This window comes from Tauraco erythrolophus, chromosome 21, assembly GCF_009769465.1.
Source record: "Tauraco erythrolophus isolate bTauEry1 chromosome 21, bTauEry1.pri, whole genome shotgun sequence".
In the NCBI taxonomy this organism is placed as follows: Eukaryota; Metazoa; Chordata; class Aves; order Musophagiformes; family Musophagidae; genus Tauraco; species Tauraco erythrolophus.
In genome coordinates, this window is record NC_141485.1 from 5,304,953 (window position 1) to 5,573,472 (window position 268,520).

At 56.5% G+C, this 268,520-nt stretch overlaps 19 protein-coding genes and 2 non-coding genes across 37 annotated transcripts; 14 read left to right on the forward strand and 7 right to left on the reverse strand.

The window, feature by feature from the left end:
- Window positions 1-1,349: 1,349 nt before the first annotated feature.
- On the forward strand, window positions 1,350-32,876 carry MYO18A (myosin XVIIIA). The gene is given in 48 exon segments (XM_086624440.1): window positions 1,350-2,406; window positions 9,869-10,009; window positions 10,522-10,578; window positions 11,195-11,282; window positions 11,427-11,536; window positions 11,617-11,793; window positions 11,903-12,113; window positions 12,392-12,534; window positions 13,070-13,170; window positions 13,264-13,327; window positions 13,447-13,591; window positions 13,969-13,989; window positions 14,959-14,970; window positions 15,482-15,658; window positions 15,737-15,827; window positions 15,917-16,109; window positions 16,597-16,683; window positions 17,337-17,478; window positions 17,569-17,728; window positions 17,814-18,000; window positions 18,092-18,329; window positions 19,224-19,333; window positions 19,432-19,497; window positions 19,780-19,908; window positions 20,346-20,489; window positions 21,367-21,456; window positions 21,555-21,674; window positions 21,749-21,860; window positions 22,012-22,139; window positions 22,306-22,460; window positions 23,601-23,724; window positions 23,804-24,004; window positions 24,301-24,411; window positions 24,737-24,841; window positions 24,972-25,118; window positions 25,214-25,327; window positions 25,479-25,595; window positions 25,697-25,780; window positions 25,975-26,112; window positions 26,808-26,993; window positions 27,075-27,214; window positions 27,955-27,999; window positions 29,505-29,627; window positions 30,563-30,738; window positions 30,741-31,121; window positions 31,124-31,191; window positions 31,193-31,737; window positions 32,861-32,876. Coding segments are annotated over 47 exon segments (7,410 nt in total). The 5' UTR covers window positions 1,350-1,392; the 3' UTR covers window positions 31,730-31,737; window positions 32,861-32,876.
- Window positions 32,877-34,826: 1,950 nt separating this feature from the next.
- PIPOX (pipecolic acid and sarcosine oxidase) lies at window positions 34,827-37,373 on the reverse strand. Its single transcript, XM_086624783.1, is given in 9 exon segments — window positions 34,827-34,957; window positions 35,063-35,138; window positions 35,272-35,430; window positions 35,497-35,649; window positions 35,712-35,746; window positions 35,749-35,893; window positions 35,974-36,175; window positions 36,641-36,789; window positions 37,248-37,373. Coding segments are annotated over 9 exon segments (1,176 nt in total).
- A 3,958-nt stretch (window positions 37,374-41,331) lies between these two features.
- Window positions 41,332-55,124, forward strand: SEZ6 (seizure related 6 homolog). The gene is made up of 17 exons (XM_086624462.1): window positions 41,332-41,398; window positions 48,870-49,445; window positions 49,520-49,653; window positions 50,453-50,645; window positions 50,969-51,154; window positions 51,229-51,397; window positions 51,834-52,000; window positions 52,083-52,277; window positions 52,707-52,845; window positions 52,923-53,119; window positions 53,196-53,390; window positions 53,474-53,665; window positions 53,745-53,942; window positions 54,035-54,073; window positions 54,177-54,297; window positions 54,382-54,484; window positions 55,092-55,124. The coding sequence occupies exons 1-17, from the start codon at window positions 41,332-41,334 to the stop codon at window positions 55,122-55,124; spliced, it is 2,904 nt and encodes a 967-aa protein (XP_086480588.1).
- A 1,783-nt stretch (window positions 55,125-56,907) lies between these two features.
- PHF12 (PHD finger protein 12) lies at window positions 56,908-88,785 on the forward strand. Of its 4 annotated transcripts, XM_086624353.1 has the most exons (16): window positions 56,908-57,032; window positions 57,359-57,540; window positions 71,548-71,632; window positions 72,763-72,773; window positions 73,171-73,580; window positions 74,125-74,245; window positions 75,374-75,506; window positions 76,207-76,371; window positions 77,011-77,172; window positions 78,239-79,052; window positions 80,943-81,065; window positions 82,425-82,568; window positions 84,632-84,730; window positions 85,274-85,356; window positions 86,931-87,069; window positions 87,666-88,785. In XM_086624353.1, the coding sequence occupies exons 1-16, from the start codon at window positions 56,967-56,969 to the stop codon at window positions 87,998-88,000; spliced, it is 3,072 nt and encodes a 1,023-aa protein (XP_086480479.1). In that variant the 5' UTR covers window positions 56,908-56,966; the 3' UTR covers window positions 88,001-88,785. The 4 variants fall into 4 exon arrangements, with proteins under 4 accessions (XP_086480479.1, XP_086480480.1, XP_086480481.1 ...); XM_086624354.1 differs by lacking the exon at window positions 72,763-72,773 and having other exon boundaries at window positions 71,548-71,620; window positions 73,193-73,580; XM_086624355.1 differs by lacking the exons at window positions 72,763-72,773; window positions 84,632-84,730 and having other exon boundaries at window positions 71,548-71,620; window positions 73,193-73,580.
- Window positions 88,786-89,421: 636 nt separating this feature from the next.
- On the forward strand, window positions 89,422-91,718 carry DHRS13 (dehydrogenase/reductase 13). Its single transcript, XM_086624870.1, has 5 exons — window positions 89,422-89,548; window positions 89,625-89,743; window positions 90,268-90,391; window positions 90,467-90,778; window positions 91,414-91,718. Exons 1-5 carry the CDS (start codon window positions 89,422-89,424, stop codon window positions 91,716-91,718), a joined length of 987 nt encoding a protein of 328 aa, XP_086480996.1.
- A 410-nt stretch (window positions 91,719-92,128) lies between these two features.
- On the forward strand, window positions 92,129-113,157 carry FLOT2 (flotillin 2). Of its 8 annotated transcripts, XM_086624731.1 has the most exons (12): window positions 92,142-92,180; window positions 92,944-93,141; window positions 100,767-100,848; window positions 105,563-105,653; window positions 110,055-110,178; window positions 110,581-110,699; window positions 111,150-111,263; window positions 111,356-111,475; window positions 111,906-112,120; window positions 112,328-112,511; window positions 112,675-112,824; window positions 113,004-113,157. In XM_086624731.1, the coding sequence occupies exons 2-12, from the start codon at window positions 93,129-93,131 to the stop codon at window positions 113,040-113,042; spliced, it is 1,251 nt and encodes a 416-aa protein (XP_086480857.1). In that variant the 5' UTR covers window positions 92,142-92,180; window positions 92,944-93,128; the 3' UTR covers window positions 113,043-113,157. The 8 variants fall into 8 exon arrangements, with proteins under 8 accessions (XP_086480856.1, XP_086480855.1, XP_086480857.1 ...); XM_086624730.1 differs by lacking the exons at window positions 92,944-93,141; window positions 105,563-105,653 and adding an exon at window positions 103,619-103,709 and having other exon boundaries at window positions 92,129-92,180; XM_086624729.1 differs by lacking the exon at window positions 92,944-93,141 and having other exon boundaries at window positions 92,129-92,180.
- Window positions 113,158-118,929: 5,772 nt separating this feature from the next.
- Window positions 118,930-125,325, forward strand: ERAL1 (Era like 12S mitochondrial rRNA chaperone 1). Its single transcript, XM_086624515.1, has 11 exons — window positions 118,930-119,029; window positions 119,276-119,428; window positions 119,526-119,653; window positions 119,742-119,819; window positions 119,998-120,044; window positions 120,367-120,428; window positions 120,860-120,972; window positions 121,439-121,831; window positions 122,353-122,502; window positions 122,790-122,870; window positions 123,202-125,325. The coding sequence occupies exons 1-11, from the start codon at window positions 118,954-118,956 to the stop codon at window positions 123,322-123,324; spliced, it is 1,404 nt and encodes a 467-aa protein (XP_086480641.1). The 5' UTR covers window positions 118,930-118,953; the 3' UTR covers window positions 123,325-125,325.
- Window positions 125,326-126,126: 801 nt separating this feature from the next.
- On the forward strand, window positions 126,127-160,756 carry FAM222B (family with sequence similarity 222 member B). Of its 2 annotated transcripts, XM_086624644.1 has the most exons (3): window positions 126,127-126,171; window positions 152,793-152,920; window positions 158,572-160,756. In XM_086624644.1, the coding sequence occupies exons 2-3, from the start codon at window positions 152,839-152,841 to the stop codon at window positions 160,155-160,157; spliced, it is 1,668 nt and encodes a 555-aa protein (XP_086480770.1). In that variant the 5' UTR covers window positions 126,127-126,171; window positions 152,793-152,838; the 3' UTR covers window positions 160,158-160,756. The 2 variants fall into 2 exon arrangements, with proteins under 2 accessions (XP_086480770.1, XP_086480771.1); XM_086624645.1 differs by lacking the exon at window positions 152,793-152,920.
- An 8,212-nt stretch (window positions 160,757-168,968) lies between these two features.
- TRAF4 (TNF receptor associated factor 4) lies at window positions 168,969-174,317 on the reverse strand. The gene is made up of 7 exons (XM_086624682.1): window positions 174,175-174,317; window positions 171,432-171,483; window positions 171,014-171,118; window positions 170,779-170,940; window positions 170,280-170,441; window positions 170,051-170,206; window positions 168,969-169,650 (listed from the first exon to the last, which is right to left on the reverse strand). Exons 1-7 carry the CDS (start codon window positions 174,315-174,317, stop codon window positions 169,018-169,020), a joined length of 1,413 nt encoding a protein of 470 aa, XP_086480808.1. The 3' UTR covers window positions 168,969-169,017.
- A 5,300-nt stretch (window positions 174,318-179,617) lies between these two features.
- NEK8 (NIMA related kinase 8) lies at window positions 179,618-189,639 on the reverse strand. The gene is made up of 15 exons (XM_086624700.1): window positions 189,593-189,639; window positions 188,982-189,187; window positions 187,687-187,919; window positions 186,826-186,957; window positions 186,421-186,629; window positions 185,920-185,999; window positions 185,485-185,666; window positions 185,098-185,248; window positions 184,027-184,103; window positions 182,757-182,874; window positions 182,310-182,460; window positions 181,936-182,099; window positions 181,647-181,805; window positions 181,324-181,482; window positions 179,618-179,646 (listed from the first exon to the last, which is right to left on the reverse strand). Exons 1-15 carry the CDS (start codon window positions 189,637-189,639, stop codon window positions 179,618-179,620), a joined length of 2,097 nt encoding a protein of 698 aa, XP_086480826.1.
- Window positions 189,640-190,956: 1,317 nt separating this feature from the next.
- On the forward strand, window positions 190,957-193,015 carry TLCD1 (TLC domain containing 1). The gene is made up of 4 exons (XM_086624750.1): window positions 190,957-191,153; window positions 191,330-191,412; window positions 191,715-191,797; window positions 192,271-193,015. Exons 1-4 carry the CDS (start codon window positions 190,957-190,959, stop codon window positions 192,664-192,666), a joined length of 759 nt encoding a protein of 252 aa, XP_086480876.1. The 3' UTR covers window positions 192,667-193,015.
- Window positions 193,016-196,634: 3,619 nt separating this feature from the next.
- Window positions 196,635-199,087, reverse strand: RPL23A (ribosomal protein L23a). Its single transcript, XM_086624595.1, has 5 exons — window positions 199,042-199,087; window positions 198,390-198,570; window positions 197,893-198,069; window positions 197,433-197,502; window positions 196,635-196,702 (listed from the first exon to the last, which is right to left on the reverse strand). Exons 1-5 carry the CDS (start codon window positions 199,064-199,066, stop codon window positions 196,688-196,690), a joined length of 468 nt encoding a protein of 155 aa, XP_086480721.1. The 5' UTR covers window positions 199,067-199,087; the 3' UTR covers window positions 196,635-196,687.
- On the reverse strand, window positions 197,578-197,644 carry LOC147527256 (small nucleolar RNA SNORD42). The gene has a single exon (XR_015222782.1). It is a non-coding gene; the product is annotated as a small nucleolar RNA SNORD42 (small nucleolar RNA).
- Window positions 198,170-198,243, reverse strand: LOC147527257 (small nucleolar RNA Z17). Its single transcript, XR_015222771.1, has one exon. It is a non-coding gene; the product is annotated as a small nucleolar RNA Z17 (small nucleolar RNA).
- Window positions 199,088-200,392: 1,305 nt separating the features above from the next.
- RAB34 (RAB34, member RAS oncogene family) lies at window positions 200,393-202,680 on the forward strand. Of its 4 annotated transcripts, none has more exons than XM_086624388.1 (10): window positions 200,393-200,459; window positions 200,546-200,637; window positions 201,006-201,071; window positions 201,276-201,377; window positions 201,447-201,511; window positions 201,582-201,633; window positions 201,808-201,889; window positions 201,981-202,071; window positions 202,158-202,261; window positions 202,347-202,680. In XM_086624388.1, the coding sequence occupies exons 1-10, from the start codon at window positions 200,406-200,408 to the stop codon at window positions 202,653-202,655; spliced, it is 1,017 nt and encodes a 338-aa protein (XP_086480514.1). In that variant the 5' UTR covers window positions 200,393-200,405; the 3' UTR covers window positions 202,656-202,680. The 4 variants fall into 4 exon arrangements, with proteins under 4 accessions (XP_086480514.1, XP_086480516.1, XP_086480515.1 ...); XM_086624390.1 differs by having other exon boundaries at window positions 202,158-202,265; window positions 202,347-202,459; XM_086624389.1 differs by lacking the exon at window positions 200,546-200,637.
- A 2,335-nt stretch (window positions 202,681-205,015) lies between these two features.
- Window positions 205,016-207,043, forward strand: PROCA1 (protein interacting with cyclin A1). Its single transcript, XM_086624871.1, has 4 exons — window positions 205,016-205,202; window positions 206,066-206,198; window positions 206,293-206,427; window positions 206,512-207,043. The coding sequence occupies exons 1-4, from the start codon at window positions 205,016-205,018 to the stop codon at window positions 207,041-207,043; spliced, it is 987 nt and encodes a 328-aa protein (XP_086480997.1).
- Window positions 207,044-208,250: 1,207 nt separating this feature from the next.
- On the reverse strand, window positions 208,251-238,279 carry SUPT6H (SPT6 homolog, histone chaperone and transcription elongation factor). 3 transcript variants are annotated; one of them, XM_086624357.1, is made up of 37 exons: window positions 238,229-238,279; window positions 231,710-231,851; window positions 231,465-231,623; window positions 231,205-231,275; window positions 230,374-230,569; window positions 229,597-229,681; window positions 228,923-229,196; window positions 227,523-227,624; window positions 226,907-227,023; window positions 226,274-226,363; window positions 225,645-225,787; window positions 225,228-225,379; window positions 224,632-224,730; window positions 224,356-224,485; window positions 224,099-224,249; window positions 223,523-223,677; window positions 222,727-222,922; window positions 222,250-222,389; window positions 222,054-222,171; window positions 221,329-221,405; window positions 220,990-221,125; window positions 220,428-220,565; window positions 219,725-219,892; window positions 219,068-219,195; window positions 217,853-218,060; window positions 217,232-217,379; window positions 216,834-216,976; window positions 215,926-216,066; window positions 214,650-214,845; window positions 214,277-214,515; window positions 213,874-213,987; window positions 213,243-213,367; window positions 212,672-212,784; window positions 212,265-212,342; window positions 212,010-212,176; window positions 210,434-210,621; window positions 208,251-210,247 (listed from the first exon to the last, which is right to left on the reverse strand). In XM_086624357.1, the coding sequence occupies exons 2-37, from the start codon at window positions 231,816-231,818 to the stop codon at window positions 210,061-210,063; spliced, it is 5,181 nt and encodes a 1,726-aa protein (XP_086480483.1). In that variant the 5' UTR covers window positions 231,819-231,851; window positions 238,229-238,279; the 3' UTR covers window positions 208,251-210,060. The 3 variants fall into 3 exon arrangements, with proteins under 3 accessions (XP_086480483.1, XP_086480484.1, XP_086480485.1); XM_086624358.1 differs by lacking the exon at window positions 238,229-238,279 and adding an exon at window positions 238,182-238,222; XM_086624359.1 differs by lacking the exon at window positions 238,229-238,279 and adding an exon at window positions 235,111-235,515.
- A 75-nt stretch (window positions 238,280-238,354) lies between these two features.
- SDF2 (stromal cell derived factor 2) lies at window positions 238,355-239,783 on the forward strand. The gene is made up of 3 exons (XM_086624872.1): window positions 238,355-238,532; window positions 238,620-238,816; window positions 239,258-239,783. The coding sequence occupies exons 1-3, from the start codon at window positions 238,355-238,357 to the stop codon at window positions 239,543-239,545; spliced, it is 663 nt and encodes a 220-aa protein (XP_086480998.1). The 3' UTR covers window positions 239,546-239,783.
- Window positions 239,784-240,361: 578 nt separating this feature from the next.
- On the forward strand, window positions 240,362-254,371 carry BLTP2 (bridge-like lipid transfer protein family member 2). The gene is given in 41 exon segments (XM_086624642.1): window positions 240,362-240,432; window positions 241,156-241,285; window positions 241,546-241,592; window positions 241,877-242,039; window positions 242,119-242,237; window positions 242,624-242,684; window positions 242,894-242,929; window positions 242,931-243,093; window positions 243,249-243,372; window positions 243,716-243,840; window positions 243,926-243,993; window positions 244,087-244,235; window positions 244,491-244,609; window positions 244,852-245,015; window positions 245,158-245,422; window positions 245,544-245,749; window positions 245,910-246,740; window positions 246,742-247,006; window positions 247,256-247,447; window positions 247,541-247,743; window positions 247,824-247,942; window positions 248,016-248,236; window positions 248,379-248,569; window positions 248,654-248,753; window positions 248,827-249,029; window positions 249,378-249,672; window positions 250,084-250,241; window positions 250,345-250,551; window positions 250,673-250,772; window positions 250,965-251,147; window positions 251,438-251,559; window positions 251,638-251,793; window positions 251,877-251,998; window positions 252,083-252,263; window positions 252,343-252,429; window positions 252,533-252,643; window positions 252,730-252,865; window positions 253,088-253,212; window positions 253,561-253,662; window positions 253,768-253,902; window positions 254,112-254,371. Coding segments are annotated over 41 exon segments (6,738 nt in total). The 3' UTR covers window positions 254,295-254,371.
- An 825-nt stretch (window positions 254,372-255,196) lies between these two features.
- On the forward strand, window positions 255,197-258,781 carry RSKR (ribosomal protein S6 kinase related). Its single transcript, XM_086624800.1, has 12 exons — window positions 255,197-255,247; window positions 255,341-255,538; window positions 256,268-256,351; window positions 256,430-256,498; window positions 256,657-256,726; window positions 257,483-257,590; window positions 257,764-257,804; window positions 257,904-257,931; window positions 258,037-258,126; window positions 258,197-258,285; window positions 258,357-258,467; window positions 258,560-258,781. The coding sequence occupies exons 1-12, from the start codon at window positions 255,197-255,199 to the stop codon at window positions 258,779-258,781; spliced, it is 1,161 nt and encodes a 386-aa protein (XP_086480926.1).
- A 582-nt stretch (window positions 258,782-259,363) lies between these two features.
- On the forward strand, window positions 259,364-267,836 carry SPAG5 (sperm associated antigen 5). Its single transcript, XM_086624596.1, has 24 exons — window positions 259,364-259,387; window positions 259,648-259,749; window positions 259,961-261,327; window positions 261,409-261,601; window positions 261,949-262,068; window positions 262,199-262,291; window positions 262,407-262,541; window positions 262,854-262,973; window positions 263,225-263,317; window positions 263,542-263,676; window positions 263,826-263,919; window positions 264,013-264,106; window positions 264,218-264,299; window positions 264,686-264,819; window positions 265,124-265,289; window positions 265,456-265,624; window positions 265,933-266,004; window positions 266,148-266,271; window positions 266,547-266,658; window positions 266,877-266,957; window positions 267,042-267,185; window positions 267,365-267,439; window positions 267,546-267,626; window positions 267,723-267,836. Exons 1-24 carry the CDS (start codon window positions 259,364-259,366, stop codon window positions 267,834-267,836), a joined length of 3,924 nt encoding a protein of 1,307 aa, XP_086480722.1.
- Window positions 267,837-268,520: the final 684 nt, after the last annotated feature.

Here is a 268,520-nt window from a genome sequence, read left to right on the forward strand (position 1 = left end):
CGTGCCTTTGCAAGGAGGTGGCCCAGGCGGTGGTGGTGATGCAGTGCTGATGCTGTGCTGGAGCCAGGGTGCATCTTGGCATGGCATGGCATGGCACAGCACAGCATCCATGTACCCCATAGTGCCCACAGAGCCTGAACTGCCAGCATGGGCAGCACTGCCTGTCCCCATGGGTCACCCAAACCTCGTCCCCACGCCCATCAGAGAGTTCTAAAGCAGATGCTTTGAACGTGGAGAGTTTTCCTGTTGTCCTTTGTGCCGAGGTGAAGTTCCTGCACGGCTTCCTGCCCGTTATATATAGCCATCAGCCCGTCCCGCGCGGCGCTGGCTGCTCCGCTTTGGAGTTATTTATGCGCAGCCCGAGCGCTCGGTGCAGGTCGGGTGGGGCTGGTGGGCACCGGTGGCTGCAGGGACAGACAGGTCCCACAGCAGCCCCGTGCGGGATGAGGCTGTGGGTGCCTGCGGGTGCTGGGTGCATTCCGGGTTTTCCGGGAAAGGCGGCCGGGGTTTCTGCTGGGCTGCGGTTTTGCCGCTGGCTGGGTGCTGCCCTCCCCGGCGCAGGACACCCGAATGAAAGAGCGACTGTTCCTGGAGGTCGCTGGCAGCGTCACGAGTTTCTGTGTCGCCCTGGCTAAAATTAGACACTTATCAGTGTTCGGGAGGGATGTGATTTTACAGGTTCCTGTTTATTAGGGCAGCCTTCGCTTAGGACCGTGTTTCCGACTCCCTCCCCGATGGGGACACTGCCCACCGCTGTCCTCCCGGGCGCTGCACTGGCCGAGATGAGTGGCAGAGAGGCCTCTATTTCTTCAAAAAGAGGTTTTTGAAGAGCGGGCAAGACACCCGCGGTGCCACAGTTGGCGGGGATGGATGGTTTTGCCTGGGGAACATCTGCCCTGGTGGAAACTGCTGCAAATACAGCTGGGATGCCGTCCTCCCCTGTCTGCCCCTGCTGCTCTGAAATGGCTCCCAGGGCATGGGAGATGCTGGGGGTCTTCTTGCAGTCAGCCCCAGTGCTGGCATGGGGATGCTTGGGGCTGCCAGGCTTCTTCCAGGGCATCCCTGGGGGCACGGTGCCACCCTTGCTGCATCCCTGGGGCTTGGTGCCCAGCCAGGATAAGGACGCGATGGCCGGGGCAGTCTCAGAGCCCCACGGTGCTGCTGTCCCTGGGAAGGATGGGGTCACTGGGACATGGTGTGGGGCTGGGGGTGGCAGCTGAGGTGACTGGTGGAGTGGAGCGCGGGGTGGCTGGGTGGGCGTTGACTGTGCTGCTGTCTGATGGCACTGTTGCCCATCTGTCCTTCCACAGGCAGGTGGCCGTGCCGTGACCAGCACCCTGACCCAGCGCCTTGCCACGGGAGCGAGTGTGCCCCGAGCACCCCCCCTCCACCATGTTCAACCTGATGAAGAAGGACAAAGAGAAGGATGGGGCCCGGAAGGAGAAGAAGGAAAAGAAGGAGAAGAAGGAGCGTATGTCAGCAGCTGAGCTCAAGAGCCTGGAGGAGATGAGCATGCGCCGGGGCTTCTTCAACCTCAACCGTGCCTCCAAACGGGACTCCAAGACCCGCCTGGAGATCTCCAACCCCATCCCCATCAAGGTGGCCAGTGGCTCCGACCTGCATCTCACAGACATCGACTCCGACAGCAACCGGGGCAGCATCATCTTGGACTCAGGCCACCTGAGCACAGCCAGCTCCAGCGATGATCTCAAGGTGGATGACGCCAACTTCAAGGGCTCGGTGCTGCAGCGGGCGGCCAAGTTTGGCTCGTTGGCCAAGCAGAACTCCCAGATGATTGTCAAACGCTTCTCCTTCTCCCAGAAGAGCCGGGATGAGAGTACCTCGGAGACGTCCACCCCCTCCGAGCACTCGGCAGCCCCCTCCCCGCAGGTGGAGGTGCGCACACTGGAGACCCAGCTCACCAAGCAAGGAGTTCCCCCAGGATACCCCTCCACCCCTCCCACTGCCTCTCTGCGTGCCAGGGTGCCGGAGCTTGTCGGCAAGAGGTTCCCTGCCGAGCTGCGTCTGCCTGCCGTGGTGCCCCCGCAGCCCCCCGCCCCACGGCAGCTGGAGCTGCAGAGGCGCAACACCGGCGATTTTGGCTTCTCCCTACGCCGCACCACCATGCTGGACCGGGCGCCGGACGGGCAGGTGTACCGCCGCGTCGTGCACTTCGCCGAACCTGGAGCCGGCACCAAAGATTTAGCATTGGGGTTGGTGCCGGGTGACCGGCTGGTGGAGATAAACGGGCGAAACGTGGAGAACAAATCCCGGGATGAGATCGTGGAGATGATCCGGCAGTCGGGGGAGACGGTGCAGCTGAAGGTGCAGCCCATCCTGGAGCTGAGCGAGCTGAGCCGCTGCTGGCTGCGAGGTGGCCAGGGGACGCGCCGCGCTGCCTGGGATGTGAGTAATGCCATCCTCGCCGCGTGGCCGGTGCCCCGGGTTTCTGCCGGCTGCCAGCATCCTCGTGGGATGGGAACCGGCGAGTGCCAGGGCTCCTCCGGCCGGGAGCAATGCATGGGGAGGAGCGGGAGGCCATGGCTGGGGTGCAGGGCCGATGCCTGCCCGTGCCCAGGGCAGCACAGTGACTGCAGGGACGGATTTGCATCAGTGCTTGCGAACTGGCACCGGTGGGTTTTGTCCCCCAAAATGCTCACCGTGCTGTTGGGTTTGGTCTTCCTCCTGCCGGAGGGGCTCCGGGAGGGGCACTGCCTGCCCCGCTGCCCACATCACCCTCCCCCACCTGGGATTGCTCCCTGGGGACCAGGCTGGACGATGCGGGATGTCGGGAGCCGCCAACAGCGAGCGCAGCCCTGCACGCACGGCTGGTGCTGTATAAATAGAAACTTAATGGCTGCGTGACCCACATCTCCCGCGTGAGCCGCCCGGCTCCGCTGACCCTGCCGCAGGCTAACGGGTGTCCTGGATGGCCAGCGCCCTGGCGGAGGCCTCCGGATGCTGACAGCCTGCAGGGCTGGACCCCCTCCGCAGTGCCAGGGGGTTGCAGCAGCGTGGCGTTGGTTTAGCTTATAACTGGGCTTGTGTAGTGTGTTTCTAAGCCTTCCTTAGGGGAAAAAGGGCACCAGTGCCCACAGAGTCGGTCACCTGCACTGGGGAGAGCCGTGCCGAGCATGGTGGGGCCCCGTCCCCGTGGGGCAATGGCCAGAACGAAGCGAGGGTGGCCATGAGGCTCTATGTGCTCCGGCGTTGCAGGATGGAGTCTGCGCTGAGCCGGAGCGCTGGCTTTCCGGCACCTCATCCTCAGACCCTGGCAGGCGTCGCCAGGTGATGCTGACTGTGCCGCCAGGATGAGCCCTGGGTGGGTAACCCCGCAGGGCTGGGGGTCATGGCTGCCATGCTCGTGGCAGCACACCGGCGTGAGGGCAGGTGTGCGTTCAGTGCCAGCATGTGGGGCCCAGCCGGGCGCTTGTGCCGGCTGAGAGCACGGTGCTGTGGCTGGGATGGGGGAAGGGGAGACACGGAGACACCGGTGCCTCTGGGGCTGCGGGGGAGCGACTGTGGTGTAATGGCCTGGTGCCGTGTCCTGGCGTGGTTAGACGGCATCAGCCAGGGGAAACCAGGGGGGAAACCAGCCAAGGAGTGGCAGTGACCATGGTCGTGGCATCTTCGGGTACCAGCGGCACAGGACGCTGTCCTCCTCCGGTGTGGTGCCGGGGTGCATTGGGGGGCTGCGCTGCGGCTTTGCCGGTTGTGGGGAGCCAGGGCTGTGGTGCAGGGCACGCTCGGGGGTCCCTCACCCGGCGCGGCCGCGCAAGGTGCCAGCGCACAGGGAGGCCCAGTCCCAGCTCTCCCCCAGGCCCCGCTAAGCTCCCTGGAATGTTTCTGGTCCTAATTTAAATAAAAATGATCCTTTTTGAAACAGGAAATTATAGACATATTTTGGGCTGTTGCTCTGGAAGCCCCTCCCTGGCTGGAGCGAGGATGGTGCTGGGCTCCCTGCATACCACGGGGGGTTCGACACCCCCAGGTCCCTGCGGACCCACGCCGCAGCAGGGCAGGGGCAGCACCCGCCGTGGTGCCATGTGGTGCATGGGGGGCTGGCTGGCGGCATGGTGTGGCCAGAGATCAGGGGTCGGGTGAAACCACCCTGCAATGTCCTGGGTTTGCTCCCGGCGTGGGGCAGCCCGGCTGGCTCGGCTCCACGCTTGGGTTTATTTACCGGTGAAAATTCCTCTGGCAGGGCCCAGGCATGCGCCGGCCCGGCACAAATATTCCAGAAACGCTGCTGACCTCTCCAGTGCTTCAACGGGACCACAGGCATGCCATTTGGCGGCCGCGCCGGCAGACCCCATGTGCCACGCTTACCCACTGGCCACCAGTACCCTGGTCCGCGGAGGCTGCCATCCCTGGGGTGCAAGACCACTGTGCCACGGCGTGGGTGGGTGCCGGCTCTTTGCCGTGCCCCATGTCCCACTGAGGGATGTCTTGGGGCCGTGCGGGGATGTGGGGTGGGGGCTGCAGGACTCCCATTGTGCCAGAGGCACTTTATGCTTTTGTCCACACTTCCTCCATGGGAAGCTCTTGGGTTGGCTCTTCCTCTTGCCCTCACTGTAGGGATGGTGCTGCTGGGGTGTCCCTGGTGTGGGGGTCCCTGAGGGGCCCTGGGGATGGGGCTCATGTCCAGGAAACTCATCTCTGGGGCTGGTGCGTCTCTGCTGAAGTTCCTGGTAGAGGAATAAGAGGAATTGTCCGCTGGCTGGGCAGAAACACAGCCGTGGCTGCGTGGCTGGGCCGGGGGTCCCGGTGGAGATGGCCCATGGGAGCCGGCTCCTCTCTGCTGGGTGTTCCGTGCTCTGCCTCAGTGATGCTCGGCACCCTCTGGGAAGGCAGGACCCTGCAGGAATGATTTTTGACTCAGGACACATCTGTGTCCCTTGGGTTGGCCATGGGCCTCCTCAGACGCCGGCTGGGGTCCCTGGTGTGCCCGTGCCCAGGTGGTCACCACCTCCCCTCCATGCCGCCGGTGCTCTGGGCTCCCTGCCACTGACTCCATCCCGGCAGGCACCGCGCGGGGAGGCCCCTGGCCCCTCGCCTGCTGTCCCGCTCCTGCTGTTTCCAGGGAGATCTCAGACTTCCCGAGGTAGCTTGGCTGCAAAAGCGACTTTACCGTGGGCTGCCGCGCCGCGCCGTGGTGCCGCCAGGCTGGCACGTGTCCGCGGTGCCGACCCTGGCCTTGGGCTGGGGGGCTGTCCGTGCCCGTCAGCGTTCTGGGGTGCCGTTGTGTTCATGGCAAAGCGAAGGGAGGAACGAGGGGTGTCAGGGCAGCACACGGTGCCCAGCGTCGTGCCCCGGCACAACGCTGGGCACCACGGGAATGTGTGCTGCCATCTCTTGCGGCACAGGACCCTCCCTGGCTCCCTCCAGCCCCACAGCCACGCTAAAGCTGGGGGCGTCTGTTCCCTGCTCCCCCCGGGACGGCTGTGGGATGGAGGCCGGGCAGTTCCCCCCGCGGCGCCGGGCTGCCGCAAGCCCACATCACTTCCTCCGGCGGCGGCGGCGGTGGCGGTGTCGACAAGGCCTCGCTGCCCCCGTGTCCCCCCCGGCGCTCCCTCCGGCTGCTGCGTGCGCCGGCGGGGCCCTCGCATTCCTCGGCTATTTTTAGGGTGGCCCTATCAGCCCAGCTGTCCCTGCGCCGCGGCCGCTGCCCCGTTAGTGCCTCTCCCACCGCGCTGCGCCGCGCTTGCCCCGGTGGAAACCCCGCTGCTCCCGGCTCACCCCGACCCTGCGGTAAGGTGGGGACCCCGGCACGGCCGCCGCGGCACCCCAGGAGCACGAGGGGGACATGTAGGGGCCAGTCCCGGCACCAGGGTCCGGGACCACGAGGCTGTACCCGCCCCTGTGGCACTTTGGTGGCCGAGGGCTGTTTCTTGCAGTCCCTCGGGGACCCTGGTGCTCCCTGGGGGCTTTGGGGTGGTGCCAGCCTGGTGGGGATGGGAGCCCCATGGGCAGAGGGTCTGGGGGGCTCTGACCCACAGGCGGGTTCCACTCTGGACCCCCCTGTGCCCAGCCTGTGCTCCGGGTGCTGGCATTTCCCACTGCCGTGACGGGGTTGGGGGGACAGGGAACCCCTCGGGGACGGGGTGACGTGCCCCCCAGTGGGAGGGTTGGTTCAGTGCCCAGCTCTGGGAGGGTGAGGTCCCCCTGCAACCCCTCCCTGGGTTTCAGAGCGCGGCACCAGCCAGGGTGGTGGGTCCTGCTGGGGCTGCCTGGCTGCTGGCATGGGGTCAGGCTCAGAATAAACGCTGGCTGTCGGTGAGCAGGGCACTGGGGGCAGAAAATATCCCTTCCCTCACCCTGGCATGTGCTTACCGCAGTGGCCGACCCACCCTGGGGGAGCTGGGGCACGGTCCTGCGGGCTGACTAAAAGGGCTTTTTTTTGCACAATGAGTTGTGTTGGGTCTCAGCCCGACCACCTGCCCGTCCCCAGAGCCCTTCCGATAGGCACCACCTGTTCGTACACTGGGAAGGGCCCGGTGGGCTCAGACCCCCATTCCCGAGGGTCCTGGACTCCTAGGGCTGGTGGGGAAGGGCGCGTGCTCGTACGCCGTGCCGCGGTTCAGCATCCTGTGTCCCGGGACTCACCTCTCCCTCTCTCCCCAGCCAGGGCTGCGGCTCCATGAGACATCGCCATGGCGTTTTCATCCCGGTTTGCGTTCTGGGAGCAGAAGGGAAGTGTCTCACGCGTTTGTCCGCACCCCGTGTTCGGGTCACACTGCCGACCAGCACCCCCAGTTTGCCCAGTGCCAGCACCACATTGGGAGCAGGGCTCCCGGCCTCCTGCTCTGCTGCCATACTGGGGAGCTCACCGAGCAAACGGGGAGCTGCCTCGCAGCGGCACGGCTGCGGTCACTGTCGCGGCCATGCATGCAATTACTAACGCCATCGCTAGCGACCGCTTTGCGAGCGGCCGGTGCAGCCCCTAACACGGCATGAGCCACCCCGGTGCCGCCCGCCAGCCCCGAGCGCTTACGGGAGCTGCGTTATGACAAGTCAGGGAGTGTTACCCACGGGGTGGGTTTGGTTACTCACTCCCTAGAGACCCCTGGTCGCCCTGCTCGGCGCGGAGCTGGCACGTCCCACGGCACGGCTGCTGCAGAGATTAACTGGTGACACTTGAAACGTGCTGTGACACCCGGTGGGGTGATGTGCAGAAAGGCAGAGGCTGTGGGGAGCGGGGATGGGACTCCATGTACCGGCTTGCTCACCGGCTGCACGCGAGGAGGGGGCCCGGGCCGGGCGGATGGAGCACTTTCCTTTTCCCACTTTGGGGTTTGCCATAACTGGGGCACACCTCAGTGCTTCCCCCCACTTTTTTGGCTGCCCGGCAGCACCCGTGTCCTCGTCACTGGGGCTGCAAACTGGGGCTGTTTCATGCAGCAGCCTCCTGCCCCCCCCGGCACGGAGTGATGGTCCCGGTGGCTTTTCCCGGTCCCTGTGGCTTTTCCAGCGGTGAGGCCCTGCAGCGAGCTGAAACACGCTCCTCTTTGTGTGACCCTCAGGTCAAGGACGAGGACAAATCCTTAGCTGTGAAAAGACCCGGGAAGGAGGACGGGGCTGTAAGTGTCCAGGGCACGGGCAGGGGGGAGCTGTGTTGGGGATGGGGGTTGCCCTTGGTGGGGACAGACCCCGTGCCAGGGCTTGGGGACATCCTGGAGGGCTGGAAGCTCAGCATCCTTATCCCCGGGGAGTGCGGTGGCTGCTCCGGGGCAGTGTGTGGAGGGTGGTGGGTGTTTTTGGGAGCGATCTCTCCCCCTCCACCTTCACAGGGTTGTCCCTGCCCTGCGCACCCCAGTGGGGTGGTGGGACAGTGCCCACTGCGCAGTCACAGCACCGACTGCTGCGCTGCCCACCAAAGCTGTTGATGGAGGAAATCTTGCAGTTTTCTCTGTGCATTGCAGAGAGGCAGCTGGTGCCCTGAGCACCAAATTTTACCCCTGTACTAGCAGCCTGAGGGTCAACAGGTCCCTGAGTGTGAGGCTGGGGGGGGATCACCGTCGTTCCCGGTCCCAGTGCCCAGTGCGGGTTGGCTGGGGAAGGGGTCTGGGTGCTGCGTCCCTCAGTGCCAGGATCCGGCTGGGAGCTGCGCTCCTGCGGTGGGCACTGAGCCCTGGGCAGCACCACATCCCAAGCGGAGGACAGTTGCGGTGGCAGATGCCGCACCGCCAGACCTCCACTCACACCGCTGTCGTTGTGGCTGCAGTCAGAGAGCCCGAAGGACACGGCATCTGCACCCTCAAATCCTGAACCCCCGAATCCTGAGCCCCCGAAGAGCCCCGAGCCACCCCCTGGGCGAGGGAAGAGCCCGGAGCCGGTGCTGAACGGGGCGGCCATCAATGGGCTGGAGGGCCCGGCGGCGGGCACCGAGGCGCAGGGGGACGATGGCCAGGGGCTGTCCCGCCGCAGGGTGGTCCGGGTGGTGCGCAAGGTGGTCCGCAAAGTCCTGCCGGGGGAGGACGCCGGCAGTGCCAAGGAGCTGGGGCGAGACGCCAAGTCTCCCGAGCCAGTGCCGCCCCCCAGGAAGGAGGAGACAGGCCGTCCCGCTATCCCGGCTCCTCCCGCTCCGCCGCCTGCCCCTGCTGTGACAGCGGGTCCCGCCAAGCCAGAGCCCAAGGATGAGATCTCGGCAGGTCTCAAAACCCTCATGGCGAAGGGTAAAACCAAAGAGCACCGGCCGCGGCTCCGGCCAGGGGACAAGCGGGAGGAGAAGTCCCCTGAACCGGCCGGGGGGGACGTGAAGCCGTCCCTGTCCCCAGTTGCCAAAGCCAAGCCAGAGCCGCCGGCGCAGCCTTTGGGAGGGAAAGTGGAGTCGGCAAAGGTGTCCGCTCCGAAACCCACCGCCCTGGAGAGGCACAAGGTACCGGTGTGTGCACGGCGGGGGATGCTCTAACACGATGCACGGCATGGTGTGAGCTCACCTGCATGGTTTGCAGTGGTTTTGGGGTGTGCAGTGCTGGGTGGGGGGTCGTTTTTCGGGGCAGTACTGTGCTCTTCGGCCGCCCCATCACTTGTCTCCTCTCCCCGGCTCATGTGGAGAAGAAACTGCAGCCCGGCGAGAAGCGTCCGACCCCCGCGAAAACTGCCCCGGCACCGCCGCAGCAGGTGTGTAGGAGCAGGGAGCAAGTCCACGGGCAGCGCAGGGAACCCGCCGGTACCCCAGCTGTGCCGGCCTTGGCACCCGCAGCTCTGCGCCAGCCTTTGCCCTGGTGCCTGCCATGAGCACCAGCGGGCCACCGGGCTGGGAAAGCCTCTGCCATAACCCCTGTGCCGCCTGCGTGCTGCGGCATGGGGCTGGCGGGGGCCGCGGTGCCGGCGGGGGCCATGGGGCAGCTGGCCTGGTGCTAACGGTGCTCTGCCTCCAGGCTGGCCCTGGCCCCGCGTCCCGGCTGAGCCCGTCGGAGGAGGCGCAGCGGCGGCTGGAGAGGATCTTCACCGCTTCTGTAATGCCAGGGGCGTTGGCGCTCGCGTGCCGCCTGCCCGGGGACAGGGACGTGTGCGGCTGCCGTGGCTGTGCCGTGTGCTTCACACGGGGTGATTGTACCCCTGTGCCTGGCTGCTGGCCCCATGGTCGCTCTCTGGTGGCACTGGCAGCAGGGGACGGATGACCGGGGCTGCTGGTGGGGTTGGGGTCGCCGCCCAGACCGGCGTGCCCGGCCATGGCAAGCTGCCATGCCCAGCAGCCCCACAGCAGCCTGGGCACTGCTGCCCGTGGTGGGGGTGATGCCCAGGTGGTGCCGTGGGGTCTGTGGCCATGCCGGGGTCCCGTGGCGCATCGCGGTGCTGCTTCTGCTCTCTGCCTCTCACCCCCTCTCTTCTCCTTTCTCTCCTCCTTCCTTGCTGCTGTTAGCTGGACCCCGCCACCTCTGCCTCGGCACCCGCCCAGGTACCGTACCCCCGTCCTCAGGAGCCCTCTGCCTCCGCTGGTGACCCCCCGCCGTCCTCTGTCTGCCGCTGGGCTGGCGTCTGCGCCCGCGCCTCATGCTGGAGCGTAAGGCTTTCCCCGTGCTGCACCGCTCCGCGGGCTGCTGTATGCCCCCAGGGTGCCAGGACGGCCGGGACTGGGTGCCTCTCCCCAGCGGGGCCGTACCAGGGAGCCGAGCATCCCGGGAGGGTGCTCCTGGTGGAGATGGCCTGGCTGGGGTGGGCAGGGTTGCGGAGCAGGACGAAAAAGGGCAGAGCACCTGGCACAGGTTGCGCAGCTCATGCCGGAGCAGCTGCGGTGTGCCGTGCTCGCAGCGGGTTGACATGCCGACCCCCAGCCCTGGAGGCCTCTTGGCGACATGGCCTCATGACCAATGTCCGCCGCGGCTCTGTGCATCCCCAGCACGGCTCTGGACGTGCCACTCCTCCGGCTGCAGCGGTGGCCTTCGCCAGGAGCGCCCACGGGCTTTGGCGCAGCGGCACTTTGCCCCCACTCACTTCCCCTGGCCGCTTTCCGTGCTGCCTGCGGGGTGGACATTAACCCTTCTTGCCTTCACCCCCGTCTCTCGGCCTTGCCAGGGTCAAGTGGACGATGCCCCGGCAGCCCCCTCCAGCCCTGTCCCTGCTGCAGCTCAGGTTTGGCTTTGGGGCTCGCCCCGCTCATGGGTGGTGGAGACGTCCCCACTGTGCCAGCCGTGCCAGTCCAGCGTTTCCCATGCTGTGGTGCTCTGCCATCACTGTGCCATGTCCTGTGTTCTCCTGTTGTGCCCCTGCAGCATGTCCTGTGTCCCTGCCCCGTGTCCCTGCAGCATGTCCCGTGTCCCCACGGCATGCCCAGTGTCCCTGCATCCCAGCAATGTGGCTGGCATGGGTGCCCACTCTCTGGGATGCAGTTTGGGAGCTCGGCCCCTCCGGGCTTGCCTGAAGTGGCCGTGTGTCATGGTTTGATGTGGGGGGGGAGGTTCTGGTGGCAGAATGTGCTTGTGGGCCGCTGTGGCTTCGCGTCTGCCCTGTGCCATGGCAGCGCTCTGGTGGTCTCTGCAGCCCTGTGCCCACCGGGGTCCCTGGGGAGAGTGCCAAGGTGGGGACATGTGCCAGGAGGGCTTGGGGCTTGTGGAGAGTGGCTGTGGCTGCCCAGCACATGGCCCTGTGGCCAGACAGCTGTGCTCCCTCCGGCCCCAAGGACACGGGGAGGGGATGAGATGGGGGGGGCAGATGACTGCGAACACCCCGCGTCCCGCTGTCCCCACAGGCCAAGACGGAGGAGCAGATCGCGGCCGAGGAGGCCTGGTATGAGACTGAGAAAGTGTGGCTGGTGCACAGGGATGGCTTCTCCTTGGGTGAGTCGGGGCTCAGCCCGGTGCCACCAGGACACTCTGTCCTTCCCGTGACACAGTGAGCCCCCCTGACCCCAGCCCGGCTGCAGTGTTGCCGGGGGGCTGCCAACCAGCATGGCCCCACTGAGCACCCCGTGCCCCTCACAGGCAGCCAGCTGCGGCCAGAGGAGAGCAGCCCCCTGCCTGAGGGCAAGGTGAGGGTGAAGCTGGACCATGATGGAACCGTCCTGGAGGTGGAGGAGGACGATGTGGAGAAGGTAGGACCATGGGGTGGGAGACAGCGGGGCAGACTCCCCCTGTTCCCCACCTGACGCCACCTCTCTCACCTCACTGCCAGGCAAACCCCCCGTCCTGCGACCGCGCCGAAGACCTCGCCAGCCTCCTCTACCTCAACGAGTCCAGCGTGCTGCACACGCTGCGGCAGCGCTACGGCGGCAACCTCCTGCACACCTACGCCGGCCCCACCATGGTCATCGTCAACCCGCTGAGCTCCCCCTCCATGTACTCTGAGAAGGTGACCCCGCTGCCAGGGGGGACCGGTGGCTGGGCGCCGTGCCTCTGTGCGCTGGGAGCCGGCAGGGGTGGTGGGGTGCTGACCCTCGGCCGCTTCTCCACCCCGCCAGGTCATGCACATGTTCAAAGGGTGCCGCAGGGAGGACACGTCCCCACACATCTACGCGGTGGCCCAGGCCGCCTACCGCAGCATGCTGATGAGCCGCCAGGACCAGGCGGTTGTGCTGCTGGGCGCCAGTGGCAGTGGCAAAACCACCAACTGCCAACACCTCGTCCAGTACCTCGCCACCATCGCTGGCAGCACCGGCAAAGTCTTCTCCGGTGAGTCCCCGGTGGGGCGTGGGGTGCCCGCGCCACCTGCGCACGCCCCTTGCTTTGTGGTCACGGCCTCCCATGGCCTCCAGCACCCGGCAGCCGCTGGCCGCACACCGCACGGTGCACTTTCACCTTTTCACGCCAGTCCCTTTGCCGCGCTGCTGAGGGCTACCGCAGCGCGGGGCATGGCACAGGAGCAGCAATACTTGCCCAGCCGGCGGTGCCAGCTCCGGCCGCTTGCCGCACAGCCCCTGTACCCCACCGCCCCGCTTCTCTTCCCGCAGCGGAGAAGTGGCAGGCTCTCTACACCATCCTGGAAGCTTTTGGCAATAGCAGCACCGGCATGAACGGCAACGCCACCCGCTTCTCTCAGATCATCTCTCTGGACTTCGACCAGGCTGGGCAGGTGGCATCCGCCTCCGTACAGGTGAGGGGGCCAGGGTCGCCCCCCTCGGTGCCGCAGCCGGTCCTTTCTCATTGAGGTGGCCCCCCTCGGCACGGGAGCTGGTCTGTCCTAGCCAGGGTGTTTCGTCCTGGCCGCGCTGGCTCACGAGCTCTGCCGCAGACCCTTGCCAGCTGCCTGGCTGTGCTCACGGTGCTTAGGAGCCGGGCATCCCGCTCTCGTCTTTGTTTGCACCCGGACTTGCACAGATCAGGTTGACCCCCCGTCCTTGCTTGAATTAGCCCCGCTCTTGGGGTGTCTTTCCCCCAGACGCCGCCCCGGCATGATCACAACCAAGCTCTTAAAATCCAACAATGCTCCAGTAGTAGCAGATGCCCCGGGAGAGGAGATGCTCACGGGTCACTTGAATGGTGTTTGCACTCATACGATACCCTGTGGCGTGTGGGGAGACCCCTGTGTCTCTGCGGGGACCCTGGGCTGGCAGCAGGGACAAGGTTGGGGGGGTCTCGGTGGGAGCGAGACCCTCGGGGACAGTTCCCAACCCTCCCACCTCCACCAGACGCTGCTGCTGGAGAAGCTACGTGTCGCCAGGCGCCCATCCGATGAGGCCACCTTCAATGTCTTCTACTACCTGCTGGCCTGCTCTGACAGTGCCCTGCGGTGAGCTGGGGAGGGCCAAGGGCATGGCCCCTGGTCCGGGGTGGGTCTCTGGGGTCTCCCACAGGGGGCCGATCCCGGTGTTTATCCCTGCAGGACTGAGCTTCACTTCAACCACCTGGCAGAGAACAACGTCTTCGGCATCACGCCGCTCTCCAAGGTCGCTGCTGTGGGGCTGGGTGGAGGCTGTGGGAGGGGACGAGGGTCCCTTGGCCCAGTGGGGTGCTGGGGGAGTCAGAGCTGGGCTCCCACACCGATGGCTCCCGTTGCTTCCTGCAGCCGGAAGAAAAGCAGAAGGCGACCCAGCAGTTCAACAAGCTGCAGGCTGCCATGAAGGTGATGGGCATCTCTGGCGATGAGCAGAAAGCTGCCTGGCTCGTCCTGGGGGCCATTTACCATCTGGGGGCTGCCGGGGCCACCAAAGGTAACGAGCTGCTCAGGGCTGGGAGGCGTTAACGAGCTGAGACTCGGGGCTGACGGGCTGCACAGGGTCCTGGAGGGATCGCTGGCACCTCGGCACCTGGCAAATGGCCCCCGCTGGCATGGCCGAGTCCCAGGGGATGTTTTGGGGCTGTTCAGCTGAGGGACAGTGCCCCACCATCCCAGGCGTGCTGGGACACCCGGCTTTGTCCCCTCATCGGAGTGGTCTCACCAGCTGGTGGGAATCGCAGAACCCCCAGACCCTGGGCTGGCCCCTGCCAACTTGGGGGTTAGGGGGGCCCAGCTGGGGCTGAGGGAGTTGGGGGGTGCGTGTGTTCCCCATCCCCAGTGTAACACCTCTCCCCCCTGTCCTCCCCGCAGAGCCGCTGGCAGACGGAGCCGGTAATCAGAGCTGGGGTGGGGGGACTCTGCTCTGGGTGGTGCCATGCGGTGCTGGTTTTGGGGCTGGAATAGGGGCTTGGGATGCTGCTGGTGTGCCGGCACCAACCGTGAGCCCTGGCTGTGTCCTGGCAGCCCCAAATTTGCCTGCTGCGTGTCAAGGCACCCCCATCCTCTTGGCACCGTTGGTGGCGTGGGGCAGAGCTGCCCCAGCACCCAGAGCTCGCCGTGGGCGCAGGGCTTGGTCCGACGGGCACTGCCTTTGCTCGCCAGCCCTGAGGACAGTGAATTTGGCATCGTGGGGCTGCTCCACTCCTCCTGGGGCTTTTGCCTTCCCCCCACAGTGCCGGAACCCTGTGGTGCTGTACGCTGGCGGGAGGGCCTGGGCACGGCACAGCCGAATGGGCCACCTGGAGCTGGCAGCAGCAGCCGGGGATTTTGCAGCCCCTGGGTGGAGAAGATGGGTTGGGGATGGGGAGGGAGGGTCTGGAGTGGTTTGGGGGTGCGGTGGGGGCCCATGGGGTGCTTTGAGGCACGAGGTGGCAGCAGGGCCTTGCCGCAGCTGGGTGTTCCGGAGCCTCTTCGTGCTGGGAGGGGGACCCCAGATCCTGCTCAGGGGGAGCATCCCAGCCCCAGCTCTGTGCCGCTCCTGGAGCCTCCGCTGCATCTCATGGGCACTGGGGGTGCTCAGAGCCAGCTCAGCCACAGCAGCCCCCGTTTCCTTGGCCGCTTGCCGCTTGTACCGAGCCGGATCCGACCGCAGCTCCCCGTGCTCAGGGGCAGAGCTGAGCTGCTCCCCACCAGTGCCCACGGTGCGGCAGGGGCTCACAGCAGGGACACACCAGGCTTGGCATGCATGTGGCGTGTCTTGGCAGGAGGGTGTCCCCGTGACGCGTGTCTGTACTGTTGCGTGCCGTTGTTTCTAACCCCTGTCTCTGTTTGCATGGTGCATGCTGCCCTTTTGCAAAGCAGACGCCGACGAAGGTAAAGTCTCGTTCTCTGCTCACGTCTCTGGCATTCCTCTCCCACATGCCACCACCTCCCTACCATCCTTTCCCTGCGTGTCACCACTAACCTGCCCCCACCTCCCCCAGCATCCCTGTGCTTGTGTCCGGCAGCCACGCTCTGTCCTGCTGCGTCGCGGCGGGGCTGCTCAGTGACCGTGGCCAAGCAGGGACGTGTCCCCGTGCCAGGGCGGCACAGGGCCCAGGGGTCCCGGTGCAGCAGTGGGGAGGGGTGACCCTTGCTCCGCGCCCCCCGGCATGGCTCCGGGCTGAGCCCCGCAGAGACATGGAGCCATTCCATCCCCCGTCTCCTCCCATCAGACCCCAAACCATACTCCCCTGCCCTCCGGCGCTAGCCATGTGCTCCCACTGCACCCAGCATCCCGAGCCTATGCTGGGCGACACTGAGACCGTCCCAGGGCTGGCTGGAAGCGTGTCCCCCATTTTTGGGGATGCCTCGGCCGGCGCTGAGCCCCTTTCTCACCCTGCAGCTGGGAGGAAGCAGTTTGCACGGCATGAGTGGGCTCAGAAAGCTGCTTACCTGCTGGGCTGCAGCCTGGAGGAGCTCTCCTCTGCCATCTTCAAGCACCAGCCCAAGGGCACCCTGCAGCGATCCACCTCCTTCCGGCAGGGCCCCGATGAGTCCCCCGCAGCCGATGGCGGCACAGGTAGGGTGAAGGATGGGGGTACAGCAGGTGGCCCCAGAGGGATGCTGGGCTGGGGACGCTCAGGGTTGCCTCGTCCAGGTCCCAAGCTGACGGCGCTGGAGTGCCTGGAGGGCATGGCGGCTGGCTTGTACTCCGAGCTCTTCACCCTCCTCATCTCCCTCCTCAACAGGTATGTGCTGGGGGGTCCGTGGGGGCAGCCTGGGGTGAGGGGGACCTGGCAGCACCTCCTCACCCCACCATGTCCCCTGGTCCCTGCAGGGCGCTGAAGTCGAACCAGCACTCGGTATGCTCGGTGACAGTGGTGGACACCCCCGGGGCCCAAAACCCAGAGCTGGCGGGGCAGAACCGGGGGGCCACCTTCGAGGAGCTCTGCCACAACTATGCCCAGGAGCGCCTGCAGCTGCTCTTCCACCAACGCACTTTTGCCCGTGAGCTGGAGCGCTACAAGGAGGTAACAGGGTGCCCGGAGTGTCCTCCGCTCCCCTCCCTGCACGAGTGTCTCCTGCAAACCCACCCCAATTTCTTACCCTACGGTCACTCTGCTCCAGGTCCAACTGAACCAGCTCTGACATGACATGGGGCAGCAGGGCTTTCCCCAGGGCTTCCACCACCAGTGGTGCCTATGCCAGCAGTTCTGGCCTTTCCAAATATGCCAGGGTTTGGGAGATGGTGGGGTGGCTGCAGGCAGTGGGAGGGGGGAGTCACTGCTGCTGCTCAGCACCGAGAGCCCAAGGGGACCCCTCTGCATGTCCTGGTCATTTCCCAGCACCACCCGGCGTCACCCTTTGCCGTGCCGGTGCAGCAGGGTGATGCCATGCCGGCAGAGCCCAGCCTCCTGCCTGGACCCTATTGAGACCAGCTCCTGGACCAGCTGCCGGTCCGTATCACCACTTCCCTGCCGCACAAACACTGACCGCACCTCTGTCCCCCCTTGCCAGGAGAACATCGAGCTTCCCCTGGCTGACGCCGAGCCCGGCTCCTCTGACTCTGTGGCAGCTGTGGACCAGCCCTCGCACCAGGCACTGGTAAGAAGCCGCCACGGCCAGGCATTTGTGGCAGTTTGTGGCATGAGGCAGTGGCCGGGCGGCTTTCCTGGCCTTTGGTGGTAATTAGGGGATGGAGAGGTGCTGTTCCTGGTGTCCCCCACTGCCCCGGGAGGTGCTTGTGCAGGAGGGTGAGAAGCCCTTGGGTGATCCCCAGGGAGCTCTGGTCCCCAGGGTGCTCCCATTTGCGAGGTGCTCAGGTCTCTAAGGATGCTCAGGTCCCCAGGGTGCTGCGGTCCCCAAGGTTCTCCAGTCCCTGGGGTGCTCTGGTCCTCAGGGTATGTAGGTCCCCAAGGTTCTCCAGTCCTTGGGGTGCTCCAGTCCCTGCTGGAAGAGGCTGTGGAGACCAGGGGGTGCTGCCAGCACCAGCCCCACACTGGGTTTCATGCCGCCGGTGTCTGAGCATGGCGTTTTCCACCCCAGCGAGCGTCTCACTGCCTGGAATATTACATGTTGACTCCCTGCTGGGTCTCCATTAAACAGAGACCTTCTCGCGTGGTGCCGCATTGCCCTGCTGCTGGCAGCGGCCGAGGTTGTGTGCTCCCCGGGTGGCCGGGGTCCCCGGTCCCCACCCCATCCCTGCCCCGGGGGATGCTGGCGTGCCAAGCCAGGTGCCAGCGCGATGTCACCCGCAGGTGCGGTCGCTGGCCCGGACGGACGAGGCGCGGGGGCTGCTGTGGCTGCTGGAGGAGGAGGCGCTGCAGCCGGGTGGCAGCGAGGACACCTTGCTGGAGCGGCTCTTCTCCTACTATGGCCCTCAGGAAGGCAGCAAGAAAGGTCAGGGGGGGCCTGGCACCGCGGGGCTGTGCGTCAGCGAAGCGTTGGGGTCCCCGGGGCTGTGACCAGCTGTGCCGTGTCTCCCCACAGGGCACAACCCGTTGCTCCCCAGTGACAAGCCCCGACATTTCCTCCTGGGCCACAGCTCAGGGACCAACTGGGTGGAGTACGATGCCACGGGCTGGCTCAACCACGTCAAGCACAACCCAGCCTCCCAAAATGCCTCCGTCCTGCTGCAGGAGTCACAGAAGTGAGTGGGGTCCCAGGGTGGGGAGGGGGCAGAGTGGCAGGGGAGAGGTGATTTTGGGGGGTGACGGCCCCTCTGTACCCCACAGGAAGGTCATCAGCAGCCTGTTTGCCGGCCGTGGCGGGTCAGCGCTGGTGCTGTCGGGCTCGGTGGCAGGGCTGGAGGGGGGCTCCCAGCTGGCCCTGCGCCGCGCCACCAGCATGCGCAAGACCTTCACCACCGGCGTGGCTGCTGTCAAGAAGAAGTCCCTCTGCATCCAGATCAAGCTGCAAGTGGTGAGTCAGGGAGTGCCAAGGGCGGAGGTCCCCGGGTCTGGCTGTGGCACTGCTGCCTGTCACCACTCACCCCGCTCTCCCGGCCCCACAGGATGCCCTCATCGACAGCATCAAGAAGTCCAAGCTCCACTTCGTGCATTGCTTCCTGCCCAAGGCAGCGGGGGGCGGTGGGGACCCCCGGGCTCTGCCGTGCCGGCGGGTGAGCGGCAGCGAGCTGGAGCTGCCAGCGGAGCACTGCGAGGCCGGGCTCATGCAGCTGGACGTGCCCCTCCTGCGTGCCCAGCTCCGCGGCTCCCGCCTGCTCGACGCCCTCCGCATGTACCGCCAAGGTGAGCCACACCGCTGGCACCCAGCGTAGGGGTGCCAGGGTTGCGGTGTGCGTCCAGCCATGGGGATGGATGCCGCAGGGATCCTGGCTGCATCTCCTCCCTGGGGAGCAAAGAGCCCCCGGGGAACCTCTTCGGCACGTGCCCTTGCTCCGAGCCCCGTGGCCGCCAGCTGTCCCCACCCTGTCCCCATCCCCCCCTACACGGGGCTGTTATCCGTGCCAGGGACAGGCATGGCCTTAATTGGCTGTCTCCACTGGTGCCGCCGGCTTCTGGCAGCTCTCCCGCTGGCAGCCGGCCCCTGTCCCGCTGGGACTCGGGACTCGGGTTCGTGCTCAGCAAAGCGTTTATCGATACGCGCGGCCGGCCGCCATGCCAAGGTTTTATTGCCCGGAGGCCGGACCCTTCCTGCTGCGATCGGAAATCGATGCTGCTCACACACCTCCCGGATCGATGGCCGTGGCCAGCCGACCGTGCCGGGGTCAGCGTCCCCATCAATACCCTGTCGTTAATTAAGATGTGGAGGCTCAGCACTATGAGCCTGATGCAGAAGTTGGCCACAGCTCAGCGCGGCCGGAGCGGGGCCTGTTTTTTGCTTCCACCGGCGACGCACGTGTCCTTGCGCTCCCCTCGAGGCGGGATCTGGCCGCTTTCTCCGCAGATCCCGGCCAAAATCGCTGGAGGACACGGCCAAGGAAAACCTCCTGGGCAGGGGCAGGGCAGGGTCGGGGTGCTCCGGCTGTTCCTGGCCCCAGGGGGAACTTTTGCCATGTGGGGTGACCCCACCAGCTCTCCCAAAAGATGGGACCCAGGGAGTCAGAGCATGCCGAGCTGTGCCCGCCATCTCTAGGGTGTCGTGGCTGCCCCCTCAGTCCTGCTCTCCCTCACTCCCTGTAGGGTACCCGGACCACATGGTGTTTGCCGAGTTCAGGCGGCGCTTTGATGTCCTGGCACCACATCTGACCAAGAAGCATGGGCGCAACTACATCGTGGTGGACGAGAAGCGGGTACGTGCCCTGCGCTGAGGCTGCCACTGCGATCCGGGGGGTGTCCCCTGCACCCAGGGTGCTGCCAGCCCAGCCCTGATGCTTTTCCATCCCCGCAGGCAGTGGAGGAGCTCCTGGAGTCGCTGGAGCTGGAGAAGAGCAGCTACCACATGGGCTTGAGCCGGGTATGGCACTGGGTGCCAGCTGCGGGTGCCGGCAGCGGCACAGGGCAGGGATGGGCGGCACAGCTCGGCACGGCACAGCAGGACAGCACAAGGGTGGCACTGTTCGCTCCCACCTACGCCATTCCTCGTGCCTGGGGAATAAAAACCCCTGCGGTGACGCGGGACCAGTGACTGCAGAGGGGAGAGCCACGGCCACACTGGCCAGTGCGGCAGGAGGGTGGCACAGTGTGGCCGGAGGGATGCTGGCACCCATCAGCATCTCGCCCCTCTCCGTGCCCACAGGTGTTTTTCCGGGCTGGGTCACTGGCCAGGCTGGAGGAGCAGCGGGACACGCAGACGAGCAGGAACATCACCCTGTTCCAGGCGGCGTGCAGGGGCTTCCTGGCACGGCAGCAGTTCAAGAAGAGGAAGGTTCGTCCCAGTGACTCTCCCCTCCCTGCTCCGCAGCACAATTTCGCCTAAAATGGGCAGCGAAGCCTTTCTGCAGCCGCCTGGGCCAGCACCTCCTCCCCCCGCCTCCCCCCTCCCTGCGCCTGCCCAGCCGTGGGGGGCCGGGGGGAACCGGGGGGCCAGGGGGAACCGGAGGGGAGGGTGCTGAGCATCGCCACGGCGGGACGAAGCGGCATATCGGCTCCTGCTTTTATTATTAAAGAAGGCGTAAAATAGGCATCCCGGTGGTGCCTCGCCTTCCGCGGGATGAGTGTTTGGAGGGAAGCAAACAGCACAGAAGCCAGGCGCAATTAGCCCAAATGCTAACGAAGAGAAGTGTGCTGGGGTGCTGGCAGGGGTGCTGAGCCCTCGCTTTGTCCCACCGGCGGCACCCTGTGCTGACACCGTGCCCTGTGCAGATCCAGGATTTAGCCATCCGGTGCGTGCAGAAGAACATCAAGAAGAACAAGGGGGTGAAGGATTGGCCCTGGTGGAAGCTCTTCACCACCGTGCGGCCCCTCATCGAGGTGCAGCTCACTGAGGACCAGATCCGCGGCAAAGACGTGGGTATCTCCGCGCCGGGGGGGTAATGGATGGGGCAGGGTGAGCTTGGAGGAGTGGTGATCCCAGAGAGGGCTCCACAGTGGGGTGCAGTGCAGGAGCCCACGGCGGGGTGGGATGCAGCTGCCCTGTGCCCCGCCAGCGCCGGGCTCGAATTGCTCCCTAATTTGCGAATCAGCGTGTCATTCGCATCCCGAGAGCCGGCTGTTGCATGAGCCCAATTACCAGGCGTGGAGAATGGAAATGAAACCGTGTGCTGAGAGGCAGATGCGGGAACTCTGTGCCGTGACGGCAACCAGACACTCGTGCCCCCACCGAGCCAGCCCAGCATGGAGCTGCTGCCGGCTCAGCTTTCACTCCAACCCACCGAGGTCGAGTGCCTGGGGTGGGGTCACTTGGGGCTCCTCCTGCCCCACTTCCCAGCCTGAACTGAGACCAGGGGAGGGGAGAGAGAGATGTTCTTGAAGCTGCAGCCGGGCACGCCGCCCCGGTGCCGGCTGGCGGTCCCTGGGCATCCCGGTGGGCCCCCTCCCTCCCCACCGGGGCTGGATGCACCCAAACCCTTCAGTGAGCTGCCGGCAGGTGGTTTGCTCCCATCCCCTCTCCCAGGGGGTGCGGGGACCCCTCTCCAGCTTTGCCAGGGCTGCTTGATGTTTCGACACCATTTATGGGGTTGGAGCCGGCATGGCGGCAGAGCGGGTTGGGGAAAGTCCCTGCCCAGCTCTTGGCACTGGAGAGCAGCCCCGGCCCCGGGGAGCCCCCACCCTGCCCACCCAGCGCTGGCGGGGGGAGCTGGGGGATGCAGAGACCTGCCAGGCTGCTGCCTGCCAACCTCTTCCGCTTGCACCTGCCCCCCCCTCACCGCCCACTCTGTTGCAGGAAGAGATCCAGCAGCTGAAGAGCAAACTCGAGAAGGTGGAGAAGGAGCGTAACGAGCTCCGGCTCAACAGCGACCGCCTGGAGAGCAGGGTAGGTCCTTGCTGGCACCAGGAGGGCTTGCCGTGCCATGCCATGCCCTGCCGTGCCAGCCTGCCCCAGCCCACGGCCCTGCTCCCTCCCACCCCCAGATCACAGAGCTGACATCGGAGCTGACGGACGAGCGGAACACCGGCGAGTCGGCCTCCCAGCTGCTGGACGCTGAGACAGCCGAGAGGCTGCGGGCCGAAAAGGAGATGAAGGACCTGCAGGTACAGGCGCCTCGCCCCGGCCTCCTGGCATCTCCCGGCCCCCCCGAGTGCTCACCATGGCTGTCCCCTCCCAGGCCAAGTACGATGCTCTGAAGAAGCAGATGGAGTCGATGGAGATGGAGGTGATGGAGGCTCGGCTCATCCGCGCGGCCGAGCTCAATGGGGAGCTGGACGATGACGATTCAGGTACTGTCCTGCCTTGGGTGCTCATCGCCAGCGCACCCCGAGGTGCCCCGCAGTCATGGCACCATGGCCCTCTCTCTGTGGCGGCGTTGCCCGCCTGTGGGACCCTATCCTGCCCCACACAGCCCCTCGGCGATGCTGTTTCCCCACACAGGCGGCGAATGGCGACTGAAATACGAGCGGGCGGTGCGGGAGATCGACTTCACCAAGAAGCGGCTGCAGCAGGAGCTGGAGGACAAGCTGGAGGTGGAGCAGCAGGGCAAGAGGCAGCTGGAGCGGAGGGTGAGTGGGGGCTCTGGGGACCCCTTGGTCCCCCCAGTGCAGGGATGGGCAGGGAGTGGACAGTTGATGCCCGCTTGGAGCTACATGTGGGGAGCATGTGGCCAGGGCACGCAGGGACATGGTGACTTCCCCAAGCCCTGACCATCCTGCCTGCTCCTGCCCACAGCTGACAGACCTGCAGGCGGACAGCGAGGAGAGCCAGCGGGCACTGCAGCAGCTGAAGAAGAAGTGCCAGCGCCTGGCGGCGGAGCTGCAGGACACCAAACTGCACCTCGAGGGCCAGCAGGGACGCAACCATGACCTGGAGAAGAAGCAGCGGAGGTGGGGACCGCGTGCTGGCAGTTTGGGGGGGGACGCGGCGGGGGATGGCATCCTTGCTGCGCGGTGAGCCTCTCGCAGAGTGGCCTTACCGTTTTAGCAGAGATTTGGGCACTTCACCAGCTCCCGAGGTCTCTCCAGCAGGATGGGGCTGCCTGGGTGGGATGTGTGCATTGATGGAGGGGACACCTCGATGCCCTTTTAGGGGGCCCGGAGCTGAGCAATGCCCCGGTGTGGGGCTGTGCCCCATGGTGGAGGCTGCTCATGCCCCACGGCTCTGCTCGGCACTCGCTCTCATCCCGTCCCCTCTCCCAGCCCTGAAGTTTGCTAACGTTATTAAGCAGCAGGGACGCTTTCAGCTCATTATGGTAATGATCACACACACAAATACAGCGAGAGAATCCAATCTAATTAATTTCAATTTCCGCGGATCGGAGTCTGTGCTAATGCGGCTGTTTATTACCCAGCGCGAGGAAAAATGGGGATTAGCTGCCGAGGTGTTTAACGCAGGTCACAAACTCAAGCGCAGGGTGGTTTTCCAAGCCCCAAAGGCAGCAGTTTTCGGAGCAAACCCGACTGATCCCGTGCCGGGGGCACTGGGAGAGGCTGCCACAGGGCTCCCGGCTGTGCTGAGCACTGCCCCGCCAGGGGCTCGTCTCCCCTCTGGGGATGGGACTGGTGCCATCCCACCTGGGACCACGGCACCAGCTGCGGCTGGAGGACCCAGCTCCGTCTCTGCCGGAGCCCCCGCCATGCATCATGGCCCTTCCATGTCCTACTTGGAGGGCATGGTGACCCCAGCTGCCACCACGTAGCCATGCCCCCACCGTTAGCAGCCGTGGCCACCATGGCACATGCTGGCTTCTGGGGCTGGTGGGGTGTGCGCTGCGGGCGCTGCGCTGTGCATGAGCTGCTGAGCAAAGGCATCAGGATTTTCTCCGAGCGGCTCTGCGCCACCATGCTGGCAATTAAAAGCTCATCAACAGCACGTTTCCAACGAGCGCCCAGCGGCACACTGCCCTTCCCTGTGCCTGCTGCCGTGGGGTGGGGATGCTCGGTGCGGGGCCAGCGGCACGGGGCTGGGCACCGGTCCCCAGTTCCCATTGCGGGGTGCTGAGTGCCCGCCCCACTCTCCCAGCGCAGGTTCGACAGCGAGCTCTCGCAGGCGCACGAGGAGGCGCAGCGGGAGAGGCTGCAGCGGGAGAAGCTGAGCCGCGAGAAGGACGTGCTGGTGGCCGAGGTCTTCGGCCTCAAGCAGCTGCTGGAGGTGAGCAGCCCCCGGTTCCCTCGCTGGTGCCTTAATAGGTGGGTGCCCCCAGCTCACGGCAACTCCCTTTTTTCGGCAGGACAAGGACTCGGACATCGCCGGGCTGACGCAGAAGGCAGAGGCGCTGGAGGCCGAGCTGCAGGACATCTCCTCCCAGGAGTCGAAGGACGAGGCGTCCCTGGCAAAGGTGAAGAAGCAGCTGCGGGACCTGGAGGCGAAGGTCAAAGACCAGGAGGAGGAACTGGACGAGCAGGCTGGGACCATCCAGATGCTGGAGCAGGTGCGGCGGGGAGGGGCGAGGTTTCTGGGTGGGGTGGTTTCGTGCAGGGCTGTTATTACCTGGGCCGGGCTTGCCGGGGAAGCGGAGGCGGTCGCCCTCATCCCGGCGTGGGGCCGGGCATCGCGGCTGCCGACGCGGCTCCTGCTCCTGGGAGCCATGGCCCGACAGGTCACCATGGGGCGGGGCAGCCCGGCCGGCCTCAGAGCAGGGGGTTTTCCGGGTGAGCGGCACTGGGGAGCAGCGTGGGGGGGTCCCCGTGTCCCCTGTGCTCTGACCGCGTGCCCCCCTGTTTGCAGGCCAAGCTGCGGCTGGAGATGGAGATGGAGCGGCTGCGGCAGACCCACGCCAAGGAGGTGGAGAGCCGCGACGAGGAGGTGGAGGAGATTCGGCAGTCGTGCCAGAAGAAGGTAGGGCTCAGCTGCGGACCCTCTGCCCAAGGTGGGGGGGCCGGGATGCGTCCCCATGCCCTGGCTGGGTGCCGGGAGCTGCCAGCCGGGCACCATCACGCAGTGCCCGTCTCTCACGTGGCCGGCTGCGGCCCAGCTTCACTGGCCCGGCAGGTCCGACCGGTCCCTCTGCCACCGGGGCCAGCGCACGCCGGGCTCTGCGTCTCTGGTAGCACAGACACCCGACCAGTGGGGTCACCCAGTGTCCCCGATATGTGGGAACACACCATGAGGGGGTCCCGGCCCCTTCCTGCCACCCTGACCAGCTGCCCGGGCTGTCCCCCAGCTGAAGCAGATGGAGGTGCAACTGGAGGAGGAGTACGAGGACAAGCAGAAGGTGCTGAGAGAGAAACGGGAGCTGGAGAGCAAGTTATCCGCTGTCAGTGAGCAGGTAGGGTGCAGGGTATCCAGGCACGTGCCTCACTTCGGGGATCCCAAGGTTGGCTGTGGTGGGATGAGTGTCCCAGTGGGGTGGGTGCCCCGCCGGCACGGTGCCCTGGCACGGTCTCCCCCTGCCACAGGCCAACCAGCGGGACTTTGAGACGGAGAAGCGCCTGCGCCGGGACCTGAAGAGGACGAAGGCACTGCTGGCGGACGCGCAGATCATGCTGGACCACCTGAAGAACAACGCACCCAGCAAGAGGGAAATCGCCCAGCTCAAGAACCAGGTGAGCATCCAGATCCTACCCTGCAAAACCACAGCCCTTGAGGGACGCGAGGTGTCCCCGTCCCCCTGGCGGGGCGCTGAGCCGTGTCCCCACAGCTGGAGGAGTCGGAGTTCACCTGCGCGGCCGCCGTCAAGGCCCGCAAGTCGATGGAGGTGGAGATCGAAGACCTGCACCTGCAGATCGATGACCTCGCCAAGGCCAAGGCAGCGGTAAGTGGTTTTGGGGTGCAATGCATCACGGGGGTGACTCCCCCTGGCGTGGCACGTGCTGGCAGGGTGACCCTACACCGTTTGGGGTGGTTTTGGGGGGTGGGTGCCCCGCTCCGGGGGTGCAGCAGTTGATGCAGGCAGTTCCCCGCAGCTGGAGGAGCAGCTGAGCCGGCTGCAGCGGGAGAAGAACGAGGTGCAGAGTCGTCTGGAGGAGGACCAGGAGGACATGAACGAGCTGATGAAGAAGCACAAGGCAGCTGTGGCTCAGGTGATGGGGAACAGCAGCCATGGCACCTCCACCCCACTGTAACACCCCTCTTGGAGCCGGCACAGTGAGGCCCCCACTGATGGCCCCGCTGTGTCCCGCAGGCATCCCGGGACCTGGCACAGATGAATGATCTCCAGGTGCAGCTGGAGGAGGTCAGCAAGGAGAAACAGGAGCTGCAGGAGAAGGTGGGGAGCACCGACGTTGGGTGAAGCCGGGGGGACAGGGAGTACACCCAGACACCTGCTGCCTGTGCTATGAGAGGGGACCCTGTGTCCTGGGGAACAGTGGGCAGTGTCACGAGGAGCTCTCCGTTGGGACGGGAGCAGCGTGGTGGGGGGTCATGCTCAAGCCTGAGGCTGTGGCCCCGCCATCCCCACAGCTGCAAGGCCTCCAGAGCCAGCTGGAGTTCCTGGAGCAATCCATGGTGGACAAGTCGCTGGTGAGCCGGCAAGAAGCCAAGATCCGTGAGCTGGAGACCCGGCTGGAGTTTGAGCGGACGCAAGTCAAGCGCCTGGAGGTGGGCACCAGCCAATCCCTCCGCCCTAGCCGCCACTGGGATGCAGCGGGACCACGATACGAAGCTGCCTGGGGGAATTCTGCTGAGTGCATCCCCAATATCCCCTCCCCGGGACCCCCCACGTCGCAGCCTTTCCCCGCCAGCAGCCCGGCGCCGCAGGGAGAGCTCCCTGCGAGCGCTGATAACAGTAATCCACCGCCCGGCCCGGCAAAGCGCTGCTATTTCCCCGCGTTGACTTAGGGAAATTATAGACTCTCCTGGCCCCGCTAAACGCAACCTGCTTTATATTCTGCCTTCGCAGCTCTGCCGGGGGAGCGGAGCGGCTTAGCTCTCCTCTTAATATTTTCCGAGCTGTTATTTCCCTTCCCTGCTCTCTCTGCCGGGGCCATAAATATGCAGCGGCTGGCTTGGCGGCCAGCGGAGAACGGGAGCTATTTTTTTCCCCGGGTTACACGCTGTAATTACTTCACACACAGTTAAATCTATTTTTTCAATTCGGCAAAGCCCCCGCGGGTTGTTCTGCCCCTTTCCCAGCCCTGGGCAGGGGGGGGAGGTATTCTCCTCCGTCTCATTGTGTAAATTCGTGGGGACGAGCTCCGTCCTGGCGTGAGCCCTCAGTGGATGTCGCTGCAGGGTGGGGGGTTCAGCAGGGCGGAGGGGGATTTAGGGTGACCCCATGCCCCGCTGCTCGGCAGAGCCTGGCCACGCGGCTGAAGGAGAACATGGAGAAGCTGACGGAGGAGCGGGATCAGCGTGCGGCCGCTGAGAACAGGGAGAAGGAGCAGAACAAGCGGCTGCAGCGGCAGCTCCGCGATGTCAAGGAGGAGATGGGTGAGCTGGCCAAGAAGGAGGCAGAGGCCAGCCGCAAGAAACACGAGCTGGTGAGGCACTCGGGATGGGGCTGGCAGGGGGACGAGGGGGGTTCCTCAGGGTACCCGGCTCACCCCGCTCTTTCCTTGCAGGAGATGGACCTGGAGAGCCTGGAAGCCGCCAACCAGAGCCTACAATCGGACCTGAAGCTCGCCTTCAAGCGCATTGGGGACCTGCAGGCAGCCATCGAGGACGAGATGGAGAGCGACAGCAACGAGGACCTCATCAACAGGTGAGGGCACCCAGGCCTGGCTCCCGCGCAGGGCACATCACTGGGGCTCATCGCTTCTCCTTGCCACTTCTGAAATGCCACGGGGTCCCCTCGACTCTGCCCAGCCCTGGCAGGATGCCGTCTGTCCATCCGTGCACCGTGCGCACGTGCATCCGTCAGTCCATGCATTGTGCACCCGTGCATCGGTCCGTGTATCCACACGTCTGTCCCTCCCTTCGCCCACAGCCCCCGTGCAGCTTCACCTGCTTGCAGAGGTGCCCGCAATGCAGGCAGGGCCGTGCCAGCAGCCTGGAAACAGCCCGGGGAGCCCTGAGAGCAGGGGCAGGGCAGGCTGGCAGGAGGTCTGGGATGCTGGGATCCAGCAGAGGATTCCGGGATCCAGCAGAGGATGCCGGGATCCAGCACAGCCCAAGATACTGGGATCCAGCCTAGGATGCCGGGATCCAGCCCAGCCTGGGATGCCGGGATCTAGCCCAGGATGCTGGGTTCTAGCCCAGCCTGGGATGCTGGGATCTAACCCAGCCTAGGATGCTGGGATCTAGCCCAGGATGCTGGGATCCAGCTGAGTGCAGCCCCACCTCCCTTCCCTGGCCCTTCCTCACCATTTAATTTGCTCCCCACCTCCAATTCATTCCCCACCCACTTGGTCTTTTTTTTTTCCTTTCATTTGATTTCTTTTCTGTTGTGTTTCTCCCCCCCACCCCCACCCCAAACCCCCCAACCCCCCCAACCCCCCCCAGTTTGCAGGACATGGTGGCAAAGTATCAGAAAAGAAAGAGTAAACTGTGAGGAGCTCCTCTTTCCTTCCCCCCTTCCCCTAACCCCCACCTCACCCCCACGGGCCGGGGTCCCGCATGCCACTGGCCCAGCTCTGCATGCCCTAACAGCACCCACGGCACGGCACGTAACCGCATCCCACGCAGGGGGACAGGGGCTGAGCCCCCGGGCTGGGGCAGGGGTGATGCTCCACCACAGCTAATGATGAGCGGATCGGCGTGGAGCGGTGCTGGAGCACCATTAACATCCCGCACCGCGGTCGCTTCCCCGCGACCCGGGTCCCGCTTAACTAACGGCACGTGGAGTTGAATTCCGCCGGTTATAAAACCTCAGCTGCCCCCAGAGTTTGTTTACGGGGCTCGTTGGGGTTTTTTTTGTTGTTGTCGTTTTGTGGGTTTTTTTGTTGGTTGTTGTTTTTTTTTTTTCCCCCAAGCCTGGACGTATCGCAGGGGAGGGACACGCGCGTGATGGAGCGCAGCTCGTTGCTTTGAATTTAACGAGGAAGATTCATATTCAGGGTCTATTCCAGCCCATCCCCTGTGCCGTCTGCTGCCGGCCCCAGGCAGGGAATAAGCCCAAAGCCGGGCGGATGAAAGGGCCGTTTAAGATCATAGGACATATCCCTTCCCCGGCAGCAGCGCGGTGGGAGCCCTCGCCTCTTGCTGGCCTTCGGCGAGGTGGGGAGAGCGGGGGCCGTGCCGCTTCGATTTCCTTATAGATCCCGCCGGTACTGCCATAACCCTAATGAAAGCAGTAAGCAGTTGGGTATTAAGGGAGATTTATGCAGGGATGCTTTTAACGTGGAGGAATGGATTTTGCAATGCGTACGGCACCTTCTTTCTAAAGGCAATCAATATGGTTACGAACGGCCGTTATAAATTAGATGGCTTAAGCCAGATAGGGCTTTTTTTTTTTACGCCGGGACGTAAATCAGGGGCTCTCCGGCACGGCAGGGCTGTAAATCTGCCCGCCACGTCCCTGTGCCCGCCTTGCCAGAGTCATTTCTGTTCTGCCTGCTAAACTCCTGTTTACCCAGGGCTATCAACATCGCTCTTCCTCGCTGTAATTTTGCACTCGACGGTGGCCTATAAAACGAACCCACTTAATTCCTTCCCAGCCCCGCAGCTGGAAGTCTCACGTGTTTCTGGAGCCGTGCCCTTCACTGCCCCGATGCCGTCTCCTATGTCTTATTTTTCCAGCCCCGGAGCCATGTGGTGGCAGCAGGGGGACGTCGGGCGTGTAGGAGCCCGTTTGCCAGGCAGGGGGGTGGTTTTGGGGGTTCGAGGGGTGCTGTGCTTTGGGGAGCACCTAACATGCAGGTCAAGCCATATGCACGCAGATTGTGCCCCGGGAGATGGAGCAGGATCACGGGATGGGGATTTCGCCCGTGCCGGAGTGCACAGGCAGTGGGTGCTGGGGAGTTCAGCACCTATCGGTGCAATTTCAGCTCCCCAGCACCCAAAATCTCACCGCCCCACGCTCACCTCTTGCTTTCTCCTGCCCCGACCGGCAGCGACGGTGACTCGGACGTGGACTCGGAGCTGGAGGAGCGCGTGGACGGGGTGAAGTCCTGGCTCTCCAAGAACAAAGCCTCCTCCAAAGCACTCTCAGATGATGGCAGCCTGAAGGGCAGCAGGTGGGTGCTGGGCTGGGTGCTGGGCTGTGCCAGGGAATGGCCGGGGCACAGGGTGGGCACCCATGGGACATGGCACACTGGGTGCTGCCTAGCGCTTGCGTGGCCAAAAAGGGAAGGGTTAGTGCTGGCCAGTGGCTTGGTCTCAGTTGGGGACACATGTCCCCATGCCCAGAGGGATGCATCCCACCCGATGTGGGGAGGGCACGTGGGCATCCACAGCCCCCACCCCGTCAGGGGTCATGGTGGTGGGCTCCAGCTCTGCGCATCATCCTCGCTTGTCCCGGGCTGGATCCCCACCCCTCCGTCCCTCCATCGTCCCCGTGTTTCCAGCTCCACCACATCCCTCCCTGCACCCCTCGGCAAACACTGGCTGCCCACACAGCCCCCAGCGGCCCTGGCAGAGTCGGGGGACATGCCCCAGTGCCCCCACAGCACAGGGCCAGCGTGAGGCTGGGGGGCACAGCCCCGTTCCTGCTCCCCGGGGAAAGCGGTCGCCTGCTGCGTGCCGGTTGCTTTTATCCAAGCACGATTTCTTAGCACGGCTCCAGGAGTCCCGGGGGAGCTCCCCCTCCTCTGCCGAGCAGGGGAGAAAGATCTGAGCTGTTTTTTCTTAATTGGTTTAATTTATTCAGCAGTGCAGATGTAAAACATTTAGTTATTGGAGATAATTCCACCTTTTCTGAAGTCGGGAATCAAACGCAGCGGCTCCAGGTAGCCGACAATGAAATAAATTGAACGCAACACTTTAAAGGGGAATCAAAGTGCCGGGCTAGAACAATTCCCCCATTTACATGACATTTTTCCACGATGCTATTTCCCACTGACGCAAATTACCAAGGCTGCCTCGCCGCCGCGCTCCCCCCTTCCGCCCGCTCATCTCCGTCTCTCTCTTGTCTCCCCGGTGCGTGCGCGGGGCCGCGGTGCCACCGGCACAGGTCAGCCCCGCCGGACGGTCCCGAGGGCGAGGAGCGGCCGGTGTCGGTGTTGAGTTGCCTCAGCTATAGGAAGCGGCCGGGCCTCAAGGACTCCATAGGCGGCCGCGGGGACGAGCAGACGCTTTTCACCACGCTCAGCGAGCGGCCGCCTTCCCCCGAGCGCGCTGCCCGCCGGGCAGCCGGGCCGGCGAGACCGAGGACCGGGCGGCCGTCATCGCCCGTGCTTTCGCCGATGCCAGCGGCCGGGCTCGGCAAGGGCTGGGCAAGCGTTGGTCCCTCTCGGCCGCCGATGGTGAGAAAGCCTCTGTCGCCTCCGCGCCGGTGAGCCGGGCTTCCTCCGCCTCCTGGCGCGGGCCGGAGGACATGGACGACGGGGACGAGGGGTGCTCGGTGCTGAGCTTCGCCCTCTCCAGTCCCGGGAGCTTGCGGAGCCGGCGCGGGGGGCCCGAGGGTCGCCCCGAGTCACGGCTCTCCCTGACCCGTGGCCGGCTGGAGGAGGTGGATGAGGGGTCCCGCGGGCAGCACCCCCTGTGCCGCAGCTTCTCCGTACCCCCCCGGCCCGCAGCGCTGCCTCCGAGGAGGGGGGTCCCGGGGACACCCGCTCTGTGGGGCATCGCTCCTACCTCGACCCCCGACCTGGAAGCTGCCATCCAGGAGGTGCTGAGCTACCGCCCACTGCGGGCTGGGGGCTGCTCCAGCCCCGAGGCCGACTCGGGGGACGACAGCCGGAGCGTGCGGAGTGTGCGGAGCGTGCGGAGCGCGGCCCCCCTGGGTGCCGCCGACCGACCCACCGGCAGCCTCCGCCGCTCCGCGTCTGCCCTTGACTTCTCCCGGCGCAACGGCCGATGCCGCAGCAGCTCGGGTTCCTCTGAGGAAGAGGAGGAGCGGAAGAAGAAGAGCGCCAAGAAGCATGCCAAGAAGGCCAAGAAGAAATCCAAGAAGAAGAAAAAGAAGCAGCAGTCGTCATCCGACTCGGATTCCTCCTCCGATTCCTCGTCTGGCTCCACCAGCTCCTGCCGCAGCACCTCCAGTGTGAAGAAGGGCCCTCGGGCGGCAGGGGGCGAGGAGCCGGGACGCCCCGGCCGGGGCAAAAAGGAGGAGAAGCAGCGGAAGAAGCAGGTCGACAGCCTGATGATGAAGTACCTGTACCGGCCCGAGAGCGACTGAGGCAGGAGGTGGGAGCGGAGTTTGCCGTGCAGCATGAACCTCCCCGTGTGCCACTAACCGCTCGCCCTAACCCTTGCCTGGCTCCAGGCATGGAGCCCACCTCCGCCGGGCACCCCAGGATGGGGCACTCCGCTGTTCCCAGCTTTTGGGGTGCTGCAGGGCATCCCTGATGCGTCTCTGGCTGCAGGGAGCATCCCTGGCACGACCGGCAGCTGCCCATGCTGCCAGAACGCAGCATATTCTGGATTAGCGACTGCAGGACACCGGGAAGTGCCAATCCCTTCCTGGCTCCCTGGCCAGCAGCTGGGACATGGCTGAATTTATTCCTTTAGGAAATTTAAGGGTTTTGCCGGCCGGTGCGGCATCCCCGCTCACCATGGGGGATTCGCCGCCCCGGGGATGGCGGCCAGGGAGGAGCGAGGCGGGTACTAACACGCACCCGCTGCAGCGTGTGAGCACGGGGGGAGCCGGGGCGGGCAGTGGGGGCTCGGAAGTGTTTCTTATGGTGGCCACATCCTGCTGCCCTGTGCCACGTAGGGTGCCTGGGACAGGGAAGTGGGGTGCGAACAGCCTCACCCCATGGAGCTTTGGGGCTCTGCGTCCTGGTTGATGGCAGAGGAGAGGGTGCGCCGGGGCTCACCGGTGGTGATTTCGGAGCAGGTTCGATCCTTTCCAATGGTTTGAATAGGAGAAGGGCTGGAGGAGGGAAAAAAGCCTTTTGGAAATGTGGTTGCAGTTGGGCTTCCTGCTGCCTGGCCCGGGGTGACACGGGGGGAGAAACACCCCTTGCACCCACCCATGGGCTCCAGCGGGACCAGTGATGGATGTGAGCACCAGCATTGGCATCCGCGGCCACGTGCCCTTTTCCAGGCGCATGGTGCCAGGCGCTGGCGGGGGCTGCAGCCGCTGGGCAGGCTCAGCTCAGCACAGCCAGGAGAGCATCACGGTGGAGCGTGTCCCACGTATCTTGGAAATAATAAAAAAAAGGTGGTGATGGAGGCTCCATCTACCTGGCAGCCAGTGTGCCGGCTCGCCACGGCTCCCGGTGCAGCCAGAGAGGTGTCCCTGGCAGCTGCACCCCGCTGGAGACCCTCCCCTACCCCCCAACTAACACCTCTCTCTCCTCCGCAGCCCCCCAAGCTCCCGGCACCCCTTCGCCTACGACAGATGGGACGAGGAGGAGGCCAGCGGGGGAAGCACGCACCGCTCCTCCCGCAGCTCCCCCAGTGCCAGCGAGGCGGAGAGCCGGGCCACCGAGACCCCCGCCTAGCCCCCTGCCGCCCCTTCCCATCGCCCAGAAACACTCAGCTCCATGGGGTGGCCAGTATTCCTTCTGCACTGGCCTGGGAGGGGGTACACACACACACAACCCACCCCCCAGGTCCTGGCCGCGGGGTGCAGCCCGGCTGGCTTACTGGTTGCAGCCCCCCGCCCCGTCCTCGGCGGTGGAGCCGGCAGCTCTGGCACGCTGGGTTTATTCCTCAGTGCCTGCTGGCTCCTTATTTTATAACTTAACACCCCCCCTGCCCCTCCTCGAGCAGCCCCTCATCCTCTTAAGCCCCTCTTAGTTGAGCCAAAGACGTCTCTCGCTGGCCGGGCCCTGGGGAGCTGCCGCCCTGCAACTGGGAAGGGGAAATGGGGATGGGGTCCCATGTGCCCCCCAGTTGTCATCACCCCCCCTGACCTCCCACCCCTGCCTGGTTGTTTTGCACTAGCCCAGCTGTGTGTGTGTGTGTCCCCCCACCCATTTTACTTTCAGTATGAAAATAAACGTCACTTCTGGCTGGTGACACCGGCTGTTCCCTGCTCCGCGTGCTGGGGGGTCACCTCGTTTTGGGGGGCGGGGAGGGGGTGTTTGCATGGCAGTGGGACAGATTCAGCTCCAGCGAGGATCTGGGGCTGCATAGGGGGGATCAAGCCTGGCATCTTCCTGGAGCCTGCTGCACCCATGGGTGATGGGGAGGGGAGGTGGGAGAGGGCCCTCGTGGGTGTCGGCACTGAATCATTTATCAATCTTCATAAATATGCAGATGAGCAGCAGGGACGGGAGCCCTCTGCCTGCCAGCGTTAATTATTTAACGCGGAGGAGACAATGATGTGCATCACTGGCCGCCTGTGCGGCTTGGCCTTGGCTCCAGCGTCCACCAGCTCGTGCTGGGTGCGGCCCCCTGCCCACCCCCCCAGCCCCAGGGACCCCCTGCACCCCCAGGGCCCCCCAGGATCCCGGCAAACCAGGTCATTCGATCCCTTTCCCCACCATCTCTTGGAAACAAATGGGCCGAGCTCAGCGCTCGCTGCCATAAAGCCACGCTGCGCTAATGCGCTTTCATTAAGTGGGAGCGATCTAATGATAATAAAATGGCACATTTAACATTAAAACATTTAACTTGACTCCTAAGCGAGTGTGTCTCTCCGCGCTGTTCCAGCTCCATCTTCATGAGGCTGACAAAGCTCCTTAATTTGTTTCCGGGGAGCGGGTGCTTGGCAGAGATGGCTCGGCACCGCGCGGCGTGGGGGATGACGGGATGCGGGGATGCTGGGGTGTGGGGAGGCAGGGGAGCAGGATACTGGGATGTGGGGAGATGGGGATGCAGGGCTGTCAGGGGCAGGGATATGGAAATGCAGGGGTGTAGGGGTGTGAGGATGCAGAGATACGGGGATGCTGGGATGTGGGGATGCAGAGATATAGGGTTGTGGGGATGCAGGGATATAAGGATGCAGAGGTGCTGGGATGTGGGGATGCACGGATATGGGGATGCTGGAATGTGGGAGTGCAGGGCTGTGAGTATGCAGGGGTGCTGGGGTGTGGGGATGCAGGGTACCAGAATGCTGAGATGTGAGGATGCAGGGATGGCGGGGTACCAGGATGCTAGGGTATGAGGATGCAGAGAGGATGTGGGGATGCAGGTGTACTGAGGTGCACAGATGGAGGGGTGCCAGGATGCTGGGATGGTGGAGACACAAGGATGCAGGGAGATGGAGATGGTGGCACATGGGGATACAGGGATGCCGTGCACTGGGGTGTAAGGACACCAGGACGCAGGGATGCAGCTGCAGGCCAGTGTGATGCCACACAGGCACGGCCAGGACCCCACACCTACATCGCGGCCCGGAGCACGCCGGGGAAGCGGGTGATGGCGAAGGGGGCCGTGCTGTGGGATGGCTCCTCGCCCAGGCTCAGCTCACACAGCACCTTCCCCACCACTGGTGCCAGCTTGAACCCATGGCCTGCGGGGAGGAGAGGGTGGCTGGGGGGGTGTGGAGGGGCACAGCCACCCCCATGGCCCTGGCCAGCTCTGGGGTGCCAGAGAGAGGCAGGGTGCCCTCGCCTACCTGAGAAGCCAGCCCCGATGATGATGTTGCTGAACTTGGGGTGCCGGTCCAAGATGAAGTCTCCATCTGGGGTGTTCTGGGGGAGCCACGGTGTGAGGGTGGGGGCCATGGCTCCTCTCCAGGGGAGGAAGGAATGGCAAGGTCCACCTTGGGGTGGTGGAGGGCTTGGGAGCCCGGACACCCGGGTCCTGCTCCTGGAGGGGTCTCACCGTGTAGAGGCAGGTCTCCACCACGGCCGGCTGGGGCTCCAGCCGGGGCAGGGAGCGGCTGATGAAGCTGCTCAGGAGGGCGATGGTGGGGCGGGGGGCACCCAGCTCCACCCGGTCCCGCTCCTCAGGGTCAGCAGGGCTGCCATGGTGGTAGCACACCTGGGGGGCAGCCAGTCAGGGGGGCTGGCCAAGAGGATCCCCCCACCACCACCGGGCCCCGCTCACCTTGACCAGCCCCGGGTACTCAAGGGCGGGCAGCCCATAGATGCCGTGGGGGGCTTGGCTCAGCCCCAGGGTGATGAAGCAAGGACTGGTTCTGCCCACGCCAGGGGTCCCCGGCTCCTTCTCCCTCCAGTAGCAGACGTCAATGCGCAGGGGCTGGGGTCACCGCGTTAGCCCCAGCCACGGCTGGGCCACCCCACGATGCCACCGACCCTTACCTGCAGTGGCAGGCGGAGGCCCAGGGGTGCCACGTAGAGCCGGTCCAGGCTCCAGCCGTGATGATGAGGCGGGGGGCTCGGTACACCCCGGCGGTGGTGGTGATGGTGAGCATGGCCCCGGGTTCAATGCGCACCACCTTCTCCCCGTCTCGCAGGGTGCCCCCATGCCGGCGAAAGACATCCTGGGTGAGGATGGTGATGGGAGGCAGCTGTAGGGATGGAGCCGGGAGACCCCCCACCCCAGCCCCTTGCCAGCACCCACCTGCACTGCCTGCAGCGCCCGGTCGGCAAAGAGCACCCCACCGGTGCCATCCCAAAGGGCCACCTCGCCAGCATGGAGCCGGAGGCCGGGGAAGCACCGGGACAGGGACGTGACGTCGAGGACCTCAGTGGCACCCAGGCTCTGCCGGCAGCTCTCCAGCTGTGGGTCACCCACTGGCCCCAGCACCACCAGCCCCGTCTGCCTGTACCCCCACAGCCATATCAGCTCTCCCCTCTCCCCCTCCCCACGTGGCCCTCCCCTTTGCTTCACCCCTGGGGGAAACTGAGGCACGGCAGCACCGGTGATGCTCAGGATGTGCTGCGCCCCGGTGCTGGGGCACCCCACGGTGGGATGTGGGGTGACATGAGCAGGGTGCATGGAGTGATGCACGGGGAGGGTCTGGACACCGACATCTTGCTCCCCCCCACTAAATACTGCAAGCGCCGCCAGCCCTGACCCTGGCAGTGGGGGATCGTTTAGATGCTCATTTCCTTAATGGTGCTTCATTTATGGAGCCCCATAAATCAGCCGGAGCCAAGGGCTGCCTGCCAGGACGGCCTCATCCTGCCCAGCGCTGCACCGCCACGGGGCAACGACCGCAGCCCCCACCCCAGCCCCGCAGGGAGGGAACAGTGCCCGGCGGGGGCTGCGTCCCCGTCCCTGTCACCTGTAGAGGCTGGTGCCGGCCTCAGCCTCCAGCTGCTGCCAGAGGCGGAAGCTGTCGGGCATCATGCGGGCGTAGAGTGACTGGGGGTAGGCGCTGCGGGTGATGCGGCTCTGCCCGTGCGAGCTGCCCCGCGAATGGGGCAGGATGAACTGTGGGGTAGGAGGGACAGGGGGGTGATCATGGCCACTAGCACCCCCCAACTCTGCTGGCCTTGTGGCCACTGGCACTGTGCCACTGCGGGCACCTGGGGACACTTCTCACTCTGTTGACTGCAGTGCTGGGAAATGGAAGGACATGGGGGTGCTGGCATTGGGGATACTGGGGTCCTGGCACCTGAGACACAGGGATCCTGGCACTGGGGACATGGGAGTCCTGGCATTGGGGATATTGGAGTCCTGGCACTGGGGACAGAGGGGTCCAGGCATTGGAGAGATGGGGCTCCTGGCCCTGGGGGCACAGAGGTCCTGTCACTAGGGACCAGGGGTCCAGCAGTGGCTCCGCTCGGTGCCACGGCACAGGGCAGCCAGATCTGCAGGTGCCCGCCCCAGTGTGTCGGGGCTGGGGACACAGCAGGACAGGGACACGGTGGGGCTGGCGACACTGGTACCTGTTCCAGCAGGAGGGTGTCCCTGTGCCGCTGGGCCAGGTGGTAGGCAGCGAAGGAGCCCTGGATGCCGGCCCCAATGACAATGGCATCGTAGGTGGCCTGGTGGGGCTGGCTTGGGGCAGCCATGTCCGTCCTCGTTCTCGTCTTCCTCCCCGTCCCCTGCGGGCAGCTGGGAGCTGAGCCAAGGGGAGGGACAGGGCAGAGTCCGGCCAAGCCAAGCTGGTGGTAGAGCCTTGGCCACCCTCCAGGCCCGTGGGGTTGGCGGGGACACGTGAGGGCTGCATCCTTCCCACCCCTCGGGGCTGGCCAGGCAGGAGCATTCCCGTTCCCCCACCAATACCGGTGCCTGGTCCCGGTGGGGAAGGCAGCTCGTCCAGGGGCAATGGCACAACCGGGAGCGGGGGTAGTTCAGTCCCCTCCTTCCCCAGCCACCCCTGCTCTGCCACTGGCTATTTTTATCCTGGCTTGGCACTCAGCACTCAGCACTCGGCACATGGCACATGGCACATGGCACACGGCACATGGCACACCGCGCCCTCCGCTCATCCGGGCTCCACCACGGCACACGGACCACCAAGACCAGTGCCCCCCCCAACCCCACACCCCAGGGGACCACAGAGCACCATGTCCCCCCATCACCTGCACCCCCCACTGCGGTGGGGCCCCCCCCGGCACCGCCAGAGAGATCAGGAATAAATCTGATGGAAAACTGGTTCCAATAAACCCCCCTTTCCCTCCCCACTGGTTGCTGCCGGCTCCGGCCACGGTGGGGTGAGGGGCTTGGTGACGCTCCCTTTTGTGTGCCGGTGGGAAACCCCCTGCTTGCTCCAAGGCAAATAATTTGTGTTTGCTTTTTTTTTCCTCCAGCACAATTTATTACAGCCATAAACTATTTTGTTGCCATCTTTTGTTGTCATTGCTATTTTTTTTACTGGGAGATCGGCATGATTTAGGGCTTGCCAGAGCAGCCGCGATGCGGCGCAGAGCCCCATGTCCTGCCGGCTGCGGCCCATTTTGCAAACCCACAAAATTTTCGGGTGTGATTTGGGGTTTGGGGATGCTTGGCTATGCCTCGAGGGTGGGGGGGGGATAACACAGGCAGGAGCTGCCGGCTTTGCCTTCTGCCGCCGCTGCCCCGTGCTGCCTGACAGCTAATTAGGGGAATTAATTTACTCTGGCTTTCGTGGTGTAAAAGGCATTATTTACTGGTTAATTGTCGTTATTACGAAATGTTAAATATCATTATTTATTTTGCCGCTTGCCTCCAGTGATGGATGAAGCACTGGGGAGCACAGGAGGCCCGTGCCAGGCTTGGGGGGGGATTTCCAGCCCCCGCAACCGCAGTGCCCAGCCGGGTGATGGGGACACCCCGGCATCATGCAAAGGCACAACTGGCAGCTAACAGCAATGGGGAGGTGAGAGGAGGAGGATGAGGAGTGCAGGCGAAGGGCCAGGCTTCCCCCGGACCCCTCAACCACACCACTGCCAAGAATCACTAATGCAATGAGAGCGTGCTGGTCTCAGCATCACCTCCATGCCCAGGGCTCTGCATCGTGCAGTGCCCCGTTAAATCAGCACATCCTCCCTCGCCTTTGATGTTACAAATAATTCACCGATTTCCTCAGGTTTCAGCTCACTTTTTTTTTCTCTGCTTTGAACAGCCCCTTTACCTGCTCTTCCTTATTTTTTTGGCTGGGAAGATGAAGAATAATTAATTATCCGTGAAACGTTAAATGGCAAAAATGAACTCCTCTCCCGCTAACGGCATGTTAATAGATTGGGTTGGAAAAACCTTGCTTGTGCCGCTACGAAGCCAGGGAAACCGTTGGTGGGATGCAGGGATGGTCGCCGGCAGTGGAGGGGACGGTCTTGCCCCAGCAAGTGGGACACGGGACACTGGGGGCACAGCGGGTGCCCACTGGGACACGACCGTCCCCTCCACCACCGGCGACCGTCCCTGAGGGTCTACGAGACCGCTCAAGCCATCACTTTCATTGCACAGATGACCCCAAGCAGGGCTGACCCCAGGCAGTGGAGAGAGCTGCAGCCCCACACCCCAAAAAGCAGCTGCATGGGCTCGTCTTGCCTTGGGGGTGAGTTTTTGGGGGTCCCCCACCCAGTCCTGTGCCTGGTCTCTGCCATCGTCGTCTTTCTGGATGGGAAAGCTCAGAGGTGGCACTGGCACCAGGGGTGTGTGATGGGGGTTTGGGGAACAGCTCGGTGCAGGCTGCGGGAGCCACCCCCGCTCACACTGATGTGAGGCTGGAAAAAATGGGAATGAGGAGCTTTGGCCAAGGTCAGGCAGGGCTTGGCAGTGTTTTTTTGCCTACTGAGCTCTGCACCCGCTGCACCTGCTACATCCATTGCTCTCACTGCATCTGCTGCACCTGCTGCACCCACTGCATTCATTGTGCTCACTGCACCCACTTCATTCACTGCACTCATTGCACCCACTGCACCCGCTGCACACTGGGATGGTAGCAGAAGTTCCCCAAAAGCCCAATGCTATCCACGCCGGTGCTGCCTGCTGAGCTGTGCCGGCCTCATCCTGCAGCAAACCAGCGCTTAAAGAAGAATTAAGGATCCACAATGGTCCCCGGGGAGCCGAGCGCACATTGCTGCGGGGAGCGCGGCGTCCTCCCCGCCCGGCCATGGAATGCCGGCTCCAGCTGCGCTCAGCCCCGTTTACCTCCCCGGCCCTTGCTAAACCCAACGCTTTGAAGGCATCTGCAAAGGGCTTGTTTGCTTCGTGCCAAAACCAACAGGCGCCGAAGGCTGCCCCTCATTAGCAGTCCAGGTGCGTGCCTGGGGAAGCGTCAGGCAGATTAAAATTATTTGAATATCATAATATTAGAAACTTCAGTTTGGCCTCAAAACATTCGTCTTCCAAGCCCTACCAGGGCTTTGGTGCATTAAACATTGATGGAGCTGCCGGCAGATCAAAGTTTGGGGTTTAGCACTGGAAGTGCTTCAGCGGGAGCACTCCCTGCCTCCCGCCTGCACCGCAGCCCCCCGGCATGAGAAGGACCACAGCGCCGTCCCTGCCCCACTCCCACGCAGCTGTGGGGCTGGTGGTGCGTAGCCTGTGCCACGGTCTGTGCCGCGGGGCTGGTGGCACACAGCCCATGCCGTGGGGCTGGCCGTTGCTCTACCCGCGCCATGCAGCGGGTGGTTTGCTGTTCTCCGTGGCAGAAGCGACACGTGTCGGCAAAGCAGAGCCTGGGATTAAAAATAAAACCCCACCGGTGACGGTTGCGTGGGCCCTGTTTGCAGCCGGGGCTGGCCGGGCTGCGAGGAATTGGTGCCGCGCACAGCGTCGGCGCGGAGAGGCAAAGCCATCTGGGCTTTCATGGAGACGGGGAGGGGGTTATTAAACAAAGAGCTGGTTTTTTTTATTTTTAACACACACGAGAGCAGTCCGGCAGCCGGCGCAGAGCCGCTCGGTGCTGGTGCCAACACCATCTGCCTGCTGCAGGGCTGGCTGCCCTCTGGCCCTCTGGGGGTGCAGTACCCCGAGCCAGGGGCTGGAGAGTGGGCGTCAGACCCTCGCCATAGGGAACAAGGGCTCCCCCTCTATGCCGTGCCCAGCGGCCAGGGCTGCCCAGGGCCCAGGTTTCCCTGGTTGGGTGATGATGAGCCCAGACGCAACTGGGGCTATTTAGGGATGGGGAAGGGCAGGTGGGGGTGGTCCTTGAGGCTGGGGGCTGTGTGTGGCTGGGGTGGGTGTCCTGGAGGGTGCAGGATGGGGGTGGGCACCAAGGACCGTTTCCGCAGCCCTCGGTGGCTTCCCCAGCCCGGTATTCGGTGGGGGAGGAGATCCCCCTCCCCCAGCCTTCATCTCTCAGCATTCGGAGGCGCCGCACTCGGAGAATTACGGCGAAGGGGAGCGGGGGGGTGGCAGGGAGGAGCCCCCCCCCCTTTCCCAGCCCGCAGGATTGGCGGGAGCCGCGCTCGGAGCGTTCGGGCGGGGGGGCGGGGGCGGCCGCCGGCCCCGGGATTGGCGGGCGCCGCGCTCGGGGCGTTCCGGCGCGGCGCGGCCGTGCCCGCAGCGCGGAGCTGTCCGCGGTGCTGACCGCCGCCGGCCATGGGCTCGCCGCCGCCCGCCCTGCTCCTGCCGCTCCTCGCCGCGCTGCTCCGCGCACCGGCACACGGTAAGCACCGGCCCCGCGCGGACCCCCCCCCCTCCTCCCCCGGCACCGGTCACCGCCCCCCCATCCCGATCACCCCCCCTCCCCCCCATACAGCCGGTACCGGTGGCCCCAGCCCCGCTGCGTCGCCGCCAAACTTTGCCAACTTGAGCTCGTCCCCGGTGCGGCGGGGGCGCTCCCGTCGCTTCCCCACGGTGAAGCGAGAATCCTCTCCCTTTATCCGCGCCCCCCCCCCCAACCCCGGTGGCGCGGGGAACGGGAACCGCCGGGGGCGCGCAGAGCGGTTTGCAGCCGGGCTGGTGCAACGCCGCCCCCGGCGGGCTCCGGCGACAGCCCCTCTGTCGGTATGACCGGCGGGGGAGGGGGGGGTTCCGCGGCTCCGGGGGCTGGGCAGGCACGGCACCGCCCGGCGGGATCCGCTCCCCCGACCGCCGAGCCCTTGGAGCCACAGCCCGGCCAGCTACGCCCGGCTGGAAAACGGCCCCTCCATGCAATCCCTGTTGTGGGGCTTGGGGGACATTGGGGTCCAGGGCCCTTTCCCACCCCCAGCCTCGCTTGGGGGGACCCCTCCGGCTCCAGGGAGGGCGTAGGGGGGATGCAGAGATGGTGGGTGTTGGTCCTTCCCAAGGAGAGCAGCCAACACCCACTCGGCTCGTTGGCTCTGCCACCCATGGGGCATGGGCAGCCCCGCAGCCTCGACGTCTTGCGGCTCCGCTGCCCCAAAAAACAGGATTAGGGACCCGCTGAGGCTCGGGGTCCTCCAGTCCACTGCAGCCATGCTGATGGTGGGCGATGTGCACAGGGAGAAGAGCAGGTGGGGGTCCAGCCCTGCCAGCCCTGGTGGGATGCCGGCAGCGGGACATGGGCTGCCCACACGGCTCAGGCGAGCTGCAGGCAGCAGCCGTGCAGGGAGTTACATAAACTCCCCATCTGGCAGCCGAGCTCAGCCGGAGAAGGGCACCGTGGCCCTGTGCCCGCTGCTATTCCTGATTCGTTCTGCCACCCAAGGCTGCTGCCACAGCCCTGTTGCTTGGGAGAGGATGTATGGGGGACCCTCTGCAGGGCAGCAAGTGGGGCAAGGCCATGGCACCCCCATCTCCTGCCCTGCTGGGAGGGCAGCGAGGCTGCAGGGGGGTCCATGTCCCTGGTTCTGTGCTGGGAGCAGGGCCTTGGGCAGAGCAGGCTTCCCCCGAGGGAGGCTGGTGCTTACTGTGTCAGTTTAATGATTTCTAATGAGCAATTACCTCTAGTCAGTCCCCTAATTTCTGAATATCAATAAAGTTAATTAAACTCTGCATGTGCATTTCCCAGTGTTAGAGGTAGGGATGCCCTGGAAGGTGCTGAGCCTCTTCCTAGGGCTGGGAGACGTAGGGTACCATCCACCCTGTGCCCTCCCAGATGCTGGGAGCTGCCCATCCCCTGTCAGGTAGGGCTCCCAGCCCAGCACCCCAATATCCACACAGCACTGCCACACTCTGTGTCACCATGGCCTTGATTTGGCATCAATGGGCTAGTGCATAGTTGGCATGTGCCATCGGTCTGGGAGACATGGGGACAGGAGTCTCAGACCCCTTACCTAGGCTGGGGGGACTGGTGATGCCCCTTGGGTGGTGGTAATGCAGGGCCTGATCCTGTCTCTCTCTGTCACCCTGTGCGGTGACCTGCAGGCCTGTCCCTGCCGTGGGGCAGCTCCATCCCTGGTGCCCACAGGGGTTTGCCCCACCAGAAAGTGGGGTCTAAGATCCACGGTGCTGGTGCAGCTGGGGGGTATGGTGCTGGACATGGCTCCATCCACCCTAACCCCCATGTCCCCTCTACCCGGCTCTCCAAAGCCACAGCAGGCCTGGCTTTTTTTGGGGGGTCATCTTCACCACATCTGGTGAGCTCCTTGTAATTTGGGGTACTGGCAGCCTGGGGTAGGGGGAAGCAGTGTGGGTCGTGGTGGGGGGCACGGGGCCTGGCCGTGCCCCCATGAGCTGCGCCATGCCATCCAGCATCAGCTGGATGCATGGAGCCCACGGGGACAATGCGTCTAGGGGACAGGACGTCCCTGGGGATGCAGGTGCTGGTTGGGTTCTTGGTGCAAGAAGAGGGCCAGGGAAGGAAACAAGTGTCTGCTATGGTAATTAACGGCGTGTGTGCTGGTCCCCTGTGCGCCTCGGAGGAGTTCATCACCGCCACGCTGCTGTGCCGCCAGGCCAGGATTATCTGGTTAATGCTCTTAAGCTGGAGGGCGGAAGGCTGGGCTGCCCCGCGGGATGTGAGGCTTAGGTTGGGCCAGCTGCCTCCGTCACTCCACTGGGAGCCGGGCAGGGCTGCCCACTTCGGGCAGAGCTGGAGCAGCAGGATTGCAGGGGAACAGGGTGCAAAGGAGCCTGGGCAAGGGCATGGCAAGGGCACCCCTGGGCCCAGTGTGGAGCAGTGGCGGGACCCCACTGTGCAGCCGGTGGAACCCCCAGACCGGCACAGGGCTCGCCAGGGCCGCGTCTCCCAGCACGCAGCCCTATAACCAGGGTGGGGGTCAGGGCTGACCTCAGGCTGCTGAGCCCCCTGCCAGCGCAGGCAGGCCCCAGGGGAGGCAGATGAAGTTGTGTCTCCGGCGGCTCCGGCAGGAGAGGATAATTTCGCCTCCAATCAATTCTTTAAATGCGCACAATTGAAAGATTGCCTTTGAAAGCTGCCTATAACCAGGGAGGTAATGGATTCCCTCCAGTCGCAGGCAGCAGCGCGGTAGCGGCACCATCCCTTCCTCCGGCAGCATCCCTTCCTCCACCTGCCAGGGAGGCAGGCCCAGCCGGGCACCAGCACCTCTCCCACCATGGGCATCCTCAGGCAAGTGAAGGGGCTGCCTGGACCCATCGGAAGTACCCAGGGATGTCTCCATTCGCCTGGCTCCCCGCTGGTTTGCGCTGTGCTGAGACCTGGCACTGCTCATCGCATCTTCTGAGATGTCAGAGAGTCCAGTTGGCCGAGGTCGGGGATGCGCTCAGTCCCCAGCCTGCAGGAGAAGCAGCAGGAGCCGGCCGGCACGCTCACCGTGCCAGCGGGGGTTATTACATATATAATTTAAATGCAGTAACGAGCTGTGCTGAAGGGATCAAATATTAATCAGGCGCAAGAGCGCCGCTGTGACCCTGCGAAAATGGAGAGAGGTGCTTGAAATGCCAGATCAGCCTGTGCTGGGCAATGCATGGGGGCGATGCCCGGGCAGGGCAGGCTCTGGTGGTCCCCGGGTGCAGTGGGTCCCTGGCGGGTGGCAGCAGAGGGGGGTTGTGGCTGTAGCATTGGCCCTCGGCAGCTTCTAGAGCTGGAGGGGTTATCCTGCATGAGGAGTGGTGGCAGGGCAGGGCGCGAGGTTTGCTGGCAAGAGGATGCTCCCACTGAATTTCCAGCGAAGTGAAAGTGGGTGCTGGGGGCAGCCGAGATGCCGGCTCCAGCAGGAGCAGGTGGCGATGCTCTGTGCTTCCCGCCTGCTGGGAGGGAATGGTGGCTGCGGAGAAGACGACATGGCTGAGCGGCCCAACACGGGGTCCGCCAAGCCGCTCTCGCTCGCCTTCCGCAACCGGATTTCAATTACTGTTGCTGGCAGCAGGCAGAGGGAAGGGGAGCTGGGAGGGCAGTGAGGCTCCACTCTCCCTGCCTGCATCCTGCCCCCTGCCATGTGGGCAACCCCAGCAGCCAGGGGTGCCCTGCGGGCTGGGTGCCTCCTCTGCTACCCTGGGTACACCAGGGCGGTGACCGATAGTGGGTCCTAGGGGAGCCTGGAGCTGGCACAGAGCCCTGGGGGGGCTGGCACCCATGCCATGAGCACCCCAGGGTGGCACACAATGGGTGCTGCCCAGTGGTGTGGGCTCTGTCACAGAGGATGCTGATTTAGGGCTGAGGGGGCTGATTCAGGCTCTGCCAGTGTGGGGAGGGGGGACGTGGCACCGCTCAGGTCCGAAATAGCAGCAGACGTGCAATTTATCACCGCTGCCGCTCAGGGAAATTGCCGTACAAACGCATTCGCTCCGCGGGGAGAGCGGGGGAAGCGGGATTACACAGGCCGTAGGCGGCGAGGAGGGGACAGGGGCACCCACCGCTTGGGGAGGGAGGAAGGCCCCGGGGATGGGCACCCCGGTGCCCTCCAGGCTCGGCCCTCACCCCTACCCGGTGTCGGTGACGCCGGGGGCTCGGCATTTGGTATGTCAGGCGACGCTTGGCCGCCGCCACCGTGATGCTCCAGGGAACCAGTTGCGGCGACATGTGACATGTGTCAGCGGGTAAATGACTGTTCAATTCAAGGAGAATCGCAAAACATACAAGGTCAAACGCTTCCCCGCCAGCGCCGCCATGAATATTAAAGCCGGGCTCCGCTGGCAGCCACGCTTGCCCGTGGTGGGTCCCCTCCAGCTGCTCTGGCAGCCCCGGCTTGGCCATGGCATTCCTCCGGGGTGGAGGTGGCCACGGGGCGGCAGGACATGGGTGCCAGTCTGGGTGCTGGTTAGTGCCAATGAGGTGCCCAGCTACCACTCCTGGCACTGGTGGCGTGTGCTGGCGGCTGGTGGGTTGGCTGCGTGGCGGTGGTGTTGGCTGGGGAGCAGGGAGCTGGCGGTACAGCCCTGCCTGCACCCCCCACCCCTTCCTGTGCCTGCCTGCACCCCCCACCCCTTCTTGCCCCTGCCTGCACCCCCTCACTGTTCACAGGCACCTGCCTGCACTCCCCCGCCCACTCGCTGCCTGCACCCACTCACCCCTGCCTGTGTGAGTACATCATCCACCCACCCACCCACCCACACCTGCATCCCGACGCTGCCGGTACTCTCATGCTGCCCACCTGCTGCCGGCACCCACCCTCATTCCCTGCCTGCTCCTGCCCACAGGGCCTTCCCACGCCGAGGCAGGGGACAGAGATGAGGATCCAGCATCAGCCGGGCATGTTCCTGCTCCTGTGCCCGCCAGGGGTGGTTGCGGGGGGCTGGGGGCCGTGGGTTGGGGAGCGTGGCGCCGGCTGCCTGACAGCTCATTCATCACGGCTGCCGGCCTTGGCCGCAGGGCCAAAGCCAGATTGGATTTTAAATTGGAAAATAAAGCTGGAGTCCTGTGAGCCCCGACCCCTGCCCTCATCTGCCCAGGCTTCCAGCCCCCTCCTACAGATGGGGAAACTGAGGCACAGAGTGCCATGGGGCCATGATGTTCCTGGCGCAGATAAGGGCCCCATCCTGTCCCCTCCACTGAGCCAGGCACTGCGTTATTGCTTCCGTGGCGGGTGGCATCGATCGGTGCTCCCCAGGCGGCCGCGTGCCGCCTTATTTATTTATTTGTGACAGCAGGTGGCATTGATTCTCACCCGGGGGGGCGGCTGCCCGCCGCAGCCGGATTAGTTTTCAGCGGCTCCCCCGCTCCCGGCTGCTGTTAATAGACTCCCATCCTGCAAAGCTGATGGGAAGGATTAGGACCCTGGTCCGGCTGCGGCTGTGTGCCAGGCGTGTTGAGGGACCCCGATGGGCACCGGGCTGGTGGGGACTTGAATGGTCCCTTTGCAACGGTCTGCGGCCACCCTGAGCGCTGGCGAGTCCTTGCTGGGTGCCAGGGTCCGGAGAGGTGGGTGCTGGGTAGTAGGGTCCCATGTCACCAGCTGCTGGTCACCTTGGGGACGCAGGAGGGATGCAGCTGTGGCACAGTCACTGGAGATAAGCTGCTTAGAGACATCTGCGGAGGTGAAGGCTCTAATCCTGTGCTGCTTGAGGGGCATGGGTGGCAACATCTGGGCACCTGCTGCCTTCCCATGGTGCCCTGAGCATCCTGCATCCCCAAGGGTCAAGAGCACCCCCAGCATCTCTGGGTGCCAGGAGCACCCTGCAGTACCCAGAGCACTGGGAAGACCCCAGCCCAGTGCCAGGTGCCTGGGCACTGCCCAGCCCAGGGTGCCACAGCACCTGCATGACACCCACTGTAGGAGCTTTGCCGTGGGGGTTCAGCTTCACCCGGCATCCCCAATGGGGACCACCGTGCTCCCAGCACCCTGGGCAGCTGAGACCATGGGCAGAGGGGTGCAAGGGACTAGGGTGGGCACCTCTGCCCCCGCTGTCGCTGCGCGGGGTGGCCATGGTGGCTCGCAAGCGGCGCAGGGCCCGGCCTCGAGCGCTAATCTGCTATTAAAGCCTAAAAGAGATTTTGGCGCCCTTCAGTATAAACTCATTAACTTTTATGTTCTAATAAATGGATCCTATTAAAAATAATTCTGGCCTTGCTGGGGGGCGAGTGAACCTTCCGGAGCTGGTGCGGTTGGGCACTCGCCTCCCCGCCGTGCCCAGGGAATTGTCACCATCCCGGGGTGGTGGAGATGCAGGGTGGGTAGCGGGGTGTTGAGGGTGCCTGGCAGCACCCAGCAGCCCCCCCTGCACCGCTCGCCCAAGTTAATGTCTCTTAATAGTCCCTTAAAAGTAGCAGTCGCGGAGTAATTAATCTTCGCGGGGCCCTGCCCTGCTACGGATCGCTATAATTACCCGGTAATTGGCAGTATCGTGTCATCAGCGCCTGTGCACGGCGGTGAGATGTGCCCAAGTGCTACCACGGCCTCGCACCCCGCACCCAGCCACGGAGGGATGCCGGGTGCCACTGTGGCATGGCAGGGCTGGGGAGCCTCACCCCCCCAGGAGAGGGGACCATGCAGCGCCGATGCGGCAAGGAGAGGAGCTGGGTGGCTCATTAGGGCTGATTAAATTTTTTTTTTTGGTCTAAAGGCTGCAAATGGGGATTTGCTCAGGGACTAATATGTGGGAGCACCAGGGAGCCGTGGCAGTGGGGTCCCCGTGGCTGCAGGTGGGAGGTGGGGAATGTCGGAGGGGAGGGGGTCCCTGGCAGATTGACGGTGCCAGCAGGAGGATGGAGAGAAGTTGAGCTCTCGCAGACTCCTTGTACTGGTGGCCTGGAGCTGGGTGTCAACATTCAGGTTCTGGTGGCATCTCCGGTGCAGCCAGTCACGGCAGCCATGGCCATCACCTCCATGCCTGCACTGTGGGGATGTGGGGTTCCAGGAGACTCTCAGCACAGGATGGCCACCTCCACGGAGAGGGACAAGCTGTGACCAGGGACATCCCACCCAGGGCTGTCCCCAGCACAGCTGGGCCACGGGAGGGGTGGGCACCCCTTAACGTGGCACAAGCTGCAGCTGCACATTATTTAGCCAGGGCTTAATTGCCAGGGCTGCCCCAGCAAAGGGTCCCATGCGTGCGGTCGATGCGCTCGTTTGCCATCCCAGTTTTGGTGCAGTATTGCTGGGGGGGGGAGCGTTAGTCCTCGGCATGGCCCTGGCCATGGTGAAGTGTTGACTGATGGTGAAGCATTGGTCTCAGGTGCCGCATTGGGCACAGCATCGGTCCATGGTGAAGCTTCGGTCCCCGATGCATCACCAGTCCCCAGTGCCACACCAGCCCAGGACACAGCATGGGTCCATGGGTGCCCAGCACCCCATGCTCTCTCCTCTTCCCAGGCTTCAACGGCGTGGCAAGGAAAGCTGGGGAGAGCGCTGAGGCCGAGGGGGAGCCGACGGCGCTGCCCACACCGGCGGAGCGGGAGGCCGAGGCGCGCTTCGTGAGCACGGCGCCCACGCTGAAGCTCCTCAACCACCACCCGCTGCTGGAGGACCTGCTGCACGAAGCCTTCCTGAAGAAGGACTACTTGGGCCAGGCGCCATTCCTGCCCGCTGGCCCCGGCCCCCTTCTGCCCGCCAGTGCCCTCCAACCGGCCCCTGGCCCCCCGGCGCCCGAGCCCCCACCGCGCACCCCAGCCCTGCCCAGAGCCGCCTTCCCCACCGACCCACTGACCACGCCAGCAGGGCGCCCGGGGCCATGGGGGGAAGCGTGGGGGGCCGTGCCAGGTGCCGATCCGTCGTGGTCCCCCGCCGGGGTGCCGGAGTCGAGCCCAGCGTCCCCCAGCCAGGCACCTGCCACCCCCGGCATGTCCCTGGGACCCCGTGCCGGGGTTGCTGCGGTGCCTGGGGATGAGGAGGGGACCACCACCACCTCCACTATCACCACCACCACCATCACCACGCTGCAGGGGCCAGGTGAGTGCCGGAGAGGGAGCCAGGGGGGGTGCTGGGGCGAAACGGGGCTGAGTCGGGGTCTCCTCTGTCACCAGTCCCCTGCAACCGGACGCTGGCGGGCCCCGAGGGCTGGCTGGTGTCCCCGGAGCCGGTCACTGTCCCCTATGATGGAAGCCTGGACTGCACCTACACCATCTCCGTCTACCCTGGCTACGGCGTGGAGCTCAAGGTGAGCTGGGGCTGCAGGTGGGACTCGGTGCCATGTGCCCACAGGCAAGCGTGGTCCGTCTTCTGCTCCGTGCCGCGGCCAGGAGAGCCTGCTCAGGGCATCGCCCACCCTCGGGCCCCAGGGCGGGGATGCAGGGCTGGTGGGTGCCCTGTGCCCACCAGCTGCCGCGGATGAGAACCAAGAGGGAAGAAGCGATGCAGGATTTAATTACCAAAGCACCGATGGAGAAGGCGTAAGCAACGCCGACGGGCGCGATGGCGTAGTGCAGAGCCAGGAAAACTCGGCGCCCATCCGCCGGGAGCAGAGGCTGGCAGGAGCTCCTACGGTGCTGAGACCACGTGCCGCTCCTGCCAGCGGCATGTGGCCGCATGTTCCCACCTCCACCCGGCCACCGCCTGAGCCGCTGCGCGGCAGCACCATGGCGTGCCGAAAGCCGGTGGCGAGCAGGAGGCAGCAGCTCCACGGTGAAACCTCCGCTCCTCCTCCTCACGCAGCACTGCTTAATTAACATCATTAACAACAAATTACTCCAGAGGGCTGGAGCGCACGCCTGGCTGGCGGCGGGGGCTGGCGGCGTGGGCCCGGCTGTGCCACGGCACTCCGGCGGAGCCGTTAGCTGGGCCCTGTCGTTCTTCACACCATGGGATGATTTATGGAGCTGCTAACGGGGTTGGAAAGCCGCTGCCCTGGCCAGCCTAGCTCCAGCACGCTATCGACCGTGGACAAGCTGCCCGAGGACCGGCTCGTAGCCACATGCCAGGGCAATGCCAGGGCAGTGACGCCCAGCCGTCCCCCGCAGGTACAGAACATCAGCCTGGTGGAGGGGGAGACGCTGACGGTGGAGAGCGCGGGAGGCCTGGAGCCCACCCTCCTGGCCAATGAGTCCTTCCTGCTGCGGGGTCAGGTCATCCGCAGCCCTGCCAACATCCTCACCCTCCGCTTCCAGAGCTCCCGGCCCCCCAGCCCCGGCTCCTACCGCTTCCGCTACCAAGGTACGGGGCAGTGCCCACCACTGGCACGGATCCCCCAGTACACTTCTGGGATCTCCTGCCAGCACCCGGAGCGTGGCAATACATGGTGCGGTTTATCTGTGCCACTAGCGGGTTAAGCGGGCACGGACCGGGTGAAGAACATTAATGGAGAGTTAATTGGCGTAAGCAATTATGGGCGAATTTAGCATCATAGGAATGGTGCCACCCAGCCCTGCAGCACCCAGGCGCTCCTGGGGGGGTTGGGAGGTGGGTGCTGGGTGAAGGGTGGGCTGGGGTCCCAGGGGGTCTATGTCCCCCCTTCCAACGCCACCACCTGCTCCCAGCCTACCTGCTGAGCTGCCCCTTCCCGGCACGGCCGGCTTTCGGGGAGGTCTCAGTCAGCAGCTTGCACCCTGGCGGTGACGCCCGCTTCCGCTGCGCTGCCGGCTACCAGCTGCAAGGTGCCCGCCGGCTCTCCTGCCGCAATGCCACCCGTCCCTTCTGGAGCGCCCGCGAGCCCCTCTGCCTCGGTAAGTGCCGGCACTGGGGGGATGTGGCACAGCTGGCATGGCACAGCCATCCACTGACAGTCCCTCTCGTGCAGCGGCATGCGGTGGGGTGGTCCGGAACGCCACGGTGGGACGCATCGTCTCGCCCGGCTTCCCGGGGAACTACAGCAACAACCTGACGTGTCACTGGCTGCTGGAGGCGCCCGCTGGCCACCGCCTGCACCTCCACTTTGAGAAGGTCTCGTTGGCCGAGGATGATGACAGGTTTGACCCCGGGGCAGGGGGGATATGGAGGGGTGGGGGCACCCTTGGGTAGCCCTGTATCAGACATGGCCATGCCCACAGATGGGTGCTGTTGGCCGTATTCAAGGATGGCTGTCATTGGCCATATTCAAGGATGGCTGTCATTGGCCATGCCCATGGATAGGTGCTATTGGCAATATCCAAGGATAGATGTTGTCCAGGCCCAAAGGTGGGCATTGTTGGCCATGTCTGAGGATGGTGCCATTGGCCACAGTCATTGGCCATAGGTGCTGTTGGCCATGTTCAAGGAAGATACCGTTGGCCAGGCCCAAGGATGGGTGCCATTCATCATGTCCAAGGGTGGGTGCTGTTGGCCACACTTGGGGACTGCTGTCCATGTCCAAGGATGCTGTTGGCCATGGCCGGCACAGCACCCTGCCCTGCCGTGCCTCAACAGGCTCATCATCCGTAACGGCAACAACGTGGAGGCACCGCCGGTGTACGATTCCTACGAGGTGGAGTACCTGCCCATCGAGGGGCTGCTCAGCACCGGGCGCCACTTCTTTGTGGAGCTCACCACTGACAGCAGTGGGGCCGCTGCGGGCATGGCGCTGCGCTACGAGGGTACGGGGCCAGGGCATGGGGGGGCATGCGGGCATCCCTGCACCTGCCTGACCCCCGCAGACCTTCGCCCCTGTGCCCGCAGCCTTCGAGCAGGGACATTGCTATGAGCCCTTCGTCAAGTACGGGAACTTCACGGCCAGCGACCCCCGGTACCCCGTTGGCACCACAGTGGAGTTCAGCTGTGACCCCGGCTACACACTGGAGCAGGGCTCCACCATCATTGAGTGCGTCGACCCCAGCGACCCACAGTGGAACGAGACGGAGCCGGCGTGTCGTGGTGGGCACCATAAATGGGAGCCCGGGGGGGCTCGAGAAGGGGGTTCAGTGGTGCTGGAGTTGAGGGTGCCATGGGTGCTGGAGCTGGGGGTTGCTGTGGATGCTGGAGCTGGGGATGGGCCACAATGGATGCTGGAGTCACCATGCCATGGTGCATGCTGGAGCTTAGGGACACAGTAGGAGATGGCAGGTGCTGGAGCTGGGATGCTGACAGAGGTGCTGGAGCTGAGGGTTGCTGGAGGTGCTGGAGCCAGGGTGGGCCACAATGGATACTGGAGCCACTGTGCTATGGCGGGTGCTGGAGCTAGAGTGCTTAAGTGGATGCTGGAGCAGGGGGGCTGCAGAGGGTGCTGGACACTGGGTGGTGGGTGCTGATGGGTGCCATGGTGGATGCCCCTGTGGCGGTGCTGAGCCCGGCGTGCACCCGCAGCAGTGTGCAGCGGGGAGCTGACGGACGCGGCCGGCGTGGTGCTGTCGCCCAACTGGCCGGAGGCGTACGGCAAGGGCCAGGACTGCATCTGGGGGCTTCATGTGGAGGAGGACAAGCGCGTCATGCTGGACATCCGCGTGTGAGTGTGGGGGCAAGCGGGGACAGGGGAACGAGGGGGTCCACACAGCTCCCGTCCTCACGGCCCCACCACCCCAGGCTGCGGCTGGGCACGGGGGATGTGCTGACCTTCTATGATGGGGACGACCTGACGGCACGCATCCTGGGCCAGTACACGGGCACCCGCGGCCGCTTCAAGCTCTACGCCTCCACCGCCGATGTCACCATTCAGTTCCAGTCCGACCCTGGTGCCGGTGCCTTTGCCTATCGGCAGGGCTTCGTCATCCACTTCTCTGGTGAGCCTCATGATGGGATGGCATCCCCAGTGTCCCCAGTGTCCCCACCACCCCGCTCACCCCACTGTCCCCACAGAGGTCCCCCGTAACGACACTTGCCCTGAGCTGCCGGACATCGCCAATGGCTGGAAGACGTCCTCGCAGCCGGAGCTGCTCCATGGCACTGTGGTCACCTACCATTGCTACCCCGGCTTCCAGCTGGCCGGCACCGACCTCCTGATGTGCCACTGGGACCTGACATGGAGCGCTGACCTGCCCTCCTGCGAGCGGGGTGAGCGGCACCCACCAGCATCCCCCTTACCCCACAGCGCGTCTCCGGTGGCCACTGTCACCGCCAGTCCCTCCCACCTGCAGTGACCTCCTGCCGGGACCCCGGGGACGCCGAGCACAGCCGCAGGGTGGTCTCCAGCCCTAAATTCCCAGTGGGAGCCACAGTGCAGTACGTCTGCGACAAGGGCTACGTCCTGGCGGGCGCCGGGACCCTCACCTGCCATGACCGCGTCGCGGGGGGACCCAAGTGGAGCGACCGTCTCCCCAAGTGCATCCGTGAGTCGGGTACCCCCTCCCTGGGCACGATGCCCAAGCCAGTGGCAGGCACTTATGCCACCGTGCCCCTGTCCCACAGCGGAGACGTACGAGCCTTGCCACAACCCCGGCGTGCCGGCAGGTGGGCGGCAGAGCCCCGAGCGGCGGCTGTACCCCGCGGGAGCCACCTTACACTTTTCCTGCGCTGCTGGCCGGGCACTGCTGGGTGAGGGCAGCCTGCACTGCCTGCCCGGGCACCCCTCACGCTGGAGCGGCTCGCCTCCCATCTGCAAGGCGGGTGAGAGGACCCCCCTTCACCCTGCCAGCACCGCTTGGCACTCCACTTCTCACTGCTGATGCTGGCTTCTCTCTTCCTTCCCCCTCCTCCAGCCTCCTACGATGAGTTTTACAGCAACCGCAACCTGGACGGTAAGGGGGAGGGTTTGCCAGGGTTGCTGGGGTCCGGACAGGCACCCTGGGGTGCAGCCGATGCGGGGTCGTCCCCTCGGTGAGTCCCCACTCTCCCGGACAGCCGTGGCCAAGGCTGTGCCCTCAGGAACGGCACTGGAGGGCACCAACGTTGCCATCGCCGTCTTCCTGCCCGTGCTGGTGGTGGCCCTGCTCATCGGGGGCATTTATCTCTACTTCTCCAAGTGAGTGGCCGGGTGGGGGTGGCCCCTGTCCTGCCATGGGGTCCCCCCAGCCCCGCAGCCACCCCAGCTGCCCTCTCCCCGTAGGCTCCAGGGGAAGCCAGCCCTGCAGCTGCCCCTTGCCGGCTCCCACCCCTACGATCACATCACCGTGGAGTCGGCTTTTGACAACCCCACCTACGAAACAGGAGTAAGTACTGGCCCCCGCGCCCCCCTGGGGGCAGCTGGGCACCACGGGGATCCTGGGCCATGTGTGCCAGGGTCTGTGAGTGTGGTGGGACAGGTGTGGGATGGGGCCACGTGCTCCAGGGACCATGTATGGGATAGGACATCCATCCAGGGACCACACATGGGATGAGGCATCCATTCAAGGCCCATACATGAATGAGACATCCATCCAGGGAGCATTCATGGGATGGACGTTCATCCAGGGATCACACATGGGATGGAACACTGAGGATCACACATCAGCTGCGACCTCCATCCCAGGGACCATGTATTAGACAGAACATCCACCCAGGGCCTACATCCCTACGGGATGAGACTTCCATCTAGGGACAACTCATCAGCTGGGACAACCATTCAGAGACCACACATGGGATAGGACATTCATCCAAGGACCATGCTTGGGAGAGGACATCCATCCAGGGACCACATACGGGATGGAACATCCATCCAGGGATCATGCATGGGCCATCTGTGGTCTAGGATGTCCCACCAGGACCCTACGGGGTGGCAGATGCCCCATCCCTGTCCTGGGCACCCCACGGCACTGCCGAGTGTCCAACCCCTCGCAGTCTGTTTTCTTTGCAGGAGACGAGGGAATATGAGGTGTCCATCTAGGCACGGGCAGCGTGGAGCTGGGCGCCGCAGCCACCCCTCCCGGGCACCCCTGCGCCCACCGGCCCCCAGCACGGGCCGGGCACACCTCTCCCAAGGAGACTCAAGCCAAGCGCTCGGTGACTGACCTAGGCGCCAGCCACCCCCCTGTCACCCCCAACCCACCCGGACCCCCGTGGGGTGGGGTCTGCCCAAGCCCCTCTGCAACCTGACCCCCTACCCTGGGCTCACGGGGTGCTGAGCCAGCTTGGGCCCCATCCTGCCCCCCAGTCCCCATGAGGGAGGAGGGACCTGGGCAGGGGGAGTGGGGCTGCGAGGACCCCCCAAGTAAGGACAGGGCTCCCCGCAGCTGCAGCGGGGAGGGGGCTGCAGGACACCCTTCAAAGCCCCGGAAGGGGGGGCAAAGGGCTTAGGTGGCCATGGGGGTGACCCCCCCCAGCCCTCGCCCACCCCCTGCACCCCTGTGTCCCCCCCCGTGCCCCGAGCATGCTGCATCACCCCCCGCCCCCTGCTTGCTTCGCGCCTCCCCTCCCCACCCCGGGGCGTCCCCTCCGCCACCGCCGCGTCCGTCGTCCCCCCCCGGCCCCGCCACGTCCCGGCACCCCAGCGGGGCCGGCTCCGGGCCGCCAGCCCGGGCTGACGGGGTGGGCAGGGGGGGCACCGGGCATGACTGTGCCCCCCCGCCGCGTCCCGCCCGAGTTGGTGGCCTCGGCCCCGTCCCCAGCCGTCCCCCCCCTTTCCCCCTCCCATCTTTTGGTTGTTTCATTAATAAAAAATGGTGTTTTAGAAGAAGCGGTGGCGTCTTCCTCAGCCGGGCCGGGGGTGCAACATCCGCCACCCGCAGGGCGGCCCTTGAGCCCCCCCGCAGCTCTGCCGCGCCCCGCTGTATCCCCCTGCGCCCCCAGACAGCGCCCCCGTAGCAAGCGCCCCCCCACTGCCCCCTCCCGCCACGCGCTGCAGGAGGGCAGTGCCCCTTTAAGGGGCGTGACCTCCTCCGGCATGACGTCACGGGAAGGGGTCCGCCCCCTCCGCGCCGGCACGCCGCGCACCGCGCGCCCCCTGCCGGCGGGCGGGCTCCGCCGCCCCGCCCTGCGTCGTGACGTTACCGACGGCCGCGCTCCACCCCCCCACCCCCGCCCCCTTCCCGGAACGTGACGGCGGCCACGGGCCTACGCCCCGCCCTCCTTCGCCCCGCCTCTCCCGCGCCTGCGCGGAGCCTTGGCGCGCCTGCGCGGGAAAGGGGCGGAGCGAGACGTGCGCGCGGGGGGCGGTGCCGGCGGCGCGCGCCTGCGCAACAGCGGCCCGCGCGTTTCCCACCCCCCCCCCCCCGCCCCCCCCGGCCCCATCCGCGCCAGGGCCGAGCGCGGGAGGCGGCGGGAGGAGGGGAGGGGCGGCGGCGCGCGGCCGCGCCTGCGCGCGGGGTGAGGGGGGGAGCGGGTTTGGGGGGGCGCCGGCGGCGGGGCGCGGTCTGCGCGTGCGCGGTGTGCGCGGCGGCGGCGGCGGGGCCCTGCGCGGCGGCGCCGCCTGTGTGTGGTGCGTGCGCGGTGCGTGTGCGGCGGCGGCGGGCGCGGGGCCGCGCCGCCCCTCCCTCCCCCCCCTTGCGCGGCATGGCAGCGGGCGCGGGGCCTCCCGCAGCCGCCCCCGGGCCCGGCTGGAGGAGGAGGACGACGGGCAAGCCGCAGCGGCCCGTGGGCTAGGCCCTGCCGCCCGCCGCCGCCGCCTCCCCCTCGACGCGGAGCCGCCGCCGCCGCTGCTGTTGAGGGGCTACCCCGCCCCCCGCTTCGCTCCCTCTCGCCGGGGGAGGCTCTCGGGGCCGCTCCCGGGCTGGATGAATGTGGGAGAAGATGGAGACCAAGACGATCGTCTACGACCTGGACACCTCCGGGGGGCTCATGGAGGTGAGGCCCGGGCCGCGGCGGGGGGAAGGCCCGATGGGGGGAGGCCGCGGGGCTGCAAAATGGCGGGGGACCCCCCTCAGGAGCCCCGTGGCCATACAAGGAAGTGCGGAGGGACGGAGGCGGCTGGCCCAATCCCCGGGAGAGGCCCTCCCGGACACGGGGCCGGCGGGCGGGGCGGGCCCGGCCGAGGCCCTGCCGTGCGTGTGTGTCCCCCCATGGCCGGCGGGCCCGGGGCCGCTCTCCCCCGGCAGGCAGCCAGGAGAAGGGGGGTCGGGGTCGGGGTCCGTCCCAGCCCCTCAGCGCCCGCTCTCTCTGTCCGCCTGCAGCAAATCCAAGCCCTCCTGGCTCCCCCCAAGAGCGAAGATGGGGAAAAGAAGAGCAGGAGGCCCGAGAAGGAGCCCAGGCGGAGTGGCAGGGCCACTAACCACGATAGCTGCGATAGCTGCAAGGAAGGAGGGGATCTGCTGTGCTGCGATCACTGCCCCGCCGCGTTCCACCTCCAGTGCTGGTAAGGCTCGGCGCTGTCTCCCACCGGATCCCGGCCCGGGCAGCACCTTCCCCGCCAGCGGCTCCCGCTTCCCGTTAGGTCCGTTCCTTGAGCGAGGCGGGGGGGAACACGGGCCAGGGGGAAGCAGGCAGGGACAAAAAGGAGGTGCGAACCCCACTCGCGTCCATCCCCCCAAGACTAATCCACTGAAACTCCGCTCGCTGCTGCTTTCTTGGGGAGGGGGGGAGTCCACCCTCCTCCTCCTTTCTTTTTGTGCTGGATGAGAGGAGGAGCGAGGCCGCTGGCTGCGCGGCCCGGCCGCCTTGGTGCTGCCCTTACCCGGCCTTCCACCCCCCCGCCCCGAGCAGGCGACTTCCCCTCCGCACCCCCCTCTGAGGGTGCGTTGCTTGGGGGTGGGGAGGCGGGGGTGGGCTCCGGGGGGTCCCGGCCGAGGTGGGGGAGGCGGCGGTGGCGTCTCCGCGCCAGGCCTGACGTTCCCAGCGCTTCCGTGCTGCTGCAGCTGCTGGGAATAATGGAGGTTGCTGTCTCTGTGTCTCCCTGCCTCACTGTTTACAATATGGCGACCTTCCTTTAAATTATATTTTTATTCTCAGCGCCATTTTGGCTGCATATATGACTTCCAAACCCTCGCAGCTCTTCCCCAGTATCTCAAATGTGAAAATTCCTTCCCCGTGGAAATCCAGGCCTCCAGACTTTAAAATTAGCCGAGTTTATTCCTTTCCCTCCTTTTTTTTCCTTCCTCCTCACTCTTTGGACCTGCTTTTCTCATTCGTGGGAGTGACTGCTGTGAACTGGGGGCAGTCGGATCCTCTTGCTGGGAGTCGCGTGGCTTTGTTGATGAAGGCAGATCTTTCTGCATGCAAATTTGGGTACCGTGTGGAAGCCGAGGTGCGTGTGGAGGCGGTGGCAAATAGTCAGTAGCGGCTGCAGCGGGGAAGGACTCTTGCTGCCTTCCCTCGCACCTTCCCAAGCTCTCGGCACAAAGCGACCCACCAAAGGCACCTGAACTTTTCCAACCCAAAGTTTTTTCCTTTCTGCACTGGGAGCCCAGACGCATCCAAGGCCGCTTTACCTGAATCTCCCCTTCAACTGTTGACACAGGCAGGCAGTTTGTGTTAAATTAGCACAGCCAGAGTGGATAATGGAGTGGAGGAGGGAGCAGGGCAAGTCAAACAGCTGGAGCTCAGGCGTACAGAGTATTCTTCCTTAGGGGAGATTTTTTAACCGCATTCCTTTCTCTCTTTCATGCTTTGGAGCTTTGTTTGCCACCCTGTTACAGCTGTCTCCTCTTTGCTGTTTTTTTTTCTGTTGTTTTTTTTTTGTTGTTTTTTTTTTCTTTCTTCTTCTTTTGCTTGGTGGTTATACTGCGTTTATATGCTAATTGCAGGTCTCTGAACACTTATTAAACTGATTGCTGATACCAGGAAAACTGACTGTGCGGGCACAGTTCTGTAGGGAGTGTCCCGTTAGCAGCGTGTAGCCAGACGAACCTGACAATGCTGTAGTGTGCAGCCATGACATCATCCCTGCTACCCTGAGGAAGTGCTACTGGTGGTAGTGCAGATCCTCTTTAATATTTACTTGGAGGACACTAATTTTTTTTTTTTTGTCCAGCTTTCTGGGTGAGCTTTAATTTAAGGAGTTTTTTTCTTCTATTGTGCGTAGTTCCTTAAAACTCGGGTGCTTGCTTTCAGATGCTGCCGAGCATGTCCTGAGCCATCTCTTAATGAGGCTGGAGCAATGGCTGACACGGAAACAGAAAGGGCGATTCTGATGGCGCGTTCTCCCTGTATTTGTCACCTTTCCTGGGAGGTCTCATAGACGATCACTTCAACAGTGGCCCAGGCCCTGCTGCGGGAGGTGGCACGGTCTGGAGTGGCGCAGCATGCCAGCTGTGCGCTGCTGGACAGGCTACACCTAAAGGCCTCCCGCTTGGGTCTGGTTCTGCCTCCCTGGTCATGGACCCCTGTCTGTTGCTCGGCCAAGGCCTCCAGTGAACCAGGTTGTCTCAGGGACGCTCAGGTTTTGTTTTCATGTTTTCTTCCCTTACCTCCTACATCTTGCTTAAAGTGAACTTCCGTTCTGGATATAAACTTAGGCATAAAGGCAGCACTTGCAACTTCCTTTCTGCCTCCTTTTTTTATTTAAAGAATAGCAGCTGTAACGCAGTGCTTGTTTTAAGTCATTTGAATAGCAGTTTAAATATACTGCTGGGGCACACTAGCTGAATTGTGTCGACAGCTTACCTGTTCTTTAAATATTTATTGTAAACTTTAGTACCAAGTTGTATTTATTATCAATATAGAAAAAAAAAAAGCGGCTCTTAGATTGGTCTAGGATTTGTAATCAGTCAATTGAAGCAGGACAGGAGAGGCCATATTATAAAAGAGAATGAACGATGAAGGTGAGATCAGCCCAAGTCACGCAGTAGGCTGGAGACAAATCCAGGAGTTAACCCAGCTCAGCAGCCCATAAACTAGTTTTGTTTCTTCCTGTGTAGAGAAAGCTCATCTGTATCGTGGTGTTTAAACCTGGCAAGTTGGCTTTGTTAGGTAAGTGTGCGGTTCTCAAACTTCAGCAGTTTGCCTTAACTTCAATTTAGTACCTAAACTCGCTGTCTTCTGCAGAAAACAGCAGATGCTCGACCAAAACCCCCAAAACTTTCCGAGTCTGATAGTATTACACATCTCTGATGGTAAATAACAAGTCTTGTTGATACGCTGTGGGACAACTGCGCTCCTGAATTAACGTAGGTGGAAGTGGCTTCCCAATTCGTCTGTCAGGGTGTCAGCTCTTCTCACAACTCTCTTTCAGAATCGCTAGTTCAGCGTAAAACTCCTACAGGTACTGAAAGAGTCCGTGGACTGGGAGGATCACCAGCCTGGCTGCAGATAAACTGGCTTGGTGGGAGGGATACAGGAAAGTGTAAAATCCCTTCAGATACTCAGTTTCGAAATACTTGGATTAATATCATAGTCAGGTGACTGGATTCAGGTTTGAATTTGCAGGGAGGTTTTTTCTGTCCTTAATTCTTGAAAACAGAACATAGAATTTCTAGCTTATAGGCTTAGTTTTGGTTATGCTGTTCGCCCGTAACCTGCTGCTTCGGGTAATGGTGCAACATGCGTTTCCATTCTGATACTCTGTCTTAACCCAGGCCCCTGGGAATGGTGTATGCTCCTTGAAAACCAGTTTTCCAGTAGTGCTTCTATTCTTCCCCGGTAATATCCTCTTTCTGGCTATGTGATTATTAGAATTCCCTGTATTTTTTTGAGCTCATGGTAAACTTGATTCACGTCGAAGTCAGTTTGCAAAGTGACTGATGTTGCAAATTCATTACAGCTTCGCTGAAGGATTAGAAAGATCCCTGGGAGAGGAAAAGTTTAGTTAACAAGCTGGGGGAGGGGAGTGACAACAGGAGGGAGAACTAACACAGAACGGTTTTGTGTTTGTTTTTTCTTCTTTTCTTTTTTTTTTTTTTGAAGTCTCACTGCCCGAGTTTCTGGTTGGAGGAGCCCAAAATCGCTAACCTCGCTGAATGCTGCTGTTCAGGTCCCTCTTATAAATGGCATGCTGCTGGCTGCGATGCGCTGCTGGCATGACAGAGTGACCCCAGTTGCCTAAAGCTGACCAGCTGCCCATTACAGTACACAGACGGTACCAGTTTTCTGGCACTGCCCAGCAAAAAAGGCTTCCCTTAGCTGCTGGATCACCCGGCAGCTGTGCTGGGAGAGGTAGGCTGCATCTGTACTGGGGCCTGCGAGCTCCAGCAAGCTTTTTGCAACTCTTGCCTCTTCGTGTTTATATTTGGAGCGTTTGGCTCCGTTTCCCCTCCGATTTGGCAGTCTTCAGCAAAGTCCTGTTGTCGAAGAACTGGAGTAACAGAGCTGCAAAGAGAAGGAGAGGAAGTTAAACTACCCTGAGTTTTGCATATTTTCTATGAGTCACGTAGGATAAGTTCGTTTCACAGAGTGGAAAAAAGTTGTGTTTGACTGGTGGAGCATCAATAACTCTTTCCCCACCTTTTTCAGGTCTCAAATGCCCTGCCTTGTCTTGGCATTAGGTCTGGCTTTGGTTTTTTTACCTAAACATCCATTCTGTGTGAGGGGAGGGAAACATTAGCCTGTCTATTGTGTTAGCTAATCCTTACCTTAGTGGATGTCTTTGGCTGCCTCGGGGGTTTCAGGTAAAACTTTGAATGGTTTGACTGCAAGGAGTAGCAGGATGTCAGAAAAGATGCTGGAGAGGCTACCTTCAGGCCTAAGTGAACTACAGAGGAGCAGAGTTTCAATACATAGAATTACGTGTCTTGGTGTGACTCTTACACACCAGCACTTCTGACAGCTTCAGAAATGCTTGTAGTTTAACTGCCGAAAGTTTTTATTTTGAGGCTTTCAGGTTACTTTTACATTAAACGACTGGCAAAAACCTACTTTAAAGTTCCTGTAATTGCATTTTGAAGATCAGTCAGCTGTTCTGTTGCAGACGTTAATTTAAATGAATCTATCCTAACTGATAGTTTGTTAGAACAATATACATTTTTTTTTTAAAGCAGCAGCTTTTATTTTTGTGTATCTTTGGTTCTGATATTTTAGTAGCATTGAGGCCAGTGTAGTTTGGATCCTGAACCAGAAGGAACCAATTGTGCTGGCTTGGTTTCTCCGTGCGGAGGGTCACTGCGCATGTGTCTGCGGATGTGGTAACATGATCGGTCTTGGCAGTTCTGTTCAGCAAAGTTGTACCAATGAGATCTTTCGCTCTCCTTATTTTGTCCTAAATCCCTCGATGCAAAGGCAGATAAGGTCAGCCTAAATCTAGGAACTTAAGCTAGGGGCACCAGAAGAGCATTCATAGTAAAAATTTGATGAACTAATCTGATTTTGGGACTTGCAAACCACGATTCTCACCTCTGTGTGCATGTGTGTTGCTCGTGTTAAACCGAGCGTGAGCAGATTTTGCAGTATGGGCAAGAGTTGGGCTTTCAGATCAAGCCGTGGATCACTGCTGCTGCCCTCAACATCAGCGTAAAGCAGTAGGAGCAAGGCAGTAGGATTCTGCCAAAGTCAAGCAGGGGCACGTTGAACTACTTAACGCTTTGTCTTCAGACAGGGCTGCTGTATGGAGCAGCATTATGTCAAACATCCATAATGGTCTGACGCTGTTCAAAAGGGCATGGTACGAGACTGTTAATAAGGAAAGTTCTCCGCTGTTTCATCCCTTTGCTTGGGAAAGGGCCAGTTTTATGTTGACTGGGGCTTGTGGAACTGAGAAGTCTCTGTGCAGCTGCAGGGTCCGTTTTTGAGTTGAATCCTCAAGTCCAGTAGGATGGAGCAGCTTCGAGGTGTGGGCTCCGGAGCTGGTCTTTCCTGGTATGTCAGACCTGCAGACGTGACTCACGGGAGCCTTTCAAAACCTGGAAAGGCCTTCCCAGAGGAATTCCAGCTCCTCCAGGCATTTGCAAAGGAAATTCTTAATTGGATTAGATTCATAATACTGATCTGCTAATGACTGTTTGTTATGGAGATCTTAGAGCTACCTTGTAAATATATTCACCTTCATTTAGCTTGCCTTGTGTCTTTTTATCTCGTACAAGCTCAGTGCTGTTAAGACTGTAGGGCCGCCTGTGGATCTTACAGTTGGGAATGGGAGGACTACTGTGTTTATTACACAAAATTGTATAATGTTCGCATAATTCTCCCCTCTCTTCGTTTCTGAATGTTGCTTTAGGTGAGGGTAGTAATGGGAAAGAGTTGTGATTAGCAGAGCTATGTATTTATAGTAAGAGTCAGGACTGAACACGCATTTTTCCCCCTGAAACTGACCTTTACGACTTGGGTTGTAGGTGCTGTTGTGATGGTGTGAAGAACACCTGCACTGTGGGCAGGGCTCCTGGCTGTCTCCCTGTGCAGGACAGACCCAGTCAATTCGAGATTTCAGTCGTAACATCGATACTGAAACAGTTTTTCTACATAGTAAAGGCACTAACACCAATTCTTCTGTTTATTCACCCACATAAGTGGATGCCAAACTGTTTCTGTTGCTTGACTGACTCAGTGGTACGTGTCAGGTTCTTTGAGTTTTTCCTGTGCTCTGGAGCCCTTATGAATCCTCGAGTGAGTAGCAAGTAGCAGGAGTCTGCTGTGAAGAAAGGGAGCAGTGACTTCCAGAGTAGGAAGAAGGTATATCTTCCTGAAAGCAAGTGTTAGGCAGTTTAGGGAGTGCTGCCTGTTGCAATATAAATCCCATGTGAGAAGCATGTACCTGGGTTGTTTTTAACCAGTCGGGAAGTAAGCTTGAACTTGTGAAAATGCTAGTGTGTCTGGGAATATGATATGGCTTTGTTAGAGGGGTATGAGGTACTGGATTTGAGAGAAGTGAGTGTAAGCAAAAAGCATCTCGCCACGTCAGGTTACTGGCTAAACTTGTGATTTTGGGACACAGTCGGATTGTCAGAGCTGACTTTTTCTTCTTATAGTAGTCGATTTACACTGCTTCCGACCTCGCCACTCGCTCCGTGTCTGCCCAGCTTCCTCACAGGAGAGCTGCGGTATCCAGTAGCTCCGTAAGCTGAGTAAGAATAGTGTTGTACCTTCTCTTTAATAAAGGAGTTGACAGATATCAGTTGTAATGCAATCACACACCTTTTCAGGATAGAGAGTAAATGCTTCCTGTAGCCAAAAATGAAGAAAATTGCATAAATCATTCTTCCAGTTGGTGTAGGACAAAAGGCAAAGAGCACCTCAGCCAGCTGGGGGAAATCGCGCGCCTGAACTCACCTCTAACCTATTACTGCCGATGTCTGCTCTGCACCAGTCACTTGAAGTAAACTAGATGGAGCTGGAGATTGCCGACTTTGAACCCTGCAGAAAGCAGTGGCCTGAGGATGCAATTTAGCAGGCTGAAAGCCCCATGCTGAATTCCTGGCAAGCGCCAGTGATTGGTGTGAAACACCTGCCTGTACAGCCTCTGACTTTGGGCAAGGCATCATGTGAACTTCCCAGTCATCTCTGTCTCGAATAGCAACAGGAGCAGAATATGAAGGTGATCTGGAAAAGGCAGAAAAGAATTTATACCCTGCTTTAAGGGTGTTTTTTTGGTGGATATTTCTATTGCTGCTCTTTTCCCTCTCCTCCCCAGCGCTTTTGGGAAAGCCTAGTCTGCATGTAGATGTTGGGATTATGCTTCACTTGTGCCTGTGTGAAGACAAATTCACACTTTTGCTTTTATGAGTCTGTCCTTCATCCTCTTCTGATGTGCTGCTTTCCTTTTTTCTACCTTATTGCTTCTGTCCTTTCACCCCCATCTCCTTTGAACGCATTCAGTATGGCTGGGGCTGAATGTGTTCACTTCTCAGAAACCTCTCAGACCTGTGTTTTGATTATTTTTTTTTTTCCCCCACCAGAGATGTCTCTTCATTTATTGTTCTTTAAAGGCAAATTGGATGAAGTGATTCTCACTAGAGCTGTGTTGTTCCTCATCCCTCTTTCTTTTCCCTGATGCTGCCCTGTGTGTCATCCTGCTTTGAGAAGATGACTTCTAATCTGTTAAGAAGATGGTGCTACAAAGGCTTGAACACATAATAATGAATCTGGACACTGAATTCAGGCTATTGTTAACTATTGTCTGCAGTACAGGCATGAGTGATGCATGGGAAAGAAACAGGAGCCAGTATGTGCAGAATGCCTGAATTTCTGAGTCTGACCCAAATTATCCAAAGTCAACAAATCTTTCTGTTGACTTCCATGATTTCTGCCTATAAATACAAAGCTGGATGGTTCCCTAGCAGATATGTCCCAAATATCAGAGTTCATAACCAACCGAACTAATTAAAAAAAAAAAATACCAAAAACCTCAGTGCAGCAGGTGGTATTATACACTTCTTATGCTTATTTATTTATACAGATGTGTGCTTGGTTTTTATAGATGTATGGTAATTTAACATCTTTAAAACCAATACTTCCTTTAATTTTTTATCAGCTGTCAATGAGGCTAATAACTAATGGGTTGTGTAGGGAATGGTCTCTGTGGGCCAGGTTCTTTCTGTAAATAGAAGTAACTAATTACATCAGGTGATCACATGTTTACATGCAGCTTACCCAGTTTATCGAACTCTTCTGCTTGTCATGTCTGAGACAAAAAAGTTCAGCTTCATCGCGTTGGAGGGAACTTTTCTGATACCCTGTAAGTCTCAGGATTGTCTGCGCACGAGTGCACGGGGAGGAGGCTGGACCCCTGGTGACAGTAGGAAGGGAAGCCAGGTAAGGTAGATAACACATGCTTCCATGAGGTTTTACTTCCCAGGGTGAGACTAGCAGGAGCAGTGGGAGGAAGAAAACTAGTAAATAACTTCGCTGGCTTCACAACTCACAAAATACTCGAATTCACAATACATCAGTGCTTTTGCTTGTGAAACGGTACCTGGTTCTTAAAGCACAGTAGTGCTGCTGCCAGAGACCTGAACGGCTGCTCAGCACGTGTTCTGCCCTTGCACTGTTGAGCACTGGCTGGTTTGGAAGGTAGAGAGAAGCACGGAATGAATTAAATGTTGGGATCTAGCATACCTGGGCATATTACTTCTTAACTCTTTAAGAGAGTTCAGGTCTTCCTCTGCTCTTGTACTGATGCAGACAGATTATGCTTGTGTACCTTCATCTTTCCTTGCATACATCTTGTTTCTCTCTGGCCGTATAATGGTGTTTTAATCCTGCTTCTGTTCTCTGTCTTGCTGAACTCTTATTTCCAACTCTGACCACGCTGTTGGAAAGACGCATGCTAAGCAGATGCAGTGTTCCAGCTGATGGAATAGTTGGTGACCTGTGAAACGGTCGTTTTGGTTCCCTTCCTTGCCCAGTGGCAAGTGAAATAATCGTGTACCGACCTGTCCAGTGGTGTCCAGGTATCCTTTCTGGATGTTACTAATTTACAACTTCTTATATGCGTGCCCAAGGCTTTCAATTCAATGTCAACAAAGTTATGCTGACTGCTATCAAGCTTTTTTCCACTAGTTCCCTCAGGAGGAGTTGCACCACAGATAAAAGCGTAGTGGCTGATGCTCTGTAGTTAATGTGAATTAGCTTTGAGTAGGTATGACGTATAAAATATGTGAGCCTAATTGAGGCCGAAGAGTTAGTCTGTTAGTTTTAATGTGGTCAGGTTGTGCCTGGCTTATCTGAAGCTTGGTGGTCTGTTTGATGCCTGAGAAATCTTTGGCTTCATCAGGAAGATTGTTTCTTTAACTCTCGAGTGTCACAACTTTATCCGTATTGAGGAGCAGATGGAGTTTGAAGAACTTGTAGACTTTCACTGAGTAGTTTGTGCTGAGGAATAATCCTGACACTGCTGGAATATGGAGTAGAGAGGAGAGCTGACAATATTCATAATAACCATCTTTCAGGTAACGGAGTCTGACTTTTGTCTTCAGAAGAGAGTAAGCTCTTCTTTGATCCAAGAATTGCAATAGGAAGGTAAGAGTTGCAATGGGGAAGAGCTTGAAACAGGCTGCAGCTGTTAGCTTGTTTTGTGGGGTTTTATTTTTATTATGTTTAAGATAGAGGCTCCCAGCACTGGGTTCCAGGTGTTCTCCTGCAGGGTTTTGGAGCAGCTGTGACCAGAAGTGTGTAACTTGGGCACAGTTAAAACTGTTTCAAAGATCTGAATTTGTAAATGATGCAACTTTCTCTGTTTCTCAATGGGGCACTTGTAATGCACTGACAGTAAGGTTGGTTTCCTGGTTTGTTTTAGCTACGGCTGCCGTTGAGGCCCTGCTGTAGGAAGCCAGGGAGCCTTGTTCTTTATGAAGCTGGTGGAACAGCTGTAGCTCTATCCATCATTGGGATAAATAGGAGTCCAATAGAAGAGCCGAAAGCCTTCTTCCTTTATCTAGCTGGCAGACATAACCAGCATCCTTCATTATAAGCCTGTTGCTGAGTCTTGGTAAGTTAATTAGAAGGTTTCTGAGAAGGGAAAAATGTTCTTGCCTACATTTTTTTCGTGGGGTTACTACTTTCCCCTGCAAAGAAAAAAAAAATCTGATTGTTGAAAACAACCGACATCAAAGAGAAATCGTCCAAGGAAGCTTTGCCAGACACAGGTTTATTTTCCTGCCGCGGTTATCCCAGCCTGATTGCAGACTGTAGCCTGGTGGGTCCAGAGCATGCTCTCGGTAGTATCTGTGTGCCTTTGACACAAGATGGCCACCAGGAATGCCATGTGTAAATAACTCCAGGTTTGCTTATAACTGGTTCCTTTGAGAGCTGTGGCCCAGTTTGTATTGAAGAAGGTGCTGTTCCTTTGAGCGTTTGTTTACTTATTTATTGAGGTCAGCAAAGTGAAGAATAATTACAGGATTTAGACTTAACAACAGGCATCTGATGTATGGGAGCTCCAGAGTGTGAAATTGAAAAGCTAAGTGGCTTCATGCTATTGTTTGCTTGATAAAAACTCCTAATGTACTGACGACTCTTGAAGATTTTTTGATTTCTTCATAGCCATTTAAGTTTTATTTAAGGGAGGCTTTGTATGATGTTCTGACAGTGGGAGCTAGTCTGAAAGTTTGCAAGAGCAAGTCTTGACAACACAAGTCTGCTCTGAATTTCAGGAGATGCTACTTAACTTTTTTAGAAAAAACCATGAGAGTAGTAGTTTGGCAAGGGACTTTGCATCAGTGTGGTGACTTTTGAATAGGCAGTGATAAACATCTCCTTTAATTTTCAGAGGCTTTGTGTGAGTTGGTCTTCCAGGTGTTTGTATAGATCCTAACCTTCACAGTCAGACTCACTTTTTTGGAGCTGTCTTTGTCTTAAATTCAGAAATATGTGTGTTCTGCTGAGCAGATTTGATTCAGGTCATACCAAACCTTCCAAGTACAATAGCGCTGGCCACCACTCTTGCCTGCGATGATAAAAGGGGAGACTTTCTGAAACAAAGGTTCAGTGAAAATCTACAGAACAGTGCAACTGATGGGTGTGTAGTGTAAAGGAGATGTGTTGTAACTGAAGATAAAGTTGGTGCTGTACAATTCCAGGTCCTGTTGGCAGCAAACACTAAGGGCTGGAGATCTGCATGCTAATGAACCTCTGAAAGATAGGGAGAAAACGGCGGGGGGTGCTCCTGCCAAAGTGCTAATTCTTACCTTGGTTATGAAGATGGAGTGTCTTGTCCAGATTTAAAAATCAGTTTCTCTTATGCTTATGGTAAAAGGTTGAAGAATGCGGTCATAACTGGTCAATTAAAACGGCATTCTGTAGCGCTTCCCTGGCTTTATGCTAGGACCCAGGAAATGCTCTCTGCCTGCAGAGAAGCCAGCAGTGCAGGAACAGCATTCATCAGTCTTTGTTAGTGCAGCGAGCTGCCTTGACGAACAGTTCATTAACCAGGAGAAGCAGAATCAGTCTTTTAATACACTTGCTATAGCAGTTAGGCCCTGACAGTCAGTAGAAAACTCAGGAGGCTAGTCTGAGAGCTAAAACCTTGCTGCTGGTCTGAAACTAATCTTTCCCCCTCCTTCTGCAGGCCTGTGGGTAGCAGCATCCATTAAAGTGCTTCTCCAAGCTGTTACTAAAAGTACAATATGTGTAGGATCTCATGCTCGTTGAGTGTATGGTTCAGACGTAACAAATGGGACAACAACATACACACTTGAGGAGAAACCTGTTCTGACTCTTCTAGGCATCTCTCAAGATTCACCCTGGCATTAATTGTTTCATTGTAAAATGCGTAAGATTGAGGTAACAGTTAAAACAAATATCCGCAGGCCTCTGGCAGCGCGTGGATCCCTGGCACGCCGCGCGTGCGTTGGAATGGGGCAGACGTGTTGCCAGCAGTTCAGGCACGTTCATCAGTAGCTTCAGAGGGCTAAAATTCACTACGAACAAATCAAAGTCTGTAGGTTTGTGGGTTTGGTGTTTTTTTTTTTTTTCCCCCTGGGGTGCTGGGAGGGAAGGGGGGAATGAGCCAAATGAATCTGTACTCGCCGTAGCTGCAGATCTAAGAGTTTGGTTTCTAGCAAGAGCAAAACCTGAGCTGTAGCAGGTTCCACCTCAGGACTCAGAATGGATTTATGCTGCAGCAAGCACGCGAGGATCATTTCTTACTCTCCTCCTTCCGCCCCCCTTCCCCGCTTGTATTAGCAAGAGATTTGTTCGGGGCAGGGGAGAGTTACTGCTTCAGCCAAACATTTGAGACTTCATGTAAAGCAGCCAGCAGTTGAAGCTTTGGTGCTCTCCTCTAGAGCCTGATCTCTTGTTCATCCAAGTCCTCCAGGAAATGAGAAACATAAGCTGCAGGTATGCTTGTGCGTATACGCTGAGCGCTGCGTTTCTGGAGTGCCTGGAACACGGAGGCCTCTGAAACCCTGCACTGCTACTCAAAATGGCTGCCAGATGTGTTGGCTCTGCTGAATTCCCTGGAGCCTGACACCAGAAATGCTGAGGTTATTACCAGTTTGGTTCTTGCTGTGTTCTTCCGTCAGTCTTCCAGGCACAGTGTTGCGAGACCGAGCATGACCCTGGATGGTTGCGGTACCTGCAGAGGCTTTCTGTCGGCGCGCTGGCGTGCTCCGGGCAAGGCTCGCCGGGACTCTGTTTAAACAAAGGAAGCGTGTTTGTTTTTACAGCTCAAGCTTGGGAGCCTGGGCTGGGATCCTGTGCCATTTCCCTGTGCTAGGAGCAAGATTCTTGAGGAAGACAGCCTCTCCCTCTGCTGCAAAGCACAGCTCTTACTGGCTGACAAATGTGCATCTTATCCTCTCTGGCTTGTCAGTGCCGGAGACTTCTTAGAGCTTAACTTGGATTTGGTTTGATATTTGTCTGTAGATGCACAGACAGTGTAGAGACTTGTGAACTCAACCACAACCTGGCTGCCTGTGCTTACACAGCTTCTTGGGCTGGTCTTATAAGCTCCACACCGGTGTGGCCGCACTGCTGCTTGGTCACCTTGTACCCAGTCAGTCCCAGCTGGATCCCTTGCAACCCATTTCCCAGTCAGTGGGAAACGGAGCTTCCAGGTCCTGCGATAGAGCATCCATCCGTTGAGTGTCGAGCACAAGAGAGCAGGCCTGCTAGGCAGCTATCTCTGGCATCAGTAGGCAGGACTTTTAAAAGTATGTCTTACAGCCACGCTGCGTGGGAACTAGCTGTTTATCTGACAGCATGTACACTTTTCCTGTAGCAGTCAGCAGTTTGCTGAAATAACAAATCCTAATGATAGAGGTATTGGAAAGTACTTGAGCTAGTAGCAGGATCTGTGAGGAAACTGTATCGTCTAACATATGCTGCTCTGCCTTTAACTGAGGAAAAGTTTCTCAAAATAGTCCTCCTTACTCCTTCATCTCATTTGCTTTGGTTTATTTCTAGCATCAAAATGAGAATGTCATTTCGATGTGATACAGCTTTTATAGTAAGTGCAGATCCATACGAGTAGGATGTATCTGGCACTTCGTAGCCAAGGCAAGCTGTATATGGTGACACTTTTAAGGGTATTTGGGTTGTCTTAAGATGGAAAGTGGTTTCCACCATTAAGTAAGTGTGCCCAGGGGTGGAGTATATGAGAAGCAGTGGGTAGACTTCATGGCAGCTTGTTCAGTTGGACTCGCACTGCAAATTCAAGGAAATGCCTGGATATATGACTGTGCTTGCTGCACGGGAATCTGTGTAGTCTTACACGGAGTAATCAGGTTTGTTTAAGGAGGTGTTGGTGTTAGGAGGGAGATGTGTGTTGCACACAAGTGAATCTTCTATTTATCTTTGTTATTCACTTCTAAGACTGTCCTGAAACAGTGGAGCATGCTGCATCGCGCGGATGAGGTGGGTGTCATGGAAGACTGGCTGCTTAGAGGTGTCTTGCTAAGTGGATGTATGGCGGAGCGAACCCGGGGAGCATCGTCCTAAAGAAAAGGAGGAAGTGCCTGGAAGCAGAACCTGTAGAACCACCCCGGCTCGGGCCTGTGTGTACATAAGAAGAGGCATCCCAGAAATAACAGTAAAGTGTTGCTTTGTATTTCTCTTGTAGCAACCCTCCGCTCAGTGAGGAAATGCTGCCTCCGGGGGAGTGGATGTGTCACCGCTGCACTGTACGCCGCAAGGTAAAGCCTCTTGTAACAGACATGATCCCTGCCCTTCCAACTGTCCATTTGGAATGTGAATCCTGTGCTTTATACCTTCCTCTCCCCTTAACGTGTACATACATACTACCAGAGTTGCTCTTTGTGCTTGCCGTTGCAAAGGGCTTTGTTAGGAACAGGTTTAAAGAAAATTAAGGGGTCTCGATGAGACCCTCCTGGTATTTTTAACCTCACTACTAGGAACCAAAACTGAAGTGCCTTTTATGTTCTTGTCAAGCCGTGTCTTTTAAATCGTTTCCTTCCCCCTACTTCTGGAAAGGAGGGAGAGCCGAGGCACAGAGGGACTGGCTCCCGTGCTCGAGGAGGTGAGCTGTCTACAGGCGAAACTGGAGTCACGTTAACACAGCTTTGGCATCAGGGCTGTGATTCTGGTTAATGTGTGTTTTTTAGAAGTGTGACTTCTCAGCAGTTGCACATCAGCAGAGGGTGAAATCACAGTGAGTTATGATTTCCTGGGCTGTTGAACAGGATGGGGAGGAGATGATTGGGCAAGATTGTGGCTTGTGTTTTTTTTTTTTTTTCCTTGATGCTCTTTCTCCAGGAAGCTGTCTTGCACAATGTAAACATCTTATTGCTGTGACTACGTAACTGTGTAGCAGAGGGTTTAGAAACTGCACCAAACTATCTAGCAACTGTTCCCTTGAAGCGACACCCAAAACAGATTGGAAGAAAACTGTACTCAGCTTTTTGTTCCTGAAGCGATTGCCTTGTTGTGTTTCCAGGGTGCTGTTCAGCCATCTGCAGACAGTAAAAATTTAGAAAATAATAATAAAATTAATTTTAAAAGGGAGGGGAAAAAAAAAAAGAAAAAATGCAACTTTTCTGTATTAAAAATTGCCTGATAACACTTTGCTCCTTTTGCAGACCATTTTAGTGATGGAGTAGATTGGTTCATCCGTATTGGTGCTGCTGTCAGGCACAGGAGCGGTGCACAGTTGCCCGTACTGGGCCGTGCAGCATCCCCTCCCGTTGCAAAATGGATCTCGTGGTGATTATGATGTATTGTTTTCCTCTGCTGCAGTTCTCCCTGCCCACCTTGTTCGAGATTCCTGTCATCAAGAGATAGCAGAGTGTTGTTTGTATGTTGTGCTTGTGTTCTCAAGCTGCCCTTCTCGTTCCATAATGGGTTTGGATACACTGCCAGGGTTAATAGGCTGCATTGACAATGACCGGTCTACCATGGAGTTTCTCAGTGTTGGCTAGCAAAGCAAACAAGAGTTGTCTGATTTGTCAAGTATTTAGGACTAGATGCTGTGAAACGTCCTAATCTGGACTCAGATATGACTACCCGGAAAGGAGACCTGCTAATTTTCTTGCCCATGCTTGGTTCCCTTCAGCTGTTTTGTCACCTGTACGTTGGCTGCAATCAAAATTGGTTTTGCTAGGTCAAGGCTTTAATGACTTTGCAGGGGAAGCTATAGTAAGTGGCTCAAGCCTTTTCAGATGCTGTTTGTCTTCAATTGCATTATTTGTCAAGGTTGATGTGCTTTGTTTGTGGCCTCCATGATAAGCCTGCCTATTCATGTCGTGCAGAAGCGAGAGCAGAAGAAAGAGCTGGGGCAGGTAAATGGATTGGTGGACAAATCTGGGAAAAGGACCACCTCCCCCACCAGTGACGCAGACCTGTTGGACAGGTCTAGCAGCAGCATCAGGGCTAATGCGCATGCCAGAATCTTGGAAAGGAGAGCAAGCCGGCCTGGCACTCCCACATCCAATGCCAGCACCGAGACCCCCAACTCAGAGCAGAATGATGTCGATGAGGACATAATTGACGTGGATGATGACTCTGCCATTGCAGAAATGGACTGCGGGCAGCCCCAGCTGAAGCGACCCTTTGAGCTTCTTATTGCTGCTGCCATGGAAAGGAACCCAACGCAGTTCCAGTTGCCGAATGAACTGACCTGCACCACAGCACTTCCAGGTGAGCGATGGCTTGTCTAGCGTGGGTGAAGGTGTCCACAGTTGCATCCAGCTGCCATCTTGCCACTTCTCCCTCCTGACTCCTTGGTAGTTGTGGCTCCAGTATGCTCACTGGTGAAAGGAGGGAGTACAGAAGTACCCCGGTCCTCCAGCTGTCCAACAACAGGTTGCCTCTTCCAGATTTGAGCTGTGGGGACACTGCTACTACACACTACAGCTCTGTCAGAACTTGTGATAGAGGCTTGCTGTTCTCACCTTAGCGTAGATCATCAGTCTGAAGAAAAAGATTCCAATTGTCAAAATACTTGATTTTGATTTATGATATGATAATCTAGTAACCAAGTAACGGCTTCATATATAGGATGTCACTGAAAAGATTAGGCCAATCCTGTCACTTAAAGCTAGATTTAGCAGTTGATAACGATTCCTTAAGCAGCTCTTTTTCCCTTTTCTGTTTGTCTCTGCCCGAGATGATTATGTGTATCTACCAGAACGCAAATCTCTGCAATGTGGGTAACCCAAAGCCTTTTAAATTTTACTTTCAGGTACTAGTAAGAGGAGGAGAAAGGAAGAAACCACAGGAAAGAATGTCAAGAAAGCACAACACGAGTTAGACCACAATGGTTTGGTTCCCTTGCCGGTGAAAGTGTGCTTCACATGCAACAGGTAACTTGACTTTCAGGGAAGCTGTTTGGTGTAGCTGCACCCTTCAGAGGAGCAAAGTTCTTGCTGAAAAAAGTAGACGACCTGTTCCCTTTCCCATTCTCCTTCGTTACTTGCTTACAGTCCTCTAAACAAATAGGGGAATAATCATCTTTGCTAAATAGCAGATATTTAACCATGGCAAGAGTAGGTGTGTCTTCTGCAGCCTGGTGTGGCTTTAAAGGGCTTTAAAATGTAGCCTGAAGAGTGAGCCATCTTGTCTTTGGTATTTTTCTACTAAGAAAAATTCTAAAGTGGTGGTGGTTTAGAAAAAGGTGATACTTGTTTATGATGCGTGAAGGAATGATGCGAGGAGATGACCTTTAGGAAACAGAAATCTAGTGAGAGATACAAGCTCAAAGCAAATAGGAATATTGTGCTGAAACAGTAAATCTGAAAGCCAGTACAAAAAATACTGCTGTTTTTTATAAAACATAAAAAATACACAGATAAATCCCAATTCAAAATGTCAGTGAAAACAAAAAACTTCGTTTTGGGAACCCAGTAAGAGTTGAGTTTCTGGAATTGGGCTGGAGGCTCAGGTTGGCTTTTGTGGGGAACAGCTGATGGCTTTGTCACGGAGCGAAGACTTCTTTAAAGCCTGGGGAATCAGACATAGTAGCTTTCTGGAGTTTGAGACTTGTTCTGAGAATATCTTGTTGAAGTAAATGTCCCAACTTCATACAAGATTCATCTGAGAAAAAACGTAATAACCTAAATCCGGGATTTCCTTTTCATCTCTGAATTTTGCTCTAAATGAAGCCACTCGGAACTAATGTCCAAGGTCAACTTAAAGTTACTTGTGTGAATCTGACACGTGCTTACAGCGTTGGCGTCTCTTCCTGCCAAAGAACCTCTTTTGCACCGAGAAACCCTCATGTGCGTGGGCAAAACCTTTTGCCCTGAGTGGGTCTTGCAGAAGGTCCGTATAGATCAAGTTACAAATCTGAAGCCTAATTTTAGATGCAAGTAACATAGTGTAGAGGAATTGGTAGGGAAAGATAAGCTGAAGTGGTTAGCTGAGCTTCCCCACGTGTTCGGTTTATGCCCTGTATTCTGTGTGGGAAATAAGATAAGACTCTCTCTTTGCAGGAGTTGCAGAGTGGCACCTCTAATTCAGTGTGATTATTGCCCGCTGCTCTTCCACATGGATTGTTTGGAGCCACCGCTTACTGCCATGCCTCTGGGTAGATGGATGTGCCCAAATCACATAGAACATGTGGTGGTAAGCAGGACTATGATTGCAGTATGGTAACCGGATGCTGGAGCGGAACCTGGCAGGTCCATTAAAGGACAGAGTACAACAAACCTAAAACTGCTGCTGAGCTCTTATTGCTCCCTGTAACGCTTGTAAAGCTCCTGCTGCAAGCAACGTGCTCTCCAAAGGAATATGATGCTGCTGTCTGCAATAAAATATAAAGATGGGGGAACTCCTTCCTGTAACTGAAGCTGACAGTTCTCAGATTGTGGCGCACTGACAGCTTGTCTGGTTTTCAGACTGGACTCCTTAAGATCTAGATGAGCTTCCAGAACTGTGATACAAAGCAGCACAGTGCTACAAATAGGGGAAGTAATTCTTTGCATGCTTAACCCAAAAAACTTTCATTCCAAGAGGGAGTTTTCATTTGTGGAAAAGCAGTGTACTTGAGACTAAATACTCAGGAAAGAGGGGGCTGAAACAGAGGGCTCATGCCCAGACAAACTGCTTCTGAGAGCATTGATGCTGCTTAGTAGGCCTCTAAATGCTTTTGTATTCATCTCCAGCAATGTGCCCTTTAACAGAAATAGTTAGTGCTGCAGGAAACAAATAGCCTGAGGCTGAGCTGTTGCTGCACTGCCAGTGCTCCGAGGCGTTATGAAAGTCTTAGGGTACGTTAGAGTGACCCGCAGATCCCTAACTCCTGTGGCATTATCTGATCACCCAGCTGAACCAGAAGAACTTGACCCTGAGTAATCGGTGCCGAGTATTTGACCGGTTCCAGGACACCATATCTCAGCATGTTGTCAAAGTGGATTTCTTAAACCGAATCCATAAGAAACATCCTCCGAATCGCAGAGTTCTTCAATCAGTAAAGAGAAAAGGTTTGAAGGTATGTGTAAACGCATAGGTGCTGGTGAAACTCCCCGTGTATGTATTCTAGTTCAGAAGGGAAACCAGCACATCCCGTAGGGGCAGGAGGCAGGGGGTGGGATCTGGATGAATGTGTTGGTGAGAGGTCTGGGAGTCAGCGGTCACTTTTCACTACGTGTAGGGTTTAAGAAGCTCTTTTTCCACCAACCATAAGGCTCAAGTGTTACAAGTAAGCCTTTAAATCTAGCACAAGCATAGAAAGTACAACACAAAACCTCCTGAAGGTGGCCCTACAGTCAGAACTGGGGCTGCTGCATGTTCTATGTTAAATCCCAAAGAGTATTTGCCGCCAGAATGCCTGAAAAATGCCATACAGGTTTCTCTTCTTACTTGACCTTTTTTGCATGACTTCTTTTATGCTGCAGCCACCACGTTGTGCTGAAGTCATGCCTGACCTAAGGGAATAAAACCTATTAATTTCAGTGTCGCTGCATCAATTTAAAGCACTTAGTCCTTGAAACTTCCAATATATTGCCTGCAGGGTTCCTTTGGGTCACAAAGCAGCAAACACGAAGCGCAGTGCCGGTTAGGCGCTTTGTTTAACTAGTCATTCTTGAGTAATTGTTCTCATGTGTGATCTTCTTTCTCCACAATGTAGGTTCCTGATGCCATAAAGTCCCAATACCGGCTTCCACCCCCGTTACTTGCGCCTGCAGCAATTAGAGATGGCGAGCTGATCTGTAACGGGATCCCCGAGGAACCCTTGCAGAAGCACCTTTTGAACACTGAGCACTTAGCCAGCCAGACAGAACAACAGGAGGTAAATGAAGTCAAATGCTTGGACTCTATCTCTGTACTTGCTTTGGTACAAAGATCCTCTTCCGTTTCAGTCGTGATCAGAGCAGTTGTCTAGGAAACCAGTCTCAAAATCATGTCTGAAGGTGATAGCTTGTCTTGTCTGACACCCTTACCCATTAAAACTTCATTTTGGCTTTCCAGGTTAAATGTAAAACTCCTCATTTGATACTTCAGGGAAGTGGTGAAATAGTCTTCTGGCCTTAAGAGTGGAGTCGAGGGCTTTCTGCCTAGATGTCATTTTTATTTCCTGACTGAGGGGAAATACTTTCCCCTTTGGTTATGTAAGGCCGCTCTCTGACACATTTATTTGTGTGTTAACGTCACATTTCTGGGCTGCTTTTTGTGGCTGATAGAATTGGACTTTTAAATCAAGGTCAAAGGAGTGTTTAAGTCTCGTATGAGACTTCTTGCCAGATTCCACCACGCGAAGGCATGTTGCTTTGCAGTGATGTAGTCGAGTACTTCTGTTAGCTCAGGCAGGGTTCTTCTATGCGGCAGGTGCACGTTCACCATGGAGCTTAAAACTTGTAATAAATCTTTTGGTCTTCCTCTACCGTGTGTAAAAGGAGAGATGCTAGTGTGAGCTAGATCAGCATTTCTTTGCAGCATGCTACAGAGTAAGTTGGGAGGATTTTGTTTGGGTAGAAGTCCATATCACTGAAAGTTGTGTTTGTAACTAGCTGAAGGGTTGCAACACTTAACGAGTGAAGAGAAGGAAGAGTTTGGGGGTGAAGAAGCGTGTCTGCTGCCTTCTCCCTCCTTTAATCTCAGCCTCTCTGTGTACTCTCCCCAGCACAGAGACAAACAGTACCTAATTTTGTTTGTACTTTTGTGCTTCTGGACAAAGTTTTCTCCTGATTCTAGATGAGCATCAGAGCAGATGCTGCAGTTCCAGGCTGCATCTGAGCGGTCAGCAGCACAGTGAGGCAGCTGACTCTCTTGGAGCTGGCTGAACGATGGTGTAACTGCTGAGGTTTGGAGTGCTGTCTGCCTGTGGAGCTAACCTGCACTTTTTTCCTTCCTCCCAGTGGCTCTGTAGTGTTGTTGCGCTCCAGTGCAGCATATTGAAACATTTATCTGCTAAGCAGATGACTTCGCTTTGGGACTCTGAACAAACAGAGAAGGCTGATATTAAGCCTGTTATTGTGGCAGACGGCTCACTCGCCAACCCTTACCAGGCAGCTGACAAGGCACCCACACCTTCCCTCTATTCCATGTCATCCTGCACCTCAGGGATTACCACCCAGAATTCCTTGAGCTCCTCGCAATCCCAGCAGACTTTGTCACAGGAAGATCTCAACTGCAGCTCTTGTGTAGATAAATCCAAGAAGGTGTCTTCTTGCGGGACTTCGAATGGGCCAACAGCCTCTGACATTAAAGTGAACGGTCCTCATTTCTATGGCGTTTCGTCCGAATCTTCGGCACAGTTGACTGACTCCCAGAGACTAGTCGGATCTGGTAACACAATACCTGTTTTGTCTCATCGGCAAACGTGGCCTCGGCCCCTCACACCCCCAGCAACTTGTGGACTTCTGAATCACAGCATTGGAACCATTGTCAAAACAGAGAACGTAGCAGGACTCGTTTCTTGTGCACAAAGGGGTTCTGTGCCGGTCACAAGTATGCCTACGTCCATATCGAGCTCCTGTGCCAGCCTGGAGACCACCAGCACTTTGCAAAGAAAGAATGTGCAGACACAGATAGGACCGCCACTGACGGCAGACCTGCGATCTGTGGGCTCCCCTCTGACCGCCACGAGGGCTCTCACCCCTCCGCAGGCTGCAGATGGGATCTCTGCTGTTGGGTCCACAAACAGATTCTGTTCACCAGCACCACCTTCAGGTACGTGCCAAACAGCTGATCTTGGCCCCAGGGCTGATAAAGTGCTGAGGCTAAATGTTGTTCTGAACCTCGAGGCTCTAGCAGTGTGCCCTTGTTTAAATGGGAATTGGGGTTTCTGTGGCGAGCTGGGAGAAGTTTCTCAAGCTCTCCTCTGTCTTAGGTCCCTTCATGGGACCAGGGGATGTGTTTTTGCTGCCTGCTTGTACCTGAGAGGGCACCTTTGTCCTGAGAAGCAGGATAGTAGATCACTTTAATTCTGGAAAACATGAGTAGTTTTAAATTGGAAGTCTTTAGCTGCACAGCTTTGATGTTGGAGAATTGCAGGCTTGGGAAGCTGTAGCCGGTTCAGTACCTGCTAGTCTGATAACACAGAGTGGTTAAGGACTTGGGCATACCATCTGTGCCCTCAGTTGTACCCAGAACCCTCGTTAAAGTGTATGTGACCCTTCAGTATAAAAACATCAAGTCAAACACAAAAATGTTGGAGTAACTGCCCATAACTCAAATTTTGCTGGAATAAGCTTTCACTTCAAGTGTTCTTCTCCTTTCCTCCGCACCAGCTCAACACTCATATTATTAACCCTTTGTGCAGGCTGGGCTGAAGCAGCCACCGAGAAGGATGCGACAGAGCTGTCTGTCCCTTCTCTGGCAGTTCCTGGCTGCGCAGCAGCAGACTGGCACGGAGCGGCTCACATCTCGTGGCTGCAAGCAACAGAGGCAACATCTTTTTATTCTTCTTCTTAAAATTCCTTAATAAGTAACTTCTGAGCTTTACCTCATGTTTGGAGGCGGTCCCCAGAGTGCTTGGCCTCCTTGCTTATTGCTGAACAAACTTGGTTACTCTCAGGCTGCTAGTTTGACCGTGCCCTGCTTAGAAATGCAAGGCTGGACATAGTTTTGGTAGAGGAAATGAGACCATGCTAAAGAAAACTTCTTGCTTGTGGTTTGAAGAGCACTGCAAACCCTGCATAATTTTGGAGTTACTCAGGATGTTAAATAATTGGGTTTGGTGCAAAGCTTGCGTTCTACAAAACGCAGATTAAAACATCATTTTGGTGCAGTGTCTCTTGGGAAAGGTGTAAATATTTAGACTTCCCATCTAACACGATGCATATATATATATATGTATTTGTAGCACGTCTTAAATTATGGCGTGCAAATTTTATTGCTGAGTACAAAAGTAGGAATCATTCCTGACTCTCTTTTTTGCTATAAATGTCAGGCTTATAGTAGTTCTACTTCTAAGCAAACCAACGCAAGAAGATCTCATATCAACAGTGCATTGAAGGGGCTTTGTTTCCTGGCATTTGTCATTGCCTTTCAGCTGCATGGCTGCTGCCAAAGCAGTAGGATTTTATTTTGTAAATAATAAAATCAGTTTATGAGTGTCACATTCTTACTAGACAGTGAAGTACACCCCAGACTTGATAACCATTCAGAGAAAAAAAAAACATGGCAATTGTACTTTTGATGCATGTTCGGACCTGGACGAGCTAGTTGGTGAATGTCTCTAGGGTTAGCAAGCTCTTCAAGCTCCTGGAGACTTGGTGCTCATCTTTCCAGTCTCTGTAGTACGACATCACTTACAGTCTGTCCTTGCTGCTGCTTCAAACAAAGGGTACGAGCTTAAATGTACAGGTTCAGAATTCCTCTGACAACTGGAGGAGACAGGCAGGAGCTGGCAGTTGGCTCCGTGTTGGAGGCACACACAAGTCCTTCTGTGAGGAGAAGAAAGCTAATGGCCTCTAATTCAGGCCTTTTTCAAAGCATGACTACGAGCAAAATTAGTCATTCCGAGCAGCTTGGAAGCCAAGTGCAGCCTGAGGGCTGGGTGCCTGTCTCACGAACGCCACAGTGACATTACCTTCTCTGCACCATCTTTCTCTGTAGATGGTAAGGTCAGTCCCAGCACCTTATCCATAGGAAGCGCTTTAACTCTACCCTCATCACTCACTTCGAACTCTGCAGCTATGTTGGACCTCACCAGTTCCCTGAAAGCGTTTATGGACGGCGGTGAGTATTTAGTTCATTCTCAGTCTCTACTAGCCCTGTGTGTTTGCTTCCCTGGAGCGTTCGGCCTCTGCTTGAGGAAAAGTTCCAGAGATAAAGAAGGGTTGCAGTCAGGTGAGGGCGAGGCTGGGTATACATTACCTTAAACATGTCACATGCTTCCCTACTTGTGGTGTTGCCAAGGCAGCAAGGCAATGAAGTGTTTCTGCCTGAAGCTTTTCTGGGGAACGATCACAAAGCTATTGCATGGCTTTGGGCTGCTTTCCAGGTGGAATTCACATGCAGAAACCTGCAGCCCTGCCATGTTGTGGTGCTAGCTGCGATCCAGAGCTGTTCCCGACGGGCATAAAGTCCAACAACAACAGATCTTGTAATTGAGCAGTCACCTGAGTGGTGATGCTCCAATGGGTCAGTTAATTTTCTGATTTATTTCTGCTTCTGTCAGTCTTCTCCTACACTGGCCCATTTTTTATTTTCCTTTTGTTGCACTTGGCAAGAAGTGCCAAACCTTAGCGGAGTGACTTCAGGAGGCGGAGATTGCTGAACAGCATAGTAAGGCCGCTGCCAGAGAGGACTTCTACATCTGAAGAACAGCCTTTCTGGCGTTGCCAGTGTGACCCTCTTTTCTTGGGTGAACCCCGACCGCTCAGCCTGCCCAGACTGCCTCTCTGCTATGGGGAAAGGCCCTTGTAGCTCTACTTCTTCTGCTTGCCATTTTAGCTGTCGTGGATGCGGAGAAAGCTCTTGGAAGGAGACGTCAGGCAGCTTGCTTGCTGCCAGAAAGCAGACCTCTGTAGGGCTTTACAAATACCAATACTTCAAAGCTATCGGCAACGGATCTGCTTTAAAGCTCGTTAATAATATTGTCTGAATTGCCCTGTTTGGTTTAATTGACCCTGCTACGAAAGTGCGTGACTCAGGAGTGAGCCTGTAGCAGCTTCGAGGTGGTTACAGTTCTCCTCTGTAATGTAGGGTGAGACTTCCTGATTAGATAACGAAGCTTCACCAGAAGGACCTAACCTGCTGCCCAAAGGGGTGCGATGTTGACCTCTACATACCTGTTGATATTGAGCCAAACCAGCACATTTTCAACTTTTATCAGTCCTTGTTCTTCTAAACTTACGCTTGCTGCCTGAATTGTAGCTCTCTGGCCATCGCTGGCTTTCTCCTCACACACTGCTCATAGGAGATGATATCAAGTAATAGATCACTTTTATGTAAGATTCTTGATATTGCAAAATTTGTCAAGTCTTTGCTGTTGAAGCACACGGCAGGTTTGAAAGTGGGACAGTTAAATCCGTTGCAGCTCAGATTGCACCCTTTCCATGAATAACTTACTAATTGCTTTTTGTTTATCAACAGAGATTGAGATAAATATGCTGGATGAGCAGCTGATCAAGTTTCTGGCCTTGCAGAGAATACATCAGCTCTTTCCTTCCAAAGCTCAGTCTCTAGCGAGCAGTGTCAGTTCCCATCAGCAATCTCCTGTGGGAAACCACATTGAAGGTAAGAGCAGCCCTAGAATAGTTGGTTTGTGTTGAGCCGTAGCTTTGTGGCACTCCCTTGCCTGTTCATTGAAGGAGATCTCTCTCTTCTTCTGGTATCTGTCCGATGCTGCCTTTCATGTTTCTTTCCTCTCATCCCCCCTGCTCTGGACATCCACTGGCCAGAAACTCTTTCAAGTCCCTCTACTTAATTATTTCCAAATTATGGCAATGAAAACACGTTCAGTAACTTCACGTTTTTTTTGCTGGAAATCTTTAGTGAAGTTGTGTTTTATTCATCTTGGAATTAGCAAGAGATGGGAAGGTTCAGCTGCTTTTGTTTTTTCACCGCACCTTTGAGATGGGCAAGAGAAACACGTGAGTTCCTGCTCTCTCTGGAGAAGTTGCTTCTGAGACAAGTGCACGAACAGGAGGAACCGAGGCACAGAATATATGTGTGACATTGTCATCGACCATTCAGAACAAGTCACTGTCCAGCTGAAACACTAAATGCAAATAATGCAAATAATGGAAAACAACTTGTGCTTCTGTTGCAAATCTCCAGATTCCCGAGTTCAGCATTGGCTTTGTTCATGGTCCCTGGAATCGGCATGCTAACACCTAGAGCTGCAGGGTGAATGTGGCTTCGTGTTCCTCTGCGTGCAGCTGGTCAATGTAATCTGTTTTCAAGCAATAACTGGACTGCCTTGTTGTGGGAGCAGTTGTCTGCTCCCCCTCTCCTAGCCCTAGGGGTAAATATCCAAGATAAGATCTTTGGAAGCCTGCTAGCAGTCAGTAACCTTCTTCTGAAGCTGTGCTTGCCTGTTTGCTTGCTGCTGTAGCATCACTGCATTCTCAAAATGCTTTGTCAATCTTCTTTTGAACGCTGCTGTAGGACACAGCACCAGGCTGTGATACGAGCTGCGTTCCTGTGCTGCTCATAACAGACCGGCTCTGGAAATTCTTCAGCTCTGGAAATTCTTCAGCGGTCTGCCTTTCGAAACGCAGATTGATGCTATCTTAACCCATCACCCTTTTTGGGCAGGAATGATGCATCCAGCTGACTGTTTAGCATTGCTGATGAAATGTTAGATCCAAAGCCTTCAGTGAGCAGGGTTGAGCCAGCAGAGCCAGGCAGCTGGAAGGACTTGTGCAGGGCAGCTGGGCAGAGGTGGGAATCTGCACGTTTCAGCTGCGTTGAGTGCTGCACGTCCAGTGATGCCACTCAGTGTGGCCAATGTTCTTGATGTAGGTGATTCTGCAAACAGTCTCTTGTAATCCTCATGTTCTGTTCTTTGATTTCATGCTCTTGGTGTAAAACTGTCACGCAGATGTAGTATCAGGAGAGGCTTATACTCTCTGCATATATGGAGCTTATCTCCAAAGGACAGCTGCTGGAATCCTGGAAACGCCTGTGTGGTCCAGAGTTCGATATCTGTTGCACTGGAGATGATTTTCTGTGCAGTTAAGGTGGTCGTGTGAGAGGGAGTGGTTTGAACTTGGCTGCCAGCGAGCTGCTCTGCAGACTCAGCCCTGGAGCAGCCATTGCCCAGTGTGCCATAGGGACCGATGAGTCCACTCGGTAAATCCTGGTGTCCTGGGAGCTGCCTTGATCCTGGACAAGCCCTGTTCAATTCTTGTGTGTTTTTCCTGCAGCTTCACTAGAAGTGAAATCACAGCTGTTAAGTTGGTGACATTCACGAGCACCAGGGTTTTTTTTAAGTGACACTTCGACAGCAAGACTCAGCTCTTTGATTACCCAAAGAGGAAGAGATTAAGAAAGAAGCCAGTGGTAGGAGGCTTGTGTTTTCTTCAGTGTGGCTCCATTGTGCACACTCGGAATTAACGTTCCCCCAGTTGCACGGCTTGTATGGGTTACTGGAGAGAAGAATTTTCTCTGATGACTGGCAAAAAGATGTTTAATGCACAAACATTCCTAGAAGATTGGGAATTGGAGTTTAGACCAAAGCTGACTGCATGCTCCTTAGGATCTGTGCTTTCTGGAGTCTAGGGCTGGGGACACTGGGTTCAAGCAGCCTTTGCAGCTGATAACATTGTTCAAGTAATTTCTTCTTTATCTTGCAGCGCAAAGAAAGGAAGTGCAAGCCCGGGCGGTGTTCTATCCTCTGATGGGCTTGGGGGGTGCAGTCAACATGTGCTATCGGACCCTCTACATCGGGACAGGTGAGTACCTTTCTCCTGCTCTGACCTTTCAGAGTCAGGGTGGTTCTTCCTGACCCTCCCTAGGTGTTTGCCAAGTAGGTGTCAAAGAAAACAGACCCACTGTGGGATTCTTTGCTACCAAGAAACGTGGAAATTCCCCTCTGCTTGAATCTTTATGAGGTTGCACCTTCGTAACCTGAATGGTATGGAAATCAGCAAAACGGCTGTTCTGGAAACTTAACGCCTGACTCATGGGAGAGAAGAGTTACAATTTGCTTGCAGGTTCCTTTTCTTTCTGCTTAGATTCTTCTGGCGCTCTGGAAAGACCCAGTAACTGTGAAATGCTCTTCAACCTTCGTGGGGCTGCTAGCCTTCCCTTCCCCCACCGAAACTTTGTTGGGTGGCTTATCGAAGCATTATTCATGCAGCCCTGGGAGCTCGGACAAAGGCAGTTGCTCCCCTGTTGTTTTGCTAATTGAAGTTTAATTCTGTCTGTTGTTCTCTGCTGCCTGACGGGTTTTTTTCTGAAATGAACTGAGCCTGTTTTGTCCTCCCGGTTGACAGGAGCTGATATGGATGTGTGCCTTACAAGCTATGGTCACTGTAACTACGTGTCTGGCAAACACGCCTGCATATTCTACGATGAGGTGAGGCCCTGAGTGTTGGGTTTTTTTATTATTGTTATTTTTATTATTATTATTATTTGGCATGCATAGCAGTGGGAGCTGGAGATGCAGGCAGCAGGTTGTCTTTGTGTGGTGCTCCTTTGTGGACTACAAAGTAAGAGCCAGGGCTGTGAATGGTTTCACTCCAGTGAAGGCTGCGTCAGCGTTTTCTGTCAAACCCTTTCTGAAGCACAGAGCCCTGCCAGCATGATTTCTCTGAGCTAACTGCCTGTGGACAAAGACTGACCACAAGTAAGCACTGTCACTGCTGGTGTCTAGGGGGAAAAAGAAAAAAAAATAATAGAAACGGTTCAATACTTTTCGATCCAGCTGCATTGTTAATAAAAGCTAAACTTGACGTGTCTACTTCAAACCTCAACTGGAACAAAATGGGAAACTGCTCCAAGTCTCTTGCTTTCAGGTGTGATGGTGGTGCAGAGTGTTCATGCCCATCTGCAGTACTCTGTATAAATTCATTATTTAACTAAAATTTTAGTTAAGCTCTCAGCATAAACAGAGGTCCACAGTTGCTTCTTAACTACCATCCAGAGATTAGTTTGGTCTTGAAGCAGACAGACTGGTGGGTCTGCCAGTAAAAGCACCGCTGGAGATGTCTCTTAGCATGGAAAACAGTCTTTGAAGCAAGATAGTCTTTTATATCACCGTTTGTCACCCAGCTACTGAGCAGGATCCAGGATTAACCCACAGCCAGCTTTAGCCGTTCCTCCAGTGCACTACGAGCTACAGAACACACTCTGTAATGGGATCCAGACCTTAAATCTGTGTTGAAGCATCTCCTCACAGTGGTCAATCCTAAAGCAGGCTCCAGGCACTGAACTTCCTCCGTACTTCAGCAGGCCTCCTGTGGCTGTGGTCGCTCTAGATGGAGGATTCCCCCTGGGAAGCTCTGTCTGCTGTTTCTGGTTCTGGCCGTTGGCAGCTCATGCTTGGCCTTGGTCTCTGCAGTCTCGCAGGTTACGTGAAACCTTACTGCCCTGTGCATGGGGAGTTTTTGAAACTTGATTAAAGCTCAGCTGAGTGTGACGCTGCTTGTGTAATGCTGTGTGTCACGGTGACGTCTCCTGGCGTTTCAGGGTCTGCAAAAGGCCTGTAAATCCCAGACTGTCTCTACCTCGTGGCTGCTGCGGCACGCTGGCATCCCTCTTACTGTCTTGTGTCTGCATCTAGTGTGCCTTAAAAAGGTGTGCTCCCTCTGTGGGAGTCAGCTTCAATCCCTGTTTCCAAAAGACTTGTTGGTCCATGTGCAGTAGGTAAAACCCGCTTCTCTTCAAAGCTGCTTTGGCCCTCCTTCCCTGCCGGGAAGCATCCTGGGAAGCAGCTCTTGCTGGGAAGCTGTTCTGTGACATGAGCCGTGCACAAGGGTCAGGTTGGTGGACTTTGAAGCTGGAGGATGTTTTAACTGCTCTTATTTAACCCTCAGCAGTGGTAGGGAGCGAGGGGTTGTGTTTCAGTGCTCCAGAGGGGTATATTGGCAGAAGCTGTTCTGACTTGATGTCTCAATTCCCTCCTCTTCCCTTTTTTTTTTTTTATTTCAGAATACGAAACATTACGAGCTGTTGAACTACAGTGAGCATGGGACGACTGTGGACAACGTTCTGTATTCCTGTGACTTCTCAGAGAAGATGACGCCCACTCCTCCCAGCAGCATCGTTGCCAAAGTGCAGAGTGTGATAAGTGAGTGTCGAGGCAGCGCCAGCCCCACGCAACAGCAGGGGGAGCTTTGGAGGGGGACAGGAGCGGGTGCAAATGAATTCCTTGATGGTGCCCCTTGTTCTGCCGCGGTTGGTGCACCTCTTGCATAACGGGGAGTCTCTTCACACGTCTGAGTGTGGATTACACCCGTGAAGACCTTCCTCTGCGGCCTTGGGGAGTGCCTCAGCCTGGAGAGTGCTCCCTGCTCCTGCCTCTGGTGCTGGAGTTCACCGAGCCTCCAGAGCCGCGCTGAGGGGATTCCTCGTGCATGTCCTCCCCTCCCAGGCTGCGAGTAAGCTGGGCTGTGCTGCAGGCGTCCCATCCCCGCACGGCTTAACTCCTGCTCTCCAGGAGTTCAGCTCCCTCTTTTTGTGGCTGCCAGACGGACGGGGAAATGCTTCCACCTCTTCGGGGCTGTGAGGAGATTCCCGTTTCCCTTTATCAGCCACTCGCCGCAGACAACTCAGTGCCTTGTGGCTGAAGGATCTCACCCCTGAGGCACCTTGGCAGTAGCCTCAGTTGAAAATAAGCTGCCACTGGCCTGCCTGAATCTGATGGTTTTGGTTTTTCTTTTCCAGAACGACATAAAAGCAGAAAACAGGAAGAGGAGCCACATGAAGAAGCCGCTGTGATGAATTCACAGGCGCAAGGGCAGCATCGGAAACCCTGTAACTGCAAAGCCAGCAGCTCCAGCTTAATCGGGGGCAGCGGGGCTGGCTGGGAGGGTACAGCCCTGCTCCACCACGGCAGTTACATCAAGCTGGGCTGCCTCCAGTTTGTTTTCAGCATCACCGAATTTGCGACCAAACAGCCCAAGGGGGACGCTGCCTTAGTACAAGACATGGACTTGGAGGAGAAGCTTTCTCTGAAACCCCACCAGGTGCCCGTGCTGCGGTCCAACTCAGTTCCCTAGGAATTTTAGGAAGACGAGCTTTGGAGTTAAGGAAACGCCCTCAGACTCTTACAATGCAAAAATGTACAAACCGAGGTGGGATTTTCTATGTCGGCCCGGAGACTGTTCACACGCCGTTTGCATGAAATGAAGAACGTTTAACTTTTTTTAATTTTTCTTTTTTGCTCAAGTTTTAGGGGCATTTGCACATATATTTGTACTATACATTTCATTTTAAAAGGAAAACTGCAGTGAGAGCAAGGACGCGTCAGAGCGAGGGGCGACCGCTGTCTGACTCGAGACTCTCTCTGACAGATAGTTCCCACGCAGTTGTAAAATAATCAGAAACTTGTTCTATTTTGTGCCAGTGACAATAGTTTTATATTAAAAGAGAAATACAGTTTTCATACAGCAAATCTATACAATATCATTGTTTTATTTAATGTAAAGAAGCGCTCTTCTTCCCACAGTTATTTTTCCCATCCCTCCCTGCTATGGTTGCACTACAAGTAGCTACTGTGTATTACAGGCAGTGAGAAACGAGTTCTTTTCCTGGTGTCCATCCTATTTTTATTTCAGATAAGGAAAAGTGTTGGGTTCTGTGTAAATACATCAGTGATGGCATTTTTCAATGTTTTAAAGCTGTGTACAGTGCTACATGTGGTATGACGTTCCTCAAATTGTCTATTGTAGCAGATCGTTTGTCGTAACCTTGTCTGTCTCTTTTGTTTATATGCCACCTCCCCGCAGCAGGCAGCGAGTTCCACTGTACATAGTAATTGTTAACGTTTTAGACTTTACAGAAACTTTCCTGTATTCTGTATATAAAAAAAAAATACTTCACATTCTGTTTTCTGACTGTCTGTCTTAACTCTTGTCACCGCAACCTGGAGCTTCCCTGGACTTGTCCCACCCCCAAAGAGGAGCCTGCGCTGCAGGAAGGAAGGGGCTGTGCTGGGATGGGGGCAGCCTGGGGTCCTGCGTGGGGGTGTGTGGGGATGCTGGTGGTCCAGGATGGGGACTGGAAGGTCACAATGATAGAGTGGTCATTTAGTCCAGCCCCCCTTGCAACGTGCAGGGACATTGTCAGCTCCACCAGATAGGGGATGTTTCCAGGGATGGGGCATCTGCTGCCTCTCTGGGCAAGACAGGGGGTGCGCTGGGTCTGGGGGTGACGGTGTGCACCCCTCGCCCTCTCCCTTGGGGCACCGGGCCGCGCAGCAGTCACCTCTGGGTGCTCCGGGCTTGCGGCGAAGGAGGCAGTTTGGAGGCCGCGCCGCCCCGCACCCGGGTCCCCCCGATCCCTCCCCCTGCTCCGACCCGGGGCCGCGAATTCCTTCCGTCGAGGCCCCGCCAGCCGCTCCCGGGCGCTCCGCCCCTTGCCCCCGTCCTCCCTCCCGCCCCGGGGAGGCGGGGGCCGGCTCCCGGGACACGGCGGCGGGATGGGGTGGGTGCTGCTGGGCGCCGGGCTGCTGCTGGCCGTCTACACGCTGCTCCGCCACGGGCTGCGCCGCGTCCCGCCGCCCCTCGCCCGCCCCGAGCTCCGCGGCCGCACCGCCATCGTCACCGGTGAGCGCCGGGCGCGGCCCCGGGACCGGCCCCGGTAGGGCCCGGCCCGCGCTCAGCGCTTTGCTCGGCTCCGCAGGGGGAAGCGGCGGCATCGGGGCGGCCACGGCGCTGGAGCTCGCCCGCGGCGGGGCCCGCGTGGTGCTGGCGGCCCGCAGCGCCTCGAGGGGGGAGGCGGCCGCCCGCCGCATCCGCACGGTGAGCGCCGGGGCACCGACACCGCCGGGCACACCCGGGACACCCCCATGGGGCACCCCGGACACTGCGTGGGTGCCCGCAGCACACCCCCGTGGCACACGGCCCCCCCAGCACCCCAGGGGCACCCCTCAGGCACCCCCATGGGACATCCCTGGGCATCGCACGGGCATCCCCAGGACACCCCTATGAGCAACTCCAGGAGACCCCCATGGCACATCCTGGGCACCCCAGGGGCACCCCCAGGGCTCCCCCATGGGACATCCCCAGGGGCACCCTCGGGAGCACCCCTAGGCATGGGCACCACCAGCCCTGGCACGGGGCACCCCCACCCACACCTAACACAGTGCAGCCCCACAGCACCTTGCAGCCCCCCTCACCCTGAGCCCCATCCAGCTCCCAGCACATCCTCCTTGCCCGATCCAGCCCCCACCCCGAGCAGGGCACCCCTACCCCAAGCAGGGTACCCCCACCCCGAGCAGGGCACCCCTACCCCGGCCCCGTCCCAGGCTGCACTGTGCCCACAGGAGACGGGGAACGCGGAGGTGCGGTTCATGCAGCTGGACCTGGCCAGCCTGCGCTCGGTGCGAGCCTTCGCCAGCGCCTTCCTGCGCCAGGAGCCCCACCTGCACCTCCTCATCAACAACGCGGGTGAGCGCCGGGACCCCCTGTCCCCCCTTCACCCCCCGGAGCGCCCACCGTGGGCTGCCATTGCCTCCTTTGCAGGGGTGAGCGCCGGGGGCACGACGGAGGACGGCTTCAGCCTCTCCTTCCAGGTGAACCACCTGGGCCATTTCCTGCTGACCCAGCTGCTGCTGGCACGGCTGCAGAGCTGCGCGCCCAGTCGCATCGTCATCATCGCCTCCCGCGCCCACTGCGCTGGCCGCCTGCGCCTCGATGCCCTTGGCCACCCGCCCCCCGGGCCGCTATCGACCTTCCGGGACTACTGCGACAGCAAACTGGCCAACGTGCTGCACGCCCGCGAGCTGGCCACGCGCCTGCAGGGCACCCAGGTGACGTGCTATGCCGTGCACCCAGGTAGGGACCCAGCTTTGGGCATGGCGGGACGGGGGGACTCACCGTCAGCATTTGCATGGGGTGTCCCTTTGCGCAGGGTGTCCCTTTGCGTGGGGTGTGTTCTGGGTGGCGCACACTTTGCAGGGAGCAGCCCTGCGCACAGAGCTCTGCCTTTGCACGGTGCAGCCTTTGCACAGAGAATTCCTGCACATGGAGCATCCCCTTACACGTGCTTTGCATGGCGTCTCCCTTTGCACAGAGCATCCCTTTGCATGGATCATCCGTTTGCACGATGCAGGCTTTGCATGACGCACTTTTTGCACAGCGCACCTGTTGCACAGTGCACCCTTTGCATGAAACACCACATTGCACAGCACGTCTCTTTGAACGATGTGCCCCCTCGCACAGTGCGCCCTTGCACAGAGTGTCTTTCTTGCACGGAGCACCGTGCACCACTGAGCCACGCACCACCAGCCACACTGGGAGGCCGGATGGGGCACGGGCAGCACCCCCAGGGAAGGCCACAGCAGAGCTGCCCGTGCAAAGGCCGCCCTGGCGCGGCCACTTCCATTTCTTGCAGCGAAGCAACCGGCTCCCGCGTGGGCCATTCCCCGCCGGCAACCGGGGTGCGACACGGCTGCTTCCCCTCGCCCCAGGGTTCGTCGACACGGAGCTGTTCCGCCACGCGCCGCTCTGGCTGAAGCCGCTCATCCGGCCGCTGGCCTGGCTCTTCTTCCGCGACGCGGCCGAGGGCGCCCGCACCTCCCTGCACTGCGCCACGCAGGAGGGCCTCGAGCGCTTCAGCGGCCGCTACTTCGACGACTGCCGCCCGCAGGAGCCGTGGCCACCGGCCCGCGACGACCGGCTGGCCGGGGCGCTCTGGGAGGCCAGCGAGAGGCTGGTGGGGCTGGGGGCGGCTCGGGGGAGCCCCTCGCCAGCCCCTGGCGCTGTCGTGCAATAAAAGTGATGGCGGCGGAAGGGAGGGAGCCGCCCCTCAGCTCCTGCCGCAGCTCTGGTGCCAAACGGAGAGGTGTGAGGAGACGGCGGCCATGTTGGGGGGGGGGGGGGGGGGGGGGGGGGGGGAAACAGGCCCGCCTTCGCGCATGCGCAGCAGCGCGCGCGCCTCGCGCCTCCCCGCAACCAGCGGCGCACCCGCGCTGCAGTGCGCGTGCGCTGCCCCGTGCGCCGCACCCGACGTGGCGGCGTGAGCGGGAGGCCCGGCCCCGCCCGCGGGGTGCGGCGCGGCGCTGATCTGACCTTCCTAAGATGGCTGCGCCCGCGGGTCGCGCCCGTGACGTTGGAGGCTCGGGGGCGGGGCCGGGCTGCGCGGGGGGTTGTGGGAGCGGGCGGCGGGGCGGTGGCGGTGGGGGCGCGATGGGGAACTGCCACACGGTGGGGCCCAACGAGGCGCTGGTGGTGTCAGGTACGGGCGGAGCCTCGCGGGGGCTGAGGGGGGGGTCCGTGTCACTGGGGGCGCCCTGAGGGGGTGGGGGGGGTCTCGGTAATGGGGTCTGCGAGGGGGGGGCCCCGGGGGAAGTTGGGGGGGTCCTGAGTGTGAGGGGACCCCGAGGGGTTAGGGGGGTCCTTGTCATGGGGTCTGGGGGGGGGGGGTGTGAGCCTGTCCTCAGAGGGAGCTCTGGGGCACTGAGGGGGGGCCCTGCGATGGGGGGGGGGGCGCTGGGAGGTGCTCGGGGGGGTTGTCCCTGTCATGGAGGGGCTCTGAGGCACTGGGGAGGGTCCTTGCCTGGAGGGGAGGAGGTGTTTGGGGGTGCTGCAGAGTGTGCTGTGATGGGGGAGGTGTCCCCTAAAGGAGCACTGAGGTGTTGTGGGGGGAGGCCTCTCCTTGAGGGGGCACTGGGAGGGGGTCCCTGTCACGAGGGGACCTGGTGGTGGTGTTGTTCAGGGAGTGTCCTGCTGTGGGTGGGTGCTGGGAGCATCCCTGCCAAGCGGGTGCCCTGGGACAGCAGGGAGCTGCCTGCTGTATGGACCCCGGGGCTCCGGGGTGGGGTCCCCATGGCGCAGAGAGCGGTGGGTGAGGCTGTGGTGCCTGCAGCACGCCCCGGCGCTGCTGGTGCTGCGTTCGGGTGATGCCAAGGCAATGGCACCAGCAAGACTGCCAGGCTCTGGGTCGCTGCCAACAGCCTTTGGCTTGGATTGCTAAGAAGCCGTCCTGTTCTTGGGGGCAGGTTGGCTTTCCTAGGAAGCTGGAGCGGGATGGGAGCATCCCACTGGGGCAGAGAGGGCAGCTGGGTGCGGAGCACCGTGGACTTGTCCCTGGGGTGCCCTTTTCATCCGTCGTATCTTATGGCTCCTTCGTTACTGGCGTGTTGCCTGGCCTCTCGGTAGTGTTGGTGCCCACCAGGTAGATGGAATGTTGTCAGCAGGTGAGCTGCTTGTTTCGGATTAAATAAAGCAGCAGTGAAATCCCTTGTGTCCATTTCAACCTGTGGCTGCGCCAATACTCTGCCAGAGCTCCAGGGTGCACTTTGGCATAGACCAGGCTGCATGTGGGCAGGACTTAATTACCATTAGGTGATGTAACGGCTTGCAGTAAGGGCTGGATGCTCCACTCCTGTGTGACAAGCTGTGGCCAAATGGAGGGTAATAAGCAGGTGAGACACAGATGTTGGTCACTTCATGCGTCCTAAGTCTCGTTCTGTCCTTTCTGTCAATGCTGGACTGGTTTTGTGGCAGGTGCTGTGGTGCTCAGACAGAGAAAACGTGTGTGAGCATCAAGGATGTGCCATGATCACAGTGCTGCTGTGCGTGTGAAACTGCCTTGTTATGTCTTTGGAGCCGAAGCTTCCAGCGGGCTGTGCCACTTGCTTCTGGCTGGTCTGTTATCGGTTCATCTCTCTCGAATAACAGACCTGTTACAGCAATTACTGAGGAGATGCCAGAAGCAGGCTGCGGTTTTGGAAACAAGTATGCCCGCTCTGGCGGCTGCTTCTGAGGAGTTAGAAACCACACCCACCAACTTCCTGAAGCAGCAGTGTGTCCTGGTCTTCTGCACATCTCTGCGGTTCCCAGCTGGCATCTAGAGCCCATGCTGCGCTTCCCTCCAAGGAGACCCCTGCCAAAATCAGCGCCGCTTTGTGAAATGCCACGTCCGGCAGGAGGAGCCAAGGAGACGTGCTCCAGGTGTGCCAGGATGCCGTTTGGTTTCACCGCTGCTCAGCTCTGAAGTTTACAAAACACGGCTTGCATGACGAGCCAGCAGGAATTGGCATCTGCTTGCGGTTCCAGGCATTACGCTTTCCCGCAGCTGGGAGCAGTGAGCTGAGGGCACTCCTCGATGTACAGCTGTGTTCTGGGAAGGGCGTGCAAATCATGCCAAGCTCTGCGAGTCAGAATTGGGTCCAGTGCTGCCACTAGACGAGGCTTTCCTCTGCTGCTGCCCAGTATGGTCTGGAAACGTTTGCTGTCTCCTGAGAGTGTGGTCTCTGAGCTTCGGGACAGCCCAAGAGGTTGTGGGAGCTCTGCAGAGCCACGCAGCAGCCCTGCAGCTCCTCCGTACTTACGTGCAGAGTGTGTGCCAAGTCTTGAGTTGGAGGCGTGTAACTACAAGCAGTTGTAGTTCCAGGCACCTGAGCTATGTCACTTCAGGGAAAAGCAAAGAGGATCTTGCAGGCCAGCATTTATTTGCTTGATATTAGGTCGGATTTGGGGAGGGCAGGGAAAGGGAAGAATAAACCAACAGCAAATAGTATTAAAAGCAGGCTTTTGGCTTGCAGTCTTGAATTACTGTCGTACAACTGTCATTTGAAAGACTTTGCTTTGCAGGAAGGCGCCTCCAAATCACAAAGCTAATTGAAAGTTTTCTTTATTGCAAATTTAGCCCGTGCTTCTTGAAGGAAGCTCGGTCACACGCCTCCCCTGACGTGTGGGTTTGTTTCTGAGAAGTGGTGTACGTTCTGTTCGCTTTCTTGAGAGACTCTCGAGTTCCTCCGGTGCTGAAGGCCGTGCCTTGGGAACGTCCATGTGTGCAGGAGCCTTATTTGGGAAGCTGCTTCCTGGGCATGGGTCAGCATTTCCGCTGGCACTCTCCTCCTTCCCCTGCTGAGTAACGCCAATGTCCTAAGAAACTGTGCTCGCTTAGCCAATCCATCTGTGAAATGTAGAGCCCAGGCTTTGTGAGCATGCTCCACAGAGCCCTACGGAGGTGATGGTGGTCTCTCTGGACTGTGGGTCGGACTTTGCTGGAGGGTAACATTGCTGCGAGCCTCCCGCTGAGGTTTGGTGTGAGCTCTGAGGAGGCTTTGGCAAGTGCCAGGCCCATCACTGAGTCTTCTCCAAGCGTGGCTGGAGCCAGTTGAGTTTTCAGGGAGATACATAAAGTACCTGTTCATCCTGATATCTGAATGTTCCCACCAGCTAAATGGGTTGTCTCAGGTGCATAGTGCTGGTTTTGGGTTACAGTCTGGTTGAAAGCAGCTTTCATGGCTAAGGATTGATCCGCTCATTTTGAAATACAACGCTATAATATTTCTGCAGAGTCTCATAATCAGGAGATGTAATTTATAATAGCTGCTTTCATCTTACAGTGACTGTAAGTAAATAGTGTTGCCGGATCTCTACCCTTGGGCCGTTTTCCTTCTGGCTGTCGGGGGCTGCAGAGTGACAACACGCAGCAACGGTCCAGCAGCCAGAGAAGCTTCGAGGTGAGCACCTTGAGATAGGTGACAGGGGCAGGTTGGCACAGCCCAGAGTGTTTCTGGGTCAGAATAAACTGCTGCCTCAGCAAAGGTTCAGGATGTGACAGGAGGAAAAAAAGTCAAGTGAGTTGCAGCCCAGTCAACCCAGTTTTATTTCTGAGGAGAATACTGAAACAAATACATTCTTTGTAAATGCTTAGAAGACAACAACTACACGTATTTGCTGTGTATGAGCTGTGCCCAGCTAATCTGACCTCCCTCTCGGGTGAGTTAGCGCTCAAGGGGATGAGGAGCAGCAGCAGATACTGTACTCCTATTGTACACTTTACTAAGGCGTGTTATGTACTCTTAACGATTTCTCAGAAGCCAGCTTGGGAAATGCAGTCCAGCCCAGTTTCTCAGACTTCAGTACAGCACCCTTTGGTCCTGTCAAAGGAAAAGAAGAGCTAGTGGTTAATCCCAGTTTTGTGCAAACATTCCTGCCGCACCCCAGCAGTCGGGGTAGTTAACCCTTCCGGAACTGCTATAAGCTCTCACATACCGTTACTGCATCCTTCTTGTTCCTGCAAGGGGAACTGGTCATGATTTTGATGACTCACACATGAATGTGCTGGTTTTACGGGACTTCTCTAAGCTTTGAATGCCTGAAAAAAAACCATCTTGAGGCTCTCTGCAAGCCCTTCCTGAAAGAGGCCTACAGTCCAGAGTGCAAGGAGAAACTGGTTTCTCAGATACTATAAAATTAATATGAGGCTGCCTAGAAAATCATTGCCAGGGAACTTGGCAGTGGCTCACTGTTCAGCCGAAAGGATTTATCAAGTAAATTCCTTGGTTTGACGTGGATAATGGAATCAAGAATGTGCTTATTGAATTTGCAGACGGTACTGAGCTGGGAATGGATGCGAGAGCTTTGAAGAGCTGGATTATAATCAAAATGAACTCAGCAGATTGGCAGAGTGGTCTGGAAGAAATACGATGCAGTTCAGTGAGAAATGCAGAGAACTACACTTAGGTGAGAATAGTCAATTGCATGAAAATGGAACGGGAGGAGAAGGTCCAGGCCGTGTCCTGCAGAAGGACATGGTGAGCAGCAAGAGCCATCTGAGACCTAACACTCGTGGTGGGGCTGGTGGCATCGGGGTGGTCCCTCCCCTTCCAGTGATAGGACTGTGATACTGGCTAGTTGCCATCTGCTTCTTCAGCCTCAAAAGCAGTAGGAGTTTGTGGGAAGGAGTGGGTAGCTTCAGCTGGGTTTCACGTGAGGTTTTGCCCGTTTCTGTGTTTGTGCCTTCAGAGCCGGGGTTCAAAACCATCCCCAGGGTTGAGACGGGGATGTTTTACCTCTCACGCCAGGCAAGCCGCGCAGAAAACTTCTAACGGCACTGATTGTCTTCTGCCAGGTTTAACTGCGTGCTCCTGTGCGGTTAGGTTCTTCATTTTGGCTAGCCAAAAATCTTTCCCAGTGGTCGGTTTCATGCTGCTCGTGATGCTCAGTGGTTGGTGTTCAGAGTGGAGCATCGCAGCTTGTTCCATATCTGTAGCATGAGATTGCCGGTGCTCAATGCAGCTATTCACCACTTGCACGAGAGGCAACTCTTGCAGCTCCTCGTGGTGTTTCCTTCTCAGGAGGTAGTTCTTCAGCTTTTTGCAGGTGGTGGGGCTCAAGGCTTCCCTTGTCAGGTACTCGTGAAATCTCGAAGACTTAGAAAATTGCTCGTCAGAAAGCGCAGCAGGGGAGAGAGGTGGGCAGAATAGCCTCAGCGCTTTCCATTTGGTTTCCAGGAGGAATTCAGAGGTAGTATCTGTGTCGTTCTGTCATACAACTGTGTTGTGGGTTTTGCCATCTCTGGGTTTTGGTTTACAAGATGAGTTAATGTGTGTTTTTAATCCGTAATACTGATACTCGTATCTTAAAATGAGTCATTTTGATACAGATTACATCGGAAACAAGCTAGCCAGCATGATCTGCTTTCGTCTGCTGTAGTGACTGTCAAAGGATTTTATGGATTCAACTCGGAACCCTGCATCTTTTAAAACTAATTTTTGTTAACTTTGTGCCATTTCTGTGTGTGGACAGAGCCTAATTTACATGCACAGCAGGGCCTATGAACCAGACACTGATTTTGGTCTAGACCCTGCTTTGTTACGTGAGTTTCGTTATGTTTGCCTTCGCCCCCTTCTCTCCATTGTGTCTTTTGTCAGTAACTGGTTTCGATTATCGATTTTCCCCTTGTCTTTCTGCACTTGCTTGTTAGCACCCCGTGACATTTCCCAGCACAGGGCCATTTCTCTAACAAACCCAGCTTCTCTCCAACTGGACCAAGCTGTTTATTCCCAGCTTTGGCTGTGGGTCCTCCCAGAGGAGGAGAATCCAGCACCAAATTGCCCTGAGCTGAGGTGTGAAGTGGCAGCTCGCTCTGTGTGGGTGAAGGCAGCGGTGTCTTCTCTGTTGTTGTCCTCAGCCTGTGGCAGCCTCTGGGAAGGAACACAGTTATGGAGTGATGGTAGCAACCTGTTTACCACAGCCTGATTTCTGAACGCTCACCACTTCCCGCCAGAACACAAGCTCATTGCTTCGGATTACCTTGGGAGAACAAACACACAGAGCTTGCTCACCACCTCAAATCGTCCCAGCTTTGATGTTTTGAGCCCCGTGTCCCCGTAACTGTTGGGGCTCCTGTTCTTCCTTGCGTCCCGTCCATCCGGGCAGCAACTTCCTGCATCTGCTGAGAGCTCCATTTATCTACAAACTCCAAAGCTATTAATCTCATTTCATTAAACCAAGAAAAAAAAAAAAAAAAACCCAACCCGAAACAGACGATGTGCTTTCTCCTGGCTCTGGGAATCCTTGTTTGAACATGGGTCCCATTCGTCTGGAAAGAGGCCAAGCTGGATGGCAGCTTCCCGGCTATGAATCCTCCGTTTGTAGCGTGCCTGGCCGCTGTACACTGCCCCGGAAGAGACACGGTGGATGTTTGTGGAAGTGATGGCCAAGCGGCTGTGAGACCCAGGCTGCTAGAACAGTGGGTGTATTATAGCTGGAAAAGGCAATTTCTCTGCCAAATCTCATTGTGCAAGAGGGTTTATTCTTCAGCCTTGCAAAGATTTCACTTTGTGGGTTCCGTTTTCACTTGTTTTCTGAGACTTGGGAAAGAGGCTGCAGGACTGTAATGGAAAATGAGCATTCAGCTCATCTGACTTGTGTTACCAGGACGGAGCTCTGCTGTGCTCAGACGTCCGGCTTGCATGAAAGCAGCCATCTGGCATCCCGCTCCTGTTTAATGTGTTAGTTTTCCCTGTTTCTTTTTCATATGTCTTGAACGCTTTTTTGACATATAATCTAGCTTAATAAACTCTGCTGTGTAGCAGTGTTGTGCAGTGCTGGGAGGTAAGCATGGTGTGGTACTAAATAAGGTGTTTCCTTGCGTTTCCTGCAGAAGAAAGGAAACATCTGTGTGCGGAGAGGCTTGTAACAACAGTGGGTTTCGGGTGCAGAGTTTACTCACTACGTTATTATGAAACAGTTACCAGAAGTTCAATGGAGAAGTTAAAGACTACATAGACCCTGTGAAATAAAATACCTTTCCATGCAGAGCTGCTTTTCCTGACTGCCAGGAACACCTCCCTTCCTGTTCTTGGAAAACAACGGCCTGGCTAAAAGGCTGAGCTAACTAGGCTCACGTCTTCCAAGAAATGCTAAAAGGCGTTGCAGCTAATATAGTGCAGGACATTGTATCATCAGCTTCTGTAACTCTTTGCCTGAGTGAAAGAGTCGTCCAGCTACAGGAAGAAGCTGTCCAGAGGCTGTCTCGGAGGTGGGAGAACATTCCTTGGGGCCGTGGAGCACAGGAGACCTGAAAAAGTGTGTAACTCCATCTCCCATTTGTATTTACTCTCTACTGAAATCAGAGGGTGAAGAGTGAGGGCCAGTCCGCTGGTTTATAACTGATTGTGTGGAAGCCAGTGAAGCAGATGGAATCTTTAGCTGATAGCAGATGATGGCCAAAGACTTGAGGAGGGACTTGGATACGTGCTGCCTTTGCTTCTTCGTTTTGACCTATTGCAGCAGACATCATCTTGAAAGGACTGTCTTCTGCGGCTGCCGCCTGCCGGCTTCGCAGTTCTCCCTTTGCCCTGCCGCGGCCGCAAAGCTCCGGCAGCGTTGCAGCCACGCTGTCCTCCCCTAGTGCCTGTTCCTCCTTGGCGCTGGCTCTGTCTCGCCTGCGTGGATATGTCCCACAGGGCTGAGACTGTACGTTGCCACAGCGCTTCCCTTGCTGAGGCACTCGGTGCTGCTGTCATTATGGTGATTATGGATAACAGACGTCCTGGTCCAAGCCGGGGAGCTGCAGAGCTCCTCCCTTGCTAGGCATGAAACCTAGGGCTGGTCGCTGGCAGGGCGCTCGCTTGGAAGGTAACAGGCGTTGTTATTCCTTGAATCTAAGATGTGAAAGTCCAGACAGCATCTTCTGGATTCGCTGGGGTCAAATTTTAAATGTGTCAGAGGAGTTCTAGAGGCTGCATCAATTCTGGGCGCAGCCAGCTCTGTGATGGACCATGAAAGGCTCAGGAACAGCAGTGTTTGCATGAGCCAGAGCCAGGAGATGTTTTTGGAAAGCTCAAGGGTTCTCCACTCCTCCAACGCTGACCTGGTAGCTTTTTGACGGTTTTAAGGCTGGTTTGCAGTGTGAGTGAGGGAAAGGAGATGGATTTGTTACATGGCTTTCCAGGATGGAGCTGGTGCATCACAGTTAAAGATATTGAAACATGTGCTTACGATTCTGTCTGCTAAAAGTGCTTAAACTGCTTAACAAACCTAAAATAAAATCCTGGTTTGAAATACAGTCACTTTCTGTGTATTATTGTTCGTCATATTGAAGTATTACAAATATTATTTTCCAATCTTAGAAGACAATTCTAAAAAAAAGTTTTCTTTGGAAACTTGCTGTGTGAAGCCTGTGGAGGTGAGGAGAGCGTTGGGTTCCCCGATGGCTGGCTGCCTTATGGCTGACCGAAGGGTGTTCCAGGGCTGCTGTGGATCTTGGAAAGAACTTTTTGTGTCCATTATTTATCAGACACTGCAAGCATACTTGAATTCTTCTGGGTCATGTTGCAGAGCTTGTCTTGGTAGCACTGGTTGCTGTAACATGGCCGAGCCGAGGTGCTTCCCCTGCGCCAAGGGGCTGGGGGAGCCGATGACCCCCGGGATGCCCTTTCCTCAGCACCCGGAGGCTGGGCAGGCTGGTTGTGAAGTTGTTCTGATCGTGACTCAGTCCGGGTGCAGGTTTTTTCCTGGCTGAGAGCAAAGTGCATGTGTGTAACCCTCCGTTTCTGTGCTTTCTGCTGTGCTGCAGGTGGCTGCTGCGGCTCTGATGTAAAGCAGTATGTATACGGAGGCTGGGCCTGGGCTTGGTGGTGCATCACTGACACCCAAAGGTAAGGAGACCCCTGTTATTTTTGGTTTTGGAGTATGAGTTAGGTAAAGCCATCCCAGTGGGGCTGTCAACAGCATCTTTAGGAAGATGGGCCTGGGCACTGCGTATGAAATCATGGATGAGCATCAGCCCAGCCCGCTGCCTTTGGCTGTGACCAGCTGCTGGTCCTTCGAAGGAAGGCTGCCGTGCGTACAGCACTGTGAGTAGCTGGAAGGAGCAACGCGTGCCCTGTTTTGTGCCCTGTTTCATGCCTTGAAGTGTGAGGAGGGTAGGATCACTCACAACTGTGCAGCTGTCCTCTGCTTTGAGTGGTGGGGCTGAGGACCCTGCAGGAGATAACCCTGTCATTTCAGGCTTACCTGACTGCAAATGATCATGTGCAAAATAAAACCCAGAGGACTTTTATGTCCTGGGGTAGACACAGAGTAGGGGAGTTCTGTGCCAACTAGCTGCGTGGGCACACCTGGGTATCACAGTGCAAAAGACAAAGAAGAAATTCTTTCCGGTGAAGTACTTTTAAAATGGCCTCTCTGTCCACACCTCTTCTCACACTCAAGGCAGTCAGATCGGAGTTTTTTTTCTTTTTGGTTATTTTTTTAGTTACCTAAAGCCCACCAAGCTGAGAGCGCTGTGGCCTGAGTCATCAGCGTGTGTTAACCTGTGCTGGGGAAGGAGAGAGCCCTGCTCTCCTCAGCTGCCTTTGCAGTGGGCAGTGGGATCACCGGGCTGGCTCATCCGTGAGGTCATGAGAGGAGCTGAGTTCTGCCCAGCATGGCCCAAACCCTCACCCAGTAACAAAGACGTTTGTGGCATGCAGTGGGCCAGTGCCCCCTCCTGCTCCTCAGGTCTCCTTTTTAAAGATGCGCTGACTGCTTTCACCTTGGGAGCAGACTGTGTTCCTATGTAAAATCACGGGATTTCCTTTCTCTCCCTTTCCTCAGCCGTGGATTTTGCTTGCTGTTCTTACCGTGCTGGTCTCTGAACTAACACGCTGTGATAGTGCTGCTGTCCTGCTAATGTAGCTCTTTGTCTTTAGGATCTGGGGGAATGTTACTCTCTCCTAACACCTCCCTCACACTCACCAATGCAGATTTCCTCCATCTGTGTAAAAAATAATAGGGAAAAAGGATAAAGACGTGACTTTAAGGTTTTCACACTGAGTGATGGTCAGAGGTTGTAGTTAATCCTTACTGCCTGATCTTGCCACTTCTTTTCCCTGTTCCTGTGTTGCCACCAGCAGACAAAGTGAGCATGAAGCTGCCCTGGCTCTGCAGATGACACACCACCGTAGCTGCTGTTCACCTGGGGGTCAGGCAGCTCGCCTCACTCGAAGGGGTCCTGGCTGCTGCTGGCAGCTGGCTCACGACACCTCTCAGGTCCTCTTCCAGGTGGCTGGGTTTGCTACGAGAGCCTGCCGTAGTGCTCCGCGTGCATGAAGAGGTCTCAGCTAACACCACACCTGCTGCTTTAGCCCAGGCTTTCCAGTGATGCCTGTACGAGGTGGGAGGGGAAGGAAAGCTCCGGCTGTGAGCGCAGCGCTTAAGAACTGCGTTTGATCCAGACAAGCTTCATTCCCAAATTTTTGTGAAGCATCTCATTGGGGGAACTGTTGATTTAAAGAAATGGTTTATACTCCTCCTCTTGTGCGAGAAGCCCAGAGAACAGCACAGGACCTTGACCTGCCACGTGCAGGAGATAACAGATGTATTCGGGAGGCTGACTTATTCAGTTAAGCAAAGGCTGAGTCCGGGGCCAAGAACTGCTTGCCAGGATAAGCTGTCGTATGATAGAGGTTGGTTGGTGCGTTATTTCACGAGCGGGGCTCAGACAGGACTGCCAGCACCCAAACAAATCTTTTAAGATCTATACCCCTGGTTCATGCCATGGGATATGGACCTTAATTCTCCTTTAGGGAACAGAGCCTTTCCCAAATACCATAAGCCATGCCACAGATGGAGCCTGCTGCATTAACATGAAGAGTGAGGCAGATTTCCTCCTCTGAAATTAGGACATCTTTCTGGAACTGCCAGTGCTGAAAGCAGGAGAGACAGCAGCAATTGTGTTGCTGTCAGCAGCATCCCGCCAGGTAGCACTAACCTGGGAACAAAAGGAACAGCTAGAGCTGGCAGGGTGCTGGGCTCTTATCCTGCTGCAACCTTGAGGACTGGGCAAAAAAAAAAAATATTAAAAAAATCCCGTACATGTTTAAGGGTCAGAAATAAAAGCAGTGAGAGAGGCAGCTCAGTCTCACATGCCTCTGGGGGAACCAAATGGTGTTATTCAGCTTCCCAGGACAGCACTTGGAAGCACCTTGTCTCATCATTAGCCAGGGTTGGGTAACCAGGTCCCTGACATTTTCATTTTTCTGTCTCTCTTAAATGTTGGCATAGAAGTATTACAAAAAAAGATATTTTCTATACGTGATGATCACTCCAACAGAGAATTCCAGCTGACTCCAGGATGGCAGTCCAGGTGGGATACACGATTCAGTTTCATCTGCGGTGACTTATGGGACGTAGGGTGGAGAAGAGCCCCGAGCCTGTTTATCCTCATTAAAAGGAGCAGCTGGATGCTGTAAACTCCCTGCCATGACGAGGGAAGCTGGTCTGGCCCAGTGTTACGGAGGCCTCAGAGCGGGCAGCAGGAGAAAGGCAAACTGAACAGGGAAAAGCTGAAACCTGAAAGTCTCGTCTGTCCTTTGCAATCGGTGTCTTACTCTCTGGTAACTGCTTTGTATATTTGCTGTCCTACCCTTATTCCTTGCTGCTCAGACTGTCTTTGGAGGTTATGACCATCCTCTGTCGCTGTGAGAATATTGAGACGTCGGAGGGGGTCCCACTGTACGTAACAGGGGTTGCACAGGTAATAATCCACCAGCTTCCTAACGTCGTGTCTAACTGTTTATTCCTCTGTTTGAGCAGCAGCAGCAACAGCAGCAGCAGCAGCAGGATAACATAAAAACTAACGGTTTTCTAACGGGATGGTTGAAATCTCAATACCCTCCTCTCCTTCCCCTTCTCTGGCACTTGCCCTGGGGCGCACTCCACGGTTTATAGGTAATGCAGACAGAAGCATATTTGGCAAATTCCAAATTCAGCATTGCTGTACTGGCTCCTTCTGATAACGCTGCAGACACTTGCTCCAGCTGTAACCCTTTCCTCGACAGCACTGTTTCCATTGTGTGCTTGGTGGAGAGCAGAAGGGCATTGTGTGGAACCACAACCAGGCCAGATTGGGTTCTGTACAGGATTTGGGGTAAAGGGGAAGGCAGGTTTTGTGCCGTTTCAAAAGGAAACCTGTACACTTGTGGGGAAATTGCAACTGTATTTGGCTCTCCACTTTTGGATATAGGTTTCCACTCAGCCCTTCTTCCTCCGCCTGGAAACAGTGCCTGCTGTGGATGTTGTCACGTTTGAAAATACAGCATAGAGACCTCGGGTGAGATGCAACATACAGGGCTGGCGTTTGCTCTGCAAGCAGTTATGAACCAGTGTAACAGTAATTACCAAACATCCCTGTGATTTGCCAGCTAAGAAGCAGCACGGTATTGGAACTAAATTCAACATATAGATTAGGTCTTCAGAAGGCTAAAACCCTGCGCTAGCTGATGAAAGCTGTGAAGGCATGTGACAAAAAAATGCCTGTGTGCATCCTGGACAGCAGGATCTGTTTTATCAGCTCCCGGCTTGCGTGCCAGTTTAATTAGGACGGTGGCCGAGGCAGGCATGAACTTGCAGAGATATGTTTCAGCACCTCCAGCCAATCCTGGAGCGACTCAGCATGCACGCAGCAGCCCAGCGCAGCCCCTTCGTGGTTCAGATGTTTGACCTAACGTTCACTGACACAAGCTCTCTGCCCTGTGGCTCCCCGTCCTGACTCCCAGTGCCTTCCCGGCTTTGTTACGGCGGACACGAGAGCCAGGCTTTGCTTCCTGAAGCAGAACCTGCCATGACCAAGCATGTCTCTTGTTTTACCAAATGACGACCTGCAGATCGCCTGGTCTGGCCAAAGTACCTCGAGTCTACCTTGGGTGATTGAGAAAGCTGTGGAGCTGCAGGATCTGTTCCTGGATGACTGATGCCATATGGCCCTGAAGAGCTGGAGACTCCCTTCTATCTGCCTTTGAGTCACGGGACGTAGGAAGAATAGAGGGAGAGGTGAACCGGGTCGGGGGTAGGGCAGTGTTAATGCTAACCCAGTGAGGGGCAAAGGCAGGGCTGCTTCTTGCAGCATCAGCACCAGGTTTTGCCAAGCACCAGGGCTTCTGCAGGGGTGGCAACGTGGGGCGGGTGGGAGCGTCCCAGGTCCATGCTGTGCTTTTAAACCAGTGACACCAGCCAGCGAGAGCACGTGCTGCCCCAGCGCTGGGCCGCGTGGCACAGCGAGCCTCTGACAGAGGACCCTTTGGAGTCCCAAAGCTGGTAGCTTCTGGCCACCTGGCTAGCCCAGCAGAAGGGAAAGGGTCACGGTATCATTTCCAGTCTGGCTCCCAGCCTTTCTCTGCCGATAAATTGCCTTTAAGCGTTATCTGAAAATCTCTTTCTTGGCCAAAGGGACTTGTCTGTCGCCAGTCACAGGCGTAGTCCCTTGGCTGAGTGCGCCTGTCCTACATTACCTGTAATGAGTGCAGCAGGTAGCCCGGGGCAGGAGATGCAAAGGGAAGAGCTGAGTGTGTGTTACCTGGAAACGTGCAAATATTTTACGTTTTTTGGCAGGATTTCCCTAGAGATAATGACGTTACAGCCCAGGTGTGAGGACGTAGAGACGGCGGAGGGGGTAGCTTTAACTGTCACAGGTGTGGCACAGGTACAGTAACTCCAAAACATCATTTCAGGAATGCATGTCTCTAACTTACGTCTGGTTTTCCCCCTTAAGAGGTTACTGTTGTCCAGGAACAGAAGCCAACCGCTCCAAAACAAATTCTTGTACAAAACCATGTTGTCCTCGTTGGTTCGAACACACTACCGCATGCCCTGTGTTGTAAAGGGGGTTGTGACTTCTCAAAATCATTCCTGTTTTTTCTGGTGTCTCATTTGTCTGCATGGCAAATGAGATGTGTGGGGGTGACCTGATCCGTTTGTGAAACGCTGATGTACCGCGGTGCCCTCGAAGCTGTGTGTGACCCTGTAGGACTGAGCCATTCACTCCTGATATGATACTGAGCATGACGTTGCTTTGGATTATTATTACTAACACGAGGACCTTGTAATTCTTCACGGTGAGTTAAAGCTTAAAGAATGAACTTGGTCCCTCCAGGCACTAAAATTTGTGTGTAAAATTTCTGACTTGAATTGGATTTTGATTCTCTCAAGCTTTCTTCCTACATGAAAACCTGCTCTTGCTGCTTGTGATAGCACACTTAAACACCTGCATTTCTTAGACTCTGGGGTCTGCTGCCCTGGTACAGCGTCTGGCCTGATAACCAGGTCTTGCCTTGGGGAAGATGCTAGAGGAAAATGTTAATTTTCGACAGACTTTCACTGCCCGAGTAGGCAGCTGGATGCTTTGATTGAAAATTGCTCCTGACGGCTCGTTCTGGGTGTATAAAACCAAGATAGTGGTTCTCAGTGCACACAAGGCTGTGGTCACTGTGTGTCCAAGGCACATCAGCGCTGTTGTTACAGGAGAGGTGACTGCCACGTTCCCTGCGGTGAGCAGCAGAGCCAAGGGGAGCTGCTGAGTGACGCGGTGGTGTGACCAAAATCCCACGTGCGCCAAAAGGCTCCCCTCGGGGAAGGACACCGTGGCTGCTGCAGCCCTTTTGAGACCAAGTGCTTGACAGATTTCACCCAGTGCTTTCCAGAGCAGCGGATTCCTCCCTGGGTTCATTGACTTGCTCTGAACTGACATTGCAGAGGAGCTGTGTGCTCTGTCTGTGCGTAACTGAGGATATGGATTCAGCCAGGAGTGGTTTCTGGGTTGTCGCACGTGGCAGAAGAGCTGAGCACAACTGTGACTCAACAGCAGATAATCTGTCACCCTAATACTGCTGGGGAACGTGGCTGTGTGCAAGAATATCGGCACGGGAGCCAGCAACTTGGGCTCATTCTGGCTCTAATTGGGGTGAACCAGCATCCCTGTTTTCAATTTTTCAGTTCTTTTCATCCATTTAGTTGCTAATGTGTCACATAACCACAGTGATCTTTGCATGGTTGGCAAAATGCATGCACCCATGTCTCCCCACACGTTTCGTAAAGCTGTAGGCGTCTCCTCCTGTATTTGGAAAAGGTATTTCTGTGTAACCAGCATTCCCTTTTTGGTCTAGTTTGGGACATCCTTCCATTGTCTGAAAAAAGATCTGGGCTGGGTGGTGTGTGCTAGCAGAAGGCTGGGTCACCAGGCACCTTGCTTTAAAAATGCAGGTCTCAGTTCATCTCATTTGTGTTACTCTCTCTTCGCACCGTTCGTTTCTTTTCACTGTCAACTAATTCTAAAGGTTTAGGCTTGTGAGATGCAAGGAACTGCTGTTCAGAAAGTGGCTCGAGGCAGTTGGGGACGCGTGTGGCAGAGGTTACTTTAATTTTGCAGAAGTACTTTTGAGGCAGACGTTTGTTTTTCTTTTAAGAGCTTGTGCAAAAAAAGGAAAAAAAAAACATTATTACTAGAGAAGCAGCTTTTAAAATGTTTGTTGTAATAATAGAAGTGCTTAATGTGCATAGGATGCTATTCTTTTTATGAAGAGAGATGTCATGAGTACTCACCGGTAGCCTCCTTCCTGCCTTGGCTGGGTGCTCGGGGTGCACTGGGATGCTGCTGCCTTAGGCCACGCTGGGCTTCGTATCCCTCCGGACCGTTTTTCTAAGCCTCGAGCTAATTAGATTGTCTCTGCTCACCCCTCGCTGTGATTGCAGCTGGCTGGAGCTGGATGAGGCGGTATCGATCCTCCAGAAGGGATGGTTTTATAGCAGCTCTCTGATTTCCTGGAGCTAAACTCTCCCTCTGATGTGCACGACATTCGGAGAAGCACGAAGTGTCTCAGTGCCCTGTCTGAAATGCTGGGAACGAGCTGAGCGCAAATTGCTCCACTCCGGTGTGTTTTTTGCAACCTTTGCTTTGTAGGTTGACATCCGTATCCAGCGGATAGCCAGGCTCCTCCGGGCTGTCCCGGTTTCCCGGTGCCGGCAGGCTGCTGGCTGGCTCTGTTCACAGAGGCAGAATCATTCCTTGTTCCTGCTAAGTACCGCAGGGACTCTCTTAATGAACATCCCGCTCCATGCTCTGACTGTCGTCTCCGTAGCTCCCAAAGCGTGGGGATCGTTCAGAGAGGTGGAATTGCTGGCAGATGCGCACCGTAAACGTTTCTGCTGAGTCTAATTGGCTTTGGTATTTGCAAAAATCTCCCGTTTGCTGCGAGATGAGCCTTGCGCAGGGCTCACGCTGCCGGGTGCAGCTGCATGAGCAGCTCTCCCAACTCCCTCTTGTGTAGAAAGTGCACACTGCTGGCCCGGGGTGCAGGGACATGAAACCACGGTAGCCTGGCCCCGAAAGGAGCCCAGAGAAAGCAGAAGAGGATGGCCACGATTTCCTGAGATTCATTTTGATTCAGAGACCCAGCCTGAGGAGCAAAGGTAGGAGGTTTAGCCCAGGCTGGTGTTCACGTTACTAGAGGTAGGGTTGCAGCAGCTGAGTCTTGGTCAGCTTGTCATGTCTGACATGGTCTGCCTCTGGTCCCCTTAGAAGGTGGTGACCAGTCCCAGTTGTCCTGCTCTCTGGCAGTGCCGGTGCCGGGTGCTGCTGTTCAGCTCCGGAGGTTCAGCTGCAGGATTTTTTCAGACTCACGGGCTATCACATCAGGCTTGCTCAAGAAATAGTTGTGTTGCTTTTGCCAGCAGTTCAACCCTGAAAAAGTGATGTCATAGGTGGCAGGGTGAGGTCTGCAGGCTATGAACCCATCAGGATCGTGCATTGGGACCCTCGGAGGGCCCCTGTGCAGCACCTGAAGCTTCTGAGGTCTCTGAGACAGGACCATGCTGGCATCGCAGGTAGCAGCAGGTCCAGCCACGGCCCATGGGGCAGGACGCAGGGTGCCACCGGCATCTCCTGGGACAGGAGGCACTGCCCAGCCCCGGTGTCTCCATGAGAGGGTGCTGTGGGACCCGCTAAGCACCCAGAGGCACTGGTAAGACCCTGCTCCCTTCTCTGGTACTGCCACACACAGACACCCCTGTGTCCAGCTTTGCCTGCACCCTCAGTCTGGACCTGGCCACCAGGAGCTGTCGCCTTGGTGGGTTGTAGGTCCTCATAGCTGAATGCTATAGAGCTCTACGAGCACATCTCCACTATTCTCCACCTAACATATTCTATAGGGATTTTTAACCCACCTTGCCCTTAAAAAGCAGCCCAATGACCAGCAGGACCATCTTAAGACCCCGGCTTGTCTGGATCTGGGGATGCTTTTACATCTGGCTCTGACTGTGGGAGGTGAAAACAGCGCTGGGGCGGCTGTGTCCCACCTCTCAGGATCGTTACCAGACTGTGTGGAGCGGGACAACCGACTCTGGACCGTGGCACACTGGGGTCACCACAAAGGGCGGCTGGGAGCTCCCAGCCACGAGCAGGACCAACCATTGTACTATGGCCATTTCCTCTCATCTCTCCTTGCAGGGAACACTGAATGGAGCCTCTGTTCCCAAACTGCTCCTTGGGCATGTCAGACTCTTCCTTGTTCTCTGCCTTTCCCATGTCAGAAAAATTATTTATAGTGAAGAAGGAGGAAGAGAAAGGTAACGAAATGGCTTTTGGCCAGAGGTAGCAACAGAAAGTCCTCTCCTCCCAGGTCTGGTATTGGTGTGGTAGCTGGTAGTTCAGGGCGCTTTGGTAGGGTTTTCATCAGGTGGGACTCGTAGGGCCAGGCTCTGTCCCTGCGTCACCCAGTGGCCACTGCCATGGGATAGATGGCTGCAGGGAGCACCTCTCCACGTTGAGCTGCGGTCAGGGTTTGGAGAGGTGTCTACCCCGGGCACTGGTGCTGCCATACGTGCCTGCAGCAGGGCTCTGCCCAGCAGCAGTGAGCAGGGCTCGCTGGCTGGTCTGGTGGCCTGGCTCAGCGTGGTGACAGCTCAGCACGGTCCCTTGGAGCATCGGTAGCACAGGGGCCTGGCAGCCTGGTGGTGGTACTGCTGCTTCTGCTGCTGCTGCTGCTGTTGGGTGCCTGTCCCTCTTTGGACAGACACCTTCAGTCCCTTTGGTTTTGTCTCCTGTCTCTAGGTGAAGATAATGACCGAGAAGGAGCTCCTGGCTGTGGCCTGTGAGCAGTTCTTGGGGAAGAACGTGCAGGATGTGAAGAACGTGGTCCTTCAGACGCTGGAGGGACATCTGCGCTCTATCCTAGGTGCGGAGGGGCTCGCGCTCTTGAAGGCATCTTGAGTAGGTTTCTCCCTTCTCTGCTGGCTGGTCTTAGCAGTATTGGTGCCACTGCAGCAGACACGATGGGTGCTTCCTCTGCTGACTGCAGAGGTGGCATCTTAGATTGTTCCTCCCCTACAGCAGCTCCTGCTGTGCTGCTGGGTGTTGTGATAAGTGAGTTTTCAGTGCCTGCACGAAGAGATGTCTGAGTCCCTGCGGGTTACAGGTGTGTGTGGTGGTTGTGCTTACAAGACAAAGACATCCATCTGCACTGCAGGGTCTGGGCAGAGGATTACGCCCTTGTGCCCAGACCTGAAGAGATTAGGGGCAACGAGGATGTTGCGTGACTTGTTCCAAATAAAATGCTTTGCCTTCCTTCTCTCTGCAGGTACCCTGACAGTGGAGCAGATCTACCAGGACAGGGATCAGTTTGCCAAGCTGGTGCGGGAGGTGGCAGCTCCCGACGTAGGTCGCATGGGCATCGAGATCCTGAGCTTCACCATCAAGGTGCGCCCAGACACAGGGTGCTGTGATACGGGGCACGTGGCAGCGCTGTAGAAGCAGCAGGACAGAGCCTGGCCCCAGCTCCTCTGCTGCAGCTGCCTGAAAGGCTCCAGCTGACAGCCTGTCCCAGCCTTCCTGGAGTTTCCATGACAGCCGCCGCAGCGTGTCCTGTATCCAGGCAGCTGGGCGAAGAGCACCCAGTTAGCTGCCTCCGTAAACACGGCTCAGGTCGTGGAGAGAGCTCGCTGATAACTGAGCCTCCAGGGAGTTGGAGGGAAGATGTTGGGAGAGCCTGCCTCTCCCTGTTACGCCTGTTTCTGTTTGGCAGCGAGCCGGCACGGCTCTTTCTGACCCCGATCTAACTGCTCACATGGTTGCTCTGAGCTTCAACGGGAGGAGAGCAAGATGGAGTCGCTTATTTGATGTGTTTATGACTTATCTTCCCCTCTCCAGGATGTCTATGATAAAGTGGATTACCTGAGCTCCCTGGGAAAGACTCAGACTGCGGCCGTCCGGCGGGATGCAGACATCGGTGTGGCAGAAGCAGAGCGAGATGCTGGCATTCGAGTGAGTTTGGAGATGTGCTGGGCTTCCCCAAAGCAGCCTGTTTTGCTCCAGCTGCACACCCTGGAGCTCTGCTCTCTGTTGCCTCTCTGCAGGAAGCAGAGTGCAAGAAGGAAATGCTGGATGTCAAGTTCATGGCAGATACCAAAATAGCAGATTCCAGACGGGCTTTTGAATTGCAGAAAGCTGCCTTCAGTGAGGAGGTCAACATTAAGGTGAGAGGTATCCGACAGCCCACAACTGTTCCTGGCTGGTTCGTGATGGTGGTGGTAGCTCTGGGACTGTCCAGCTTCCTCCCCTGCCTGTGTTAGGAGAGCTGGAGGTGGAGGTTTCTATGTCACGGTGCATGCGCCTTGCAACAGATTCCTCTCCTGTCCTGTCTGCAACCGTTAGGTGGACTAGGAGGAGGTGGAAGGATGGGAAGGGTCATCCAAGCTGAATATAGAGCTGGCTGGGCTCAAATGCTGTGAGAAGAGCGTGCAGGGAAGGACAGCAAGTGCAGCTCTGAGGATAGGGACATCACCTCTGATAGAGGTTTGGTCCAGAGCAGGAGCCACATTTGTTTTCAGGGCCTGTCAAGGGTCCGTATGTCTGCGTGCAGGAGATGATGGCCAAGACCCCTCTTCTCGTCTCTCCCACATGCAGACTGCGGAGGCCCAGCTGGCCTATGAGCTCCAGAGTGCCCGGGAGCAGCAGAAGATTCGCCAGGAGGAAATTGAAATCGAGGTGGTGCAGCGTAAGAAGCAGATCGACGTCGAAGAGAAGGAGGTCATCCGGATGGAGAAGGAGCTCATAGCCACTGTGAAGCGGCCAGCTGAGGCCGAAGCTTACCGTATCCAGCAGATTGCCGAGGGCGAGAAGTGAGTGAGCCCGTGACCGGGTCCAGCCCTGAGCCCGGCTGCACGCTGGGCTGGGGTGAGGTGGGAGCAAAGTGCAGCGGGTGCTGCACCAAGACCCAGCTCATGGGCTCTCTATGGGGCGGGCATGTGGCTGACGGAGAGGGGGGAAGCAGTGCTGGGTACGCTGCAGGGATCTGGGCAGCTGGAGGGCTCGGTTTCCCTTTCCAGGGTGAAGCAAGTCCTCATGGCTCAGGCGGAGGCAGAAAAGATCCGCAGGATCGGAGAAGCGGAGGCTTTTGTGATTGAGGCCATCGGGATGGCGGAGGCCGAGGGGATGAAGCTGAAGGCTGAAGCGCTCCAGCAGTACGGAGAAGCTGCCCAGCTGGCTCTAGTGCTGGATGCGCTGCCGGAGGTGAGGAGGGAGCAGCTTTCCCCCTCTCTGGGCAAGTGGTGGAGAGTTCCCAGGCTGGGCCATGTCTCCTGAGGGCACAGAGAGGCCCCACGAGCTTGGCCAGCGGGCTGGTGAGCAGCTCCTTGACTTTCTGCTCATCCTCCCTCCTTCCCTGCCTCCCCAGATCGCTGCCAAGGTGGCTGCTCCCCTCTCCAAAGTGGATGAGATCGTTATTCTCAGCGGAGAGAGCAGCAACACAACGTCCGAAGTGAACCGTCTGCTGGCCGAGATCCCTGCCTCCGTGCGCGCCATCACTGGCGTGGATCTCACCAAGGTGAGTCGGGTGCCGGCAGCTGGCAATTCCTGCAGCTCTTAGGGCACAAGGACTTGCCTGAAAGCTTTCAGGCTCCTCCTAGGGAGCTTCTTCCCCAGCCCTGCCCTGCCACAGAGTGCAGGCAGCTCCCTGCCTCCCGCTCCTCCAGCCCTGACAGCTTCTCTCTTCCCCTCCTGCAGATTCCCCTGATCCAGAAAGCCACCGGCGCCCAGGCGTGAGGCCGGCCATCCCAAAGCTAGTGAAGATCACTCCCTGTTATGCACTCAGACATCAACTGCCTTCGACACGTGGGAATTCCTTTTATATCAAAGACAATTGGAGTTTCGTTTTTAAGCTCTGGTGCCTTATTTTGTAGGGCCAGAAAGCTGCATGTCCGATCAGCTGCTCTTTTTATTACCAAGGGTGGGAGGGGATTTGTTTTGTAACTACCTGCCAGTTGTACCGGGCCGGGGTTTGGATCTGATCCACAGTTACGACTGGCAGCTTGTCTGGTGTTGCAGTCCCAGTGCCTTGCTGTTCTCTGTCCGCGGGCAGCTGCCCAGAGCTCCGAGCAGAGGCTCGGGCAGGACGCGGAGCGTGGAGCTGCAGGAAGAGAACAGCCAGGACCCACCTCTCCGGGGCTCCCTGCCCTCCCGCAGCCACCCTCATGGGCACTGCCCGGCCCCTGCCTCTGCCCACAAGCTCTTTTTGTGGCTGGCTTTCCTCCTCTGAGTGTGTCTCGCCCCCAGAGCCCCTGCAGTGCCAACAGTCCTGCCCAGGCTGAGCTTCCCGGAGGTGGCAGTCACAGCCCTGGGAGGGTGACAATCAGGCACTGCCAGTGGGTGCTGCCATCGCTGCCCTCTCCCGTGCTGCCTTTCCTCCAGCATGTTTTTTTTTCTGGAATCTGGAGGTAGGAGAGCTCCAGGGGGAGCTGATGGAGCGTTGGTGGGGGGAGCCCAACTCAGCCCTGGTCTGAGCCAGGCTTGGCGAGGTCCCACCACTAGGAATGCCAAAAAGTAGCGTTGTGCCAAAGCCACTCCATCCTCTGACAGGGCGGTAAAACCCCTGAGGCTGCTGTCCCCGAGTGCCGTGGTGCATCTCGACCCCCACAACTACTAAAGCCATGAGTGAGAGGGGCCGGGCAGGGCACTGCGGTGTCAGCTGACCGGGGACCAGCGCTGCTGAGGCTGGTGCCATGGCCGGGAGGTGGTGACCAGTGGCTGTGCTGGCTGGGGGATGCCCGGCAGGCACTGCAGAAGCCCCTGCCTCGCTTGGTCCCCCTTCCTCTTATGGCCAGTGGCTTTGCTGCACTGAGTGACACTGTGAAAGAGGTTGTCTCCTGTGTGTGTCCCATACTCCCCACAGTGTCAGTGATGCCCTGCGGTGGCCCGTGCCCCTTCCCCACATGTCTTGTTGCCTGTTTTCAGTGTGGCTGTAGCAGCCAAACCCACGTGTGAAGTCAGCCTGACGCTGCCGTGGGGTGGTGCGGTGGTGACCTGCGCTGGCACCGTGCGGTGCTGGGGGTCCCTCCTCTGGCTCCTTCACCCACAGCTCGGTGCCACCCCCCAGTTGCTGTAGGGTGGGTGCAGTGACCTGGATCCCCCTCTGTCCTCCTGGCAGTGTCCCTGGTACTGGTCAGTCTCTTTGCCAGGTGTGACCCACTGTGGGGTGGATGGCTGCTGCGGGGCCACTAGCACCCCGTGCCCCTCCCTGCCACCGGGGTGGGGAGGACCGGCCTTATCAGCCCCTGGCTTGTGCTTATCCTGTGGGGCCGCCGGCACAGATCTGGCACTCATGGGCGGGTGTGCCGGGCGAGGTGCCCTATCTGCATGTGCGTCTGCATGCCTGCGTCCCTGTGACCGTCACTGCTGTACGATAATAAAGCCTTGTCACCACCTGCCTTGGCTCTCGTCTTGTGCCTCCTGTGCCTGTCTCCCCCGCCCTGGCACCCGTGGCTGGTGCCAGTGCTCGACCAGCTGTGTCATGGGCTGGTGGGGTGCTGCTGACCCTGGAGTGGACAAATGTTCCCACTGGGATGGAGGAACAAGGGCTGCATGGAAGTGAGGTTCCAGCGGCTCCCACAAAGCCCCTGGCCTCCCCGTCGTCACCGTGCCCCCACGGGCTCCTTGCCCCGTCCCCGGGGCAGCTCCCAGCCAGCCCTGGGTGGGGGTAAAGCCGTGTCCTGCTCCCACATGGCTGCGTGTGGAGCCAGGAGCAGCTGAGGGTGGCTGGAGAGCTCCTGCTCACCCTCATTAACCCGGGAGCTGATCACTGCAGGGGCCCCCAGCCAGTGGCATCCCAGGCACCCCAGTGTTCAGAGCAGGGCTGACGTGGGCCGAAGGCTCCGTCTGTCCCAGCAGCCGGGCTGGTGACAGCAGCTCGTGCGGCTGCCATCTGCCCCTGCTCTGCTGCCAGACCTGAGCAGCTCCGTGCCCCTGCCCCACTGCCAGAGTCCCTGGCACCCCATGGGGCCAGGCAACACCCCTGTCCCGTGGACTTGGTATCCCTGTCCCAGCCCTGCGCACCCCTCCCCGCAGTGGCGGGCAGCAGGGTGGCTCTGGGGGTACCTGTCCTTCCCGAGGCAGCCTGCAAGCAGGAGCAGCACCAGCCTCTGCTGCACTGCCCTCCCTGGGGCAAAGGCAGTGCCCTCCAGCCCTCAGGACCCTCCGTGTCCCCCCAGGGCTGGGCAGGGGCACGGGCAGGACAAAGGGCCCCGGGTGGGGACAGCTCGGCAGCCCCCAGTGGCTCCTTATCTGCAGCCAGTCATGCTGCCATGGAGTGGCACGGATGGCAGGAGGGCTGCGGCACCCAGGGGTCCCCACGCCAGGTCCGTGGTGCTGGTCTGGGCGCTGCTCAGGGACCCTCTGCCCCAGGGGGTGCAGGGCCATGGGGCAGGGCTGTCCCCATGCTCTGTGGGTGCTGAGTGCCGTGGGGATAGTGCCATGGGGCTCACCTGGGGCTGGCTGGGCATGGGGGACTCTTGGGGACACTTCACCTGTGTCCCTGCTCTAGGTGCTGGGGTGTCTGCACCACAGTTTGGGGAGCACTACGGGCCCCCCCAGGACACCTCTGCATCACAGCAGGGGCTGAAGACACAAGGGGACGGTCCCCTGCAGCCCCCAAGTCCCGGCATCCTCTTGCCTGGGGACAGGCTGGTGCCAGGACTCAACCCTGTGCTACCTCCCACCGGGGTCTGGCCAGGTTGGGGGGAGCATGGGTGACGATGGGTCTGGGGATGCCTTGCGTGGCAGGGCAGGGTCCCTGATAGCCGGGCACTGCTGCTTATCGGGGACCCCGCACAGACGGCCCCGGCGAGGGATTATCACCTCCCTGCACGCGGCTTCCAGGAATGCCGGTGTGTCCTGGCACAAACAACCGGGCACGATGGCCTGGTGCTCACTGCAGGATGCGGCCCTGTGGGGACAGACAGGCCTGGGGACACGTGTGGCTGGGGGGCACGTCTGACTGGGGTCATGCATAGGCAGGTGGCACATGTAGTGAGGGGCTGCAGCCATTTGGGGACACACGTGGCCAGGGGACACGTATGACTGGGGTCATGTGCAACGAGCTGACAGCCCTCTTGGGGACACACATGGCCAGGGGGGTTTTGTCCTTTGGGGACACAGAGCTGGGGGGTACATCCCTTCAGGGGACACATTCCCCTGGGGGGAAGCACATGCAGGCAGGGGACACATGCTCCCAAGGAACAGGTCCCCACAGGCTGGGGGGCACATTTTTTTTGGAGGGGACATGTTACTAGTGGACGTGTCCCTTGGGGGAGGATATATGGCCAGAGGACACAGTGCTTTGGAGGCCACCCAACCCAGGGGGACACAGACTCCCGACACCCACATGCATGTAGGTGGTGTCATCATCCAGGGGTGCCTATGCAGGGTGACTCCTGCACCTGTATGTCCCCCCATCACCCCAGGTCCTGTCCCCATGGCGCTGCCACCCTGCCACGTCCAAAATTCCTGCCCAGTAACTGGGAAACACTTTGCAATAGGTAGGTCCCAGTTTGGGGTCACCCATCTGTGGGGAGGGACCATCCTGATGATTGCAGGGGTCAATGCAGGAGGACGAGGGCATTGCGGGGAGGCCACTCCCCACAAGCCCTCCCGTCCCCAAGCCCCACCATGGGCTATGCCAGGCTGTGGGGAGCTGCTTGAGGGTGTGCCCCCCTGGGCATGAAGGGGTTAAGGGGCCCCGTCCAGCTGTGCAGTCCAGATGCGAGATATGCAGATGAGGCAGAGCAGGTTTTATAAGGCGGGTGAAGACTCAGCACCCTGCAAAGCCTTAGTGCCATCCCAAAAGGTAGGTACCACCTCCTGGGGAGCTGCTGTCCTGCTCCGGGGTGGTGGGAATGGGGAGGACAAGGAAGGGGTAGGGGGGATGCTGGAGTCAGGGGGCTGTTGGGAGCCCCTGGGGCAGCAGGACCAGGGGGACAGGGAAGTGGTAGGGGGGGTGTTGGGGGGCTATTGGGAGACTCTGTCCTGCTCTGGGATAGTGTGACTGGGGGTACAAGGAAAGGGTAGGGGGGGATGCTGGGATGGGGAAGCCATTGAGAAACTCCATCCTGCCCCAGGGTGGGTGGGATTAAGAGGGATGAAGAGTGGGGTAGGGGGGATACTCAGGTGGGGAGGCCATTGGAAGCCTCCATCCTGCTCTGGCACAGCAGGACTGGAGGGATGGGGCTGGGGCAGGGGGTGCTGGGGTGGGGAGGTGGTGACCCCAGCAGTGTACTCCCTAATGGTGCTCTCCCCCCGTGCAGGCGCAGCTCCCGGTTCACCCCGTGGCACGCTGCCCGCCGCCCTGGGCAGGATATCATCGTATACTGTAAGTTTGCTATGAGACACTACAGTATAGATGATGTACTCCCCAGGGCTGCACCCACCCACAGCCCTGAGAGCGCCTGCGACGTGGGACGGCGACGATGTGGGGCACGGAGGGATGGGGGCCATGGGGCTGGGCTGTGGAGCATGGGGCGGGATGGGGACAGGCTCATGGGATGTATGGGGTGGGGAGGTCGGGGAGACGGGGGCATCCCAAGGTGTGGCAGGCGCAGCCAGGGACCCACAGCTGGCGGGGAAACCGTTACCATTACTGAGTTTAGTAATGGTAACGGTTCTGCCGACGGTTGGGCATGCGGCATGGCATGGCGCGGCACGGCACGGCACGGCATGGCACGGCACAGCGTGCCACGGACACACAGCGATGGAAACCGGGGGCCGGGCACAGGGCAATAAAAGGGGTTATGATACCGCGGCTCCATCTGTCCTTCTCTATCGCGTCCCCTGGGGGTGCCGGGCCCAGTGGTGGGGCTGGGTCACTGGGGTGTACTGGGGTGCTGGGGGGCTCAGGGGGTGCACTGAGGTGCAGAGTGGGACAGGGAGCCTTGGGGTGCATGGGGGCATAGCGGGGTACAGGGGTACCTCGGGGCGCAGAGGGGCACGGGGGTGTGGGCAGGGCACTGGGGTGCAGGGAGCACTGGAGTGCATTGGGGTGCATTATTTAGGGGACTGGGGAGAACTGGGAGGTACTGGGGTGTGTCGGGAGGGGACTGGGGAGACTTGGGGAGCATTGGGGACACACTGCTGTTCAGGGGGAAAACTGGGATGCACAAGGTTGCATTTCGGGGGGGGAACCGGGAGCACTGGGGCTCACTGGGGAGCACGGAGGAGCAGTGGAATGCACGGGGCACGTTGCGGGTCCACTGGGCCGCCTAGGCTGCGCTGGACTGGACTGGGAGTGCTGGGACGCTCTCGGGAGCGCTGGGACGCCCTCGGGAGGGCTGGGACGCCCTCGGGAGCGCCGCGGGAGACGCCGGGCACAGCGGGCTGTGTCGCAGAGGGCACCGGGGCTCCCCGGGCCGAGCGGCGGGACACCGGGAGCACCGGCACACCGGTAGCACCGGGAGCTCCGGCCGCTGCCGCCGCGCTCCGCACTCACCGCCCGCGCCGACAGGGGGCGCTCCCGCCGCGCCGCCCCGCCCCGCCCACGCCAGCCCGCGCCGCCCGCTTCCTGTCCACATTCCCCTGCGGCGGAGGGTGGCGCGCTGGCCCCGCCCGCCTCCTCTCTATGCTCCCCCGCCTTGCGCCGATGAGGGTGGGGTGCCGCTCGCGCTCCCAGCCTGCCCCGCGGCGGGGTAACATGGCGGCGCCCGTCGCCGCGGCGGCGGTCCGGGCCGTGCGGGCCGCCTCGGCGGGGCCGCTCCTGCTGCGCCCAGGTGGGGCGGGCGCGGCTGCGGGTTTGCTCCGGGGGCGGGCCGGGCCGGGAGGGCGCGTTTCTGAGGCGAACGCGGCGGCGGGGCGGGGGGCGAGGCTGGGGCGGTGCTGTGCTCCGCCGGCGGCGCGGAGGCCGCGGGTGAGGGAGGGGCGCTGCGCGGGCGGGGCGGGGGCGACTCGGGTTTGCGGCGTTTTCGGTGCGTGCGGTTCTTCAGGATGCGCGGCGTTTGCTGCCGCTGCCCTTCCAGCCCGTCTCCCGCAGAGCCGCGTCCCGTGGGCCGCCGTGCTCCCCGTCCGCTGGAGCGGGAGCAGCTCCGCGCTGGGCAGCATCTTGGGCATCCCTGCCGAGAAGCCGGGCAGCGCCCTGGGCCGGCACCCGCCGCCCGTCGCCACCAGCAAAGGTGAGTGGTACCAGCTGCTGCCCCGGTGCCAGTGCTGGGAGGGTCGGTCCCGACTCGCTGTGGGTTTTAGCAACGTTCACGCTCTTTCCCCTGGCAGAGGAGCAGCGCCGCCTGCTACGGTATCAGCCTGACCAGCCACAGAACCCCAAGGTTTTAAGAATTGCCATCATTGGAGCGCCAAATGCGGGGAAGTCCACACTCTCTAACCAGCTCCTGGGCAGAAAGGTAAAACTGGGGTGGAGCAACAAGTCCAGAGGTTGCTAAATCACTTTTTCGCGTGTTCTGGCCGTGTAACGTGTTTAATCTCTTACAGGTCTTCCCTGTCTCTCAGAAAGTGCACACAACCCGATGCAAAGCCCAGGGTGTTGTCACCTGTGAGGACACGCAACTGGTGAGGCTCCACACCTGCTGTGGTGATGTCGTGCCCTGGGCAGCGGGGAGTGTTGGGCAGAAAGCGCAGGATTTTCTTGTTTGTATCCCACGAGGTTGCTTCTCGTTGCACGAATGCAAGTTGTAGCTTTGCTACTAACTGCAGGCAAACTGACAAGATCTGTCTTTCCTCTTTCTAGATCATTCTGGACACGCCTGGCCTCACTACTCCCTTTAAAGCCAAAAGGTATCACTGCTGTTGTGAGCAGAGTGGGGGAGGTTTGATAAAACCAGAGAGTGATTTCCACTGTGCAAAGTTTGTGAAATAGGAGTGACAGGAATGTGCATTTTTAGCCTTAGTTTGGTCTCTGAGTTTTAATTGCTGCAATTTCAACAGCACACAGAGACTGTGGCTTCCCTTGATGCGTGTAACGAGGGATGTCACAGCCCGTAAGGCAGCTTTGTGTCTGTTGGGATGATGGAAAACACTGGTTTTCCCCTCCTCTGAGGGGAAGGAAGATAATTGTCATCGAGTGTGTCTGGCTTATTCATTTGGAATTGTCTTTCAGACATAAATTAGAGGAAGCCATGCTGACAGACCCATGGGACAGCATGAAACACGCGGATTTAGGTGGGTACTCCACTCCTTGCATCAAGCCAACCTCTTTATCTGCCACCAAAGTTCACAGCCCTGTAGCTGTGGTGTCTGGCTAATTACTGGGCAGCAGAGACAGCCTTGGAAGTGTGAGCTGAGAGAGGAGGGAAGTGAAAAGATTTGAAATATTGGACTGAGAAGGGGATAAGAATTGCCTGGTGCCGAGGCAACAATTGGGCTTGGATGTTGAGTTTTAGTGTGTGTGATGACATTAGGATGACAGATGTAAACTACATTTTAATTGTTTTATCAATTAAAATGCTCTTCTTTGGTTCCATCTGCATCTTCTCCTGTAGAAGAGAAGTAGCAGCAGGAGGAAAGTGATTCAACCATAGGCCATAGAGAAGCTGAAACCAAAATTTTGGAAAATGCAGATTCTTCATATTTCCCTCCCTCTTTTCTGGCAGTTCTGGTTTTGGTGGATGTGTCAGATCACTGGACACGAAACTCTCTGAGCAGTGAGGTGCTGAAGTGTCTTTCTCAGTTTCCCCAGATCCCCAGTGTCCTGGTTTTGAACAAGGTAAATAAGCAGCTGCTTCTTTCTGCCTTCTACAGTCTGCGACACCGCTGTCTCCAGACAGTACCCTGAGTCCGAGTGTGTGAAAGGACACTGTTTTCTCCCTCTACTCCAGAATATTTAAGCATATATGTATGTTGCATGCTTGCACGTTCCTGAAGCTATATGTTTCAGAGTGGTGTTTAAATCAGCCTGGGTGGCACCACAGTGGGGCTGGCCAGCGAGAATCTCAGCAGAGCTGACAGAGTAGGTGTTGCTGTGAAGTTGACAGTGTTTTGACAGACTGTACTGGAGCTGCTGATGTGCTCTGGTTTGGCGTCTGGTCAGAAGACTGTCCAGTTCTGTTGCAGAAGGCTTGTCCTGGAGCAGCTGCCTCCCCTGGGTGGTTTCTTCTGGCTCCTTCGGATCCAGGGCCCAGCTGCCAACCTGGTGTAGGACAACTTCTTGACACCTCTGTCTCTCACATTAGGTAGATCTGCTGAAGAAGAAGGTCATCCTGCTGGAACTAATAAATGAGCTAACAGAGGGGATTGTAAATGGAAAGAAACTGGAAGCGAGATCCACATTTAAACATAATTCCAATTCTTCAGCAAAGCCTCCTCTTCAAATCACTCAGGCTTCTCCACCTGAGAATAGGGCCCGTGAGTCTCACTGTCTACAGAAAACAGATCAGGCCCAAGAAGGCTGTAGCTTGGACAGCAGCAGTGATGGGAGGGCTTCCGAGTCCAGTCCTGTCACAGAAGAAGCACAAGGGCCAAAGCGCTATGGACCCAGAGATTTAAAAGATATGAAAGGCTGGCCATTATTCCAGGAGATCTTCATGCTGGCCGCTCTCCATGGGGAGGAGGTGGATACGCTCAAGGTAACTGCAGTCTGAACTTCTGTTACGCTTTGAGACTGGTGTGATCGTGCTCTTGCTCTTGTGGGACCCCAGTACTTCATGCTGAGCCTCATCTCCTGTGAGGAAGTAGCAGAGCTGCTGTTCTTGGCCTGGGGTGTGGGGGGGGAAGTGTCATCTGTCGACGTGGAGTACATCCATGCTGTATCTCCAGAGTTTTCTGTACAGAACTCTTGGGGCTCTCCAAACAGCAGCCTGTTCGTGACGATGAAGCCACGCAACACGTTATTTTTCAGCTATGAGGGATACTGTGGGCTTTTATAACTTAAACAGCTTTAGGGACCCTTTGGCAGGGTCTGAGTTTCAGAAGCTTCCCTTTCCCTTTCTATTTTCCCTGCCAAAGGTACTAAATAAATTACTGCCCTGATGCCTGACCAGCACAAGATCCTCATGGCGACTTGCTGTGAGATGAGCGCAGGGGTTGGTGGTGCCGCGGCGGTGGTACGTGGCAGCTAATGAGTATGACGTGTGTTTTGTGCTGTCAGCGGTACCTCCTGATGCAAGCCAAGCCAGGCCCGTGGGAGTTTCACAGCGGGGTTTTGACCAGCCAGTCACCTCAAGAAATCTGTGATAATATCATCCGGGAGAAGATACTGGAGTACCTGCCACTGGAAGTGCCCTACGGCGTCGTTCAGGTGGGAAGCGTGCACAGGCAGACTTGTGTTCAAGCTGTTTTGTTGGAAATACCAGGTTGTGCGGTGGGAATCCCTTTGTTTGAATTTGTGAAATCTGCCAGACACTTTACAGGCCTCGTGGGGTGACTTTGGGCTTGCATGTCAGGTGCTGTAAGACCCTTTGTGTGTTTGAAGGGGGACCCTCCTACGTGCTTGTGTCAGAGAGCGGAGCTGTCGCCTCTGAGGGAGTGCCTTTGCTGTTCTGGAGGTGCTTTGCAGAATTGCTGACTTTGTTTTTGCTGTTGCAGGTGACGGAGATGTGGGAGGAAGGACCGAGTGGGGAGCTCCTCATCGTGCAGAACCTCTTAGTGCCAAGGAAGTCTCATATGGTGAGTAACAGAAGAGAGATTGGGCTCTGGGGAGCGTGAACGGAGGTTCCCTAGGTCCTGTGTGTGTGCATCCTTGCTGTGATCCCCTCTCCCTCAGCTGTGGGGTCTCTTGGGAAGAGCCAAGTGCCTGACACAGTCACGGGCTGCTCAGTGACAGCATAAACCTTTCTAAGTGATCACTTGCCCATGGTTTGATCTTGGGATTTCTTTAACTGCTGTATCCCTTTTAATTACTTCTGTGGCTGCCCCGTTGTTTCCTTGGGTGATCCCTCCCCGCAGTTAGGTGATGAAAGGATGAGTACGATGATCCTCTCTCTGGGTTTTCCTACAGATGATGTTGATTGGAAGAGGAGGTAAGGTTATCAGCAGGATCGCTCAGGAGGCTGGCCAGGACCTGATGAACGCTTTCCTGTGCGATGTCCGCTTGAAGCTCAAGGTAGAGGTGAAGAGTTGAGCTCTCTGTGTGTGTCTTAACAGCCCTCGAGCTCTCTGGTCATGCGGAGAAACTGGTCCCTTTTTCCCCTGTGGGGATCTTGGCACCTTTGTTCAATCCAGAAACAGAGGATGATGGAATCAATATAGCGGGCTGAAGCAGAATATATTATTCCTTGGCGGAATGGCCCAAACTGAAATAAAATCTGCAGACCTCGTGCGGCACCTTATCTTGTGGAAGCTGGGGACGAACATCAGAGAACCAGCCACACGTGTGGTTCCAGTACTGCGTTTACAGAGCTGTCATCCACGGCTTTTGGGCGGTGTCCCGTGGCCTTGCTGCCAAGTGTTTGTGCCTGGAAGTTCCCTCCTGTCTTTTGGCAGACAAAGGGCTGCAGTGAAGAGTTACCAGCACACATTTATCCTTCTGAAGGCCGAATGACTCCAGCAGTGGTCACGCGGGAGGAAGAGGCTGCCCCTGCCCATGTGGTGGTCTCACGTTGGCTCTGCCCCCTGCTCTGTTGAAATTCACGGGTGTCAACGTGTGACTGCGCAGGGAGTCAGCATCGCCCAGGGGGCTGAGTGGAGGGGTTTGCTGGCTAGCAGAAACGCTCCGTAACGACTGCGTGTGACACAGGGAGCTCTTAAGCTCTCTGTAGATCCTAAAGGCCAGTGGATTCCAGCTCCTGGGTGGGAGCCCTTCCTACAGGCTTGCCTGCACCATCCTCTTAGCTGACTGCCAGCTGCTGCTTTCATTTTGACCTCTTTGGCGCGGTGGTTTGTAAAAATACTCGTTCCTTCTCTTTTCCCTGTCATCCTCTGCTTTGACTTCCTCAGCAGTTCACTGCTCCTGGCATGTGCTCGCTCCAGAGGGATAGGTCTGGTCACAGACTCATCTGAGTGGATTCCTAGAGAAATGAGAAACAGAACCATGGTCCGTTATATGAGCTGCTTCCCTGACCGCCAGTGAGAGCAGTAGGGAGGTCAGGGAACAGCCCACTGGATTTGTGAGCATTTGTTGGAGCATATCAACCAGAAAGGGAAACGGAGCAGGGAATAGGTGGGTTTTGGCCTCTCCACATCTTGTTTCTGGTGCCTGGTGGGGTCCTGCCTGTCCACCCCTCTGGATGTTTGGCTAGCGGATGCACGTTGAGCAGTTTGGTCTGAAGGTGCCACTAGCAGCACCTCATAGGTGCTTTCTTCTTCAGAATGGTTTGTCATGCAAAACCAGAGTGGACCCCTTTCTCAGGAATTTGAAAGTTTATTGCACCAAAGTTACTTCCAAGTCATTACCCTTTGCGCTAAGGTCACAGATACGAATGTAGAGGCTGTTGCAGCTGAAGAAAAGTCCAAAGTGGGAACAGCAGCAGGTTCCGCAGCTCGGATCTCGCGGGGTGTCGGGCTTGGAGAGCAACTGGCTCTGGCCAGGGTGTGAGCGAGGTTTGGAGGCTGGAGGAGCAGGGCTGTACGGAGGGCAGGGGCACCGTGTGATGCTCTGCGGAGCCCGTGGCATGGGGTGCAGTGGAGCCTGGCATGACGTGTGGGTGCCCAGGCCCTTGCCCTCCCTGCCAGTCTGCGCATGGACCTGCTGTTGGGGGCTGGTGTTTCGTCTCCGCACGTGGCTGTGTTCAGGGGTTTGGAGCACTGGGGAGCTTCCTGTCAGGAATCCAGGTAAATCCCTGTGTGCTTTTATAAATTAACATCCCTGAGCAAGGAGGCCCTGAGCTGCTGCCCCGACAGTTCAGCGAGGAGCTCTGGTAGGATCTGCTGGGGACGCTGCTCCTGCCTGCAACCCAAACCTCTTGAGCAAATCCTGTCCCCGCCAACCCTCTGTGGTGCAATATCAAGGAGATGCTTTACCAGCAGTGGCAGAAGCCTGAGCCGCTGAAGGATTCTACTGTCAGGAACGGAAGATGACCTCCGAGGCAGGTTGAGAAGCCTCCAGAGAGTGGCCTGCCCTGTCACCCCGTGCAGGGATGCTGAAGTCCCTTGACTTTTGTATTTTCCTTGCAATAAAATGAGGTCCCAGCACAAGCGATTGTTCTCATCTCCTTTCAGCCAGACCTCGCAGCCACCACCTTCCATCCATTTTATTCTGACTAAAACTAGGATGACGCTTTTATGTCTTTCCTCCTTTTTTCCCAGCTGAGCTTAGATCCCTTTTTGCCTAGCCGTGGCTTCTGAAAGCCACACTTTGTGGAGGGGAAAAAGCGGGGTGAGCATGCTTTGAGGGGTCAGCAGTGTTTCGTTGGGTGGGGGTACGGGGGGGAGGCCGTTCCCTCTGTGCACGAGGAGGTCAGGATTGCAGAGCCTGTTCTTGTGCTTCTTCCAGGCAGGAGAAGGGATGGAGCTGAGCACCCAGAGCGATGGCCCGTCCTGGGGGGCAATGGAAACGCTCCAAATGCGGGAAGGGGCAAAGTTCCTTAACTTCCTGACCTGCTCATTAATGAGGTTTGCTAATTGCGTTAATTAGCCAGTCGCATTGCTGGGAAGTGCCGCTTTCCCGCAGCAGGAAAGTGTTTTAATGGACTCCGGGCAGGCCTCCTTTGGCCCAGGCATGGCGGGAAGCCGTTCCGTAGCTGAGCCCCGCCTCCCCGCGCCGGTGCTCGGCGCTGTACGCGCTCCCGGGCACCGCCAGGGGGCGGGGCGGCGCGGCGCTCCTCGCCCCCCCTCCTCCCTCCCCCCTCCGGAGGAAAGGGCGCATGCGCGAGTGGGCGGGGCGGCGGGGCCGTTGGCGGGCGGCGCGCGTGCGCGGGAGCGGCTGGCGCAGCCACCACCACGGCGAGAGCGGGCGGCGGCGGGTGAGCGGCGGTGGCCGGTACGGGCACAGCGGCGGCGGCGCCATGAGGCCCGGGCAGGGGCACCGAGAGTAAGTACGGAAAGGGCGGGAGAAACGCCCGGCGCCTCACAGGGCGGTAGGACCGGCGCGGCCCACCCCCACCACCCCCCCCCCCCACACCTCATTGTCCTTCCCGGGTGTCCCCTCCCCCCACTCTCTGAGGCGGCGTGAGGTAGTCCCGCTGTCGCGACCCGCCTCTCTGTCGCGACAGCGCTGCGGGGCCGCTTCCGGCGGGCGGCTGAGGGACGGGACGCGGGGACGGCGGACGCCGTCCCCGCGTCCCGTCCCTCAGCCGCCCGCCTCCCCGGGGGCCTCCTCCCCTCAGTCCTTCGGGGGGAGCCGGTAGCCCCCCCAGGCCCCTCTGCAGCCCCGGCACCCGGAGCTTTCAATACGTCCCCCTCGATATCAAATCCACAGCGGTGATCGCGATAATACGTCAGCCGTCGCGACAGAGAAACGCTGCCTTCAGGAAAAAAAAAAAAAAAAACAAAAACGAGGGGACTGCGGTTGCAGCGCGTGCAAACCCTTTGTGTAATTCTTTTCCCGGGAAAAGTGTCTTTTTTTTCCGGGAGGGTGTCGTTAATAAATTACTCGTCGTTTTTTTTTATTTCCCACCAACCGTTTTTCAAGCACGAAGCAAACTGCGGAGCTCGACTTGTCTGTTTTCAGTCCAGTCGTGCAAGCAAAGTGCTCAAATGCTGTCGATTGTGCAGCGTAGGATCTTCCCGGAGCAGCACCTGCGAGGAGGGCTGGTGGATGAGTCTTCTCCTCCTCTTGGAATCGCCTCTAATTACTCAGTACAAGTTTTAGCATAAATTGCAGATGCAGGTTAGTTAGTTCGGTAATGATTCATATCCCAGTCCATCATTTCCCTTTCTTTAATCACATCTAGCGTCTCAAGGAAGCGTAAGTTTATTTGGAAAACTTTTTGCAGCAGTACTTTTACCTCTTTATTGCACAAACCACGTTCTTTGTTGCACCGGTAGCTGCGGGAGAGCACGCTCTCAGTAGATGAGGTTGAGTTCCTGAGTGATGTCATTTGTGCTGGAGCAGCGGTGGTGACTTTGTGATTGAATAAATCCTACTGGACGTGTCGAGCTCCATGATTTTGTGCGTGTGCTGTAGAAACTTCGTCTGATTCAGCAGCTGACTGAGAAAATTCTGAGATCGGTGCTACGTGGGCAGTAGGGAATATCGTGATGATAGTTGCTTTTTGCTTTCAGCACGTGTGTTTCTGATCAGGTCTTTTTCCACCTAAAGAATGTGAATTTATCAGTTTGTTCGTTTAAGTAAATGTATAAAGAAAGACACTGTTGAAGCATATTTACAGACATTAGAGGTGGAGAGAGCAGGCTGTCCTGGCCAGCAGCCTGGGGAGTGAAGGATGTAGGAGGGGCGGACACGTGAGTCTGGTGTCCTGTAAAGCCAGTCCAGAGGGTCTGAAAACTCCAGGGGGGGAAAAAAGCGGTGACAACAGCAAGCAAGCAGCAGCAAATTAACTGGTCGGTAATTTTTGGTAGAGGAAGGTTTGGATCAGAAGCAGGTTGAGCATCAGAACAGAGGGTGAGATTTACAATAAATACAGGGTCTCAGCTTTCAGGGAAAAACGCTTCCGTAACAGAAGTGATATTTACACTGTGCAGTAGGGTAGAATTTCTGACGTGAAGAAATCAGAGACTGACCCTTTTCCAGGAGAGTCGTAGGTTGAGCTGGAGCTAGAAGATGGTTGATGAATAGACTGTAATTTACAAGCATCACTTCAAATATTTTCAATATTTCTCAACTATTTTAAGAAGCCATATTGAGTTCAAGCCCAACCAGCCTGATAGTCTGGAGAGAGGAAGGATGCATATTGCTGGAACAAGAATTAAGCAAAAATAGAGAAATCTGACATAATGGATGACAAGGGAAAGATGATTGCTGAAAGATGCTGGCATGCTTTCTGTTCCTTCATGCTTGGCTTATATTTTGTTATGTTATATGGCTTTTGAAGTGTAAAAAAAGAAAAAAAAAATCTCATTTTGTGCTGAGATAAAAGAAAAGACAAGTGCTTAAATTCTGTTAAGGATCAGCTTTGATACTGACAGTAAATAGTGACCTTTCTTGCAGTTACCCCTCTGTCATTTTGTGAACTTCTCAACTGAGTAAATAATACGCTTAGCACCAAATAAATACCATTTAATAAGGTGGTATTTTTGATCCCGCTTTCACTTCACACTGCAAACAGATTCACGCTTTTTCTGCTTGAGCACAGCCTGGGGTGCTATTTCTGTTAATAACATTAAAAAATACGTTGGAGAATGTCCACATGGTATTGTTTTTTCTCCAAATGTAAAATTAAGGAACCCTTATGTTCTCTGTAACTTGGATATTTGCCTCATTTAAGCCTTATTTGTATTTGCTTCAAGTTGTCCTCTGACAGATAAGCTTTTATATCTACGTTTGCTTCTGGGAACTGTTACTGGAGCGAGAGGCGAAGTCAGGATTTTGTCAAGGACTGAAGTATTTCCCAGAAACGCGGACTGCTGCACCATGTGCAGGAGTCTTAGCTTGTTTCCTCACCTGCACTTGCTGAAATGCCTGGACGTGGGGTAGGAACTTTTACAGGAGCTTCCTCCCCAGTGCAGTACTTTTATTTTTCACCTTGGTTTGTCCATTCATCTTTATTCTTCTTCATTTTTGCCCCCCACCCCGAAGCCTCCATCGTGGAAACACCTTGTGTCATATTTATTGCTGGCTCGCTCATCGTCAGCGAGGCAGTAGTGAGGGCAGTTACTGATTTATGAAGATGGGAGATGAAGTAATGTCCATTCTGTATTCCTCTAAATCTTGGTAACTTCCAGGATTCTGGGATTTATGGAATTACAAAATACACCACTGAGAACACAGCCACAGCCTGACTTGCATGATTTATGTAACAAATGATCAGAACTTTTAAATAATTGCTCCAAGAACGTGTGGTTCACTGAAATGCTACACACAACGGTTGGGTAATGGGTCACTCTGACGCGTTGTAGGCTGTAACTGGGGCCTGCTGACTCCCCTAAGGCTGTTTATGGGGTGAGGTGCTCCCAAAAATGAGTAAAGGTTTCATAGATTTCTGTAATGGAGTGTATCACCCCACCGCTTTCAGTTTTCAGCATTTTAAACGTTTTTGAACTGGGAAGTTAAGTGAATGATTGAAATTTTATTCCTTGTGTGGTATGCCATATTCCTTTTTTCTCATTGTATTTTGTGGCTTGTATTAAAATCTTAACCATAATGGTCTTTGAGCAATTTTTCTTTTAATTGCAGATCGTTAGTTTGAATATGAATGCTGAAGTGAGTTTGTCACACTATTCATCTTTTTCTTTCTAAAAAAAAAAAAAAATAGCTTTCCAAACACTGATTCAGCTGCTCAGGAACAGAGCTCCTGAAAAGGCATTCTGCTGACTGGCATCGAGAAAAGTTGTTTTTAACTTTGCCCAAAGATATTTTTCCAATGAGTTGTATTCCTCAAAAGCTAATATCATTATCCCAGGCAGGCATAGCTTGGCCTCTGTCTTGCCTACACCTGGAGCTGACAGAGACCAGCGTGTTCCTTGGCTGCTGCTTTCTGTGTTTTCGGTAGTTTGATTTAAACGGGCACTTAAAAAAAATGATCATGACTATGGTCCATGGCTGATGTGGCTTTATAGACCCTATAGACACCTTTTCCTTAGTTTGGTACACTCTGTCTGGGTGTCCCTTCATGCCTCCCTGCTCGTTTTGTATTTGGTATGTCATTGCTGTAATTATTCTCCCCTTGTGCTTAGAAGTGGTGCGTAGTTTACATATTCCCATTGCTTAAGTTGTTTACACTGTGTTGGAAGATTAGTCCAAGTTTCCGGGGTTCATGAGGCAAATGGTGATATTCTGTTATTGGAATAATTTCACAAGAGTGTAGTGTTTGGCTGTGGTATGGAATAGCGGGGGTGTATTACTTGGGGTGTGCTGGGGTGAAAACTGGGAGAGGTTTTTAATGTAAGTTTTGGAGTCTCGTGCAGCGTTGCTGAGTCTGCGGATGGCTTTGTGCTTGGAACGTGTGGAGCAGTTGAGTTGGATGTCTGAGTTATCAGTGTGTTTGGAGATAACTGAACTGCTTTAGGCTTTTAAATAGATGCATTGATGGGTGTACTGTAGGGAAATGTGTTAGAAAACAGGTTTTCTGTAAACGCAACACATCTGAGGCAAACCTTGAAGTAGTGCTCTGTTGAATGAGGTGGCAGATCCTGCCTCCAGCGGGAGTGGGCTCTGTAGCATCTTCGGTGCGCAATGAGTGAGAAGGTTTTTTAATTTCTTACGATGTCTGTAGTAATGTGATGCAGAAAAGGTGAACCATGAAAGTGAAGCTATTTTTAGTGTTTAAGAAAAAAAAAAACACAGTAAAAAAATGATCTACTAAGTGATACGTTGCTGACGTCTGTAGTACAGCCAACCCAATTAAGGTGCCGTATATTGTTTCCAGCAGGATTCTGATTGTTTCTAATTTGGGAACGGCATGAGAGCAAGTGGAAATAGGTGAAACGACATGCTTTGCTGTTGGGAGTGCATCTAACATCCAGTTGTTTTCTGTAATTTCACTTCCCATGCTTGGGCAATCTCCCTGTCCTGTGCTTCCCAGCTAAGATGGTAGCAGCCACGCGCAGCCTCCTACAGGTGATTTCTTCCTCTATGGTGAGTGTGGGGTTCCTGGCAGAGAAAAATCATTTGCTCGTGTAGGGAGAGCACAGGGTAGTGGGAGAGAAAGAAAAATAAAAAAAAAAAAGGTGCATGTTTTTACTAGGTAAAATATTGCATAAGTCAGTGTTCAGTGCTATGGATTTTTTTTCATTTCCTGACTCCAGCATATCCTTTGCTGTGTCCTGCTCTCCCTTGTCTTGCCTTCATGTTGTTCAACTTGGAGCGTGCGTTTTAGAGGACTTGCATGTCACAGTCCTGCCCTTTCCTGTGGCTGCTGCCTTGTTTTGTTCCTCTGTAGGCAGTTTCTGCATGCAGAACGCTTTGAAAGATGTCGTACAATTACTGTCTTGAGCCAATACCGTGTGTGTATATATATTTTTTAAATTCTGTTGGATGGAAATAGCATTGTATGAGCCTTTTTCAAAAAAAATTACGCAGATGCTCCCACTCTCCAAAGTAAACTTCCTCCTCTGCTAATCTTTTTTTAAAATCCGGAATGGAAAAAGCATACGTTTCTAACATCTGGAGAGGGGAGCCCTTCCCGCTGACTTTATTATTCTTCTATCCAGCCTTGCTCTTCATTCATCCTGCTACTCTGTCCCTGTTTTCTTCGCTTTTGGTCTTCTGAGCGAGAGGAATGTCGCGTGCTTTGGCTTCATTGTGGAACAGGAAAAGTTAGGCGTTTGCTTGCCCTTCTCCTCCTGATCATCAGTCTGTTCTGATTCTGGGTTGTTTTTTTTTTCCTTCAGCTACAGAAAAGCCCTCAGCTTTTGCCTAGAATGGGAAATGTGTTCCTAGAGCTGGTAATTCATGCATCCTTTGACTTTAAATTGTTCACAACTATGCTGAGCGTTTGTGAATGAGCGTGGAGGAAGATCAATATGTGAAAAGGCCAGAGCAGGCAAGGGAAAACAGCTCTTCCAGCGCCTTTTCCTGGTCACACCATTGCCTGGTTTTTAGTTTTCCTGTCTGTGAACTCTACAGTGTTTAAATTTAGAAATGGCTTGTTTTGGAAAGAGTCACTTTTAAGATCGTTTCCAGAAGATTTGCGTGTAATTTAATCCCATTCAGGTTTGCTGCTCTGCTGCTCTGATTTGTATTTAGCTCGTCCTGCGAGACATCAGGTTGCTTTTTCTCCCTATCCTTCTCCCAGTATTTTCTAGAAACTTGGCTTCTTTTCCAGTCATAACTGCAACAGTATTTATGAAGCCTTTTACACTTTTTCTATTCCCTGTTTCTATTCATTGACAAGGTGGTATTTTTAGAATTGTTATTTTGTTAAAATAGCGTGAATGTTTCAAAAATGTAACTTCAGTTTCTCAGAAGGATCTCACTAATGATTGTTATTTTAATGCTCTAGAAATGGCATGCGTGCACTTTATAAGTTAGCCTGAATAATATATTTAATATTTCTCATGTATATTATCTTGTATTTACTATTAATTTCCAACACAGCTTAGCTTAATACTTCAGGTCGTCATAATTACAGATTGTCAATGAGAAAAGTTGCCGATGAAGAACCTAAAAAAGGCTTCCCAAAATGTGACAGTACGCCACAACATTCCAATCACTTGAATTTAAGTGGAGGCAGGAAAGAATTAAGATTTTGCATACTTCCCTCTAGTGTGTGTGAGGGAAATTGCATCCACGGTTAAAATCCTAGCCATCTCCTAGCAGTTCCAGTTGGGCAAGGATCATCTCCGGTGGTCTTTGTTAAGCTGATAAACTGTGTCACATCCCAGGGCTGACAGATTTTAGCTCGGAGTACTGATGTGGTGGTAGCTTTGCGGTGTCCATGAAACGGCGACACACGAAGTTTAAGAAAAATCACCTTTCACCACGTGGCATTCATCCTCTCCTTCAGTGCGTTCTGCTCTATTTACTGTTCCTTCTGTGCTAGAATTTCAGCTGCTTGATTTATGAATTATTGCTATTGAAATAAAATTAAAGTGGCTGTTCAGTTATTTAAGAGCCAATTAAATCTGATTTTATTCTGATGTAACGTTTCCAACGAAAGTGCATAAAACGCAGCCTGTGGAGGAAAGCTAGATCTAAAAATGTTTAGTGTTTGTTTTTTATAATTGATGCTTTAGACAGCTTGACTTGTCAAATAAAATCCATTGTAATCCCACAGCAGCGAGTTCCAACAATAAAAGTTACTCTGTATAGGAAAATAAACCAGTTTTGGTGTTTTCAGTGATCCTGCGTGAACCTTTAGCAGCTGCTGCTGGTTGGAGAAAGTATTCAACTAGAAGAAAAGAATTCTCATTTGCAGCACTTTCGGAGAATATAATTTATTTACTAGCCTTTGGTGACTTTCAGGGGTAGAAACAAGGGGTCTAGTGGGACTCAGCGTTTCTCAACTCATGTGTGGTACTTTCTTTAGAGATCAGCATTTATATTGGTTGAGTTTCCAGTACCAGAATGCGTTAATTACTGTGAGGTCGCACGCTCACGGGGGATGCTCAGGCCGAGATGCTTTGAGAAAAGCTGCCCGAGAACCTGGAGCAGTTCATGTAGGACAGAGATGTGTTGTTGGTTGCATGGTGTGGGGGACCGGAGTTCACTCTGAACGATCTTGGGGGGTGTGGACATGCCCAAATGCTAATAATACCACAAAATGCCCTACCAAGCCTGTCAGCCCTGTATTTTGTTAGCAATAAATGCAGCAAGTGGAGAATGGGCAGGTGCTTTTCATTACGTGTGGAAATTAAAATGCATCTCTTGATTGTGATGTTTCTTATTAGTGGAAATGACAGTGCCAATCCCAGTTTTATTTTGACAATTTAACACTGTATGTTATGTCTTCTGTGGGCTGGGAAGGTACTGGCTGTGACCGTTTCGATATCAGGGGTCTGGTTTGCCTTATTTTTCATTAAAAATAAATCATATGGATGCGGATATAATTTTATTTCTAACTAGACAAGCCTGCACTAGCCAGCTCTCAGGTTTGTGGCGTCTGTCTCTGACAAGATCACAGATATAGAGGAAATGATTTATTTTAGTTTCCAACGCTTAGATAAAACTCTGGTTTTGTGCAGATGGCACTGAAAGGATAACACACAGCTCAGATAAATTCATATAAAGCACCGTATATTTGTACCAGAATCCAAATCTTCAGTGCATCAGTAATACTGAGATTTTTATTACTCTTGTACTAGCCTGTTTTTTTTTTTTCAGCAGATAAAATTAATTGGCACGTGTAGAGGTCGGTGGGGTTGGTGTACTCTGGTCTGGCTACTCCATGCATCTTGGTGAGGTGCTTCCAGCTGCCCAGCCCCGTGCCCCGAAGGGCTGTTGGGAATTGTCTGGTTAATATTGGAGAATGCATTGGGGTTTTTTGGATGGAAAATGTTCCGAGCGGTGCAGAGCAGGAGCATGAAGGTGCTCGGCTTTTTGGAAAGGGTTGGAGATTGTACAAGTGTTTATGGATGTACCTGCTCCTTCGTCAAAGGCTTTTATAAAGTGCTTTAGTAGAGCGTGATAAAGAAAGTTCTGATAGCTGCACTAATTCTAAATAAGTGTTTACTAAACAACATTAATGGATTTAAAATGTTTTTAGGAATAGTTATTAGTCCTTCAGTCTCGTATGGGGAAGGGAGCCTTGTCTCAATGGGAGGCTGCCATTTTAATGCTTCCTGGCAGGAGGCCTATTTTGATCATGCAAATTAGGTTGGGAAAAGTAGGCTAAGCCATTAAAAAGTAGGAGTGATCATGAAATTTAAAATTTTTAAGGTGTCTGTTTTTCTAATTATTAACATTTTTGTTACCATCGTTTTATGTATGTCACTCCGTTTTCCTTAATTCTCACATCCTCATCCCTTAACGCTGACAACCTCAGTGCCGGTTGCTCTTGTGTCCACTGCTCAAAATGGAAGCTGTAGTCCGTTGGCTGTTTTATTCCCAGCAAGGTGCTTGGGAATATTGCTATGTGGTGCGTTTTGTTGTATAATTAGAAATGCAGATACGGGCTTTTTTGTGGCAGCGTGGTTAATTTTTTCTATTCTGTTAACATTAATAGGGACTGAAGGTTAAACTCGGCTTACGTAAACTCTGAGTATTTGCAGGATGCTTGTTGGCAAGGGGATGAATTCCGGCAGTGAGAAAGGGGCACACCTGCAAACGGGAGAGGGTCAGAGCCAGTGTCCAGCCAACTGGATCTTGAGTGAGGAGACGCTGGGTTTTTCACCAGGGTGATCTCCATGGGCTCCACCTTCTCCATCAGTTTCTGGCCGGGAGGATGGTGGTGGAATATGGGATCCCATTTCGGATGTGGGGAGGAGCCCCCCCCGCTACCCTTCCAGGCCAGCACACGGACCCTGCAGCCCATCCTTCGCATTGTGCTCCTCCGGGCAGCGAGCGCGTTGGCAAAGTAACTGTCTTGGTGCCTGCCGGCTTGTGAGCTTCATTTAATCCTATTAATTTTTAATAGAAAATTAATATTACGCTAGCATACTTCTAACATGACTTTGCCCGTGCACAGGAAGACCACTGGTTTGTGTTTGCTTTGGAGAAGAGTGTTGGATCCTGCGGGAGCGAGACCCTGGTGGTGGAGCCGGCAGCCGGAGCAGCGTGGGGCTTTTTGCTGGAGGACGTGTCTTTGTAGGGCTGTCATCTTCAGCAAACAGTTGCAGGGCGCTGTTCCGCTTCGGCGATCCCAGATGTTGGTTGGAAATCAGATGTGTGTCTCCAAAAGCAGCACTCTGTGGCAGGGTGCTGTCTGTGTGCCGTGCCACTGGGACGAACTGGGGAAATGGGGGATTTCCAGCTAAATGTGTGCAACAAGCGTGGTGGTTGTCGATGAGCACAGGGCTGTCCTGACTGGGGTCTAGTGGAAAATGCCAAGAGCTGAATACCAGTTTTAGGAGGGCTTCAGTAAATGTTTAAGAGATTTAGGGTTTCTGTTGGTGAAAAAAAGAATATTTTTAATTGCTGTTTTCACTAGGAGCTAGTAAAGGAGAGCTGTGCTGGAAATGGAGAGTTTGTACCCAGCCACCCAGCTGCGGCTTTGCTACAGTTGATGTTCTGTAGCCTCCAAAACAGTAAACTTGAAACAGGAAGGTCTGCTCTGTGTGTTGATGGTATCTTTCTTGTTACCATAGATTTTGGTAAAGCTGCGTTCCTTAGCTCTTGCAAACCTTTTTAATTGTTTTTTCTCACAACCTTAGCCAGATCTTATCATGTAAGTAATTGTTGCATCATATTGGCTTTATTCTCTCTACTGGGAAGTGAGATAATTGCTTTATACTTTCTAATGGGAAGTATTTAGGAGGCCTCTTACCTCCAAGATGTAGATGAGCAGTGCAGTGGCTATTGCAACGCTTGCGTTTCTCCCAGCTTTTCTGGAGCTTGGTGGGTATCAGGCAGGAGGAGGGAGGCAGGGTTGGCTGGCACCTTCTCTTGGATTGAGTGAAAATAAAGTTGCTCAGTGTTTTAGACTCTGTCATAAAAGTAAAGCTACCGGCTCTGATGTGCCTCTTATTTAGGTGTATCTCATCTGCGGGAATATTCAGCCAGACTTTCCTTATGAAGTAGTATTATAGGATATTAATTATTCATAGTCAGTTTAATTCTTCTTTCTTGCATATTTAATTGTAATAGCATGCTGTATGTCACAGTGATTTCCCAGAAGAACTGTACGCCAAAGGAAAACCATTCAGGTATATAGTCTTAAATATGTCCGTGCTAATCTTTGTTGTTTAATTTTGGAGCAGAATGGGATATTATCAGATGTTTCTTGCAGGGAATCAATTATGCAAAATCATGATTTCGCTTGATCTTTTTTCAGTTAAATTCTTCAAGCTGAAATAGCGGGTTTGATTGTCACAGATGACGTTTACATTGTCTTGCTTATTTTATGAGGAAAAAATGCTTAATGGGAGGGAGGACGTGACTTTTGTTTCTTCTCTGAAGGAGGAAACCTCTATCAAAGACTTTGGAAGTGCCGATCGATTCCTTCCAGAAGATGAAGGAAAGGAGTAAGATTTTTATTGAGTTTTTTTCAGTGATCAGAATAGCAATGCCAAATGCTTGTGTGATTAAGATATTTTTATTACTTTTTTTTTTTAATGACTAGGATGGGCTCTTAATGCTTGACGTGAGAAAATACTGGAGACGCAGGAACTGCAAATGCATTCGCAATTTGATTTTCGTTACCCACGTTCTAGAGCTGTTTCGTGCTTGTAAGGGCACTTGGTGAAACCAAATCCGTTGTGTTTGGAGAGCAGGATTGTTCTCTGCGATTCACCGTAGGAGTTAAAACTTCTGAAAAATCTGTTTACAATGTGTCTGAACCAGAGGATAGAGGACACAGTAGAGACTGTTATCTGTTTACTGCTCAGATAAGGAGGTGGAATAGATTGCTGGCCTGTTTCTGAACTCTGCTTAATGAATGGTTGCTAGGCAAATTGCATCTCAATCAGCTTAATCCTCAAGATGTCATTTACAGGTCTGCTCTTTGTGAGGGCCAGAACCGTGTGCTTTCAAACTGTACAGGCCAGAAATTGCCAGCAAAGCAGCTTAGAATAGCTTGTTCAAAAATTCAGTGTACGCGTGTTGCTGAGCTGCCCAATTTAAAGTGCCCGTTGTCGCAGGGCCATCATTGCATGACCATGCACTGGATTAGGCGTTCGGTGATGGACAGGAGGCAGCAGCATCGTTAGCACCGTTTCTGGACCAGCACAGCGTATATCAGAACGTTTTGGCACTGGATTAACACGAAAGGAAACGTTTCTAAATGGGGACCGTGCTGCTGACCTGACGAAAGGTATTTCTGTTTTGACTGAGTTTGCTCAGAGCTGGGTGTGATTTCGGGGTGCACATGATTAACTTTGGCAAACAGTTGGAAGTGGGAGGTGGTGTCACCTCGTACAGGGCAGAGAGCTGGGGCTGGCCTTGGTGAGAGAGCTCTAATTGGGAGAGGGCACGGGCTGGCTGTGTGAAGGCTTCAGCCTGCCTCTGAAACAGTGGACTTTCTCCCGCAGCATCAGGAGAGAGTCAATTAATTGCGCATGCTGGTATGTGTTACTCGCATACATCGGGCTCATGATTTAGTCCAAAGGAAAAAGTTTCCTAATATAGTTAAGCTTTAACAGTTGCTTTGTAAAGAAAGATAACAAGATACTGTTTTTTATTGGTTTCCCATGGCAGTGATTAATCTTATTGCAGGCAGAGCATTGTTCTTTGCATGGCTACACCTTCCTTTCCTTTGAAACACATCCTCTGTGAGTGCTGTACGTCATGAGACTGAACACTGTAAATGCAAACTGGAAAAGACTGGACTTGTTGAATGCTAAAGATGTTTTAGAACTGTTTATGGTCACCGTGTGCTGGTAATAAGTGTTCCTCACGTGGCACGGTTATTAAAAGTGCAGGTGAAAGCGTAGTATGTGAACTTTGCAGTGCTTGTGTAGTTTGGATGCGTGTAGCTTTCGTGTTATTCAAAAATACTGTTAGAATTTTAGGAAAAGATCGTATTAAAACGTGGAGAGCCTCTTCAAATAAAGCATAAATAAACTATTCCACCTTAGTCACCAGCAAAATGACGGTGGTGCTTGCATCTTTATGCTGTAGATGGGAACAGGACTGGTGAACAGAAGACTTTGTGATCAGAGAGTGCTTTTCATGCAAATGAAGATTTTATTACATGCTGCTGAATCAGGGGCTTGTGTAGTGAGAACAGCACAGAAGTGATAAGATCACTTTGTCATAGCTTGAAATTTTGCCCAGCGTGTCTTTCAGATCGCTGAAACGGGCAAGAAACATTCTTGTTAAGGGCACAGCAGTAACTGATATAATATTTTGGGGGCAGGGCTTTCTCTCCATGGTACGGTCCGTCTGCAGTGCTCTGCCACGTATCCGCAGCCCTCGTTTCAGAGCAATGAGGAACTGAAACGTGTAGGTGTCCCTGCGCAGCAGCAAAGTCATAAAAGCTCGCGTTCCTGATGGGATCCCAGTTCTGCACTTGCCCGAATGGATATGGAATCTCCTCTCTGCTGCAAGCTGGGATCCGTTAGCATTGGTTAGAGCAGAGTTGTCCATCTTTTTGGCTGAAATAATCTGTGTTGCCTCTTCCCAAGTTGTGCAGGTGCTCTGCACATGCCGTGGGGGTGTGTTTTGCTGCAGAGGGCACCCATCCAGGACGGGCTCTGTTGGTTTTCCTTTCGTGCCAATATCGTCTTCCCGATGTCTGTCTTTCATGGTTAGAACCAGTTTGGTTTAATGAGGGCTGTTGTTGCCAACAAATGAAGGGATGTATGTGGTGGAATAGGCATCTAGATCTTCCCCTGCAGATGGGTGGTGTTCAGCATCCTGGTGTGACCTTGGTAAAAGTTCTCCGGCGTGTGACTTTCACTCTTTATTTATCTCTCTTGCTGCGTAGCAGTTTTCCTTACAGAGAAGCGTCTGAGCTATTGGAAATCTGTCCTCTCTTCTCTTCCTTTCTCCAGAGACATTGTCAGCGTAACACCCAAGCTACTTAGATTGACGACTGAGTATTCTGCTTTTACACAATCAAGAGGCATTCAATGAAGCAGCAAGATGAGAAGGAGTTTAAGATTTAGGACTGACATTTTTAGGCACTTTTGAATCTGTAGTTTTGAATAGTTTTGGTGAGGAAGGTCAAAGGCTTCCTTCACATGGGATGCCTCCTTATGTTTGTGTTGAGCATCCATCAAAGCATATAGCGTAAGGGAGAAACGTGCTTCACAGCCGTCAGATTGCACTGTGGGGCTGTTCGTGTCTCACATTCTCATCTGAAGAGTCTAGGAACAAAATCTAATCCTGCACCTTCCTGGAGAGTTTCGGAGCGGCAGGATGGAACCTTTTTCCCTGTTTTTCTCATGCAAATTGTGGTAAGGATTATTCAGTGTTTAAAATCTGGTTTATACTGGCTTCTGAATTTCATTTGAAATAAACATCTGGAGAGCTTTTTGATCTCCTGTGCAAGACTGTTGTCTGCCTTGCTCGTTAAAGTGACTTCTGCTTAATTTTCAGTGAAAGGCAAAGACCTAGATCATTTCAACCCAGAGGCAATATAAACGGTTAACCTTCTGCAGTTAGAAGTTTCCACGAGCACACAGCCTATCCAGTAGGTATTTAAATCCTTTCTATTAGGGAGTGTGGCAGCCAGAGGTATCTGTTTCTTCTGTGCTGCTCTTTGGGAGGTGCAAGGCTGCTACCTGTAGTGTGATTTGTACTTCTGCGAAGCCTTGTTCTCCTGGTGCTGAGCACATATCGGAGGGGATGCTCCGTTTGAGGAGAATTACAGTCTTGTCCCTTTGCAGCTTGTGGTACAAAGCCCTCCTCCAAGAGATTGCCATGGTTTGCCGGTGTCCGGCGGTCAGATCGGTGGAGCAGTGTCACACAGGGAGTTACTGGCTGTTTATTCAAATAGCCGTTACGTTTGCAGTATGTTTTCTCTGGTTTGACAGGAGCTTGCTCCTCTGCTCTTCGCTGGAGACTGAAAACGTGTGTGCCTGTGGCGAGAGTGCCGGCTATGTGCTTCCTCTGTCTTTCTGGCTTTGAAATGGGTTCCTGTTGCTCTTTGGCAGACCCTGAAGCAGCGATCTGTGGAAGCAACGTGGTATTCAGAGCAGGAGTGACTTTACTTCTTTGTTTTCCCTCTTTGTTTATGTCTGTATGGGATCAGCTGGTCCCACGTTATGTGTGAAGTAGTTAAATTGTAGCCTGCATCTGTAGGATGTGATTTCTCCCCCTCCCCTCCAGTTGCTTTGATCAAATCAAGTGAAAATGCAGCGCTTTCGTTTCTAGTTTTGTAGTTTCAAAGACAGCCTCTTGACACGCTCTAGCAGTCTGGACCTGAGTCCTTTTTTTTCCTTAGTCCAAAGGCGCACTGTGTCTTGCGCCTTTCTCTGTATCAGCAGTTGGGATCTGCGTTGGCTTTTATCTGCATCAAAAGACAAATGGAAGAGAGCAAGACACTGCAGGAATGGGAAACAGGCTTACATATACAATGAAAATATGTAATCCTTACGTTCAGTCTGCCACATGGAGTACAGACCAGTTTCTATATTGGAGATCTGTAGCCTATACTCCCAGAAATGTGAGTTTAGACTTTAGGCTTTGAAGGTTGCTTAATCCCCCCAGCAGTTAATACCAACATAAATTTTTCTGTGATGTCAAGCTTTTCCTTCTAAATGCTTCTTTCTTTCTTTTTTTTTTTGCATGTGTCAACTATACAAAGCAACACTCAATTTGAGAAATTAGCATTCCAACACTCTGTAAGCACTTTATTTTTGTCCGCTTTGTGAGCAGCTGAACACATGTCCAGGCTGAAATACGCTGAGCTGCTGCTTCCCGGTGAGCGTGCCAGTGCCGCTCGGCACGAGGAGCGGTGAGAAGGCTCTCAGCCACGCAGGCGTGGGAGAATTCGGAACTTTGTCCAGTGTCCTGAAAAGACTCTCCCGACCTCCATCCTGGAAAAGCACATCTGCAAATCTCCTGCTCGACAGCATCCCAGGGGAGAGGATCCCAGCTAAGCCGTACTAAGTCATACCCAGTTTCTCAGTGGGATGAGTGCTCTGGTCGCTGTCATCCCGATCGGAATCCGAACCATGTCTGATAACACTCGTAATGTTGTGGTACACGTTGCTTTTTCAGAGTAGTAATGCTTAAAGCGAAGTGTGTTTCTCTCTGCATTAAGGAGTCAGCTTCAGCTATTCAAAGCAAGTTGATAAATTGCTTTTCATTAAGTGTCTGAGCGCCAAGGGGTTCAGTATGTGTTCCAAGGAAAAAAATACATTAATTACAGCTTCTGTAGAACATTTATCAATCACATAGTTATAAACAGTACTAATGCAGTTAATTGAAGGTAGAAAAATTTACCTTTGGAATTTGTTGACTGTAGCAATTCTGTGGTTGGAAAGACAAATTGTCTAGAAAATAAAATCAAGCGATACTTTGGGGATTGCCTGAGTAACTGTCTCGAGTGTGCACTTGACCAGCCTCTCGCCCAGTGTTCGGAGGTGGTGTGCTGCCTTCAGTGTGAGATGCACCGCGGAGGTCAGGGCTGTTACAGCCCGGGTTATCGGGAGCTCAGCGTTCATGCGGGTGGGTTTGTGCTGTGTTTGCCATTGAAGCACAGTCTACGGGTTGCACTAACAGTATTTATTCTCTTCTTGCCCACACAGCCAGGTTGTGTTTACCATGCAAAGGTGTCTTGCTGACTGTAGTCCAGTTACAGCTGTCTCTGTGGCCTGTCCATACAATTTCTGTATTGCCATATGAGTGCGGTGGTTTTTAAAAAGAAAAAGGCCACTCCGGAGGAAGAAGGATGCACAAAAGCAAACAAAAATCTCCTGCTCACCTGTAGTCAGTAAAACTTACTGTGAAAAAGAAATCTTTGTGAATGTAAACTTTGGATAAAGGCGATGCGTTGACTGCTGAACGAATCAGGGGAGATGGTGCCAAAGGGGTTTATCATGTCTGCAGACAAAAATCTCTGGTGCTTGTGGCGTGCAGCGGTTTTGAAAACATCTTGCACACTCGTGTTGCTTTCCCAGCGACTGTTTTGAGCTGCCAGCCTCGCAACCGGCTGGTTTTCCTGCTTCTCAGGAAAGCACTGAGAATAGTGGAGACTTCTTACAGTAGCTCACAATTAATGTATTTCTTGTCCTTTCTTCTGTTGAGTTGTTATGAGATGACCTTTGAGTTTCTTGGAAGATTGATAAGGATGCTAGGTCTGTGTCAGGACAAGCCAACGAGGCAGCAGCACCTCGTTTGGAAGGTTAACGGGAAAATGCCGTCCCAGTGTCTGGTCCAGCTCTTTGGTATTCACCTGGCAGCTTGTATTTCCTGCTGGTGAGCGTGTTGTACTTGTGTCGCAGCTTCTGTTCCAGCTTTTTAGAATTCTTTTCGTCTTTACAGTAGGCTGCGCAGTATCTCCAACTACAGAAGAAGGTCTTATCTTGCCCTTACAAATGGAGAAATGTGTATCGAAGAGCTGATGTGCTCATGGTCTGGCAGGAAGCTCTGGCACTGCGCACTTAGACAGAGATCTCCGATTTTGTATCTTAAATAAAAATCTGCCTTGTATTTCTCCGCTTGCTTTGTAAATGGGCTGTTGAAATTTCACCGTAGGTGGGACCTTAATTCAGTATCCGAAAAGCTAAATGCTAAACCAAGCAACTGTCGGTGTGATTGTACAGGTCGAAACGGTACACGTGCATAACGAATGCAAACTGAAATGCGTTCCCCCTGTGAGCCTGCCCGCCTGTGCTCACACACCACCAGCACACCTGGTCCACAAGTGAGTCACTTTTTATTTTTTTCCAAAATATGCAGGTTCAGTTTGTTGTTTTGTATGAAGTCTAATTCATTCCGCCTCATCTTATTTGCAAATATTTCTCATTTTCAAGTGAATCTATTTTTAAAACAGGACTCAAAGCATATTTTTTTCAGTGTCTAACAAATGTCTGGTTTGTTGTTTGTGTGTTGCATAGAGGTAAAATTTGTTCAAAGTTAGCTCTGAAATTTATTTATTTTTTTTTTTAAATCAGCTTGTAATAAACAGGGGAAGATAGCTGCTTTCCTACTCGGGGAACTGTCATAATCTGTAACTTCTAACGATATTTTAGGAGGAAAAACTGTCATCCTTCTGTCATGTGCAGCCACAAGGATTTCTGTAAGTCATGGTTAAGACTTTAATTCTGGGCTTTTCTAGAGTAAGTGTGGAATGAGAGAAGATAATGATAATGGTGATCTGTGTGAAGCAGCCGCTGGAGAGGGAACTATTTCATGTTTCCTTTCCCCTTTGCCTGGGCAGCTGTTTGCTGTACTTAATAAAAGCTTCCTTCTCGGATTTGGGAAGGCAAAAAAGTCAAGAGGGTGAAATTCTGGCTGAGAGCAGCATGAGGAAGCTCACGGCTCTTGCATGTCCTTTGTGGTAAAGTAAACCCCAGAATGACAAGCTAGTGCTTTTCCCAGACATCGAACACGTCGGAAAGCTGCGCGTAACACCGACGCAGAGCGCGTTCTTGCTGGTGATGTTGAGGTTGTAACTGCAGGCTCTCTGCTGTGGGAAAGGGGTTCAATGTGTAATTTGCTTTCTTATCACTCAAAGGCAGAAGGAAGTTGCGTATGAGGATGGAGAATGTCCGTTGGTGGGAATGCGTGCTGCCTCCATTGAGGTATGTGGTAGCAGCATCCTGTAGTTTGGTAGTCACTGGGCTGATCTGGGTTTGCTTTGGGTGGAAGTCATCTCAGCTAACCTTAACACCGTCACGTTCACATGAAAACATGCACACTCGTGTCTGTAAGTCTGTTCCATAGTGGCTGCTGTTGTATTCTAGTTGCTGCTCAAGCATGTAGGAAGAAGGGGAGTTTAGTTTGCCCCAAGGATAATGGATGTTTTGGAGGAGGGAACGTTTGTTTGTACCTCTCAGTATCTTGTTGAAGAAAATGATATCTTCTGTGAATGTTAGTGATGAGTAGGGAGCCCGTTTTGCATTTTGAAAGTGCAAATGTAAGCCCCATATCCTGTGCAAGTTACAATTTTGATGACAACACCGTATTTACCTGGCTTTACTCCATCTTTACTCCAACACCCATCTTTACTCCATCTCCTAAATGACTGTGCAGGTTTATATGCTGAAATGTAACTAAGAGACGTCCCAGACTGTTTCTTCATTCCTGTTTCCCACCAGTACAGCATTAAGAACTTGGAGTTGGAAGTTACCATATAAAAGGAGAAAGAAAATTAATTAAAGGTCAGAGTGCTTTAGTGTAGTGAAAATTCAGAGGAGGCAGATACAAAGTTATTCAAATCGCTTTTGACTTCAGGCAGGTTGATTTTCCTATTTCTTGCATATGTTCCCATGGTAAAGGTAGTATCTCATCTTCTCATAACTGACCACTAGCATGTGTGTTTCAAGCACAGCCAGAAATACTCCTTTGAAGCTTTGGCCAGGGCCTACAATCGTCCCGACTTGTCTTTTCTACATCTTTCCTTCATCTTAGAAGCGGCCTGCAACCCCTGGCAAGACCTACTTACGCCTGTGTTGTCTGTCAGCTCCTGCCACGTTGCAGAATACGGAGTTAAATCTAAAAATAGGCTTAAAAAGAGGTGAGGCCTTTGAGCAAAGTAAAATAAGCCACCGATTTGGGTCATGAAAGGGAATTGATGTCACTGGTTCTCTGTTGCAGCTTTCTTGAGCTAAGAAATTCTGTTCCGAGCCGTGAAGATGCAGAGGACCAGTGCTGAGCAAATGGCACTCAGGAGAGGGAAGGGTGGTCTGCTTCCAGTTCTCCCTGAGAAACTGCCCAGACCATGACCTTGTAAGCCTGACGTGAGAAGTCAAGATGGTATTGAATGCTCTGCAGTTTTATTTATCTTCACAGTCTTCTTCAGTGGTAGAAAACTGTCACCCACTGCTGTCCTTTTAACAAGGAGCGACCACGGCATCGGGTGATGAAATGCTTCATCCAAAATTACGTCAGGAACCTGTGGTGAGCCAGATACTTCCCTCCATCTCTTCTGTCATAGGCTAGCCCATAATCAGGAGATCAGTCTTGTAACATAAATCTGGTCAGAAAACCTTAAGCCACTGCAAAAGGAGTTGTGTGCAATTTTTGCCCATTTCAGAGTGGTTATGTGGCTTCAGTAATGTTTGTTAAGTGCTTTGATATGCTTTGGTGAAGGGCGGTGTGTTAATAATTAAAATTGGAAGGAAGTTCTGAAGTAGTATGAGGGATGATGACTGCTTTCTGGTCTGTTAGTTAACAAAAATGCAAAATATAAATGGACGAATCAGCAGGAATTTAGTTTAATGCTCCCTTCCCCCAGCCACCTGCACGGGCTGAGCACAAAAAGCAGCTAATTGTCTGCTGTGCTGTGGAGATGAAAGAAGCTGGTCCTACAACAGGAAAGGCTGTTGAGCTGCATGAAGGTGGTAAATTATCAGCACTGAAAACCTTTTGAGTTGGTATCTTTACGTGCTCAAAAAATGCATTATTTGTACTGGCATGTACAGCGTTTGGGGGTTGGTGAAACCAGCGTCTTCTGACGTGAGTCTTATGTTTCAGTCCATGTAATTAAGAGGTCAGTAAAACTGAAACTTGGTTTTGAAACTATGCCTGTGTGGTGTTTGGGTATTGTCAAGGTGTGCGTTTGGTGAGGACGGGCCCTCTTAATGACTTGATCTTGGCCTAGCTAACGAGCTGTTTGCAGAGTCGCGCCGTGATGTGCACTGGGCAGGCTGTAAGAGCAGCCTCGTGTTTGTCCATTTTACTGCCAGCAGTTTCATTTGCAAAGTGCAGGCAGGAGCAGGCTTCTTGCCAGCAACAGCTTCATTCAGATTAAGGCTTTAGTTCAATTATGTCCAATTAACTTTTATTGCAGATAGCAGTGATAATTACTTGCAAGTCAATTTTTTGGCTGTGGTTATCCCAAGGCTAAAGTCTGAGCTTGATGGATTTTAATAACTGAAGTGACGTATGGCTCTTCCTCTTTTTTTCTTCTTTAGGCCTCAATTAGATGAAAGGTCAGAAGCTATGTAAAAATCCATCTTACAATTAAAGCCAACTGTTCTACTCTTCACCAGACGCGTAGTACTGTGTTTTAAAATAATCTCTTGGGACTGACCTAAAAAAAAAAAGGCTTTTTAAACTCTGAGATCATAACCTTGAGCTTGCTGCCACTTTAGCCCAAGAGCGAATTTGATGGAGCTGATGTCACACACGGCAGTACCTGCCCGCCTGGAGCCGAGAGCCGCCGTCATGGCTTTTTTTAGTGCACTACATCCTGTTCAAAATTGCTCACCTAGAAGCATTCAGTGGTAGCCCGTGGGCACAAGGAGTGTGACATGAACAATATTCCCTTTATGTGCTGTTACCCCAAAGCTTCTTCATTTTCTTCCATGTTGAGCATTGCCATCCCAGCTCGGGGAGAAGAGCAGAGCTGTGCTGCAGCAGATGCCTCCCCTCTCCCGAAGCACCCCACATCCATTTAAATTCTCTCTGCTTTCCCCTCCAAACTGTTTAATTTTGTTGCCTGAGTAACATTATAAATGGAGGTCAGCCTAAAAGGTGAAATGGTTTACAAGCAAAATCATAGTTAATTAAACTGCAAGAAGCAAAAATTGATTCTGATCGGAACTGTTGCAGAGCTCTACGGAAGGTCCACCTGAATGCAAAAAGCCAGAAGGTCCCGTGCTGGCAGATGCTGACGGTGCACTCCGCTTGTTACAAAAGGCGACTTCCCATTGTTCAGTCTTCCTATTTATTTATCCCCCAGTACACCCGATGCTATTGTGATTTATTGCTGTTTCTGAAGACTACCTCTCTGCGCATTATTTTGCAGTTTTCCATTTATAAAACGTTAAGAGGATGTGATACCAGCCGGCGATGAATGCAGTGCTAGTTTAGTAATTTTGTTCCAGGAAACGGTAAGGTTTATCTCTGGCTCTTCAGCAGTCCCAGGAAAGGGCCATTCTGGTAAGTGCCCAAGAATAAAAGGGGAGTTTTAGGGCTGGAGAAAGGCAGGAAGCCTGCAGGATCAGTCTAGGCACTGTCAAGTGAGGCACAGAAGGAGTCATGTTGAACACTGAGGTTGGTGGGGGGTTCAGTGTCTGCAGTTGACACGAGCAAATTTTTGAAACTCCTAGATTTTAGGTTACTTTGGAAGAGGGAGGAGGAATGAGTCTCATTTGGTCTTGAGCAGCCTGCTAGGGGGTAAATGAGACACTGAGTTTCCCTTGGAGCATGAAAATTGGCCCTCATTCAATTATGTTTCCTGGCAAGCTCTTACAGACATTTGTACCAAAGAAACTTTACAACTCAAGTTAGTTTTTGGTTTTGTTTGCAGCATTTATATATGCTGAACTTGGAATGTGCCACGTGTGCTTGGGGGTTGCCGTAAATCCCGCCAGTGGTTATGGAATTTCACGGGGCTACCTTGTGAATAACGAGGAGAAGCGAAGCGTATCAGTCAGCCACAAGCGCTTAACAACCCTCGCACGGCTTACAGGACCCCGGGGTGCTGGAAACTTGGAATAGTTTGGAGCTTTTCTTTTGTGTGTGGGTAGATGCTCCTGCTTCCTCCCGGCCCGGAGCTTTGTGAACAAGCCCGCAGTTAATGGTGGAATTTCAAACATGCATGTTTACTTTCAGGAACCTCACTTTCAACTTCACCAGCTTGCTTTCGTCTAAACCAGCTCAGTTTCCCATGTTTCACTGGCCGGGAATGGTTTGTGGGGAGTGTTTCCTTTGTGTGCTTACCCTGCAAGGCCTCTTGAGAGTTTCAGAGACTGGCATATTTGAAAACTTGGCAATAACTCTGCATATGTGGTCTGTTTATATAATGATAAAGTGTGTCAGAGTATTAGAAATTTCCTAGTAGTACCGAGTTGCTTTACACCTCTGTTTTACTCTAGCTCGTAAAAGTACCCCCTGGCTTGAGGAGCACTGGATCTGGCAGAGGCAACACTAAACTTGGAATATCAGCCAGAAAATAATATATCTTTTTAGTCCAGAAAGGCAATATCATGGTCAGTTTTATGGGAACTGGTTCTTAGCTCTACAGGGAGGGTGTCCGTGGGCAGTGGGTGGAGGTGAGTTCTTCCGTCCTACCCGGTGAGCCTCGGTGGTGACAGGGCTTACTTTGAAAATCAGTGCAGGGGACACTGTGCTACTGGACCAAAACCCACCCTGATGCGCAGGTAAGGCTGGATGTAACAGTCATTATGGGCGTGTGACAATTACCCCCAGATCCCAAGCACTGCAAATCCCTCTTAAGCTGAACATGCTTTGATTTAATTATTAATAAATCTTAGGAGGAAAAAAATCTGTTCTATGTTTGAACCTGCTAGCTGTTTCAGAGCGTCCTGCAGTACGTGTGCTGTTACGATTATATCCTGCAGCCAGATTAGATTAAAATCACTTCAAAGAGGAGTATTTATTTATTCCAATCTAATGATTGTTTTCCTCTAGAAACGTACTTTATCTTTTTATATGTATTTTCAAGACAGAGCTCGTTATGCTGTGTTTGGCAGTATACAGAATCAGTTTAAAATACAATTTAATAACTTTAAAGGTAAGGGGTTTACAGCCGCCCTCCATTGCTGGGTGTCAGAACCTTCTGGTCAGCTTGCTCTTCAGTTTGTAGCTGACTGGCTTAGAAGACAGCGTTACTGAACCTACTACTGTGGAAAAAAAAACCAAACTTGATTCCTGATTCACTCAGTCCGCTCCAGTTCACCCAGTAACACACAGCCCATCCTCGGAGGGGCTGGGGCAGCAGCCCCCCAGGGAGCTTTGCAGGTGTTGGTGCCCACACAAGTTGCCGCTGTGGAGCCAAGCCTGCTAGTGAGAAGTCTTAACCTGCCAAGTTCAGTTTATCTCCTACTCTGGACTTGTTAGAAGGAATAAAGCTGAGTGCAGGAGGGGATGGTGGGTCTAGCTGCCGACCTGAGACAGCCAGTAATGCTCACCTCAATCCCAGATACAGTCCGTGCCGGGGATTTCGACTCGTTTTAGCTGGGTGGTGTGTTGGAGTTGGCTGCGCTGGCTCGTGCTGAAGAAGAGTCAGGTCAGAAAGTAGTAGTCAGGTGCCGAGTATCTCCAAGGGAATAAATGTTAATTCATTTCTAACAAAAAAAAACCCACATACTTGTTTGTAAAGATATTTCAAATGCATTAGTTTTCAAATACTGAGATCTTGATTTTGAAAAACTATATTAATTTCATAGAGAACAAAAATTGGAGCAGGATTTTAATTATAATACGGAATTCAGCAATGGAGTTATGGTCAGCACTTCTATATAAGTGTGAATTTCTTTTTTTAATGCTCAGCAGTGACCTAGATGGCATTAATTTGGTTATTGCAAATCAAGCTAAAAGAATTATTTTATGCTTCCACTTAAAATTATTTTTGTAAGCCAAATATTTAATTTAAAATTATTATTGCCACCCCAGTCCTTTATGAACCTTTGGCATTGCCTAAAATGTTTATCTGCCTGCGGGAACAACTTGCCTTTATCGCTCTCTCTAAAGCATCACTTTCTTTGTTGGAGCTAAAGCCTCTGTAAATATATGTTTTGACCTTCAAGGAAATACTGCTGTCTGGTCACAGAAGCCTGGCTATTCCGAGTCGAACGCTGTGACCGCTCTTAATCACTTGTTCTCTCTCCTAATGTGCCATTATCCTGTTTATTGCGGTGTGCGTGGCGCTGAGCCTCCCGTGGCACTTCAGCAAGAGGCTGACTGGCAGAGTCCCGGTGTCCAGGCTGTAATGAGCGTTAGTGACGGCGCAGGTGAGCAAACCTTCCGCGTATCTTGCTGCCAGAAATGCTGCTTGTTCAAGCAGAGAGCACGCCGAGTGCAGTGCTGCGCTGCAGAACGCTTGTCTCCCTTCCGGGGCGCCACACAAACTTGCCATCAGTTAAGTAATGTTTTCCACACCGACCTCCTCTGGCCATGCAGGGATGGGAAATAATCCTGGGCTGGCGTCAGATGTTACTGGAGTAAGAGGTAGACGCTTAGGTGGATATGGGAATGGTGTGATCTGATGGTTTCCTGACTATGACAAAGGCTTTTAGTTTTATTTGTCTGCTTTTCACTGAGAAATAGGTCTTGGTTTTGCCAGTCTTCTGAAGTTGATGAAATGAGGGGGAAAAGGAAAATACAATTATTATTTTTTCTTGCTGACCATGAGTGTTTCTGTTGCTTACTCAGGTAAAGCTCTGGCAACTCATGGTGATTTTGTCTTCTGATTAAGAGGAGCTGGATTCTTGTTTTTTCTTTTTGGTCTCGCTGAGCATGATTTGGGACAAGAAACTGGTGCCCACAGGCTGTCTGCAAAGTTTCACTGAGCATTGCATACTTACAGTCATTAATGAATCTTATTTGTAAAGGTCGAGCAACTTTTCAGTTCCTAAAGCAATTCCTTTAAGTTGTGGATGTGACAGGTCTTCAGTCATCATTTCTGAACACCTTCTGAAAGACTCCAAGAACTCCACCTCCTGCAGAGGGTGAGAAGAAAAATCTAGGTTTAGAGTAATTTTACAAGGTTTTACAATTAAATATCTTGGACTTCTGGTAGTGCAGATCGTTCCTGTGTCCTAGGGATGAAATGGAGAACAACGTAAACTTGTGTTGGTGGTTGCGCTGTTGGCCCTGCAGCTCGGTGAGGTTGTGTGTTTGTTTCTCACGGCACTGGGTCACTGTTACTCTCAGTGAGTAGAGTGAGTGGGAAATAGCATGGAGCTGTCAAGCTGATACTCTGTGCCCAAAACTATTTTTATTTGTTAGAGTGGCACCCAACGGGCTCACTCAGCAACACTCGCTTGGCTTTTGAGACCACTCGCACAGTGAAGATGCAGAAGTTTTCATAAATTAGTATTTGTATGAGGTTGCTTGGCCGTTGGTTTAATCAGCCTTTGTCTGTTGAACCAAGGAGATGCAAATAGACATGGAGCTAATGAATCTACACAGTGAGTAGTTCCTGTGGGAAATCTTTAAGTCCAAGCCATTAACTGTATTGATGCAGGTATTCCTTGGGTGGTCTGACTTGTGACGGTGGTCTGAGGTTAAGTTTCAAATTAAAGTCTCTAAAATATCTCTGCAGAGTAACGGGTTTTTGAAGCTTTCTGGATCACGAAGGCGGTGATGCTATCCAGGACGTCGCGCTGACGTTGCTGCGTCGGGCATCATCCGAAGGCTTCACATTGTTTGCGCAGTCCTTGGCAGTGCTGCTCTTTCAGAAGTGGCTTCTGCAGGATTTCTGCAGCCGTGGCTTCTCGTGCCGATCTCGAGCTTTCTGCTTCACCTGTCTTGATCTTTGAACGCGTCCCCAGTTGTTTTAATTGGCGTTTTGAAACAATGACTGAAATTAATGCATTTTGAAGCCTCCAACTCTTCTAAATTTTGGGGGCTGTATAACACACCAAGCCCTTTCTAGCGGCTCGTTAGGTGTCTTGGCAAAAGCGCACCCTGTATAGAGGCACTGATGCAGAGATCTGCACAAGGAGAAGTCAACTGGTATCTCCAGCTTGGCTCAGCCTCCCCGTTTCCCAGATCTTTCTAAAGAGCTCGTGACTGGCTGTAGCTTGTCCCAGTAGCTGCGGCAAGGGGGGATCTGAGCAGGGGCTTGGACCAGGCAGCCTCTAGAGACCTTGTTCCAACTCAGATTCCTCTCCGTAATCCTAGTAACGTTGGGAGACTTTGAGCCCGAGTTAGCTTTGCTGGGAAACCCCTTGTGTCTGTACACCGATGATGGGATTTGGGGGTAGCCATGCAGTGTTTGTACATAAAGAGCTTTAGTGCTCCGTGCGTTCCTTCTGAGGTTCAGTCTCTCAAATGCTGAACCTCTGCAGCAGGGGGTGGTGGCACCTCTGCAGCTCCTTTGTGCAGAAGGCACGTCTCGCCGTTTGTCTAACCCGGAGCCGCGCAGGTTAGCGAGTCTCCTGTGAAATGAAGGAAGTTGTAGCCATTCATCTTTCAGCCTAATGGGCCACAGAAATTACAAGCTGTAGCATGCAGCTCAATCTTGCCACGAGGCAGAGTGCTGCATACTTTGCCTTCAATTTATGCATGCCATGCCTTTTTATTAAATGTAAAAGAGCAGTTGACAGGATTTCTCCAGAGGACTTGCTCTGGCTATACCTGGTAGATAGCCAGCGCGTTTCAATGTATAGTCCAATGAATGATGGTGGTTTCTTTACCGTTCATAACAACCGCCTTTGAGACGTGAGGACAGAGTTGTGGCCTCTCCCCTGTCTGTCAAGCAGCGGAGGAGAGCGAGGCGGCTGCTTTAGTTTTAACGCTGCAGATGACCCACTTCTTGAAGCATTTCCGTTACAAGATGCAGTAAGGGCCGGAGCGGCAGGCGCGCATCTGTGCTTGGTCAGGCCTTCACCCAGGGATGGCTCTTTGCCGCTTTCTTTTCTCTGTTCCTCCTTGTATTATAACTTTGAATTGTCTCTCTGTTGTTGCAGTGTGCAGAGGAGTGAATGCCCCATGTTGTGTTAGTGCCTGTCTGCCATGCTGGCCTGTCTGCCAGGACCAGGTGACCTCTCCTTTCAGCTTCTTTCTTACACGCAGATGAACACTGGACTTCAGAAATGTGAGTGACGTTTTGTCTGCAGGATGTGGTTAACTGTTAAATCTGGCTCTGGTACAGCTGTGACATAAACATTTAGGATACAGTGGAAAAACTGTTTAATGTTAGAGTCTTTCTTTCGTTGTGCCTTCAAGGCATCCATCAATAATGGCTCTGAGAAATCGCTGTGCAGGTTCACGTGTGTGCAGCAAGTTCTTCCCCCTTCCCGGCTTTATAAAGGTTAATTTTAACCACAGCACGACGAAATGCAAGTGAGGTTTCTGTGAGATTCGTGCCTCTTTGCTGAAAACGTTTTGTGCTAAAAGTGTGCCAGCTGACTTGCTTCTTAACACAAGTTTTTCCTTACTCCTTTTCACTTCCATTCGTTTAATTGCTTGTAGTCACCAACAGAAGTTGGATCGGGCTAATACAAACCTTTTGAGGTCAGCAGCTCCGTTGTTCTACATACCTAGGGCATGTACTGCAAATATTGGTGATCTAGCCCAAATTACTAACGTTCAAAGTGTCTGTCTTCCTTCTGATGTTTCTTTGGTGCCTCTGAAAATATGTCTGCAGAGTAGTCTGATAATTCTTCTTTTATAACTTCAGTCCTTTTTTTGATAGCTGTAGTAGTGTTTTTAAGAAGAGCTCAGGCTTGGGAATGTAAATTTACTGGCTAGAGATTTTTCTGAATCTTACTCTGTCTCTTCTCTTTATCACTGAAGTTGCACATTGATCGTTCAGCTGAAATGTCAGAAATACCAAAGTTTCTACAGAAGATCTGTGTACTTGGTTCTTAGGGCTGTGATCTGTCTCTTGTATTGGAAACGTGTTTTGGGAGAACTCTGTTCCCTCAGTTTGCTGATGGACTCCTTGCTTTTTAGAACCAAGTAACTCACCCTGCAGTTATACCTAAAATTGTTACGATGTTAAGATTTGTGGTGCTGCTGAAAATAGGTAAGATAATTTTGCAATTAAGGGTGACATGATTAAAGTCCTGGCAGGGTGAATGACACTGTTCAGGTACATACGTGTGCTCCCCCCCACATTTATGCCGACTCCATGGGCTTGGTAATTGTAGCGACGCTTTTGGCAATAGCAAAAATCCTTACTCACAAAAGGACTTCCTTAGATGGCACAAAACTGGGCATTCCCCTCCTTTCTCTTTTCCATTTCCAGTTGGAGCTTTGCTGACGGAAACACGTGTATTCAAAAGGTAGGCTGTTGCGGTGAGAACGTGCCTAGGTCCTTGTGTTGGTGAAGTTTCTTCGTTGGCTTGGAAAGCTTGGTTCTGAAAGCAAATTGTTGAGGTTCCTGTGAGGGTAGTTGTGCCTAAATCAGGTAGTTGCTAATTACACGTTTATGAGACAACGTGCTGGTATGTGGGCAGTTTCTTAACCTGGTGGTACCTGGTGCTGTTTCTGAGAACTGCTTATCCCCATGCTGAAAGCATCGCTGTATCCTGCTTAGTGAAGTGCTTTGGGTACTGCATTGAACAGAATTTAGGACATAAAGTAGCTGGCAGGCAGTGGCTGGCAGGGGTAATGCTCAGCTGTTCCAGTTTGTTCTGATTTATATGGAAAATGAAACTGCTCGTACAGACCTTGCTCACCCCTGCTGCAGATGTGTGTAAGATTAATTGGTGCGTTTCTCTCCGGACTGTATATGCACAAGTGTGCCAAAGGAAAGCTGACTAATGAGCGATTTTAATGAAGGGTGACTTGTGACTTTTGATGGGGTTTGGCAGCAGGCTTTAATAACAGTGCTGTTGCTTTTATAAAAGGCACAGAACTCCACATGATAGCTTTTATTCAGACTTACGGTGTTTGCATTAATTTTTTAAGTGTAGTTTTCTGGATCAGACTTTTTAGTAGTGCTTAAAAATCCATATTAGCTCAATTATCTTTTTTTTTTTCTTCTTACTCAGATGAGAGGCATTTTTCTTAAAGGTGGTCTGTAGGAGTTTTGAAGATTAATATGCAAATATTTTTCCCTTTAGAAACCAATCACTAGAGGACTTCCGATTTCAGTATTTGTCTTGGAATTCCAACCTGCATCACAGGAAAAGCTACCCCTGAAATTCATCCTTATCCACACAGGGGATTTCTCACTTGACTCCGTATCGATATTCTCTTTCTCCTCCCAGTGACTCCAATATAAACCTGACCAGTCAGTTGAGATAACTCGAGGCAAGGCTGTTCGGGCAGCGTCTGCAGCCGCTGTTGGACATAGTGGCAGTGCCTGGGAAAAAAAGGGTGGTTTGTCATGATGGTTCTGCAAAGTCAAGGTGGAAGGTGCTTCTGGGAGGGCTTTTGGGAGAGGGTGAACAGAAGAGCAGAGCAGATTGGAACTGAATGTGGGATCATCTGCTAAAATCGAGCCCTTGTTAGGGTGAGGGCTCTTTAAAGCCTGTGGAGATGCTGCTGCAGTTGAGATGTTTATGCAGAAGATGGACACAGCTGTTTTTCGCCTGTCCCAACGCGGATGCTCTCATTAGGGTAGGAATCCTGAAGGCCTGTTTGTGTTTTGTTTAACGTTAATGAAAATTTCACTGTGGGCAGTTTTAAAAGCACTGGGTTTTAAAGCCTTAATGAGAAATGCACTGGAAAGATGTTACATTAGTGCTGAGGTGAGGCAGAGAAATATATCTTATTTCATGATAAAAATAGCTCCAGAGGTGAGACGCGCACAGGAATGTGACCATATGAATTTGTTGCCATGGGATTAGTGGCAGTGTGAACTTGCAGTTCACCAATTTATTGGGGTAATTGCTCATATGCACAGCTTTACCTTATAGTAAACATGAAATAATTACTTTTCAACAAAAGTATCCTGCCTTTACGTTTATCGTTAGGCAACTTTGTGAATCTGATTACTTTGTTTCCTTAATGTAGCTTGTTCATCTGCCATCCTCCTCAGCGTTTTATGGCCAGATCCAGAATGCTTGCACTTGCACATGAATGCTGAGTGTATTCCAATACCAGTGTTTTCTTTGGGATCTGTTCTGTCTGGTTTTCCATTCACTTAGTAACCAGACCTAATTGTCCTTTACCGGTTTGCAGGATATTTGTATGGGATGTTCAGACTCTTGCTCGCCCCGTAATGCCTTTCTCCTTTCTCCTAATTTTTTGCTGCCTTAATTATTCTAGTCATCGATTCTTGCCTGTGGAACTACTAGCGAAGCACATTTTAAGCAGCACATTGTGGCACTCAGAAATACATCACCTTGGTCAGGCCTAAGTAGAATGGCTGAGTTAGTCCACAGTAAAAGGAGCACAGTCTTAGCCGTATGTTGAACGGGCTCTGTTTGAGATGGCAAAGAAGATCCTGTCCGAGGAGTCGAAAAGACGGTTTGCCATTTGGTAGGGTGCCAAACTTGATGCTGGTGCATCATTTCGGTTTAATTGAGGGCTTATTTTCTCTCGTCGGAGGAGGGTGTTCTTCTGGATTTGGGGTTATGGATGTGTTATAACGACAGCCGCAGCAGCCCCTGCAAACGTGGATGATTTAACTGCTTTCTGAGAGCTTCCATCCCAGTGCCCGCGTAACGGAAAAATAGATGTGTGAGTAACTAAGGAATGTTCAGTGCTAATGTTTACCACCTAATTTGCTGGTATGCCTATAGAAGTGTAAACCAGACTGCGAAGTTTTGATGAGAAAGGTGCCTTAAAGTATCTACTCAATTTTTCATCTGAAAATAAAAGCTTTATGTGGCAGGGGCCATAACTGTAACAAACCACAGTACAGAAGAGTGGATTCCTTTGTCCGTTGTTGATGGTGGTTCTCTGGTTCGTGGTGAGTTGTAAGGGTCCTCTCCTGGGGAAGAAACAGAACTTAACGAGCGTGGCCTGTGCCAAAATAAAGGTTGGGGAGCTCATGGAGGCCTTGGATGTTGAGGCAGAGTAGTACTGGCAGATCCGTTCGGAGGGGAGGCTCTCCCCTCTGTTAGGAGCATAGCAGCTCGCTCAAAAGGAGACAGAAACCACCTGCCTGCAGCAGCAGGTGCAGGGATCCGAACAGAGGATGTTTGGGTTAATATCAAATGAGTGTTGCCTTCGATTGAGAGGAAGGGTGGTACTGGCACGTGCCAGCGTTTGGGCAGCACAGAGAGTAAAGACCGTAACCGGCGCTGTGGTACGTGCTGTGCTAGAGATGCAAGACAGCCTGCTTGCAAAGCTTCCCATTTCACAAAAGATATTTTCAATATTTCTATAATTATCTTTGCTTTTGGTATCCCTCCTATTTTCCATTTTCTGGCCCATTTTACTTTCTGAAAGTGAGTGCTCTTAGAGCAGCATTGCTCTCCCTCACCTTTGAAGACTGGAAGCTGCAGGATGCAAAGAGGAAGAAATGGCTGGTACTCAGACTTGAGCTGTATTCAGGAACCTTTTGGAGGCAATTTGCTTAAAAGAATCATAGGTGGATTTTCGAGGAGGGCTGTTTACCAGGGATCATCAAGCTCTTTACTGGACCATTAGATTTCCTTGGATCAGAGGGCCAGATGTGGGGCCGGGGTGCTCTTGGGCTCTGAAGGAGCTGACTGCTGCGTTTCTTGTTCTTTCAGCACAGCAGCAGATGGCATGGGAATGCTGAAAATTTTAGCAAAAAGGATGGGTGTTTTTTTCCAGTAAACTGTTTGCAAGGTTGGGGGAAAAGATCAAGCAAAATCAAATTGTCAAAGCTGCAAGCCGTTATTTGAAGATGATAAAATCCCTTCTAAAGCAGTCATCCCATAGGAGTTAAGCAGCAAAGTTGTGGTAGGGGAACAGCCCAGCTCTCTGCTTAGAATATGATTATAGTGAGAGAGGTGCAGGCATTTCCCTAGATTCCTGAAGTTCTTTCCAGAAGCACTTTGAGCTTGTGGGCAAGGTAGGTATCTGGTAAATTGGAGTAAGTGAAACCACACCTCTGTCTCCAGAAGTCTTTTGTCTGCGTCTGGGGAGTAGCATGTTTTTAATCTTGTGAGGTAATAACCTAATTTTGCTGTATGACACGAGGATGTGGTCCTTAGCAAGGTGCCACACTGCAAATTTATCTGAAGACATAATTGCAAGCCATAAAATAACGCACATGTAGCCGAGCTTGGACTGACGAGGGCTTCCTAATGGACAAACAGACACTCGAAGTGCTTTCAGATGTCAGCATCTAGAAAAGAAAGAGCTCAGATGTAAATGGAGGCTTGAGCTGAAGTGCTTCATCTGGTTCCCACCTCAGAGTTACACGAGTTTAATGTTTAATTCATACCTTTCTGATTTCTGAGTTACGTGATAAAGATAGTGAGAATGGCTTGAAGAGCCGTGAGGAGGCATCTTTAATTTAAGAGAATAGCAACTAGCCCACCACTTCAAGCTGTAAGGAGTAGTTCAGGCTGGAGACAGTCCGATGTTTGTAGCGTGTTGCCTGTTTTCTCCAACTGTAAACATGCTCTGATCAAAGCACTGACTTCATTTTGCTCCCCTGGGCAGGTCTTGCCTTAAGCTGAACCTGGGGGTTGTGTTGGTCACCAGGTAATAAAGGGAAGGAGGTACTTGGTATGAGATCTGCTGGTCTGGGAAGGTGAAGTTCTTGCCTCTCGATTCCTTGGAGATTTCCTACCCTTGTTGTGCAACTGTCTTGCCCTGAGGTTGATCCCTCGCTTACCAGAATCGGTATTGACAAATTTCCTTTCTCCGCAGGGGACACTACACAGAAAATGAGATCTGCACAGTATCCTACCCCAGCAGAATTGGATGCTTATGCTAAGAAGGTCGCCAACAATCCACTGACTATAAAAATTTTTCCAAACAGTGTCAAGGTTCCCCAGAGGAAACACATACGCCGTACTGTGAACGGACTTGATACTTCGGGCCAGAGGTACAGTCCCTACCCGTCTCAGGCCACCACGAAAACAGGCCTCCTGGCGATAGTCAAATCTCCAGCGAAAGGCATTATCAAAGACTTTGACGGGACACGCACGCGCCTGCTGCCGGAAGCGATGATGAATCCCCCTTCCACACCGTACGTTGCACCTAGCACTTTAACCCACCCCCAGGCGCTTGCTCGCCAGCAGGCTCTCCAGCATGCACAGACTTTGCCGCACCCCCAGAGTATACCGCAGCCACAGGCTCTGCAGCACCCTCAGGGTATACCCCAGCCACAGAGCTTACCGCACCCTCAGGGGATACCGCAGCCCCAGGCGCTGCCGCACCCTCAGAACATGCAGCAGCCGCAGGGCTTGCAGCACCCTCAGACCATGGCACACCAGACTCTGCAGCACCCCCCAAATCCTTTGCTGCAGCCAGGTTTACATGGAAGCAGAAAGATGCCGGATGCAGATGCGCCGCCGAATGTGACCGTGTCTACCTCAACCATTCCCCTCTCTATGGCTGCCACCCTGCAGCAGAACCAGCCACCGGACCTGAGCAGCATTGTGCACCAGATTAACCAGTTCTGCCAGGCCAGAGCTGGCATTAGCACTACCTCAGTATGTGAGGGACAGATCGCAAACCCCAGCCCTATAAGTCGCAACCTGCTTATCAATGCAAGTACCAGGGTATCTACTCACAATGTCCCTACACCCATGCCTTCCTGTGTAGTAAACCCTGTAGATCATGCTGCTGCTGCTATTCCTCCTGCCTCTGTTAATGTGCCCATGGTGAATATTAACAGGGTGCCGCCCGCCTACCAGAACGAAATCAAATCGGTTGCGTGGAACCAGCACCAGCTTGCACATCTGCAGCAAATGTGTGGGGATGCTGCTGGGCCTGCTGGACTGGCAGGGAAGCACCCTCAGAGAGAGATCGCGGGGCAGAGTTTCCCTGGCAAAACTTCAAACTACCCTCAAGAACTGTGCATGGGCCAGTCCTTCAGCTTGAAGCCCCCCATCGAGAAGCCTACGCCTTCTCCGCCTGTGAACGGGTTGCAGGGACCCTTGCCATATACCAATGGGCACTATTTCCAGCCCATCTGGAATAACATTCTGCCCACACCCAACAGTGACAGCTCTGGGTCCCAGGACCTCGCCATGCCTTTCCACGGGGGACAGGCGGCAGGAGCGCCGCTAGATTGTGCAGGAGGAACTCATTACAGAGCTGGAGCTGGCCCATCCAGCCAGAATAATGTGATGCAGACCATGGATTACCTAAGCGGGGACTTCCAGCAGTCCTGCTTCAGAGATCAGAACATGGCCGTGCTGGGAAAAGTCCATCGGCCTCCCATGAACCGAGCACCTGAACCAACCGATAGTCGAAATCTTCATATTCAACACCCAGGGTATAGATAGGCTGCAGTCACTTTCACAGACAAAAATTATAGGTTTAGTCTTAATTTTAATTAATAAGCAAGGCATTTTTAACTTGCAAACTTGTGTGATCATTATAGTAACCATTGGAAGAAGACATACTGTATATTTAAAAGCTTTGCTTACATGTTACCTATCTCCTTTCTGCATTTAACCTGCCCTTACTTTCAAAGAATTTAATTACACTACTTCCCGCCGCAGCCGTTTCCTCGCCGCAGAATCCCCTTCCCGCAGCTTTTGCCTTCTGCTTAGTGGCTCCGTGCTGGACCGATGCCGAGTTGCTGCGGGGTCTCGCAGTTGCATCCGTTCGCCGGCCCCGTCGAGGGCGAGGTAGCGTAGCTGCTTACTTTTCCATCTCGGTTTCCTCCGAAGATTCAGAGCAACAGGGTTTGTCAGGAAGCGGGGCTTATTTTCACCTCGAAAGCCCGTTTCATTAATGCATCAAACACTGACCATGTGCACTGTCTAGAGGCCTGTTTAATTGAAAAAGAAGCCCACGTTTGCAAAGAGCTGGCTAGGGTGGGCATTAACCTAGGAAGAAGCTTTCCAGCTATTTCTTGCCGAGACGCCCGCGTTTTTCGTTTAGGCTTTGTCCAAAGCCAACAGCCTCCGGCTGCTTTTTCTGACACTTTTTTTTTGCGGACAGGGTATGGAGGACGGGGGAATGGCGGTTTCGGGACGTAGGCAGCAGCGCTGCCGTAGGTAGTTGCCTTTTTTTTCTGCATCATGTTTCTTTTCCCCGCTCCCCTTTTGCCAGCGTAAGAGCCAACGTGGTCTGAACCCCTCGCTGCTAGGAGTCTGGCCATCCTGATGTGGAGTCCAGACCCACTGACAACTCCAAAAAGGGTTCAGCTGCTTCTCGGGTAACCAGAATTACTTTCAGGGAGAGGAGACGTAACTCGAGCTCGTCTCCAGCGCGGTGAGCGGGCGCGTGGGGTGGCGGGGCGCAGTCCCGCTCCGGCAGCCGTACCGACGGGACGGGAGGCGGTCGATGCAAAGCTCTGCTCACAAGCCACTGCGGGACTGACGGTCCCACGTTCCTCTCCATCAAAACGCCACAGCAGATTTAACAGAACGATTCTCCTCTCTGGGAATGAGCGAAGCTATGTATATCATCCCTTTTTCCCAGGGTCTCGGTGCCTAACTCCTGTTCCTTTCCCGCGTCACTTCCAGCAGTCGAGTAGCGACCGTAGGACACTAACTACTGGGTAACCTCAGCGTCTTGTTCTCCTCAGTGTACCGAAACACACCTTTCCTTTCTCACAGCCCAATTTGCTGTAAGTAGAAAATCTCTCCTCTCTTAACGAGACTAATACTTGAACATAATGATCACAATCAAGTTTGGAAATTAAAAAAAATATTAATAATAATAATTAAAAAAAAAGCATTGATTCTTTATATGTACACTGGCTAAAAATATTGCTCTACACTGTAACTTTTAAGTGTAATATTTCTGTATGAATGTCGCCTGGTAGTGTGGGTTTGAGTAGCATTGTGTATGGGTGAACCCACTGGCCTCTGCCACCCACTGGCCTCCCTCACAGCCCTTTGAAAAACAAAGCCTTAAGTATTTGCTCCTCCAACTTTCCTTAACGAGCATGGTTTAAAAATCTTAAAAGACATCATACAAAATTTAAAAAAAAAAAAAAAGTAACAAGTTTTGAAGTGACGTCATAGTTGGCTAGAGATTCTTAAAAGTTTTTCGTAAATGGAAAAATTAGGAAACATTTATTTGTATTTTTTTAATTTAGACGTGTAGTCCTGGGCTGTAACAAATACTTAGGTTTCAAAGCTTAGCAGAGTACGTTTTCTGACTCCTTGCGTAACTTAGTACACTTATGTCATTATTTAAATTCTTTTAAGTGTACTACAAGCCGTTCTTTAGTGGTAACTCTTTAGCAAAGTTAAGCAATTTGACTAAAGACGGATTAAATTATGTGTTGGCTTGTGTTGCCTTATATTTAAAAAGGAAAAATTGCCTGATTGTGTTATGCCAAATGATAGCAACATGAAGTCCTAATTTATTGTTTATAATCGTATTCCTGCAGTCTTTGTGAAAACTGGTAAATATACATCTATGAAAGAACTAAAATCCTGAGGCTTTTCATGCAATATTTTTCTGAATCCATTATATTGGAAGCCAAGGTTGGAAGCTGCTTCCCCAAAAGTCTCCCCGTCGTCTTCCCCCTCCTACTCCCCAATCGATCTAGGGCTGTGCTATGACTTTAACCTTTCCTGCCGAGTTAGTTACTGTAAGGTGTTCTGCTACCTGAGTTCATACCTTTTTACTAAATAAAATATTGGCATCTCCTCTGTTCCGTAGCCTGCTACACATCTCAACCCAGACCGTTATTAAAAGCTCTTTTTTGCCTCCTGCTCTTCTCCTGAGAGAGAGACCGAGCCGAGCCCTGTGTTGTGGTGTTTGTGGAAGCGGTTGCGACGCCGGGGAGGTGTTTGTGTCGGCGGTGAGTTGCTGGGGGTTGTTCTGCACAGGCGGTCGTGGGCAGAGCCACGACCTCTGAGACTTTGCCCCGGTGCCACAGGACCGGGAAGCAGAAATACTCCCGAGACTCATCCAGGTGGGACGTTGCTTGAAAAACAGGAATCGTTTTACTATTAAAATATACTGCAATATTTCCTTCTGTTCTAGGAGTGAGATTTTTCTTTAAGCCAACCCTTTCCACTTCTGACGGGCCCTCCTTCCTCTTCCTTCCCCACTACACCTTCCGTAAAGCGCGACACAAACACTCACCCGCCTGTTCCCAGGCGCAACCCTTGGGAGCAAATGCCGAGTACGCTGCGTCGGCGCCGGCATGGGGATCCGGATGCAGCCATGTCAGTCACTGAGGTGACTGACGGGAGAGCCGGAGGCCGGTGGTCCGGTGTGCGGGAGGAGGTGTGCTCTCCGGGAAGCGTTTGGGTTTGTCTCACGTGCTGACCGGAGCAGAAATAAGAGTGACCCAAAGGCCTGGGGCACACCTCTGCCCGGGGCTCTCCCTGGTACCAGTACCCCGATGCAGGTGGTCGCCTGCCTATGGAGTTCACACCGCTGCCACCGTCGCGGCGCTCGGCTCGGCTGTCTGTCTGTCTTACCGTCTGTGGGTCAGTGGCTTCCTGACCTCTGACTCCAGCACAAGGTTTCCTTTCCCGTGCTGGATCCTGGGCACTCGCAGCCAATGGTTCTGCTCCCTGAGGAAAGAGTAAGGTATTTTCAGATATTTTCCTGAACTATTGATGCTGCTTCATCAGCCCCTTATGCTACCACGCTCGCTTAGCAAAAGATCATTTTTCTAATGGTTCCTGGCAACCCCCTTGGCAGCCGGAGGTGGACATTGGATAGATCCTAGGAGGGATTCACATGAAAGTGGTGTAAACCCTTCCAGGAGGAAGCTTCCATCTCTGAGGTGTCTTGTCTTTTGAGCAGAAGCCTTGAAGCTGTTAAAAGGCAAGCCCAGTTTGTTACAGCCCAAAGTTAACGTTTTATAAAGACGCTTGTGGATTTTCTTCTCTTTGAGCTTCACGATGGGAAAGTCATCTCTGTGGGACGGGGCCACTCCCAGAGAAACCAAACAGAAATGTTTGCTGGGGCTCACTATGGAGAGAACTGGGAATTGCTGCTGTATTTCATTAAACCACAGACTGATTATAAACGCTGCTGTTTATGTGCTACGGGTATGAACTAGCTTTTTTTTTTTTCTTTATTTTTTAAATTTTTTGTTTGTCCACAGGAAAAATAAAAAGAGAAAGAGACACCTGGCCCCGCTGCCCCTTCTGCTGGTTTTATGCAGGGCGAGTGCGTGGGGCTGGCATGACCGTGGTCAGCAGTGCAGGGAGCTGCAGGCAGCATGGGGTGGGTGCTTGTCCCAAGGGGAATTTGGGGAAGGGTCTCCCTTGGATTCTGGGGTGCCAATGCTTTGGGCACAGCTGGGCTGCCCTTCTCCAGCGAGAGCACCGAGAAGGTCTGGGAAAACGAGATAAAATCTCAGAGCCAGAAAGGTGCTGAAATAATTATTAAAAAAAGGAGGAGGAGGAGTCGAGGAGGTGGGTTTGAGTCCTGGGAAGGTGAACTTGGAGAGGTTTTTGACAACGTTTGCAAGGGATAGGGCTGTCCCGTGCCCTAAAGGTCTGCTTTCCCTGGCCAGGAGGGAAACGTCTTTGGGAGGCATAGGGCTGCTCCAAAAGCTGGACCTGGAAGCTACTGCCCTTCCAAGCGTTGCCCTAATAGTGGGTGCAATAAACTCAAGAGTTTTGCTTATTGACATCATACTAAAGATAAAATTTTAAAGGGGATTCACAGCATTTGTAGGCCCCTTCTGGAAGACAGGAGCTGCGAGGGTTTTCTCTCCGGTGATCCTACATCTAATCCAGGTGATGGACTGTGTGCTTTCGTCTCGGAAAAGGGAACGACATAAAGAGAGAGCGTCTCCTCTGCGCTTGCCGCAAACTCGAAATTCCTCTGATGGCAAACTAACACTTTTCATACTGTTTCCAGTGTTCCCCAGATACTGAGAAACGTATTTGGTTCCCGCATCCTTTTCCAGGAATTTAGGCTAAACCAGGCAGCTCAGCCCGGCTAAGCTTAGCTGGGAAGAGCTGTCTTTGCCCCGGCACTGCCTCCTCTCGGCTCCGACATCTAGCAATGCCGTGCCGAGAGCAGCTGCTCCATCTGCCCTGGGGAGACGGAGCTCCAGAATCCTCCTCTGACTCGGCATCGCTGGAGCTCCTGGTATCTTCATCTGTCCCCCAACTGGGAGGAACCGCTTCAGCAAAGCCTCTTCAGGAGACTTTGACATGCTCTTTGCAGCTGGTTAGACCTGTTTGCTGGAGTGAAGATCTGGTGATAATGAGCCAGCGGGGACATCGGCGTGAGCAGCTGCTGCCACCACCGAGGAGTTACTGCAGCCACAACTAAGCTGAAGGCTTCTGGCTGATGGCAGAGTAAGGTCCAACCTTCTCCTTTTGGGCCAAATAGAGTTTTCTTCCAAAGATTTACTTGTTGTGTTTGGTCTTTTCCCACTACATCGAGCTCACCGGACCCTGGTAGGTGGTGGGAGGAGGCAAATGTTGAGCTTGACCCCGGGTAGGCAATGCACCGAGATGTTCTCTGCCAAAAACCAGCAGCACCTCGTCTTGGGATGGAGACTGTTTGGAGAGGAGCAACTGCTACACACACTGCGAAAAATTGAAGTTGGAAAAAATGCTGCCCGACGTGGGGGTCCCGGGGGTCACACGGGGGTGGAGGAGCCTAAGGAAAGGGGCACTTGGAAGTCAGTGCCTCACCTTTTAGCTCTGGGGACTCATGTCGGACACCTTCGAGCTACAGCAGCCTTTCGGATGCTCTTCCAGTGCTCAGCCAGGCCAAATTGCAATAAAATTAGTGAAGTGTTTTATCTAATTAAGTTAATTTCAAGGCAGTTGGGTACAAACGGTTAATCCAGTTGGCACGGCTGCTGGCCTGAGAGTGCACTAGCATGTAAGTGGTGAAATCGCACCAAGATTTAAACGGTTTCACTGTAAACCCCTCTCTTTTGGTGCCCTCAGTGCCCACGGTCCGGGGGAGGGAGGAGAGCCCGGCTGGGTTTTTAATAAAGGATTTGAAGAGAAATTTGTCCTGTGTTTTTTTCCTGATGAAATATTAATTTCTGGTTTAGCCATCTTGGCTGAGGAGCATCAATAATCAGCACAGCTCAGCAGATGAAGCGGTTTTGCCAAAAATTCTCCCTGTCTGCATCCCAACGGTTCCGTAAGGTGCTGAAAGGGTTTAGTGTTCAGTTCGATGAGGGCGTCTCCCATGTGGCTGGGGGCTCGAGCAAAGGCCCAGCCCCTGCCAGCCGGGCTGGGGGCTGCTGTAAGTTGTAGGGTATTTGGTGACACAGAATCCCAGAATGTCAGGGATTGGAAGGGACCTCAAAGGACCATCTAGTCCAATCCCCCTGCCGGAGCAGGACCACCTAGATCAGATCACACAAGAACGCGTCCAGGTGAGTTTTGAACATCTCCAGAGAAGGAGACTCCACAACCTCTCTGGGCAGCCTGTTCCAGTGTTGTTACCCTTACTGGGAAGAAGTTTTTCCTCCTTTCCTCTCTGGCTTGAGCATCTTGTGAAATACGCGGCCGGTCTCCAAGCCCCCCTGGGACCAGTGGAGCAGGGAGGAAGTTGGCAGGTTCTGGGCCTTTAGAATAAATCTTCAAACCACTAAGTTTCCAGGAAGTTTATTTTTAAACTTGATATTTGAAGCTAAATTTAGGAGCAAATCGATTTTTCTCCCTCTCCCCCATGAATATTAAGAGCATCTCCTCCCGCTTCGCAGCCCGTGTCTAGCAGGGGATTTGCTCTCCCGTTTTCACAAGCACGTGAAGGTTAAGAGGTGCTTGAAGATCCGGCTGACATTTCCAGCCAGGCGCCGCACGGAGACGTGGACGTGTGCGCCGTGGCTCCGGTTGCAAAGCGCCGGCGTAAGCGGAGCTGCCGTGTGGTGCTCATGGGCGCAGGGCGCGTCTGTGCCGGCGCTGGGAGCTACTGGAGAGCAGCACCTGATGGCAAATTCCACATTTGTGACTGGAGAGGGAAAAAGAAAAGGAAAAAACAAGCAGGGAAAGCAGGGGCTTGGAAACAGGTCTCAGAGCTGGGGATGAGCCATGGCACGGTCATGGTCCCTGGCACCCTGGGTTTGTTTTCCCTCTCGGCTCCCAGCGCTGCCGCCCAGGCTTTTGCCACTTCACCACAAAAGCTGAAGCTTTTGGTTCATAAATAATCTATGGATTTTTTTCTTTTTTTTTTTTTTTAAGGGAAGTGGTGTGCAACAAGAGGTTGCCAACACCCTGCCGAGTGGCCTGGCTATAGGAACAGCTCAGTTCCTGTACACCCTGTGTGTGTACGTATATGTAAATATATAACTAAAATATATAATATAATATAATAATAATATAATATAATATAATATAATATAATATAATATAATATAATATAATATAATATAATATAATATAATATAATATAATATAATATAATATAATATAATATAATATAATATATAATGTGATATAATAAATGTAGTCATATCAATCATATCATATCATGTAAATAAAAATAAAAATAAAATATTAAAAGTAAAATGGGAGCAAGGCAGGCGTTGGCTGATGTTTTTACCCTTAAATAGTTCAGGCCATGTCAGTTGTAGGCAAAAAAAAAAAAAAAAAGCAAGTTAAGGCTTTGTAGGAGAAAAAGGAAGTAGAAAGGGGGGAAATGTGCTGTAGAGCAGGGGGGTTTGGCACTGGCGAATGCCAGCTAGAGCAGCTGCTGGGCTGCAGTTCTGCTCGACCAGCCTCGGGGGTGAAACCCCATCAGATCCATCCCAGTGCCAGGAGCGGGCCCCGAAGACACCCCCACCTGCACCCCCCCAAGCCGAGCACCGGGTGGGCTGTGGCTGGGCTCCAGTACAGGCTGGCTCTGGGCAGCAGCGCAGGCTGGCATGGACATGGGCTGTTAGGCACCGGAGCAACCTGGCAATAGGCACCAGTGTGGGCTGGTGCTGGGCACCAGAATTGGTTGGCATAAGCCACCAATTTGGACTGGCACTGCGCCCCAGTATGGGTGGGAGGCTGGCCCCATTGCCCAGGGCCACCTGGTGCCTGCAGTGCCCCGTTGTGTCCGTCCCAGCCCAGGGGACCTTCCACGACCCTGGGCAGCATCAGGCCACCACCCCCCCCCCCGCCCCCCCTTTGAGCTGGGACCCACCCAGGGGGACATTCCTGGTGGGGGGGACACCCCGGCACCACTGCACACCCCCTGAGCCTGGGTAGGGCTGCAGGGTGCAGCTAATTAGGGGCTAATTGCATTAAGCCCGGGCAGCACTAATGCAATTGTGGGATTAGCCTGTAGAGACGACAACACACCCCCACACCCCCTCCATCTCTGCCTGGGGTGATTTGGGGGGGACAGACGGACACACGCACATGGGGCCTGATCCAGCTGGGCTGCCCCTCAAAGCACCCCGATGCCCCCCCAGCCCTTGCCCACCCACCCTGGTCTGCTCTGCCCCCTGCCTCCCCCCGGCTGTAATTGCCCCAGTGCTAATGAGAGGCTGGGTGACACGGATCGGGGGGGGTGGGAGGGTGCTGCAGGACAACAGCCCCCACCCCCCTAACCCCCCAGGACTGCTGACACCCCCCAGCACATCCCCGCTGCCACTGATTACCAAATTAACCGTCTCCATCCGTGCCCGTCTGCTGCGGGATGTGGGTCAGGGATTAACCCCCCACCATGTCCCCCAGCCTGGGCTCTCCCTGTCCCCAGAACCCACGGCTGCACCGTCAGCACCCCTGTGCCCGCAGGTGCCGGGCACAGGGATGTCCCCCCCGATCCCATCCCTGGCCGGGTGGAGGAAGGAGGTTCAGGCAGCTGTAATAAATACAAGAAAAGTTTATTGAAAAAAAATAAAGAGGCAGGGAGGGGGCCCCAACCCGGGGTAATAAATAACAACCGTGCTCCCGGGGGGCACCAGCGTACGAAATATGGCTCTGGGCAGCGCAGTCCCCTGCAAGGGTGGCAGGGACTGCTGGGCACCCCAGTGAGGGGCTTGGGGGGGCCCAGCCCCCCAGCACCCCTGGGGACCTGAGAAGGGGCTGCCCTGGGGGGCAGCTGGGGCTGCGGCGGGGTCCCAGCCCAGGGAGGGACATGGGGGAGCAGCCCCATCCCCTGCCTACCTGAGAGCCGCTGGCTGCGGCCACGACAGCGTCCCTCAAGCCGAGGGCACCGGCTGCGGGCAGGGGCTCAGCACCACCTGGGGCACACCTGGGCAGGTGCCCGGCTCACATCCTGTCCTCCCCGGGGCACCGGGGCTCAGGCCAGGATCTTCTGGGGGATCTCTACAGAGGCTTTGATGAAGATGGCGTTGTCCCGCACGTAGTTCCGCTTCTTGATGTCCTCATGGGAGATGAACTTGGGGTAGCCGAAGCCCAGGGTGCTCTCGTCCAGGGAGCTGCGCGAGGCTCCTGGCTTCTGGAAGTTTTTCCAGTTGGGATCGGGGTGGAAGGTCTCGGTGATGTGCTGGGGCTTGGAGAGCGAAGGGTCGCTCTGGTCCAGCAAGGAGAAGGTGACGCGGTAGGAGAAGGGCCACTCCAGCAGGTTGTCGTACTCGCCAGGCAGCACGCGGATGTAGACGGAGAGGTGGCTGCTCTCCCCGCTCCCGTTGCCGTTGAGGAAAGCCGAGACCTGGAGCTTGTAGCCGTACTTGTGAGTGTAGAAAGGGGGGCTGAAGAACTCGTAGTTGCTGCGGGCTTTGGCCTCCTGCAGCTTGCGGGCGTAGTCGGCGATCTTCCAGATGAGGGTCCCGTCGCTGCTCACTGACAGCTCCTCCACGTCCCGCCGCAGCTCCAGGATCTCCTGCCGCTGCCGGCTCACCAGGGCACACACCATGCCCAGGTGCACCTTGGTGCTCTCCTCCAGGTGCCGGCCCATGGCCAGCTTGGGGCACTGCAGGGACAGCAGGACTGTCAGCAGGGGGTGCCAGGGACATGGGGTGAGACAGGACAGGAGAAGGATGCCATGGGGAGGTCATGGAGATGTCAATGGAGCATGGGAGTACTGGAGCAGGATGGCACAGGAATGCCGTGGGGACACAGGGTTGGCACAAGGACACCTGGTTGGGATGGTGTGGGGACACTTGGGTGGCAAAGCGATACAGGGGAGAGGTAGGAGAAGGATGGAGGACACCACGAAGCCACATGGATGGGGCAGAGCAGAACAGAGACACAACAGGGGATGAGACAGATGTCAGGGCAGGAGGAGTGTGGGGATGCTGTGGGGCACAGGCATGCCATGGTGGGGATGGCACAAGGATGCCAGGGCGGGATGGGGCCAGGGACACACTCACCCGGTGCTTGCAGCCAGCATCCTTGAAGGGGCACAACAGCATGGCAGTGTTGCAGCTCTCCTTGAGGTGGGTGGGCACATCCTCCCGAGCGATGCTGGGTGTCCCACACTGGTTGGGACAGGGCACAGGGTACCGGGGACACTGGTATTGGTGGTTCTGGGGACAGAGGGTGGCTGTCAGCCAAGGCCAGGAGCCAGTGGGGCGAGGATCCCCGTGAGCCCCGTCTCACCTGGATAGTGTCAAAGACGAACTCCTTGGCGCAGTAGGTGCAGGGCTGGGTGCGCTTGGGGCACTCGGCCAGGGCGTGCTGGGACAGCAGGCGCCGCATCATGCGGGCCCCGCACTTGTTCTCGCAGTACACGCTCTCCTGGGGACACGTGCCCTGGTGGCCCTGGGGACCGCGGCACCATTGTCACCCTCTGGCTGCCCACACTGGCCAGCCCCGCCACGGATGGGCCCATGCGGTGCCCTCCATGGCCAGGCTGTGTCCCCCATGGTGTCCCCCACCCAGGCTCTGTCCCCATGCCCAGGCTGTGCCCCCACGGTGCCCTGCAGCCCGTCTACATCCCCACTCTGCACCCTATATCGCAGCCCCCACCTAGCTGCACTGGCCATGGTGCCCCCACCCAGGCCATGCCTCCGTGACACTCCTGCCAGCCGTGTCCCACATAGCATCCTCACCCTGGCCATGCCCTCCCCGGGCGTGGTGCCCCACCCCCCGCGCCCACCTCAAAGGCCTCCCCAGTGAAGTCGTTGGCGCAGAACTCGCACTTGACCCGGCGCTTGGGGCAGCCGTGCTGAACGTGCTCGGGCAGGTCACGGCGGCTCAGCTTGGTGTTGCACCGGTTGGGGCAGGGGATGACGTTGAAGCCGCAGGTGCCAAGATGGGCCTGGGGGGCACAGAGACAGTGAGTTGGGGGCTGTGGGTGCAGCCTCGACCCTCCCCATCCTGCCGGACCCTACCTGGAGGTGCTTGATGAGCCCGCTCCAGCGGCAGCCCTCCTCACTGTGGATGCAGCGGATGGCCAGGCTCAGCACCTGCGCCTCCAGCTCCGGGTCGGGGTAGATCTGGGGAGGCAGCATCGGGGCATCAGCATCGGGGCATATGGACCCCCCCCATCCTGGCTGGGAGCCGCAGGCACACTGCCCACGGCCGGATCCCCCCTGCCAGCACCCGAACAAGCATCTTTTGTCGGGAGCGGGTTTCCGTTCCCTGGTCCCGCAGCACAAAGGGCTCTTGCTTCCGCACAGGCGGCTGTGCCAGGCCGGCGCGGCTGTGCCAGGCAGGTGTGCGGAGCCCAGTGCCAGCCTCTTGGCGGAGGACACAGGTGACAGGGACGACCCCTTGAAGCGGGGTACCCTGGCCACATGCCGGGCTCACCTTGGCATAGTCCAGGGGCAGCTGGTCCTCTGGGCACTTGAAGACGCCTTCGCTGCAAGACACAGAGAGGGGTCAGGGTAACTGGGGGCTGCGGAACACCATGTCAGTGGTGACACATCCACAATGTCCCACGGGGTCCCCCCCATCCCACCCCAGGACATCAGTGCTGCCCCTCTGCTGTCAGGTTCTCACCCCACACCAAATCCAGCCACGGCCCTTGGGGAGCCAAAGCTCTAATCCTGCTCCATCTGTCTGAGCTGGGAAATGCCCCCGCCAGACACCCCCCGGGCAGCCCCCCCCTCTCAAAGCCAGGCACGGCGGCCGCAGTCCCCAGGGGCCTGGGCCAGCCGCTGTGAGCGTGGCACCATCTGGAGCCCCAGCAGCCCCTCACCCACCCCAGCCCCCCGGGATTACGGCAGGGTGCAGGCGGCTAGCCGGGCCCCCGGCGCCCACAGCCCCAGGTGCTGGGGCCCAGGGGAGATATGGGGAAAACAGCTGGGTGCCAGATGTGCAGCCCGGACGCATGGCCCTGGGGCTCCCGCTCGACAGGAAACGGCCCCACCAGCCACGGCAGTAAGCCGGGACGGTGGGGACAGGCAGCCACCCTGGAGGGGTCCCCAGGATGGTGCTCCTTCCAAGAGCCGAGCCCCAGCCTCCGGAGGGGGAGTGTGGGGTGGAGGCATGGGGATGGAGCCGAACAGGCAGCCTGGTCAGTGACACAGCTGGCCAGGAGCCACCGTCACCTCAGCCCCCAAGACATTGTGCCCGGGGACAGACGAGGATGGCACCTCACACACTATCCCTGATGGACACTGGGGTGGGAGGCCACGAGTGCGGCCCACAGGGACACACAGCAGGGACACACAGGGACCCCGGGGCTCTGGTGTCCCCAAGGTGGCTCTAGATGAAGCCACCAGGTCACCCTGCCCGCGCACAGCCCCTGCACGTCTAATCACCGCGCACCCTTGGCAGGCGCCAGCCCAGCCTCGACAAGGGCTGCCAAGTGGATGTGAGATGGCACGACGGAGCCAGTGGTGCTGCCTGGCACGTGCTGGCCTGGGATGCCCGGGCACAGTGCAGTCACATCCCCTGCGGCCACCATCCCTGTGCTGGTGTGCCAAAACACCTGGGAAAAAACAGCCCGGTGTGGCGGGGTGCAAACCCCATGGGGAACGGCCAGACCTGCCACGTGCCCATTCCGTTTGCAGCGGGCGTTTCCGTGGGCCAGTCACCAGGCACCCACTAAGATAAGCAGCTCTTGGCCAGGGCCAGGCACCCAGCCCTTTCTGGGGAGCCACAGCTGGCATCGCCTGCTGCCTTTCTAGGGGCAGCCGACCCCGCCATCCCTGCCTGCACCCCGCACACGGTATCGGGGTGCTGGGGCCGGCGGGGAAGCGGGACGGCGACCCGAACCCAGTGCCTAATCCCCGACAAAGCCTCCCCATTCCTCACGCTCGGCCGGGCAGGGAATGTGCTGAGGCAGCGCCCGGGGGACCGTCCTTGCCACTGACCTTCGCGGCGTGCCGGGGCGCGGCGAGGTGATGGGGTGGGGGAGCCCCAGCACCCCCGGCACCCACCCCAGCACCCCTCGGTACCCAGCCTGGTACCCGGCGGAGCTGGACGGCTCAGCCCGTGAGATCCCTAAACCCGATCCGGTGCAACCGTGGGGGGCTCAGAGGGGGGACTCCGGTGTCTGGCCGCCCCGGGAGAGCCGAGGTGCCCGCGGGGCGGATGCGGGAGCGGAGCGGAGGCGCTGCCTGGCACGGGCCCCGGGGAACGCCCGGTTTCGCAGAAACCGGCTCGCAGCGGCCGTGCCCGCGGGGCCCCCGGCCCGAGCAAAGGTCGCCTCGGCCGGGCGAGGCGCAGCCGGAGGCGGCAGCGAAAATCGGGGCCCAGAGTGACGGTTTGCACCGCCTGGCGCCCGGCCCGGGGGGCACGGGCACCCCCCCGCCATGCTGCCGTGGGATCCCCGGCCCCTTACCGGGCACGGTGGCCGAAAACCGGGCAGCACCGGCCCCGGCGTGTGGCTCCCGGGCAGCCCCGTCGGCTGCCGGTACCTGGTCCGGGGCTGCCAAACCGCGGGGGGGGGGGGTGGGAAGGGGTCCCGTCCCCTCGCTCCCATCGAGCACATCCCTGGTCGCGCTCACTCGTGGGCGCGCGGACATGGGGAGGGGGAGACACACACACGATCTCCCCGGTCGCTTCCTCTGGCGGGGCCGGAGCAGGAAGGGGTTAAGCACAAATCTTCGTAAACGCTCGAAACTCGCCGCTCCGGGCTTCACCCGGCCCTCCTCTTCCTCCTCCTCACCGAGAGGGGCCACGGGTCGCTGCACCCCGCGGGGCGGCTGTCGCGGGCTGGGCGCGCCCCGCACCCTCGGGCACCCCGCACCCCCGAGCACCCCGCGCTCCCCGTCCCGGGGCACCCCCGGGGCACTCCGCACCCCCGGGCACCGTGCATCCCTTCCCCGGCCCGGGGCATCCCGCACTCCCAGGCACCCGGTGACACCCCGCACCCCTTCCCCGTCCCGGGGCACCCCGCACCCCCGGAGCACCCCGCACCCCTCTCCGGGGCACCCCCGCGTGCGGGGCGGCCCCGCACCCGGCAGCGACTCCCGGGGCCGGCGGAGCGGAGGGGGGGGGAACACCCACTGCCCCTCGGGGTGCGGAGCCTCGGATCGGGGAGGCGACCGGGGTGCTCCACGGGGGAAGGGGTGCGCGGCGTGACGCCACGGCGGGGGCTTACCTGAGGAACTCCTGCAGGCAGGTGTCGCAGAAGCGGTGGCCGCAGGTGGAGACGCGGACGGGCTCCCGCATGGGCTTCCCGCAGAGCGGGCACAGCACCCGCCGCCGCGGCCGCTCCAGCAGCTTGTAGTCGTAGCCCGGCATCCCGCCGCCCCGCGCCCCTCTCGCCTCCTCCGCGCCCCGCTCGGCTCCGCGCTCCGCGCCCGGCTCCGCCCGGGGGCCGGACGGGGCGGTGGAACCGGCCTGACACCGCCCCGCGCCCGGGGCCGGGGGCCGGGCACCGGGCACCGCCACCGCCGCCTCCCGGCCGGGCTCCGCCCCGCCCCGCCCCGCCGCGGCCGCACCGGGGGCTGGGGCGGCATCGACACCCCGGGGCGGGGGCGGGGGGTGTCGGGGAGCAGCGGCTCGGGCACGGCGCCTTCGCGGGGCTGGGACCCACCGCGGCGGGCACAGCCACGCCGGGGGTTTGGGGAGCGTCGCATCGGGCACAGCCACCCCGGGGGCTTGGGCACAGCCTGCCGAGCACCCCCCTCCTGGCCCAGGGCTGCGCTCTGCTCTGGGGTGGGGGCACACATCCCGCTGACCCTGCTGGCCCGGCCCAGGACACCCCGGGGGTCCCACACTCCTGCACGCAGCCAGGAGCCGCGGTTGTGCCCCCGAGCGAGGCCCCGGGGCGTACGGCTCCCATACCCCCTCCTATCCCAAAGAGGGTCCCGTGGCCCAGCCACCACCACCCATGGCAGGGGCTGGGCTGGGCATCGGATGAGCAGGACACGGAGGGTCTGCCCTGGGCCCCCACCGCCCCACGAGCACGGGGGGAACACACGCTCCTGTGGCTTCACTTTGCTCCGAGCTCGTGCCCCGGGCTGCAGCCAACAGCAGCCCTCCGGCCCCTGGTTTCTAACCTCCTAACAAGGGCTTGGAGGAGGGAGAATAAAAGGAAAACCCGTCTGGCTCCAGCCCCCACTTCACTCTTTCAGAAACCAGAGCAGCATATGGGAGTATTTGCCCCTTTCCCCAGAGATGGAGACGAGCAGATGACAGGCTGCGAGCATGTGTTAGTCCCACCAACGCGCGCTCCAGCCAGCTTCCCATTAAGGGCGGCAGTTGCTCCAGACCCAAATGTTAGCAGTTTTCAATTAGCAAATGGCAGAGGAGAGGGATTCCTGGGGGACACGCTGAGCAAGTCAAGCTCTATCACTTGTCACTCAAGGAGCTCACGTTACTCTTCTCCCCGAGAGGTTCTGCTTAAAATAAAATCCTCCAGCAGCCCGAGGGGGGGAAGGCAGGCAGCCCGCCCGCTCTCGCTGCCAGAGCTGCTAAGAAGGGGATGGGTGGCTGATTTCTGGGGTCACCCTGAGGGATAACGGGTTAACCCCTGCCACAGCCGATGCTGCAACAGGGCTTTAGCTCCCACCCCCCAAAAAGCAGGGAAGCTTGTACCAGCGTATGTGGAGGGTGAACAGCCACCATGGGGTCTTTTCCGAGGGACTAGCTGGCAGCCTGCCCGGGTGGCAGAGAACAGCAAGTTAAACTTTAACCAGCTCCCAGAGAGCCTGGAAACCCAAGTAAAAACAAAGGAGAGTGGGGAACCGCAGAGAGAGCAGCGGGGAGCACCGGGCACCTCCAAGCTGCCACGGGGGTGACAGCCTGGGGTTGCAATGCTCCCTGGCCGGGCTTGCTCAGAGCCATGAACCCCCCAGGGCAGGATCTAGAAGCAGCCCCGCGGTCCGTCTGGATCTGCCGCTGAGCCACAGCAGGCCCTGGAGCCAGACTCGCCTCCCAAGGGAAAGGCACTACCCCAGACAGCCGCCCCAACATGCCACAACCTGGCCCTGTCTGAAAACTGTCCCTGGCCACCACTACGGGACTGGGTGCGGGCCAAAAGGATCAGCCCTCTGCCCCTGTGTGTCAGCATCCCGCGGGGCGATGGGACTCCCTGGCAGAAGGCATAGGACACCCCACTCCTGCAAGCTTGGAAAGCCTGAGTCTGCAGTGACAGGCATGAAATGGAGCCGAGTTTTATCACTATTTACTGCTTCTCTTTGATGTTTTAAAAATTTTTCTTTCCTAACCTCACTAAAGAGCATCTCGGCTAATTAGCCAGGAGCTGACAAAGCCATCAGAAGGCGCTGGCTGTGCCGGCAGGATGGCTGGGAGGTGTCAGACCCTGCAAACAAAGGTCCCCTCCTTTTCCCTTCTCCCTAACGAACACCCTCCCGCACTCAACATCACAGCCGGGCGTTTGTCTCACACAAAGGCGACGCTCAACCTCCAGGCAGGGCAATTCCCTTTGTGCAGGCGATATGTTCGCGATATGTTCTCCGTCCCCCATGACAGGTCAGTCTTTGAACCCATCTGGGCTCCGGGAGGCCTCCTGCCTTCTTCCCCCAGCCTCTCGCTGCCCTGCACCCCTGCTCCATCCCTCTGCCTGGTATTTAACTTAAACTGGAGGGACAGAAAATCGACGCTTTGGCTCCTAAAGAAGTTAAGGTGGAGTGTTTTGCCTCGGGGAAAGGAGCAGGGAGAGTCTGCTCCCTGCTTCTGGGGTCTCGTGCCCAGGGAAGGTGGGGGTAAGGGCAGTGAGGCAGCTGGATGGACAGACGGCAGCCGCACCTTCTGCCAAGCCTCGTGGGAACAGGGGTACGACCACGACAGAGGTGTCAGAATCAAATCAAATCAGCTCCACAGACAGTTTGGGCTGTTTCCTGTGATGGCCTCACGTCAGCGGGATCTTATTGAGCACGGGAACTGGGATGGGCTTTCCCCGTGTGACAACGGACAGAGGGGATCTGCCCTAGCCAGGACACACAAGATAGGACCAGGCAGCCTCATCCCCACATCACCTTCCCAACCCGTTCCCTCTTGGGCCTGCCTTCCTTAGCAGGAAAAGCCACTGGGACACAGCTGATCCACCACCAATCCACCACCAGCTCCGCAGGAACAAAACAAGGATAAAAGGGAGAAGCCCTGAGACCTGCAGTTTTCACCGGGAGCTTCTGCAGGGAAACAAAGCAGCAGACGTGAGGAATGCAACTGGCCTATTTGCCCGGGCTGCTCCGTGCCTCCGGCAGCGCGGACATGCCTCAGCTTGTCGTTTCAAGAGCTATTGTTGCTCGGGGCTGGGGGCCTCTTTGTTTCCTTTACCCTTTCACCAGGCTTGGTCATAGCCCGGTATTAAATTATTCAAATCATCTCGCTGGGCTTCACAGCTGAACCACTGCACCGAGCGCACAGGCTGCGAAATCCCGAGGGCTCCAGCCCTCGCCGTGAGCCCCCGGCCCAGCACAAAGCATGCTGGTTCACACTGGTTCCCCCTGCCTTGAGCAAAGGGTCCCAATATTCGAGCCGGTGACACCTCCAGCCCCAGCACTGCTGTGCAAAGACATCACTAAGCCATAAACCAACCCACCTAAGGCCAGCACGTCAGTGGGAACAGGGGAGATGCCAGGAGGCTCAACGCTGGATTCAGCAGCCCAGCTGGGGCAGGGAGAGCCCAGCTCTCTGGGCTGCATGTCCCCTGGAGTGGTGGCGTGTTGGTGCCACTATTGACAAAGCAAAAGGTATCAGAGACTTCAGTCCTGCCCACTGTCCCAGCGGCCCTCAGCCCTGGCGAGGCTGTAGCAGGAACACCAGTCCCTTCTTCTGGGATGTGTTTGCCTGTGGTGGAGGCAAGGGGAGCCCCGAGAGCAGGACTGTGCGGCTGCAGGCTGAGGTCAACACAGCCAAGGGAAATCTGTTGCTGGAGGAGCTGGTGATGCCGACAGCTCAGCGCAAGGAGGAGAAGCAGTGGCCCAGAGGGGCTTTGAGGCAATTTAACCCAGCCCTGCAATTATTCCAGTGCCCAGGATGGTCTGGGAGCGGAGAACACCTTCACCTCCGCCGACACCGGGCTGCCAGAGCCATCCCAGTAACCTGCAGCACAAGGCAAGTGCCAAGGGACCGGCAGAGCCTTTGAACGCCAGTCAGCTTCCTGGGATAGCAGGGTGGAACCGCCTGAAAAGGCAGCTCCACAAGAAACAAAAAACGGCGGGGAAAAACCCATTCACTCCCCCTGCCAGGAGCCAAACAGGGAGGCTGCGTCTGCAGTCAGGGCTGCACACGCCTCTCCCGGCTGGACGGGATCTGCTCCCTTCCCCAGCCGGAGCCTGGGAGGCGAGGGAGGAAAGAGCAGGAGACCTGGAGAAATTCATTACCTTTCACATGACAGAGGGATCAGTCGGCTTCTACCAGAGCCTGGTGAGGTTTTCCTCATTGAAAACAGGAAAGAATCACCAAAATAATTAGAGAGATTTCATCTCAGCCAGCTTATGAAAGCACTGACTTTATACACAACAGATTGGCAGCAGCACAAAGATGGATGTGAAAGGCAAGAGCATTTGCAATGTCAGACAGATCAGAGACAGAAGCTCATCAAAAAATGGCCCAGGGCAGATGTAAGTTAAAAAAGACGAGCAGGAAAAAAAGGGAAAGGAAACGACCCTTCTGGAGATAAAAAACTAACTCCTGCCTGTGACACGGTGATATGCCCCCTCCAAAAGGATTCCTGTTGAAAACCCATCATCTCCCTGGAGAGATCTGGGTCAAAAAACTTCAATTACTGACAAGCGCTCGCTGTGTTTTGCTGCCTTCCGCTAGCTCAGCTGGGAGTCAGTGAGCTGGTCGGCAGCAGGATTTAGGGGCCTGAGGACAAATGTCAGCTGGAGGATCCTCCGGTGAGCTCCTGGAGCCAGGGGAGGCTGTAATTGGAAAGCTCCAGGCAGCTTTTCAGGAGAGCGAGCAGGGCTGCGCCTCCCGGAGAGGCTGCTCGCGCGGGGTTCAGCCAGCCCTGGAGGCCAGGACCCTCCAAAGCCTGATGAACCACTCAACAAATGGGTGAAATGTTTTAAGGGGGGGATGGAAAAGGACAGACTTGTCTAATTAGAAAAGAGGTTTGCACTTAGTCACCCAGTGTAGCGCCTGGGGCCCTAACTCCAGACGCTGCTGTACAAAGCCTGACAGCTCGCTCAGACACCCAGCTGTCAGCCTGGGCTTTGTAACCAGAGACAGGTTCCACTGGGAAAAACAACCTCCGTGCTCCTCACCCTTCTACACAGGCACTTCCAGCAGGGAAGGGCAGAGCCCCAGCAGGACCTCCTGACCACAGCGCCGGAACTCCAGGGACATCTGCAACTTCCAGGGCAGCAGCTCTCAGGCACTGGAGGTTCACAGTAACCCTCGTTGATTCAGTAAGCGAGACCAGCTCCGGTTCCATGGGAACCATCGTTAGGAGCTCCTTGTTTCCAAACCAGTGCCTTCAGAGCACAGCTGAGGAGCTCCTGAGTCCAGGGATGCAGGTCCAAGCCAGGCCGTAGCATGCAGCAGCAAGGGCAGGCATGCCAGGCGGCTGGAAGTGTCTCCGCTTCTATATGACGAGGCTGGATATGGTCCCTCTCAGCTAAAACTCACTGGGAAGGTGACTCTTCCACGGCAGCTGAAACACAAAGGGCAAGGACTAAGAATAAACCATAACCCACCATCTCGATGAAGCTACAGAGAGCCTGGCCCCAAGCAGGCCAGATACCCAACAGATGGGCACCACAATCCCTTTCCCACTACCCCAGGAAGCTGCTGCAAGGCCTCAGTAGTGGCACAAGCAGGAGGCAATGCCCAGCATACAGAGCCCAAGCAGGAGGAAATGCAGTCTCTTGAGGCTTGCGCCGTCCTCCTCCTCCTCTCCAGCATGCCTGGCTTCTCCCAGTTATTCCTGTGTTTGCAGTGGGATTGAGAAAAGGGCGCAGCAGCGGCCTCATGATAAAGTGGGCAGAAGTCCAAGCCAGTCAAAAACAGTGCTGGCCACATGGGAGGAAACCGCAGAGCGGTGCAGAACTGCCACCCCAAAGGTGGAGCACCGCTTGCCTGTGCCAGCACCCTCTCCAGGCCGGATCGCAGCCACAGCTGACAGCAGCAATGACACCAAACGTGTCAGCGGCTCCTGTGTTCTCCCTGGAGAGGTTTCCAGGCAGACTGAGCTGCGTGAAAGCCCAAAGTCAGATCTCAGCTTTTCACAGAGCTCCCGATGCTTTTTGCACCCTGGTTACTGAGGGACGCTGGAGCAGGCGAGGCTGCTGCCCTGGCACCACTGCTGCTGAGCTGGTACTTCCAGCAGAGGGAAGGAGGGTCGGGATGTCAGCCTGGGCAGTGCAGAGGGACAGCAGTGAGGCCATGGTGGGGGCTACGTGCTCAGTCCCTGCTCTTACGGTGATGCAGGTGGGAGCCCACAAACCAGCTGCCATGGAGCACAGGGTGACTTTGGCAGCGGAAGGGGAGAGCAGCCTGCAGCTTTCCTGAAGAAACAAAACCCTTTTACTCCCGTGACAAATGCCCTACTTGTTCCCGAGCCTGGGGACTCAGCCATTCCCCATCCCCTTCACGTGGCAGCACACATCACGTGAGAGCTCGGCACTCGCAGGGAAGGAACAGGAGCCACAGCCGATTCCGGTGTGCCGGGGTAGTCAGCTGGGCCTCCTCCCCTCCGGGGTGTAATTAGCCTCCTTGAAGTGGGCTGGGACTGGAATCCCTCAGCCCAGCACTGAGGCCATAATCGGCCTGGCAGAGGAGGAAGAAAGGCCCCTCCAGCAGTCTGGGCCAGGCTCCCATCCTACATCCAGGCAACGGAAGGGCAGGTCACGCCATGGGCACGTTTTAACTGTGCAACGATGCTGCCTTTGGCCCAAGCAGAGAAGAACCACCAAACCATCACTATCTTTTCCAAACCACAATGGAAAGCCAGCAGCCAAAATGACGCCTCAAATAGCAGTTTCTATTTCAGCAGCATCAATTAGAGAGCTGCTCTTTTTGGATACTCGGTGGACCGCCAGCACACCAGCTCCCCACCGACCGCAGCCTGGCCAGCACACCTGCCTGGGAGCGCATGAGACTGCCTCTGCCACCCCTTTGCTCCCCAGTGGAAGTGGCAGTGTCACAGTGCTGCATCATAGAAAGGGAGTTTTTATGGGCTTCAAGTTATTTCTACTCACCTACTGCTCTAGAGGGACTGGAATAACACAGAGTTTACGTGCCAGGGTTACTCGGTACGGCTCCGGTCACAAGGCATTATGTCTGGCTGAGCCCTCATGGCCGGAATCACGATAACGAAGCCTCTACTCACGCTTTACTGCCAGCAGTGTGTTCCCGTGGCAGCAGGCTACGGAGGTCACCAGGTATGGATGTGTCTCCTCCAGCTGTACTGGCCTCGGTGCTCCCGTTTCCTCGTCCTTCCGTCCCAGGCGTCCTCTGGCTCCCTTCCCCCATGTGCACACCTCACCATCTGCAGAGGGATATATACATGTTGGGGCATACAGAGCTCACCAGCGAACAGGTCTCTCGTCTCTCTGGTACCACCCTGGGCTATCTCCAAGGCCACACCATGGACTGCAGGCAGAGGAAAGCCAGGGCCTGCTGCAGCCCAGGACATGCGGGTTTCAGCCTCACCTGCTCCAATGGCCACAGTGAAGGCATCTCCACAAGCCACCACGGTGACCTTCATCGCCTGGAGCCCCACAACCAGGTGGGGTATGCGGCTGTTGCGGCAGGAGTTGGTGCCCAGCTGCCCGTGCTGGTTGCTCCCAAAGGTGTAACACTGGCCAGAAGCTGACAACAGAGAGGAGAGAAACAACTGAGTGTCACCCGAGGATGCACTGAAGCCACTGAACCCCATTGTCACAGGAGCGACAGCGAAAATGCAGGTCGCCCCTCAGAGATTTGGGCACACAACCCTCACCCGTGACTGCAGCCGAGTGCGCTGTACCGATGTCAGCACACACAATCGGCTCTTGGTTCAAGGGGGATGACTGGACACATGTGAACACAGTGGCCTCTTCCACCTGGTCCTCCGGGGAAGGCTCCTCTGCCGAGCTGATCCGATCCAGGCCCAGCTTGTTACACCTGCGTGGGGAAAAGCACAGTTCAGAGCGGCTGAATGCAGCCTGGCACAGACACCCCGGAGACAAATCCTGTCCTAGCATAACTGCATCACCAGTAACAACACACTGGAGAGTAGGATCACGCAGAGATGCCTCCTGCTCCCTCTTCCTGGGCCAGACAGGCCCAGGAGGCTGTAGGCAAGCTCTGGAGCACAGACCCTCACCCCCTTACCTGTTGCTCCCACAAGCAAGAATCTGGTTCTTCACTGTGAGGACCATGGAGGAATCGATGCCGCAGACAACCCTCTGAGCCTCGTGGTCTGGCGGGACCGTGACCTGCTGGGGCGAGTTGTGGCACTCCAGAGTACCCAGCCCAAGCCGACCTGGCAGGAGGAACAAAGCAGGGCACGGCTGATGGCAACACACAACCTGAGCACACCTCCATGAACAACGGCATTGACACAGCTGCTGCAAGAGCCCATCCTGGGACCTGTGGCCAGGAAAGGCAGCGAAACCCAAAGCGTGGGGGCCCTGGTATGCAGTGAAGCAGCTGCAACTCTTCCACGCCCACCTAGCCTGGCACATCTGGAAAGGACTGTGGGCAAGCAGGGCCAGCGAGGGGAGCAGGAACAGGCAATGGAAAGCACAAGCCCCGTTTTGCAAAGCAGACATCTCTTACCATTATCCCCCCTGCCCCAGGCAAACACTTCCCGTTCGTTGGAAACCGCCAGGACGTGAGACGCGCCACAGGCCACCTGCACCATCTCGTAGCCCAGCAGGGCCTCCACGATCTTGGGCTGGCAGGGGAAGAGCAGCAGCCATCAGCCGAGACCTCCCAGCCTGCCCGGCTGCTCCCATCCCTCCCACCCGGCCCCCCCAGCCTCAACACAGAGCTGGCAGCATCCCAGTTTTCATCCAACACAAACACCAAAGAATTTTTTTTTTTTGTTCCAAACAGTCTTCAAAGGGTTTAGAGACTACGTGCGCACAGCACAGAAGATAACGCAAACATCTCCGGGGCGGAAGAAAGGAGCCAGCGCAACGGTTTGGAGAGGGAGTAGGTTCAGCCGAAGGGTTGGGATTCGCCCCCCTGCCCATGTGGGGAGTGCCAGGGGCTGTTAACGCACGCTTTGAGCAGGCAGGGGCTTGGTGCAGGATGTGTTGGCTGAAAGGCTCTTGTGCAGAGGAGCTGTGAGATATTCATTAGGGTATGGAGAGACCAGGATCTCCGCGTTCTGCCCAGCCCCTGCTGTGACCTGCTGTCAGATCTGACACCTGGCCACAGCGAGCCTCATTCTCATTATCTTCTCCAAGTGAAAAGCACCATTTGTTGGGACCTGGCTGCTGCTCCCAGCTGGGCCCTCCCCAGCAATAAGCACCACGCACAGCTCGGCTCCGGACAGAGCAGGACCGAAGGAACCAGCTGACCACAGCGACAAACAGCAACCGATCCCTGGGCTCGGCTGGAAGCCATCGGCTGCTGCCACATCCGAGGGAAGGCGAGGAAGAAGCTGGAAGGGAGCGACGGGCCCTCAGCCCTAGTGTGGCGAGCCAATCGGAAACACACAGCTCTTCTTTAAATACTGGCTCTTTTGAAAAATAACTTTTCCCAGTGAACCCTGGCAGCTGCAGGCCAAGAGCGAGGCAGGCAGGTGTGTGATTGCAGGCAGGCTCCAAGCTGGGTGCCTGCCAACAGCAACCACAAGGCAGCTCTTGATTTCCCCCACGCTCAAAGGGATCATTGTGCAGGGGGGGAGAAAGAAAGAGAGAGGCAGGTTGGGTCTTTTAAAACTCGCAGTGACAGCGAGAGGAGGGGGAGAGGGTCAGATGCCAGAGCACGCCTGGGATGCACATCCCTGGAGCTGGGATGAGCCCTCTCACGTGGCGCAGAAAGCATGATCCATCCTCTACCCCGGGGGAGCGGCATGCCCAGCACCCTCACGACAAACCTGGCTTACGTCCGTGAAGTTTCCATGCCCCAAACAGCCATTGCTGCCGCTGCCGAAAGTCATGATTATCCCCCTGTCTGGAAAAGCAGAAAGAAGTCGTGTTACTGGCACACGTGATGCCCCGCAAGGCGCACACAGCCTGTGTGGCTGGTTGTGTCTCCCAGGACAGCGGCTCTGCCCGGACCCACTCTGACTCATAACTTGCTGGGGGGGCCAGAGGCGTTCAGCAAGCTTCCAGAGCGCGAGCAGCAGCCTCAACATGCTGCGACAACTCGCCAAACAAACAGCAGATGACAGGAGAGCGCTGAGATAACATTATTGCAGCTGTGTACGCAGGAGCTGCTAATTCCACGGTCTGCCAAGGTGTTAAATACACAGAGGCACTCACGGAGCAGCCGCCCAGCAGAGGGGTGGCAGGAAACAACAAGGAGAGGTAGGACAAACACATGCCTACGAAGTTTGCCGGTTGCATATCTGTTGTTTGCAGCCCTGATCCCCAGCAGAAGTACAAACAAGGCTCCCAAAGGATCATTGGGAGGGTTTTGCTCCACAAATACAGCCTTGGGCTGGTGCGTGTGCTCCCTTTCCAGCCAGAATACCTCCTGGCCCACTCCAAGGGGGTTCAGACCCTGCCTTCCTGTGGCTGACAACCAGCCCTGCAGGAGCACACGCTGACCTCTCACAAACGACTGGTCACTGTTTGCGTCTGTGTCACACTCACAGTGTGTGACAGAGAAAGGCTGAACTTCCCAGACACTCCTCACACTGCAGTCCCTGCTGTACAGGCCAGTTCTGGCAGCCAGAAACACAAATTTGTGGCCCTCCTCACACCACACAGACGTTTGGGACCAAGTTGACCAGTGTGGCATCACAGGAGGACTGTGTCTGCCATTTCTGACCTCCACCTGATGTTACACAAGAGGCCACGGAGGTCTTTGTGTCACCCCAGCCCAGTGCAGCTCTCGGGTCGCTCTCCGAGCAGGTCCCCAGGCAGTCACGCTGCGTTTGCAAGCCAGCTGCCACGCAGAGGTCTGGGAGTCAGCTGGGTGAAGGCAGGAGGCAGCAGCTCACCTGTGAGGCAGGCCGTGAAAAGATCACCGCAGGACACGTGTTTGATGGTCACACCAGACTGGCCCTCCAGAAAGCGGGACACAAACTGAGGCTGGAGCTGCTCAGTGGCTCCTGGGAGAGAAGGTCCTCCCGCAGCACCCATTGGGGGAGCCTGGAGGAGAGAAGCCATGTGGGCTGCTGCACCTCTGTGCAGCAAGAGCTGGGTCGGAGAACTCAGATGAGCCCCTTCCCACAGGCTCAGCAGTGTTACCCACACCCTGGACTGGACAGTGGTCCTGGGGCACGCAGTGCCAGAGCCTACGCAGTGAGCAGAAACGTCTCCTCCTCAGAAATTGCACATCCGAGGCTTCCAGGGCCACTGCCTGCCCCAGGTTCCCCGTCACTCACCTCCCACATGATGAGCCGCCCCGATTTGGTGACCCCAGCCTTCTGCGTCCTGCCAGCAGACACCTGCACCACTTCGGTGTTAAGCATGGGCAGGCGGAGGGGGGTGGTGATCCCGCTCCCCCAGGTGTAGATGGACGACAGCGGAGGAGGGATTCCTGTCCTGGCTGAACCACCTCGAAGACCTGTGTGTCAAAGAGAAATCATCGACGCAGAGCCCTGACTGTCCTCCCACAGGAAAAGAAACGACACCAGCCAGTCTGGGTGTCAGCAGAGCTGCCTGCCAGCTAGCCGGGCCAGACCAGCACCAGTCCAAGGCTGGTTATGTCTCTTAATGTCTTCTCTCCGGAAGCTTAAGTGCCTCTTTGACCCTCTGTCATTCAAAGGAAAGGGTCCTTCCGAATGGAACTGTGTGGAACACACCGTGCCAAGACTCACCCCTCGGCCTGGCACTGGTCACTAGTCCCCCCGTCCGGCTGTGGGTCACTGTGGGCACTGGAGCCATGGGTTTTTCAGGCCTGCCAAACCAAAACCCAGTCCTTAGTGCCGTCTTGGCCCCAGAGGTCCTGCAGAGCCCTGAACCACAGGTCTGGGCAGAGCTACAGCATAAGCCACAGGTGAATAGCTCACGGAATTGCCTCAGTGGGTGCTTTAAACCATCTGAGAGAGGGAAGTTGGCATCAGTTTGCTTCCCCAGAGCTCACAACTCTCTATTCACTGCTACTGCGATGACAAGCTCACGCCTGCCATGGCACCTGCCGTGGCCCCAGGCCACTGGGCCAGGCTCAGCCCACAGCAGCTGCACGTTGGGTAACACGGAAGAGCTGCACGGGGGCAACGCTCTCTTCGGAGCTCGTAACGGAGACAGCGAGCTGGTCAGACATGTCGTGGGCTGTGGCAGCCCCTCCCAAGGGACACTAAGGTCACAGGACCACTTGCCTTCTCATTTTGACACTGCCCACATCAGTGTAGAGGTTCAGAAGGGGCCGAATGCAGATGGCCTGGGCCATGATCTCATTCAGCTGGGGCCGCTTGGAAGGATCCAGGTTCAGCATGCTGAGGATGAGCTGGCGCAGGTCGGGGCTGTATCTATCTGATATTGGGGCAAACGTCCCGCTCATGATCTTCAATACTAAGGCAGGAAGATTCTGGAGAGAAGACGAGAGAGAGAGAGACATACAGTGGCTGGGCAGTCAGAGGTGAGGCCAAGGAGCAAGAAATTCTCAGCACTACCCTCTGCCTTCACACCTCCAGGCTCAGTGAGAAGAGCGAGCCAAGCATGCATTTTCACCTCTGTAAGAGGCCACGGCTCCCTGCACCAGGCGTAAACCATATCCCTCTTACCGCAGCTTCGAAAGCTCTCTTGAGGCTGGCGAGTTCGTACAGCACACAGCCCAAAGCCCAGATATCACTTTTCTGGTTGTAGGGCTTCCCTTCACAGAGCTCCGGGGAGATGTAGCACGGAGTTCCCACAACCTAGAAGAGACAAAGACATTTACCATGATGCTGTGGAATGGGGGCAGGGAGGTGGAAAGAGAAAGGCTCAGTTTAAAGCCCAGTGCACAGGCTGGCTAGAGCATGACCAGCCAAAGCTTAGTGGAACTGGGCATTTGTTCTCTGGTGTCAACATCTGCCTGACAACCTCAGTAAAAAACAGGAGGATTTGCCTTTCTGGTGACCTCCCTTGCACGTACAGAGATTACCTCTAATTTTGCTCCTATCCACTTGAGAGAGTCAGAGCCCAGAGCAACAAGCGTGACATAAACGTCTGGTCGGATTAGACCAGGTGGGGATGACACTCAAGTCTCAAGCAGAGAGAGGTTAAGACAAGGCAGGGCACAGGCAGGAATTCAGTTGCCAAGTATGTGTCAGACGAGCCTGCAAACACCACCCCTCCCACTGTGACAGTGGCAGGAACCCTGTTTACGCTCACCAGACACCCCATTCCCTTCCAGGCTTGGGCACATAGGTCTTTCTCACCTTTTTGCAGCCCACAGAGCTGCAACAAACTTGGGCATGAAGACATCAGCCTGTATAAACCCCAAAGAGCAAAGCAGCAGTGTGGCACATGGATGTGGCCTACTGCAAGTATGCTACATCCAACCTCGCTGCCTACAGCCGCTTCCCTGAGACTACCGTGAGCCAAGGCCAGAGTTTCCAGCCCGCTGCCATCATGGTAAGTAGCTCCCCTGCAAACCCACTCACCGTGTAGGCTTTACTCTTGCTGCTCAAGATTTTGGAGATACCAAAGTCTCCGATCTTGACGATCATGCGATGTTTATCCAAGAGGATGTTCTGAGTCTTCAGGTCGCGGTGCAGGATCTGCTTGGTGTGCACATGGTGAAGAGCCAGGAGGATCTGCACGAAGAAGTGCAGGATGGTATCCTCATCCAGCAAGGAGTTACAGCGCTTATGGATAAACTCCGCGAGCGTGCCCCCTGCAAAGAATGACAACGGGCTATCGGCAAGGGTGGCTGCACAGGGCAGCGCGATCCTGGGCTAAAAAACAGGGGAATTTAGCCACGGCATCTTAAGAAGCCAAGCACATGGCAAAGAGCACGTTGTGGTGGGATACGCAGCACGTCCTCCGATGCTCCTGAAACTGTGTGGAGAACAGCAGCATAGTTGGTGCAACGAAGAAAAGGCAAGAGAGAAGTTACTGTTGACATATTGTCAAATGCAGCAGGAAAAGAAACGCTAAAATTACAGCTCCTGGAGGAGGAGGACACAAAGCTCGATGGCAGAACAAGATAAGCCTGTTCTGCAAAAGAGAATTCTTGCAGTCCAAGAGGCCACGTGGCACTGAGAGGCCCCTGTCGAGAAGGGGAGGTCCAGGTGCAGGGCTCACATGCAACTTTGAACAAACTCTTATGCAAATCTTGATTTAACCTTAAACTCCACAGCAAATCTCGTTAGGAATCACGCCTTCCCACACAGAACTGTGGGACCAACAACATGGCCAAAAGCTGACACAGGGAAATGTATGTGAAACCTAAGTCAAGGGCAGATGGTATCACACTTAACAGCGACATAAGAGTTAGAAATCTCTGTTTCTGACATGATTAGCAAGTGTAAGGCATATCATCACAGAATCATGCACCAGCTGAGTTGGAAGGGACCTGGAGAGGTCCTTTGGTCCAACCCCCTGCTCAAGCAAGGCCACTTAGAGCTGGTTGCCCAGGACCACAACCTGTCTTTTGAATATCTCCGATGATGGTGACTGCACAACCTCTCTACAACCTATGCCAGTGCTCATTCACTTGGCTTATGGTCAACTTGGCCTCCACCAGGACACCCAGATCCTTTTCTGCAAAAAGCTTTAATGGTTATGTCTGCTCAAGACAGACATGTTTGGACTCTTCGGGGGTCCAAGGTGCAGAATCTTTACAAGGAGCACAACACAGGGCCACAGCAGCTCAAACCAAGAAAAGTGGAGGGCTTGGCATCTCCTGGACCTGCCAAGGAACCAGCTGCAGGCACTGGGGAAGATCAGGACCCACCTGGGGCGTACTCCATGGCAATCATGAGTGCCTTGTCCTCCAGGAAGTTCTCATAGTACTCAATGACGTTGGGGTGGCTGAGCAGCTTGAGGACCTGGCACTCGTTCTGCGCGGCCAGCCGCTCATCCTTGCTCATCTGCTCCACCGGGATCTGCTTCAGGATCACCAGCTTCTGGTCAGCCTTGCGCAGGCACAGGTGCACAATGCTGCGGGATGAGGACAGGGACTCAGCCGGGGGAATGGGGCAGGGACACAGGGCCGGGCCACCCCCCTGGGGTGGCACATGGCCTCTGCCTCCCTGTTGCCATGGTAACGGTCTGCAATTCCCCTCCGCCGTGTATCGCACCCCCAGTGCCGTGTCACCCCATCGCCATGGCAACAGCCAGGGCCTGGACCACCCCCCACCGGGTGCCGCATGCCGGCTGACCCCCTCATTGCCATGGCGACAGGGCATGTGCGCCTCGTTGCCATGGCAACGCGGCCCGCGGCCGCCCGCCCCTCTCCGCGGGGCCGTACGCCCGGCGCTCCCAGCACACGCGATGCCGCCGTAAAAAGACCTGGAGATCCTCCCCACACCCCCAAAACGTCCGGGATCCCGGAGCCGCCCTCACCCGAAGGCCCCTCTCCCCACCACCCGGATCCGCTCGTATTTCTCCATCACTGCCGCAGCCGGGCGCGGGCTCCTCCCGTCTCCATGGAGACACTTCCGGGATCCGCTACGGCGGCCGCCGGCGGACAAAACACCGCGGGCCGCACCCGTCCGTCCCCTGCCTCCTGTGCGGGGCATGGGGCTCCCTGCTTCGGCCGGGAGAGAGGGTGACATCGCTGCCTGGCTGGGCCCCCCGCTTGGTGGGCACCCCAGTGCCACGGGGACCAGGCTGCCCTTGGGCAGCACCTCTGGAGAGGGGTTTGGGGTGCCCCGACCCTGCTGCCCCCAGGCTGAGGGGTGCCAGCAGGACCCTCCGCACCCCCAGGGAGCGGCAGTGCCTGCAGCAGCCTCTTGCCCCACAGCCCCGGGGTGGGGGGAGCAGCCATCCCGGGGGGCTCTGCTGCTGTAGGGTCCTCCCCCTGCACCCCCTAACCCGCTTTAGACCCCCAGCACCACGAGTACCCCTGGGGCCAGCCATGGTGGCACCTGTAGCACGGAAGGGGGTCCGTGCCCCGCACCCAGGGGTGGCTGCCCCTGTCCTGGAGCGGGGACAGGGACAGCGGTGGCAATGCCCCCTCCAGGCCCCGCCACGTGGCCATGCTGCCATCTAGCGACACCCAGCCCGGCTCATCGGGGAACGGGGGTGTCAGCCCCCCTTGCGCCAGACAGCGCCCAGTGTCCTGCATCGGAGGGGCGGAAAAGCGATGGGGCAGGACCCCCACGCAGGACCCAGCAGTGTCGCAAGTGCCCACAGAGCCAGCCTCACCCTGCTGCCATGCTGATATTAGGGGACACCTGACCCCCTCGCGCCCCGTTCCCGGGGTCCTCCCATGCCTACGCGTGGGCTGTTTGTGCGTGCCCGCTGCGCACACCCCAGCGGGCGGCGGGCCGCGCCAGCTGCGCAGTACCGGGACAGATGTGCAGGGCCCAGCACAGAGGCGTAACACCTGCCATGCACATGCTGTGCCCACCCTCCTGCGCTGCCCAGGGCAGCCACGCCGTGCCCTGCACGCGTGCAACACCCGCCAGCCACGCGTACGACGCCTTGCACGCCCGTGTGCAACGCCGGGCACGCACACGAGCAGCCCGCAGCAGCAACAAGCGCGGCACCCCGTGCGCACCCGCAACCACGGTGCAGCGCCTTGCACACGAGCGTGCAACGCCCCGCGCGTGCAAGGCCCCGCGCGGACCCGCACGCCCCCTCCCGCGCAGGCGCGCTCGGCCGGGAGGCGTGGCCAACCGGGGAGGCGTGGTCAGCTCCGCCCCGCCCCCTCGGCCCCGCCCCCCCGCTCCGCCGCGCGCCCCGAGCCCCCGGAGCTGGGCGCGATGGGCCCGGGCTGGCGGGCGCCCTCGGCGGCGCTGGTGGGCGGCAGCGTGGCGCTCTTCGGGGCGCTGCGGCGGGCGGCACTGGCGCTGCCCCGGCCCGCCGCCGTGCGGAGCCGCCCCGGCCGCGCCTGGCGCTGGCGGAACCTCCTGGTCTCTTTCGCACACTCCGTGCTGGCCGGGCTATGGGCCCTCTTCAGGTACCGGGCACCGAGGGGGGGCGGGCAGGGGCACGGGGAGCACCCTGACCGGGGCTCCGGGTCCCCGCGGGAGCACGACCCCGGGGGTGCAGCCCCTAGGGGAGGAGACACTGGGGGTCCCCGGGTCCCCCCAGCCCAGCGCCCTGGCTGAGCCCCCTTCCCTCCTCTCCCCCCAGCCTCTGGCACTCTCCGGAGCTGCTCTCCGACATCCAGGACGGCTACAGCGTCTCAGGGCACCTACTGGTCTGCTTCTCCTCGGGTAAGGGGCCAGGCAGGGCCATGGCCACGGCCACCTCGCCGGGCTCTGCCTGTCCAGCCCGGGCTGAGCCCCCAGCTCAAGGGCCGGGCCACTCTCCGTGCCTCCTGCCTTAATCACGAGCACGGAGCCCACGGGCTGCTAGTCCCTGAGGCCCAGCCATCTCCCCATGCTGAGCCGGGGCAGAGGCATTTCTGATGCCCGGAGCACAGTCCCACCACCCTGCCCCTCCTGCTGCTCCCCCTTACCGCAGCGGGTGACGGTGCACAAGCCAGACCCCCTCAACGCTCTCCCTCATCCAACAGGCTACTTCATCCACGACAGCCTTGACATCATCTTCAACCACCAGTCCCGCTCCTCCTGGGAGTACCTGGTGCACCATGCCATGGTGAGTACGGCCCCAGGGAGGTGATGGATCACAGCACAGGGGGGCTGGGGCTGCCACGCACCCTGGGGTTTGGCTCATGCAGGTTCCGTGAGCTACAGCGGGGCAAGCCAGAGCCCTTCTCTCCACCTCACCATGGCTGCCAGGTAGGCTGCACACAAGGCAAGGGCGCCCGATGGGGCAGGACGCGTGCCAGCATCGGCTCTGAGTGCCAGGAGCCAGACTGGCTGCCGCACCAGGATAGGGTAGAGCCGAAGGCTGGTCCCAGCTCAAGGAAGTGTAACTTGGTCCTGGGGGAACTGGCTCTCCAGACTGGTTTTTCCTTAGCCGAAATGCCTGGGGAGCTGCTGGGATCTCTGGGGGTGTGGGAGAAGCACTGCCTGCTGCCACTTTGAGTATGCCCAGACCCTGGTGGGGAAGAACTCACCTCCCCCATGGGAAGGAGAGCTAACCCTGCTTCTGTGTGTGTTCCCCAGGCCATCTCTGCCTTTGTCTCGCTCATCATCACGGGCCGTTTCCTGGTGGCGGCAATGCTGCTGCTGCTGGTGGAGGTGAGCAACATCTTTCTCACCATCCGCATGCTGCTGAAGATGAGCAACGTGCCTTCCCCGGCGCTCTATGAGGCCAACAAGTACGTCAACCTGGTGATGTACTTCGCCTTCCGCCTGGCACCTCAGGCTTACCTCACCTGGTACTTCCTCCGCTATGTGGAGGTGCAGGGCCAGGGTGCATTCCTCACCGCCAACCTCCTGCTGCTCGACGCCATGATCCTCATGTACTTCTCCCGCCTCCTCCGCTCTGATTTTTTCCCTTCCCTGCGCAAGGGCTCTGTGGGGAGAGACGTGGATGGTGAGAAGTTTCTGATAGACTGAGACGTGCGTGCCGAGGGCGACCCAGGCTCCGGCTCCTGGAGCTCTCGAGTTCTGCAAACCTGCTCTGATGTGCCTTAGGGCTCGCTCCCTGGCCCCGGGCCCTGCCTTCACCCGCTCTGCTGTCTTAAAGTGCTTCCCAGCTGGACCAGCCCGACAGCTTTGCCGAGCCGCAGGGACGCCACCAAAGCTGGGGCACAGCCGATGGAGAAGCAGCCCAAGTTGGCTTCCGCATGGGCAGCTGGAGGGCCAGGGGTGGCTGCGTTCCGCAGCTGATGGCCTGAGAGGGTTGCGAGGGAAGGGACCAGTCCCTCCCAGGGCGATGATGGGTGTTACGTGCATTAAAATCAGTCTGTTCACTGCTGCTGCAGCACGCCTGCGCTGGCTTTTCTGAGTGGCATCAGGAGGAGGATGGGGGGGACAGAGGCATGGGAGAGGACATGCCCTGTTCCCAGTGGAGGGCTGGCAGTCCTTGGGGAGGGAGAGGGCACGTTTCTGCCACTTGCTTTGTTCAAGGGACCCTCCAGGGATGCACTCAAGCTTGCTGGGTCCTACCAGCCCAGCTGCACCGTGCTGAGCCTGAGCAAGACCCCCTCCCTCCCACTGATGGGTCCCTCTCCTCCTCACTCATCGGCTCTTCCGGAGACCCCAGGCTGTGCAGAGAGCAGGGGAAGGGAGCCAGGAGAGGTACCGAGCTTTGCTGCAGTCCCTGACCTGCCTGTCTCCGGCCTGGCGGCACCCAGCCTGGCTGGGCTGCATGACTCACCCGGCAGCCACGTGAAGTGGAGCTGGCATGGGAAAGCCGTGTGAGGCCACGGGCTCTTCCTGGAAGACTGCTGTATGCTCGCATCCCCCCGGAGCAGTTCAGCACAGCACAGCTCCAGCCCCAGCCCCCTGCGAGTGTGCTGGGGTCTCACACAGCAGCAGGACCAGGTTGCCTCCAGCAGCTTTCCCAGAGCAGTGAGAGGAGAGAAGGGGGTTCAGGTGCCCCAGAGGAGCAGGGCTAGAACCGGTCCAGCCAGTTCTGTGGAGCACCAGAGCATGGGGAAGGCAAATCCTAATGCCATGACTGCTCCAGGATCACGCTGGACTGGCAGAAAGCAGTAGGGTTTAGAGGGATTCCTGCCCAGCTCCTGCTCCAGGACAGGATCCATCCTACCAACCCCACCCCAGCCCAGCTCAGGCAGAGACAGACACCGCAGCTGAAATAAGCCGGTGATTAAGTGGAAGCAGTGGGGGAATCACCCCCCACCAGAGCACTGGGAAACACACCACAGAGCTGGGATCCTGACAGAGCTCCCCAGCATACACCAATGCCGTGGCAGGCATGGGGGGGGTGTGCTAACAGCCCAGCAGCTGGAGCAGAGACGTGATACTTGGGACACTGCATGAGCAGGGACCCATGCCAGCTTCAACCCGCCACATTGTCCCCTTCCAGCTCAAAGCGGAGCCCAGCAGCCCTGCGCCAAGCTGTGGGGAGTCCCGGCAGGGCACAGCCTCACCCTCAGCACATCCCGACAGCTACGCATCTTCCCAGCTGCAGCTTGGGCACCATGTCCTCTGTGCACCGACTCCGTCTGCAAATACCCCACACCATCAAGCCCAAATCTTGGTTTCCCCTCTCCCCGATTGCTGTACCTTTCCCTTTGTCTCCCTGCATGGAGCAGACACGGCTCTGCCCCAGCAGGTCACAGGCTCAGGGGGACCAGCCCATCTCCCACCACTTTTACAGCAGCATGGAAGGGTCAGGCATGACAAAGCTTCCCAAAGCAAGGAGCCCGGCTCTCCCCCGGTTCCCCTCCTGGCTTCCAGCTGGAGCATCTTCCAGCAGCACAGCACTGGCCAGGCTGGGGCAGCTGTGGGTCGGGCCAGCTGCCAGCCCAGATCAAGAGGCAAACACAGGGAAGCAAAGTGCCAGACAGCAGCAGCCACAGGGCGAAGTTGAGACAGGGTCAGGGCAGACTGCAAGTCATGCTGATGTGAAATCCCTCCCCAGCCTCCACGCTGCAGCACGTACTCGCTCCTCGCCCCAGCAGCGACATGGGCTTTGCTACAAGATGGGCCCTTCTCACCCCCAACATCTTTCTTGGGGTGACTACAGCTAAGGAGGAGACACAGGGCTCAGCCAGACCCACCCAACCCCTGCTGCTGCTCATCCTCTTCCCAGACTGCGACCAGACCAAGGGCAGGAGGTTGGGTAGGTGCCCTCAACCCCACAGGCCAGCAGAACATCAGACCCAAGGCCGGGATGGAGCGAGGCTGTCCCAGGTCCTCACACCACCATACTCCCAGCAGCGGGGCTGCCTTGGCGGCCTCTTGTTCAGCCTCACCTGGTCCTGCACAACTTGCCAACAGCCCTCGCTCTCTTGAGTTTCAAGCCCCTGAACCAGGCTTGGGTGGGCGAGGGGTAAGAGCCTGGGTTCTGGCCTGCGCCCAGGGTGCCAGCAGAGCTCTGCACAGCACCAGCCGATCAGGAGAGGGACCAGTGCCCGGGGAAGCAGCACTCTTCCCTCCCGGCAGTATCTCACCCCTTAGAGCAGGCAGGGAACAAACATCACCTGCCTCCCCTCCAGGCCAGCTGAGCATCCCATGGGGCTCAGGGAGAAGAGGGGGTGCTTCCAGGCAGCCCCCACTTCCAACCCAGCTTTCAGGTCTGCCCATATAAAGGCAAGCACACAGGCTTTGCAATACCCAGAGCCACCCTCCGTGGACAGGGCAAGGGTGCAATGCCAGCTGGCCTCTCCACACCACCATCCCAGCTCCTGGTCCTCCCAGCCACCCCACAGCCTGCCCCAGTGCCTCCACATTGCCCTTCCAGCACAGGCAGCTTGTGGTGTACCCGGCAGATGCACATCCCCAGCACCTAAAGCTGTGAGCACCAGGTGAGTCTCAAGCCAAGGGCTACACAACCCAGCACAAATCTTTAATCTGAGGTCTGGAGAGCAGCAATTGGGAGAGCTGCCCCTTTCCATCCACCACCATCCTCCACATGGCTGCAAACCACCAACACCCAACGCCCCAGGACTCCACCACTCCTTGCAAGAGGCTCAGAGGAACTCGGTGTCCCACTGGCTCAAGAGCTGAGTTACCCCAATCAATATTTGGTCACAGCTTTCATCATCTTTCTCAGCGAAGTCTACCTACCTACTTAAGAGCAAGTACCCCTAAAGGCTTGGCCGTACTCCAGCTACATTCCCTGCTCACCCAGTGCTCCACATCCTTGTGACTCTCCAAGCACTCTGAAAAGCCAGCTCCATCTACAAATTTGAGGAAGCAGAATACTGCCAAGGCAGCAAGAGCAGCGAGTCTGGAAACAGCCCTGATGAGAGCAATGAACCCCGTGAAGTTCTAGGCAATGTAACAGTAACAGCGTCAGGGAAACTCGGCTGCAATTCACAGGCTGCAGCACAGGGAGTCGGGATCATGCCAGAAAAAGGCCCACACAAAGCCCCTGGGATGGCATTAGCTTGAGGGCTTCGTCACGCGAAGCTTGCAGCATAAGCAAACAGCTGATACACTCGGAAAATGGCAGAGCACTGCACTCCTGCCAGATCTGAACTTCAAACAGGCATTTGTTGTGGTTACTACCTACCTCCTGGGCACCCATCAGCCCGCGGAATGCTCCACAAGGAAGCCATGTAGGACACCGAGAACACTGATCACAGACACATGCTAATGACACAGGGCAACAAAACGCAGGAGGATACCAGACATCTCAGGTAAATAGAGATATTTGAGATTCCGAGCAGTGTCATGTCACCTTTACTGACACACAAGAGAACAGGTCAGTGATCCAGGAGATCCCAGGCGTGGGACTCTCATGGAGCAGTCAGCTCTGCCCACCTAGTACCAGGCTACAGCTGGAGGGAAGGAGGACTGCACCCCCCCACTTTGCTAAAATGAAGCCCGAAAAGTTTGTTGAGTGCTCTCTTTCACATGGGCTATGCTGTCACAAAACACAAGAGCCCCTCGGTGGTGTCACAGGGTTTATTATCCCGTCTGTACAGTCCTCAGCAGATGCAGTTTAGATGATTCCAATCTGGAAAGAAGCAAAGCACATTAGAACAGATGTTACAGCGGCAGAAAGGCAGAGCCTCCACCACAGACGTTACTGCCAGGGCTGCATCGCCCCTGGATTTCTATCCTCCAAGGACAGGCTTCTTCCTCCCACACTTGCCCAAGTGCCTTACACAACTGCTTTACATGTGTATTGCACAGTGACCCTTGTGCTGATCCACAGCCACATTCCCCTGCTGCCTCCTGCCTACCTCAACCACCGGGACGACCGAGCTGTCTGCCACTTTCAGCCACCTGCATGGCAGAAACCCCTCCATCACCCAGGGTGGCGGTGCAGCAGTGCCCCTGCCATAATCTCTCCCTGTTCTAAGGAGCTGCCAACAGCGCTGGCCAAGAACTCTGCATCGACAAACACTGTTTCGATTCAGAAGCTGCAGGGCAGATTCTGCACCCTTCCTGCTAACACTCTGGAGCTCTTGTAGCCCTGTGGAGTGGAGCCCCTCGCTGGAGGAACTGAAGAACAGCAGCAGTTCTCTCAGTAAATCTACCTCACCACCTTCCAGGCAGAACTGTTTTGCTACACAACGTGGTCCTGCTTCTGAACACCTGGATCCTACCTAACTCCCAAGGACACTCCACAGAAGCGCTGCCGTGCTTGAAGCACAAGTACCTCACGTGTACACCAGGAAGAACAACCGTTTGGAGGAGGTACAAGACAGCTAACGGGAGCTGCAGTTTCAAAGATTTCTCACCTTGTTGGCTACATCCAGCGCATCGTAATCTGGAGCCAGTCGGACATAAGCCTTCTTCTCGCCATCAGGCCTAGAGAGAAACAGGAGGCATCAGAACAGAGGCACACAACTCCTCCCACCTGCTCCACGTTCCTCCTATAGCAGTGTGCATCAGTGGTTCCTTTGGAAACATCACTTTACTCAGTGATAAAAAACGTTCACATCATTTGCACAAAACTCCTGGGTGTCAGAAGAGCTCCCTGATGAAGTCAACCCTCTGGTCTGCCAACATTTCCCACTTCCACTAAGACATGCTCAGTCACACGTTGCATTTCTCGAATAACACTGAAAATGCTACGGAGCTTAATCCCACACCTCCTGAGAGTAACCACAACTGCTGAAACTCACGTGTCCACATTTTCTGCTAAAAGCCTCTCCAGGTTCTTGAAGCACCTCAGGCTCACCAATGACTTGTTCTCACCTAATCAATGTGTTGACCTTGGCCACATCGATGTCGTACAGCTTCTTGACAGCCTGTTTGATCTGGTGCTTGTTTGCCTTGACATCGACGATGAAAACTAGAGTATTGTTATCCTCTATCTTCTTCATTGCTGACTCTGTGGTCAAAGGGAACTTGATAATGGCATAATGGTCCAGCCTGCAGGAGAGAGACCCTGCAGTTAACAGAAGGTTGGTAGACTCCATCTCTGCACTTCAGGTGCTTTCAAATACCACAGGTACCATCTGAAAAGGTCTGGGGTGCATCAGTTGCCAAAAAAAGTTATAATCACAAACTCTCAGGCTTTGGTCGCTTGAAATCATCACCTGCACCCCAAATACCCTCCCCAGCACTCTGCCACCAATGTGTGGGCTCAGCTCCCAGGGCAGCACGCTGGCAAAGTGTCACCCCAGGACCTGCAGGGTTGATGCCACCCCACAAGCCCTGCAGCAGGGCAGAGCCCAACACCCCACACATACTTGTTCCTCCGTGGGGCACTCTTCCGGGGGTATTTGGGCTGCCGCCGCAGTCGCAGGGTCTTGGGCCTGCGGAAGGTGGGAGACGTGCGGATCTTCTTCTTCTTGTGACTGTGGACCCCCTTCAGGACGGCCTTCTTGGCCTTCAGCGCCTTTGCCTTCGCCTCTGTCTTCGGAGGCACCGCTACGACAACGGCTCAGTCAGTACAACCGGGATCCGCAGGACCACATGGCCCCCCGCCTGCCCTAACGGGCCATTGATACCTGAATCATTGATACCTCATTGATACCATGGCTGCCCCTCTCACGCACCTCAACGAACCGGACCTCTCCAAGCGCTCCACGCTCCCCCATTCCACCAAGACCTCCCCCAAAACGCCTCAACGGGGTCGAAATCTCCTCCATGCGCCTCCCCCCATCCCCCAACCAAACCAAGACCCACGAGTCTGAACATCGAGACCGGGGCCCGCCCTCCCTCAGAGAACTGACGGCCTCTCCCGCCGCCCCCACGTGCCCGCGGCCCAGCACCGCGCTCCAGCCACCCCCCCACCCTGCACCGCGCTCAGCGCGGCCCCTTCGCGTACACTGGCACCGCGGGGAACGCCTTAACGCGACTCTTCCCACGCCATAGACCCCCGCCGCCCCCAGCGCTCACCCTCCTTCTTCGCCTTGGGCGCCATCTTGGCCAGGCGGCAGCCGAAAGGGGCCGCCCGCGCCGCGCCGCACGGGCTTATAGCGCCAAATATCGCGAGATTTTTTTCCACGTGATCCCCCTAATCTCGCGGCGCCCGCCCGGGAATGGTAGTACTCCTTGTCCGCCTCATCTACGCATGCGCACAGCCTTCCCCGCCCCGCGAGGCCTCATGGGAGTTGTAGTCTTTCGCCACCACCACCCCCCACCCACCCCCCCCGCCCTCCCCCCCGGCCGCCCCGGCGACGGGAAACCGGGACGAGCGGCTGTGGGGAGGGGAATTACCGGGATGTCGTCGCGTGGGCAGCAGCGCAATGGCCCAGCCCCGGAGGAACCGGCGTCCCGGACACTCCCCCGCGAGGGACGGGGGAGTGTCCGGGACGCCGGTTCCTCCGGGGCTGGGCGTGCAGCGCCGAGCACCGTTACCAGAGCCGGGAGGTTCGCGGTAACGGGGACGCTCCGCTTCCCCGGGACGGGGCGGGGAGGGCTTGACCGTGGCCCGGGATGCGGGGGGGTTGGGGGGCGGTTCGTGCTTGGGGACTGTGCAGGGGGGACGCGGGGTGGAGGGAGACATGGGGAGCGGTGAGACACGGGGATGGATGTGCGCGGGGATGGTGGGACATGGGGACAGGCACGCGCAGGGACGTGGGACATGGGGACAAGTGGGATACGAGGGCGTGGGGATGGATGGGACACGGGAATGGGCATGCGTGGGGACCGGTAGGACATGGGGTGAGCAGGAGACGGGGACACAGAGATGGATGGGACATGCGGACAGTCACACTTGGGGACACGGGGACCAGCGGGACACGGGGACGGCTGTGCACTGGGATGCCACGCTTAGGATGTGGGGACAACTGGGAAACGGGGACAGTGGTACCCCAGTGTGCAGGGATGTGGGGATGGCTGGGACATGGGGACAGCCATACCATGGAGTGGCACGTTTGGGATGTTGGGAGAAGGGGACAGCCGTACCCAGGGATTTGGAGGTGGCTGGGACACAGGGACATCGGGGACAGCTGGGACACGGGGACAGCCACACCGGTGATCTTGGTGTGGCTGGGACACAGGGACAGCCATGGTTGGGGATGTGGGGACAGCCTGGACGTGGGGGCAGCCACATCCCGGGAATGTGGAGACAATCAGGATAAGGGGACAGCCCCGCCTGGGGACACAGGGACAGCTGTATTCCAGGATGCTGTGCATGGGGATATGGGGACAGCTGGGACACGAGGACATCGCGGCTCCCTGCTCCCTGTCCCCAGGCATCGCGGTGACCCTCGTCTCGTCCCCACTCCCCCCGGCCACCCAGGCGGCCCCGCGGGACGATGAATGTGCTGGCTCCGGTCCGCAGGGACAGGGTCATCGCCGACCTGCCCCCGGTGAGTGGGGGAGACAACAGTGGCCCAGGAGTGGCCTCACTGAGCCCCGTGGTCACACCAGGGTCCCCCTTTGTCCCCCCCCGCAGTGTTTTCGGAAGGAGGCCGCCCTGCACGCCCGCCCCGCCTTCCACCCCACGGTGGCCAGCGCCTGCCAGGAGCAGCGGACGGGCACCGTGGGGTGAGTCCCGAGCAATTCGGGGACCCCACCCCAGGGCTGGGAGGGTGACGGACCCATGGCCCCACCAGCCCCGGATGGAGGGTCCCCGGCACGGGCGGCGCATGGCTGCCGGCGCGGAGCTGCCCGTGCGCCGAGCCCTGCGTCACGGCACAGGAATGCAGCGCGGGGGGAACACGGGGGTCCGGGCTGGGCTGTGGTTGGCGGTGGGGTGGGAGAGCGGGGCTGCAAAGCACTGCTGGACGTGGGGGGCTGCGGGGTGATGCCCCCCACCCCACAAACCCCTCCGCCCCCAGGGCCGGGCCGGGGGGGGGGGCAGGCAGAGGGTCCCCCTGCCTCACTGAGCAGCCACATGTCCCCCTGCTCTGCAGGTTCAAGATCTCCAAGATCATTGTGGTGGGGGACCTCTCGGTGGGGAAGACCTGCCTGATCAACCGGTAACGGGACCCTGCCCTGGGGAGGCTTGGGGTGGGGGGGGAAGGGGAAGACGCCCCCTCCCTCGAAGGGCAGCAGCACCTCGGGTTGAGCCCGACTCCGGCCGGACTCTGGTGCTGGGCAGCCCCCGGGCTGGGGGACACTGAGCCCCCAGGGGTGGGGCGCAGAGGAGCCTGGGGCTGCTGACACCCATTTCCCCCCCCCAGCTTTTGCAAGGACACCTTCGACAAGAACTACAAAGCAACCATCGGGGTGGATTTTGAGATGGAACGGTTCGAGGTGCTGGGGGTGCCCTTCAGCCTGCAGCTGTGAGTAGGCACCAGCCCCCTCCCCGTGCACCCCCGCAGCCCCCCCTCACCTCCCACCCCCCCTCCCAGGTGGGACACAGCCGGCCAGGAGCGCTTCAAGTGCATCGCCTCCACCTACTACCGGGGAGCGCAAGGTGAGGTCCCCACGGCGTCCCACCCCACCAGCTGTCCCCGTCCTCATCTCACCCTTCCTTTTGCCCCCAGCCATCGTCATTGTCTTCGATGTCAACGACGTGGCGTCCCTGGAGCACACACAGTAGGTGACGCATGGCCAAGGGGCCCTGGTGGGACTGGGGATGAGCGCAGGGGGCAGTGGGGATGGATGGAGAGGTGGGAGCTGGGCGGGAGGGTGTGGGGCTGCTGGCAGTGCTGCGACGTGCGAGAAAGAGGGCAGCGCTCGGCCACCGGCTGGTGACGGTGGCCCATGCAGGCAGTGGCTGGCTGACGCCCTGAAGGAGAACGACCCATCCAACGTGATCCTCTTCTTGGTGGGCTCCAAGAAGGACCTGAGTGTGAGTGTGTCCCCCATCCCGTGGGCTACCTGCACCCTGGCTTGGTGGGCTGTCCCCGTCACCCACCCACTCTCTCTGGCTCGGTTGGCAGACACCGGCGCAGTACAGCCTGATAGAGAAGGATGCTCTGAAGGTGGCCCAGGAGATGCGGGCAGAGTACTGGGCTGTCTCCTCTCTCACTGGTGTGTCCCTAGCTGGGCAGGGGGATGCACATTCCAGGGTACCACCAGGCAGGGGGACACTCATGGGGTCTCATTCCGCGAGGCAGGGGAGAACGTGCGGGATTTCTTCTTCCGCGTGGCGGCACTGACCTTTGAGAGCAGCGTGCTGGCCGAGCTGGAGCGCAGCAGCGCCCGCAAGATCGCCGACACCGTGCGTGAGTACCCTCGGCCGGCTCTGTGTGAGTGCCCCCCCCTCACCCCTTAGCCCCCCACCCACCCTTCCTCTGCCCCTCCAGGGATCGGCAACAACGAGAGCGACCTGTACCTGTCAGCACCCCGCAAGAAACCCAAGTGCTGCCAGTGAGGGGGCAGCCCCCAGCCCCCCCAACACTCACACCTCTGGACCAAAGAGGGGTGGCTCCGGCCAACCCCAAGGAGCTGGCCCTGCCACCCCCCAGCCCCCCGCTTGCCCGGGCACCTACAGCCAGGGCAGGCAGGAGTGCCCATGTGGCTCCCTTAGCTATGCAAACCCAGGTACCGCTCACAGGGGGAGATGCCCTCAGGCTCCTATTTGTCTTAATAAAACATTTTTTTATGCTTTTTAAGAAAGGTGTGGGGCTGGGGGCCAGGGCCGGCTGTGGCTCCCCCTGCCCTGAAGTGCAGCCCCTCAGGCTCATGGGCAGGCAGGAGGATGGAGCCAGGGGAGGATGGCTGCCTCCAAGGGTGCACCATCTTGGGTATGGCAAAAACTAAACTGGGTGGTGGATGCCCTGGGCATTCCTGCCCCGAAGAGCCAGCAGCCTTGTGCCCCACGAAGAGATGCGGGGGAAAACATGGGGTGCCAGCCCCCTGTCATTCCCAGCCGAACTGGTGGCGGTCGAAGCGGGGCTGCAGGCGGGGTGGGACGCAGTGGGCACACTTGTAGCGCTCCCGGATCCAGCGTCCACCCTCGCTGTCCTCGATGCAGATGGCAGCGACGCCTGTGAGACATGGGTGGGCTCAGCACTGGCCACCCCAGGGTACAGGGCAGTGTTCCTGCTGCACCCGTTGGTGCCCCCCCTCCTACCTGCCACAACCCCCCCCAGCTGCTCCACCAGCTGGATGGCCGCTCGCATGGTGCCCCCGGTTTCGACCCACTGGTCCACGAGTAGGATGCGCAGACCTGGGGAGGGGCAGAGGCTGCAGCTGAGTGCCTGGTGCCCACACTGGCAGCCCTCGCCCCCCCGGTGCTGGGAGCACCCCACTGGCTCACCCTGCGAGATGGCGTCGGTGCGGACCTCCATCACCTTGTCTCGGCCCGAATAGTCAGTGTAGGGCTGTGCCAGTGTCTGCACACAGAGGTGCCCGGCTTTGCGGATGGCCAGAAAGCCTTTCTGCAGCACGGCAGCGGCAGCAGCACCTGGGGGTGGGCACGGTACCATCAGAGCCCGCAGGGACAAGGGACGGGGACGCTGGGCTCACCCACATTCCCTCTCACCCAGGATGAAGCCCATGGCATCAATGCCAGCCACCATGTCGATGGGTTCTCCCTGGAAGGGCTGCAGCAGGTCAGCCACACAGTCCTGCAAGCCCTGGGAAGAGAGCGGAGGTGCTGGGTGCCCACAGCCCATCATGGACACCTGCAGCCTGTGTGCCAGTGCCCGTGCACACAGGTGGGTGCCCCGACAGCCCTGCAGAGCTGCAGCCCACCCTGGCACCCCCATGGGTGCTGTCTGCCCCAGGCGCTGGGTACCTGTGGGTGGCAGTAGAGCCGGGAGGGGTCCAGCCAGGCGTAGTTGGGACCCTTGACGTTGGGGGCCATCAGCGCCAGGTACCAGCCCTTCTCCCGGTTGGCAGGGACGTGGCACAGGTCCATGAGCAGGGACCGCAGGCGCTGTGAGCACTGAGCATGCAACGGCGGTGAGACCTCCCACCCACAGTCCCCACAGGGCTCCCTGTGGCTTGGTGACCCCACCCTCCCCATCCACACCCCCTACGTGGGCACCCTGGGGTCCCAGCACAGCCGGGTCGGCTCCGTACCTGGGTGCTGGTGGCGAGGCTGCGCAGAGCGGGACCGTCACCGGGAGTGTCACAGACAGCGACAGCTGAGTGGGGGCAGCCCCCACAGCACTGGGCCCCCGCCAGCACCCTTGGCCAGTTGGGCCCTGGGCTGGTGCCAGGCGGGAGCCCTGCCTGTGGGCCGGCGCCATGTCCCCACTGGACTCTGCCGTCCCAGCCACGCAGTTGCGTGATGGGGAGCACCAGGACTGGGGGAGATCACACCCTGCGCGGGTGTCTCCAGCACCCAGCTGCCTGCACCAGTGATGCCAGTGACGGGTGTGGGCAGCACGGTGCCCTTGGCACCCCATGGCTGCGAGGGTCCAAACCAGCGTGATGCTCAGGGTGCAGCCCTGTGGCCCGTGGCATCTTGGGCAGCGCAGGGACTTTGTGAGGCCATGCACGTCCCCGTTGGGGTGTCTGGGCTCCCTCGGCTGCCCAGCGTGCCAGCTCCGTGCCCGGGTTGCCAATGGGCTCCATGGCAGGGGAGCCAGCCAAGGGGGGCGAGCCCTGGCAGCCGCGCTGGCACGGGCCGGGTGCCTGTGGCCTGCCAGCCTCGCCTGGGCACGGGGCACTGGGGCTGCCGCTGGGACGGGGCCGCAGGAGCATCCTTCTCCCGTCGGGGGCCGCTCCGGGGCCGGGGGCCGTGCGGGGGCCGGTGCGTCACGGGGCGGGGGCGTTGGGGCCGGCGCGTTACCGGCCCCGGCACATCACCCCACCGGCTGCCACAGCAACGGGGCCCGGCCCCACCGGGAGGGGTAACCCCTTCCCCGCGGGCTGCGGGACCCGCAATGCGCCGCGGCTCCGGGGAGCGACTGCAGCGCCCCGGCTGCCCGGGACCCTCCGCACCGTACCGGACGAGCCGCCCCGCGTGGGCGGGCTGCGCGGCTCTATAAGGCGGCCCCGCGGCGGCGGGAGGCGCGGTGCCATGTGCGTCCCGGGGCTGCTTTGCCGCCTCCTCCTCTTCCTCCTCCTCCTGCTGGCAGCCGTCCCCGGAGCGGCCCCCGGCACCGGAGAGGCCCCGCCGGGACGGACTCGTGCCCGTCGCGGGCTCACCTACCCCGGGACGCTGTGGTGCGGTGCGGGCAGCAACGCAGATGCCTACGAGCAGCTGGGTAAGGGCGGCGGGGCCGCTGCTACCTGTCCTGTCCCGTCCCGTCCCCTCTTTTCCCATCCCATCCCATCCCATCCCATCCCATCCCATCCCATCCCATCCCATCCCATCCCATCCCATCCCATCCCACCGCATCCCCACCCCAGCCCAGTCCTGGGTCAGTCCCCATCAATCCTAGTCCAGTCTCATCCCAGTGCTGATCCGCTCCAGTCCCCATCCCCGCGCTAGTTCAGTCCTTGCCTGTCCCAGTCCAGACCCCAACCCAGTGCTGATCCGGTCCAGTCCCCATCCCCGTGCTAGTTCAGTCCTTTCCTGTCCCAGTCCAGACCCCAACCCAGTGCTGGTCCAGTTCCAGTCCACCAGTTCATCTCTGTCTAGTCCCCATCACAGGGCTAGTGCATCCTGGTCCCCACACTGGTCCCATCATTGTCCTCAGTCTGATCTCTGGTCCATCCTGCTCCCATTCTGGTCCCCATCCCAGTTATGGTCCAGTCCTGGTCCACCCAAGTCCAGTCCCCATCCCAGTGCTGGTCCAATCTAGTCATAGAATGGTTAGAGTTGGAAGGGACCTCAAAGATCATCTAGTCCACCCCCAGTCCCCATCCTGATCCCAGCCTAGTCCCAGTCTTATCCCACCGTGGTGCTAGTGCAGCCCCAGTCCCCATCCCAGTGCCAGCCTTGTCCCCATACAAGTGCCAGTCCAGTCTCAGTCTGATCCCTGTCCTGTCTCAGTCCAAACTAATTCTGATCCCAGTCCTAGCCCAGCTCAGCCCCAGTCCAGCACTGATCCCAACCCCATCTAGCCCCAGACCAGGTGCACGCAGTGCTCCCCAGCTCTGCTCACACCTCACATGTTCCCTGCAGGAGAGCACCGGGACACGGACCGGTGCTGCCGGGACCATGACCACTGCCAGCACGTCATCCATCCCTTCACCGCCCGCTACGGGTACCGCAACCTGCGCTGGCACACCATCAGCCACTGTGACTGCGACCACAGGTGAGCGGCCCCATGCCCAGCCATGCCCTGCAGCATCCCTCCATCCCAGGGGGCATCCCAACCCTCCCCTCACCCTGGCTGTGCCCTGTGGCAGGTTGAAGGAGTGCCTGCAGCAGGTGAACGACACGGCTTCGCGGGTGGTGGGCCAGGCTTTCTTCAACGTCATCCAGGTGCCCTGCTTCGAGTTCGCCTACAAGGAGGAGTGCGTGGAGCCCTACCTCTATGTCTGGTGAGTGTCCCCCGCCATGGGGACCGGTCCCCCGCTCAACCCCGCTGGGGCTCAGCTCATCCCATGCCTCCGCGCTCTCTGCAGGTGCAAGGCGTACAACACGGTGGCCATCGCGGTGCCCAGGGAGCCGGTGCTCTACGAGTTCGGTGGGGAGCTGATCGATAGGGCAGCAAGGCCCAGGGGGGTCCCTCTGAGCCCCCCGTGGAGCAACACAGGTGGAGGAGCCATCCCAGTGGAGCACCACGTGTCTGGCCGCCTGCTGTCCCCCCCCAAGGCAGCCAAGAAAGAGAAGAAGGGGAAGAGAGACAAGAAAAAGAAGGGGAAAGGTCTGAAAAAGAAAGGCTCTTCCAAAACGGGGGAGCTGAGCCGTCCTGCAGCCGCTGCCCCCACTGGGCAGGACTCACGGGTCCTGCTGCCAGACCTGGGGGAAATGGCTGACGCTGTCCTGAGCGATGCCCCAGCGTGGGGGGGCTTGGGCAGGGAGCCGGCCCCTGCCCCTCCATCCCCGGTCCCCGCTGCCAGTGGGAAGAGGAGGAAGAAGGAGAGAAACAGAAAGAAGAGGCTGAAGAGCAAAGCTGAGGCAGATCCTGCACGAGAGCCACGGCTGCGGACTTGACTCCCCACTTGCCCCGCACGGGTCTTGGCTGTGTAATAAAGCTGGTCGCTCGAGCAGATGGTGCAGTGTTGGCCCTGTCTCCATGGGATCACACTAGGGGGGCATCCGGGGGAATCCCGAGGCTGATCCCACTTACTGAGCTGTGGGAGGGGGGCACCCGTGAGCTGGGCTGTGCCACACTTGCCAGCGGTTGGCTGGTCCCAGTGCTTGGCTCCGCAGGGCAGCTAAGCCAACCTATGCCGGAGAGGGAAAACCCGAGGGCTGAAGGGCTGTGCAAAAAAGAAAAGGGCAGCAAGTGGGTTTGAGCTGTTCCTCCCTGCCCCCCACCAGCTCACGTCCTCTTCCCGGGCACCAGGAGCTGGGAACGCAGCTCCTGTCCCCACACCGCCATGGGGAAGAGCTCTGATTTTAGCTCCCCTGCCACAGAGGGTCGAGTTCCAGCTCCCCAGAGGTGTTATTTCTTTGCAGGACCAGTTAATGAATTGCACCACCCCAGCTCCCTCCTCTGCTTAACTTGCTTTTTCCCAAGCTGGGAGAAGCACAGTGCTCCTCCACCAGCTCCTTCTCCAGCCCCCAGCAATGGCAGCGAGCAGCGGGGGCTGCTCTGGGAGGAATGGGGGCCTTGTCTCTCCCTGGAGGCTCCTCAGCTCTCTGGAGTGGGACAATAGAGGCTTTTCCAGCCCTGGGACAAAGGCAGACGCCGCCCGGGTAGAGGCAGGGTCAGGGCAAGCTGCCTGTGTCCATGCCTGACGGTCGGTGGTCACAGCCCGACTTGTCCCCCTCGCTGCTAACTGGGCTCCTGTAGTGAAGTTTGGGGCAGCACCCAGAGACAGGACATTGCCATCAACTCCCACAGCGGCCCCTCTCCCACCTGGTGAGCCCTGTAGAAAGCTCTTCCCACACCAGCACCAAATTCCAGAATTGGAAAAAGCTGGAGCAAGAGGAGCTGAGCCGTCTCCTGTTTTGCCACGACACAGCCTTGGGAGAGCAGAACTGCCCCGTGCAAACCCCACTGCTCCCAAATACAATCCCAAATCCCCGAAATGAGTGGACCACAAGAGCCCAGGCGGGGAATACCAAGGCTGCAGCAAGGCATCGCACCCTCTCGAGCACTGCCAGGGAGCGCAAAGCAGCAGCTTTGCAGCTGCAACCACAGCACCACCACGGGAAGCATGGGCAACGTGGCACGCGGGCAGCTTCCCAAAAGTAGAACTTTTATTGACGGTAGGAGGAAAACTAAAACCGAAGACAGCCAAAAAGGAGCCAGCAACATACAACTAGCCCCTCCGTATGGGTCTGACACATCCCGGGTAAGGAGCTGCTCCCAGTCAAATTCCCATCACGCAGAGTTTCGTGAAATAAAAAAAAAATAGTGTAAGGTTAGAACACCTGCAACCTTCGGCAGCAGCGGGTCCCGGAGCGTGGTCCTCGGGCCTGGCCTGCTCGGTACAGGGGAGGAACAGGGCTGCTCACCCCTCACTGCTGCGGAGATGATGGCACTGAAGCCAGGACCTGCGTTTCTCTGTGGAAACCGCTTTGCTTTGTCTCCCGAGTTGCTGCCATTCTTCAGGAGCATTTACATGCAAAAAAGATCTTTGTTTCTTAAGATCTGCTGTTCTTGCTCATTTCCTAGCGAGGGGAGGCTAACCAGGAGCACTGGGAAGGAACAAAGACCCTGCTTCCATAGAAAATCCCTACTAACAAAGCAGGAGAGAGGAAAGTGTGTGCAGCAGGAACTTTCCAGTTCAAACACGGCTCTCTGCGCTGGCAGTCGCTCTGCAGTACTGCAGTGAGCTGCTTCTGACACGACTGAAGTTATCTGCATTATTTGACCCCTCCCAGGCCCCCCCAGTATCTCTCCCAGCCAGAAAGAGACGTGTGTCTGGGAGGTGCCCGGGATGTCAGTGTGACGTCTCTACACGATGCATTCAAAACAAAAACATTATTATCAGCTCAACAGAAATCAGCTTCTCTGTCAAAGTTTCAGCACACTGAGGGCAACTCCAAGCAACAAAGGAAGAAGGAGCATCGACCTTCTCCGCTGACCTCTGCTTCCAAGCAAGTCCACTGCTGAGAGCAGAGGGCAGGCAGGCAGCACGGGGTGCAGGCAGAAAACCTCTCAACTAACGTTCAGTAGAAACACTATTTATTCACCCCTCTTGGTTACAACTGGGCAGGGTTAAGCGGATACGGAGGAGGATGCCATGCACTCCTGGCTGCTTCGCGTTCTCCACCATAGGAGCAGCTGCTCTTGCAGCGTTTTAGCCCACGTGTCTGTCCCGCGCTCGGGAAAGCTGCCGTTGGCTGGCGTTTCGCTTCGCAGTCTGATTTAAAAAAAAAAAAAAAAAATCAAAACTAAATAAATATTGTTCCAAAAGAAGCCAGAGGAGAGAGCAAGCCTTTGGTATGACAGCTACGTTTCTCTCCGGCAAGACCCCGAGTCCCAGAGCCTACGAACACAGCCGGGGGTTGGCACAGACTCCGCAGAGCCCGTTACACACGAAAACACGGAGCAAACAGCAACAGAAACTTTTTGAGAACTCCGGTTTGCTTGTCACAACCCCCCGTGACTTTGCTTTGTGCTCTCAGGACAAGGGGAGGTGACAGTCAGGGTTTAGGAGAATCCAAATGGAACAGGCTCACTCCAGGCCGATGGTCTGCACTTCCAGCTACGCTTGCTTCCTAGTATGTGCAGTGAAAGACTGCTGGGCACGTACAGAGTCGTTCGACCTCGTAATTACTTCGCTGAGCTCCCGAAGTGGTGAACCAGGGCCTGGAACGCAGAGGGCGCTGCGGCGTCCCTTCCTATGATATATATGTATCGTCTACATATTTAGACCAGCCCTGCCAAGTCTGTTCATACGCTCAGGTGCATGTCACCAAGAGTCATTTCCCACCATCTCACAATGTATAAAACAGGAGTTACGGGGCTAAGGGAAGGGAAGTTGTTTTCAACTGTTCATTCTCCCTTCCCCTTCCTAGAGGAGAGAGAGGTTACGGGTCAGGTCCAGCATGGCCTATCGATCCATCTCATCCAGCAGTGGCGTGGCGTCCCCAGCGATGGACATCGGTGTGCTCTCGATCATGGGGCTGGGAGATGGGCGAGGAGTCAACCTCTGCTTCTGTTTCCTCCGTTCGGCCTCCTTCTCCTGGAGCCACTGCTCCGCCATCTTCCCCCAGTCGATTGCAGCGTGACTGTTGGTCCTGCAACGACAGGGGCAGGAGGTGAGACATGCTAGTGAGAGAGATTCCCTGCCCTCCCTCCCCAAGGGTCCCGTGAGGGAAGGTGCAAGGCAACCCCACCACACTGGTTCCACAAAAAAGAAATCAACAAAAGCAATCCAGACAGGACACAGACGGATATGCAAACCCGGCGCTGGAGCCACTCACTTTGGCTGCTGCCTCTGCCTGGAGCTGGACGATGGCTGCGACTGTGTCTGGGACTGGGTGGACTGGGGTGTGGTGTTGGCCTGGAGCTGGTACTGGGGTGTTGTAATCGGCTGGCTGGGGGTAGTGTAGGAGTAGCTGGGGGTCATCAGAGGGGTGGCCACTGGCTGCTGTGCTGGAGTTGTGAAGACCTGCAGAGAGCAGATACTGTTAGGAGACAGAGGGCAAACTCCACCAGGCTGCAGGGCAGAGGTCTGGCATGCTCTGCGCTGCCCTGCCTGCCCAGGAGGCTGGTGCACGCCCGGGATGCTGTTGCACGCCTTTGCTGCACGCTCACAGCCCTGCTGGAGCCCCTCATCTGGGCAAGGAGAGGTCTGCAGTGACCATTGCCCAGGGAATGAGGGGCTGCTGGGCAGAAGGAATAACACCTTGCTGAGCAGAGGACGTTTGATCCCCTGAGAGCCCCTGATTGCCCACCCAACCTGGTGGGCCACCACAGCCTGCCTTCCTTTTTCATCGCGCACAGGGTACCAGGGAAGATGCTTAAGCCAAGCAAAGACAAGGACTGTAAGAGCTGGGCACAAGAGATGCCTGGGACAAGCTAGCAGAAATGACGTCCTGCAGTGGGGATGAATGCTGCTCCAGCGGGTCGCAGAGAAGGCACAGCAGCTCCCGAGATGGCTCCCTCCCAGACCCCAAGCTGGCTCCTTCACTGTTTGCCCAACAGAGTGCTTAGTCTCTTTGCCCTCCAGTGCTCACCTCCCTTTTCCTTCAGATCGTCTCGATGATTAATATGTTGGGTTATCCACAGTCCCTGCCTATCACCAGCTCAGTGTTTACCGTGCCAAATTCCATGAAAGCCTCCCAAGGTGGTCTAAAAGAGGATCACTCCTCCCTGCAAGCCTTGTCTTGCAGCACCTCTTCATTAGGTCTCCCTAACAGCTGGGTGCGTTTCTTGTACCCAGGCACCTCAGTCCTTCTGCAACTGGATTTAGCCTCGGGGTCAGCTGGGGAGCTGGAAGGAGGCAGGCACCAGCACACATGAGGAAAGGCTTCAGCGTGCGCTGAAACTGTCCAATTCCATCTTATTCCCCGCAAAGCCTCAGGGTGTTCAGTCAGGCTGAGGTGTTCGCCTGCCGGTGCAGCTCCGAGATTAGCACGCTGAGCTGAAAAGCCCTGCAAACTCAGCGCATAGTTTCACAGCTAATCTCTTCCACTGGCAGCTCACGTTGCCAATTCAGGGGCACAATCAGAAGGTTGTGCGCCCTCACCGCTGGATCCCACCTCTCCACCCTGCCACATTCCTTGGGGGCCAGACCAATTCGCTACTTGTTTCCACTCCCCCCAGTGCAGAGCTGTATTACATTCCTCATTTCCTCAGCCACAGCAGGCAGGAAGAAACCCGGTTCAAGAATCCAGCCAGGCTCCCCTGTGCAGCACCATGGGTACACAACTAGGACTGGATGGTCCCAGGGGATGAGCAGCCCCTTACACTCCCAGCGGAGCCCCCATGAGATGGTTTCTAGCAGCAAGGAGAAGCCATGCAGCACCTCCTCTTAGAAACTTAGGTGACACCTACGTGGTATGCGCTGCTGCCACCTCCGCTGCCTCCGTAGCCGTACTGACTGGACGCCCACTGCGCAGGGGTGGCATTTGGGTTCTGTCCCTGGCCTGTCACGGCAGCGATGGCACTGAACATCTGGGAGGTCATGTTCTGTGGCAGAGCGTTCACTGCACGAGTCAGGTCTGCAAGAAAAACTCATAATGTCAGACGAAGAAGAGCCTGGGGAAGGAGCTCGCATCCTGATTCCACACAGAAAAGGCCTGCACTGACCTGCCAGGTTAATGTTAGCTGGAGTAGCATTAATGGAGGCTGGAGTCCTGGTCCGACTGCTACTGCTGGGGGTAATACCTGCATAAATCATAAACCGACAGAGATAGATTAGTGCTCGCAGAAGAGCTGCTATTGGCCTGAAGCACAGGATTTGAAAAAAAAACAGGCAACACTTGTACTGGCAAGATGCTGTTTTACCATCGAATGGTGTATGAGGGTTGTACGGTGGGGAAGGCTAAGGGAGAGGCAAGGGACAAGCCCAGCCTTTGCTGCATGACCCACTTGGCTGAAAGATCAACTCTCAGGACAGCTCTCAACCAGTTCATGGAAGCCAAACATTTGAGCATTGCTTTGAAACTTCCCACTTACAACAAATAGTTGAGGCACTCAGGTTTTGGGATGCTCACCTGGAACAGGGTCTTGATAATGATCCTTAAACCATCGGAAGAGTCCGTTCACGGTAGGGAAGACCTGGCCCCGGTAGCGGAATCCTTCTGGCGTCACTGTCACATACTCTATCCTGTGAGGAGCGGTGAATGCAGGAAAGCACAAGAGATGACAGGCTGCTTCAGAACCATACCTGCTGCTGTTCCACACCCTCACACTAACAGGTCACAGTCAGAATAGACAAGACCGACAAACTCAGGTGATGGCTGTACTGATAACGAACAGATAGACCTACCCAACCCACTTTCATCCCGTTTTCAAACAATTGCTGCAGAATACCATGTCTTTCCATGCAAAATCTACCAATCGCTGCCTATATACTCCAGTGACACCTCCTGCACAGGGCAGTACAGCTTGTGGCAGCTAGCTGGTTAGAAACACGGAAGCCTCCTGGTCGAGATTTACTGCTAGACATGGATCCTCTACTGTCAGGAGGCCAAACCCTGGTAAGAAGCTGACAGAGAAACTGGCAGCAATAAGCTGAGGTGTGGTACTGGCAGTACTCAGCTGCTGGGCTTGCCTCTCGCTTACCTTGGTTTGCCTCGAGGCTGATATCCCAAGAGGAATTTGCCAGGTAGATCTTTACAGGCACTGATAAAGTAGGGAATAAACGTTGGCTTCTCTTTCTTGGTCTTTATCAGCAGTTCTTCCAGCTTCTAATTAGAGAGAGAGAGAGGAAGAGAAATGCTCAAGGAAAGCCTAGATTTTTAGAAACACACAGGGCCTACAGATAGCTCCCTCCATGCTGCAGTCAGCCCTTTTTGTCCTCAACTCTGATGCCAGCAACCCAACAAGGACCACCAACTGTAGCGTTTCTGCACACTGTTGGTGCACAAATGTCACCAGGTCACAGAAAGCCAATACTCTCCTTTCACTGACATTTGCTGGCAAGGCAATTTGCTGCTCTGGCACACTACAGTAGCACACCATACTCCCATGGTTGTCCTAACTCCACTGCTCCCGGACTGATTCCTCCTGAGACCTACAGCTGGAAAGTGACTGCTAAACCCCAAGCAACAAGGGGAAGATCAGAGTGCTCAGTCCAGCAGCAACTCACGCCAGACTCAAAGAATTTAAGAACCGTCTTGAGAAAAGAAATCTATATTATAAATATAATTTATGTATCTCCCACACGAGCTACCACAGCCTGGGACAGGCTCACCTTCTTGTCTCCACCATTGCAGTCCTGATAGTATTTGTGATTCAACAGGTCTCTGGCAAAAGAAGCCATTGGCTGGACATAGCGAGCAACAATTTCATCCAGGTCTTCAAACTCCTTTGAACAAACACATTTAAAGAGGGTGAATAGTGAGGAGCTCTGATTCTAGTATACAGCGCTCAGTCATACATTCTGCACAGTGAGGCTGGCTGCTTTGAAGACAAAAAAAACAAATAAACAACGCTGAGTATTGTCTAAGAATCTGGAGAACTGCAATGGAAGCAACTCTCTTAACAGCCTGAAAGCAGCCACAAGGATGGAAAGGCTGTGCCAACCTGTCCCTGCCAAATAGGTACTTCTCCTTCCCCACCAACTCCTTCCCAGGCACACTCCACGGGGCTTTTACCTCTGTGTTAATCCAAAGCGTGGAGCCCAGGCTGAAGGCGTTCTCCTTGCCCTCTTCTCGGACATCCACGTGCTGGTAAATCCCATCGTTCACCTTCCAGGTGACAGTCAGGTGGTTCTCCCCTTTGCTACTTGGCCGAATAATCACATCCCCTTGGTCCATGGTCTCCATCATCTTCTCAGCTTGCTTGAAGCTAATGTTGTGGAATGATGGGTGAGCAATTACTCTCTTGATGTAGGCTAGAGGACAAAGCAGAGTGTTTAGGCTTCCAACAGGAACTACTTTAATCCAAGTATATGTCTAATTGCACTTATTCTCCTGAAGCACCCAGGGGAGGCTGGCATTACAAGGGAGAGAAAAATTAGAGACTCACTTGTCCGCTGCTGCTTTCTTTTCAGGTCTTCTTCCTGTTTGTGATCTGCTGCCTCAGAGTCGAAGTCGTAGTAGGTGTCTTTAGGCAGTTTCCACTCGTTGTTCTTATCCATCAGGTCTGAGGTCCTGCAGGTCAGGTCTGCACTGAACTTCTCAATGTCGATCTTCATAATCCTGCAGTGAACAGTCATTCCCACCTACAGGAGAGAGGCAGGCAAAGCTGATCAGCAAGTCTGGCTGATACGCCAGGCTCCCTGAACTACAGAGCAATCTGTTGGGTCACGTTGCCAATAAGGAGGTACAAATTACCTCACCCACTTCAGACTGATACAACCTTTAAAAGTGATCCTTCCATACGAACCGAAAAATCAACTGATCCCCATGATGACTAGAATCGAGAGAGATTAGAGGAAAAATGGGCAGTTCTACAGCATGTCTACTAGCTTTGCCCCATACCACACTGCAAACTGCATGTCTGGAGGCTGAGGACAATTAGGTTTGATATTTCATGTATCTTTAACAACAGAAGCAGCAAAATTGGACTTCATGATGTGCAAGAAAGCAGTTAAGTCTGTTCAGAAAAAAGTGGAAGACACCCAAAGGACTGCTCTAATTAAATGGGAAACAGAAAATACCACCACAAAAAATGCAATGTCTTACTCCAGTTAACCATGCTGAAGTTAACGACTCTTTAAAGAAATGCTAAGAGACCTTTGAGCTTACAGGATTATCCATCACCTGCATGGACTGTCAGGGGGGACTCTAAAAACCAGCAAAGATGTTAAACCTCTATTTTAGCATGTGATAAAAATATGATTCTGTTTCTTTCAGAACCTCAATCCCTGTTTTAAGCAAGACCAGTAACTCTAACAACCTCCACAAATTAATTCAAATAGCAGAAAAAGCTATGAGCGAGGGAAAGTGACCCTTGCGCACCCAACAACAGTTCTGTGAACTCTTTAGCAAAAAGCCAGAAACAAAGGGCAGCTCTGCATTAGAATGCCTTCTGGTCTCCTAAAGCCAGCCTTTAGCCAGACTACAATAAATCCTCCCGCAGCACAACATGTTAACTGATTAACATGGTTCTCACCAGCTGCCAAGAGATTTGCACTGTGGGAGAAAGACACTAACCAGAACCTGAACCTGCTGCTGGTTTCAAGTCCTGAAATGAAAATAAGGTTTGAAAAGTCATTTATTAACCAGACTCTGAATCTTTGGTATTGGTTCCAGGCTCTTTTAGCTCTTGCTGGATAAGTGAAAATCCACTGCTTTCATACCTTCACCCTTTCTTCTGGCCGCTTGACCACCTTATCACTAAGAAATTTTGTTGGGATGAAGCCAGCGACGCCGTTATCCAGACGTGTCTTCACTCCAATGGCCTGACCTGGGCAGGAACCGCTGTCAAAGTGGTTCCAAACCTTGAGCAAGGCAAAAGTGAAAGTCATTCAGCATGGAAACAAAATAGCCTCGGCAGCTCACACTCAAGTCTAAAAGCTGTGTCAGCAAACTGGTGCAGCCAGCAAGGACCTGTGGAAGGGCAGGGGACAGGGGACTTCAATGAATGCTACCCAGTAATGCAATCTTCCTACTTCGGTTCTGCTCAGCTTATGGTGCTTTGCAACCATGAAGGTCAGAACATTTTTAGACCCTGAATACATGCCTGCAGCTAGGGCTGGTTTCTAATGAACGCTATAGGGTTTTAAAGTCATGGATTACCAAGGCTGGAATTCAGCAGTGTTTAGAAGGGACCTAAAGTACAGCTGCATTAAGCAGCAGGGAGTCCAGATAAGTTCTTAAAACTGAGAAGGTGGCAGAACAACCATCTGTTCTCAATGTCACAAGCAGTTTCTCTGCGTAAAACACATTCCGAGACCACAAATAAGCCTGCTTTATGTATTTGCAAAGAACTGGTCAGCTCAGCCCCAAGTCCCTTTCGCTCCTAGTCCGGTTCACCAAAATCCATAACGCAGCCACAAAAGACCTGTCAAACCTATATTGAGGCAATGAGTCAAAAGCAGAACAGATGGTATTTGCAGCCAAAGGCCACGTTCAGATTGGGATCCTGGGGCACTGCAGACACAATCTTGGCTTGGATACCTTGTCTCCCAAGAACCCTACAAAACACCCAGGCCTGCAGATAGCAGACTCCTGACAAAGGCAGGTCCATTAGGAGAAGCAGCCCCACCTCGCTGAGCTCTGGAAAGTTATCCTGCTGACAGAAAGGACACTGCCAAAGGCCAGTTTCGTCGTTTCGTATCGCCTGGTCATAGCTTTCTCCTTGTGGTCGCCTGTGGGCTATCCCGGTCACATTGCAGATGATCATTTTACCTGTGGTGTGATGGGACAGGAGAAGGAAAGAATGGAAAACTGAAAGCCAACTGCAGGGCTGGGCAGTTCCCTTAATCTACAGCAGTTGTGCGTGAAGGCATTAGCAGACCACTCAAGTACTTGAAAAGCTGCTTCACATACAGGCAAACATAGCACCATTCCAACACTGCCCTCACCAAGATCCCTCTGTCCCACCTTTACACATCCTAAGTCAATTTAGGATGACAGAAACCAGGGATATAAACAGGGATGTACCTATATAAAAAGTCTCTGGAGTTTCTTTGGTCAGCATATTGAAGACCTCTTCTGTGTTTGGAGAACGGTATGGGGTTCTCAGGTCCTTGTACCTGCAGCTTAGTTCAGCTCGAATGTCATATAAAGTGATATGCTTGTCACCATAGCCCTGTGTGTATGCAAAGGGTACAAAGCCATGAGTAGCGGAAAAGAGGTCCACAGAGAACGTAGTATAAATTATGAAAGAACTCAAGGAACTTATCAAACAGAAGTTTTTTTTAAAAAAAGGAGTAATGCACAGGGTACCATCAAACCGTGGAACTCAGTCACAGGATGTTGCGGAAGTCAGAAGTACCAATATATTCAGAAAAAAGATCAGTTCAGGGAGGACAGTTTGAACAGGCTAATTACTGTCTCCTGCCTCCTCCTCCCTCTGCCCCAAGTGCACTTTCTGTAAGCATCCACTACATGCCATTGTCAGACACTGAATACTCATTCATGGCTGTTTATACATTTTACAACGGCAACAGCTCAATGCTCAGCTCCTAAAAAGGATACGGGCCACCAGCTATAAAACATAAGAAACCAAGCTGGACAGCGGAGCTCTCCCTCTGCTTCTCAGCACCAGGAACCTCAGCACACCTGTCTTTCCAGTTCTTCAGCAAAGGCATCAAGATCCAGGTCTTTCAGACGCTCGGGGTTTTCCAAGATCTCCTCTAGAGCTCCTGCAGGATTAGCGTCCTCCGCCGACTCATCGTATTCTAAGGCATCCACTGCCATTTTTCTTGCCCATTCATAGGTTTCAGGATGGACCCTAGAACCATCTAAGACTTCGATGTAGGAATCAGTACTGGAATAAAACCAAAGCAATGTTCAGATAAGGGCTCTGTCACCTCCTTCAGCTCGATAACAAACCATGCCGTTGAGCACCACTACTGGCTGCTTTGCCACTGCTGCCCTCAGTGGAATAAACTACTATGAAAAGGACACAACAAATTCTTCTTTGCTAAATCAAGATGAGACAAGGCAAGACATGACAAATTCTGGTCTGCAGCTCCTGCACTTCAAAGATGCAGCCAGCCATTCTGGATGCTACCTAGATTTGGTCACTCTGTGAGCACACAGCTCTTCACAGTTTCTCTCCTCATACAAATTAAGTGACGCCAACCGGCAGAGCAGCCATCTGCATCCAGCTGTTTGGAGGAATCTACACTTTGCCACCTGCATGTCTAGGATTTATATCCTTCAAGAACCAGGCACCTAGTGGGGTCAGATCACTCAGCGAAAGGATTCAGCCAGGTGTCCTTTTCCAGACCGCTTTTCAGAAGGCAAGAAGGATACTGTGCCAGCCCTAGAGAAAGCACATTTCCAAAAAGTGACCCTTCTGTGCAAAACAGCTAGAGATTTAGAAACTAGGTTACCACTCTTCTCCAAACACACATCTCTTGTTTAGTTACCAGCAACATAATGCTCTATAAACTTCCCGGTATTGCTACTAGAAAAATAAAATATGGATGCTAAGACTAGGCAGAAACTGAGCAAAAGTGCACACAGTTTACCGACGGACAGGCATGACAACTATGTTAGGGAACAACTGGTTTTAGTTTAGTTCCTCTTGACCACAAAGGGTCTTTCAAACCATAGCAAGCTATATAATTAATGTTCTGCAGCTCACATTGCTGCACGAGTTTAGCTGCCCTTAAGAATCAGATTAATAACCAGCAGTATCTGAACTTGGCTGGTGATCAGAGGGGCCACACAGAAACTCCTGAGAACACGGACTCCACGGAACAAGACTGCTTCAGCCTGTCGCCAACTCCATACCCCGAACGACATGGAATGCAACCCAATACCCACCTATCGCCCAGCGAGGCTGTGTCAATTTTGATGAAGCCAGCACAGTTGATAAACACCTTGGGTCCCATGTGACACATCGTAACCAGCTGGGTCCTGTTCTCCAGACGTGTGTTGTTTTGTTTTAGGATCTAGAGAGAGGGGTAGTAGTATAAACCTTGCTATTCAAACACAAGGGTTCTCCCAGAAGAGCAGAGGGCTCACACCGGACACTGCAGTGTTCAAAGCACCTGACATCATCAAGCCTATCACAACTCATAAATCGTTGCCCCCTGCCTGTGTCTCAACATTGTTTGAAAGGAGATGATTCCACATGGAACAGCTCCAACTCTCGGGAAAAGCATTGGCTTTTTGCCTTGTGTTTTCTACAGCATGGAGGCGTCGATACTGTAGCAGTGTATCTGTTCCTGTGGGTTCAGGAGCGAGCTAGGATTGATGGATCTGCTGAGTTGCTTGGGTCTATCAAGGACAGAAGTCCACACACAGCTTTGGGGTTAGGCACAGTGAGATAACACATACTAAAACACACGTCAAATGGAGCTGTCGGCTGCAGCTGGCACACGGGACCCTGACTCAGCTCGTAGCAGCACTGCCATCAGGCCAACTCGCACGTTATCGGTGATGCGTTGTTTTTGTAGGCAGGGACAGAAGCCTCCTTACCTTTAGCAGATGAGTGCCTTTGCGTGGTCCCAGGCCACACACGTACTGCAGCAAAGCCTGGCTGTGAGGGTGAGCAATCGCCCGATTGACATCCACCCCCACCTCGTTCACACGGTTTATGAATTCGCAGTAGAGGGCATTCAGCAGTTCCTCCTTCACCACGTGCTCCTGGCAGAAGGGAGAGGCGTTAGCCTCACGAGGAGATGTGTGCAACACTTTGCCATAAGCAAGCGGAGCCAAACACAACACACTGGCTCCCAGAAGCTGTACTGCATCTCAGAGTAAGCCCTGAGAACAGCCAAAAGGTAGGAGGCAGAGGAGCTAAAGAAGGCGATAAAAAGATGCCGTGTAGCCTGAATAGAGAATCATAGAATGGGCTGGGTTGGAAGGGACCTCAAAGATCACCTAGTTCCAACCCCTCTGCCATGGGCAGGGACACCCTCCACTACACCAGCTTGCCCAAAGCCTCATCCAACCTGGCCTTGAACACTTCCAGGGATGGGGCATCCTCAATGTAAAAAATTTATTCATGATATCTAATCTAAATCTGCCCTCTTTCAGTTTAAAGCCATTGCCTCTTGTCTTATGGCACAAAACCGGCAGAACTTGCACCAGTTCAACTCTGGATACTTCTCTTTCCGAGGCCACTCTCTCTTGCAGAGGACAACCCCCCCTGCCCAAGGATCTCACAAGCAAAAGTTACCTGCAGAGGGTGGAGTTTTAGGCAGAGAATATCCTCATCGGAGCTGCAGACCTGGGCAAACTCTATGAGGGGGTCCTGAATGCGGCGAGCGAGGGAGACGGCTTGACGCAGCAGAGGCGGGTAATCCCGGAACTCGTTCTGCAAGAGGCCAGAGGTCAGTGAAAACCCTGACGGGGTTTTCACACTTTGTAGTACAAATAGCAAAGACACATCAGACAGGGACAGGAACAGAGGAAGCGTTTGGTGCTCAGGGCAGAGAGCTGAGGTCAAAAGCTCCGAGGAACTCTGTTGCAACTAGGAATGAAACAATTCCATCTGCTCAGCTAAGCAAGATTCATTTCACGCTACATCAAAAATCTACTTTATACATCTGCTGGTGCTGATCTCTTCAGGGGAGCCCAAATAAGATGTTTTGCCTTCATCCAAAGATCAGTATGTCACTATCTAGATGGATCACATGAGGCGGCAGATGACACAAGGCAAGGCCAGCACAACAAATGGAGGATGAGAGAGCATGAATGAGTGACAGACTAAGGAGTAGCTGGAATAACAGAAGGTTCACCTCAGACTTCTTGCTGTTCATGTAGAGGATGGCCAGTTCATTGTCCACCAGCTCCACTCCAATAGAGGACAGCTGCTGCCCTTGATCCAGCTCATGAACAATTCTCTTTACATCCTCCATCAGCATCTGAGCATCCCTACGGAGAGACAGCCAAAGGGACTGAGGAGAGAGCGCAAAGCTGGGTCCTGGAATCACTTAGGGAGATAACCCCAATGGGTTATTTCGCACCACGAACAGAAACAGTGAAATGAGGACAGGCATGAGGAAAGGACTGCAAAGAGAGACTGGGAAAGGACTGCAAAGAGAGACTGGGAAGTCAAAGGAACAAAAAAGACTGACCTGTTCTCCCCTGCAATTGTCACCACATGAGGCTTCTTGTTCAGGAGGAATTTTTTCAAGGTTTCGATATCCTGGGCCTGGAAAGGAAAGTGAGAAGGTGAGAGTAGAAAAGCTAGAGAGTTTCTCTACTGAGCTAGCTACCAGTCCTGGGCTCCTATTTCACAGGGCAAATCCTTCCCCACTGCCACACTGATCTGCCACCATGAAATGAACGTGGCTCAATGCCTTTTCCACAGGCCAGCCCTGCAAGTCCTGACCAACACACGGACAAAGAGGAAAGCTCTGCAGAAGCAAGACTGGTGGCATCATGTTCTGGTGTTACAGGAAATGAATGCAAGTAGGGAATGGAAGCCAAAAGCCTGCCCCAAGCTCCAGGAGGTCCCACAGCCTCTTGCTATTATAATGTGACCAGGGAAAGGCAAGAACTTTTCTGTAGCTGGGACCACAGAAATTCACAAAACCCCAACACCAGCAGAAATCAGGAATGGCAAGGCCCTGACACTCCCTGTAAAAGGAGCAGAAGAGATGAATTGGAATCTAACTGGAAGCAACTGTTTTGCCAGAATAACTACAGGGTGGGAAAAAGCCAGTATTCTTGCACACCAGAGTGACAAGACCTGGGCTGTCTTCGGACTGACTATTCCTCTCCAGCCCCACAGTGGATTGAACAGTACCAAAAGCAACACGCAGACAGTCATCTCAGCAATAGCTGAACCAAGGCTCACCTTCTTTTCCCTCTCTTCCTCACGCCAGGCATTCCTTCTCTTTGTGAAATGCGGCAACCGGAGGAAGTCTGTAACCTCACCCTCTCCATTAACAAGGGCACAAAACACGGGATGGTCCCTGCGAAACAGAGACCACTCAGACATGGAGGACTGCTTAAGATGAACGTGGATCCAGAGGCAATTCCTTTCCTCCTACCTGGCTGAGGAAAATGCAATGCCTAGCACCCGAATCCCCTTCCCTTGGTTTTCATCCATGAAATCATCATCTTCCTCCACTTGCTGATCAGGACGGTACGAAGCTACCTTTAGCCAGTTGTACAGCTTCCGGCTGCAAGACTGGTAGAACAGAGAAAGGGAGAAAGGAGTGAAAATCTACTGCAGGTGCTTTGGCATAGCCCTTCTCCGGAGGGAAGGTCATGGACTGCTCAAGGCAGCAAAACAGTATATTCTGCCAGGATTGGGACCAGCTCTTCAGAACCATGGAACCCTTCTCTCTCACTGAGGTACCTGGTCTTCTCTCCATCCTTGGGAAAGGACCAGACTCAGACCCCTGCCTGTCCCCTGCTCCTTCCCAAGCACCTGTGTATGGCCTGTAAGTAGCTCTCCCCAGCAAGCTGCAGGACTGCATTTGTAACCCCAGCTCTGGCTCAAACCCACCTGTCTCCCATCTCACCTTGAGGACATACTCCTTGGCCTCCACCAACAGCTTGTTCTTCAACTCTTTAGCCATCTGCACATAGAGGAACTGGTTGAGGGACCGCTCAATGGCCATCGTACGCTGCCGATTCCACTCCTGCACCTGGTGGCTGAACTCATCCCGATAATAGAACTGTTTGATTTCCTCAAAGTACGTCTGGTCACTGCCATAACTGCAAGAAATGAGAGGAGGAGATACAGAAGGGCTTCAAATGCCTGCATTGACATCACCACTTGCCGACTCCTGTACAGGGATGTAGTAGCAGCACCTCAGATTCGGGGAGCTGCCTGGAAAATTTAGAGAAGGGCCAATCCTCCCATCAAACACTCCTCTAGCTGCAAGAGCTATGCTGCTAGATCGATCGCAGCTGAACGCCACGCCGGCAGCATGGAGAGGCCTGATCAGTGCAACACAGGGCAGCCCAAAGCCACTCCAGCACACTCTTATTGCACAGTATGGCTACTCAGATGTGCAGGGAAGGAACCAAGGAGCCACACAGTGAGGGTGGCTGGGAAACAAGCACCACCTTTCACAAAAACCTTAAAGCCTTCAGAGTTCGTCTTCAAATGAATGAGACAGATGTCTGCTAAAGTTTTCAGTAAGAAGAAGAAAAAAGCAAGACCCTGAGAGGCTGCTTGACTTTAAGGTGCAGGAAACCACCAGGCCATGACTTCCAGGATCAGTTTGGGTTACAGAGGAGCTCTAACAGCATGGCAGCACTAAATGAATGAGCTCTACCAAGGCATGGATGGCACGGCCCGCAAGGACTCACCCCTCCACTCCTTTCATGTCGATGCTGATATCTATAGTGAGCAGTGCCTCGTCCTCTGCCAGGCTCATTTTCAGGAACTGGTCATCTCGCAGCTCCTTCACAGGCTTGTTTTTCAAGTATTTAAAGGAATAGGCGTAGTGGGCCTCATCAATATCCTGGGAGAGAGGAGAGACAGTCAGCATGCAGGCAGGGCATTCATGAAGAAAGACCCTTCTGTGTACCGTAGCAGACAATAGTTTTTATTCAATACTCCCTCACCCCCATGCCTGCCAGTCTGCATTTCCTTCCCCAGCAGGACACAGTGGAATTCGTTCCCAGTCCCAGAGAAACACAGACTGTTCCAATAATTGAAGGCAACATGTCAACAGCAAGAATCAGGTCTGATGAAACACTGAGACTAAAAATGCAGCATACTGCTGAGCTGGCCTCTGCAACAGCCCAGCTCACATGCTGCTCTGTGACTTATTCAGAGTTGCCACTGTCATGGGAGAAGTCTTCAGATGCGAAAATGAGCATTTGTATGTTATTTAGATCCTTCCCTGAATTGACTCACAGAGTCAGAGCTCCCTTCCTTACCTTCTTCCCCTTTTTGGTTGGTGAAATGTTGATTTTAGCTCTTTCTTGGAAAGTCTGTCTCAGGACCTGTCTGACCAAAGGCTCCCTGGCAATCTGCAAAGCTACCATGTACCGGGCTCCCTCCAGCACAGCTTCAGGGCTTGGGAATTGACTAAAACCAAAAAGGCAACATGAAGGCTTAGAATTTGAGAACGTCCTCGGATCCCCTCCCCTGCGTCACATCCACAGGATCTCCACAAAGATCTCCCCACACTGACCTACACACATAATCCTTGGCCAGCTCCAGGGGCTCTGCAGGGAACTGCTCTGTCTCGTGACGCTGGTAACTGTCTCGGAGATTCTCTCCGAACTGCTCAGGTGTCAGACCAAACTTCTTAGCCAGGCCATCTGGGGAAAAAAAAACACAAAAACGATGAGGACAAGGATACTGTAGCTTATACTGTGCAAAACTACCAGTCCTCCTCTACAGGTAAGCCAGACCACCCAGAAGAGCATGCAGGTTAGGCTACTGTGCCTGACAGCACAGCCCTTACCCAGCCCAGCTGTTTGACAGATGGTGTACATATCCCGACGGGAAGCCTGCTTCAGCTCAGGCCCTTTCTGCTCATCATCTTCTGCATCCTCCCCTTCACCTATGAGAAGGATATGTTTAGCAAGGCCTCTTTGCAGAGGCGCGCAGACAGCTGCAGTGTGTCAGAAGCACAGCAAAGGGATGAAACACAACCTGTGTTGTGCAACAGAAGCCCTACATTCCACAAACACATCTCAAAGGTAGCCTTAAAATTATTCTGAGTTAGAAAAACACCCTGAAACCACTATCTTCTCTTTGGTTTCTCTCTTTTGCAGCTTCAATAGCAGTATCTCTGGGTTGCACATTAAAATCCACATCAAGGTGGCTGATCCTTGCTTTGGCCCCTGCCATGAGGGGTGGCATTCAGTCCATCGGAAAAGCAGCACCTTGTGTGGCAAACTAAGAATTTTCAGAGATGCCTGGAAGACCTGGGACTAACTTGAGACAGAATTGAACAGCACAGATGCTCTCTGCAAACACATGGGCTTTTCAACAAACTTTCTTACTATTCTTTTGAATCAGTCCACAACCAGGAGACTATCAAAACTGGGGACAAACCTTCCTCCTCTTCACCATCCTCTCGGATACGCTTTTGCTTCTTTCGAGCAGCCTTGGCAGCATTCTGCATCTTGGGGATGTCTCGTCCATAGTACAGCAGGAAGTGATTATACACGTCCTTCAGCTCGTCCATGGACTGCACGTCCTTCAGCCTACGGCATGCAAAACCAGCATGTTACACCCTGCTTGCAGCTGAGCTGTGGTCAGAGCACTCAAGGAACTTGCTCTAGTGCAGGTCAGGCAGAGGGAGGACTTGGGCTTATATTCTTGAAGAGTTTTAAATATTTCTCATTACTGGCTTTGTGGGGAGGCTAAAGTCAATGCACTGCAGTGGCCAGACAGTCTACGCTGTTTGGGCAAGTTAACGCGCATTTTAAGTTGTTTTGGAATGAATATAAGAAAGTCATGGCACCATACCTCTCCATGTCAGTAGTATCCAGGGCCCTTATTCCATCTGCCAAGGGCTTGTCTGGGTCAGCAGAGATTTGTTCGTACTGATAGGCCTGCATCTTCTCAAACAGACGAGTCAGGTTCTGCTTGCGGATCTTCAGCTGGGTCCACTAATATGAGAACAAAGACTTGCAGTGAAATGCTTCATAGCTGTGTGTCACATCTGACTCCTCCCTTCCCAAACAGGGGCTCCCAGGATCTCGGGATATTTGTCACACAAAAATAATCATCAAAATCTTCATCCACAGCCAAGCCCAGATGTGACACACGTGGCAGGTCTCATCTCAGAGATTGTATTAACAGATAAAAAATAAATCAAGGTTTGGATCAACCTGATAGCAGAGAAAAGAACCTGCACTCCTTGCAGGAAAGGTCACTACACAAAAGGAACTCAGTGAAGAGGAAGGACTGTTTTGAACCCTCTTTTGTCAGATAACCCTTTACCACCACATGATAGCAAACACGAAAAAAAAATACGGGTAAAAGCAGTACACACAACCTCCACAGGCAAAAGAAAATTTGCTGAAAGTATCAGGCTAGGTAGGGAAGACATGTTAAACCCTGGTGAGATAATAAGCAGTGAAAACACTTCTCACCTTCTCATCCCACTGCCAGACCCTCCACAGGTCATTGATGTGCAGCTCTGGCTCCACATACTCCTTTCTGTAGAAGGCGATGAATGGGACCTGGGTCAGAAATGACATTTATCACCTCCAGGTAGGAGAATGGGCTGCTCCTGGCAGCCAGGAGTCCAAAGAGAGCTCCTGTTCCATGTGGGAGAACAAACTAATGGGGCAGCAGTGTGGGAGATGTACAAAACCATGCCTCAGCTCTTCAGATTGTTCCAACAAAGAGTACATCACATAGACCAAAGAGCTTCTCCAACATCAGGCAGCACCTTCAAGAACAGGTTGGACCAAGCAAGGCTCAGGATACTCTGAAATTCCTCCACCTCATTTAGCATCAATTTGTCCAGGATCAGGGAAATACGATGATAGCAGCCCCATTAAACAGGCCTTAGAAACCTGCGTTGCCACAGCTCACTCAAGACAAGCTGCACTTTCCAGTGAAGCACCATTTTGTCACAGGGGAGGCAACCAGATGTGGTATCTCAGCCCCTTCTGGTTTGCTGCCCTAAATGCTTCTGGCAGCCCCTCTGCTGATCCTGCCTGGGTAAGGAGACAGCAACTCAAGCCTTATCTTGGCAATGAAGCCGAGTTGTGAATTACCTCAAAATGTTGATTTCTCATGAAATTCAGGGCTTCTTTAATCTTCTGGATGGTGCTGGGCCCCTTGCGGCTGAAGCTGCTGCTGGCTTGTCCGCGATCGAGGTAGTCGGAACTTTCCTAAAAGGAAACACGTTGTGTTGATCGTATCCCTGAGATGACTCCCAAAAGACCAGCCCAGGCTAAGGCTGGAAAACAGTGGTCCTTTTGTTAGCTGGGAACGCAGGCTTAGGTATATGCTCTGATTTTAGATCACAGAATGGCATCCTAGCCCTGGCTGGCTTAAAGGAAAAACAGAGAAGCAGCATCTGGCCAAGGTAACTGATGGTTAAAAGCAGATCATGGCTAACACTAGTTTAGCCCTAGGTGCCCAGTGGCTCAGAGATCTTTCAATCCTTCTTGACAATTATTCTTGCAACTTCTCTGCGATCCTTTTTGTCTTGTTTTACAGATGCGACAATAAAGATGTGCATGTTAAATGACCTGCTCAAAACCAGAAAGAAAAGTATATTGGGCACCACATTCCTCTGAGCAGACTCCAGGAGCAACGTCTTCAGGCTGGAAATCTGCAACACCTTCAAGTTCTCTTTGGACAGAAGTCCCAAGCATAGTCCTTTACCTGCAAGGAGATGGTGGGTGTTGCAAATGCATTCCTGTAAATCCAGTCAGCTTCTTCCTCCAGCTCGTCATCTTCAGCATTCTTCACCGGGATGGTTCGCAACTGTGAAAAGACAACAGGATGAGCAGAGGCATGTGCAACACCAGGGCTTGTGTTACCATGTCTTTCAGGAAGCCTGGAAATTATTGGTTTGAGCTGCAGGTTGTTTATGGGGTCTCAGTACCTCCCACACCCACAGGGCCTTGCTGAGGATAGTGCTTCAATGTTTGCATCTTCCCAGCACATGGTAAACCTGTGTCAGCTTTACACTAGGTAAAGGCAGCCAACAATTCTGTCAAAGGCTTGTGTAAAGGCCTGCAATAGTGTGAAATCTTCCGTGACGATCACATCAGGGTACTCCTACTTCCTACCAGACTCCCAAACCTACATCCTCTGCAGCTACATCCTCTGTTTCAATCTTTCTGTGCCCGTTCTAGCCTTGTTATCACTTTTTTTGCTTCAGCCATAGAATAACAGAATATAAAGCAGCTCCAAACGCTCTCTGGGCATTTAGTCCCAGCCAATTCTTTTTCAGAAGGCCTGCTCTAATCATCACTGACATCCGTGAAGATGACAAAACGTCTGAACAGGCCACATACGGCCAGAAGACATCACACACAGCGTTCCCTTGTGCTGTGCACACTGGCATGGGAAAAAAGGTTCTTCTGAAAAGCTGGCAGCTTCAGATGTCCCGTTTTACAAAGGAGGGTAACAAGCTTCTGCACAGAATCACATTAACATACACTTAAGTGAGATGGAAGAACATGGACTGTTCAGTGAAAACCTGATTACAGGGCAAAATTATGATAAAAATACGATACACCAGAATGATTCCTAGGAGCATGACAGGACTCCACACTGAGAGCAGTATAAGTCTCAATCACTTGGACTAAAGTGTGTTACAGAAACATGTTGTACGGAACAGGTACGTGTTTGGCTGGCACATGGGTAGGCTAGAAAACCCTAGCAAATCTTCTCCAGCACTGTAGTTTCATTCTTGCTATCCAGAGATAGAACTCTTGGGATTACTAACAGCATCCAGCACAAAGGACATCTCAGCAGAGCACAGGCCCTGCACCACTCCCAGGAGCAGCAACACTGGCACCCAGTGGCCACAGAGAAACTATGACCAGTGCTAAAACAGAGCTTGCAGAGCTAGAACAGTTCACAACGTCACGGATACGTTTGAACGCGGAGTTTTAGCCTGTACGTCTGACAGGTGGGATCTTCAAAGAGGGAAAAAGAGATGCCAAAATCCAGCCAGCAGCCAAGTGTGACAGCTGACGTGCATGTTCCAGGCCTGCTGTACTCGAAGGGAGCTGAAATGCTTTCTGCCCGCACACCTGCCCCTCTTCCCTCACCTGGAACCTCTCAGGCATGTCTGTCATGCGGATCTCATTGTCCTGGTCCGTTAGGTGACTGCTCTCCAGCTCACTGGGCTCATACATCTCAAAGATGCTACGTCGACTGACACGCTTCTTGGCAGTCTTTTTGGGTCGTACACGGGTCTCCCCTTCAGCTTCTTCATCCTCATACTCGTATTCCTCCTCCATCTCCTCATCGTACTCGTTGTACTTCTCAAACTCATCATAGTCAAAGTCCACACCAAAGATTTCCTGGGCTTCCTGCAAAGCACTGGAAGGCAAAAACTACTGTTCAGCCCCACAGTGCACTTCACAGAGCATCTTTTTAGCCACATAGAGGAGGGCCAGAGCACCTAAGTCTAAGCTTTAGTTTTGCACCTAGGCTAAAAAATCATGGATAGGTACACAACTCTGAGCTTTACATGCAAACACTCCCTTAAGGGTCTGGTTATGGTATTCCTGTAAAAAAAACAAACAAACAGGGGAGAAAGGAAGGAGTCAGACATTTAAGAAATGACAGACTAAAAGCTCTGTGTTTAAATTTAGCAGGTTCCTTTAGGGAAAGAGACCAGCGGTGTCCAACCACAAGCTGAATCACTCTGCAGTTGCAAGAATCAAGTAAACTGAGCACTGTTTTAGAGGCTCCAAGCCAATTTCCAATCAATACTTACGCATCTGTGTATCCAGGGAGCTTCTTTCGCCATTTTGGCTTCTTCAGAGGTTGTCCATCGTCATCCACAATAAAATCATCGATGTCTGGACATTGAGAAACAATTTAGTGGTTAGGACACTCGCAAATTCAACTATAACCTCTAACAAATCTCAGCTCAGCCAGTACAACTATGAGCTTCCACCACAGATTCAGGCTGCCGCTAGCTGTCAGTCTGCCCAGCTACCCACAGCCATCTCCTACACCAACCTCAGACATTCCAGGAGCCTGAACCACAATAAAAAGCTGGAATGAACTTCCAGACACAGGCAGAGCCACGTAGCAACTATCTGCAGTTCAGTGCACTGAAAATGCAGGCAGAAAAGGCCTTGCTGCTTTGGATGGCAGACAGAAAGAACTCTTGAAACTCTTTCAGTATGGTACTAGCAGTGGTGACGGGTTGATTCTGAAGAGGAGAACTAGGGCAGGCATGTGCTGTGCTACTAGGTACTGAACAGTGCCTTGTCTTCCTTCCTTTACAGCATTTCCATTTCGGAGGCAGCTTAGAGAAGACATTCAACATCTCAGCACATGTAATGTGCTTTGGACAATGCAGTTTGGACAGACAAACTAAACCTGCCACTCAGAAACACTCCTAAAGGTTGTACTAATCGGACCAGCAAGAGCTTGACCACAGCAGGGCTACAGCCTTTGGTTACTTATAGCTCAGAGAAAGTCTTAACTTGGTTCCTTTGGTTTAATCCAAGAACTTTGGATGTAATTGACCATCCATACTTACCAGATTCATCTTCCTCCTCCTCCTCTTCCTCTTCTGGTGGAGCAACAGGAGCTTCAACAGCTTCCCCTCCCTCCTCGCCTTCACCATCCTGAAAGATTTCTTCAGCAATGGCTTCCTTCTCATGTTCCTCTTTTCCGTAGTCTTCCTCTTCGTCATCCTCATCATCGGACATTTTTCGCACACGCCTGAATTTTTGCTGCAAGCAAACAGGCTTGTCAGTGCGCACAATTTCTGGCACAGATACTCAAGCTCATTGTGGTCTCTGCCAGGTCAGAACTGTGCTTCCTCTGCAGGTGCCTGAGAGGGAGCAGGATGGAGCCCAGCACAGCACAGGGATGCAGGGGAGAAGAGCCACCCCATCGGGAGCCATGATGCAGGTGCTCATTAGGCACACTGTGTACACAACATAACTGCCTGCTGAGGATTGCACCACGTCCTGTGTCACCTGCGTGCTGTCACCACCAGCGTTAGCCCGGCTTGATATGCCTCTAGGGCTTTAGAGCCTGTAACAGCCCGCACTGACTTTGAAGTTAGCACTGTGCAGGAGAAAAGTATTGTAAAAGGGGCTCTTCTGAGACTGTCTTGCAGAGGTGGGAAGGGAGGAGTACAGCAGACATTACGAACAAGCAGAAAGTGTTTTGGAAACTTTAGGAGTCAGTTCCCAGTTGTCCGGGCAAGGAGAGATCCTGCTTTCTTCAGGCACTCCGCTTTCCTTCAACAAAAGGGCAGGAGCAGACGTGAGGCACCACTCGCTCACTCCAGGCAGACGCCCACCCTCCTTCATGCTAAGAGGCACCACACTGTTAACAGCAGCATGGGAACACAACTCACTCTTTTGACTTTAACACCCAAGTTCTCTTCAATGAGGTCAAAATCATCATCTTCCAGGCGGTCATCAAAAGCTAAGAAGAAAGCAGAGACAAGTTACACTTTCCCTTTACTAATCTGGGAACAGACCAACCAGTGAGAAGGGTACAGCCTGCCCAGCCCACGCAGCACCCAACTCACGCGGCACCCAGCTCTGCTCTCTGTCAGGGCACTGCGAGAGCATTACACTGTGGCCTGCTATAAACAATCATCATAAAACTCACTGCGCTTTCTCTTTTTGTGGCCAACGTCGTCCTCAGAGTCTCCAGAGTCACTGGCTTCTTCCTCTTCTTCCTCTTCCTCATCATCGTCATCGTTAATGAACCCTTTCAGGTTCCCCTGCTCATCTTGATCATCGAGATTCTCCTCCTCCTCTTCCTCATCTAGGGTGGAGGGCAGCAAGCGTTAGACAAATTTACTCGTTGGTTATCTGCCAAGACTCCTTCTTGGCTCTGCGCAAACAACTCACCATCTTCCTCTTCCTCTACAAACTTCTTGGTTACTCTGGGCACAACCTCCCCATCCTGGTTGTACTCCTCCTCCGACTCCTCCGCTTCGCTTTCTACGAAGTCAGACATGGCTGTAGCGTCTCACACACGGCTCTGCAGGAACTGAGGAAAGAGGAAACACCCATCACATCAGCTAAGCGAGCAGAACACAAGCACTTCTCCCTACCGAGTTTTGGAGGGAAGGCAGCTAAGGCAAGAGGGTTTCAAACTATCTGTCGAAGTCTTGAATTGCTTGGCCTAGACATCCCTGTCACCAGAGATTAGGCACGCGAAGCCAGCAGCAAAGCGCTGCTAGCTGCTGTCAACTCGTGTCTCGGCGAGCAGGACAGGACCTGTCACAGCAGCATTTGTGACACAGCCGAGTTCCTGGCTGCGGCTGAAATGGCACACGCAGCCAAAGCCCTTCATCTCGTCCATACCCTTCCTCGCAGCCAGGAAAACACCCCGCGCTGCCACCGACGCTGCACGGTGCTAGGCACACAGTCCAACCACTTAGGAACTTAATAGGATTAATCTTCACTCAGTTAACAAAGCCAGGGCGACCCTGAAAAGGGCCTTGAGAGCGTTGCAGGCTGTTCGCAAGGCTCTGCGGAGTCCCACGGAGCCAACGAGGGAAAGGCCTGGGGCTGCTGCAGGGGCAGGGCTGGGGGCTGCCAGCTGCCCAACTCCACTGCCCCACACAGCCAGAGCCACAGCTGGGATGTTCCAGGTCAGGAGCCTCTGTCCAGAGATTAGGAAGTAACAAGACACTACAGACACGGGATGTTTTCTATATCCAGAACCTTCTGTTTGATGTTTTTCCCCAACTGGGGTTTCTGGAAGCAGTATAAATCAAGCTTGGCACAAAGGAAAGTGTGTGTCCATAAAGACACAGCTCAAGTTCTATCTCTCTCAGCCTTCCACTTCTTGTGGTTACAAAACTTGCTGTCATTTTTAAAATTTTCAAAGCATTTTTTTTTAGTTCCTTTTTACATACATGAAAACAACAGAAGCTGACAAAAGTCAGCTCTAAGAAAAACCAAATCAATGCCTCAAATGGCTGTGAAGATGAAAACCTCAGCCCAGGAAGAAGTACCAGCCTTTGGGAAGGTACAAAAAGCAGCTCAGAGGTGTCAGATCTAAAGTCAAAACCTCCATGTTAAATTACATCTGGTATATTTTAACACAAAAAAAATAAGAGAAAAAGATGAGAAAAGAATTCTATGTGCCCGGGAATGATACTTAAACAAACATGCTTCAAAATGTTCCCATAATTGTTTCCCTATTGCAAATAAACAGCTGAAGGAAATCAGTCCCATATGGGACAATCTGATCAAGGCTTTGCCACGACACTTCTCATGTGCAGGACTTCTTCTGCCCCAAGATCCACACATCTGGTGCACAAACACAACTTAGAGAAAACCAGGGACTTATTTCTCTGTTAGAAGGGAAAAAAAAAAAAAAAGTGCAAGGTCGATCTTGGATAATCTTTTAAGTCTTAAAATACTAACAGCTCCAAAGAACGTGTGGGCCGTATCTCATTAAAGAAAATCCACGGCAAAGACAAGGCAAAGCCCTCTGCCAGATTTCAGACACAAGCACGTAGTAGCTCATACTCCTTGGCTGCAAATTACATGGCTGTGGCCAACATCTATCTACGACGCTCCAGAGAGGCAGAAATCGCAGCGGGCCAAGGCTACCGCTCTGCACCCAGACAGGACACGGCTGCTCTGGCTTTGTGCGTGGGCACGGGGTGATGCCTGTCCTTGAGAAGACGCTGTAGAAGTCACACATGTGTATTTAAGCATCACTCTCAAAATAATGCTTCAGAGGGCAGTACAGATGCTGGTTAATATGTGTTCCTGAAGCAAATGCCACTAATGAATTGTGTAACTACCTACAGTAGAGGATTGTGTTTACCAGCCTGTGTATGAATATTACGTCAAATTCACAATTTCTCACCATTTCTTTTTCTACACGTACCCACCAGGGTGTATTAACATACATAAAACTGCAGGCTAAGTGGCTTTTCCTAGAGCGTTTCCAGTTCTAGTAACTTCATTTCTCTCCTGTCCATGATCAATGCACAAACCCAGCAAGACGGAAAACCCTCGTCATACCACCACACAAAATTTCACTACCCTCTGCCAGTGAAGCATTTTGCTCCCAATTCCAACTTCCTTCCTCATCACTGTTCTACCATTTCCTGGCAATTTCAGTTCATGTCAAATCAAATCTGTCTGGACACAGGGGAACACCTACGACTTAGGAAACCCATCTCATTTAACGACCCAGCCAAGCAGGTTCCACACAAGCCAACCGCCCACAAAACCAGGTGCTTTCAGCTCCAGTGACATCCACGTCAGGACAGCGGGGATGTCACTTAGGACTGCAAATGAAAGCAAGGGCAGGTATTACCAAGGAGACGTTGAATCAGATGTGGACTAAAGGCACCTCTCCCACCCTCCGCAACAGAGGGGTCTTAGTTTGAGATAGAACAGGACAGGGAGGGAGGCAGAGAGCGCAGCCAGCGCGGGTGGAGGTGCAGAGGTAGAGCTCACACTAGCACCAGTGCCCGGCGGGACCCCCCAAGCAGCCGGTCGCACAGGGAAAGCCCCACTCTAGCAGCACCACTTGTCTGGCCCTGGAGAGGGTTTAAAGACTCCAGACAGAGGTCCAGCTGTATCATGCTACGGGCCTTTCCTCGGAGCGGCACAGCAGCATCCCTGCTCCTGTAACACAGGAGAGGGTCACAGATTGCTGCAGCACAGGAGCAAGTACTAAATTGCACCAAAAAGGCAGGGAGATCACATCTGATCCTGCATGCTTACCTGCGCACAAGCAGACAGGCTCCTATAAGTGATATATACGTATCTTTACCCCAAAGATACCCCAGGGCCACTAGACGCTGACCAAGACGGATCAAAACCAACAGCAATGCAGCGAGCAGCGCCACGACGGCAGCAGGCGAGGGAAGCGGGGGGGCCTCCGTGCCAAGCCGGGCACCCCGAGCACAGCCTCTTCTGCTGGGCAGCAGCACCAGGGCAGCTCGGGGCTGAGCGGTTACATGACCTCTGCTTTTGAGCAGGGCCGTCCGCACTTGGATCAGCTCAAGGGTACAACGGCAATTGTCCAGAGTCCGCAGCTCCTTTTAACTGGGATGACCCTGAGCAGACAGCTCTCTCCGCTGTCAACACCAAGACCGTCGATCTCTGATCAGGTTGGCAGGACCGGGCTGGACATCAGCAGCAGGCACCGTGGGTTGTCTCTCCCATTAGGCGAGGCAGTGCCTTTAGAACAAGTGCCACTTTGTGATGGACCTGAGAATTCTGGAAACCAGAGACTCAAATATCTGTAAAGCATTGGTCACGCATCCAGATACCTGCTTGCTGCTCAGGACTTCAAAACATCGCAGTGCTGGGGGCAGACACAGCTTTGTCCATCATACGCCAGCAGAATTCAACTCATTAGGTTTAGAAATGGAAATATGCAGGGAGCACCTGCAAAATATCAGAGTATGTTATGGGAAAAACTCCCGAACTTTACCAGTTTACGGTGGCACTCTGGCAAGGCAAGAGACACAACCGTGTGCAGGATGGCATGGGGAATGACAGTGCCCCACAAGAGGTTCAGAGCCTGAGCAGGTGTGGGGTGAGGGGAACCAGAAGCATCTCATGCTCTCCAGGCACAGAGATGACAACTAAGGCATTGAGACCTCAGCAGTGCTCACAGAATAAACAAGGAGCATCCTCACAGCGAGATACATTTATGATTTAGCCATCAACCTCAGGATATCAGTGCCAACACACAAAACAGCAAAAACAATTGTTAATCCAGGCTTAACTACAGCCTGAGTGCTGAAGAGATGCAAGTTCCGACCTCTCCCCATCCTTCATGGGAGAAACTACATCAAGGCCCTGACCTGATTCTTTTTTTTTGGTTTTGTGAGGGTTTTTTTTGAGGAGAGAGGTGTTGGACAGAGATTGTTTTAACCACTGCCATTTACATGGTTCGACTCACAATCCACATAAGATCAAGTAGGTCCATGGAACCACATTACCAAAACCACCACTGAACAGTTTTGCTCAGTTCTCGTGTCTACACTTCAAAAAGTCAAATTGGAGAGGATTCAGAAAGCTCTGTGAGAATAAGACAGCTCGGAAACTTGATTCAATTAAAATGTAGAGCCCAAGGAAGTCCAATCTATTCATTTTGTCGATTAAATGCTCATGAAATTAATTCAGCACAGCCCAAGTACATCCACAGGAGTAACAGATTGTGACAATAAACGGCTCGTTAGTAAAAACCCAAACAAACTGGAAAGGTAATGCCACTGTTCCACCCCCTGAAGCTCTCACAATTAAATCAATATTGGCTTTCCTCAAAAAAAAAAAAAAAAAAAAAAAAAAAATCCATGATTGAGCCGGAACGTGTGGATTTAACACTAATGACTAAGCAATGATCAGGCTGCATCCCACCACGGAATTCAGACAAGATCATATTGGCTTCTTTTCATTTGAAGCTTATGAGGCTAACAGAAACATCCCCGTGAAGCACTGTAAGGCATTCGCATCACAACAAAACACCCTCACGGGCACCTCGTCAGCGCTGACCTCTTCCTCAGAGCCACTCCTTGGTACGGGGAGGGACTTCTACATGCCAGTCCTGATACAAAACTATACGCTGATGATGCTGTATTTAGCTTTTATAGTTGTTTCATGAATTTCTGAAGTCAGGACCTAAACCAGACATTCCCACCCTCCTCAGGGGTAGGTGTGCAAAGGAGCACAGGGGCAAAACGACGACTAGAGACGAACGCTGCTGCGACAGGGAAAGTCCAGGCAGCCAGCCACTGCAGCTCAGGAACTTCCCATACCTGCTTCGTTAGTCTTAATGCTCCCCATCGGTCCCACCGCCCCCGACACTACTGGTGGGTGGAACATCCTGTGGCAGAGTGGCACAGTTTAATAGCATGTTGTGTGAAAAAGCACTTCCGTCTGTTTATTTTAGACCTGCAGCATCATAATTTCCTGTAAGAAACAGAAAATTGATGTTTCCCCCTCGCTTTCTCTGACCTGCCTATGACTTCACGCACCACATCGTACCTCCTGTCACCAAGGTTCTTCCCTAAGGTGAGGAAACGAAGGCTTTGCTTGCCTGGAAACCTGTTTGTCCATGCTGCTCCTGCCCCTACCTTTTCCAGAGCTCCCCTTTCGAGACAGGCTAACCAGAACTGCCAGCAATATCCAGGGCACAAACTGCCAACTATTTATGCAGGGGCGTAATGATGTTTTCTGCTTTGTTCTCTGCTCCTTTAAAGTAATTCCAAAATACCCTATTTAGGCTACAGCGGGGCGTTGAAGCAATGTTTTAAAAGAAACAATTGCTGAGACACCAACAGCTCTTTCCTGAACAGTAAAAGCTGATGTGGAGTCAACTGCTGCGGTGTTTGTTACCTTCATTACACCCGTTGCCATCATATCTCGTTTACCACACTAGCACTCAGCCTCTCGATATTATCCGGTCTCTGCAACTTCCCGCAGCCCAGTTTAGCTATCTTAAATAATTTAGGATTAAATCTTCCTTCTTCACATCATTATATTCAGAAAAAAAAACACAAAACAGCAGAGACAACTGTGAAAGCCCACCATAACCTCACTTCCCTGTGAGCACCGATCGTTCATCCCCTCCCTTTCTTTGCCACCTTTTAGTCGGTTATTAACTCCCAAAAGGGTCTTCCCAGGCTTTTCACGGTCGACCTTGTCACAAGTTTCCCAAACCAACCGCAGTGCTGCGGGAACCCCACCTGCGGAGCAGGGCGATGCGGACTGCCAGCGCACCTGAGAAACAAAGGTCAGACCCTTCCTCGCCCCCCCCGAAAAGCAGCCCGACGCTCTCCTCGCCCATCACCTCACATCTACCAGCTTTTCCTACCGTGTCAGCGATGTTCCGCAGCCTCCGGGCCTGCCGCGGGCTGTACCGGGGGGAAGCCGGGACGCTCCGGCGGGCGGGGGGGCTGCAGCCGCCTCCTGCTCCCGGGGAAGCGGCCCCCCACCCCGGCCGCCAGCCCCCTACCCGCCGTCTCGCCTTCCCCCGGGCGCTGCCCGCCCCAGCCCGGCTCCCCCCACTGCGGCACGGTCCCCAACCGGAGTTCCTCCCCCTCCCCAGGAGGCTCCTGCCGCCGCCAGCCGCACCCGCGGCTACCGGGAGCGGAGAGGCCGCCGCTGCCTTCGCCCCCCCCAACCCAGGCCCACAGCCCGGCCCGACGTCAAGCACCGGGACGTCCCTGCCGCCCTTACCGGGGCTCAGGCCCGCCGGAGCCGTCCAGCCCCGGAGGCCTCGGAACCGCCCCGGGCCCTGCATGGCCCCGCCGTTCCCCCGGTAACAGCCCCCCCAGCCAGTTCCACAGCAACGCGCGCCGTGTCGGCCCCCCCCCCCGCCGCCGCCGCTCACCCCCGCCCAGGTCGTCGCGACCCCCGCACCGCCCGTCGCGGCCTCACCCGAGGCGCCGAGGGAAAATGGAGGCCTCCGCGGCGGCGGCGGCGAGCGAGGGGGGGCGGAGCAGACGAGCGGCGACCTCCTGAGGGTGGAGCGGCACCACTTCCGCTTCCGGCGGCGGCGGCGGGATGAGGGCGGCGGTGGCGGCGCGGCGGGCGCCGCCGGTTCTGGTGTTGGTGCTGGTGCTAGCGCTGGGCGCGGCGGCGCGGGGCGGCCCCGGGCCCGTCACCTGCGGCTCTGTGGTGAAGCTGCTCAACGTGCGGCACAACGTCCGCCTGCACTCGCACGATGTGCGCTACGGCTCCGGTAACGGGAACACGCCGCTCCATCACCGCCCCGGTACCGCGCCCGCCGCGCCGGGCCGGGCCTGAGCGCGGTTCTCTCCCTCCGCAGGCAGCGGGCAGCAGTCGGTGACCGGAGTGTCGGCGGCGGATGACGGCAACAGCTACTGGCGGGTGCGGGGCCGCACGGCGGCCGTCTGCGAGCGGGGCACGCCGGTGCGGTGCGGCCAGGCCATCCGCCTCACCCACCTGGGCACCGGCCGCAACCTCCACAGCCACCGCTTCGCCTCCCCGCTCTCCGGAAACCAGGTACCCGCCGGGCGCAGCCAAGACTCCCCCCTCGGGACTCTGGCCCGACCGGGGATCCCCCCTTGTCCCCCGGGCCCAGCCTCTTTCCCCGGGCACAACCAGGTTCCCCTTCTCACCCGGGCCCTGCCGGGTCGCCCAAATCCCTGCTGGGTTCTCCCTGTCTTTGCCCTCCTGGATCCCAACTGGATCCTCCTTGACCCCCAGGTCCTATCTTGTTCCCCAGTCCCATCCGGTCCATACCAGTCTCGCCTTGTTCCCCAGTCCCTACCAGCTCCCCTTTGCCCTCCCAGGCCCCTAGTCCCAACCAGGTCCCCCACCTTGTCCCCCAGACTCAGCCTCTTCCTCTGCCCCCTGCCCCTTGCACTCTGGGCCCGACTCAAGGCCCCTGAGCCCCCCTCCCTTCATCCCAGCCCCCCAAAATGAGCTCTTTTCCACCCGCAGGAGGTGAGCGCCTTTGGGGAGGCCGGCGAGGGTGACTACCTGGATGACTGGACGGTGGTTTGCAGTGGGACCTACTGGGTGCGGGACGGCGAGGTGCGCTTCCAGCACGCCTCCACTGACGTCTTCCTCTCGGTGACGGGGGAGCAGTACGGGCGGCCCATCCACGGGCAGAAGGAGGTGCACGGTATGGCTGCCTCCAGCCAGAATAACTACTGGAAGGTGATGGAGGGCATCTTCATGCAGCCCAGTGAGGTCTTCAAAGCGGAGCGGTACCATGCAGAGTTGTGATGGACAGACCGACAGACTGCCGTTGAGCCTCTGGGCGCTGCCCTGCGGTGTTTGGGACTGCTCAGCCCAGGGGATGGTCCCTGTCCCCACCTGGGTCTGAGACATGCCAGGACACAAGAGTCCCAAATCCAGCACAAAACAGATCCCAATGTCCTGAATTCAGTGCAGAGCAGATCCCAGTGTCCCAAATCTGACACAAAGCAGATCCCAATGTCCAGACCTGACCCAAAGCAGAGTCCAACATGAAGCAGGTCCCTGCGTCCTAAATCCAGCCCAAAGCAGATCCCAACGTCTAGACCTGACCCAAAGTGGACCCCAACATCTGAGATCCAGCACAAAGCAGGTCCCTGTGTCCTAAATCCAGCACAAAGCCCAGCCCAACATCCAGACCTGACCCGGAGCAGATTCCCAAACTCCCCAACCCATCCCTTGTAGCTCCATCCTCCGTTCCCCCTCCAGCCCAGGACCCCCGTGAAGGACTGCCATCCCCCGGGAGCTGTGCCCTGTCACCCCCCAAATTGTACCCCAGACTGCGCCCGGCGGGGCCCTGAGGCCATAAAGAGCTGAAATCCTCCCGTGTCCCGTGGCTGTTTGTGCAGGGGGAAGGAGCGGGTTCCCTCCGCTCCCGCCGTATCCCGGTGCCGGCCCCGGCGCGGCGCTGCCGCTCACTCCGGGAAAGCGCCGCTCGGCCCCGCCGCGCCGCGCCGCCCCGCCCCTCCCAGCGGCCACTCCGGGTGCGCGGGCGGTCGGCCCCACGGGCGGCGGCGGCGGTGCCGGGGTGGGGAGGTGGGGGCCGCCGCGGGGCCGGGGGCCGCCATGCCGCCGCCGCTACCCGCCGCGCTGCTCGGCCTCGTCGTCGTCGCGGTGCTCGCTGGGCTGCTGGCGCGGTCAGGGCCTGGGGAGCGGGTTTGGGGGCGTGAGGGAGCCCCGGGGGCTCGGGGGGGGGGGCGCAGGGGTTATAGGGGGGCTCACGGGACGGGCGGTGGGGTGATGGGGGTGTAGGGGGGAGCGCAGGGGTTTGGGGAGGGTGACCGGGCTGGGGGGGGCCCGCAAGAGTCAAAGGGGAGGCCGCGGGCTGGTGGTGGGGGTATGGGGGGGTTTGGGGAGGGTGACAGGGCTGTCTGGGGTAGTGTCGGGGGTGGAGGGGGCCCGGGGGCTGGGGGGGGCCCGCAGGGGTTATGTGGGGCAAAGAGGGCTTGGGAGAGGGGGGTGTCAGGAGTTTGGGGTGCTCACGGGGCTGGGGGAGAGATGTGGGGGGAGCCTACAGGGATCTGGGGGGGATCCTGGGGCTGGAGGGGCAGTGTGTGGGGCACAGGGGTGCTGCGGAGGTGTCAGGGGCTTAGGGGTTTTCAGGGGTCGAGGGGAGCCTGCAGGGGTGGGCGTGGGGTGTTGGGTGGGTGTGGGGATCAAAAGGAGCCCTTGGGGCTGGAGAGGGGGTGCCAGGGCTTGGCGGGGGGACACCCTGCAGCGTCCCTGCCCCAGCTTGAGGCACCCATGGCGGAGCTCCTGTCCAGCTGTGGGTGCTGCAGCTGGCACTTGGAGGGCAAAGAGGGTTCCCGGCCCCAGTCCCAGCAAGGAGGCTGACCCTGGCCTTCCGCCCGTCCCCGCAGGTGGCTGGCATGTCGCCTGGCCGTCACCTGGTGCCGGCAGAAGCTTCGTGCAGAGCTGAAGATTGGCTCCTTCGGCTTCTTCTGGGCCCAGAACATCAGCCTCAAGTTCCAGCAGGAGCAGCAGACTGTGGTAGGTACCCGGGCAAGGGGCAGACACGGGCAGGCAGGACACTGTGGTCACTTCCAGGCTGGCAGCAAGTCCCTGCAGCCAAGCTCCTGTTGCACAGCCCCATAGCTGATGCCAGGCCCTTCCTTCCATTGCCAAACTCGGGGTTTTTGGGTGCTCCCCGCATGATGCCAGGCATTGGGAGCAGAGTGGGAATGTCAAGATGAGCATCACAAGGCAGAACCAGGTTGTTGCTTCTCTGACCTACCTGTGCATCTTTGTAGGAGATCGACAACGTCTGGATATCCAGTAAACTGAGCCGGGAGCTGCCGTATGTACCTCTATCCCAGCTCCCTCCTTGCTGTCTTTGCGGGGTCTGGCTTATCCCTGTCCTCGCTGACTGCGGTTCTGCTGCCTTTACACCCTTCTGCAGTGCCAGTTTCCTCATGCTCTGCTCTGTGTGGGAGTGAAGCACCTCTCTTCAGGGTGGCAGTGTCTTGTGGATGCTCTTGTGCCAGTCCTGCACGTCCCTGGGGTGGGAGGCATCCCTGGCGATGGGGCCGGCTGTGCCTTGTGTGAGCTGTTGTAAGAGTTGTCTGTGCTGTGCTTCTGCAGGCGCTACTTTGAGCTGTGTTTTGGCGAGGTGCGAATCCGCACTGATCTCCAGAAGAGCCCTGGCTTCCAGCAGTCCGTCCCGGAGGCTCCCAGAGAAGCCAATGGAAATGAAAGTAGAGCTGACCTGACTCTTAAGCCCTCCCTGCTGAGGCTTCTTAGCCAGGTGAGGCACTGGCTCAGTGAGAGGCTGTTGGGGGCTGCGCTGCTGTCAGACATCCCTCACAGTAGCACCTTCCCCCCAGCTCTTTTCCATCCACATGGACTCCATCAACGTCATGGTTCTGCACGTGGCCACCTCAGAGTCTCTCTGGCACATCCAGGCCAGCAAGACCCGTCTCCTCCTGAACGGCGATGGCAAGAGGTAACGCTGTGCTCACGTTCTGCTCTGCTGCCCCAGCCTGGCCCTGGGTCCCTGTGGGGCTGAGAGGCTCCTCTGACCTCAAACAGACTCTCTGTTGTCTCACCCCTCACCCCATCCCGCTCCATAGCATCTCATGTCACCTGTGATGTGACACATTAACCTCCTCCAAGGCTGGCCTGATCCCTTTTTCCTTCACGGGAAGCTAGAGTTGTGTGTTCTCCAAATTGGGAGTTGCTGCTCTGTGCACTGAGTTAGGGTGTGCTCTACTTTTGGGAGGACTTGGAGCAGGGACTTGGGGTCCCTGTATCCCACAGTAAAGGGAGGGCAGGGACTCGGTTTGGAGGCAGTGGGGCCTGCAACCTCCGTCTTGTCTCTGCTCTCCCCAGCCTGACCTGCGAGGTGAGCCTGACAAAAATGAACAGCAAAGTGCTCCGGAGCAGCCAGCTGGTGAGTGCTGGGGAAGGGTGAAATTCAGCACTTTGGGCCTGGGCACTGGCTCTCTGGGACACCCCAAGGACCTGTTCCAGCGTGTCTCAGAGGCTGGGTGATGCTGCAAGGCTCTGGGCTCCATGCTGTGCCCAGAGCTTCACCTGCAGCATCCACCAGCAGGGAGCTGAGTGACTCCCTGCATGCTCCCTGCCCGTGTCTATGTACAGGATGACACCTGCCTGGCGGAGCTGGCCCTGGCACTCCTCCCTCTCGCTGGAGATCAGCAGCAAGCAGCGGCTGGTGGGCGTCAGGCTGTGCATCCGGACCCTGCAGGCAGAGCTGCACGAAGGGCTCTTCTGCAGCCCACTGCTGCACCGCATCGCTGCCGGGACCCAGCGCAGCAGCGTGGGGGAACAGCCCAGTGCAGGTCAGGGATGGGGATGGGCCCTGGCCAGGGCAGGGGCTGGCAGTGACCACACTTGCACTACAGCCAGAGGGATTTGGCTGTGCCATCGCTGCCACCCACTGCAGGGAGCAGGGGTCTGGGCAAGAGCCTTCTCGTGATTCTGTGTCTCTCTCCAGGCCCGGGGGAGCCCCTGAAGTCCCTGTCTCTGCTGAGCAGGGACACACTGCAGCTTATTCCCAGGAGGATGGAGGTGAAGCTGGAGAACAGCAGCGTGGTGCTGTCGATGAACAGCCAGAAGAGGTAAGGAGGCAGGTGGAGGGGGAGGCTGTCCTAGCCCCCATCAGCACTGGGGAGAGAGACTTGGGGACAGCTGTGCTCATCCCCTGCTCTGCCAGTGGGAAGGACTGAGCTTGGCCTGGGGCCGGGCTCTTGGGGAAGGAGGAAGGCACGTCAGCTAGTTCTCCAGCAGGACGGCTTGATGGGAGTCCTCTGCTGATGGGATGAGGGTGCTGGGCTGGGCTGCAGCTGGGCACTGGCTGATGTCTTTGTGCTAGCGTGGCGGTCAGCTGGGGATGAGGGATGGGGAGATGGAGGACCTGACGGTGCAGTTTCCCTTCTGACGGTGACTCCCTGCTTCTTATAGGCACCTCACCTGGAGCCTGAAGCTGCTGCAGTTTCTATATCAGCGTGAAGAGGAGCAGATCCCGCTGCGCAACTTCACGCCCACCTCAGACCTGGACCAAATGAGTGTAGACCTCCAGCTGGAGGGCAAGTAGCCAGGAGGGTGCCCGCGGGACAGGGCTGCCATCACTGCCCTCCACCACCCCTCACATCTGCTCCTGTCTCTCTGCAGATGGCCTTCTCCTGTCCCAGAGCCGCCAGCGCATCGTGTGCCTCAACTCCCTGAAGACCAGTGTGCAGGTGAGCAAGCCCTGGCCATGCTCCTGTCCCTGGGGGAGGCTGGTTTGGCTCCTGGTACGAGCTTTTTGCCACCCTGCCCTCTCCCTGCTCTAGGTCACAGCCATTGACCTTTCGGCTGCTGTGCTGCTCAACACCTGCATCATTCACTACCGGCACCAAGAGTTTTCGCACTGGCTGGGCCTGTTGGCACAGGAATACTGGTGCCAGGCGGTGCCTGCCCCCAGCCAAGGGCACAAGGGAAGGTAAACTCAGCCTCAGCGCAGCTGCTGGTATCGCAGCTTGTTTCCTCTTGCCTGCCCGCACTCTGGCAGGGTGCCTCGGCACCCAGCACCTTATCTGCCCTGTGCACAGCCTGTGGGACAGGGAGGCTGGTACAGAGGGGTGGCAGGCAGTCGGAGGGGCCCCTGCAAAGAGGGCATCCCTCTGGGCCGGCTCCCTGCCAGGTTCTGTGGCACGCGGTGCCCCAGTGACAGCCCGTCCCCGCTTGTCCTGTGCAGGAGCTATCCCCAAATCATAGCGCCCATCATCCTGTGTGCCTCGCTGTCCAACGTCAATGTGTCAGTGCAGCTGGGGGACACGCCGCCCTTTGCCTTGGGCTTCAACTCCATCTCTGCAGGTACAGGCTGGCAGCTGGCCCCGGGGTGGCTGCTGGGCTCTTCTTGGGGGGTCGGTGGCTCCACCTGAGAGGCGCCAGGATGGCAATGGGGAGGGCTGTGCCACCTCTGTTCTTGCCCGTGTCTGTGTCTGGCCAGGGGCTGTGGACCCCTGCCTGGTTGTGTCTGGGTTGCCCCTGTTCGGGGGCAGCTGCGCAGGCAGCAGTGAGCCCTGTCCGCGCTCACTCCTCCTCTCTGCCCACAGACTACCAGCACCTGCGGCCACAGAGCGTGCACCAGCGAGCAGTGCTGGCCGTGGACCACCTCTGCTGGCGTGTGGGCAACGACTCGCACATCCAACGTGCCCCGCATCCCCCTAACATGCATGTGTGGGGAGAAGCCCTCATTCTTGACTCCTTCAACCTGCAGGTGAGGGGCTAACCGAGGGAGTGAAGGGTGGCTCTTGAGGGGGGGAGCTGCCTGGCTGCCACTCCATGCAGTTGGTACAGGGCTGCGTGGTGGTATGGGGACATTCTGCAGCCTAAGAGTGATCATCCTGTTTGTCCTGCAGGGCAGCTACAACCAGCCCCTGGGGACATCCAGCGCCCAGTCGGACACGCTCTTCCTGGACTGCACCATCCGGGGGTTGCAAGTGGAGTCGTCGGACACCTGCACCGAGTGCCTGACCAGGGTCCTGCCCCTGTTCTGCCCGCGGCCCAGCGGAGCTGAGTTTGCCAAGCAGTCATCCTCTGCCTCAAGTGAGCCCTGGGGGCTGCTCTGGAAGGTGGATCTGAAGGTGGAGGATGTGAACCTCTTCACACTGTCTGCCCTGGTGGGTAAGTAGCATCCAGAGTGATCCCAGACGGCTGTCCTGGAACAGCCTTCATGGTCAGAGGAACATGGCATGTGATGGTGTGCCTCCTCTGTGCCTCCAGCACTGACATGCCACCTCTCTAGGTGCCCTAGAGCTGCGGCTGGACACGCTGACCGTCCTGGGGAGTGCCGAGAGTTGCACAGTCAGTGTCCAGGGAATGGTGCTGGCCTTGGTGAAGAGCATCACTGAGAAGATGCAGCCGTGCTGCAAAGCTCCTGCCATCCCCAACCCAGTGGCCAACCTCTCCATGCTCTCCATCACCTACCACAGCAGCATCCGCTCTCTGGAGGTTGGTGTGGGCCTCGGGTCTCTGCTTTATCCTGTACTGGTGGGACTGGGATGCATGAGGCAGGGGGAGGATTGCACCAGAAGGTGCTGGAGGGGACAACAGGGCTGTGCTGTGCTGGACCTGGCAGTGACTTGGTGCCTGCTCGCTCTCTCCGCTGTAGATGCAGTGCGGTGAGGGGCTGGCGGTGCTGTGGAGCCCGCCCGACCACATGCACTTGTACCATCACACCCTGGCCACCCTGCAGTGCCATGAAGCCTTGCGGAGCGCTCTCCGCCACAGGACACCTCCCTCCCTGCCCCCAGAGAGCCCAGCGTCCCACCCAGCCACCCCTACCGAGACACCGGGGCCTCTCCAGCCGGATGGGACCCCTCCCAAAAGACTCCTGTCCCTCTCACTGGAGCTGAGCTCTGCCAAGCTCACAGCCTTTGTCTCTGAAGCCAACTACATCAGCCTGGCTGCCGAAAGGACCTCTGTGAGCTGGCACGGTGGTGCCCTGCACGGCTACTGCCCTGAGCTGGCTGCCGGCTTTGACGGACACAGCATCTTCAGCTTCAAGGAGGTGGAGGTGAAGCTGCTGCCAGAGCTGGAGGAGGTCATCTTGCACCGCTGCGCCTTCCCCACCCTGCGCACCCTCCGCAACCGTGGCTGGGCCTTCTCCTTTGCCAGCGTGACCATCGAGTTCCCCTACCAGTACGACTTCTCCCGCACGCTGGATGCTGCCGTGGGCGTGCAGAAGTGGCTGAAAGGTCTGCACCGGCGCGGGCGCCCTGCCAGCACAGCGCTGCCCCCCGACCTGCTGCTCAAAGTGACGCACTTCTCCTGGGTCTTCCTGGACGACGTCTTTGAGGTCAAGCTACGAGACAACTACGAGCTGATGAAGGACGAGAGCAAGGAGAGCGCCAAGCGGTTGCAGCTGCTGGACGCCAAGGTGGCTGCGCTGCGCAAACAGCATGGCGAGCTACTGCCTGCGCGCAAGATCGAGGAGCTTTACCGCCTCTCTGGAGAAGAAGAACATCGAGATCTACATCCAGCGTTCGCGGCGCCTCTATGCCAATACGCCCATGCGGAGGGCCCTCCTCACCTGGACCCTGGCCCACCTGGAGCTTGTGGCCATGGCTGATGAGTCCTTCCATGGCACGGAGCGTGTGTTGGAGCAGATGAGGGACCTGGATGGCGTCAGCCCGTTCCCCCCTGAGGGTCTGGAGATGGTCACCCAGTGGTGCCGCATGATGAAGGGCAGAGTTGGCAGTTTCTTTGGTGAGTTGCTTTGCGTGAGAGTGCCCGTGGAGGACAGCACAGTGGCTGTGTGGCCTGGGCTCCCGGGACAGGGACCTGCTGGCACCATGTGGTGTGTAGCCAAGCAGGGACAATGATTTTTGGAGGTTCATGGGAGTGGGAAGGGAGCAGAGATGTGACAAGACAGCGGCTCCTGCCATGACCCAGAGTAGGGGACTGGCACAGTGTCTCTTTGCTGCCCCATCTCTCAGCCCTTCCTCTGCCCCGCAGTGCGGATCCGTGACTACCCTCGCTACCTCTTTGAGATCCGGAACTGGCAGCTCTCGGGCCGACTGATCGGAGCTGAGCAGTGCGGCCAGGCCTGCTCCCGGCGCCGCCAGGTCCTAAAGCTGGGGCTGCCCTGGGGGGACGCAACAGTGGAGAGGAACATGCCGCCCTTGAAGTTCTACCACGACTTCCACTGTAAGAGCTGGAGGGGCAGGGGGACTCTGTGTCGGGGTGGGGATGGGGTTGTGTGGGACGTGCAAAGGGCTGAGCCAACCTCTTTGTCCCCAGCTGAGATCTCCCAGTACACCATCGTGTGGGGGCCCTGCTGGGACCCAGCCTGGACCCTGATCGGCCAGTGCGTGGATCTCCTTACCAAGCCCTCAGAGGACCCCAGTGCCCCATTGCCCTGGTGGGACAAGAGCCGCCTTCTCTTCCACGGCGACTGGCACATGGACATCGACCAGGCCAACCTGCACCAGCTGGCCACCGAGGTGGGTGCCACTGGGGACAGGGAGCAGAGCATGGTGTGGGGCTGGCTCACACCTGCCTCTCCCCATGCTTGTCCTTGCAGGACCCCTACAACACCACAGAGAACATGCACTGGGAGTGGAGCCATCTCTCCTTCCACTGGAAGCCTGGGCAGTTCGTCTTCAAGGGCAACCTGGACATCAACGTCCGGACAGCCTCCAAGTGAGCATGGGCCCAGGAGCGTGGCGGCTGCCACCAGCACTGGGGGGTAACCAGGGTCTCTTTCCCTATTCAGATATGACGACTGCTGCTTCCTGCACCTGCCTGACCTGTGCATGACGCTGGACCTGCAGTGGCTGTGCCACGGGAACCCCCACGACCACCATGGCGTGGTGCTGCGCTCCCCTGAGTTCCTGCCCGAGGTGCCGGTGGGGCAGCAGTACGATTCCTACCGTGCCTTTCGCTCCGAGAACCTCAACCTCTCCATCCAGATGGACCTGACGCGGCCCAGTGAGGGTGGGTGACAGCACCCTGGAATCCCTTGGGGGCGAGGGGGATGGAGCAGGGCTTGCTGGTTTTAGCAGTCTTCGTCAGTCGTGGGTCAGGTGCTGCCATGTCCCTGCCCCACGGTGCTGGCTGACGGCGGGTGTATTCTCAGAGCACTCCCAGCCCCGGATCCTGCTCTACAGCAGCACCCTCCGCTGGATGCAGAACTTCTGGGCCACGTGGACCAGTGTGACGCGCCCCATCTGCCGCGGGAAGCTCTTCAACAACATGAAACCCAGTAAGAAGAAGCTGGGGCAGCATTACAAGCAGCTGTCTTACACCGCGCTCTTTCCCCGGCTGCAGGCAAGTCCTGGGGTGGGGGTCTGGCGTTACCTCCCCGTTCTGCCTTCACTGGGCTCTCAGCCTCCGCTGTCTGCTCCCTCGCAGGTGCATTACTGGGCCTCCTTTGCCCAGCAGCGGGGGATCCAGGTGGAGTGCTGCCAGGGGCACATCTTCACTCGCGGCACCCAGCGGCTCATCCCGCAAGGTGAGTGGGGGCCCTGCTGGCAGCTCTTCTAGGCAGGGCAGGGTCCTGGCTGACCCCTCTCCCTGTTCCCCAGCCGGCACGGTGATGCGACGCCTCATTTCGGAATGGAGCATCACACAGATGGTGAGTGACCTTAGCCAGGTCACCGTGCACCTCATGGCCTCCACCTGCGATGAGAACGCTGACCACCGGCTTGACACCTTGGTGAAGAAAACCCACCTACTGAGCCTGTCCTCCCTCACCTACCAACGGCACAGCAACCGCACGGCTGAGGAGGTACCGCGGCAAACACATGGGCACGGCAGGTGTAACCCAAGCTGATGGCATCCCCCTGAGACAAGGGGACCTTGCTCTTTGGGTGCAATGGAGGAGAGATTTGGCTGGAGAGGAGACAGACCTGCAGGGTCTCTGATCTCCTGAGTGCCTGGCCAAAGGGATGCCTCGTACCAGCCATGGCATCCCTGGTGTGGGTCCCAAGTGAGGGCTCTGGGATGGTCCTCCGGGCTCTGCTCCCCATGCCCCGTCTGTGGGGACCAGCAGAGCTCCCAGCTCCCATGTGTGAAGCCCATGGACAGAGACTGGGAGTGGCTTTACCATGCTGAGGCTCTGACCCTCTGTGCCCAGGAGCTGCCCCTGCGGGATGGGGACGATGGTTTCCACACGCACCAGCTGCACTTGGTGGACCTGCGGGCGTCGTGGACCACCACCAACCGGGACATTGCCTTCGGCCTCTACGACGGCTACAAGAAAGCGGCTGTGCTCAAGCGCAACCTGTCCACCGAGGCCCTGAAAGGACTGAAGATCGACACGCAGCTGCAAGCCAAGAAGCTGAAGCGGGGCCCACTCTCTGCTCACTCCGTCCCTGCCAGGGTGACCGCTCCCATCACCAGCGGCCGTCCCGAGAGAGCCTCCTCGGGGGGTAAGCACAGCACGGAGCAGAGCAAGGAATCATAGAATCATAGAATGGTTTGGGTTGGAAGGGACCTCAAAAGATCATCTAGTTCCAAGCCCCCTGCTATGGGCAGGGAAACCCTCCACTACACCAGGTTGCTCAAAGCCTCATCCAACCTGGCCTGGAACACTTCCAGGGATGGGGCAGTCACAGCTTCTCTGGGCAACCTGTTCCAGTGCCTCACCACCCTCAGAGTGAAATTTCTTTCTTAGATCTAATCGAAATCTCCCCTCTTTCAGTTTAAAGCCATTGCCCCGTGTCCTGTCGCTATATACCCTTGTAAAAAGTCCCTCTCCAGCTTTCCAAGGAGAAACCCAAAGCTGTGCCTGCGTTTACCCTCTCACCCCGGCAGCCTCGCACTGACCTCTGCTTCCCCAGGGGCCTACATGCTGCAGAAGCTCATTGAGGAGACAGACAAGTTTGTGGTCTTCACGGAGGAAGAGTCGGGGGCTAGTGAGCAGCTGTGTGGCATCGCCGCCTGCCAAACTGACGACATCTACAACCGCAACTGCCTCATCGAGCTGGTCAACTGCCAGGTACCTGCCCTTGGCCAGCCCGCCTGTGCCCACCCTTTGCTGTGAGGGGGCCATGCCTGCCCCAGCAGCGCTTGTCTGACCCCCAGGGTCTCTCCCCCAACAGATGGTGCTGCGTGGTGCGGAGACGGAGGGCTGCGTGATTGTGTCTGCCGCGAAGGCCCAGCTGCTGCAGTGCCAGCACCATCCTGCCTGGTATGGGGACACACTGAAGCAGAAGACATCCTGGACCTGCTTGCTGGATGGCATGCAGTACTTTGCCACGACGGAGAGCGGCCCCACCGAGAGGGAGCATGGGCAGCTCTGGCTGGAGGTGAGCGGCTGGAAGGGGGCTGTGATGGGTGAGCTGGAGGGGGCTGACAGGCAACACTGTCAGTGCCCTGGCCAAGGCAGGGAGAGCAGGGACAGCCAGCGGTGCCTCCTTACCTCCCCAGGTGAAAAATATTGAGGAGCATCGGCAACGGAGCCTGGACTCGGTGCAGGAGCTGATGGAGAGTGGGCAGGCGGTGGGGGGCATGGTCAGCACCACCACAGGTACTGCCCGCGCAGCTGGCCACGTGTCTACCTCAGAACCACTCGTGTGACCCCAAGGCTGGTGAAGCTGAGAGTGCCTGGCCTGTCCCCAGATGGCTTCAGGAGCTGCCTGGTGCTCTGAGCCCTGCGCCGTGGGGTCCCCAACGTGCTGGGACATGGCGCTCTGACTGTGGTCTCCCTGCCTGCCCCCAGACTGGAACCAGCCCTCAGAAGCCCAGCAGACCCAGCAAGTGCAAAGGATTATCTCTCGCTGCAGCTGCCGCATGTACTATATCAGCTACAGCCATGACATTGACCCCGAGCTGGCCACACAAATAAAGCCCCCTGAGACTCCCGCCAACCAGGAGAAGGAGGATCTGCTGAAGAAGCAGGAGGGTGGGTACATCCAGGCACTGTGTCTCGGGGCAGAGCTCTGGGCTGAACCGCAGGGACCAGCTAAGTCCAGGGATGTCTGTCTTGGCCCTGCTGAGATCAGAGGGGTACATACAGGAAGGGGTCCCCAGCCACGTGGCAGTTCACTGATGATGCTGGACATGCTGTAGCTGCTGGAGCCAGTGTAACCACCTTGGCTTGTTCCCCATCCCTCTCCATCTTGGGCTGTCCCCCACATGCATCTTGTTTCTGGCCATGCTGAGGCCCTGTGTGTCCTTTGTGTGTCCTTGCAGGAGCTGTGGACACGTTCACACTGATCCACCACGACTTGGAGATCTCCACCAACCCCGCGCAGTATGCCATGATCCTTGACATAGTCAACAACCTGCTGCTGCACGTGGAGCCCAAACGCAAGGTACCCACGAGGCTTCAGGTCACCATGTCACTCACTGCACCCAGTGCAATCCTAACCTGCCCCTATCTCTGTGTCCAGGAGCACAGCGAGAAGAAACAACGGGTGCGCTTCCAGCTGGAAATCTCTAGCAACCCCGAGGAGCAGCGCAGCAGTATCCTACACCTGCAAGAGGCCGTGAGGCAGCACGTCGCCCAGATCCGGCAGCTGGAGAAGCAGATGTACTCCAACGTGAAGGTGAGCCCAAGTCCCAGGCAGGGCCTGGCTCCTTGGTGCCCCTGCTCTGGGGTGGAGGGTGCTGAGGCTTGTCTGTCCTTCAGTCCCTGCAGGATGACAGCAAAAACGAGAGCCTGCTCGACCTTAACCACAGGCTGCAGCAGCAGCTGAGCCAGGAGAAAGCTGACCTGCAGCTGGAGAGCGAGGAGCTGAACATACTGATCAGGTAGGGTCCATCTCTCTGTTCCCCAGTGTTGTGTCCCCCTTACTCCAGTGCTCACACATCCCAGCGCTGCCCTCTCTGCTGCAGGTGCTTCAAGGACTTCCAGCTGCAGCGAGCCAACAAGATGGAGCTACGAAAGCAGCCAGAGGACGTGAGTGTGGCACGGCGGACTGAATTCTACTTTGCTCAGGCACGCTGGCGCCTGACCGAGGAGGACGGGCAGCTGGGCATAGCTGAGCTGGAGCTCCAGCGCTTCCTCTATAGCAAGGTACGGAGCCGGCCGGTGGCACCTGCAGCCCCCGAGCTGGGAGGCGGGACATGCAGGACTGAGGGGTCTGTGTGCGCAGGTCAACAAGTCTGACGACACGGCCGAGCATCTGCTGGAACTGGGCTGGGTCACGATGAACAACCTCCTGCCCAACGCTGTGTACAAGGCAAGCGGCAGCCTCGGGGAGCAGCCCTGCGCTCTGGGAACCCATGGGTGGCCTTGCCAGGGTGGCCTGTCCTCACCCCGGCCACCCATCCTCTTCCCTGCAGGTGGTGCTGCGTCCCCAGAGCTCCTGCCAGTCCGGCCGGCAGCTGGCACTGAGGATCTTCAGCAAAGTCCGGCCACCCGTGGGAGGCATCTCCATCAAGGAGCACTTCGAGGTGCCAGGGCTGGGCTGGGAGGTGTCAGGGTCCCCACGGGGTATGGGCAGCGTTTGCCCAGCTCTGACGTGCCTCTCTCCCTGCAGGTGAACGTGGTACCCCTCACCATCCAGCTTACCCACCAGTTCTTCCATAGGATGATGGGTTTCTTCTTCCCCGGCCGCAACATGGAGGAGGAGGAGGTGGGGGATGAGGAAGACAAGTCCAAGCTGGTGACGACAGGTGAGAGTCTCATGGTCACCCTCCTCTCTGGCACCTGAGTGATGTCCCTGAGGAGCTTTAGCTGCGTGTCCAGGATGTTTGTGGGCAGCTGCTGGCGCACCACGTGCTAAGGAACAGGGGCTCATGGTCTCCCCTGCGGGCAGGGAACTGTTAGGTGGGATCTGAGTCGCGGCTGACCTCCAGCCAGACACCAGCCACCACCCACCACCCTGTTTGTCCCAGGGATCCCCGTGGTGAAGCCGCGGCAGCTGATCGTGGCCGATGACTCGTTGGGCCCAGGGAAGGGAGTCGCTCAGGGACTGAATCGAACGTCAGGGGTCAGACGATCATTCCGAAAAGCACCTGAGGTACCTGCTGCTGCTGCCTTGAGGGGGGAATGTGGGAGGAGAGCCTTGCTGTGGAGCCAGGCTGTCTTCCCTTGGCTGCAGGGCTGGGCAGCAATGTCCTCCTGCATGCCTGCCCCGTTTTCTCCTGCTCCCTCCCACTATGAGGATTTGCGTCCTTTACAACCAAGCACCTGCACACTCGATGTGTTCCCTGCAGCATCTCATTTTCCTAACACCGTGCTAGAGCAGCTCTCACCTCTCCCTGGTGAAGCAATGCCATGGCATAGTGCCCGGCTGCCCCTTCCCTGCTGCTCTCTGGCTGTGTCCCCTCTCCTTCCCTTCTGCTCATGGCTCCCGCTCTGTTCCCAGCATCCTGTGGATGACATCGACAAGATGAAGGAGCGAGCGGCCATGAACAACTCCTTCATCTACATCAAGATCCCGCAGGTGCCACTCTGCGTCAGCTACAAGGTGCGGGGCCAGTGGGACGGGGTGTGCTGGGGAGGCGGTACAGCCCCTCCGGCTGGGGGTGGCCTGGGGCATCGTCCCACGCTGCCCGACACTCCTGTCACCCAGGGCGAGAAGAACAGCGTGGACTGGGGTGACCTGAACCTGGTGCTGCCGTGCCTGGAGTACCACAACAACACGTGGACGTGGCTGGACTTCGCCATGGCGGTGAAGAGGGACAGCCGCAAAGCCTTGGTGGCACAGGTAGGTGGGACCCCATCCCCTGGTGCCTCCTTCCTGCTCGCAGGGAGAGTGCCGGAGCTGCTCTGCCCGAGACAGTGGTAACCCCATGGCAGGTGCCACGTTCTCTGGAGCGGGAAGCAGCTGGGCTGGCATGGCAGCTCGGGCACTCACCCGCACTAAGGGACCTGGGTGTGGCTGTGGGATGCTGAGCCCCAAAAATCCTGGGGCAGGTGATCAAAGAGAAGCTGCGCCTGAAGCCAGCGGCCGGTGCGGAGGCCCGGGGGAAGCTGGAGAACAAATCGGACGGGACCATCCAGCAGCAGGAGGAGGACGAGAAGGCGCGTCTGCTCATCGGGCTGAGCGTGGGTGAGAAGAACCCCAGCAAGAAGTCAATCTTCAGCAGACGCAAATGATGGCAGCACCCGGCTGGCCGGGAAGGGACTGGAGTGCCCTGTGCTCCCCTCGCCAGCGGGGCATCCCTATGGTGGGGGGGGAGCCACGCCGCTCGGCGCGGCGATGCCCGAGGCGGGGGTTAGCTGCACGCAGGCCCGAGGCAGCCCTGTCGCTGGGGATCAGGGGTGCGGCCGCACGGGGATGTGGGGTGCGACATGCTCTGGGGCTCCTTTGTGGGGTGCAGCCCCCCATGCCGAGGACTCCTACGAGCTTCCCCTCTCCCTGCTGGGCGAGTGCTGGGCCGGCCCCTGGGCCCGGTGAAGCAGCAGGATCACTCCAGGCTGGGAGAAAGGGGAACGGGAGAGAGTTTAAATAAAGAGTTTTTAATTTGGAACAGTCTTGGGCCACTGGCTCCTTATTCACCTCCCCGTTCGTGCCCCAGTGCCAGGCTCAGCGCTGTCCCCCTGCCCACCGCTGTGGCTTCACCCCCTGCCCTACCCCAGGGGGTGCTCAGGACACCTTCTTCGGGGGGGCTTGGGGGTCCCTCGCAGCATCTGCATCGTCCCGGGCTCTCTCCGTGTCCCTCTCCGGACTGCCCCGTGAGCCCGTCGGTGCCTCGGGCTCAGCGGGGGCTGCCCCGGGTTAGGGGGGCTGCAGCAAGGTGGGTGCAAAGGGAGGAGGGGTGGTTGAAGGGAGAACCCCGAGGTGCGCAAAGGGGGGTCGCGGGGGCTGTGCCCTGCCCAGAAGCGGGGTGGTGGGTGTCCCGGGGTGCGCTCCCGGTGCCAGGGGGCAGCCCCGGTGCCTGGCCCCGAGGCGAGGGGTGGTCGCGGCCAGGCGGGGCGGGGCGGGGCGGGGCGGCGGGGTTATGTAAAGCGGCGGATTACCGGGGCCCGGGCCCGGGGCGCGGCCGGGCGGCGCCGCGATGGGAGCAACGAGCAGCGGCCCCGGGCCGGCCCCGGTGCGGCCCCCCCAGGTGCGTGGGGCGCCGGGGGTCCCCCTCGGCCCCCCCTTCCTCTGCCCCGGGGTGCCCCCCGCCGCCCCTCTGACGCTGCCCCCGGTTCCGCAGGGCCGCGCCGTGGGGTCGTGGGTGCGGGCGCTGCTGGGCCGCGCCGGGCCGGTACCGGTACCGGGGTCGGGGCTCGCCCTGGTCCCGCGGGGCCCCGCCGAGGAGCCGCCGCTGCCCGGGTGGCCGCTGCCGCAGCTCGTCTCGCTCTTCCTGCCGGAGTTCCCCGTCCGCCCCTCCGCCCGCCAGCAGCAGCTCAAGGTGCCGTCCCGGGGCCCCCACCCTTCTACCGGGGTCCCGGTGCATCCTAACGGGGTCCCCGACCGTCCTACCGGGGTGCCCGCGCATCCCGCCCCGGCAGCCCCGAGCGACCTAACCGGTCCCCTCGCACCCCTTGCCGGGTCCCTGCACGTCCTGCCGGGGTCCCCCAGCACCCTGTGCACCTTCCCGGGGTTCTCAAGCGTCCTCCCGCTCCGTCCGCGCATCCCGTGCCGCCATCCCGGGATTACCGACCGTCTTACCAGCTCTCCTCGCACGCCGCGCCCGGTCCCTTCGCATCCTACCGGCGTCCCCGGCCGTCTCACCGAGTCCCCTTCTACCCCCGCCGGGAACCCGTGCCCCGTGGCGAGTCTCCGTGGGTCCTGCCGGGGTCCCTCTGCACCCTAATGGAGTCCCCAGGCGTCCTACAGGGGTCCCGTGTGTCCTAGCGGGATCCCGTGCATCCTGCCAGCACCCACAACCGCCGTGCTGGGGTCCCCGTGTCCCTGTCCCCCCCGCCCCCATGTACCCCATGCTGGCTCCCCATGTGTCCCACCGTGGTCCCTGTGCACCCTTTGGGGTCCCCATGTGTCCCCACCACCTGCCTTGGGTGCCCTGTGCCACCCCACCTCATGCTATACAGGACCCTGCACCCTGTCCCACCCCGCACACCCCGAACCTGTCTCTGTGGGGTGCTCAGGCCCTGCTGGGCCCCTCCCCTGCCCCCCCCAGATCCTGGGCTTCGTGGCCAAAGGCTCCTTCGGGACCATCCTCAAAGTGCTGGACTGTGGGCGGGAGAAGGTCTGCGCCGTAAAGGTGGGTGCTGCCCCCCGGAGCCCATGGGTGCCTCCACCTGCCCCCAGCCCCCCCCTTGATGCCCCTTCGCCCCCTCAGGTCGTGCCCAAAGTGGAGGTGCTGCGCCGTGACACCCTCAAGCAGTGCAAGGAAGAAGTCAGCATCCAGGTTGGGGGGGGGCAGGGGGGACTCCAGCCCATGGCGGGGTTCGGGGTGGCTGTGGGGTCTGCAGGAGGTTGCTGGGGCTGCGGAGGGTGGATGGCAGGAGTGAGGTCCTTGTCCCCCCACCCCGCGGGCCGCTCACCCTTTCTGCTTTGTGTCCCCAGAGACAGGTCAGGCACCCATTTGTCCACGGGCTGGGGGACAGCTGGCAGGGCCAGCGCCACCTCTTCATCAGTGAGTGACCATCTGCCCGCGGGCTCGCCCTGGCCCCCCCTTGCCTGTGCACGTGTCCCTGCCGCCTGCACACGTGTCCCCGCACACGCACACGCTCCCCCCGTGCTGCCCGCTGCCCCGCGGGGTTCCAGGCGCTTGGCTGCTGGCTCAGACCCCGCACCCACTGCAGGGATGGAGATGAGCCACAGCGGGGCAGGGACTAGTGTGGGGGTGAACGAGGTGCCTCAGCCCCACTGCCTGCCTGACTTTGATGGCCCATGCCACCTCGGTGTCCATGTAGCTTGTGTGTTCCCAGTGTCTGTGTGACCTCAGGGACCGTGTCACTTTGGTACCTGTTGGCCACAGTGCCTGTGCCACCTTGGAGCTGATGTGGTCATGGTGCTTGCATGTTCCCAGTGCCCACATGGCTCTGGTGCCTGTGTCACTATGGTACATGACCCTGGTACTTGCATGCTCCCCTGCCGCCTTAGTCATGCCCATGTCACCTTAGTGCCTGGTGCTGGTGCCTCTGTTGATGCTTGTGCCACCTTGGTGCCAGTGTAGTCCTGGTGCTTGTGTCACCTTGCTGCCCATATGACCCTAGTGCTTGCATCACCTCGGTGCACGGCCCTGGTGCCCATGTCACCTTGGTGCATGGCCCCAGTGACCCACTTGGACCCCTGCGCCCATGCCACCCTGGTGCCCGTGCCCCTTGTGCCAGCACAGCCCGACCCCACGGGGCATCCCGTCGGTAAGGCACGTCGCCCGTCCTGGCAGTGTGCACCTACTGCAGCACCGGAGACCTGCACGCGCTGTGGCGCGCCGCCGGGCGCTTCACTGAGGCCACCGTCCGCCTGTTCGCCGCCGAGCTGGTGCTGGTGCTGGGTGAGTGGCCTGCCATACTGGGGACAGCCACCACCATCCCCACTGCTGGGGACCAGCAGGCAGGGTCAGCCATCCCCCGGGTTGGGCAGCTGCCTGCCAGGTGCCATGGGGATGGGAGTGGGCACTGTGCCAGGAGCGGACCCACTGCTCTGACGCCTCTGTCTTCTCCCCAGTGTATCTTCACGACCTGGGCATCGTGCACAGAGACGTGAAGGTGGGTGGCAGCGGAGCCAGGGGGGCTGGAGGATGGGGTTGGGGGGGTCTCCGAACCCCTTGGCATGGAGAGGCCACCCCAGCACCTGTCTCATTTCAGATGGAGAACATCCTCCTGGATGAGAGAGGTAAGAGTCTGGTGACACTGGCATGGGGACATCCCATCCAAGGGGATGCCCTGTCCATGGGGACACTCCATCCATGGTGCCCCCACGCAGTGTCTCTCCCCACAGGACACCTCAAACTCACCGACTTTGGGCTCTCCCGGCACTTGCGGTGGGGTGAGCGAGCCCACACCATCTGCGGCACCCTGCAGTACATGGGTAAGGGGGCAGCGGGGGGATGCAGTAAGGGGCACAGCCCCCCCAGCTGCTCACCTGCTCATCCCCACAGCCCCGGAGGTGCTGAGTGGGGGGCCCTACAGCCACACAGCTGACTGGTGGTCCCTGGGAGTCCTGCTCTTTGCCCTGGCCAGTGGCGAGGTGAGGACCACAGGGCAGGGGGGGAGAGGAGTGTCCCTTGGAGCCCCTAAATCCACTCCCTGCCCCCCCAGTTCCCCGTGGCACCGGCGGGGGACCATGTGGCCATGCTGGAGCGCGTCAAGCAGAGCAGCTACGAGAGCCCGCCTTCGTTCAGCTCTGCGCTGGCCCGGCTGATCGCCGAGGTAACCCTCTTACCCGGATTTTGTGGTCCCTGCTGGCCTCCTGGGCTGGATGCCAGGGTCCCCACCACTCACTGTCCTCCCTCTGTCCCCAGCTGCTGTGCCACAACCCCCTGCGCCGCCTGCGCTACCTCCACCACTTCCAGGCGCACCCCTTCTTCCGTGGGGTGGCCTTTGATGCTGACCTGCTGCAGAAGGACCCGGTGGCGGTGGCAGTGACCCCGCGCACCCCTGAGCAGACCCCACCCGACCCCACCACCTTCGCCGACTTCGACTGCGACCTCGCCATTCCCCCGGGCCGGCCCTGGCCTGGCTGAGCCGCCGCAGCCAGGACCCCCGGCATCGCTCAGGGACACCCCCAATACCCCGGCAGTGGGTCGGACCCTGCTGGGCCGGGTCCCCCTTACCCCATCTCTGTACCTCTCCCCGCGGAAGCAATAAACCCGAGAGCCGCGGGCAGCGCTGCGGGGGCTGCCCTGACTCCTGCGGGACCCCCGGGGGGCGTGCGGGGCTGGTTGCCCCCTTCCTCTCCTGCGGCAGCGGTCGGGGGAGGTCTGAGGGGCCGTGCAGGGCTGGTTCGGCCGGGACAGGAGCTGGGGAGGCCCCGGGGGTAGCTGGGCCCGCCCCCGCGACAAGGGCTGCGCGCTCCCGCTGCGCCCCGTGCTCGGCGCTGCGCACCGGCTTCCCCGCGGGGGCGGGGCCTCGCGCACCCACCGCCCCGCCCACCACGAGGCATAGCCCCGCCTCCAGCAGCCTCTCGGCGGAGTGACGCGTGCGCGGAGCAGCCAATCAGAGCGGCGCCTGGTTTTCAAACGGGCAGTGGCGGCAGCGCGGGAGGAGCGGCCGGACCGGAGCCGGTGCAAAACCCGACACCGGAAACCGAGACCGGGAGCGGGACCATGCGGGCCGCCCGGACCCCCGCTGTGAGTGCGGGCCGGGGGGTTCGGCCCGGGGCAGGCGGGGGCGACACCGATTTGGGCGTCCCGGTGCGGCGGCGGGGGTTGTCCCGGAGGGGCGTCCCGGCGGGGCGGCCCCAACCGCGCGGGGTTGCTCGGAGGTGGCTGGGGGGCGGCGGTGGGTCTGGTGCGGGCCGGAGCGCGCCCGGTGTGTGTGTGCGGGCGGTGTACGCGTCCGGGGTTCGCTGCCGGTCGTGCAGCCGGTGACCCCCGGTGCCCCCCTCCAGGCGCAGCAGCGGCCCCGGCGCCCCGCCCTGCAGGAGCTGCGGCTGCAGCCGGGCGCCGAGCGCACCAGCCTCACCCCGCTGCTCCGCCGGCTGCGGCTCAAGGTCGGTGCGGGGACGGGGGAGGAGAAGCCAGGGCTGGGAGGGGGAAGGGAGGGGGGCGGGGTGACAGGAATGGATGCTGGGGTGGGCTCTTAGGGCCGTGGGGCACAGATGTATCTGCTGGGGTAGGGGAAATGGGGAGACTGGGGGAAACGGCTATGGGGTGCTGGGGGAAAGGGCAGGGCAGCCCTGATCCCCCCCAAATGTCCCGTAGGACCATGACTGTGCCACCCCGGTGCCCTGCACCTCAGAACCCGGCAGAAGTGCTATCCTGCTCCCCCCCAGCAACACCACCCTAGTGTCTTGCGCCCCGGGACCTGGCAGAAGAACCATCGCAGAGCCCCCAGGGACTCCCGCCCTTGGGCCCAGCACCCTGGAGACCCCCAGGAATCCCACTCTGGTGCCTGATGCTCCAGAGCCCCCCAGCACCACCGGCCTGGAGCCTCCTGGTAGTTCCAGTCCAGGGCCCTGCATCCCAGAGCCCTCCAGCAGCACTGTGCCAGCCCCCTTGTGCAGCCCTGTACTAGGGCCCTGCACCCTGAAGCCCCCCAGTAGCACCGAGCTGGCCCCCCTGTGCAGCCCTGTCTCAGGGCCCTGCACCCCAGCGCCCCCCAGCAGCCCTGTGCCAGCCCTTCCGTGTAACTCCATCCTGGGGCTCTGCACCCCACAGTCCCCCGGCAGCACTGTGCCAGCCCCTCTGTGCAGCCCAGTTCTGGGACCCTGCACCCCAGAGCCCCCCAGCAGCACCGTGCCAGGCCCCCTGAGTAGCCCCATCCTGGGCTTGTGTATCCCAGAGCCGCCCAGCAGCACCACCCCAGGGCCCCCCAGCGTCATCAGCTCAGTGCCTTGCACCCCAAACTCCCCAGGCAGCACTGCTCTAGCACCCTGCACCCCCGGGCCCCCCGGCACCAGCTCTACCCCACAGGAAGCTCCCTTCTACCAGTGGCGAGCGGTGCCTGCTGACCTCTCCTGCAGCCCCGTGGCCCCTGAGCTCCTGACTGGAGACGAGGGTGCAGGTCCCCTATCTTGCCAAGACACCCCTGAAGAAGCCGAGTCCCCAGACCCTGCCGCCCCAGAGCAGGGTACCCCCAGACTCCCTCTCACCGAGGTGGGTACGTCAGAGCCTGCCAGGTCAGAGACAGCAGCCAGCACCATCCCCTCGCCCGAGGTGGCCCCAGGTGCCGTGTCCTGGGTGTTGCCGCTGGTGTGGCTGGAGAAGAGCCTCAACGCCTCGTCCCTGCTGGAGTCCCTGCGGCACAGCCTGACCCTGCCCGCGCTGCACCGAGACACCAGCACCAGCGTCACCCCCGTGCCCACCGCGGTCGCTGGCACCAGCGTCACCCCCGTGCCCACCGCGGTCGCTGGCACCAGCGTCACCCCCGTGCCCACCGCGGTCGCTGGCACCTTCATGACCCCCGTGCCCACCGCGGTCGCTGGCACCTTCATGACCCCCATGCCCACCGCGGTCACTGGAACCTTCATGACCCCCCGGGACCTGCGGGAGAGGAGCACGAACACATCCACGGCTGGCCCCTCCTGTGCCAAGGACAGCTCTGCTGAAACGGACTCCTTGCTCTGGCAGTAAGTGTGGGGATGTGGCCCCCTGGACAGGGTTGTGGCACCATGGGCTGTCCTTGCCCCAAGCCCTCTCTCTGTCTCCAGCTGTCCCCGGGAGCAGCTGAAGTCCCTGCCACGGGCAGAGCTGGAGGGGCGACTGGAGAGCACCCTCATCATCATGGAAGCCCTCTCGCTCCAGCTGCGTGACTGGCAGGAGAGCCAGCGGCTGCTGCCCGGCGTGGGGCCGGCTGAGCAGAGGGATGCACTCACGCAGACGGACATCACCCACCCCAAAGGGGTAAGAGCCCTTGCCGGGGCAATGCCACCCCATTTTCCATGGCCTCGATGCCGTGATGGTGCCCACGTGCCACCAGTGGGATGATGGCCCCAGCCTGACCGCAGCCCGGCAGAGCAGAAGTAAAGCGGGGCTGCTGCGGCACGGCACAGCGTCACGCGCCCGGTGCTGCTCCAGCCATGTTATCGCGCCCGGCTTGACCTGCTGAGTTTGCTGGATTTGAATCCTTTGTGTGGGGAAACATCCCTGGCACATGTGGGGAGGTGTCACAGCCAAATGGCTCTCGCTGGACCCCCAGGGTGGAGCAGGGCTGGTGCGAAGTCCTCTCCTCTCTGCCGGGATGCCCTCAGGAGGAGGAGATCTACCGCAGCCTCTACCTGGAGCTGCGGAGGAAAACGGAGGCTCTGCAGCGGCAGCGGGGAGCGGAGCAGGACCTGCAGCGGGAGCTGGAGCTAACCACTGCGGGGATGGTGCGTCTCAGCTGGCTGGCATGCCACGAGTGTGCCAGGTCTCAGCCTGGCAGGCCATGTGTGTGCCCGGTGCTGGCTGTACCAGCCTCGGGAGCACCGCCTGAGCACTGGTGCCCTGTCCCTTCCCCAGAGCGCCTGGAGCAGGCAGTGCCTCCTGTTTCGGGACCTCGCAGATGCCGCGTTTCAGAGGTTGCAGGATGAGCAGGGAGCCCTTGACTGCGAGGTGAGTCCCTGTGCAGCCAGGGTGGGCACCCTTTCCCCTAGGTTTTGGGAGACACTGGCACACATGGCAGCTGTTGGCTATACCCAGTGCCTCCTGGCGCCCTCTCCCCTTGCAGTGGGAGCAGGCGAGGGCCCTGGTGTCCCGGTGCCAGGCTGTGCTGGAGAGGGTGCCCGGAAAGCTGCGGAGCTGCCTGAAGGAGCGGGATGCCATGAGACAGCAAGTGGACGAAGCCCTCCGAGCCAAGGAGGAGGTAGGGGGGAGCAGCTGGCAGCAGGGATCAGAGCAGGATGTGCCATCTCCATGCCTTTGATGGGGCATCCTGCATCTCTGCGGGGGGTGAAGGTCTCTGGTATCCGGGGAGGAAAAGCCTGATGTGGCCTTGGAAAGCCAGAAGGGCTGTGGGTGCCCAGGGCAGCTGGAGCTTTCGGGATGGGTTTTTGGCTTGGGCTGTGTCCTGCTGGGAGGGAGCGGGAGCTCTGGGCTGCTGGAGTGTGTGGGGGTGGCTGTTGGGAGCTGCCCCTCGTGTGATGTTGTGCCTGGAGCTGTATCCTTCCCTTGGCAGAGCGATCGCTTCCTGGAGGCCTTCCGTGCCCATGCCAGTGCCCGCATCGGTGCCCGTGACCAGAGCCTGGCCTCCCAGCAAGAGCTGGCCAGGCTGCTGGTGGATGCCATTGACCAGCAGGTACTGAGTGGTTGGGCACCTCCAGCTCCCTCCCACCCGGCTCCCCAGTGGGGCTGGAAGAGCATCTCCGTGTCTGAGCTTGAGTGATGCTCTGAGCAATGGTCTGCAATGGGCTTGGGCTCACCAGAGGCTTCTTGGAGCTGGGAAGCTGCTGCAGATTCAGCCTCAGGGCAGGCGCTCGCTTCCCTCCATGGCTGTGGAATGTGGCTCTTCCACCACACGGCAGTGCTGACCCGTCTCTCTTGCCCCAGGCATCCCTGGTTGCTGAGGTTCAGCCTTTCCGGGAATTCATAGACGTCATCTTTGAAAACCTGGAGGAGGAACGGAGAGCCCTGGACATGGAGGTGAGGGCTGTCCCGGTGAGGGCCGGCAGCAGGCTCAGCCCCTCGCCTCCCCACTGACAGGGTGCAGGCTGACGCCGCTTTGCTCTGTCTCAGGGCGCTCCATGGCCTGGGTACTGCGGGCAGCCAGGTTGCCCCCCCCATCCCTGGTCATACAGCCGGGCAGAGCCACCAGCTGGCATGGCTGTGCCATGCTCACCTCTGCCTGGCGCCGTCTCCCCTTGCAGAGGGAGCAGGCGAGGGCCCTGGTGTCCCGGTGCCAGGCCGTGCTGGAGAGGGTGCCCGGAAAGCTGCGGAGCTGCCTGGAGGAGCGGGATGCCATGAGGCAGCGAGCGGACGAAGCTCTTCAAGCCAAGGAGGAGGTAGGGGGTTGCACGGTGTCTGGGATGCTCCCCTGCAGCCCAGCTGTCCCCAGGCACAGGGTGGGTGACTTGGGGCACCCCTTAGTGTGGGAACACCCTATGGAGAAGAGAAGCCCAAAGCAAGCCCGGGGGGCACCGTGTCTCTGTAGGTGTCCTGCCAGCTGGAGGAGAGCTCGGTGGCCCTGCAGGACACGGCGGCTCAGCTGGAGCAGCTGACGGTGGCCAACTCACGCCTCAGCGCAGGTAGGGGCAGGTGATGTGGGGGCTGGAGCTGCCCCTGTCCCCGCTGCCCCTGCCACCCCCGGGCTGACGGGCTGACGGCTCTGCCCCTTGCAGACCTGAGCTCCCTGATGACAAATCTGGCCAATCTGGAGCAGGAGCGGGATGCGCTGCAGCAGGAGAACGAGAAGCAGTGGAAGGAGGTGGCCCGGTGGGTCTGAGCCCTGGGGCAGGGCATAGCCCCCTCCCTGCCCCATAGCCACCTCCTGCCACCCCATGTCCCCAAAACGCAGCACCCCCTGACCCCATCCTGTCCCTGCAGGCTGGCACAGGAGAGGGACACCCTGCAGCAGGATTGCAACGGGCTGTGCCAGGAGCTGCGGGAGGCAACCGAGTGCCGGGAGGTAGGAGCTGCCTGACCCTGCCCGAGCCGTCACGTGCTGTGGGCCTCGCGGGAATGCTGGCAGGTGGCCAGGAGCGGGATTAGCCCTCCTGTGGGGGTGGGGGGATTAAGAGCAGTTGGCATCCCGCACGTAGTGCTGCTCTCCATCCTGCCCGGCGGCGATGACAGATCTCTGGGATAATTCCCCTGACTGCAGGCGTGGTGCTGTCCCCCAGCCTGTCCTGTGTCCCCAGTAAACTGCTGGTCTCTGGGTGTTGGTCCGCTGGGGTAAAGCTGCCCCTAACAAAATGGCACCCCAAGGTGTGGGAGGGACCATGCTGGGGTCCTAATGGACTCCTCGGGTCCCTGGCCTGGTGCTCATGGCTGTGTCCTCCCACCCTCTTGCAGTTCCTCAATCAGGAGAACCACATGTCCCGCACGCAGCTGCTGGAGGTGGAGGCCAGGCTGAAGTCCACGCTGACCACCCTGCAGGAACAGAGCCTGCAGTACGAGGAGCTGATGAACTCCCACCAGCGCCTGCGGTACTGACCCCCTCACTGCCTCCGCTTGAACCCCTCTGTTTTGGGAAATGGAGTCCCTCCTGGGGGATGGGGGACACATGGGGATACACAGTTCCAGTTACTGCTGCCCAGCCAAGCATGGGTGTCCCGGCGGGTGGAAGTGACTGTGGAGAAGCCCAGAAGAAACCATCTTGGGGGAAGCTACCTAAATCTGTGGGGTTTGCACCTGCCCTGGCTCATGGTGGGAGGCAGATGTGGGAAATGTCCCCGTCCCATGCTGAGGAGGGGGAACGCTGCTCCCGCTGAGGCTGGTGCCATCCTGCAGGGAAGAGCAGGCTGCCCTCTGCCAGGAGCTGGAGAGCACCAAGGCTGAGCTCCTCGACTTGCGGCTCAGGAGGGACAAAATCTCCTGGTGCTCCACGGACATCACCGAGAGCAAGATGCGGCTGCAGGAGCTTGCCGATTGCCTCAGGGCTGCTCTGCAAGAGGAGGTGGGAGCCCTGCCCTAAGGACAAGGACGAGGGGGTGGCCTGGTGGGGAGGACAGAGCCCTGTGGCTCTCCATGACATAGCTTTGAGACCCCTCCCCGCTCACCGGAGCAGTGCAGAGCTGTCACAAGCCCTGCTCCAGCACCGCGCTCTCCCTCTCCCTTTGAAGGATGACGCCCCATCGAGAAGCAGAGCGTGGACCCCAGCTCCGCGGACACCAGGCTGGCAAACACCCCGCCGTGCCTGGACCCCTGCCTGCCGCACGCCGGCGTGTCGCACCCCATACTGCGCCGGGGGCTCCTTCGTGGGCAGCGTCCTGAAAGCGGTGTCAGGGAAAGGTGAGCGGGCACCCGCTGTCTGGGTGCTGGGGGGTTGGCCCCTCTGTGGGGATGGGGATTGCTCCCTCCTACGCTGGCGACGTGCACTGGTGCTGGGGATGGCACCAGGATCTCCTACTTGCCCATGTCCTTCCCTGTGGAGTTCCTGGTTGTTCCCTCGTGGCAGCCATGGGTTGGGTCACAGCTTCTGCGAGCAGCTGGGGTCTTCTCTGAGCTCCCCAGGGTAGATGGGTGTGTGGGTGAGCTCTGCTCGCGCTCCCTGCTGCACATGGGACTGGGCACAGCGCCTCTGCCCTCTTCTCTCATAGATGCCGATGAAGCTGCCGGAGGTGGCAGTGCGTTTACCAAGGACAAACCTGCCTCTACACCAAAGCCAATAGGTACTGGGGCTGTCACCCTGCTCTGAAGCTGCAGGGCTTCCTGCACGGGATGGGACAAGCAGGCATGCCTTCCTGCTTGGCTCCGTGTCCCCTGGGGCTGCTGTTCCCTTTGTGCCACTTATGAGCCTCTGTCTCGCGCGCAGAGCCCGAGGACGGTCTGCTGGAGAGTGTGAAGGAGCTGAGAGCCGTGGTCTCTGACCTCGCCATGCTGAGCTCCCGCATCCAGGAGCTGGAGCAGAGCGAGTTCAAGGCACTGCAGACAGAGATGTGAGTTCAGTGGGGGCTTGTGTTGAGGGCCAGGCATGGGCACTGCTCTCCTGGGCATGCTGCCTCCTGTGGGCAGCCTGTCTGGGATCTGCATCTCTCCCTGGCTCTGGATTAGACCTCTCCTGCCATGGCTAGAAGGGCTTTTTCCAGCTGGCTGGGCTGGTAGGTTGGCCTCTCCCACCACAGGGCTGGTGGGATGCCCAGGAGGGGGTTTGATACCCAGCACCGTGCTTGGCTGCAATCCCCATCCGCTCAGCCCTGCTGCCTTCTCCCAGCTCCGACCTGCAGCTCCGCCTGGAGACAGTGACAGCCGAGAGCCAGGAGAAGATGGACACCCAGGCTGCCACCATCACCAAGCTGAACAAGGCGCTGAGGGGCAAGCTAGAGGTGAGCTGGTGCCAGAAGTGGGCCAGCACTCACCCCAGGGCAGAGCCGAACTGGGTCGGGCGCTGATCTAGGACATGGAGAAATCTGGGTGACCGACTCTGGCAATGCCCCATGGGTGCTCCTGGATCATCTGACCTCGAACATGAGAAAACCCACTCCCCCCCCGGGGTGCTGGGGGTGGCCGGGCACTTCTTGACACCGCTTCTTCCTCCCTGCAGAATGAGAGGGAGCTGCAGGACGTGGTGAAACAGCAGGAAGAGAAGATGCTGCAGCTCATTGACAAGAGTGGGGAAGTCACGGTGTGTGATGGGGGCCTGCCTGGGCTGCACGCCTGGGGGTGCCAGCCACAAGACCCCTCTCGGCATCTCCTTTCCTCCCTGCAGAGGCTGAAGGGAGAGGTCTCCCAGCTGAAGCGCTCGGTCCAGCGTGCGGAGACAGAGAACAAGGTGCTGTGGGAGGAGTTGCGGGGGCAGGAGCCCAAGGTGGATGCTGCCTACGTCCAGGAGCGAGTCCTGCTGCGGCAGGAGGTGAGGCCGGGGGGGCTGCCAGGGCCCAGGGCTCCTCATGTCACACACCCCTCTGCGGACAGGGGACCTCTTCAGACCTTGCTCCTCAAGCAGGCGACCGGTGGGATGGCAGGGGACAGCCCCCCACCCTATGGCTCTTCCTTACAGCGAGTTCTGAGCAGCACTTGCTGTTTTTGCAGGTGGACAAACTGCGGCTGTTGCTCCTGGAGAAAGAGGATGAGAATCTGCTGCTCTCCAACAAGTACCTGGAGCAGGTATGGAGAAGGCCAAGGGGCTGCCCTGGCTCTAGTCCTCTCCCCCTCCTGGGCCAGTCCCTGCCCAGTTTTGGGGCAGGCTCCTGACAGGCATCTCTCACCGCAGGTTCAAGGCCTGGAGCTGAAACTCCATCATGCCCAGAAAGTGCTGAGGACCCACGAGGAGATGCAGGAGAAGATGAAAGAGGTGAGGTTTGTGGTTCACCACTCTCACCCTTCCTGTGACTGCAGCAACACCAACCTTCATCCCAAATGCTCTCACTAACGCTGCTGCTGTCCCCAGGTCCTGTTGGCTGTCCCCGAGGTGGCAGCGGGCTGCCAGGAGCTCACCAGCCTGCTGCGGTATTTGGGCCTGAAGCCGGCCAGTGGCAGCAAGGAAGCTGCTGAGCTGCTATAGCCTGTAGCGTGAACCTTCCTGTTCTTTATTCAATAAATAATTACAGCATAAAGTTTTGTTGGTTTACACAAGGAAGCTCCTGGTGCCCTGGGTGGGGACGACTCATCCAGCCTGTGCCGGCTGTGCCGGCTCTGTCCTCATCACGGGGCTGCGGGCACGGCTCCCTGCCACCCCGGGGCCCCACCTCCTTGGCGGAGGACATGCTCCCCCCCCACCGCCAGCCCTTGCTCTCAATAAGGTGCCGTGTTCCCCCAGCTCCCACCCCGTGGCCCCGGCAGCACCCGGGCTGACCCAGCTTCCCTCCCCAGGCCCCTGCTCCTCCTCCTGCCCTAGATTCCCTCTGCATCCCCCCTTCCTCCTTCCCCCGGTGGAGGGTATCAGAGGCTGGATCCTGCACCCCCATCACAGGGCCGTGGGCCACATGCCTGTTGCATGGCAATGTGTTTTTTTTTTCCCCCTGCTCCAGCACGCAGCATCCCCTGGGTAGTGGCAAGTGCTGCCTGCCAGGCACTGGGAGATCTGCCAGCTCTTGCTCCCAGCCCCCCTCGGTCCCTGCTGCTCCATTGGGAGGTCCCTTGAGGGGGTCTCCTGCTCCCAGCACAGCTCCAGCCTCACCTCCTTCCTTCCCTGCTAGGGCATCTCCTGTGGGATTCCCTTCCCGGTGTTCCCAACCCCAAGGATGCT

Bases quoted from the DNA above. Each gene is read 5' to 3' on its own strand.
- SEZ6 (XM_086624462.1), top strand. From the start codon at position 41,332: ATGGGCTCGCCGCCGCCCGCCCTGCTCCTGCCGCTCCTCGCCGCGCTG. The intron at 49,446-49,519 runs GTGAGTGCCGGA...CTCTGTCACCAG, and splicing joins CACCACGCTGCAGGGGCCAG to TCCCCTGCAACCGGACGCTG. The intron at 50,646-50,968 runs GTACGGGGCAGT...ACCTGCTCCCAG, and splicing joins CTACCGCTTCCGCTACCAAG to CCTACCTGCTGAGCTGCCCC.
- PHF12 (XM_086624353.1), top strand. From the start codon at position 56,967: ATGTGGGAGAAGATGGAGACCAAGACGATCGTCTACGACCTGGACACC. The intron at 74,246-75,373 runs GTAACTTGACTT...CTCTCTTTGCAG, and splicing joins GTGTGCTTCACATGCAACAG to GAGTTGCAGAGTGGCACCTC. The intron at 76,372-77,010 runs GTATGTGTAAAC...TCCACAATGTAG, and splicing joins TAAAGAGAAAAGGTTTGAAG to GTTCCTGATGCCATAAAGTC.
- DHRS13 (XM_086624870.1), top strand. From the start codon at position 89,422: ATGGGGTGGGTGCTGCTGGGCGCCGGGCTGCTGCTGGCCGTCTACACG. The intron at 89,744-90,267 runs GTGAGCGCCGGG...CTGTGCCCACAG, and splicing joins CCGCCCGCCGCATCCGCACG to GAGACGGGGAACGCGGAGGT. The intron at 90,392-90,466 runs GTGAGCGCCGGG...CCTCCTTTGCAG, and splicing joins CCTCCTCATCAACAACGCGG to GGGTGAGCGCCGGGGGCACG.
- FLOT2 (XM_086624730.1), top strand. From the start codon at position 92,132: ATGGGGAACTGCCACACGGTGGGGCCCAACGAGGCGCTGGTGGTGTCA. The intron at 92,181-100,766 runs GTACGGGCGGAG...GCTGTGCTGCAG, and splicing joins CGAGGCGCTGGTGGTGTCAG to GTGGCTGCTGCGGCTCTGAT. The intron at 103,710-110,054 runs GTAATAATCCAC...TCCTGTCTCTAG, and splicing joins ACGTAACAGGGGTTGCACAG to GTGAAGATAATGACCGAGAA.
- ERAL1 (XM_086624515.1), top strand. From the start codon at position 118,954: ATGGCGGCGCCCGTCGCCGCGGCGGCGGTCCGGGCCGTGCGGGCCGCC. The intron at 121,832-122,352 runs GTAACTGCAGTC...TTGTGCTGTCAG, and splicing joins AGGAGGTGGATACGCTCAAG to CGGTACCTCCTGATGCAAGC. The intron at 122,871-123,201 runs GTGAGTAACAGA...GTTTTCCTACAG, and splicing joins TGCCAAGGAAGTCTCATATG to ATGATGTTGATTGGAAGAGG.
- FAM222B (XM_086624644.1), top strand. From the start codon at position 152,839: ATGCTGGCCTGTCTGCCAGGACCAGGTGACCTCTCCTTTCAGCTTCTT. The intron at 152,921-158,571 runs GTGAGTGACGTT...CTTTCTCCGCAG, and splicing joins GAACACTGGACTTCAGAAAT to GGGACACTACACAGAAAATG.
- TRAF4 (XM_086624682.1), bottom strand. From the start codon at position 174,317: ATGCCGGGCTACGACTACAAGCTGCTGGAGCGGCCGCGGCGGCGGGTG. The intron at 170,941-171,013 runs GTAGGGTCCGGC...TGTGCCCCCCAG, and splicing joins GGCTCATCAAGCACCTCCAG to GCCCATCTTGGCACCTGCGG. The intron at 170,442-170,778 runs GTGGGCGCGGGG...CGCGGTCCCCAG, and splicing joins TCACTGGGGAGGCCTTTGAG to GGCCACCAGGGCACGTGTCC.
- NEK8 (XM_086624700.1), bottom strand. From the start codon at position 189,639: ATGGAGAAATACGAGCGGATCCGGGTGGTGGGGAGAGGGGCCTTCGG. The intron at 182,100-182,309 runs GTAAGGGGGTGA...TTCCCCACGCAG, and splicing joins CTTGCTTGTGGGAGCAACAG to GTGTAACAAGCTGGGCCTGG. The intron at 181,806-181,935 runs GTGAGGGTTGTG...CTCTGTTGTCAG, and splicing joins GCACTCGGCTGCAGTCACGG to CTTCTGGCCAGTGTTACACC.
- TLCD1 (XM_086624750.1), top strand. From the start codon at position 190,957: ATGGGCCCGGGCTGGCGGGCGCCCTCGGCGGCGCTGGTGGGCGGCAGC. The intron at 191,154-191,329 runs GTACCGGGCACC...CTCTCCCCCCAG, and splicing joins GGGCTATGGGCCCTCTTCAG to CCTCTGGCACTCTCCGGAGC. The intron at 191,413-191,714 runs GTAAGGGGCCAG...CTCATCCAACAG, and splicing joins ACTGGTCTGCTTCTCCTCGG to GCTACTTCATCCACGACAGC.
- RPL23A (XM_086624595.1), bottom strand. From the start codon at position 199,066: ATGGCGCCCAAGGCGAAGAAGGAGG. The intron at 198,571-199,041 runs GTGAGCGCTGGG...CCGTTGTCGTAG, and splicing joins GCCCAAGGCGAAGAAGGAGG to CGGTGCCTCCGAAGACAGAG. The intron at 198,070-198,389 runs GTATGTGTGGGG...TCTCTCCTGCAG, and splicing joins AGTGCCCCACGGAGGAACAA to GCTGGACCATTATGCCATTA.
- RAB34 (XM_086624388.1), top strand. From the start codon at position 200,406: ATGAATGTGCTGGCTCCGGTCCGCAGGGACAGGGTCATCGCCGACCTG. The intron at 201,378-201,446 runs GTGAGTAGGCAC...CCCCCCTCCCAG, and splicing joins GTGCCCTTCAGCCTGCAGCT to GTGGGACACAGCCGGCCAGG. The intron at 202,072-202,157 runs GTGTGTCCCTAG...TCCGCGAGGCAG, and splicing joins GGCTGTCTCCTCTCTCACTG to GGGAGAACGTGCGGGATTTC.
- PROCA1 (XM_086624871.1), top strand. From the start codon at position 205,016: ATGTGCGTCCCGGGGCTGCTTTGCCGCCTCCTCCTCTTCCTCCTCCTC. The intron at 205,203-206,065 runs GTAAGGGCGGCG...TGTTCCCTGCAG, and splicing joins AGATGCCTACGAGCAGCTGG to GAGAGCACCGGGACACGGAC. The intron at 206,199-206,292 runs GTGAGCGGCCCC...GCCCTGTGGCAG, and splicing joins CACTGTGACTGCGACCACAG to GTTGAAGGAGTGCCTGCAGC.
- SUPT6H (XM_086624357.1), bottom strand. From the start codon at position 231,818: ATGTCTGACTTCGTAGAAAGCGAAGCGGAGGAGTCGGAGGAGGAGTAC. The intron at 222,923-223,522 runs GTGAGTCCTTGC...CATTTCTTGCAG, and splicing joins GACATGAAAGGAGTGGAGGG to TTATGGCAGTGACCAGACGT. The intron at 222,390-222,726 runs GTGAGATGGGAG...CTGTTCTACCAG, and splicing joins CCAAGGAGTATGTCCTCAAG to TCTTGCAGCCGGAAGCTGTA.
- SDF2 (XM_086624872.1), top strand. From the start codon at position 238,355: ATGAGGGCGGCGGTGGCGGCGCGGCGGGCGCCGCCGGTTCTGGTGTTG. The intron at 238,533-238,619 runs GTAACGGGAACA...CTCCCTCCGCAG, and splicing joins CGATGTGCGCTACGGCTCCG to GCAGCGGGCAGCAGTCGGTG. The intron at 238,817-239,257 runs GTACCCGCCGGG...TTCCACCCGCAG, and splicing joins CCCCGCTCTCCGGAAACCAG to GAGGTGAGCGCCTTTGGGGA.
- RSKR (XM_086624800.1), top strand. From the start codon at position 255,197: ATGGGAGCAACGAGCAGCGGCCCCGGGCCGGCCCCGGTGCGGCCCCCC. The intron at 255,248-255,340 runs GTGCGTGGGGCG...CCGGTTCCGCAG, and splicing joins CCCCGGTGCGGCCCCCCCAG to GGCCGCGCCGTGGGGTCGTG. The intron at 257,805-257,903 runs GTGGGTGGCAGC...GTCTCATTTCAG, and splicing joins TCGTGCACAGAGACGTGAAG to ATGGAGAACATCCTCCTGGA.
- SPAG5 (XM_086624596.1), top strand. From the start codon at position 259,364: ATGCGGGCCGCCCGGACCCCCGCT. The intron at 264,107-264,217 runs GTGGGTCTGAGC...CTGTCCCTGCAG, and splicing joins CAGTGGAAGGAGGTGGCCCG to GCTGGCACAGGAGAGGGACA. The intron at 265,625-265,932 runs GTGAGCGGGCAC...CTTCTCTCATAG, and splicing joins GAAAGCGGTGTCAGGGAAAG to ATGCCGATGAAGCTGCCGGA.